Below are 264,490 nucleotides of genomic sequence, written 5' to 3'. Positions count from 1 at the left end.
TGATTAAACCATGATTCAACTGGCTCTTTAAAGTATCACTGAGCATCATTCAAGTTCAGCAACTGCTTGATTCTAGGCAGCACAGCGGTGGATGCAGAGCCTGAGGAATCACCGGCCGTGAGACAGGAATACACCCAGGGTGGGACAAAAGTTCATTATAAAAATCCACATGCACTAATAAACTCTTTGATATGTCGTTATATGTTGTTTCTTAAAGAAAGACACCAAAAAATGACTAAAATGTTCTAATATGTTCTCTATGACCAAAAATGTCACAGTCTATGAAAATACTCTACATGAATATAACTGCAAACTGCAATGTACTTTGTCATGTACTTTAATAGATGTTATTATGCTATAAAGTAGTTTTTTACATGTCAGCTCAAGTCAGCACTGTTCTATTTCCACCTGTTACACCTATTACACCTATTACACCTGTCACGGTATGCCATAACAATCCAAACTATTTCAGTACTACCGTTAGCTTCGTTAGGCAGTACATAAAACATCTAAAATGATGAATAAATATTTCCTGACAGGAGTGGGAAAATAATGTTCCAACCAACTCCCACTGATGAAGAATATTTATATCATCATCATCTCAACAATGCACAGCACACACAGTGAAAAAGGAAAACATCTTGAACAATGTCTGATAGGGTTAGTCAGGGTTACTGGCAATGAACTTTTAGATGAAAAATCTACAGCAGGTCCTGACTGGTTTCTTTACCTTTATGAAACTTTCTGTAATAAGCAAGGGTGTGACTAGTCTGGAGTGAGCTATGAGTTTTAACCGTTTAAATGTGGAGAAAGTTTACAAGCGCCTTGAGGAGGTAATTGAGAGGCCTTGCTCTGACAGTAGTAGTAGGAGTGAAAGGAGGAACATGAAGAAGCTTACACAAACAAGTAATAAACTGTTATCTGCTTATAAAGATTATAATTGAAATATGAGGACACTATGCATCTCGATGAAGAACAGCATTTGTACTTTGTTCATTCATTCACTTTTTTTTTCCAGACCTTTAAAGCACAAGTTTTTGCCACTAAGCCAGTAATTGCAATTGGTGTTTTTTGTGTCAGAGACATAAAGCACATTGAAGGCTAAAAGGCTTTTCAGCACACGTTAAATATTTCGGCCCATGGTTTAATATTTTTACGCACTGTGACTGAGAAAGGGTTGGTTTAAAAGGATCAGCAGTGTGATATTTAATAGTTAAAGACACAAACACAGACAGGCACACACACACAGGCACTCACACACACATACACACAGGCACACACATGTAACATATGTTCTTTCATTTTATTCAAGTTTTTCTAATGCACATTGTATAGTGTGTGCTTAATTTCTGCTCCTTTCCTCTTAATTTTACAACTTTACAACTTACCCCAGTATTGAAACAGTGGAACTATTGGACATAATTTCTTGAAGACTGTTATAATATACTGTGATGGACTGGCGACCTGTCCAGGGTGCCTTTCGCCCTATGTGCACTGGGATAGGCTCCAGCAGACCCCCGTGACCCTAATTAGGAATAAGCAAGTATAGACAATGGATGGATGGATGGATGTTATAATATATATTTATATTATAAATATATATTATATTATATTTATATTTATATTATGTGGTTAAATGACTATAATTATAATTATACAAATGGGGAAATTCTGTCCTCTATTTTGAGTTAGGAGATATTTTGAATTTTAAGATCTAATACAAAAGCTCTTGGAGTTACAGGCGCTGAGCTAAGACGAAATGTGTTACAATCATCCCCTAAAATAATAGTAACGGTGAGTCACTGCAACCATTACTATTAGTACTACTATACAGAATGTTCAAAATAAGCACTACTTTAGAGGCAACTGTTCTCAAAAACGTATATGTAATTTACTCAAAAAACCTACATTAAGAAAATCTTATTATTTACATTATATTACTGTAAAATGTAATATAATATATAACTTAGAAGGTTATAATAACAACTACTATATTTTATATTTTATTTATATTGATGTAGATTACTGCAAAATTCAGTGCATAAATCCTGCCATCACTGGAATTCTCACGTGTTTCATTTAGGTATCAACTTTTCACAATTGTGAAAAAATCCTTTTTCTATGCTTTTCACAGATTAGTTTATTGAGTGAAGTTACTTTTTCAATTGTTGTCCAAAGAGTTGCACAGAAAAATCAAGATAATAGTATTTGAGGAAATACTTAAGTACAGTATGTGCATGTTTTTAAAAAATGTATTCTTAACAGTTTAATTTAATGTTAATGCATTTAAACTTACATTAAAAAAAAATAAATGAATAAATTACCCATTGTCAGTACCACTTATCCAACACAGGGTCATTGGTCTACACCAAATGACTTTGAATTTGGTGGAGGAAAACCAGATCACCCCAAGGAAACCCCCTAAAGCATGGGGTGAATATACACACTCGTTGTAAAGAGGGTGGAGGCGGGAATTGAACCCCTAACCCCAGAGGTTTCATACTAAACAAGCCACCATGTCATCAACATAAGTCATTTTGTTAGTATATACTGTAAGTAGACCTGTTTTTTGACGAAAAAAAAAAAATAGGTGGAATATTGAATGCTTGAATGCAAATTAGTTGCCCTTTATGTCAATTAATCATCAAGACCATTTCACCGAAAACCTAAAACCTGAAAAGGAGGACCCAGCTAGCTCACACACCTCAAATCTAATGCACACAAATTACATCTCAACCACAGCTTGTTATGTAGTTGCGAAGCCCTCAGCACAAGGTTGTTTTTGATTACTGTTAATGCATGTTTTTAATATTTTACTCTTTCTAGCAATCGATACGCTGCTGATCAGTGGTGGGCCGTCAGGGCCAGCAAGGCCTTCTCTGCTGGCCTATACAGCAGTGATCTGAATCATTGACTTGCATTTGAATATATTTAATATATTTTTCCAGGAATGTGTATTAAATCATTCCCAATAGTCTATTCTCTACATTTCATAGCTTTTCTCTTGGTTGCGCTGCTTCCAGTAGTGTATATGTATTTATTCAACCATATTTCAGCCAGTGTCTGACATCATGTGTTTCCAGGGTGAAAGAAATCTGCCTTAAGGCCTTCAGAATCAATAGTGGAGGTGCCCGTAGTTTGTGGCAATGAAATTGTTCCATTAACCAATCAGATTTTGAGTTGGCGTCACTGGGGCAGATGGCAGGCATACGATTACGTCAGCAATTTCCCGTCCTTTGATTGGATAATTGGAGTAGTCAGAGGCAGCAAACTGCACAAACTAAATAAAATATATATATTAACTCACAATGGCTGACAGAGGAGAAGAAATTGATTTGGTCACAGACATCCTTACAAATGAATTTTCAAGGCGGACTGTAATAAAATTGACTATTCCTTGTGAGGTGTGAAATACTGTAGCCTAAATTCTTTTTTACTTTGCTATTTAACGGTTTCTATTTCTAGTATCTATTGCTGTGGCGTCAAAATGATGCTATAGAGGTGATTTAATTCAGGAAGGACACCAGTGAAGGCCTAGGTGTGAAATGCACAGCCCGCCACTGCTGCTGATTGTAGGCCGTTGTGTGTCACACAGCCAAATGGCACAGCAAAAATGTATGCTACCTCGACCAATCACAGGAGGAAAAGTTGTGTGAAAGGAACTTCAGCTGAACGTGGTGAGACTGGCTAGAACTAGAAGATGAAACCTCGGCAGTAAGCGGTTATGCAGCAGAAAGCGGTTACGCTGATTATACTGTGCCTAAAGCACCACTTTAGCTTTAGTTCAAGCCAGATAGGATGAAGATCCTTTAATGATAGACTGCAATAAAACAACAATAATTACCACATTTTGCTTAGATCAGTCAGTGTGAAGAACATAATGAGGTAAAATAAACAGATACATTTTTGAAAGGAAGCTTGAGGATATTTTTTTATTTTCAGCAGCTTTTTTTTTTTTTTTTTAACTTTTTTGTCATTGTCACTACCATAGTTGTAGTTGTCCCTTTTGTTACTTGGCATAATCCTGTGACTGTTCTGGTGGCTTTTTCCTGTTTTTTAAAGACTGCACTAGAATGTGAACTGTGTAGGAGCATGTCATTGGCTGGACATATTGACCGAATACACCTCTTACTTTGACTCTGTACAAGAGTGGTGGACTTACTGATTCTGATCCAACTGGAACTTACAATTTGTGAATGAAAGGAAGGAACTAGGTGAATGAACGATGATATCCTGATCTTTGCTTGGCTGATATATGCATTTAGTTCGTTCAGTTCTCTATCCTTTCAACAAGAACTGGAAGAAGGTGGAACAGTGCACTTGAAAAGTGTGTAGCACTAAGACTAGCCTTATGTCTTGTTGTGCTGTTCAAACTACTTCTTACATGTATACCTCATACATATATACACAACCTTTTCTTTGTGGAATGGGAATGCCGATTTTAATAAACCATGATACTTAAACTTGTGTCCTGAAAATTTGGCAACTTTTAAACGAATAAATTGAGAGAATGAAACAATGACTTACTCACAATATCTAAAAAGATACGCTCTTGCGTGGTGTAATTATATAATTTACGGAAAGAATCAGTGAGCGAATCTAAACAAATCGTTTTGAGTCACTGGGATAAACCACTGCTAAACCATTTCATTGTTCATCAGAACACCTTTATATAGCCACATATGACCAAATTTCCAGTAAGCACTCTAGGATTTATGTCTTCCAATGGATCTAAAAAGAGTGGACATAGCAGGTAAGAGAGAATTTAGTTTTGGAGGCATGTCACATTATGGAATGGTGAGTGACTTCACAGGTATGGCTGTTTGGATATATGCAGTCGCAGCGCTTAATGAGCATGTGCATTTCAACCTTCTCCACACCTGTCATTAAAGTACACATAGACTGGGGATGTACTGCCCAGAAATGGAGAAATAACAGGCAATTTAGCAATGCGCAAAGAGGATGAGGGACTGTGAGGGAGGCCGGGGTCATCCCACCTTGTGTTTTTAAGGGGATCCTTCCCCACTATCCATTCTGAGCTTCAGGCAGATAATGAGGCAGTGGCAGCATAATAGGCCTAAAATAGTGAGAAGTAACATTAAATAACAATAAGGATGGATGGAGATTTTTTTTTAAAAAGGGACAGTGGAGGGTGACACATCTTACTTCTTCCTTTTTTTAGTCAAGCCTTTTATCCACATCGTGATGCTCACACTGATAAAGTTCACAATAGGAAACGGTGCACATTGGAAGCTGAAACATCCTAATACCCAAGTTAGATAATGCTGAGATAACAGAGACGTTAATGGATGTTTATATGTTTATACGTGTTAATAATCACTAATCCAAATAAACCAACTAGTCTGTCTGATTAATCTGTTCTCTATGATCTCTAGCTCAGAGAAGCAGAAAATTATTGAAATATGTTCATCACAGACTTTTTTCTAGACTATAAAAACACCAAAGATTGATTAACATCTACTGTGTCATTTGTTCACACATTCCAAAGGGATGAAACTGATAATGAACGTGTTTGTGCAGGTGGGAACAGTGTGATTTCAGGCTCCGAAAATGTCAAAACCTTTCCTCATTACTGGGCATTCAGAACTCATATTAAACATTTTTTGCATTTTTGTGATTATTCTTCATTGGTTTTTCCATCCTTTAAGCAAGTTACATGCGAGAATTATAGCGACAAGCGGGCTTTGGTTTGTGTGTGTGTATGTGTGTGTGTTTATGCGTTATCAGCCGAAGGTGTACAGCGAGGAGGAGGAAGAGGAGGAGAAGGAGGATGGCTGGGTGTTGTTTTGAGCTCTATCACTTGGTGGCTGGCAGGGGCAGCAGAGAGAAAGGGAAACAGTGCAATTACTCTCCATGTGGATGGGAGCCAGCTGGGGACCCCTTCAACAGCACAGGCTAATTTATGGCAGTGCATGTCTCTCTCAGGCTCCTCACTGCTCCTCTTACCCCTGTTTGTCTACCAGTTTCCAAGATTCTCGCTATATTCAACACATACTCATTTCTCGCTGTGATGCTTTAAGACAAAATTGCTTGCAATATTCTGGAATATGCTAATAGACCAGATGATAAAGGAAGTCTTACTACTTTTTTTTCACACTTTTTCACGCAGCCTCTTTTTACACAGATGTGACACATTTGAAGCTACTCACACTTTTAGATCAGAGAACAGCTGGGTTTTTTTCACGTTTTCTTTCACCATCAACTCTTCTCCCACCTTAAACGGTAATGTGATCACTCCTAAACCTAAGCAGCCAATGTTTATGTATCACAGACAGCTCGCAAAGCACTGTTGGGGGCATCCTTGGATCCGTCTCCTTGTTACCTCACTAAACCAAGCCAAACAGCAGCTTTTACATGAAGGTTTGGTGTCACTGTATTTCTCACATATGTGTCCCAAGGGGATGGGGATGAGAGGTGAACCCTCCTCTTTTTATTGTCTACCTCTCCTTGTCTTCCCTTCCTTTTCTTCATCTCTGACATAAAGCTGCTAAATTGGTCAGCATCAGACTTTTGACACCCCTGATGGAAAATCACACCCAATAATAGCTTGACCCCCACTGCTTCTTCAAACCAGAGGTTGCTATTTCTGTTTGGCTTCTTTCAAACACTTGGATGGAGAAAATACCCCGGTGCTGAGAAGGAGGTGGAAATGATTTTATTTTATCTAATATATCTAAATATATACTTTCATCACGGCTTAATACAGGGATCAGCTTAACACAGTATGAATAAAAACAATCACATAATTTAGCATGTACAAACGCTCATCTAATTAACTAATTACTGGTAATTTAGCGAAAGTAATCAGGTGAGCATTAAGAAACAGGTGTTAAGAATTAGGTGTGGAGAAATTCATGTATGAGCACTGTGATTGTTCATTTCAACCATTTGTGGACTGAGTAATTTCTGTTTAGAATGTATAGGGTAAAAATAATAATTAGGTCATTTTGTTCTTAAAAAAAAAAAATCTGTTTCACCCTTGGCTTCCACTGTGAGTTGTGTGTATATCAGTTATTATGGTCTTCCTTTTTCTGCTGTAAAGATGCAACTAATTAGAGCATTTTCAGTACCTTTGAGGAAAGGTCATCTTCTTTCAACGTACTGGGCCATTAACAAGCCCAGTAATAGCACACTCAGGTCAGCTGTTCAGGTTAGCTCCTCTTGCATCAGCAAAGCTTCCAGGTCTCTATCCTTAGTTACTCATTCAAATCACAGCATTCAGCTCTTTTGACTGTTTCAGTATGTGGAAATGTTGTTTACGTAATCCTTTTTCATAACGAAAGCTTCAAAGATGCAGAGTTTTGCAAGGTAATGATTATTGTATTGATCACTAAATCAAGGAAATAAGAGGAAACAATGGAGATAGCTGGAGTGCAGGGCAAATAACAGGGAAAGTGACTTTTACACCCTCAGATTTTTTAGATTACCACTTCTACACACCTCATAGTATAACCCATGGCAGTGCCTGTTACTGTGACAGGTGTGCTCAGTGTGAGGAGGTTACAGGCCCTTACTGACTCTCCACCCACCACTGACAGCTCAATAACAGTCCGGAGTGACTGAGAGACTGCTTTGCTACACTTCAGCTGACTGAACACAAATACACACAACCACCCCCCCCTTCACACACACACACACACACACACACACACTCACACACGCACACACACACACAGAGCAGTCTCAGGTTGTTGTTTTTCTCCTGTGCTACCTCATGCTGTTTTTCTCTACCCCACAGAATCGATTTGTCCTAACCACATCTGTTCCAAGCACCTATTCTTGTCAAGGGACACATAGTGAACATCCTTTAATTACTTGCCATTCATTTTGTAAAGCCTGCACTGGGCTCCCATCTCTCACTCTCATTCATCAAGTGGAGTAAAAAGGAACATTTTGATATCAAGGAGACAAGAGAAACATTGGTTCATTTGCTGAACTTTCTCACTATTACAATAAATACATTTCATGGTTTGTGGTGTCTGAAGACAGAAAAAGGAAATTGATGAGTTTGTGGATTTAATAATAATGCTATGAGAGCAGTAAAACAATAAATGTTTAATAAACGTGTAATAAGGGTGTAATAAGGGTGTAATAATGACAGTAATAACAGGGTAAAAACAGCGGTCAGAAAAGAGGTGCACAGCAGGTCAGATTGCATAGAATGATAGTTAATGTCCAATTGTGCATCTTTTTTTTTGTTTTTTTTTTCAAAAATGGTCAGTCAAATAAATTAATCTTGCAGCCTCGGTCTCTGTCATGCAGCTGCACAGTTACTGCCCTTGCCCTTTAGCATCTTAACACACACCATTACAGCAAGGAAAAAAAGATGGGTGAATAGAGCTGTAACTGTGGACAAATCATGGGAATGATTGATCAAATATGTAATGAATTCCAGTCAGCCTGTCCTCTTTCATGCCAAATGCGTGAGGGAAGATTTGGCAATGTGGATGTATCAGCAAACGTCCTTGCAGCTTCTCAACGTTATCTGTGTGAATTTTGGAGGTAATGAATGTGATGGAACGAAAGCCAGTGGGAGTGAAATTTGACACTGTGGAGCCAGAGAAAAATGAGAAAATCTTTAACAAACAAGGAGACGGATACCAAAGTGAACGAACGAGGAAGGGAGGGGAGGAAGGAGAAAGAGGAAAAAAATATGAAAAGAACAGGAGAGTGGGAACAGATCAAAGAGAGGGATGGGGAAGAAATGGAAAGATTAGATGAAAAGAAGTGCTCTGGAAGGTAACAAAGCAAACGGTAGATGGAAGGGAGGAGTAGAGAGAAACTGAAAGGGCAGTGATGTTCATTAGGAAGTCACAGGTCACTTCTGGGAGTTTCAATATTTTATAGATATATATATATATATATGTATATATATATATATATATATATATATAGTATACAGACTATGCAGGCATCTTAACTCAGTTTTTTTCTTTTATGGAAGTATGTGCTAGATAAATATGCACTCCATTCTAACCCATTGCTGAGTGTTAGTGTAATACCCATTGACAAAAACAGTCTATTATAGCTACTTATTAATGCAGATTATTAATCTATCAGAGTTGATTGAAGGGTTTATGTAATTGAGATAGCAGTCCATTAATAAAGTAAGTACTGGAGGAGGAAAGTGAGGTCCATGTCCTCCATAACATTATGACCATTTTGCCTAATATTGTGCTGGCCCCCCTTTTTCTGCCAAAACAGCCCTGACCTGATGAGGCATGGACTCCACTAGATCTCTGAAGGTGTGCTGTGGTATCTGGCACCAAGATGATAGCAGCAGATCCTTTAAGTCCTGTAAGTTGCGAGGTGGGGACTCCATGGATTGGACTTGCTTGTCCAACACATCCCACAGATGCACGATTGGATTGAGATCTGGGGAATCTGGAGGCCAAGTCAACATCTCAAACTCGTTGTTGTGCTCATCAAACCATTCCTGAATCATTTTTGCTTTGTGGCATGGCGCATTATCCTGCTGAAAGAGGCCACAGCCATCATGGAATACTGTTTCTGTGAAAAGGTGTTCATGATCTGCAGCAATGCTTAGGTAGGTGATACCTGTCGAAGTAACATCCACATGGATGGCAGAATCCAAAGTTTCCCAACAGAACCACTTCTGCACCACTTTTGATAGCTACTGACCACTGCAGACCAGGAACACCCCACAAGAGCTGCAGTTTTGGAGATGTCAAACTTGTCAAACTTACTCGAATCCTTACGCTTGCTCATTTTTCCTGCTTCTAACACACCAACTTGAAGACAAAATGTTTACTTGCTGCCTAATATATCCCACCGACTAACATGTGCCATGATGAGGAGATAATCAGTGTTATTCACTTCACCTGTCACTGGTCATAATGTTATAATGTTATAATGTGACTGGTGTGCATATTCCACACTAACACTGCAATTCTAATTCAGTTATTCACCTTAAACTTATTATTCAATCATTACTGTGTATAAGTATGAAAAAATGAAAAGTGCAAAATCCAAATTGCATAGATGTACTATATAAGCCTACCCCCCCCCCCCCCACACACACACACACACACGTTTGTCTTACTATCCTGTCCTTCACCGGACATACTTGTTAATGCAGCTATCATATACACCTATGCATAATACTAATCTTAACCTCAGTAACCAAAAGAAAACATTTAGGCTGTTCTTTTTTTTCTTTTTTAAATGAAGCTGTAGTTTTGAGAGGAAAATAATTTATTCTTTTTGGGGACTAGTCAAAAAATCCTGGCAGGTCAAACCTGTCAGGTCAGAGCTATCCTTCTATAGACTTGCCGTAATACCTACATACACATGTATGCAACACACACACAGATACACCTTTCTTTAAGAGACTGGAAGTGTGTGTGTGTTGTAAACCTACAGTGGAAGCTATGAGGATCATTTCTCTAATCTACTTTCCACAGAGTTTCTCTTTTTCGCTTTCCCTGAAGTCAATAAATGTTTATTGGCTGCATTTTCAAACCTGTTCATTAATAGTTAACGACTAATCAATAAACAGTCAGCTGAGTTAATTGTGCACATCAAGTCCACATGTGTTTTGCCACAGTTGCTGCCATGTGAGAACCAGTGAGAATGAGCACACCTGTTTACAGTGGAGATCTGTATCCTTTGCAGTTCACATCTGTGTTCTTCTAGTGCAGAGAGTGTAGCCTGTTTGCTGATTACTAGGGGGAACTGCCTCCTTCCCATTCCCCATTCCCAATTGCCAGTTTCCACATTCAGTGCTTCTTGGCCACCATGTTGAGGAGTTAAATGTCATGAATTCTTAATGCTTAATGAGCCCATCAGCCCCTGAGTAAAAGTGCTCTGTAATGCTGCTGCTAATTGGCTTCAGTGGCTGTTCTTCCCTGCCGAGCTAGACTAGTAAAAAACGGTGGCAAGAGGGATCTGTAAGGCATTGGCCAGAGGGGAAGTAAGTGCATTTATTTTGGGGGTGAGGGCAAGAGGGTCATTGTCAGAGGATTGGTATGATCTGCAGTGGCTAAGTCCAGCAAGGCAGAGTGCTTTTTCATCCACACCATTTTTTTTTTATTGTAATCGCTCCACCGGAGCATGCAGACATTGCTGCTGCCATTCTTTCTTGCCTACTTTTTATTTTTGTTTCTTTTCTGTAGTATTTCAATGACATCATCTTTCTCACCTCATACAGAATGATTAAAATTAAAAAGTGTCACAGTTTTTCCCTAAAATATCCCCCTGCATGAGCTTTTAATGTCAGCTACTGTGTGACTGATGGTGTGACATAAGACTCATATTGAGCTATAGTCACTTTTGACATTAATTTGCACCATTGTCTGTTTCACTGTCACCTGCAGCTCTTCAAAATGTGTCACCGCAGAACAAACTTGCCCTGGTGTTTACAATAGGATACGCTGCTGCACACGAGAAGTTAAATCACTGAGTTGGCAAGAGAGAACAATAGAGAGAAAGAAAGGTGAAGTGAGAGGAAGCGTAATATATCAGACGTGTTGAAAGTGGACCATATTGGTACATTATCTTCCCTTTACCTGCTTGATCGGCTGCCTCCCATAAACGGTCACTGACGTGAGGACCACTACAGCCTCTTCCCTCCCTTTGTCATCTGTTTCCTTCTAACCACTGCAATTGGCAGAGAAGGCACACAGGCACAATCCACCTTCCTCTTCCTCCTCTATCCCTCCACCTCCCGAGGCTGTGTGCCAGTCCCCACACTGCCACCAATTAGGGAGCGGTGCTGCAGTCAGGCCTAAATCTGCTCTTGAGCCCGAGAAGCATGTCTGCTGATTCAGCCCCTGCAGAGCAGTGCCATTCTGGGAAATGGGTGGATGCCTAGTTCCTCTAAGATAGAAACTGCTGCTGCTTTCCCTACTGTCTAACCTGATGTCCATGTCATAATTGCAATGTGTCTTAAAATCAAGACATCTCCAAATAAATCAGAGAATACCAGTGTGTTGTATAAAAAGTCTTCCATCTCTCTGTTTTCTTGAACTTAACATGCAGCGCTGATTCATTCAGAGATTGTAGGGCAACCTAAAACTAAATCTATCAGGTATCAGTTTTAAAAAATCTAAAACGATAGAAAACGATGGTGAAGTGGAGTCTTGCTGTGACTAAGAGTTTGTTACTGTTCTTGTTTTGTGATATGGTGCTTCTTCTTTTTTTGTATCACAAATAGCATCACCGCTCAAATATTATTTTTAATTATTTGGCCTTAAGCACAAGGAAGTGGTTTTAGCAGCAAACTAGAGGATAGAGGACGTTTAACACATGCATGTAATGTGTGTTTATGGGACCTGAGTGGTGGCTCATTACTGAGCTCTTTGCCTAAATGTCACAGCAAAAGCTCATCAGGCTATATTGATTTCTCTGCACCCACCTTTTCACATACTGGAGTTTAGGACTGTGTGTCTGTGTGTGTGTGTGTGTGTGTTATAACAGAAAAGTACAGACAAATAGGGAAGAAGGAGAGTGGAGGTGGAGTATAACAGAATTAATCTGTTAAAAAAATTTCAAAACATGTCAGTTTGAAAATATGTTTTATAAAATGCTGGGTTTTAGGTTATTAGAGGAAGTAAGAAGAGAGAGAAGTGATAAACTTGTTGCTGTCACTGTGACCTCTGTCAAATTTCCTGAATTGTATACATATTACTGACGTAACGCATGATTCACATTCTGTTGACCTTGGTTAATTCCTAAGAATTCTTTTCCATACACATTTCATTTCCATACACGCTCTGTGTATCTATGAACGGATGTAATTATGAAATTCTTGCACATTCAGTTGCTTCTTCACTAATTCAAACATCCCTTTTACATACAATTATCTCTTTTGCATGCAATAATTCTGTTACATTTATTTTCTTTACATATATATAACTCATATGCATTAGAAATCTTTTCTTGCCTAACCCACCACTTGGCTCATAGCTTATAAGGCAGATCGCTAAAAAAGAAAAGATTAGTTCTTTCCTACTGAATCTTGTCATCCTAAGAAAACCGAACATGTCAGGCACACAATAGTCATAAGACAAAAATTGCAAATTGACCATAGCTAATAAGCTGGCAACTACAGAGAGGTCTTAGGAAATATGGACAGTGTGAAAATTGACGTTGACATAAGTCAGATGCTAATGGAAAGGTTTGAGGAAAGACAAAGTATGTGGTATATTTTAAGCTTTTTTCTAAGTACTTACATAAGCATCACCTAAAAGGTTGCTTTAAATATGAGTAGTCTTCCCAGACGCACATTTTCACTGTGTTAGGAATAATGATAATAATTATATTATTGCTTAGATTAGAGACAAAAGTACTGGGCTTTGTTTGTCAAAAGTTTTCAGAGGCACTACGGCTGTTCACAGTATGAAACCAGGTAAAATATTTCACTTCACCAGGTGTGACAGGGACACTCATCTCCTGTCCAATATTCAACATTTATCAATGACTTCATCATGATTCTTCATCTGCAATCGCCGGCTGTGGGGACGACGCTCTGATGGACCTTCCAAGCCGGTACATTCTGGCTGGGATGCATGCTGAGATCCTGTGTCTGTCCTATGAGCCAGAAGCCAGCGGAAAGGCCCAATTTGTCTCCCTAATCTTACATGGAATAACATTTGCATTCAGCCAGCTGCCTGTAATAAAAGCTGGCAGTTATGAGGCCTGCTCCGATGCATTACCATTAATCACAATTAAATAGAGCTTAGTACTTGTCACATGAATATTTACAGTGTGGCCAGGGCCATATCACACTATAAATTCATAAATCATCCAGCCAGATTATGGAATTTATGGCTGTTTTATTATTCATGATCTGCCTTTTATGTGGTGTTATATTTATTCCCCTCTCCATGGGATGGTGCGCCAAGTTGGGACTTGGTGTGCTGTCCATCACTTGAGTCACACACACACACGGATGAAGACACACTGAGGAAACACAAGGGACATTACACACACGTCCTGCAACAATTCTTTGTCTACTCATCTGTGTAGTGCATGCTCCATCTGTGTAGAAGAGATGTGTCTCCCATTAAAGGGATATGTGTTTGGCTGTAAATGTGTGTGGTCTCTTCCTGAGGTACAGCCTATTGTAAATCCTGTGATGTGATTCCTTATTATCTCAGCCATTAGAAGACGTTTTTACAAATTGTACATCTTCTGCCTTTTATTATTTTTGTTTTAATTGCCCTCTGTTTTAATTTACTTCATTTCCGTCATTGCAGCATCATTTAATTTGTGACATTATTATTGTCGTTGTTACTGTTATTGTCGTTATTACTAACAGTAGTAATAACCCATAAAAACCTGCCAAAAAGCCATAAAAACCTCCCATAACCTATAACTAGTGTAATTAGTTAAAACAAATAAACAAATAAAAAACAAACAAACAAATAAATGAATTAAATAAATAAGTAAATAAATAACCATGTACAAATCTTATACAGTCTCTGTGTCTTTTTACTGCATGATCACTATATAACCAAAGAACACACCTCTTGGTCTTCTCTCTTGTACTGTTCATCACAACAGCTCCTCTCAGTAAACTTTAATAAAGACTGTATTCCCCTGTTCTGTACGTCTGGACTTCTAATAATGAAACATATTGATCTGAGAATTACATTTTGCTCAATACCCAGTGCGACCTGGAGTGAGGGAAGGCAAGGAAGAAAGAGTGATGCTGTGTCTGAATTCATTCCCTACTCACCATGTAGCACACTATTTGGGGTGCAGCCATTTTGTAGTGTTGTCTGAATTCTCAGTGGACAAGTATTTCCTGGAGAATGCGTTATATTATAAACTATAGTGCTGTGCAAATCCTATACGCACTATTTTAGTGCTTATTATAGTGAAACGCACTTATCAGGATGCATACAACTTCATATAGAAATGTAAATGAATGAATGTTTAATGATTACCAAAGCTAGACGGTATTGGTCAGTGGTGGATTTAATATATCATATCTTTTGCAATTGTTTTGTATTTTTTGGTGGCTGTAGATCTGTATTAGGTAATTCTGAATGTTAAAATTCTAATGCTGGGTCAACATCATATTTCTCTCAGCACTCACTAGTCAGTGTTGTCTGAATTCAGGCTGGTGTCTCCATTTCTGCTATCACATTTATTGCGCTAAATTTAACTGTGTACAATAAATAATGAATAAGTGAAAAAGAGATTTCAGACACAGCGAGAGCACCATCTAGTGATCTCAAAAAGAAACACAGTAAAGAAGAGCACAAATACTCTAAACTGGAGTAAGGTTTAAGGTAAAGTTTTATAGTATCTATAAGTGTGTCAAGAGGCGTTTTTTTATTACATTAATATCACTCTTAAACGAGGCTGAAATAAAAGGTATAGGAGACAAGAACAGGGTTGAAAGATCAGAAAGAGCTGTGCCTCCATTTGGGCTGGTCTGAGACGCTAACATTTTCATACACTAACATATTCTGTATGCATGGGTTTCTACCAAAGAGTGAATGAAATATGCCTTGGGTGGGTTTTTTTTCTCTTGTGACAATGTGTGCTCTGAAATAACCTTCAGTAGATAAGAGGATAAATTGGCTGCTGTTGTGTTTTGTGTGTTGAACTATGCCAAGGCCTCACAGCTTTACAAATGTCAAGTCCTTTATTCCCAGTTCCCACTCATATAAATCCAAACACACACACACACACACACACACACTTAGTTTCCTCATTCCCAAACAAAACAAAAATGTGCATTCAGTCACCTAGTCCCAAATAATTAAGGCCTTTGATCTGGCAAACCACCTTGCTCCATTTTATCACAAATTAAGTAATCCCTAGAAAAAGTTTGGCTTGTTGCTTGATTTGTTTTTACATATTCAAATTAAAATTTTATTGTCATACACAGTACAGCATGTCCTTGATATAAAAATAGAGCCAATTAACACTAAGGTAAAAGAATAAAAATAAGACAGATACAATAAAATAAAATAAAATAGAACATACACGGTGGAAAATACAGTGGAAAATTGCAATAGAAAAATTAATTACAGTGATTGGATCTGAATATAGTACAGTGATGTGGTATGGATATGAATACAAATTGTTTCTGAAGTATAATTATTTTTGAATAAATTACCAATATACTAGTTTACATCATTGGAATTTATATCCCTGGTGCCATAAGCACAGGCTGTGACTGTTACGCTAGTGACAGTAATACAGTGACAAATAGCAAAATAAAAAGAATAATAAAATAAAAATATAAAATAAAGCAAATAAGAGTAAAGTTATATATTTATGGGCTATATAAAATACTATATATCAGCACAGCTGTGGTTTTGCCACAGACATGAGCTCACAGGGTAAGTACCTGAGGTAATCACCACCATGCTAAAATTCAGTATAACACACAACTGCGATATTGTCATATTGTCTTTGTTGTGTCATTACAGCACAGAGTAGACATTTCAGACGCAACATGGCTAAATGCTCGGCTTATTTTTGTTCTGCTAGCTTAAATAGATTCTGAACTATACTCACTTTGCAGCTCCAGTGGAGAGGAACTTAGTGGTGTATAAATGTTCATTAATAGCCTACAGAGTGTGGAATGAAATTTTACTTGTCACTCATTCTTCTGAACTCTGACCCTGGAAGCATTTATCCAGAACTTTTAGTGTTAATATGTAAAGTTTTTGTATGTTCTGCTTTCTCAAAATCAGTTTCTATGAGTTTGAAGTTAACTGTGATCAATAAAAGAAAGGAAGGAACTATTTGTCATGTTTGCACTGATAACATAGGCTGTTTTAAACAGATTTTGCTGTTACACAGGAGGGAAATACAATCTCTGCTAAGGCTTTAGCTATATAATGATGGCTGTGCGTTTTTCTTTCACTAAAACCCTTGACCATGACAATAAGGATTTCTTCTATAGTGATCCTTTTCTGAGGTACTAATGATCCCCTCTTTACCCACAGACAGCTTTCAATCCAAACACTAACTTGAAAATGTTCAAACTTGCATGAGAAGAAACCATTATTCTGTGCTGAGAGAACATTTCCAAAAGCACAAGACAGTACACCTAAAGTACAATCCACCCTTTTGGCAAAAAGGTCAGGTGAAAAAATATGAGATTGTATACATAAAGGCTTAACATTCAGACAATACCACCTAATCTATGGCTAACTAATGCAGGCTATGTTTTTGTGGGCGCTGGCACACAATCAGTGGGAAATTAGTTTAATCTTTGACTCTACTGAGCACTGAAAAATATTGCTTTAACTGTCCATAAAGTATTTGTCATCTGCAGTATTAAATTCATTCTGATGATAGAGATGGACTCATATTTATTTAGGAAGATGTACAAGGGTATAACAATCTCTGCAGTAAGTCACCCAGGGTAATGTGAGTGAGGGCATGTGAACTTTTTTGATTTGTTGTCTGACGATAATCTAAGACATTTGCAAAAAAAGTACGTTTTCCAGTACAATTGCTACTTTCTACTTGGCTTTGCTCCACAAGTTACAGCTGGCAACACAGATCAGCTCACTGCTCAAGGGCTCAGGTGTGACACGTTAATCATTACACCTCTAGATTGCCCCCAAACACCTCCCTCCCAATCCAGATCCATGCTAAATCACACCCCCACATGCCACACACAGGTCCAAATAATTAGGTACAAGCTTATGATAATATGCCACCAGCCCCAGGAACTTTCTCACTGCCTTTTTGATCTTGGTTTGCCATAATCACAGACTGTAATCACAGCAGTCTTATTAATTTGGGGACCCATCTGCCTATGACAAGTGAAATCCCAAATACCATAATCTGACCCTTTGCAAGGTTTCTTATGAGGCCAGATATGAATAATATGAGTGGCATATTCAGCAACTGCCAATCATTTTCTAAATTAACATCCTTTAATTCCATAGTGACATGTGTACAGAGGAGTCATAGCACATAGTCACTTGGACCCTGAGATGTATCTCAGGCTCTGAAAAACCCAAATGGAAAATTGATAAATCAGTGTAAACCAAACAGAGTGTAAAGAAAGTCATTTCACCATAGACTTTGTCAATAAAGAAATCTCCTAAGAGTCCTTTCTCAAATCCAGGGTTGAATAAATACAAGTTGTGCCTCATCGATTTAGGAGCTTGTCAATACTGAGCAATGGACAGACATCAACTTCTGAAATTGCACTGACCTTGCAGAAGTCCAATAGATATGGACTACCCCATTTACCTTAGCCATAAGCATAATGGGAATCCGCCCCCCCCACCCCCGCCATCAGTTTCAACTTCTCACTACCTCTGACACAGAGCAACAGAGACTGCTTCTCCCTGCTATTTAAGGAGATTGAGGAAATATGCTTAGTGTAGATATTTGAGGAAATATGTTGTGTGTTTCCCCTGTGCTTTTATTACACCACTATGACCCAGCATGTGGCCTTGAAGGGTGACTTCCACCTGGATTTTTACTTACAGGTCCAGGATGTTTCAGAAGAATTAATTGATGTTTGGACAGTGTCAGTTCCTTCAGTATTCTTTGATTATGTTAGACACATCATGACTCTAAATGGGAAATTCCTATGAAGGCATGGGTTAGTCATCAAATAATTGGACTTTCAATTCCAGTTCTCATTCTGTACAAACCTTTTTCCCATTGATTTTCTCCCTAATTTAGGCCACCCACCAACAAGTTCTAGCTTCTTCTTTTTTTACCAACTCAGAAGGTTAAGGCTATCGCATGCTTCCTTCCTATGCCTCACAGAGCAGCATAACTATCCGCCCCCTTCCTCATGCATGAGCTTACAGATGTTCATGATTAGCTAGTGTCTCTGGAACTGCTAGGGGAGAGAGAGGCTATGACATCCCTCACACCCAGAAAACAGTTAAATTATAGGTTATTGTAGTTTTGTTTTCTTTGGTACTATTTATTCTTTTGCCTAGGTATGATTAGCTCTTGCTTGTTTATTTTTGTGACACTGGGTTTTTGTGTCTATTTGCAAGTCATAGTCTTGTAGTCAATGTCTGTGAGTACAGATTCAGCCATATTTCAAACTCCTGCCAGTCTCTAAGACTCCACAATTTCATTAATTCTTCAATCTTAATATTGTTACTGTTCTCAGCTTAACATTGCTACTGCTCTCGTCCATGTATTAAGCAACAGAAATGGGGGAATCTCCTTCCTGCCAGAGCCCTTACCCCTATCTCCAAGGCATCCAACTTAACAAAGTGTCTAGACAAGAAACAGCAGTACAGGGTTGACTGTAACTGATCATGTTTAGCCAGTTAGAGTGTAAGAAATTTGGAGGTAATTATTCATTTTTACCAGCAGTGATTTAGCAACTGGACATATGTGCCTGAAGACGTAGCAGGTGTGCTAATAGTAAAGAGACAAAAATGTGGCTATTAGGAAAGAGCAACTATTTCAAAGTTCCACCAGCAAGGATATTTCAACCCAGGTTATTTTAAACCAGCTTGCTCAAAACCATTTGTGTATGTCTTTGATTATAGAAATAATAACTTTTAACTTATCTCAAACTAACTACTACTAAAGGGCATCAGTGACACATTTGATATGTGAGATGAAGTAGGAAATGGAGTATTTCTGTCTGTATTTTAATACAAATTGACACAAAACCGAAACTAGCACAGGCTTTCAGTACAGTTCAAAGAAATGCTATGTATACTTCACACGGCATTTAAAAGTCTTTGAACTGTTGATTACGGTTGTGACAGACTCGGGAGTAATTTTTGACTATTAAGATGGATAAAACTGTGATACACATCATCATATAACTTTATAGAAATGTAACCAGTGTGTTCTCAATATCCAGTGTGTTCTATAACAAGTGTGCTCTTAATCAAAACTAGACCCAACAATGACCTTAAAATTGACTATGAAAGAGGTTTTGTGCTGGAAAACAACCATGGAAGTGATATGCCAGTTTGCAGATGTCTGAAACCTACTGAAGTGATGCTGTTGTTCACTGTGCCAAAATCAGCATGAGTTCAATAAGTTCAACAAAACTGGAATCAAAAATAAGATAAGAACATGGAAACTGTTTGTGGTGAGAAACCAATGTGTGACCAGAAGAAAAAAAGTTCATAGAGTTCATGATTTCAAAACTGTATAAGAAGCTGGTACACAACGGTGAAGGGAGATCATCTGCAGAGGTCTCAGCTTTGTCTCAACAAAGTCTGATTTCTTGGCATTCTAGACCCCTTGTTTTTAGAAACACTGATTTGTATGAACGTTTCTTATGTTTTTTTCTTACAGGTGCATGTATTGGTGAGATGAACAGTTTTGTTTCATTTTTTTGTGAACTGCTGAAAATATTTCTCCTAAATTCAAAATATAGCTATTGTTAAATAGAGTGTATATTTAAAGGAAATGACAACACATCAAAATAACCCAAGATCATACAGTATTTGCAGAGGTTTAATAACTCAAATAAAACAAAATGCAAATAATTTCTAATCAAATTGTGTTAATGCTTTGGCTAAATAACATTAAGAAATCAGTATTTGGTGGAATAATACTTTTCACATTGCTGTTGGGTAACTTTTAAAGCTTTGCTCGATGGTTTGTGACCATCCATCTTCCTCTTGATGACATTCCAGAGGTTTTCAATAGGGGTCAAATTCAGAGCTGTATATTTATTGCCGTACTCAAATTGAAAGATGTTTTAGTAACAAATTTGTGGATTCTTTTTCGTGATTTGGAAAGAAATCATTACTTTTCTCATACTCTACGTCATTTTATATTATATCCATACTCTACAAGATGTCAGATCTCCTGCAGGTAAATGACTATAGTGTGGACAGTGTATATTATAGTGTACAGCTGTCCATGACAAACACTTTTAGACTTGTTCCTTTAGTGACCTGTGTTTCTGAAACTTTAAACGGGGGATGTTTTACAATATATTTGATTGCAGTTGCTTCTCTGTCTTTTTTTTTTTTTTAATCAGTTTAGACATTTATTCCTTTGCCGCAGTTTGATTAGCTATTGTCGATTGTTGATGACGTCAGTTGGGATTTTCCGGGTTGTCGGACGCAGCCAGTTACGCTAACTAAAAGTTAAACGCCACACTGCTCTAGTGTGCCACTTTTACTGAGGTCGAGGACAGAGACGATACAGCTGAAACCATGAAGGGGGGAAGCGAGTCGTATTACAGCGTGTGTGTTATATAGCGTAGCCGTAGATGAACCAGAATAAATAGCAAGGGGGGAAAAAAGGAAAATGTCAACAACGCGGCCCCTCCCAGGCATGAAGCGAATCACCGAGCTAACCTGCGCAGTGCCGCCGGGGAACAGCCGCGCTCCTGCCGCTACTAAACTCCTGCCAGAGGCCTGGACCATCGATGAGTTTACGGTACACGAAGGCAAAGAACCTGAGTTAAAATGCGCCAAGTCTCGAGTCGAGCAAGTTTTCCATGTAGCATTTACAATTATTGGCCTGTTGGACCACACTGTGGGAGCCCACGGAAGTAAGGCATCTAGGCAAATCTGGCTTCAGCTGAAGGGGAAAAAAGAGGATGTTTCAAAAGCCAAGGTATTGTGTTTACAACCATATTCGCCTTACAGTTGATGTTACAGCACACATAAATACAAAAAACAAAGCCCTGTGAGGACGGCTAGGGTTCAAGTGACTTTTAAAACGGTCCGGGTAGCATTGTGATCACACTTGTTCTCACATATAACATGTGGATTGTTTTCTCTAATGGTGTATTAGTTGTTGTTGTTTATTTCCTGGGTTTGTCTGTGTTATGCTACAGAAGTGGAATGTTATCAAGCTCTTGCGTATTAATTCATGGAGTTCCTTAATCCTTACAGAAAATCACAAAAGGGATCTCTCTTTTTTTTTTTTTTTTTTACATAATGCTTCTCATCACTGTTTCCTCCCTGAGGTTTACCGTAATAGTATCACAGCGAAAAAACACACAAGTGTAGACACTGTGAAATTGACATGACACAATATTCCACTATTGAGTGGACTTCATTACTCAGTTCTCCTGACGCCGCATTGTTTACGTTGAATTCCGAAGCGGAAGTAAGAAGTTCTGCTGCCGGGAAATGTGGAATAGCCACACACACTGATGAGTGCTGGACTGGAAAACCCTGGACCAGCTACAATCCAAAAACTGAAGATTAGCGTGAAAAACCGGTTGTTTAGATTGTGCGTCAGATGATTTAGCTGGTGTGTAATTTGGAGCTTTATGACGTTATAATGATGAAGATGTGATTACAAGTCTATTCAAGCAGTTGTTTACACCTTCTACATATAGTCCAGGTTATATCAACCAGAAATAATATTTTCAAAACATTTTTTTCCTTTGAAATAACTTTTTCAAAGTTCCACAATATTGCCTAACTCCTGTCTGTACTTATTTCCTGAAACCGTGCTTCATGTAGGTCTAGCATCAGAGGATCTTCATCATATAATCTGACATGGAGGACACACTATCACACAGTCTAGCACAGAATTTTGCTGAGATCATGTTTTCCAGCGTGACAAGTCATAATCTTAGAACCTCTGAAATTGCAAGACAAGAAAAGGTGACAGCTTTAGAAATCGGAACTGTTCCCACACAGCCCAAATGGAAAATCGAAAGATTTCTGTACAGATTGGAATCCTTTCCCCAAGTGCCCAGTTGCTGCACTGCAGTGATTTTTTCATGAATGATGGACCAGTGTGTTTAATCCATCTCACTTTTGGCTTGTGTTATACCTGGCTTAGACTATAGGCAGGACATGTCACATATCCTGTGGTGAGATCAGCACTGTCACACTTTAGTTTCTGCTTAGTCAGAGTGGGGACCCCCGCTGTACACTTAATGTTCCGCTGTCTTTCAGAGCTGTGAGTTTCAGCCCCTTGTCATTACTGGCAATCTGTGCCTGTAATGTTCGGTAAATTGAATACTCATTTCAACTATATTGAGAAAAATCTCAGCTTTATTTTGTTGATGTAATGGTCTGCTTGAAGAGGTTCCTGTGTCATGATGATACTGGCAGAGAACGGGGTAGAAAACCATTCCATCACAGACCCACATACATACTTTCTGAGTCAGCTGTTAAGAACATTTACATATCCAAGGTCTTGCATGTTATTTTAGTCTCTTTCTTGCCACCCAAACCCTGAGGCATTAATTTATGTTCCTCATTCACATGTCTTAAATACTTTTATTAATGTCACATAAAGTGATTTAGGAAGCTAGACTGGTTCACATCATCGAGTAGAAGAAACAACTACCGGTTTTGGGTTTGGAACCTGTGGTGGTAGTGTTATGTCAGTGTGCAGTTTGAAAATAATAACTATATCCCAATGGTTAATAAAACTAGTCCAAATATATATATATATTGGAAAGTATATATTGTCCTAAATAAAGAAAAACTGTAATTTCTGACCTTACCGTCTAGAACAGGTTCAGTGCTATAGGACAGCAATGGCATAATAATAAATATATAAACGTGCTTGGGTGTACTCCTTGACTTGAATGTGTTTGGTATTGCATTTAAGTAATTGTGGTTTCATTTTCTATTGTTAATTCAACCCACCTAATCCTAAATTATTGTATTCCAAAAGCCCACATCATATTATTATGAAATACATTTATAAAGTTTTATTTGTTAATTTAAAAGAATGTTGAAGCTTGATAAACATTTGACTACCACAATGTTAGGATTATAGTATACACATAGCAGCTTTTATTGTGCTATATTGTGTGACAGTCATACTGTTATTTTTCTACAGGAGTACGTTAAGGGTCTTTGTGACCCAGAGCTGAGGAAAGAAGAAAGATATCCAGTGGACATGCATTGCATCTTTGTTGGTGCTGGTGGCCTCTTTCTGGACCATTTGCTTCGAGACACGAGCGCTGAGGTGCAGGTGCTGGAGCCGGGCTGCCTGAGGCTGCTGGGTTGTGCTGAAGCCGTGGTAATGGCACAGAGCCGCGTGCAGCAGTTTGTTGCCCTCTTTCAAGAGAAACGTAGCTTGCCAGCTGATCGGGAGCCCTCAGTCAAGCGAACCTTTAAAAACTTTGTGGAGGAACGGGCAGACAAATACACCATGGAGCTGCTGCTTTTGCCTAGCGCCCTAAAGGAGGAGCTTTTGGGACTGGTGCAGAGCCCTACACAGCTTATTGTAGACTTGGAACAGGACCGCTCTCAGACCAGCACTCCGGTCACTGATCTCTCCAACCGAATCCTGGTTGCAACATTTGAGGAAAAGTCATCCACAAAAGACAAGGCTTCCTATGAGGACAAGGCATCCAGCCCTGTGCCCATGTCTGACGTACTGAACGGGCGGCCAACTCATAAGCGCCGCTCATCTGAGAGCGAGCAAAGGGACACCAAACGACAGTACTCTCTGGAGAGAAGGGATGAGGAGCAGGACAGAGAGAAATGTCGTGATGACAGCAAAACAAGGACAAGGCCACCTGGCAGGATGGACATACTGGTGTTGGACTCTGGGGATACATCTGATGAGGGTGAAGCCGTGAGCCCTGAGACCAACCTGCGGTGTCTGGTGAACTTCTTCAGAACCATGGGCTACCAGCAGGATGTCGTAGAGCGGGTAGTGCGTGAAACAGGCCAAACAGAAGACACCTTCCTGCTGCTAGAGCGCATTGTGGAGGAGAGCCAAAAGAGCCAAGATACCTCCACTATGATTAACCAATGTCCCACCACCAACTCCACTTACACTCAGCTCAAGGAGAAGGAACGGGTGCAAGGCCGAGCTCTAACAGAGATCAAGCTAAAGGAGAATATCAAAGTGCAAAGCAGTAATGGTTGGACTCAGAAGAGCCAAACCATCAGTGCAGCAACACTGGACAATGATGACGATGTCATAGAGATCGGGAGAAAATGCAGGACAGTTGGGCCTCTGGATCTTAAATCGGACTCCAGGTTTGATTACCTGTCACGGGGTGGATCACAGACTGTGGGGCCCATGCGGATGGAGACTGTTACTGCACTGCGCAGTTCTACTATGGAAACACGACCGAGCTGCTCCTACCAGACCTGTCCACGGGTGCCACTGCCTCACACTGAGCCACCAGCACTGCCAAAGGCCATTCCTCTTACAGGGATGTCCCGCTTTCAGCAATCACTGCGCACCCCTTATCGGCTGGTCCTCCAAGATGTCCCCGGGCAACCAGACCTCCGGCACATCATCATAGACGGCAGCAATGTGGCCATGGCGTAAGTGTCTACATTTATGTAGCTGATGCATATAAATGTGTGTACATATAGTTAACTGGCTCAGAAACGAAGTGAAAAGTAGCTATTGTTTCCGCACTGTGGTCATGGATGTATAGGGAGGTTATGTGTGTGTATCTGAATGTGAGAGAATGTTTAAAGGTTAAGAAGTCACTTCCAGTAAGTCGTGTATATGTGCATGTTTTTGAACCCAGGTTTGTGTGTTCATGTGTGTGTGAAAGAGAGTGGGTGTCAAACCAAGATAAGGTGCAGAATGAGTGGGTGACCTGTATTGGTTCAGGTTGTGGGCTGTCTCTACCCACGCATCTTCAAACTTCCTCTCCTCTGTCATCTCTTTCAAATGTTACTTTTCAGCATTTCTTTTCTATTCTCTAGGTGGTTTCCTGCAAGGCCCTCTTCTTATAAGAACTGTGACAGTGGGCACCAAGGTGTGATTAATGGTTTAGATGTAGGAGGATAAAATACGCTACAGACATATTTGAATAACAGTGAAATTTTGTGTGTGGTAATGTAGTTCTAGTTGTGGGAGGTTTAAAACAAACTCTCACCGTGACATCAGCAGAGCGCTAGGTTTTAAGATGCTTCCTAGTAAAAAGAGAATATGGGATGTCCTGACCTATAACATTGTGAGCTGGAGTGCTCTTTTGTAAGCAGTCCAAAAATTCTTGTGGGGGCAGTGGTGGGGGGCTTATGAGAACAAGATAATGAGACATGTCTCTGCAATACAGTATAGATACAGACAGTATGCTAATGATTCACTTGACCTACATGTGACTGGAGCATGATGACGTTGTGCCCTGGCAGCTATGATGTGATCTGTAGCCTTCCCCTCACCAACATCAGCATTGATGTTTCAAACTTTATTACAAATCGTTCTCTTTTAATTACAGATGATATGAACTCCATTAACTTCTCGTTAAAAAAGCCCAACCTTTAACTAGATACCTAGTTTATCATAATAAACTATTTGTTCACTACTTATAAATGATATTATAATATCTTAATTTAACTACCTTTGCTGTTCAGTGGAGAAAATAAAGTTTTATAGCACGATTATTTCGCTTATAAATTACTGATTTCACAAAGTGATGGAACGTGCTTCAGGAAAGTGATCACAACCGCTTTACCTCTGCCAAATATGATAACTTTACTATCCCAGATGCTGTTTTCAATCTTCTGCAACAGCAGTATTGTTTTTTACTTATTTATAAATGACTTCTTTGTGGAGGATGAAGTGATCTATGGAAATAGTTTATAGTTTCAATGTTTATCATTGAAACACTGAAATCTTAGAGCTCAGTCTTTTCGGTCTTTCAGTTTATCACGGGTGACAATTTTAGTTTTCCGCCATTTATCGGTCATTCGTGTTTTCTTCTTGAATGGCAAGTCTTAATTTTTTTAGTCTATAGATTTCTTTTGGATTGCCTTCTTGCAGGTTGTTAATATAAAAGGTGCCAGTCGCATTTGTGAGGAATTGAAATAAGCCATTTTTAACATTAAAATTGTTCTATAAAAATGCAGTATTTCATGACGTTTACAGAGTTTATCAGTCAAGGTTTACATCAGTGAGAGCCTTTATAAGCAAAATTGCACAAACCCAGGAGCTCTCACTCTGGATACAGATGTTTTCTGAAATCGACTACTCAAGATGTTCTAATACCTGATTATTTAACAGCGCTATGTTCAGTTGACGTCATATCTTCCACTGTGGTGATGTAAGTGACCATGATGAAATACCGATTCCGGGCATCGTTGCCTTGTTAACATTATGTAATTTAGGATTATGGTTCTTGTTATTTGCTTCATTTGCAATTCTTTAAGATAACAGGTTAGCAGAGCAAGTGATACAGTTGATGATAATGTGGCTCTCAGCTGGTTAAAATTATGCGGGTGTTTTCTGTGGTTATTTCTTGGTAGAGAATGGGAGAAGTAAATGGGTTTTTTGCATATTTGTCAATTTACATTTCCAGACGGTAAGGTTATTTTACTAAAAACGTCAACTGTGGTGGATTTAGTAACACTTCCTGTTCAACTTCACTTTCTCTTATAGAGGGAAGTTCCCGTAGAGGTGTGTGGGTGTGTTTGTGTGTGTGTGTGTGTGTATGTGTTGTGAGGGAGTGTGAGTTCCTAGATAAAATACACATGTTTGTTGAACTTGGGTTTCCTTGGAGATTAAATATCAAACCTTTTTCCTGATTCTGATACCCTGAACCAAAACTTAAGTCTTTTCTTTCACCATTTCCTTATGGAATATTAAAACAAAACACTTATTGCTTGCTTCTGTTCTCTGAATTTCTCTTAGCATTTCAAAATCTGCTTCTGTGTCGCTTTAAGATGTTCCTTGTACGTTAACCTCCTCTGTCAATAACATGAATATCACAACTGCTTCTTTTCCAGACATGGACTCCATCGAGTCTTCTCTTGTCGTGGGATTGCAATTGCCGTAGAAGCCTTCTGGCGAAGGGGACATCGAGAGATCACAGTCTTTGTACCCCAGTGGAGGCAGAAAAAAGACCCTAATATCACAGGTAAGAGTCCAGTATATTCCTTGACTTCAGGGTTCTTTAAGTCTCTCAAGAATATGTGGTGTATATGAGGCTTTCTTTAAATGGCTAGAATTTTGTGCTCCATGAGGTGACCAGGGGAGTAGATGATTTAAATCCCAGTATTTCCAGAGATCAGTCGATCAGCTTGAGCAAGACCTTTAACCACTGACTGCTTCTACAACCAAATCGACTGAAATTCTCCACAACTCAAAACTGTCTCATGTGAGGTACAGTTAGATTCGATGGAGTCAATTCGATAACGCTTGGTACTCTCTGCTACATGCTAATGAAGTTATGCATGTTAATATGACTCAAATTTACATTATTTAGTAGGTGGTGTGTTTTTCCCTGGAACTGAAATGAAATATAAGACTCCCCCTACACTGTAGCTAGTCAGATTTTACAATGGTATGACTTGAGACATGCCAGAACAAACTTCATTTCAAGAAATAATCTGTAGTTTTCAGTCTTGTGTATATGGCCAAAGGATTGTGGACACCTGACCATCGCACTCATATGTGCTTTTGCTCATCCCATTCCAGATTTGGTCACACTTATACCGTTATAATGACCTCCACCATTCTGAGAAGGATTGCCAGTAGAGTCTGTGGGTATTTGCCCATATACCCATAAGAGCTTTAGTGGGGCAGTGATGTTGGGTGAGGCGGCCCAGTGTGCAGTCCGCATTCTAGTTCACCCCAAAGGTGTCCAGTGAGGCTTGAGATCAGAGCTCTTTGCAGGCCACTTGAGTTCTTCCATTACAACCTTAACACACAACGTCTTCACGGACCTCTCTTTGTATATAAGGGCATTGTCATGCTGAAACAAGTTCCAGTGAAGGGAAATCTTAATGTTACAGGGGGCAAAGACATTCAGTATCATTGTGCGCCTCCAGCTTTGTGGCAACAGCATGGGAAAGGCCCTTATATACAGTAGGTGTGATGGTCAGGTGCCTGCTTAATTTTAGCAGTGAATGTAGGCGTAATACAAAATGTCAAAAAATCTGACCATGTAAATGGTTTTACCAGACTACCAACCACACAGTTTTTTTTTTGTTTTGTTTTTTCTCAGTTTTCAGATGTAGATGGACATTCACCATACACAACATCACCAGCGTCCTTCCACTTTAAAACATTTAAGGACAATAATTTATCATTTTCAGTCATTTGAGTTTTCTGCATTTTGTAAATATCTAGCCATAATGTTTTAGTCATGGTTCATATAGATGCTTGAATCTGTTGATCACAAATTATAGTTAAATCTAAAACATCATGATGTCGATTACCATGTTCTCGTTGTACCGTGTTTGTAAGTAATGCTGAACATTGATTAAACATGTTGACAAATAATTCCATTCGCAAGTGGGTGTTGCATGTGAATATCTGGTGCAGTGTACTGTCTGGTCCTGGGCAGAGCTTAGACAACTCTGTACGTGTATATCTTCTGTTCAAAAGGAAAATGTCAAAATGAAAATGTCAGTTAAATGGTTTCATAGTAATAGTTTTTTCCAGGACATTAGGGACTGGCAGACATTCAACGTTGTACTATAAAAGTCATGCCTTATCTAGTAGTCCATTTTCGTCTTTGTTCCATATCAATTCTGGTTATAGCAAGTTTAATTGGTTTACCAGTGAGTCATATTAGAAAGATATTAGATATTACAGATAGGTGTTATTCTCAATACATCTAATGTGATTAGGTGTGTGGGATAAATATATTTTTAAAGTCAGATGCAACTCTAAATAGTGATTAAAAGTAAGATTTCTCCCCGGTAAGAGGGGGTTTAAGTTAGAGTAAATATTCTACTCTTAAACCGCTTTAAATATAAATGTAACGTGAAATTAAACAGCAGAACATCAGGATATAACAGTAACTGCTAATAAAAGATGGGTGTAGATGTAATTGCAATGTGATATGGCAATCGAAAGAAAATAAGTTTGTCTCTTTCCTCCTCCCTTTTTGTTTTTCTTTGCCTTCAGCCGTTCAGCATGTCAAATCTAAAAGCTTGCTAGGATTTTCAGTATTTAAATATCGTTCAGTGGTAATTTGTCACTAGTTTGTCTTGATCTTATTCTTATCTCTGCCCCTTTATCTTGTTTGAGCAGCAAAGCCATGTCTCACAAGTAGGTGGCAAAAAGATGCCTATCACCTTGCATCATCGCAAGACCCTGAATGGAAAGACCCTTTAGGATTGCTCATCTCTAAAATGCAGAATTTGCTTAATACTCCTAATCAGTGTGAACGGCAACCAAAATCTGTGTTAATGTGTGTATTGTTTGTGACCAGGTTTAGTGATGAGTCAGTTATAGTAATATGTATGAATACAGCTGAAGGTCATTGAACTATTGTAGCCCGTTTGATATGTTCATTAAATACGCATTTTCACGTAATGCTCTGAAAAATTTTGCAGTTTTGTACTCCAGTGATAAAATTTCTTTCTTTTCTCGTCACAGAACAACACTTCCTTAATCAGCTGGAGGACTTGCGTTTGCTGTCCTTCACCCCGTCTAGAGAGTTCTGTGGGAAAAGGATAACGTCACATGATGACAGGTATAAGCTCCTAAAAGAGGTCAAGGCCAACGCTGTGTAAATCATGGTTTCCACTCATAGGTCCTCCCATTAGGCATATCATTACATATGAATGCTATCTGTGTTTATCTTTACAGAGAATTGCTGAAAGCTGAACATTGTTTTGTTCCCTGCTGTCTATAGGTTCTTGCTTCATTTGGCAGAGAAGACAGGGGGCATCATTGTCACTAATGACAACCTGAGAGACTTTGTTCCACAGTCCGAGGCTTGGAGAAAGATCATACAGGAGAGGTAAATATTTTTCCAATTTTGTAAATCTGTTTACATTTTTGTGTGTGTTATGGTAAGTTTTATATAATTGGTCTTAAGTGCCCTAACTAATGAAGCTGGAAATGAACTCTTTATTTTCTATGGCTACATTCAGACTCTTGCAGTTCACCTTTGTGGAGGATCATTTCATGATACCAGATGATCCTTTGGGAAAACACGGGCCACTGTTGGAGCAGTTCCTGCGCAAAGACAGCCGGTGAGTTGCCCCAAAATTATCCACACCTAGAGTTGTTTGTTTTTAAACAGTTAAGATAGGCATAGTTCTTAACAAATGTGCTTGAAGAAGTTGTGACCTCGTTCCTCCTCTGTCTAGAACAACTGCAAGCCCTCTCATGCCCCCACTGAGGATGGACCCACAGGCCAAGCCATCAGTTTATGCCCAGACACATGCCTTATTGCCCACTCAATCCAAATCAGTATCACACTTACCCCATTCCGGGCCACCTGACTGGCATCCACCTCGTCCATCCCCTTCTCCACCTCCACAGCGATCACCCTTAGAAACTACAGAGCTGAAGAGGAAGCTGTACGACATTTTCCCTGACCAAAAGCAGCGCATCGACCGCATCCTCAATGACAACCCTTACATGAGGGACCTGAATGCTCTGTCAGGCCTTCTACTGGGCTGAGGTCACCAATGTTAAGACCACACGCACAAACACAAGGCAGTGTTTCATGTCAGTATGACTACAGAACAATAACAAACAATTTTTTTTTTCTTTTTTTTCTGCTGCAAATGGGTTATTTGTTTTAGGGAATTTTGTTTCCTCTACTATTTTGCTTTTAAGATTACAGAATCCCTCCCATGTAGCTACAAGCACAATTAATACACTTTAGTTTGGATTTGTGTTAAAAGAAGGGTAAAAATGTAAATTCCAAGTGGCATATATTTGATGTACATATTTATTGCAACTTATTTCTCTTAATTTATCAATGAAAAAATCTTTGTTCTAAAAGGTGTTTTAGCCCCTCAGTTGTATTTAAACTGGCTTTATAGCAATGGATGCTGAAGGACAGATGCTTGTATTTGCTGTCAGTTTTGTTAACAATGATTTTGGGCTTTGACCCATCTGAGTCAAACTGAAGATGCAATAAAGTGAAAAAAAAAAGAATACTAATTTGTAATACAATAATGGCAATGGACTTCAGTTTATTGTTATTAATGTTTGAAGCATGAATGTAAAGTTTCAGAGGAGTTCATTAGACAGTTTATAAATTCAAATTCAGTTAAATTACAATGGCTTCCTACACCTATATTACAGCATACAACTAATACCTATTCTAATTCAGTTAGGTCTGGACATCCAGACCCAAATGACTTTATTTATGCAGTACTGAATTCTTAGCAAAATTCATATTACGAAAACCTCTGGCAGTGCCTTGCCATGTCTTGATTACTGAACCAGCTCTAAAAGGTGGTGAATTAAAACATGAAACTATGTGGCTGACCTATGCCTGTATGAATCTAAGGAGTTAAGACCAGCTTTTCTACATTCTCTGAGAGCAAGTTCCTGTACAGTTTTAAAAAGAAAAAAATCTTTAGACATTTACATAAATTGGAACCACAGTGTTGCACAATTTCGCTTCCATTATGTGTTGATTGTGTTGATTATGCGCAGCAGTGGGTTATAATTTGTGGATTTGTATATAATCTTGGAACTTCTGAGATTCCTAGGAAATCACAAAGAAGAAGACCTGTGCAAAACAGCCCATTATCCAGGTGAACTGTGGGTATCTCACAGCGCAGCTGTTCAAACTGCTGTTTTCTTCAGTGGAAGGCAGTGTTAATAAACATCATTTATGTGTTCATCATATAAAAAATGAATTTGAGTGGTCTTTCTCCATATTGCTTTTGCACATGTCGAGGAAAAGCATGCTCTTGCAGAGCAATGATCATTATACCCTGATTGGAAAGCACTGTGCACTTGTTTTATCATTACTCAGAATATCATTATTTAATAAGTTGAATCATTTGTCTGAATCACCTGGAATTTAATCTGTGATTCATATTGAAATCATGTTTTTGTTCATATCGAAATTGTGTTTAGAATGAGAAAGTGTATTTCTCAATAGTAGAAGGGGACATTGCTGTTTTCTGACGGCTGTTCTCATCTGACCTTGGCTTAGAAGAAAGTGACTTACATAACACCTTCATAAAACAGCACCTTCGGTACTATATGCAGACAAAGGATTTGCATTTTCATTTTGCATACACAATTATGTGGAACACAGTGCAACAAATAGATCAGCTTCTAAGAATATCTGACTAATACCCTGTTAGAAAAGAGTCAGTGCAGATAGGTAACGTTTGTCACCATGAACGTTTATGTTGGCTTACCATGGGTATTATATCATATGACGTCACTATAATACCCATAACGCAATTCTCATAACTGAGATGTAACGTGTTTATCCTGCAGAAATCTTGTGATTCTACTTATTTTGGAGGATAATATGGACATAATGTCATGTGATGTGCACATGATGTCAGCAGAGTGTGTGTGTGTGTGTGTCTGTATGTCATAGTTGTGAATGTGACATCCAGTGACTTGTATGTAACAAGTGGGCAAAAATACCAGTGGAGACATGCAAAAAGCTGGTCAGCAATTATAGGAAGTGTTTGATTGCTGTAATAGCCAATAAAGGCTTTTCTATTGATTATTGAGAAGGGTATGAATAATTTTGGACATGCCACTTTTTGTTCAAATGTAAATAAAAGCTGAGAAATATTTTTTTCCACAATGATGCCTCTTGTACATCGTCTTATTATCTTTTGGGACAAGCCTGTGTTATTTCCAGTCAAAAAAAAAAACTTGCTGGTTGAATAAAAGTAACTTTAAGTCAGAATTTGCCAGGGGTATGAATAATTTCGGGCTTGACTGTACATGTGATGTCACTAGAGTACCCATAAAGCACATCTCCTCATTGAGCTGACCATTTTCTTATGTCCCATACATAAGCTGTGGTAGTTTTTTTTTTTATTCCAGTTATTTTAGGTGTTGTGACTGGTAGAGTGATAAAGAGATGAATAGAGAGAGTGTTATTGTTAGAATGAGAAGGAGTGTTATGATACATGTAGATTGATGAACATGGAGAGTGTTTGGGTGTGTGCTATAGATAGACAGACAGTGTAACTGGAAGATTGATAGAAAGACATGGAGAGTGAGTGTGTGGTAGACTGATGGATGGATGGATGATGATGATGGAATGGATGGGTGGAATGGATGGATGAAAGATGTGGAGAGTGTGTGGCACTGATAGATGATAGATCCACTGACAGAGTGAGAGGGATAGAAGAAGGCCTGTCTGGCCTTGTACACGTGTGTGTGTGTGTGTGTGAGAGAGAGAGAGAGAGAGAGAGAGAGAGAGAGTCAACAGTTGGGGTTTGATTCACAAACATTCTGAGCCAGGTTCTAAACATTCTGTCAGTGTAAGTGACTAGTAGATTTGGGGTTATTTGATCATCTGCGATGGGAAAACCACAAGTTTGATCAGTTATTTAAAAAAATGTATCTTGAACAGTCTGAAGGATTCTGATGAGTTAGGGTGGAAGTATCTTGACAATGAGTCTGTAAGCATGACTACTAAATAGATTGGCAGGTGTAGTCAGAGGAGGAAAAAGCCCTTAGAATTTTAGTTAACTGTGTTCATGCAGTTTGCTGCCACCGTCAGATGACAGTCAGAATTGCAGCGTGTTGGCTGGTGGGCCACCTATCACACGTTTCAATAGACACTTCCTCCTTTAGGATTTGGACAAAAATGTGTCATATGACGTCGTAACAACACGGGGGTCAGCCAAAAGATTCTTCTATTCACGTGCGTCGAACATGAGTACAGAAAAATATTCCTCACAGACTTTTAAATTTCATGCTGAAATTCATATAAACCACCTTTTACTTCTATTACTATTCTTCTTAGTGAATACCTAGATTATTTTGTTTTTTTCATTTTTGGCTTTTATATTGTCCATCTTAAGAATGTTTCCTTCCATCGTTTCAGATATTTCCTAGAAAGATCCCGCTTTGGAAAACATTAAGGAAGGTTAGGATTGATGAGTAATATTCAGTTTGGCCACACGGTGGCGACATAGACCAAAAGAAATTTTGAACACTTTATCTAAATTTTGAACACTCTATCTATCTATCTATCTATCTATCTATCTATCTATCTATCTATCTATCTATCTATCTATCTACACTCCAAGTATTGACACCCTATTGATCTACCTACTCAACTCTACAATTATCTTTTCTCTGAAAACTGCACATTACAATTATATAGGCCTGATCTAGATAGATAGATAGATAGATAGATAGATAGATAGATAGATAGATAGATAGATAGATAGATAGATAGATAGATAGATAGATAGAGTGTGTGGGATTGAGAGGTAGATGAATTGAGAGTCTCTGTTACAGCTATACTGACAGAGTGAGAGGGACAGAAGAGGGGCGTCAGGCGTCAGTTTGGGATATTTGATCGTTCACTGAACAGCCTGAAGGATTCTGCTGAGTTTGGTGAAAGTAGGTTAAAAGCTCTATGATGTATAACAGGCAGAAATTTTTAATGGAAGTCAGTGGGAATTTTGACCAATTCGAGCTTCAAAGTTGGCGAATCAGTTATAGCACTCTAAGCCCTAACAGGTTGAATGTCTTTACCAAATTTGGTGCAAATACTACTACAACAACTAGTAATAATAATAAAAATAGTAATAATATTAATAAGCTTAAATAGCAGAACAAAATCTTGGCTTTGTACAAGCCAGCAAAATGAGTTAGTACAGTCTCCCTTGTATCAAGTAGACTCAAAAGGACTATGGTGCACAGCAGCATCTAAAAATTGCCTTCAACTAAGTGGGTGCTGGTCTATTTTTTGGCTTTGGAGGCAATCACTACTGTTTTAAATCTGCTGTGGCAGCTACAGGAAGTCAGTGGAGGGAACGCAGCAAGAGGGTGATGTGGGAGATCTTGGATGAGATGCACAGCTGCATTCTGGATCAGTTTATGGGTTGAATGGCAAACAGGGGATGACCTGTCAGGAACCAGCTGCTGTATTTAGATGACAAGGGACTAAACAAGCACTTCAGCAGAAAGATGACTGTCCAGGGGAGGGAAAGAGACGATGAGATGATTGGAAGAGTAAAAGATGACCCAGCACTGGAAAGTGCATGGAGAAGTTTTGGAGCTCCTCTATGTCACTTGACGTGACCAACCCTCTAGAAGCAAACCACTGCATGATGGGCCTCTGTTTCTAAAGCTTGTGACTTTGTACAGGAGAGTCTTGTGGTTCACTGTGTCAAAGGCTGCTGAGAGGTCAAACACAATGAAGACCAACAATAGTTTGGCTGATGAGGTGGCCAGACTGGTTTAGACAACTTGGATGTCATTCTGGATAACAAAGAGAGACAATCAATTGTCTATTAAAGAATTATAAAAAGAAAAAAGGAGAGATTTGATATTGGTGGGAAGTTGTTGTGATATAGGTCAAATACACTGCACAATGATTATTCACTGGCTTCTCCAGCTTGTTCTTTCTACTACAGTAAAAATCTACCAAACAAAGACTTTATTTACAGATATAGAACAGCTATAAATTGTTTTATTTTTGGCATACAGGTTTCAATCACTATAATAATAATGACAGAGGAGTGTTTGTGCTTAACCTTCAGTTTGCTCATTCTTCAAATGTGGGCGGAAAATTGTTTTTGTCGCTTTGGCTGAGGGGTTGTCCCTGCTTTCATCTGTGCACGGCTTCTCCAACATTTTGTATAAGAGTATCCCTGAAATTTTACTATGCAAACAAGCTGCCTTGAGAAAACAAACCTGAAACAAGAGTGAAACTAACCTGGACTAGTGACTAGAAATCATTAACATTAATATAATGCATTATGCTGTCATCCCAGTATTGGTACATGTCCTTGTTCTATGTCAACAAATTAATAAAATTTTTTAAATGAACTACAGTAAATTAGTACCATAGTATGGTCCTCTAGTTTACATCATTTTCTAGTTTAAAAATGTTTTAAGTCCTTGCTCTGTTTTTCTAGTCCCTAATTTCAGATCTAAAACTCGCTTAGAATAGCAGATTACATTACATTTAGGACGGAATGACAGACAAAAGAGCTCTAAATTATAATTGTTGCACTACATTTAGGCAAAAGCATAAAACATATTGCTCCAGTATCTTTTCTACTGCTAGACTAAACTCTTGGGGATACATGTTAGCAATGTTTTCTTCTCATTTAGTGACATAACCACCTTGGAAACACCACCAAAGTCTCCAACAGTGGGGTTATGTGGTAGTTAATCATCAGTTACTCATCAGTTTAAGGTCAAGTGCTTGAAATATGGGTTTGTCTAATGGAATCTACTATTTCAGCTATTAACAACAAAGTGTACCTGTGCTGACATATTAAATCCTACACACACACACACACACACACACACAGTGTATCCAGTTTGTCATCTGGGATGCATTCCTATCAGTCTTTCCTCTCTCATTTAAAATGCATGAAGGTGTAGAATTGTCAAGGGTACTCAACTTGCATCTGTTTGAAATTAGAAATGAAATAATAGGTTTTCTTCATGTACTATTGCGACTGTATTACTGAACGCTCTCAAAAATAAATAATCTGTGTTGTACCTTTAAAGCACTAATTAATACACCACATACACATTTCCAGGTAAAAGTTACATAATAGATGTGCAGAAGTCATACTCTTGATGGTGCCTTCTGAGCGACAAGGAAAAGTCCAGTTTTGCTACATTTATTTCTCAGTGTTATGGGCAAAACTGATAGGGATGAGGTCATATCTGCATAATGCACTGCTATAATGCACTACTGTAAGTCTCAGTCTCTGTGTACATAGAGTCAGAGAGCCCGTAACTCTATTTCATAATGCAGTGCTATACAAGACAATGGAAGTAAAGTTGACTTGAATATAAAGAGGTCTGCAGTAAAAATATTCTAAAAGACAAGGTGGTGTCTTGGTTGAAGAGAGAGCAAGATCCAGAAAAAATCATCTTTTCCTTTCTCGCCTCTACCCAACATGGTAAGGAAAAACAACACACTGTTCTGGGAGGAAGGTTCAAATACCATGAACATTCCAAAACAGCTCAACATTCTCAGGAGTGTTGCATTCCCAAAACCTCCTCCCTCTGCTTTTCTGCCCCAGACCTTCTCTTTCTCTCTTTCGTAGTATATATATATATATATATATATATGACTCTCTGTTTTGATTTAAAGCGCACCCAGCCATAAAGGAACATTCGTATCGACTCACATTAACAAGGGTGGACATAATAGGTGACTTTTTTCTTTAATCAAGAACATTCCTGTGGAGAAGCATTTATTCTGCAGCATTAACAGAAGTCAGTGACTGAACCACAAATGATTTAAAGTCTACCCAGAAAGCACTGTGACTAATCAGACACATGGCTTCACATGCAAGCATGTTATTGTGTAGAGTTTAGTGAATAGACTCAGTGTTTCTACATACAGTGTTATCAGGACGGGACCGGGGCATGCAGGATTTGCAAATGAAATGAGGTCCCTAACAAGATCACAGACTTTATATACTGTGGTCACCCCACCATTCGAAAGGAATAAGAAGAGAAGAATCTTCTCCCTCACTACAAATCAGTGCAGTTTTGTACATGTAAACATCTCCCATTCCACACTCTCACACATACACACTACCACTGAGGCATTATTTGGATAATTTAGACGAGTGAATGGGTGCATTCATGAGTTTGCTGATGAAGCAATTGCGACAGTAGAGACAGCAGTCACGTAGCATGGGGAGCTCCTGTGACTGTTTCTCATGCTATGCAAGGAGAACACCGACTAGACCGCATGTTAAATTAACACACTGTTTTAACTCCATCATGTGGCACACTAGCTTGGCTCAGGGAGGGGCCAATCCTTCCCTCCATCTGCTGTAGAGCTGCAAACAATGATGTCATTTCCTCACCAGGGCTGAGCTGGCAACTTTGGAAGCTGGAAAGAAAGCAGGACTGATTTGCCATGAAAGGCTGCTCATTTTTTGTGGTTGTATAATCAAGACACTCACCTCATTTACTCATGCATAGATTTGCTAGAACAAGCCTACACAAATTGCTGCACCCTCACAAAATTTGCATAGGGTTCATTTAGAAGGCGGGAATGATACCATGACAAAATAGGGAGTTTCTGTTTGTATTAAATTTGGTGGTATTAAACCTCTCGTCCCATCATGACCATTTTTAGTTTAGATCTGGCTGGTCTTAAAATGCTGTCATCTGTGTGCTGAATCTACACACAAAGTTTGTGTTTTCCAAGTTCGCCTATTCATTTTAAATGAGAGTCAGACTGGTTAAACACTATTTGCATGCATTGCAGTCTGACAGCAGGGGCAGAGGTGGAAAAATGTGCGTTTTTAAAACTGCAGGGGAACCACGCCTGGCAGAAAGCTATGTTTGTAATTGGTCCTATGAGAGAGTCTACAAGACTTGTATGTTTTTCTACAGAACAAAAATCTTTATTCATTAATTCTTGGAATACATCAGCACCTTCTTGTCTTATATTCTGTTACCTTTTCTTACAATCTCACCAAGTTCTCTCTTTCTTCTCATTCAATTCAATTTCAATTGAATTTATTTGTATTGTACTTTTAACAATGGACATTGTCTCAAAGCAGCTTTACAGAAGCAAAGAAGCATAGAATAAAAATGGTACCGTTTAAAGTTACTGTTTATCCCTAAAGTTTATCCCTCATGAGCAAGTCTGAGGTGATGGTGGCAAGGAAAAACTCCCTGAGATGATATGAGGGGAAACTTTGAGAGGAACCAGGCTCACAAGGGAACTTATTCTCATTTGGGTGTCACTAGACAGTCTTATCTCTTTGCTCCTGTCTCATCTCTCCATCTTCTCTTTCCTCTCTTATTACTTGTTGGTATCCATTAAAACACATACACACACACATACAAAGTTGTACACAGTGTTGGTATAGAGTGGGTGTGTTTGTGGGCAGAGAGAGGCTTTTTGTGAAATAGATTTATGTTGTTCTGTTTACACACATTAACAGTGTGTAGTGCCATAGCTCACTTTAGAGCTTCATTACTACAGAGTTTAGAGCTGGATTGCACAACTTTGAATGCAGTCTGTTAGCTGACACACATATATTTTGTCACTGTAGGTTCTTAATGTGATTTAGGTATGCGTTAATGCAAGCAACTGATAATGTGAATACGGCCTAATACCAGAACATTACCGTGTAAATTACCGCCTTTATGACCCCCAGTAATACTATAGGTTGGCATGAAGTGAAAGGTATCTGAGCGTTCCTCCTAGATACTCGAGGTCCAGTGTGGCTGGGAAAGTAAATTATTGATAAACGTAAGGAATTGACTGGTGTTGGAAGTGCAACTGGATATGGAAGGTTAATCACACCACATAATAGACTGTTAACTAATAGTACACGTTCAGTTACACACGCTATCAGACTGGTTCACGCAGCTTCTTTACTACCTTCACTGTTCTATATCGTCCACACACTCTCATATAGTGTTGCCAACTCAGCAATTTTACTACTAGATTTTAAACCTCTTGACTGATGTGTTAGAGCACACATTAGCAACTGTCTTGCACCTGGTACGAGGTCTCCACTACACATCACAGCTGCTGGTTATACAAGTGAGCAACCCACCACCAAAGTTTAAAACTTGACTTTCTTGAGCCTATGTTCCCACTGATCAATCACTGATTAGAGTTCTTCCCAACAAATAAATCATTATTCACCAATGATGTCCCAACTGTACAATTTTTATTAATTTTAAACATTCTTCTTTTTATTCCTTTTCTTTCTTAACTACCTCTATTTACAAGAAAAAAAAACAATTTATCATGTACATTTCTTTATGTCTGTTCCCAGATTACCTACTATCACTGCTTCATTCTGTTTGCTTTCTTGACAGCAGACAGAATTTGGTGACTATGTACACCGATCAGGCATAACATCATGAGCAGTGAGAGGTGAAGTGAATAACACTGATTATCTCCTCATCATGGCACCTGTTAGTAGGTGGGATATATTAGGCAGCAAGTTAACATTTTGTCCTCAAAGTTGATGTGTTAGAAGCAGGAAAAATGGGCAAGCGTAAGGATTTGAGTGAGTTTGACAAGGGCCACATTGTGATGGCTAGACGACTGGATCAGAGCATCTCCAAAACTGCAGCTCTTCTGGGGTGTTCCTGGTCTGCAGTGGTCAGTATCTATCAAAAGTGTTCCAAGGAAGGAACAGTGGTGAACCGGTGACAGGGTCATGGACGGCCAAGGCTCGCTGATGCACATGGGGAGCGAAGGCTGGCCTGTGTGATCCGATCCAACAGACGAGCTACTGTTGCTCAAATTGAAGAATTGTTGCAGCTGAAGAAGTTAATACTGTTCCTGATAGAAAGGTGTCAGAATACACAGTGTATGATGGGTCAGGGCTGTTTTGGCAGCAAAAGGGGGTCCAACACAATATATCGTAATGTTATGAGTGGTCAGTGTATACACAAATGCTTGGGGTTCCATCTCCACTGTGGCCCTGACCATAATAAAGTGAATATTGAAAGTGAATATGTTAGTTTGTGGTGCTGTGACGAGGAAAAAATCATATTCTATTCTGTTCCGTCTTATTCTTCGATAACTTTAGAAATCTGACATTCCCATGTTACATGTTTTGATACGCAAATGAGCACGACTGTTCGATGAATATGCAAATTATCGCATATCACCTTGCTCTGAAAAGAGTCAGTAACACGTATCTCACACGTAGCGTAATCATGAGTCTGAGAGCAGACGACATATAGCTCACATTGTGTCCTAGCAGCACGCGCTTATAATCAGATATAGCCCATCAGTGAAATGTGGTAAGAGCAGGGAGCACAGCGCCGCCTGCGGCCTTGTTACGAAACTATTTGAGTCGCTGAGTGCGCGAGCCCGAGGCTGCCGGCAGCCACAGCATCTTCATTGTAGCTCCGCTGCGAATGTGGACATTGAAACGGCCAAATCATAACAGTGGGCGGATTGTCCGTTTGGGTTTTAATAGGAGAAACACAAGGATTTTTATTTAGAGGTAAGTTGTGGATAATTGTACGAGTAATATGCTTCGTTTGAGCTAACGGGGTTACCTTTATGTTTCGAACAACGGCTGGCTAACGCTAGTTAGCTTCAAGGCTAATGACGATAGCTTGTAAACATGGCAGATTAGTTTGTCACTATAGCATTCGTGAGGCTGGCGTTCACAGTGAATAACCAATGTCCCCATTATAGAACAAAAACTATACAGATATCTCTATGTGTCTGTACAAACATGTACGTGTGTATGATTTTTGTCTTTTTTACCTTGCCAAGTTGGCTAATTAAATGGTTACCTAAGCTCGCTAGCGAGCTGTATGGACAGCTAGCTAGGTATGATTTTGTGTATACAGCTAGCTGCCTAGCAATTTGGCCACCTCCTCATGCGGCTCTGAAATGACATTAAAACAGTCATTGTAAATAATACAAAAATGTCATGTTATGTCCACACTACATTTAGTAGCAGCTTTGATATTTCGTGCTAGCTAGCTCTATCGCCAGCCAGCACGCGACCCGCTGACCCAGAATAATAATAAGGCACGAGCAGGCTGAAGATGAGTGTATAAGCTGTAGTGAAGCCCGTGAGCAGCTAGCGATTTTGACATGCAGCTAAGTAGGCTGTATGCCTGCTGTAATGCAGCTTAGGACGTGATACCTAAAGGCTGGTAACCTGTTGTTCTTAATCGCAGCATCTATATCATTATGTTTCGCGTGATAGAAAATAACAGTCCTGTGTGTAATAACTGACCGAGGTCACTGTTAACAGCACACTGCGTTTAACACAGGAAACCTGCTACTCGGATGCATTATTTGCGTCTTGGAGTTAATGTTGGCAGTGTGATCGATTGTTTTGTTTACACAGCAGTCGCGATTTAATCCCAAGCCTTGCTTGCATCCTTGCTGCTGATGGGCTCTGTATTGAAGCGACGAATTGGAGTGTGTCAGTTTTAAGCTCCTGTAAACTGCACTGTTATATTAATTACAGTAGGTAATACCTGTCCATGGTAAATCCGTGATAAGATGGCGCAGGTCAAGCATCCTTAACGACTATTAGTCTATTTGTTTTGCTGCGACATTCAGGATATATGGATTTGTTTGTGTTCAAGTTCATGTTCACTTATTGTTGAGCAAAACAACCTGAAGAAAAGTTCAGATAATTGCACAAGGCTTTTAATTTGGACTTTGGTTTCCTAGGGCGATTTAGGTTAAAGAGCTTTGTAATTGTGGTCACTATGGTAGTCATTATGGTGTCTGAAACTGGTAAAACTGGTGATCTAACCATCTTTTATATATTAATGAGCACAGAGTTTGGGAGAAAATGTACTGTAGCTGATCTGAAAAATGTAATGGGGGCTGACCCTAGTTTCATGACTCTAGATTTTAAACTATTAAGCACTTCATCTTCTGTAAGGATTAACCAATCACATGCACTGATGTAGATTATTTTGCTGAAAGCAGCTCATTGGACCAGTGACTAGCTACATGGTTAGAGAAAGTTTGAAAGATTTTGTTTACCCTGTCAACCACACAACATGTTTAAAGAAAAGTCAAGGACAGAGAAATTGACGATCACTGACTGGAAGACAGATTTCTGTTTACACTTTATAATGTTAGTCAAAAGTAGTAAGTAACATGATGCACTACTTACAAACAAATCGCAACTACTACAAATTCTTATTAATAGCCACAAAGAGATAATTGATATTTTCCAACAACTGTTATCCAGATTTTTGTAAGCATTTATGTAACTGGATTGTCACAAATTCTAGCTGGAATAGCAGATGGACATTAAGGAAAAGGCTATTAACTCTGTATGGTCTGTTTGGGTAGCATCTGCTGCCATCATGGAGCAAGTGATTGAGTTGTATTGATTGTGTGATGCCAGCGCTTAACCTTGCATATGATAATCACGTAAATTGGATTATTCATGTATGAGGCCTAGTGGAGTCATTTTATATTGTGTTGCCGGTTAACTAGTTCATGTGTTCAGTATCGGTCTGCCCCTTGGCTTTTTTGCAGGCTCACTAGCAGCTGCACATGCCGAGCAATGCACAGTTGGCAACCTCTCACCACATGACAGCTGCTTCTTTTGAGTCCTTTTACAACTTCTGTGTCCTGAGTCCTTTTGCCTCTTTCTCTTTTATATTGTTTCCCCACAGTTGCGTCTCAGAAGGAGCTATCCTCTCCCATACACAGATACTAAATACCATTTCTGTCTCTCCCTCGTATAAGTGTACCTGCTGGATAATCACTGGATGATCATAATACTAGTTGGCCATCTGTTCAACTGTAAAAAATAAGCCTTCATATTGTGTGTCTCTAGAAGGTGAGATGGTTTTATTCAGGGGTTTCTTCTGATTAAATAGAATAGAATGGGTGCTGAATTGACTCTACTAAAGTTTTGTTATCCATGATGTTTTCTCTTACTAGCAACAATATCATGTCAGTGTGTATCCTACAGCCCTTGAAAAATACTGGGACACAATATTTAGGCCACAGATGTGCCTTACAGTTGAGAACATGCCTATTTTTACATTAAAGCTCATGGATGTAAGATTTAGGGATTTCATGCCACTTCTTGTTGCTGTGTTTTGTGCTCTTCTGCACTGCACAAATGAATACACCTGCACTGAGAAATCAGGTCCACATTCCAATCTGCAAGTGGTATGTATTAAGTAGTATGCCTCAATAGTTATGACACCAGCGGTGTGCTGACTAACTATTTAGCACGTTATTATGTGGTTTAGGATGCGGCCCAGGTATTCAAACGGATATAATTATCGGCTTTCTCTTTATTACGAAAGCATTAAGAGAATAAAAACTCTATTGTGCTTATTAATGTGACTGTCACAGATAATGAGGACCAGTTACACTCAGTGGCTCCACTGTAATCTGACAGCACACTGCTAGTCTCATGTCTGTCTGTGTTGGAATTGATTCTGTGCATATTAAACACTCAGATGCTAGCTATCCCTAACCCACTAACCCTATTTTTCTCATCACCTAACCTGGGTATTTTTGTTCTCTAGGTGTACAGTGGATAGTGTTAATTGCACAGTGATTTCTTTTTTATATATAATATAATATAATATATAATATAATATATAATATAATATAATATAATATATAATATAATATATAATATAATATATAATATAATATAATATAATATAGTATAGTATGTTTGTAAACCTGTTCCTGGCTGGCTTTTAAGAGGGTGTAGCAGTCACACACATTTATTAGCGTTCAGCTAGGCAGAGTTGTTTACTTGTTTACTCTCATCCAGTGCTGTGCTTGTAGTTGAACTCTGGTACCTCTCTGCAGCCAGTTTGTCCAGCTTACATTTTTTCATGCTGCTAAATATTACACTTTTGTCACTGAAAGTTATTGGTTGTTTTTGCATTTGGTGTTGGATCATAAGAGTGTTGGTATAGTCTGCCATACACACACACACAGAGATGCACACTCTGTTTGGTCACATGGTATACTGCATTAGTCTTCTAATGGTTTCAGCTGCACGTTACCTTAGCAAACTGAGTGCTGTGCTCTCCACACGTATCACGTTACCAGGCGGGGCACTAATGGGCTCTCTCCATGCAACGGATCTGTTTGAGATGAAGAGGAGGTAATGGCTGGGATGGACTCTGTAATGAAGTGCGTAGCAGACAGTACGTTCTGCTTCATTTGGCTTCAGACAGTAGTTGAAGGCGGTGTTATTGCCGTAGTCCTAACATGTCGCTATAGCTCTGTCTGCAATGCAAAGCTATAAAGTCAGTTCATAAAAACAGTATTTAAACATTCAAACTTTATTATTGTGGTCCCCAAACTGTAGTTACTTTTTAAGTTATAGCTTTTCAAGTGATGTCTTACTGGTTTTGCAGAGTTATACTACAGTCCTCTTGGGTGTGATTAAATAGGATGCTTCTTTTGTGGCCTTAATTGAATGAACTCATTAAAAAGAAAATAGAAACGGTTGTCATTAAACTAGCCTAGTTGAGTAGCTAGCTAAGATAAATCCACATACATTGAGCATCAACTAAAGGCACAGAGGACAGATGTTAATGCCAGGTTCAGCATCAATTTATAATTTGATGTTTTGTTGTTCCTGTTCATATTCAAGAAGTGGGTTTGAATCCATTAGTGTCAGTGGTTGTGATAGTGTCAGTAGTTAAAACTATTTTGCATGGACAATGTGCAATTTTTGTATCCTTTGTGTGTCTAGTCGTGTAAAGGTCCTGGGTATCAATCCTATAAAGAGCTGATATTTAATGTTTTTGTGTGAACTTTTGTCTTTCAGTTACCACATGCACACTTGGCAAGTAAAATAAATTTGCCATCAGTGTGTTTAGGTTAGTGAGGCATCCAGTGGATGGCCTTTCTTTTGAAAGAAATGGATTTAAAGAGATCAGGGTTTGAGATGTTAGTAATACCCCACTTTTAAAACCACTGTCACATACTTATACAGTCGCAAGAATGTATGCCTTTTACACTCTAGGGCTAAGTGGTTCAGAGCAAGGAGAGAAACTGTTCAAATGGCATTTCAGCAAATTCAGGGTTAAGTCCTGAATACTTTAAACCATTTTTAGTTGTTGGTTTTTTTTTTTTTAAATGCTTGATAGTTGTATGGTTAGCCAACTGTACACTGTGCAGGTGGAGTGACTTGATGTAATGCTGACCAGGAAAAGTCATGGAAACACCCTTGCATCTTGGAATTCCTACTTGAGAAATCAGGGTAGTCTTTTCAACTATGATTTCCTTATAGATCACTCATCACAGCTGGCTAGCTTGTTAATAACAAAAGACAAACATGGAGTCTGCCAACTTCCCCCTCCTTTTAAACCTTGTAGACATAGTGGTTGGAAATAACATTACAATTCCCACCTCTAAGTTAAGTCAAGTTCAGCATAAGTATTTGCCCTTTTTTCAGTGTGCATTAAAAATGAGGCACATGTGTATTGAAGGCACATCTAGGTGTATTCTAAAATTCAAAAGCAATTCGACAGAAATAAAAATAAATGTTTGACAGGCCAGCATTCTCTCATTAGTCTCCATTTGCTCCAGTCATTCAGATGAACGTTGCCCCAACAGGATGCCTTTATAATGTCAGCCATTTAAGTTGAACTCTGCTAATCAGCTTATGAATAGACTGGTATGAAATGAATAGACTACACCTAATTTGAGTAAAACATAGTTCAAACTAAGTTGGGTAAAACATAATCATGTTGTGCACCTAAATAAACATCAATCAAATAAATATTATCACTCAAGTAAACAATCTTTTTCCATATTTCCTGCTAATGTTTTAAATTAACCATCTAATGGCATTGCTTAATGAAATGTTATAAAATTTTTGGCTGCACTGGTGGTAGCTCCCTCCAACTGCCTGCAGAGAGAATGGATCTGTCTGTAGGTTTTGAGAAAGACTGAAACAGAATAAAGCAACATGTGTATTTTGGACTTAAAATCTAGTCTCCCACAATGATCTGCAATGAACTTGACCACAATATTTAGCTCATAGTCCACTTGAATGTTGCCCTTACAATTAATTTGTAGCATCTTTAAAGAGTTCTCAAATTCCCATGCTCGAGTCTATGCCATGATAACAACGGTAACCATTCAGTCCAACAGTGTAAAAGAGGCTTGCGTGACTCGTAGCTTTGCATTTGCCCTTTTGTAAAGGTGAAACTTGAAACAGAAACTGTGATCAATTGGTCAGTGGCTTTTTAAGAGGGTGCTACGAGTTCTCGGGTTTGTAGCGTCGCTGAGTCATTGATGTTGCAGAAGTGTCATCGTCATCGCCTTTCTTGCATGGCGGGAATTTTAGAAAGGTGAGTGATTCTCTCTTGAAGCCCCAAAGCATTCATATGGTCCCTTTTTTAACATGCTCTTTGTTCCCTGACAATTTGGCATTTGTATTTTGGAAACCAAGGTATGGATTTGCTTTAGCTTTATCAACATGCAAAGAAACTTTGCCAGATAAAATGCTAGGCTTGGCATTCTTCTAGGGTGTTTTGATGGCATCATTCAGCACATGAGGTCATGTATCCTGTAGCATTTGCTGTTTTTACCATGTTGTGGTCATCAATGGCACTAACTTGAGCTCCTTAGGAAGAAAGGTCAAGTCTTGGCGGACTTGAGTGTATCTGTGTTTACACTGCATTGAGTATTTTGGGTGTTGAAGATACTTGGACAGTGTGGTTATTGATGATGGTGTAGTGAAAAAGCATTTCCAGTGTCAGTGTATGACGAGGCTCTGTACCAGAGCTGCTTCAGTGCTGAAATCATTTTTAAGTTTGAGTTCACCAAATATTATTAATGAACATTTTAAAAGAATTTGGTGGTAGTGACCCTGTTGTTGTTGTTGTTGTTGTTGTTGTTGTTGTTGTTGTTGTTGTTGTTGTTGTTGTTGTTTTAATTAAATGCTTTCTAATAGTAAGAACAGTATAGTTACTTTCTAGTTGTTTTCCTTCTGTGCCCTCTTCTGTGGGTTTCGGTGTAGTGCTTCTATATTAGAGTGTCTCTTTGTCTGAGGCACATGGTTAAAGGAGGAGGTGGAGCTGTGTAATCTGACACGAGCCAGGCCCAAAATACAGCTCCGGCGCAGTGAGCGAGAGTGAGACGGGGGAGTGGGGGGGGCATTCCAACTCCGGCTTGACATTCGACTCCTCAGCCTACAGACTGCATTGGCGAAAGTGTATGCAGGCTGGACTCTTTTCTTTCTCTCTGTAGCGCTTTGCTGTGATTTTACCCCTGCCCCTCAGAGAATACGCTCTTCTTCCCGTCTCTCATCTGGAGTTCACACAGGATACTTGGGCCTGCCTGGGAGTGGCCCCTCAGTCTGCCGCTGGAATGTGCCTTTAGACGAGTGGGGAAACTGGCTTTGCTGCTGTTGGTTTTCCTCTCTTCCTCAGCTCTCCCTCCTGCTCCCACTCTCCTTGGGCTCCCTCTTAAGCTTCCTGCCAGGCACTCTGTGCTCAGTATACATTTTTTGGATTACTCCTGGATTTCTTCATTTGGGTTCTCCACTGCTCATCGTGCTTTTCCTGGGCTGCGTTTTAAAGGATGTTTTTTGGCCTTTAAGCCACACGACTACTTTGTAGCAGTCAATGAACAAACATTTGGATAGCTTGCAGGGTTTTGCATGAGTGTGGGTAAGTGGCCAGGCCTCACCCTGAAGTGTCCTGGGAGTATCTGGCAGTGGACCTGAGAGAGCTGGTGGAGCAGTATTTTTATCTGAGCCAGCACTGAGTGAGCATATCAGATATTAGACTGGCTGGGGGCCCTCTGTTATGGGCTGTTTTGTTTCTATGGAAAGAGCGCAATGAAGAGTCGCTGCAATCCCCATGTCTCCCACCGCTAGGCTGCAGCCTGTCTACTCATGGAAGGGGGTGTTCAAGCTCTTCACATGCGTAGCTGCCCGAACGGCCAGCAAGCCTAAAGGTAACACAAGCCCAGTGCATGCTGTATGACTCTTCTCTTTTAGCTCTTGGCTGTCAGACAGCCTGTATGGAATGTTGTCTGATGAGGTCTCCAGACATCATCCTATAAACACAAGACTTGGGCTTTATGTTCATATGGGAATGGAGTGAATCTCACTAAGAGGCCTAATCTGAGCCTGATCTTTAGGTAAATTCCAGCAAGGTAGCTTCTGTCTTTGTGTATGGGTGTTTGTGCTTGTGCTAGACTGAGACTTTAAAAAACAAAGCAGGCACTTCCTTGCTTGGTGTAATTTGCTTTTTCCTTGTCTGCTGTAAGATTCCAGTCATTTCTTACACAGGACTACTCTGCTTTGTGTGTTTCTGTCTGTCGGTGTGAGAGAGAATGAAACTTTTACATTTTGTAAAGCATTCCTTTACACATATGTTGTTTTACCCTCATACTTCTTAAGTATTGGTATCCTTCATGAACATGAGGAAGAAAAATTAATAGGCCCATATAAAAAGACTGCCACTTGCAGTAAGTGATAAGGTTCAAATCCAGAGACTGTGGCAGTCATTGCTATGTGCTATCTGTGTGCGCAACCTCATGTTTATACATCAGGGAAACAAGACATGAATTGAGAGCTAATGAGAGTAATTGAAAAATAATATTTCCATGAACAATTCATCAGGTTTTATTTTTATCTTTAAAAAGAAATTTCACTTAGGTTTCACAAATTTGTTAGAACAAAGTTAAATATTTTTATTTATTGTTTTGGTGGGCAGTTGTAAATCTGTGTAATTTTTATTTTCCACAGTTCTTTTTCTTTTCTTTTTCTTTTCTTTCCATTTTTATGAATCGTGCAAATGAGAGCACTGGAATGTAACTGTGTACTGTAGTAACAGTAAGTGTGTTTAGTAGTAAACGGTCCAATGTGACAATAAAGCCAGGACAAGCTGGAACACGCCTGCCCACAAAGACAGTGCTGATTCACTCACTGGATCACGTACAGCTCTGTGCACCTCTTTAATCCCCTCTTTACCTTTTGCCTCTGAGGGTCAATGTATGGATGTCGGGTAGAATCTGTGTCGACTTGCTGTATAAACATTTATTCATTTATACACTTCCTATATATACCACTACTTATGTTTTTCATATGATTTGTAGCATCATGATTATGTCTAAGCTCATGTATTCATTCATTCATCTTCAGTAACTTCTTTCACAGTTTGCTAAGTGTACTAAAACAAAAAAAAAATGGACACAAGGATTCATGTGTGGTCTGACTCTGATGTGGAAATACTAATGCCACTTGGGTAATATCATAAAACTCCGTTTGCAGTGCCAGGTTGTACCACCAGAGTGGTGGACTCACTCAAAAGCAGTGCAGCTTGTCGTATTCAGTGAAAATAATGTTCTCAATTAAAAGAAGAAATTACCTACCACACAGTAACATCCTGATTAGCAGCCATGGTAAATGAAGACCACACAGACTGATAGCAAACACACAAGCCTCACTGGCCATATTCAGGTTGGTGTTGTGTTGTCAGAGCATGCATTTTCAAGTCCATAAACTCTGAAGATGCTAGTTTTAAATCTACTCTAACCAATAATGCTGTTTTAATGTGAACAAGAGGCCAGAATGCAATGAAAATCATGTCTGTATATGTAGGTGGGGTCTAAAAATTTTATCATGTTAGTGCTAAATCTGACCATCTTTGAGTAATGGGCTGTATTAATATTTTAGATTGATTGACTTTGTATTTCTGGTTCTCGTGTCATTAGCTTATCATTAACTAGCTTTAAACTTGAAAAGCTGTTAAACATTTTATCAGTAAAGATATACTAAAATATTAAAAGCACTAATCTGAAGTAGTCACATGGGCCCATATTGCTGTCTGTCTGTCTGGCTGTGTGTGTGTTTTGACTCTTAAGAAACTGCTCTTTGTTCTGGCTTCATTTGTGTTCCATGTATACAGTGTTATATCATGCTTCTCAATCAAGTTTAGCCTAATGTTAGTACACATGTTTGGGGGAAATGTTTAGTTTACTTGTCAGTGCAAGTCTATGCGCTCCTAACCTGTCATACTCAAGGCGGACGGTAATATAGTTTCATCTTTCAGGTAAAGCCAGTCTTGTTGAATAGAAAAGGTAACTTGCCTAACGGCAGCTGAGCACAAGGGTCACTCAACAGAGCTCAGTCAGTCTTTCATTATTTTTCTTTTTCTCTTTGCAGAGGTCCACACATTTCAAGAGAAGAAAATAGCCTTACTGGGGAATCATATGGACGAAGGTAAGTTCTCAGTACTTCAAAATTTTTTTAAGCATCACCTTTTTTTTGCGTGGGTTATCTACATGTTAGTTTTTTAAGGATGTTTTAGCTTAAGTATGTGGAGTAAAAAGAAGTCCTGGAAAATGCTACAGTTGTGGTGAAAATAGGGGTGATGGAGAAGGAGGGGACCAGATAATTGAAGAGTGTGTCCTTCACTGTGACTTGGCCCTGTAATCTCTCTCCATCACCATCTGGAGGAGCAGGGCAGGTCTTTGCTCTCAGACACCCATGCCCTGTGACCCACTGTTGGCACTTGCAGCATGGGGAGTGGTGGTACAGTGTTTTGTTTGAGCCTGCCCTCAGCACGCCACACCACCTGCTCCCCCTCTCTTATCTCTCTTTTAAACCCACTGTTCACTACTGGTGCTGCTAAAAGATCATCTGAACATGTCAGTTGTGTGCTGGCACACTGCTGCAACATTGAGGTATAATAACAGTAGACCCTTAACTGTTTCACAAAAAAAGTCATTAAAATGTTCTTTCCTGAAAAAAAGAATTCAACCAATTAACAATAATTATTGCTTTACACATAAAGGATTGCTTACAGCAGCAGTAATGGGAAACGGGGCCGTTTAAAGTGTCTAAAAATATCACGCAGAATGGTTATGAAGTGGTTTGTCGTATACCTTACAGATTATGTGATTTATTTATATATGGCAGATCTCAGTTAGTTGTTGGTTACTTCAGTGCTTCACAGTGATTCATGTGTGCTGCATGCATGCCCCACCCTGTTACCACAACAGGGTTTTTGTGGCGTTATTGTAGTTTATAGCTTGGACATACATGCGGGATGTTGTCAAGAAAAATAAAACAGATTTTTTACAGAGTTACCGCAAACCTTTTATTAACTTGCAGCGGTGGACTGAAAAATAATCCCGTTAACTTGCTTTAAAGTGACTAGTATGAAAGCAAAGTTGCATTAAACTCAACGTGTAATGGCACATAAATGAGAAAACAACTGTGCGAGAATTGAAATGTATTATTTTATAACACTGCTCTTGCCATCATCGCATTTTGCATTCACTAGCAGACAATTAAAAATAAAGGTTTATTTATTTTTGAAAACTGTTTTACGTCAGATTTTCTGTTGTTTTATCATTTCTCCCCATCGTCTGTCTGCTTTTTTTCCCTGCATTGTCTAGTCTGCCTGCTTCCACAAACACAGGAACTTGATAATCAGAACTTGCGGCCTGAACTAATCCGTCTTTGAGCAGTAACGTCATAGAACATACAGGAAAATTCCCAACCTTCCAAACAGCCAGTCCACCACTGTTTACTTGTGTTGTCAACATGGACAAACTTAAAAGGCCAGAGTTGCTTCACTGGTTATAGAATGTCTTTGTCTTCATGACTTTTGGCTCTTTACAGGCACATTACTGATATGTTTTTATTTCAGTGTGCAAATTATGCTGAAATGTAAAAAAAACGAAAGAAACAGCATTGCTGAATATGAAATAAATATTAATTCCTGACACTGTTAATGTAAATTGCTAATGAAAACAATGCAACACCACAGGCCACACATTACCAAATCGTATACTAATGAACAAACCCAAGATCTCAGTGGACTTGGTTAAATAATGAAGTCTGACCTCAAGCCACAGTCTCAAATGGTGAAGCAGTCAGCTTGACCACATGGTCACTTTTGACATGTAGAATGCTGAGTTGACATACGGTAGAACAAACTGAGCTTCTCAAAGGTCAGACTTCTTTGTGCTCTTTTGTTAACCCGTGTGTGTATGTGTGTGTGTTTGTCATCCAGTCAGGTCTGATAAACAAACTGCAGTCTATGGTTTTGTCAACTGAAGAATAGAAAATGTGTCTAATTAGAGTTTTAGATAGGGGTAGGTAATATTCTTCATGACAATACTAGTATAACTTTAAAGATTATATTTTTTCCATATTTGCAATATTGTGATGTAAACATGAGTCATTAGTGTTTGACCCACAATAAGAAACAATAATTTAACATTACATTAGTTTGTATAGGTGAAGCTGCGTCAGTAAAATAAAAGTAATCCAGCTGCACAAGGTCCAGGCTCCAAAAAGTTAGATCCTGCTGCTTACTGTGTTATTTGTTAAAGTGACCACAACACAATGCAGCTTGTTCTATGTATCCGTGGTGTCATGCATCAAAATAAAAAAAATAAAAAAATTCTCCACATCCATCATGTCTTCCATAAGCTTACCACATGCTCCTTCTATGTATTTGAAAGTGTAGAAATCTTGTACATAATAGCTCGCAGTTGAAAATTGCTTTTAAAAGTCTTCTGGGGGGAAAAAAAAAGATGAGAGGTGTCTGTAATAAAATGTCTCCTCTATAATGAAACTCCTCCAGACAGACAGACAGATATAAATTAACAGCCTCACTGAGGTTCCTTTTCCTGTGTTTCATGTCACAAATGGCGATGATCAAATGATAGTTTTCTGTAAATAAATTCAAAATGCACCATTAACAATTGGAATATACAAATATAGCGGCTGTGCCTATAATTATAATCTAATTAGTCAGTATACGAATAAAAAATTCTTACACGTTAATCAGAATCTTGTATTTAAACACGGGTTAAGCCGAAACGCTTCAATATGCTAAGCACTTAAAAGAAAATGCCATCCCGATGCACGTTAAATATATCCAATATATTACCATTCGTTCTAGATATCTGTTGGGTGGTGTTGTATTCCTTACTTCTGGAAGCAGTGAAAGTTTCACAGTTGAGCGCACTGAACGGTGCGGATGGGCCGAGTTATGACGTGCTCAACTAGTTAGTGATAAACATGATGATGAGCATGATGGCTTTGATTGAAGTTGGAGGTATTCTCTGAGTGTACAGATGACATGAGAGAGCTGAAGAGACCTAAAGGATTAATGTGCTTCTGCATCACTCTCTCTCTCTCACTGCCACTTCTCGCAGCAGGTAGTGGCATGGCTTTGTGGGTAATGTAGGAACCAGAATGAGAAAGTGTAGTAAGACTACTAATGCTTGCAGATGACGTGCTCTGAAATGATACTCAAACCACAATGTTAACAATATGTAAAGGAAGCTATTGCATTTTGCCTTTATTATAAAGGAGTGGGTGGCATTTATTTTTTTCATTGAAGTTTAAAAATACATTATTTAATGAACTATTTCTTATAAGTGTATGTAGCGGTATTTCAGGCAAAGGTCAAACAAATTTTGGCAAGCAGAAACTCTGCTTTGACGAGCAACATGCACTTGTGCCTGGTGTTTATTTCTATACAGAATAACTGACAGCCTTATTCAGTGTAGTTATTCAGGTTCAGCTCAACACTGAGTTTTAGCTTCTCTGATGGTTTTCAGGCTGGCTGCTGCTTCTATTGTATAGTTTGTTTAGGAACATGTCAGAACAGGGTCAGAGCTGTGTGCAGATTACGGCTAGCTTGTAACTGAATGTTACTGCAATTCATGGATACAAACGGTACATAGTTTTAGTTCTACAGTTAAACTATGGTGGCAGATAGAACTGACTGTAAAGGGTGAATGGTTTGGTTAAATTACACTCCTGACATTCTTGCCTGTTTCCATATTAACTAACATGATTAACAGATAATACAAGTATTTGATGCTGTTGCACCAATGTTGGGTCAGTTAGAGGTCACACGACTCTCATCACATAAGCAGGCAAACTCTTAATGCTCACATTCTTACAGCTAATGCATGACGTGAAAGATTGTTTCCTGGTTAAAGCAATCGTTCAAACAAATAAATGTTTATCTTCAAATTCAAGTTTATCTTCAATCCAAGACCTACATGGTGGGCAGATTTAGCTTTTCTCGTTTTTTTGCTAGAGTTTAAAGGCTAAAATCCTTACTTCCCTTACTTTTTAGCTACATTATCAACATGGCTCCAGTGCAGAACTAAATGAACAGACTTCAGACACCAGCTATATCATGGCTGAGTTGCTACGTTTGAGGCAAGGCAAGTGTTGTTTTTGTTTGTTTTTTTGTTTTTGTTTTTTTTTGTGTCTGTGTGTCCAAACTCGTATTCCTATAGTAGATGTAATACAAAGAAAATAAGTAGTTCTAAACTTTAATCACACATAATTGCTGTATGGAAGTTCTGTTTTAAAACGAGTTGTGTAAAATCGTAACGTATTCCAAATCCGTTCAAAAAAGGGGCTGTCCTATAGGTCAGTGACGACGGAGTACACGAACATCAGTGTATGTATAGCTTGTAGTCATGTCATACAGACTTTCATTAGCGCTGCTGAAGTTGCTTCCTCTGGGGATACAAGATTTCCTGTGCTATGTGATGGGCTGCAGACTTTCCACTTACACAGCAGTTCAGTTCGGCACTTTCCTGGAATAAAGGGTGTGACTGGTCTCAGGCAGCTGGTTTTATTACAAAGAGAAACAGGAATGTTACAGGAGAGATATTCAAATCGAACCTTTAAAAAGATGGGAATTGAGAGGAAAAAAACACTGACCTGAGTATCCTTTTCACATCAATTCACTTTTTTCCCCTTTATTTGGGACTGTTCCATTGACTTGCATGCATATATATATATATATATATATATATATATATATATATATATATATATATATATATATATATATATATATATTTATATATATATATATATATATATATATATATATATATATGCATATATATATATATATATATATATGCATATATATATATATATATATATATATATATATATATATATATATATATATATATATATATATATATGCATATATATATATATATATATATATATATATATATTTAACTTTACTTCATGTTTTATAAACTATAAAAGTTTCAGGATCCATCAGTATTTGAAGCAGTGTAATTTCTAGAAAACATCCAGAGATTATAGATGGATATTTGTAATGTTCTTGGAACGTCCTTTTCCAGCACAGATGAGCACTCAGACTTGGCTGGGATAGTTTAATGTTTTAAATGGATTAATATCTCATTTCAAATCTCTAACAAAAATAGCTCAAGCAAGAACTGAAACACCATACTTATAAAAGTCAGAATACTCTTCAGTTGGAATGGTCTTTTTTGGGTATGTTTCGTTTGTGATGATTGTGGTTGCTAATCAGCTGTATCGTAAGACCTGGGGAAGAGCTATAGCAATAGTCACAGTTCTGTGTTTGCGGAGAAAACCTGTAGTAATTATGAATGAGGACCATGCGATCACTTGTGCCACTCACTACTAATGTTCCATGCATACTACATACACCTCATATTGATGCAAACTTAGTTTTGTTCTGGCCTAAAGCTGCTTGTTGTAGGACGTGAGGCTATGCAAGTATGGTAGGAAAGAGTGCTGTCTGGATTGTCTCCATAACTGAAGAAAAATGATGAAACCTCTTTTCTTATGGGATATAAAGGAATCTTTATGTAATCATTCAGGCAGGATTGTACGGTCATTTAGTAGAATGTAAAAGACGGCATAATCTTTCCACATGCACAGTCTTAAAAAAAATGATACCATGTGACAGACTTAGACTTAGACATGACTAAACTCCCAGAAATACATTAGTAAGAACAAATGTTATTTACATGGATGAACTGTCAGATTTTCCATGTTAATAGCTGGTTAGTACTATTATGCCTGTTGATGTTTTCTGCTTTCTTACTAAGGCATGTTCATATTTGGTTATGTAGAAATGTAAATCCTCTGAGAGGAATACATCTGGAACACGGCTGAGCTGTAGATTATATGCAGAACAGTGATGGATCTAGGAAGTAGACTAATTCCAGACAGAAATGATCTGGTTTTGATCTATGCAGTAATAATCCAGACTCTACCAGAAGGTACCCCAGCCTGCAAGCATATTTTTTGTCTTGCGTCATTTCAGCAATACAGTAGCAGTGACTCAGCAGAAATTGTTTGATTACCGCATTGTTTGGTTTGCAAACATCGTAGTTGCTTCATTTTCTGTAATGTTAACATCCATTAACTACTCTGCCACTAATTTAGTTTTTCATCACCGCCAGTATCACTAAGATAGACTTCTAAAGTGCACACTACACTCACTCACACATCCTCAACGTATTTGATTTAGTCTCATTCCACTACATCTACACCAAAGAGGTGGGTATTGCTTATCAGTGCTGTCTGCTGCAGTCTTTTTCAGGAGCTGGCACACACCGAGTGGCAGTGTCATTTAACAGAAGGCGGACACACTGTACTGTTCTCAGTATTGCAGCAGCACCTCTCAAGCCAGCAGCTCTTCACATGTCATTTACACGTTAAGTTGATTGAAGTTCTGGCTTAGTGGTGGGTTTCTCGATTGGGGTGGGGTTGGTGTGCATATGTTTGTTTTGAAAAGGCCTACACACAGGACAGTTCATGACACAAAATGCAAAATAAGCATGTTGTTGAAACAAAAACATGGTCATGTGTAGCCAGGATTTACCATTTAGCCATTTTCTCCAAGTGTATTTAGGGCTGGCTAAAGGCCTCTTGTGCTAATTTTGGCACGAGACTGAGCAGCTCAGTGAGAGGGATAAAAATAAACAGGGCTTTATCACAGATATGTTTATAAGCTACCTATAAGCTATGCACATTCACATACCGGACTTTTCACATGGAAGAATTTCTCCCATAATATCAGCTCATTCTCTTGAACACCCATCAGTGTTGTTTGGATGAGAGTGATGGCCAGAAAAAAATAGCACACTGGATGTCCTTGTCACACTGTGCTTCCACGAACTGGGTTTTGCTAGAGGCAGATGTGTTTAGATTATGTAAAGCAGCACAGTAAGAACACTGGATCACGCCCTGCTTCTGCCGTGCAGCAGGGAAAAATCCAGCCGTGATCTCGGCCTCCTCTCCACACACACACACACACACACACACACACACACACCGCAGCCTGTTGCCATAGGAACGCTCCTTCAGCAGGCATGCGCTCTGAAGGCTGCCCATGTCCGCACTCTCTATTTCTGCCTTTTACAAAAGTATAGAAATTGTCAGTGCCAAAAATAGATGCCCCAAGCACTTCCCTAAGGCCTAAGTCTGGCTTTATCATAGCAAGTAGACCACAATATATGGGAACTGCTGAGTGGAAAAGACAAACGGCCGTGCATTACGTAGACAATAAATAGCCCTGCTGTCTGTATTGAATCACTGAAAAAACAGTTCACTGAAAGGCAGCATCTAACATCTGTGTTTTAGATTCATTAGGAGAAATTTTTACTGCATAACTGTTATCCCAGTCTGTGTGCCCCGTGTTGCAGAAGTGCTGCCATGTGTATTCACTATTAATTTTTTTCACTTAAATTGTACTATTATACTATTTTGTGTTTGTGTATAATTCCGTCTTCTCCTCCTCCTGTTTTCTCCCCCTTCTCATTTTGCTGTTGGTATCAAGCATTTTCTTTCATGCCTCTTTTTTATATATATAGATATATAAAATATAATATCTTTTTCTAACTGTCCTTGTTTTTTCCAATCTCTAGAAATGAGTCGCCAGACTGCCACCGCGCTGCCCACAGGAACCTCAAAGTGCGCCCCCTCCCAGCGTGTGAACACCACTGCCTCAAACAGTGACCTAGCCAGCCTGTTCGAGTGCCCGGTGTGTTTTGACTATGTGCTGCCTCCAATCCTGCAATGCCAGAGTGGCCACCTGGTGTGCAGCAACTGCCGGCCCAAGCTGACGTGCTGTCCGACGTGCCGTGGCCCATTGGGCTCCATCCGTAACCTGGCCATGGAAAAGGTGGCCAACTCCGTGCTATTTCCATGTAAGTACGCCTCGTCGGGCTGCGAAGTGACACTGCCGCACACAGACAAGGCTGAGCACGAGGAGCTGTGCGAGTTCCGGCCGTACTCCTGCCCATGTCCGGGTGCGTCGTGCAAGTGGCAGGGCTCACTGGACGCCGTCATGCCACACCTGCTGCACCAGCACAAGTCCATCACTACACTGCAGGGCGAGGACATCGTCTTCCTGGCCACGGACATCAATTTGCCCGGTGCCGTCGATTGGGTCATGATGCAGTCCTGCTTTGGTTTCCACTTCATGCTGGTCCTGGAGAAACAGGAGAAGTATGATGGGCACCAGCAGTTCTTTGCCATCGTGCAGCTGATTGGCACGCGCAAGCAGGCAGAGAACTTTGCCTACCGGCTGGAGCTGAACGGCCACCGGCGGCGCCTTACCTGGGAAGCCACGCCACGATCCATTCATGAGGGCATTGCAACAGCCATCATGAACAGTGACTGTCTAGTGTTCGACACCTCCATCGCCCAGCTGTTTGCAGAAAATGGCAACCTGGGCATCAATGTCACCATATCCATGTGCTGAGGACTGTCAGATACATACTTGCACACATACACATAGGCAAACACTTAAACATTTCACAGCAACCACAAGACACCCAGAGGTGTACATTGGGTAGGGGTATCTAACCTAGGAAGCTTCTCGCTGTTGTACGTTCCAAGTACTCAACAGAACTGACATTTACCAACGCTTGGCACGTCCAGCAACTGGACATTTTCCCAGGTTCTTAATTTTATGCTACAATATTATAATAAGTTAAATAATTAAACTAATGTATTCAACATTTTTGAGAGCAATTGCCCGCAAAGATGAGCCTTGTGAAGTGGACTTTCTAGTTTGTTTGTGAAGATGGGTGAAGGAATGGCACAGTAGAACTGAGGGTTTGGGTGAACTCTAAAAGATAGAATTTTCCAGATATATTGTTTCTTTTTTCTTTCCCCCAGACTCACTACATTATTAGTTCAAACGAAAACACTAACTTTTTTTTTTTAAGTTGAGTTTATGCAGTTTTAGGTTTTAATCAAACATTATCTTGTCTTGTCTGATGCCCTTTCCCCTAAGAAAGATGCTGCAGATGTTTGCATGACCACTGGCTGAGGCTTGGTGTGTTCAGAGTTCTTCTGAAAATTGTAGTTTCTGCCTGAACCATTGTGGAGATTCTCCAGAGGTTTTCCTCAGTTGGGATGAGGGGTTATGAGAGGTTTCTGTACTTGATGTGACCACATCAGGTTTGACGTCCTCAAAGCAACTCTTCCCTTTTTAAATGTTTATCTTCTCCCATACAATAGCCTACTTTTTTTTCTGGACAGGTGCTATTAACAGCGGTCTTGCGCCTGTGAATGTTAAGTCATTTGAATGGATCGTGCTTTAGTTTGACAGGTAAACACTTGCTCGTCTCGGTCATGTGGAAATGATCTCTTCGTGCTGGGGGTGAGGCTCTCCTAAATATCAGACTAGAAGTGAGCTCAATTTCTACCGTTATTATTGAGATTATTGTTAGCATTTTGTAATGACTTATGAAAAAGGAATGAAAAGGCTGTTGTTAACATTGTGGCTAATCGTCAGTGTTTGTATATAGTGTTGTTCTTCAGAAGACCTCATGTCTTTTGTTCTCTTTTTTTTTTTGTAAGTACAGATTTTTTTTGTTTTGTATGTGTGTCTGTTTTTGTGAGGAGTGGGTGAAGAAAAACGCCAAAACATCTCTGTGGATACATTGTACTGTTGCTGGTCCTGGTCTGTTTTTATTTTTGTTTTAATGTTTGTTTTGTTTGTTTTGGTCTATTTTGCCATTAAATAAATCTATCTTTTTCATACCTTTTTGTTTTATATATATATATATTTTTTATACTGTATACAGTAGTGTGCAGAGTAGCATTGCCTTTTTACTGCTCCAGCCCACAAGGTGTTATCCTGAGCTCAGGTTACTGTGTGTGGAGTCTCACATTCTCTCCATGGCTGTATGGGTTTCTTCTGGGTTCTGTGGTTTCCTCTCACCTCCCAAAAACAGGATGGTTTGGCTCAAATCTAATGGTTAAATTGCCCTTAAATGTGTACTCAGGCAAACTAACTCTGTGATTGGGGGAAAATTGGACATGGTTAATATTATTTAAGTTCTGCTTCATCAGCATTTGTAGGTGTGAAGGTTACAACAATACCAGGCAAAAAGATTAATTATACCTTCCGTGTACCTTTTGTGACCTGTTTAGTGCTGTGATATTGGGTTGTGTGAATATTTGTGCTTCTGTTATTTCAGGATTTTAATGCTATTTACTGTGGACAGGGTTAAGTAATTTGCAGCCTGGCTTCAGAAGGAGGCAGTAAACAGGACCGGGGATATGTGAACTTGGTGTGCATCCATATAACTTTAGATGATTGCCTGTCTTCTTGATTCCTCTCTGCTCTTTCGGCTCATGACCCAGAAACTGTTCGAAGTCTGCCATGTTTAAGGATGTACCACTTCACGAGATGTCCTCAGAGGAATTAAGGAAAGAGGAGGCTTTCAGATCAAGGAGACACAGGTGTGTGTGTTGGGTATAATATAAATCTTAATATACATTAATACCTCACACATCTGCGAGGTTACGTTCCAGGACCCATCGCGAATGACGAAATGTTCGGTGGAGTGACTAAAAATGCTAATACTGTACTGTAAGTTTAAACCCTAAATATGACCCCAATCATGGTCCCAAAACACTTTTAATTTCATTTAAAAGTTAGCTTAACACATTACCCTTAAAAAAAAGAAAAGAAATAAATGTTATGATATAAAAATAGAGTACAATATCACCTGTATAAAAACCAAGGGAAAAATCACTGAGATCACTTATTCACACTTACAGAATTTACACACGTGTTGAACCGAGTACAAGGTGCGGGGAGATGAACTGCAACATCACGCATACAATGCATCGTAGCTACCAGCCAGTCAGCCTTGCTAGGTAAAATTGTTAATGCTCTGTGATTGATTGGCTACTTCCAGCCAATAGCGTGTTGTAATGGCTAACGGTTGTAATGATATCGGGGACATTTGATCATTAAAATAACATTTCTATTTTATTTATATTGATATTTTGTTGATTTTACTTTTATATTTAAGAAAAATTTAGTTTATTAATTTAGTAATATAATCATTTCGCATGAAAATGTATAAATGGCCACAAAATTAGCCGTAAAAAATTTTGCAGGATTTCGCGGGTCTGGGAAAAACTCGTGGAGTTAGGTTCCAATGCAGATTTCGCGGATCAGTGAAGTCGCAAATCGTGAGACGCGGCTCTGCGAGTTATTACTGTAAACCTTTCCCCAAAAATTGTAACAAATGATAATTAGGAATCATTAAACTAAATTAAAGCTAAATGGAAATTAAGCTAAATTAAAGAAACAATGGGCACAAATAAAAAGAAAAAACATTTGCATGGAAGAAGTCGGGTACAAGTGCTATAATGCCATCGATTAAATGAATCCATTAAAGTGACACTTCAGTAAGCAATTGATTTCACATCAGGTAAGTCTTATATGGTGAGTAGAGCATGAACTGTACACAGGTTGAATAAATGAAAAACATCCTTCTCGAATAAGGTGCTGATTATAACGAGCAATGTCGTTAACATTAAATCAGTTCAGCAGCACAACACTTGTTACATCTCACGCTGATCCTGAACATCCTCCAGCAATTTGTCATCACTGCTCAGTTTATTGTGGCTGTCTGTAAGGATTCATGACCAGCTGAAGCCAAACATTTGACAATTACAGACAACTTAGACTGGACAAACATGGCTAGAGAAGCAGCTGTCCTTCATGAGGACGGGGAATGTGTTTCACATACAAATCATTCTCTCATACTCAGGACAGGTGGAATTTACTGTCGTTTACACTGCAACTGATCTGATTCTTCATTTCTGTTCACAGCTTACGAAAAATTGTTTTGGCTTAAAGATTCAAAGAAGTATCGCCAGCTTATAAAATAATCTGGGGCAACTGGTAGTATTCACAATAGTCTTTATTAATTTTTAAAATTCCAAAAGATTGTAATACACTGGTTTCACAACTGCGCCACTATACTTTTCAAATATTAAGTGATGCAATAATAAAGCTACTGGACATTACATTTCTCTAGATCAGAAATAATAATCAGTTCAGTGACTCGTTTCCTCAAACGTAGCAGAGGATCTGTAATTAGTAACAAAAGTACTTTTAACATCATTAATAATAAATGTAATTAGTGTCGATGCAGCAGTCTAATTTTTTTCATACAGTAAAGTTCTCCTTGCATCGACTGGTACAGACGTCCTCACGGTAACACGGACTTCTCTGCAAGCTTCTGTTGCCAAATTAGCAGCAACAACAGACACTTAAAACAATCTGTGTTTACATGCAGGAAGGCATGTTCATAGCATGAAATAATACATAGTATCATTAGATTTCTGATATCGGTGCATTGTTAAACATGAAGCTTTCTATTAGAGATTAGAGAGTAACTAAAATAAATCATAGGATCATCTCACACTTTATATCTATTAAAACTGGGTTTTGAAGCAGTACATTTTCTGAACTCTATGAGCTGAACCTGATGTTCACCCTAGTGTATTCAGTTTCATAGAAGGAGTGTGAGTGTGAGAGAGAGAGAGAGAGAGAGAGAGAGAGAGAATGAATGAATGAATGAGAACTCAGTGTGTTTGCAGTATCAGAGCTTGCTGCTAACCTGTGGGTATGCTACAGCTGCAGTAGGGAATCCACCATCAAAGGCAGCGTTAAGAACCTCGTCTAAAGTACTAGCTAGGACGAAGTCCAATTCGGCACGGATGTGGGCTGGAATCTCCTCTAGGTCCTTTTCGTTACGTTTGGGGAGGATGACTCGCTTGAGACCAGCACGATGAGCCGCCAGGACTTTATCCTTAATGCCACCCACCTGAAGAAAGACCAGGTACAGAGGATGATTTCACCGTGATATGACCTGCTGCTTTAATAAATAATGGCAGACAAATTAATTAGTGGGTAAAGATGCATCAGTAGCTACATTTTTATGAAAGGGTCTGGATTGTAGTAGCAATCAGGGGTGAACAAATTAGAAGTCATTAGAAGATTATGTGCTACATAATCTCAGATTTTGACTTTTTTTAAATGGTAGCTAACATACAGTAATTACGGTAATGTAAATTCCCATGTAGAGGATGACTTGGCTGTAGTCTGAAGTTGCATCATTTCTGCACTGTGGTCTCTCTACATGAGATGATATTTGAGTCTCATTAAGCATCTTCTCATTTTCTCACAATGGATCTCATTTATCAAGCTGGAGTATTTACACAAGCAATTCATGAAAATCCTGCAAGTTGGTGTTTTATTTAATGCTATGAAATTATTATTATTAATTATTAAAGCCAGCATTAAGTGAATGATCTGGTTTGTCTGCAAGCTGCAATGTGCCATGTACTCCCCAGTGTGGCAATGTGGACTTCCTTATGACATGTTAAACTGCTAAATCATTTTTATTGTTCTAGACGTGACTCAACATTCACTTCTATATCAGAGTTTTTTTGGCCATTATTTCTCATTTCTGCACTGTGAGCTTTGCCTTTTATGGGATTTTACAAGTGTCGCCAAATGCAAATTGAGAATACAGTGCAAGCATCTAGTCATTTTTGAGTGATTGGCATATATTCAAATATACACACAAGCATTTACAAAACCTTTGTAAGTTTGTAGAAAACATCAGTTTGGTTTCACCCATGTAAACTTGATAATTAAATTGATAAATGAGGCCCAATATATTTATTTGAAAGTTTATTGCATATAATAAGCAAAAGAGTTATATGAGCACTTTGCAACTGAATTTATTTTGCTTGGCTTTACCAGTGTTTTCAGGTATCTGTGTGTTCCTGATTCAGAAATGGTCATGCAGACATGGTCTACAATCAGAAGAAGCGTGTGCTATAATTAACTATTTGGAAGCACCTGACCATCACACGCATGTGTGGGCTTTCGCCAAGCTGTTGCCACAAAGTTAAAAGCACACAGTTGTACAGGATGTCTGTGTTTGTTGTACATTATACTTTATCTTTTACATGTATACACCGACCATAACATTATGACCACCGGCCTAATATGGTCCCCCTTTTCCTGCCAAAACAGCCCTGACCCACCATGCACTGTGTATCCTGACACCTTTCTATCAGAACCAGAATTAACTTCTTCAGCAATTTGAGCAACAGTAGCTTGTCTGTTGGATCGAATCACACGGGCCAGCCTTCGCTTCACCACATGCGTCACCCCTGCAGAAGAGCTGCAGTTTTGGAGATGCTCTGATCCAGTCGTCTAACCATCACAATTCGGCCCTTGTCAAACTCGCTCAAATCCTTACTCTTGCCCATTTTTCCTGCTTCTAACACATCAACTTTGAGGACAAAATGTTTACTTGCTGCCTAATATATCCCACCCACTAACAGGTGCCATGATGAGGAGATAATCAGTGTTATTCACTTCACCTTTCAGTGATCATAATGTTATGCCTGAATGGTGTATATTGTACTTGTACAACAAGCAGCTGAAAATAAAAGAAACAAATAACCCAGGCATCCAGGACAAGCTGTTTTTTCTGAACTGTCCACCCCTGATGTGTCTAATGCTTTTTGTGAGCCAACCAGGTAAGAACCCTTAGTGTATTGATAAACACAGTTTTTCTAGGTTTTCCTCACCGGTAGTACCAGGCCCCTTAGAGTGATTTCTCCTGTCATGGCAACATCAGAGCGCACGAGACGCCCACTGAACAGGGAGGCTAGACATGTTACAATAGTAACTCCAGCAGAGGGGCCATCTTTAGTGACTGCACCCGCAGGGAAGTGCAAGTGGATGTCAGTGCCCTCAAGAGGGTCAGCAGAGCCTGCCACTACACACACAAATATAATGTTAAATAAAATGTGACATCAACATAACAATAAGAACAGAGAACACCAGATGGTTTGCCAAAGAAATGCAATCAGAATTTTCACTTAATTACAAAAAAATTATGTTTTTCCTTCTTATAATGAATGACAGATCTTTCAAATGTTTATGTAAACAGTAATGTATATCATTAAAGTAATGAATACGTATGAAAAGATATTGTGTATGTGTGTCTCACTGTTTGTTAACTGGTAGATCTTGGCATTGCTGCGGAGCCAGCTGATAGCCAGATGTGCTGACTCTTTCATGACATCACCCAACTGGCCGGTTAGCGTGAGCTGACCTTCGCCCTCCATGCGACTGGCTTCCACAAACATGATCTCTCCACCAAGTGGACTCCAGGCCAGGCCTATAGCCACACCAGGTAGAGTCAGGCGCTCTGACACCTACAAACACACACACAGTTGCACAAGATGTCAAAGCAAGAGAGAGCATAAAAATCTGTGATCTATATTTGATCCATCTATGCCAAGGGGCATGAATTTTACAAGAAGAAGAAGAAGGAGAAGTCTTCAGGTCAGAGCCCAGTTGGGGAGGAAGTTGGGGTCAGCCATGATGCAGAATCCCTGGAGCAGAGAGGGTTAAGGGCCTTGCTTAAGGACCCAACAGTGGCAGCTCATACAACAGCTTGTTAACAGAAGCAGTAAAGAAGAAATCATATATGTTCAGTCATTTTTAATTATTAAGTGGACACACATGATGTGGATTGGACATCATTATACATCATAAAAATATGCACGACCAGTGTGGAAAAAAAAACTGCTCTGCCATTTGTGCCAACTTTGATACAAAAAATAAAACTTCGGTAGCTACTTGTTAACTGAATCCAGTTTTTCCAAATTAAATTGCAGAACATGTGGTCATTCAGTGAAACGGATATTTATCAGTGGCATTTTCAGAAAAATACCTTTACCTCAATTTTCTCCACAACTACCAGCCAGTTCTCCTCATCACTACCACCAAGCAGAGAGGATAAAGGCTAAGCTCTGAGATACATAGTTAGCCAACTGCATCTTTAAGGACTGCTGCCTGTGCAGCATAACACACTGAAGAAAGTGTTATCAACCCTCTTCTGCATACACCCGCTGGACTAGTGCCACTGTGACCTCCTGGAGAGAGAGAATATGGCATCCTTCCCACCCTTCATAGGACATTTTGCTCCATTGTCCCTAGTTTGTTTCAATTTACCTTTCAACCTCCAAACATTCATCTCCATGTTCATCTTATGTTAGCAACAAGCTAGCCAGTGTAATGTAACGAGTGATATATTTACCACCTTAAAAACAGCTGTTACAGATATAACAAGCAAATATGTCTTTATGTTGACCGAACTAAAGCAGATACTCATAAACAACAAAACTCTCTCAAAGGTCAGAAATGATATTTTGTTTAATGCTGATGCTGTGAGCAGCCATGTTGATTTGATGCCAGATTCTGATTCAATCTTGAGTCGACGAGAAAGAATTCTGAGCTGAGGAGGCATTTTCTTAGTCTGTTCCTATTTGGAGGTTTTAATCAACATCAGCATAAATTCATCCCTGGTCCATCAAGTTCCTGAGGTCTTAAAATGTTTTTTAAGGAGCTTTATAATAGAATTATATGGTAAAAATGTAAACTGGCTTTCAAAGGATCTCAGACATCCCTACACAACTCAAACCTTATGAAGAGGTCAAGAATGCAGAACCCCAGACAAGCAGCAACATCTGCACTCCGCTAGGACTTGGGGAAATGAAACATTTGGCCAAGAGAAAGGTTTGGAACTGATCTGGCTGTGCGCTAACCTCCATCTCAAAGAGATGTGGCCCCAAAATGTCTTTGAGAGCAACGTGGTCAATGACGATGGGCATCTCGGGAGGAGCTGCCAAGTCGGAATCCCGTCCTGTCCCTGCTCGATCCTGACCTGATGGGATAGAAAGGGAAAGAAAGATCAGTTATAAGTGTACAGTGAAACCACATCAGGGATTTTTTTCCCCTCAGTACTGGAACATTCAGGACATTATTTGAGGTTTTAGGGGCGGGTGTTATGGGGGATGTGTGAGACGTCAGGTCAGGAGAAGAGGGAAGGAGGAGAAGAGGGGGGCAGCACAGAGGCCCACTGAGGGGTGAGAGCAGGTGCACCTCTTATTTTTGGGAAAGTGAATGGTGTAGACATGTGTGTATGCTAATCTATTGAGACTTATTAGTATGCACGTGTCACTGACTACCCACAAGTCATGTGACTCAGCTGACACACACTGTTTTTTTTTTTTGTTTTTTTTACAACACAACAGTAGCCATTCATTATTTGTTCATTCGAGAGAAAATAGTGAGACGGAACAGCAGGCTCTTGTCTCTGATCACAATCACAAAGTTGCATTCAGACTGTCAGATAGGTATGTTACTTGGAAATAGAGACATGTTCAATTAAAAAGGCACGGGGTTAAGAGAGCCACTCTCATTCAGGTTTTCTGTTCGCCTTTGTGGCCAGCCCATGCTGGACAAGAGGAGGTGAAGCTTAATCAATCAGATGCAGACTCCCCTGCCCCCTACTGTGTTAACTGGCACTGTGACCGCTCATCTTACACACGAGCAGCTGCACTGAGACAAGGGGAGGGTGAGGGGACACGAGGCCGGCTGTTAGCACCCTTTCCCCCCCTCTAGCCCAGTGCTAAAGGACCTGATGATGGGCGTGTCTGTGCAAGTGTGTTTATTCATATTGGTTGAGGGAGCTTCCGCATTTTTCAGCGTGTGTGAGTGCATGTGTTAATGTGTGAAATGTAATATACTGTACATCATTCGTTTCTGTCTGTTTTTTTTTTCAGGGCGTCTGTGGGTGCTTAAAAGAGTCTTAAATCGTCTGAAATTAATTTTGCACAGATTAAAGGCCTCAGTAAGTGTTAAACTGCCTTCAATTCGGCCTCAAGTTCACTGGATTTTAGACTACAGACCTTAGCATGCAAATCCGGTTTTCATGGGGCTTTAAAAAAAACACGTAAAAAGTATTAAGTATATATGCACACAATGTGTCTTCATGAACATGTGGAAATTTCATTGTACAAACTGCTGTTTAGTAGTTGAACATGTTTTTATGTGGGGTGTGGCATGTAAGTGAGACTGTGCCCAGCTCAGCAGTCTTTGTGCGGTATTCTTTAGTGTGTGTGAAGAGAGCACACTAAGCACTAAAGCACTGACTGCACACACATACAAACACTCTTTATAATAAGTCATACATTAAGCTTATTATTGGCATTAGAACTGCTTCAGAATCGTACCTGCTCCAGATTCATTGGACAAGTCCGATCTTGACATCTTATGACCTTCTGCCACCTTCACAGCCACCGCCCGACAGATGGCTCCAATCTTCCTCTCCAGAGAGCGCACACCAGCTTCTCGCGTGTACCTAAACATTCACAGACACACACACTTGCTACTCTCATTCCTGGATTTGAGGCTTGGCTCACATATAAATGGCCTTTTCACGTTTTTATATCCATTACATCTCTCTCAGAAGACACTGGAATAACAAAATTGTAATAATCAGACAGAATGCAACTCTTCTCCCTGTGGTCATCCTTCTGATTAGAACACCAATGCGCTGCAAATCAGCTCTCCTATGACCTAACCAAAATTCCTGTTGGTTTTGGTTTTAGTCTTCACATTTAGACTTACTGCCAAGTTGACTCATTAATTGCTAGTAGAGTAGCAGCAGGGCGATGAGTGTGTGGGTGGGGATGTGGGCTACACTTTCTTTATGTCTGTCTGCCTCTGAGTCAACCCGCTGACCTGATTTATCTGTCTGGATACAGTAATCCCTCATCTCTGTTCTATTTAGTATGTGTGTGTGTGGGGGTGGGTGTGTGGGTGGGTGATGGTATAAATGAGAGAAAAAGTGTGCACATTTACTTGCTGATGATTTCCTGTGTGGTGTCTTGCGGGATCTGGAGCTGCTGAGGAGTGAGTCCATGCTGCTCCAGCTGATGGGGGATCAGGTGCCGATGAGCGATTTCCACTTTCTCCTCCTGTGTGTATCCTAGAAAGGTCACACACACACACACACACACACACAATAAGAATACAAAGCATGACGCAATTATCCATTCATACTACTACAAAGCCATCTGCCTAATTGGTAGCGTCACTAAAATGTGCTCACTGTTGTGAAAATCAGTAATCAATATAGTAAAGACCAATCAGTCATTCAGAATAAGGAAAGCTCTCATTTCACTGACACCCCATACACCACTGTGACCTTTCACCCATGAACTCTGACCTGGCACATGCAGCACCTCCATTCTGTCCAACAGAGCAGGGGGGATGGTTGATGTGGTGTTTGCCGTGGCGATGAAGAGGACTTGCGAGAGATCAAAGGCCACATTGAGGTAGTGGTCAGTAAAACTGTGGTTTTGTTCAGGGTCCAGAACCTGATCAGCAGCAGAGAGAAATAGATATCTACTTATGAAATTATGACATACAGTATTTTAGATTTAAACAGTGATGATCTACAATCAGGATGCTGAAAGCCAAACTATTTAGACATCAGAAACCAAATGGCCTTTCTATTCTTGAACCCTGGAGAGGTCAAGTTGACAGAGCAACTGCATCACCATTACAGTGTGCAACAACACTGTTCTTCAGTTATGAGGATAGATCAGACAGACATATTAACACTGTGCCTTTGTTTGACTGCTATGTAATGACCACTTTATAGGGTTTTGAAAACTGTGCCAAGAACAATGACAAGACAAATTATGCATCTTGACAAAAATAAAAAATACTTTATACTTAAAAACCATACATAAGGAAGTAATAAGCATAACAGAATACTCAGCAAATGTGTACCACATATGATTAGAAAGCATTCTAGTTGATTTGTGCTGCGTTTGTGCTGTAAAAACTATTTTGGTACCTTAATAATGATACAACGATGCTTTTAGCATTCAAATGTGTTTTTTCAGTGTATGTGCAACTCTGCAGAATTGTGTGACAGACACTCCTGAGTACCATTAGTGCCCTTTGACATCAACTTAGAGCAGATACCAAATACTGCATGATTTTTGTTATATATCAGCAACCAAAAGCAATATGCACTGTTCCCTTTTTCAACTACAAAAAGTTCCAATACATGTACATGTGCTCTTTCAGTAAACCTACTAAAGGTTCTATCTGATGTTAAACCGTAATTATAATATGGTGGTATACGTCTTGAGTGAGCTGTTTTGTATAATTGAGGTTTTGAAACACAACACAAAAGATTGGTGTTTGTCTTAAAGGCAGCTCTTGCTCAAGTCCAAGAGCTAAAAACAACTGTTATCTGCAATTTCTTGCAAAGATTATACTCGTGATTAATCAGCAAACACATCAGGCTGCTGTAGGTCCAGCGTATGTTGTGGTCACATACACACAAACCAAAAACACAAACATTGAAGCACACAGTGCAGTGTAGGCCTGTCCACACAGACAGAGGCACTAAAAGCGTAAATGTTTCCCGCTGATGAAATGACAGTCAATAAGCACGCACTCTCTTTCGTCTCTTTATGTGGCACACCAAGTGGGAGACATAATTAACACTGCTTCCTGAGCATTTCCAGGAAGAAGAACGCTAACACACAGGTGGCCTGGGTCACATTGGGACAGAGGGGCACAGCCTGTGTAAGGTTACCGTGCCATGGTCAACACACTGCTGTTTTTACAGTGCAACCACATGCCTCCTTTATTTTCATCTCTCAGGTCATAGCTCCGTTTTCAGCTTGAGGGTGTACAGCTTTGTTTGCTTGTTGACGTCTTTATTTTAGCATCCTCCTCCGAACTGGATTTGTCTTTTGCTTAAGTAAGGAAGGGAAAATTCTACTACTACAAAGCATTGGATCAGAGCAGGGCAGGCCTAACAGGACCACTCACCTCCAGCAGGGCAGCAGCGGGGTCTCCCTGCAGGCTCTTGCCCAATTTGTCCACTTCATCCAATAAAAATACAGGATTGTTGACACCAACAGTCTTCAGGCCATTGATGATGCGGCCAGGCATGCTGCCCACGTAGGTTCGCCTAAGGATAAAAAGAGGAGGATACAAGGTTAGGGGGCGTGGGATAGCAGGCGAACAGGAGTGGGAGAGATACATTAGAGTTAATTGGAAATAGTGCTATCAGGACCAGCGCTTTGTGCTAATAGGAAGGACACTTTAACACATCAATATGTTTGGCAAGCCTTCAAGCTAGCGGAGAATTAAAAACACCAAGCCAAGATGAGTAAGGCATGGATTTCCTCCTACTCGTCTAGCTCACAGGGAGGGTGATCCAGACTAATGTAGGGTACACATATTATGACGCATAATTGCAGACATGAGGAGGAAGTGCTGATGTTATTACTGTACAATAATAACTCTTACGAAACAGTGGTGGAGTGTGCACTACAGATCTCCATGATTGTCGAAGGTTAACTCAGGATAACTGCTACACAAATTCTTTCATCCTGTTCACACTTAAGCTAGTCCTGGAGCCTATCCTGGAAACACTGGGCACAAAGCAGGAATACACCCAGTCCATGGCAGAGCACCATGCATGCAGACACATTCGGATCTTGGGGCAATTTATACAGTCGAGTTCAGAAGTATTTGTACAGTGACAATTTTTCATAATTTTGCCTTAATTTTGTGTACTCCCTAAAAGGATTTGAAACGAAACAATCAAGGTGTGATACTGAAGTGTAGACTTTCAGTATTATTTCACGGGATTAACAACAATTTTGCAATAACTGTTGAAGGCAAAACTGAAGGCAGAAAAACCCACAAAGGAGCTGCAACTAAGGGAGGCTGCTGTAAAGTGCTGGCAAAGCATCTTAAGAGAGGAAACTCCCGGTGATGTCGATGGGTTCCAGACTTCAGGCACTCGTACTTTGCATCCAAGTATTTATAATAATCTTTATAGCCTAAATGTTTCATGTAATAATTTTCCTGAATTAAAGCTGAAAGTCTACACTTCAGTCACGACTTGATTGCTTCATTTCAATTCGGTGTGGTGGTGTACAGAGGCAAAAGTACGAAAATTGTGTCACGGTCCAAATACTGTACCCGAATACAGTAACCAATCCATCTACTGGCATGTTTTCCAGGAGGAGGGAGGAAACTGGAGAATCTGGGAAAAAGTGCTGGGGTTTAATAGATCAAAACTTGTGTTAAAGGGCTTTTCGCTGAAATGGAGGGAAACTCACAGGGACTTGTCCTAACCTGCAGGCCTTGATGTCATGTAACCCCGTCGGTCTCTATAGTGACCAGAGATCAGAGAGAACATCAAAAGATGACCTCATAGCGCAGCTTGGAGCGGTGAAGCTCAGGTTCCCTCACATTACTCAAGGCAATATGTAATGTCTCACAGGCTTCAGCCTACACCTGGCTTCATCCATGTAATAAGCATAGAGGATTTAAGGATGATTACATTCCTATGACAGCAGAACTATATTAACATTTATTTTATTGCAGTATGGAACTATTCAAACTTCCATTTAAACTTGGATTAAGGACTACAGATGGACACCACATTTATTCATAAAGCGTATATAAGCCATTGACAGTGGTTGCACATTTTCACTAAAGTTAGCCTGGATTTCTGGATCAGATTGTGTGATAGCCCTTGGTAGTGATAACAGCTGCAGTGACTTGATACTATCTGATGCCCTTGGTGTTTAGCATTTTCCAAAAGTCCTCTGTTAGCCAAATCTGTATATCCCACCATCTGCATATCCCATCATTGGGGGTTAGGGTCAGAGCGCAGGGTCAGCCATGATGCAGCGCCCCTGGAGCAGGGTGGATTGGGGGCCTTGATCAAGGGCCCAACAGTGGCAGCTTGGCAGTGCTGGGGCTTGAACCCTGTCAATGACCCAGAGCCTTAACCAATTGAGCTACCAATTATATGCTAATAAAAATATTCTCATAGATACATTTTCTCTCTAAATAATCACCCTGCCTCACGCTTTGTGCATCCGATTCATGGTACCTTTTGCTTATTTTTTTAACCACCTTTCCTCACGGATAGTCTGTTAGCTCAAGTCAGCCACCATTACACTCTCTATTAAAGATACTGTTTAAACATCATAAGAAGTCTGATTAGGTCACTTTCACTGGAAGAAGATGTAAATACCTCCTGCTGATATTTACACAGTGTACAGTCTGCTTTTCTTTGTTTGCTATCATTAAACGTGTAATATATCCAGATCACTAGCATTATGTGTCGTCTGTTCAAAAGAGCAATGACATACACTAGGTTTACATTACACCGTATGACTTGGTATCAGATGTTGGTACTGCACATATTTTACGAGTATGAGTTAACACTGATACCTATATCACAACTGATTCGTCCCTAATCTTTCATGATTTGTGCACTAATTCCAAACAGTGATATGCTTCAATTATGTTAACACCCTGAATTTCCGAAAAAAATGATCCTAAACAAGATAAATAATATCTATATGTTTAGAATAGTGAGTGTGTGTACCTGTGGCCACGGATGTCTGATTGATCACACACCCCTCCTAGGGCGATACGGTGAAACTCCCTGCCCAGGGTTCGGGCAATGGAGCGGCCAACACTAGTTTTTCCCACACCTGGGGGCCCCACAAAGCACAGAATAGGACCTTTAAGGGAGCTCTTGAGCTGCCGTACTGCAAGGTACTCCAGCACCCGCCTCTTCAGCTTCTCCAGAGCATAGTGATCATTGTCCAGAAGCACCCGAGCAGCACAAATGTCCAGGCAATCTGAACAGAAAGCAAGGAGCAAGTTGTCATAAATTATAACAGTAATAACATTACAGCAAATCAGTGTTCACTCTGCGCACACACACATATATATATATACACACACACACAAGTTGAGCTGAACGGAATCTGGGCATTCTGTCAGAGGCATACGAATCATCACCAGCTCATATAACAGAACACACACACACTCACACAAAGCTGTCCACACGAGGCAACAAAACCAGGGTAGAGAAATGGTCTGAACTGCCTTTGTATATAAATCAGAAAATGAAATCATTACACATGCACTCCTCATCTTTGAAGACATTGTTTTTATTAGTCTTTGAGATACAAAATATCTGCACTTTCCATATAATAAATCTGAATCTTTCCATGCGGAGTCATCCTATGTAAGTGCATGAAATTAGTACAATTTACTGTCTGTATTATTTTTCAAAAATACTGGCTATTAGTATCAGTCAGCAAGTTATATTTCCGTCACCAGTTGCACAACATCACGAATGTGTGGTGGAAAGCAGCCAAGGAAAAACTGGGCTCGTCTATTGTTGTTTTTCTCTAGTTTAAACAAAGTACTGAAATGTAGGAAAGCGCTCCCCCTTGTGGACACCAGTGCAGGAATACAGCAAGAAATAAGATCAATAACTGTAACTGCATAAAAATAGCGTAGTATTTTAAATTTTTTTGCTAACTATTACATAACAGCTGAAACAATCAAAAACTAAAACACGATACGTTACAAAACTGTTCTTCGTTTATTCTGAATGATATTAGTGCAAATGGAAGACAAATTGCAGATTATATTAATACGTTATAGTTAATAAATATTATGTCATAATATTACAGAAAGAAAAAAGTATAATTATATATGTTGATGCATCTTAAAGCTGTTAAAGTTGTTAAAGCGTTATGTTTTCCACCAAGGGAAAGTACAGATGACTGCAGTTTTTCTGTAATACAACACTTCGTCTGTCCAAGAAGGTGAATAACTGTTTATAACGGGGCTATAGAAAGTTTGTACAGGAACTGGCTTGTTTTGTGAACACAAAAAAAGATGCTGGGTCAGTCATTAACTAATAAACAATTGTTAGCATTGTCAAATTGCTGTGCTGTAATATAAAACACTTCAGAGCATGTTGAAATTGAAAAATAAATGTCATTGATTATTTTCCTATAACAGAACATTCTGCCATGTTTCCTTCTTTACATAATCAACTGAAGTCACATTATAATGTTATAGTTTTGATGTGGGGATGTGGTTTAGTTTAGTGGTTATGGTGTTGGACTACTCATTAGAAGGTTGTGAGATCAAAGGTCCCAGGTCCACCAAGCTGCCACTGCTGGGCCCCTGGGCAAGGCCCGTAACCTTCGATTGCTCAGTTGTATGAAAAAGAGATAAAAATGTAAGTTGCTCTGGATGAGAGCGTCTGCCAAATGCCGTAAATGATGTTTGTGTTCTATCAACATTAAATAAAAAACAGAACTATATGAATTTGTGGCATTTATGTATAAATAAAACTCTCACCCTTGGTGCTCTTACTCCATGGCAGCTCCACCATGAGCTCCAGGTAATTGCGTGTGAGAGCATACTCTGGCATGGACTGGGGCATCTTCTTCAGACTACATACAAACACAGAAGGTTAGGTTAATTAAATTCTCATGCAGAGAATAACAAAACAAGCCTGGCACCAAGTTCTGGAAAAAATATTCTAAATATCACATTATAATTATATCATACTAAAATCTCATAAATCATTTCCTGTCTTTTCTTTCGATCATCATAAAGAAATATTAAATACAAAGTCTTCAGACCTGCATCTCCCCAAAGACCTGCACTGGCTCACAAGTGATTCTTGTCCAAGCTAATGTAGTGAGGCATTCATGTAGTAAGCAATATAGGCTCATTTAAGATCTAGGTTGTGATTCTGTTCATTCCCAAAAGCTGGTTTCAACCTTAAAACTTTTTATACAGCGAAAGAGACAACTGCAACAGACCCTACAATATAAACACAATGTTGCCAAAAGTTCTGGGACATCTTCCTTTACATGCACAAGAATGTAATATGGATTTGGCCCACCCTCTGCAGCTATAACAGCTTCAACTCTTCTGGGAAGGAGTGTGTTTATGGGAACCATTCCTCTTGACGCACATTTGTGAGGTCAGGCACCGATGTTAGACGAGAAGGTCTGGCTCACAGTCTCTGCTCTAATTCATCGCAAATGTGTTCAGGTTGAGGTCAGGACTCAGTCAAGTTCCTCCACACCAAACTCTCTCATCCATGTCTTTATGGACCTTGCTTTGTGCACTGGTGTACAGTCATGTTGGAACAGGAAGGGGTCATCCCCAAACTGTTCCCACAAAGTTGGGAGCATGAAATTGTCCAAAATGTCTTGGTATGCTGAAGCATTAAGAGTTCCTTTCGAGGAAATCACCATTGCCTGCTTCTACTTAAATGCCCTACTTTCATGATATAATATCACTGTAGCATGAACTTTTTACATTTACCATAAATTTCACCCAAAAGCCAAATATCCTTAACTTTTTGTGAGTAGTGTATTAGGTTTTTTTGTGAGGGAGGATTCATTCAGCTGTCTTGTGTATACAGTTCATAAAACGTAAAACACACCAGAGAGTGTGTACTGATATGTCATTTTATAAAAATACTAGCATGAAGCGGAAACAGAAGTGTTCAGGCTGTACATACCGCTTGAGTTCTTTTAAACATACACGTAGGGCAGACTCAGGCATTGCCGCCTCATTCACCTTCCTCTCCAGCACAGCCATGTCATCACCCTCCTCATCCTCACCTTCCTCCTCCAGAGAGAACTGGCGGCCAGGGAGCACACCACCTTTGCGGATAACCAGTACCTGCAGGACAAAGCATTACCATGACTGGCATCAGTGGGTGAAAAAGCAAAGGTGATAGGATGAAGAGTATATGGTGAGCACTGACAGACCTACCCTCTTTTCATCTTCAGGTTTGGGTTTACGAGTCTTCTGCAGCAGTTTGAGCCCCTCAATCTGTCTGGTGAGCATAGGAAGAGTCTTCTTAAATCGCTCCTCCAGATCTACTGCATTCAGAACCTACCATCAAACCATAAAACCAAGAGGTTTGTATGAAGATTACTAATTATTTATACAAAAAAAAATACATAAATGAATGAATGAGAATTCAGTGCAGACTAAAAGAGAGGACAATGAAATTCCAGCAAAATATATCACCTGGTACAACTAAAATATTTAGCTTGCACAATATAAAAAGCATATCCCAATTTGAATTTATGACCACGTACCTGGAGTTTCTCTGTGTTGGAGGTACGGATCATGGCGGCGAGCACGTCAGGCAGGGTTTCTCGGGGCAGGCTATCGAGTAGCCGCCTCAGCTTCGCTACCACAGGCACAGACATATCCAGCATTCCCACTAACTGTACAAACACAATGAAATTATAAAAAAAAAAACATGCTGGTAGGAAATATTCTTTATATGTATAAAACTGGGTTAGACTGCTAATAATTTGACATGTTTCCGCTGCCAAGACAAGTCTATAAGCTCAACCCTGCACCTGCAGGCTTACTTAAAGGGAAAACAAAATCTGAGAATTCATTTACAAACTGTATTTTATTACATTTGCTTTGTGTATAGCAAGTACTACAAGGTATCTTATCATACAAGGTCTATGGCTTTAGGTGATAACATCATGTTTTGCTTAATTTGTGTTTTCACCTCAGAAAACATCTCTGTCTGCTCCAAGGTAGCTCAACATAAAATGCAGATCGAAATCTAGATACCACAGTCATCTACAGCCAGACGAGCTATGCTCTGCAGGTGGGAGGAATGAAATACTATCTGTATACAGAGCAACACCAGACAATTATGGGTGCCTGTGAGCTCATGTATGCAGAAGAGGGCAATTTCCTCCAAGTGTTTGCACTTTACATCAAATGTTTTTACTTTCATATGGCTGTATAGTCATAACTGAGAGCAAATAGGCCTATTTAATACTCCCTTACCATTTGGACATTTCTTTAAATGAGGGCAAAAATAAACAAAAGCATAGAAGAAAAAAAATAGATCTATTCAAATGCCAAATCAAGAGGACAAATAAAGTCAAACGCACATGAAGGTGAGCATTATTGTTTTCAACATTTTTTAGTTAAGAAAAAAAAAATCACCTCTCTAGGCTTTTGTGTCATCCTTATTAACCCACTGATGTGTTGCTGATCATAGATTAGTATTATGGCTCAGGTATCTTCATATGGCTATATTATTCAAGATATCAGCTATTTACAAGCTTGAACAGAGAAGCAGCAAAGAGAAATGAGGCAAGAAGAAACTACACAGAGACGATTAAAAGGAATGAATGTGTGTGTACCCCCACCCCTACGCCACCTGCACTGCAGCCTGGTAGAACTTTTGAGAAAGTTCTCCCAGGCCTCCATCCAGCTGCTGTCCCTCTGTGTACTGCTCCAGCTTGTCCAGCTGCTCCACCACAGCCACAGGGAAAGGTCTCTCCCTCAGCAGCTGCGTCACACGGAAACGGCACAAACCCGTGATGAGCAGTGTGTAGTGTGGCTTTGGCCAGTTACTGCCCACTACTTGGACTGCTAGGCCTGCTGTACCAATGCTGCAAGAACATAAGGCATCATGAGTGCACTGATTTATATGGACTGATTATTTGTCTCACCATGTTTATAGAGCCCCATGACTTCTCTGCAAAGCAAAAAAAAAAAAAAAAAAACAGAATCACAGATCTGAGGCTTAAAAACAGATTTCAGACATAAACCTGTACAGAATTTGGACATTTGTGGACAATATTTTTGTATGATAATATTATACCAGCTGGATATTGTAGTATTTACTTTTCTTTTCGCATTTGTAAACAACATGGAATTCAGCACCTGTACTTTAAAGTCAACTGTATATTAAAGTTATGTTGGTTAGCAGGTTTTATGGAACTTATCCTCAAACTGTTCCACAAAGTTGGGAGGAAAAAATTGTCCAAATATGTCTTGGTATGCTGAAGCATTAAGAGTTCCTTTCACTGGAACTAAGGGGCCAAGCCCAACACCTGAAAAACAACACCTGAACTCAAGGCTTTGGAGGGGTGTCGCAAAACTTTTGGCAATATTTAGTTGCTGATTTATCTGAACAACACCTTCGTTCCCTGAAATCTACAATGAATGTCACTGAAGTGCAGATGTATTACGAAGTGAATAGGAATAAAATCGATCTATCATCTCTGGCTAATGATCAATTCAGACCAGCAAGTCTCTTGAACTCTAACCCACTCCACTGCTTACATCCTACTGAAACATGGGAAATAGTGAGATAATATTTAAACCTTCCTCTGAATGAGCACAGTGCTCTCCTTTCAGCAAACAATAAATGAATCTCACTATAAAGAAAGGCAAAATTATTTATTTTACCTCATTAGGAGCGTGGCACTATTTCTAGTGTTGCATTGTTAGTTTTTTTAGTTATTTATTGATTGGGAAGAAAAAGATAATACACGTTAAACTGTGTAGTAATCAGACTGGTATAAACAGTGAGCAGACTGTGTAGTCTGTTTGGTATTTGCATAAAGTCACAGAAAGTGCTCTGGGCTGAAAAGGAAAATTTAGTGGGTTAAACAGACAGGCAGTAAAGTTTAAAACTGCCGGTGAGCAGGATAAAGCACTATCTGGCAACCATGCTCAGAATGCTGGTAGCTAGTACAACAAGGTTAAAGTCCGCAAAGATTATTCTAGAAAAATCCCTCGTTCTCACCTGTGCAGCAGTGGGAATCAGGGATTCCTAAATTGGAAATCTGAAACCTAGTCTATGAAACCCAGTACACTATTTTTTAGTAACACATAGCAAATGCAAAACTTAAAAAATTAAAACTGGTCGTGTTTGCTCTCCACTTTAAGCTTACTGCATATTGAGTCAGTATTGTCCCCCAAATACACAATGACTAAATAACAACGTAATGACACTCTTAACAGTAAGTTTAATATATGTAATATTTATATAAATGTATAAACACATTGCTACGTTGCTTCAGTTATTAGCAGCTTCCCGTCAGGCAGACCTTGAGCCAGAGACAGAGTGCCTGCCTGCGGGGACTGACCTGTGTAAGGAGGGGAGCTCCTCACTGTCCTGCTCCGGGTCCTTGGTGTTGGGGATCACTCCTATGATGGTGCTCTTCAGTGAGGTTCCCTTCAGCAGCCTGCTCCTCACGAGCTGCATGTTTCTCGCCGAGTCCACGCTAATTCTCATCGTCGAGCCTGGCAAAAGAACCCCTTCATGAGTTAATAGTAAAGGCAAACGGCTGGGTATCTGAATCCCACTGCTGGAAGACATCGCCAAGTGGTTTTTGGTTGTTTTTTTTTGCGCACTTTATTTATAAACCACAAATCTCCGGATAAACAATCAGTGACAGTTCGTCGGGTGAGGAGCGAAGACGAATCAAAATAAAAAACGCGAAGTACGGCAGACACCCTGGGACATACAGTAACGCCCCCTGTGTTTGAATTTCAGAATGACACCCGACTACACTATATTGCCAAAAGTTTTGGGACACCCCACCAAATCATTGAATTCAGGTGTTGTTTTTCAGGGGCTGGGCTCGGCCCTTAGTTCCAGTGAAATGAACTCTCAATGCTTCAGCATAGCAAGACATTTTAGACAATTTCATGCTCCCAACTTTGTGGGAACAGTTTGGGGATGACCCCTTCCTGTTCCAACACCAGTGCACAAAGCAAGGTCCATAAAGACATGGATGAGTGAGTTTGGTGTGGACGAACTTGACTGGCCTGCACAGAGTCCTGACCTCAACCCGACAGAACACCTTTGAGATGAATTAGAGTGGTGACTGTGGGCCAGACCTTCTCGTCCAACATCAGTGCCTGACCTCACAAATACGCTTCTAGAGGAATGGTCAAAAATTCCTGTGAAAAGTCTCCCAGAAGAGTTGAAGCTGTTCTGCACAGGGCGGGCAAACTCCATATTACATTCACGTGCATGTAAAGGCAGACGTCTGAAGTTTTGAAGTTTTGGCAACATAGTGTGTTATCCGAACAGAGACTTGGCACTTATCATTTGTCCTGTACATGTTGTTTTATACTATGCTGGCAGAAAATTGCATAGGGTCAACAGTAATGCAAAACAGAGGAAACCCGAGGTATAATTCAATTTCACATATTAGATAATGTCTCAAATGAATAAATAAACAAATAAATTGTATTTATCTTTATGCTTTCTCCTACGCGGACCAGAAGTTCTTTTCATAATACTTAATGGTGTGCGTGACTTTTATTTTGCATTGTCCTCACGGAGTAGAGCTTGTAGACTCAGTCCATCGGTAAAGCCGGTATATTCTCATTCATTCATTCATTCATTCATTCATTCATTCATTCATTCATTCATTAATCAATCAATCAATCAATCAATCAATCAATCAATCATTCGTTCATTCATTTATTCATTCATTAGCTGAGGTCTGACAAATCGTTTTAATATTTAGGACATATTACGCATGTGCACTTTTGCACGCCCGTCAATGCGTGATTCTTCAAGCTGTAAGCAAACTCTACGCAAACAGTCTCGCGCAGCAACGCAAGGGGCTCCGCAACTCCCGCAGGATTTCTTAGCGTCTGCCAAGCACAACATAACTGAAAAGGAATGCATGACCGGATATAGTAGCGTTCCGTTCCGCTGTCGTCTCTAATTTGCGCAGATGCGTAGAGTATTATGTAGTAGTCATAATGCTAAAAGTATTTTACAACCATAGTTTATAAAATATGCTACATACACCGATCAGCCATAACATTATGACCACCTGCCTAATATTGTGTTGGTCCCTCATTTGCTGCCAAAACAGCCCTGAATCGTCGAGGTATGGACTCCACTAGATCTCTGAAGGTGTGCTGTGGTATCTGGCACCAAGATGTTAGCAGCAGATCCTTTAAGTCCTGTAAATTGCGAGGTGGGGCCTCCATGTATCGGATTTGTTTGTCCAACACATCCCACAGATGCACGATGGGATTGAGATCTGGGGAAATTGGAGGCCAAGTCAACACCTCAAACTTGTTGTTGTGCTCATCAAACCATTCCTGAACCATTTTTGCTTTGTGGCACGGTGCATTATCCTGCTGAAAGAGGCCACAGCCATCAGGGAATACCTTTTTCATTAAAGGGTGTACATGGTCTGCAACAATGCTTAGGTAGATGGCACGAGTCAAAGTAGCATCCACATGGATGGCAGGACCAAAGGTTTCCCAGCAGAACATTTCCCAAAGCATGACACTGCCTCCACTGGCTTGCCTTCTTCCCATATTGCATCCTGGTGCCATGTGTTCCCCAGGTAAGTGACACACATGGACCCGGCCATCCACGTGATTTAAATATACCACTATATACCACTACAACTGAGCAATTGAGGGTTAAGGGCCTTGCTCAGGGGCCCAGCAGTGGCAGCTTGGTAGACCTGAGATTCAAACTCACCACCTTCTGATCAGTAGTCCAACATCTCAACCACTAAGCTACTACATCCCCGCTGATGCTTACTTGCACATTGTTGCCACTTTCAGCATTGCACAGGGGTCAGCATGGGCACCCTGACTGGTCTGCAGCTATGCAGCCCCATATGCAACAAACTGTGATGCACTGTGTATTCTGACACCTTTATCAGAACCAGCATTAACTTCTTCAGCAATTTGACGGTCTGTTGGATCGAATCACACGGTCTAGCCTTCGCTCCCCACGTGCATCAACAAGCCTTGGCCGCCTATGACTCTGTCGCCGGTTCACCACTGTTCCTTCCTTGGACCACTTTTGATAGATACTGACCATTGCAGACCAGAAACACCCTGCAGCTGCAGTTTTTGAGATGCTCTGATCCCAGTCGTCTAGCCATCACAATTTGGCCCTTGTCAAACTCGCTCAGATTCTTTTACAAAATGTTCACTTGCTGCCTAATATATCCCACCCACTAACAGGTGCCATGATGAGGAAATAATCAGTGTTATTTATAGTATAGTTGCACAAAGGAGGTACAGTATTTTCTTAGAAGACAATTAACATGATCAAAATATGCTACCTGTAGCCTACATCCCTAGGCAATCTAATTCACAGTAATAAAGTAGACAAAATAGCACAAAATATTTGCTGTATTGTTTTACAAAGACTAACTGTATATGACCAAAAGTGACCATTTGACCATCAGAACTCATATGTACTTGTTGAGCACTGCAGATTTAATCCACCTTTGCTTTTATAATGACTTCCTCTCTTTTGTAAAGGCTTCACACTAGACTTTGGAGCATGGTTATGGGAATTTGTTCTCATTCAGGGGACTGATGGGTGTCTTAGAGTTCCATTTCATCCCAAAAGTGTTCCCTGGGGTTAAGGTCAAGGTTCTGTGCAGGCTACTCGAGTTCTTCCACTCCAACCTTAGCAAACTCTTCACAGAACTTGCTTTGTGCACAGGTGCATTGTTATGCTCGTTTGTCCCTAGTTATAGTGAAGGGAAAATGCTACAATGCTACAGCATACAAAGACATTTTATACAGTTGTGTAATTCCAACTTTGTGACAATAGCTTGTGAATGCCCACACATGGATGTGATGATCAGGTGTCCACAAACCTTTGACCATATACTGCATATCATACCTAGATGATGGTCGGTGTTATATGTAACAAATTGCTGAAAATTATTTGTATCCCTACCATTTGTTTACTGGTGTATTAAAGCAATATCACACTCATGCTATTATGTGAACACCATCACAGCTGTGGCCTTGTGCCTGCAGCTGAATCAAAGCCATGCTGATATTTACTACTACAGCATTTTTGCTGGTGTGATATTGCTTAAGTTGACATAGAATGCTCATACAGTGTTAATAACCAAAGTCTCCATCTTTTAATACTTGCTGTAATGTGTTATCCCTACTGAAAAACCTAGATGGTCTGGCCAGCTACAAGCTGCCAAAACACTGTTAGACCATGTTTGTCAGCTTTTATTTTTGACTAAATTGATCATGTGACCAAATGGAGGACATTCCCAGCTTCAAATAGCTCAAGATACATCTTAACAATAACCTCAGCTGGCATCTGGCAACTCCATCTTAACTCCAGCTTAACAAAGAAAGCCCACAAACATTTGTACTTCCTGAGGAGGTTAAAACAGGCTGGCCTGAGCACCGCAGTTCTTACGTCTTTTTATACGCATATGGTAGAGAGTGTCATTACACCATGTATTGCATGTGTCAGCTGAAAACTGTTCAGCTGCACACAGGAAAGCTCTGCAGCATGTTATGAAGTCTGCACAGATCACTGACAGCAGTTTTTCAACAATTGAGATGATCTACATCAACAAATGCAGTAACATGACTGTCAGTATCATGAAGGACCTTCTCTTGTGTACCTACCTCCCCTAAAGAAGAAGCAATAGGGCCAGAACAACCAGACTTAAAAACAGCTTCTTAAAAACTTCTTTCCAGAAGCAGTAAGGCTCACAAACTCTGTTCATGTGCATTAATACCCTTATGCTGTCTAGTTACTCATGTGCAATAACAGCATACACCACAAACTTTACATATGCACTAAGTGCTACATAACAGACTCTAATGTGCAATAACCAAGGAATTGTACATTTTTATTATTCACACATTGTACTGTTTACTGTTTCACATTGTACCATTTGCTCTTTACTATTACCTCTATCTAGTCTTTCTAAGTTATATTTTTAAATGTATATATTTATAGGGTTTTTTTTCAAAGTTGTATATTTTTGTCTCCTATCACTGGGACCTCGGTACTTAGTTTTGTACCGTTTCATGTACCACATTCTCTGGAGTGAAAATAAACCTTCCTTGATCCTTGATATTGTGTTATTTTCCTAAAATATCAGCTCTATGATGTTGCATTAACAGCTGTAATTCTGTTTCCTTTCTACCAGCACTAATAGCTTCTGGCTGTGGCTGAAACTCAATTGGAATTTTCAGCAGGGCTACAGTATCATTTTCTCATAAAGTCTATTTATAAATGTTAACACCCACATGAAAAGTGCTGAACCCACCGAAACCCCAGTAAATTTTCGCGTGAACACATGGGGGAGCCAGAGGGATGTTTATTTAATTTTTTTTCTCCAACATAGTTACTAGAACATTCTGTAGAAATCTCTAAATAAATAACATAAAATGCATTTAAAAAAATGGACATCGTTAAAAAAACATCATATAACAACAGACATGTAATATTTATGAGAATGTAGCTTATATCAAAGCGCAAAGCAAAGGAAACAGGAATTTGCTGACTAAGCCAGCAGTCAGCTAAACATCTGCATGTAATATACACACATACACACACACACACACACACACATATGCTCACTTCTATTACCTGTAGAAGATCACAGAACACAACACACACACACACAATGCTATTTTGGCACACAGGATCAAGAACATCATTAAGCACACCATTAAATATCTGTTGGCAGTGTGAATCCAGGGAGCTTGTTAAGTTAGCTATAGTTTCAAATTAGATATATAATATGCTATAGCAAAATGGATGGATAAAGGTCAAAATGGACGGCTTGTATGCTGGTGAACAACAGCCTTGTGAACACACCGCATGCCTGTGGCCTTTTTTTCTGCATTTCCCAGTAGAAAATCCTCAATTAGGGAACTTCCTATCATCCTTGTGTTTCCTTTCCCTTTCTCCAGTGCTGAGGTTTGCAGTCTGATGGGGACAAAAAGGAAACAATATGAGTTCACTTCATATTAAATACTACCAAAATAAGCATATGCGAGCACTAATTACACGGTCTAACTGTGTGTGGTTGCCATTAGACGACACTCATCAGTGTGTGTTTGTCGTGTTTTGCAGTGTATTGCCACGGGGTAATAAATCAGCTGTGAATCATGAACCGCCAAGACAGGAAGCCAGCGGGATCAGACACCACCATCTCGCTTGTCATGAAAGCCCTGTCTTTGACTCAGTCATGCTAGCATATGCTCCCACTCACTGTGTGCCTAGCCAGATACGATGGTCAGCTGAGGTTTTATCCCACCATGTTGCAAACCTGACCAACCGTAACTTAACAGTAATGTCTTAGTGTAAACCAGATGTTCTTTCCAGAAGTGCTTTCTCATTTTCCTTAACAAATTTTTATAACATACTTCATATTGAGATACACAAACTCAGCATAGCAAAAGCTTTAATCCTTAAGGCCATCAACCTCATAAAAGAACTCATAAAAAAAAAAAACACTATGCACTATACCCAATGTATCAACTTAACTGTATTGACTATCATTTTTCAAAATGCTGAAATGTAAACTGAAAGCCAAGCCACAAAGTCAACAACTTCTCACTTTTCTGTGAAACCAGTTGAGCAAGGATTTACACAATGACAAATCTGATCTTTAGTTCAACGTAATTTCATCTACAGTGTAGAGAGTTAACGGGTCACTTACAGTCATACTGTGTGCCGTTGATTACGAAGCAGTCCTTGAATAGGCAGTGCATGGACCGATAACAGTTGTCTAGTAATGATTTAGGTGTGACAGATCTCCAGCCCTGATAGTTTGTATCCTCCAAGCGTTCCTTAATATCCCGAATGACTTCTGGAATAGCTCCCTGTTACACAAACACACAGGCATTCATCATCAAAATGACTCAGTATAGCAGGACTTCAGCATCACTTAAGACTCACCCTGAGTTCATATCATACAGTTCATACATGTGAAAGTCTGATTCAAGTCAAAAATCCCCTAGGTTGTTAATAATAGTTAAGGGGTACTATATAAGCAATTCCTAAAAACCTAAACAAAAAAACAAAGATTGTTTATTAAAGATTGTCACAGAATTTTAGTGTCCTTCAATTCACCTTTGTTGGAATGTATTTGCATAGAGCTTTTAATAACTGTCACAAAGCAACTTTACAGAAATCCAGATCTATGTTTAGATTCACTTCTGGGTAACACCAAATGCTAATTAAAGATTATTACACTTCTATAACTGTACTCTAAAGTCAAACAGTGCTTAGTGAGCTGGAAAGATGCTCAGCTTGAGTATGAGTTGTGAATAATAAGCACAGAAAAGTCTTTATAAGTTCTGAGGTACCAATCTATAGTATGTAGAGGAAATCATCCCTAACTGTTTTTGGGAAGTGCATTCTTTAAAGTATTCATGTGTGACTATACAGAGCAATTCACAGCATACATGTTACTGTGTCATTTTGGCTTATCTAACATTAAAATTACTTCATTATTTCTTGTATGTGTGCCAACTGAAAAGTATGCTGCCTTGATTTAAGTATCTTATTTTTTTACAAGCATTAGATCTGAAATGAACATTTCCTCTTCTGTCCTTTATACCAATAGAGCATAATGCTATGTGTCTAAGATTCCCCTATTTCGTCATATGACAGATGAGCTCAGAGATCAGATGTGTTGAGGCAGTGGGTGGCATAAAAATGTTCATGCAGCTGCAAAAATGACTGCACACAAAGTCTTTGTCCTCACCTCATAAGGGTTCTGCTCTTGGAAGTTTTCCTCGATGAGTATGAATTGGTCATGGAGTTCTTTCAGGTATTTACGGCGTGTTGGGTGTTTCTCTGGCAGCACAGTCAAAATCTTCTTTATTCCTCTGTCAGTGACCTCGAACCACAATTCCTGGAGATCCCTCAAATCTGCAGAGTCATTCTATGAGAAACAAATGACAGATTGGATGTGATTTGGCAAAAAAAAACAGGAAAAAAAAAAAACAGAAAGGTCAAGAGTCACGAGACGCATGAGGAAAGAACAGAGAATGAGTGAATATCAGGAGGAAATTGTGACATCATAGGTTAAAGAGGCACAGTATTAAAGTGAGTGTGAGAAGAGAGGCAGTTGTGGAATGTGTGGGATTAAGCCATAGTAAACCAATGAGTCAGGGGCAGTTGCTCACCAGCTTACTGATATTTTTCAGTCTGAAGACCTCTTCATAACGCACTTGTAGGGTGTAGTTAATAGGAAAGTTATGTTTCTGAAAATAGAATAATGGAAAACATAAAAAGTAGTATGTCACTTTATGTGAAGTAAGAGGGGAAAGAATAAATAAACAGTGATACTTGTAGCACTGCTTTCTTTCGACTTCACAAACACCAGCATTTTAAAAGTATTACTTTACCAAATATCGTTTCCTTAATGATGCATTGAGCCGATCTTCCAGAGTTTTCAGAGATGTGCAGAACTGAGGTGTTAGAGTGCTCATCCAGATTGGTAATGCCCACATCAGACCTGAAGAGAAAACAATAGAAAGAGAGAGAGAGAGTCTAGCATTATATAAACACAGTGGTACTGTATCCAAAATAACAATGCACATTCTTAATTTTATACTATAAACGAGTAGCATGTGGAAATGTATCTGCTAACTAGCACAAATATAAAGCTTCTGGTAAAGCAGTCTTAGAGTATTGTTTAATCATTTCTATGGTTTTTGGCACAGCATCAGTGACAGTTTAATGAGCTGGATTGTTTATGTTAAGGTCCTGGAATTGAGAGCACCTCTTCTATTTGAATCATATACACACAACCACTGCTTCCTGTTAAACAAAGCAACTACAACCTCAATGGTCTATCATGTTACTTATCTTCTGAGCTGGTTTTATTACTTACGTAAGTATGTTTGTTTTGTAGTTTGTTCACTTTAAATATAACACTCACAAGAAACTGCAGAGAGAAAGACGGTTGCAAAGTTTACTCAGATCAGGGCCCATAAGACAAAAACCATGAAATTAAGGGACGAAATTTCTTTAAAGACCCAGTGACTGTTGTCACAACAAAAAAAAGATAAAGTGTTAAAGGAAGCAGCTATCTCACCAAGTCGAAATCAAAACCTCAAACCACTCCTGGTTTTGCAAAGAAAATAATCATGCTCTTTCAACATAGTGCACACTTTTGCCAAATACATTTTTATACATTGTACAGACTAAAAATAAGTGACCAAATTATTTTCTCCAAAGCACTTGTCTATGTATTGTGTATTTCATCTCCTCCCTAAAGCAAACAATTCCAGAAATAAATGAAACACCGAATAAATACGTACAAGCCATAAGGAGCCACAAAACAATTACATCTTCAACATTGCTACACTGTAATTCACTGTGAAATTGGTCAGTGGTATAAGGCACATGGTTTCCAGAAAGTTACAATCCCACTGGGAGCAGCTGAACCATAGGAGTAAAATATATGTAGATTAAATCATGTGCTTATTGTACTAGAGAGGCTATTATAGTTGAAACTAAGTGATTGTGACTGCATAACTCAAGGCTAAGAGAGAGGGATACAGACACAGACAGGGCTGCCAGTCTTGTTGTTCAGCTGAGCCGCACTTCAGACAACACTCTTCGAATTGGCTACAGGATTATATATATAGATCCCAGTCATAGCTGTATCCTTCTGAACTCAGTCCCCCTTATTTAGCTTTCTTTTTCTCCTTCTAATCACCCTTTCAAGTATTTTTTCTGTATCTTTCTGTCTCATCAGTTGAGGAAGTGGTGAGACCAAAAAATTGCTGAAGCAGGATCCTCACCTAAGACTTGTTGAAGTGACACATTATGCACAACAAACCCATACAGTAGCTCAGTAGCTGTCAAAAACCACGAGATGACTAGCATCATTCTGCGTCACTCCATCTTCAGTAATATGAATTTTCTCTTGGTGACAAACTACATCTGGGTTTGCTCAGGATGTGCTCAATCTTCTTCATTTTCACTCCATCAAGATTTAAAGGTCATGAGCAACTTCTACAAAGCTCCAAGGTCATCCCTTTCAACTACTTTTAGCTATCTCATTTTGATGACTGACAGATGACAAAGACAGAAATCCCAACATAAAAAAAAAAAAACTTGACGATGTGAAATGTGAAACAGATGTACCCAAAAGAGATTATTTAAGACTAGAGTGACCCTTTTCAAGGGCCCCACTTACCCAGAAACACCATAAGGAGCCAAGCTTCAAATCGGACCATGCTTCTGCTGAAGTTCTAGTCTCTCTACTCAAGTGAAATCAGGCGCAAACACAAACGTCTCCAAACTTTTCCCACCTGGAACAACAGATATAGAGCAGGCAAAGGCATCAGCATAGACTTTTCTGTCATTTCATTCATGCAGATGGTTAGTAATTGTTAGGCACCTACATGTACATGCACGTAAGTGTAACAAAAACAAGGCAAAGTTGTCTGAAACAGTCATGTGATCTTTGTGTTGTGCTGAATGTTCTTGCTGTAGCCAGTAGGCTCTAAGTTTTGGACTAACACAATCGGATATAGTTCAGAAGTCTGTGAAAGAGGGGCTGCAATTCTAAAGGACAGTAAATGAAATCAGATGTGTTTCCCTAAAAGATGAAACTTTAGTCCTTCTTTTATATGCCATCATATGCCAAATCCCATGAATATTCTGTCCCATTTCTACACATCTGTTTGACATAAAAAAAAAAAAACCTTCACTGAATTGATTTGAAATTGGATTTTTGCTCTGTAAAGTGAGAATCTCTTCTTTCTATCTAGCCAGGCATTGATTTTTGAGGTAGAAAAATGATCTTTTTCCAGCAGAACACCTTAGTATTAGTAATAAATTATTTTCAGAACTTACCGGACACAGTCACGTGCTGGGTAACCCTTTCCCCGGGCTTATGCGGGCTGCTTCAGTGCTTGGTGTCTTCCAAGGAGTGCCTACAGAAAAATGAACGGATATAACTGACCGACTACAAAAACGAACATATGTGCTGAAATATTGGCGCTTGAAATTGCATATATTGTACATGGCCAGAATAAACGAAAAATAAGTGACCAGGATAACTTCAACTGCGTCAGATTTTCTGGTCACCAACAAGAACGAAAGGCAAACCAGTGGATTCTAATGCAGCCACGGCTCAAGTGTAAAATATAAAAGTGTGATGAAAAGCAGATGCATTGCGCAACGAAGAGCACATGTGCGTAAAAGGCAAAAAAAAAGCAAATGAAAAAGCACTGCATTAATTAATTAAATGGTGCACAGAACACCGCAAATAAATACCCAGCGTCTCGATTAGAGCTTTAAAATTCCAACAAAAGCTGAGAAAGGTGTCTCAGTGCCAAATACACTTGAGAAATAAAAAAAAAATCAGGTTCGAGAAAGGAAAGTCCACGCACCTCTTTCAATTAGGCTTTCCGATGTTAATGTTCAACGCCTGGCTCTGATCGCGCCACAGTGCGCAGTCAAGAGGTCCTTATTAGTCTTGACGTGTGTTTAAAAAAAAATCCTTCCTACTCCGTCATTATATCTTGTAAAGCCCCCAGTACGAGAACCCGTGTATATCTGGAAATTCCCACGGCGAGCCTTTTTTTTTAACGCTGACTCTCTGCGTGTGAACTCGCGTGGTCGTCGCAGCTTGCTTGAGTTCCTTCAGAGCTGAGATCACTGGGCTGCATTTTACTTTCACTTTTCAGCTCGATTAGCCCGGCCCTGACCCAAAGCACAGAGCTCACTTGTTTACCGATCTGTTCATCTGCTCACTGCAAAGCACATTCTTACCACAAGATCAACATTAATCATTTACACTAACAGAGTTCCGTGAACAATTATTTGCACCATTGGTTTAACTGAGTTCTTATGAACTTAACTGGACGTGTTTAATTAGACACTCATAATGTTGACTGTACATGAAATGATTTCTGATATACAGGTTTTTTTTTCCCCCCTAAGCCCTGACTGTCTGAACATTAAAGCAACAGTTTATATACACCGACTAGGCATAACATTATGACCACGTGCTTAATATTGGTGTTTTTGCCTGGTCCATCATGCACCTTTTCATATTCCATATGATCCATATTTTGACACCTTTCTATCAGAACCAGTATTAACTTCAGCAGTTTGAGCAACAGTAGCTCGTCTGTCAGATTGGATCACACGGGCCAGCCTTCACTCCTCACATATATCAATGAGCCTTGGCTGTCCATGACCCTGTCACCGGTTCACCACTGTTCCTTTCTTGGACCACTTTTGATAGATACTGACCACTGCAGACCGGGAACACCCCACAAGAGCTGCAGTTTTGGAGATGCTCTGATCCAGTCGTCTAGCCATTGTTAACTGTTGCTGAAGCAAGTTCTCTTGCAGAATTAACCTATATTTGCTCTCTCCATTCTTTCTTCAGTGCTAACAAGTACTGATGAGAAGGAACCCTCAGCCTAGGGTGTGTTGAGCTATGGGAATTTTCAGGTTTGTGTCACACAGAGTGCGATATGACCTTGATCATATCTGCTGATTAACCTTTTTATAAATTTGCTTTCATATGGTATTTTTTGAGTGATGGGTCCTTTCACACTCTCCTATATAAAGTAGTGATCTTAACATGGTGCAACAAGTAATTGTTGATCTCTCTGTGGCTTCTCTCATGTCTCCTACATGTTTGAGCACAGAGGTGGCCTTTTCTTGGCATGGGTGTATGGGTTCCTGGGTAGTGTAATACAGCTTCCACTTTCAGATTACTGATCCCACTGAAATCCATCCATCTATCTATCTGTTTATCCATACCTTCCAAAAGTATCGGGACTGAAAGGCCAACCCTTAAAACCTCTCAGACCAATATCAAAAGATGAATGAGATGATAACTAGATTATAAACTCCAGAACAATAAACTGCCAAACGTCCTGCTTTTACAGAGGTTCTCAAACTCCTGTTGACTAACTAATCATGTGTGTGTGTGTGTGTGGGTGCCTGTGTTTCATTAGTAACAACTGGCTGCTTATTATGCACTTCAAGATTGTGGAGGTGTGGAGTGAATGACTAAATATTGAAGTCTGTTGTGTTTCCTGTTGTCACTTCAGGTTAAATGCTTTTTTTAGAAGACCACTTAGTTGCAGTAGGTGTAGTGATGAAAATTTAGTGTGAAGCACAGCAGACTCCTTAGTAAATAATTTTATGTAATCTTTCCTTGCTATCATTCAATGTTGTAATGAATGTACCATAGTTCAGGGTTGGGTTAAAGATGACTCACTTAATTACATGTTAAAAACATGTGAATGCATGTCTTGAATTCATGGTTTAGTAATTTGGGATAGCTTTAGTTTAGGTTACAATTTTACAGAGCTTCTCAAAGTAAAACTCAACTTTAAATTAATCTAATCTAATCTAATCTAATCTAATCTAATCTAATCTAATCTAATCTAATCTAATCTAATCTAATCTAATCTAATCTAATCTAATCTAATCTAATCTAATCTAATCTAACCTAACCTAACCTAACCCACACTATGATTAATTCTTATTATTTCTATTCTATTTGTCTCAGGGCACTGGTGGCTCAGTGGTAGGTTTCTCGCCTATCATGCGGAAGGCACCGGTTTAATTCCCAGCCACTAGATGTAGTGCCGGTCCCAAGCCCGGATAAAATGGGAGGGTTGTGTCAGGAAGGGCATCCGACGTAAAACCTGTGCCAAGTTGATGTGCGACCCGGTTGGTCCACTGTGGTGACCCCTCACACACGTAGGGAGCAGCTGAAAGATCAACATTTCTATTCTATTTTGAGCTTAATTTAAATGAATCAAACTGAATTTAGTGTATTTATATGCACATTCAAAGGAGGAATAGGCTGGGTTTTTATTTCACTGTTGTATAATGTATATAACTATGACAAATAAAATCTTGAACCTTGAAATTTGATCTTATGTACAGTATATATATGTCATAAATATGTGGAAGATATTGGCAACTTCTTGTTTGGTGCTTACAAAACCTTCTTAAATGTTGATTTGTTGTTGGTTTCTTCAAGCAAACAAATTACCACAAGAGCAACATAACTTTCGACTTTCATTACTACAGGAAAAAACAAAAAAATGCTATTTTAAACTGTCCTACTTAACCGTAGGCGCCAACATACCTAAATTCACCCAGTTTAGTTTCTAATCAACTTTACATTTCACATTTGTTTTACATGTAAACTGCACCTTTACATTTTATTTACACGGGAAAACATGAGCACAAGTAAAGTGTATGTGATTTTTTTCCAGACTTAATTTGTGTCCAGGCCTAAACTCTGCAAAGCTTAAAGCTTATTAACATTCCAAAGCTACAAAACAAACACACACTTGCCCTTACAGAAAAATCACACATATTTCATGTGATCATACTTTTTTTTTTTCTTTTTTTTACATGTGATTATGGAATCACAAGAAATGCATGTGAAGGTGCATTTCATCTCATCATGTGAATTCAAGTAAACAGGTGACTTCATCTCAATAATATGTAACTATAGTGAAAAATCTAACCAGTCAATTTCAGTGGGTTTTTAAATGAAACATCTAAAATAATCACATGCCCAAAAATATAAACTCATACACATGAAATATGTGTCAAAAATGAAGTAACAAAAACACATATGTGTGTTTAATTGTGTAATGTGATTATTCAGTGACATTTTCTATGTACGGGCGAGGAATCATCCATTTGATCAGTGTATGAGTAAAACTTCTCATCATTTGATGAGTAAATCTTACACTTTGAGAGAAGTTGAAATGGAGGAAGGACAGAGGAGTGGAGCCCCAGGCTGTGTGTTTAGCACAGCTAAGCTCTGAGACTGTAACATAATGTAAATATTTATACTGAACAAATTTATATTGCTTTACAGTAACATGCTTTCATTTGAAACTGCAAAACATCCCCTTCTGGTCAAGGCAGATCATTAAAGCAAGCATCTTAGAGAATGTTCTCTATACATCCAAGACAACTTGAGCAATTGGAAAATGAAATTAAAATCACATAATTACAATGTGATAATTGTGTAAAAGATCTAATTTGTAAAAACACACAACAACTTCTTTTATCTTGGTCTATTTTCATACAATGGTATCATATATAACACAATACTGTTCAATACTACTTGCTGATAGTAACCCAAATGGAATTTAGCCCTTGCTTAATCTCTACCTCAGGAGATCATGCAGAAGTGCTTTAATCCATCAGTCTGTCAAGCTCTCCGAGCTTCTCAACCGTACACTACACTCTGCTTAAACAATCCGGTTCCCAAGCTTTCTCAACATTTATGCTAATACTCTGCCACCCATGCCATCTCTCTCTTCATCTCACTAGCCAAGCCGAATAAAGTGATTTGTATAGGTGCAGTGTACACTGGAACTGGGGAAATATTTGCTTCTCATTAAAATACCACTGAATGCCAGAGGAAATTTTTGAGTGACAAAGGAAACTCTTGCTTTCGTCATCTTGGGAGCTAAGTTGGAAATATGATTATTATCCCTTATGTAAGAGTTTTCTTTCTCCTCCTATTCAACAGATATCAAAATGGTAGAATCACTAAGCACATCACATTTCAACATATAAATAATGAATGTGTTTTAGGCCTTTACTCATTTATTTAGGACTAAATCACCTTCTAATTTAACTCCTGCTTACCAACACTTTCCATATTTACACACACTGCTTTTAATTTAGCACCAAGCTTTTTTTTGCCTCATTGTAATAATCATTTGGTCAAATTACAAACACAGTTTAAAAGCAAACAACAAATAAATAATACTACTAATAAAAAAAAACCCCAATCAAACCATATATTTGTGTGCACACACCCCCACATATCGCTCTCTCCACAAGCCACTGGCTGGCCACAGACGCCCACATGCCTACATTACTAATTCCTTCCTTGCATTCAGTGTGGTTAAGAAGCTGCTAAGAATGTCAAGCTGGGCAAAGTTTCTTAAAAAGCTATTTTGTGATGTAGCTTGAAGTGGGCTACGCCTGCCTGCCTACCACGCAAGTACACTCAGCTTGACCGTCTAAAGCCAAAACCACAGCCCGCATTGCATCCAGACTGACTCCTCTCAGGCACAGGCTGATATCCTGCTTATTTTGCACTTCCAATAATCCAAACTAATTTGCTTTGTTGAGTTTCAGCTAACAGAACTAACTAACAGAAGCTCGAAAGTGGACTGGGGGATTCCACAGCCTCCAAATCAAGGCACAACAACATCTGTCACATCAGTACATATGATGTCAACTGGGAAAACCCAGATGGAAAAGCATGAATGAAAGCCTGAAACGGCTTCCTAAATCATTACACCATTTTCATTGGAGATACAGGTATCCTACTGCTCATCATGACCCTTCCTCTCCAGTTATTCAGGATTCATTTTTATGAAGTTTATTAACCGGTTCTCAGTGTTGTTTAAGGAATTGTCTTTTGCTTTCTATAACATGAGCAATACAAAAACAAGGAGTATTTTATTATATATCTTTTTCTGCTGCTTGCCAAGTGTCACATTCATTGCAATGCATTCAGTAACTGGTGCTTCACACTTTCATATGTATTATTTATTTTGAGTTTGTATATATTTATGTATGTATGTATACATACATTGTATATATTTATGTATGTATGTTTGTATATATTTTTTGTTATGATTCCTTGGCAACAACAACAATAAAGTCTCTTCCTGTCATCCCTCTAATCCAGCTGTTGCTATCAGCCTTGTTTACTGACACCGAGAAAAAGTTGGTCTTACTTTTTCTAATTAGGGAACCTTTTGGTTGCTCTCCTGTAGTTTCTATAGAGACGTGTATAGACACATATGACGTAATTTTGACCGATCCTCTTAAAATAGGTCCTAGCCACCCTCATTTGTTTCCTTTTTTTTTTTTTTTTTACTCATATCAGATATGATGACCTAGACACGCAACCAGAAGTGTCATCTTTTTCATGCTGCCCCCTCAACATTTAATGATTGAGATTTAATTAGGTTACATATTTTTGACTGATGCTATAAATTCAACCACCCAAATTGTTGGGGGTGGAGGGAGGATCCAAGCTTGGGTCATTGCTTCACGTGTTATTTACCTATTCTATGAGCTTTTCCGGTTTTCTTCCACCTCATAAGACATTGCCCGAAGTCTGAATGAATGCTCTGGCATCTCATCAAGGGGGAATTTCCACTTCAGGCTTAGTGTTCGCAGGATAGGCCCCAGATACACTGTGACCCTAACCATGATGAAGAGATTACTGAAGATAAATTAGTGACTGAAGCTTTCGTTTACAATAGCTACAAAATGGACACTTGGACACAATAGGCCCGCGTAAACAGGAAGACTGCATTCAAGCAATAGTGAAGTATTTCTCTTATGTAAGCCCCCACCACACCCCTCCACAACTGTACCAGTTTGTGACTCCTACATTACATTTTTTTAAAATCAATAACAAACCAGATGCATGGTCATCGTTCACCTTTTTTACCTTAACAATGATAAATTAGATTAATTAAATTTCAGGACAACGAATCTCATCCCAGCCACTTCATCCAAGTAGCCAGTCAAGTCAAGACTGAATAGTACTACAGTGCTGACCTCCACACATGACCTAAAACAAATACTGACTGGGGAAAATCAAGTACAAACCTCACATTTTCAAGACAAGTGCCCATTTAAACATGGGGAAAATTAGTTTTTAAAAAAAAAAAAAAAATCACAGTTGTGTTTTTAATACAGAATTGCTTTAAAATGATTTAATCTATACAAACATTCTAGAGGCTTTCCTGGACAGAAGTGTCTCTTTTTTAGAACGTCTGGGAATGCCAGCTACAAGAAAGAAATGACATCCGTCTGCTTTCTGTAGGAATCACCTTAAGGAGTCTGACTGGCTGTGAAAATAAACCCCTCGCCACTTCACACGTGCAGATTTTGAGGAAGCAATGAGAGAAAAACCAATTCAGCTTAAAGGGGTTGTGTAGTTAAAAGGGGAGGCTTGTAAAAGGTGCGTGTGTAAAGAGACAGTATTCCTAACAAACCCATTCCCTACAAAGCTTAACAAAGGGCAAAATAAACACCAACATTTAATTTAAAAAAATTTATTTACAAAATTATTTCAAACATCAACTTTACAAAGAGTATTTTTTAGTAGTTTTAGAAAAAGGAAAAAAAAAAAAAAGTGTGGGTCTGCGATATGGGCAAAAGGTCCAAGGAAAAAACAAAAACAAAAACAACAAAAAAAAAAAGCAACCACAAACACCCCATTGTTCCTCTGCAAAGACAGCTATAGCTATTTTACAAATTACACCATGATCTGAAACAATAGCATGTAAGAGCAGTACTATTTTCAACCTTTACTAGAACTGAAATATGTTTCTAAATCTGAAATCTTATTATTCACACAATAAAAATCAGCCTTAAATTTCAAAGACTGGCAGCAGAAAAAATATTGCCCAACTTGTTCATCTCCTTACTCTTACTCCTTTCAAGGCGCAACCTTGGAATGGGAAGCTTCAGTTTTTACTACACTGCTCAAGGGCCAACTCTTTAATGGTTTGTCTCGAACAGATTTGGAAGTACTCATTCACAATACTGTACTCAAATTAATCGCAGAAAAATGTGGCAGTACTCAAAATAAAGTGGGTATAAAAATGGTAATTTTTATAACAAACACGATTTTAAAAGGCATAACGTGTGCGGATGTCTTCCAGTTTCTTAGACACTTCTGGTGGTGTGCGGTCCAACTCTTCAGCAACACTTTTCTGCTTATGAGGATCCATGGAGTTAAACTGCTCACAGAGATCTCCATCAATTACATTCTGCAACACAAACAAACATTTAAAATGCAGTTTAAAGTACCTTTCAGAAGTTTTTTCCCTTCGACTTTAATATTTCCCTTTATTTAGTTCAGCACAAATAATGCCATTATTATATAATAATGCCACAATCACAATGCTGTCATAAATACAACTAATGTTCTAAACATATTTAGAATATGACTTTGGGCTGTCAAGGGTTTTTTGCTAATAATGTCCCCTTTAGGGTCTTGGTTTAATTCATTTTTACAGTAATACTAGAGTTTTGCTTTCAGTACAACGAAAAGCATTAACAAAGCAGCACTTTATGCTCCATCTGTTGCGAGACAACATTCCAAACCACCCAGGAACAGGAACTCTGCCTAAAACAAAATATTCACTCATTTGAATTACACTGGCAAGGTGCCTCAGGTATAGCATGCTGTCTGTGGCCCATGAAACAGTCTTCCCTTTCACTGTTCCCTTAGGCCAACCCACACAGCGATGATGGAGCTTCTCAAAATGAGTGTATTAGGGCAAGCTTTTGGCATGACTTCTAATAAGCCGTTAGTTGATATTTATCTAACCATTAGAGGCTCAAAATGACTTTTCTTTATAATTCACCCGTACTAAAAAATTGCAACACAGGATTATGAAACATTGACTGTCTGAGAGGCTTTTCTGTACAGGTACCAACCTTCACAGGGAAGTAATAGGAACGGAAGCTAAGGTGGTCTCGGCCGCAAAGTGGAGGGAACTCTGAGCGCATGTGCATTTCCAAGTGCTGGAAGAAGTCGTGGTCCTGATGGCACAGAAAAACAATTCATTTGCATTTTTTTTTTTTTTTGCAGACATACATAATTATATATATATATATATATATATATATATATATATATATATATATATATATATATATGTTTAATTTAAAAATGCTTTTTTCCCCCCACATTGTTGTTAGTACTGTGGAACAAAAAAAAAAGACTGCTTTTAAACTTTTATTGCTCCTCATCTGACAAATGAGTTTCCACCATGACCCTCCAGCTAATGACCACTGAACTGGACATAACATCTCAAGCAGTCACTGAGAGAAGGGAAAAATAGACAATGCCTTTTTTTTTGGGGGGGGGGGGTCTTTTCCTGTTCTTTTCAAATAGAATACAGCCGTACCTCATGAGAGGTGAAGGGCACAAGGATGCCAATGCCACCTGACAGAGTGGTGTACACTAGAGACTCCGAGCCTCCAGGGATAAGCGTGGTCTTCTGCAGTGACAGGACAGTTTCTCCTATGTGGTAGTTCATAACTACATCAGCCTGAAAAAGAAATAAACAGTGTTTGTGTTGGTTAGTTGGCCACTTAACGTCCCTTTAGTGCCTGTGGTGTGAACACTTCACACTCATCACCACACAAAGGTCTGATAAATTAAGCCCTAATATTTCATATCTAATAGTTCATATTAAACGTCATTAGAGTAGCATGTACAAGCAAACACCCTGTCAATAAGCCAAGGTCAACTCACCCTTGCCTCCTCTCACTTGCTTACACACACTCTTGGTATGTCCCTAAATTCCCAACAAGTCATTGGGGCACACTGGGAATTTCCCCCATGTCCACCTAAGCAATTCTAGGACCCTGATTAAAACATAACAACGTCTGGCATGTGGAGAAACGTGGTTCTGGGGTCTTTAGAAACTGACCACAGCACAGACCATAGCGAACTGTTCTGGATGTTTGGTGTGTTGACGTGACCTCAACCCCAGCTAGACACAAACACTGACACAGAAACAAAATTGTGGAGGCTGTCTGGTGCAATTTTCCCATGCCTGGACAGAGTGTAGATTTATTAAAGGCCAGTACCTTTTGGGAGGCTCCATTGAGCAGGCCTCTGTCCCACAATGCTTTGTTCCCTGTGGGGTCCTCATCCACATCATCACTGGTGTTTGGTGGTAGACGAACCTTGAAATGATGTCAAACAAGACTAATCAGTCTTCAATGTCTAGTAATAGCATTTAAAATTAAGATTATTCAGATACATTTAACAGTTAATGCATATAGCACTTACAATACTAATATTGCCAAACTTATCAGCAGCAGCCATGGTGTCATAGTCGAGCAGACAGGCAGTGGTCACCCAGCGTGGGTTTGTATCATCAGCAAAAATGATGAGTTGGTTTTCATTGCGCTTGTAGCGCACCCAGAACAGACTTTCCTGGATGTCCGACACAATCACACGCTGGCCGATGGTGTGGATGCCCGTCACCAGGTTAGGAACATGCTTTAAAAAATATGCAAAATACAATTGCAGATTAACATGGCATGTAAGAGACTACATGATTAGATGCCAAGAAGTGCAACATTCCATAGTACAGTGAAAAAATATAGCTAGCAGAAAATAAGTATACTATGATTTGTAATATTTACAAATAACTTAGAGGATCTAAGTGACAGTACAGTCAAATCAACAACAGGCTGTAATTAAAAGGCTGCACTATTATTCAAGTACACCTTTTAACCAGTAATACGCATTGCAAAGGCATAGATTTAAATATATAGATTTAAGCTCTGTTAATACATCAAAGTGCTGAACCAAAACTAGGGCAAATGTTTAGAAGTTTTATACATCTTAAGAGGAAGGCATAACAGCACAGGATGGTTTCTCTGGTGGTGGAGCATTGTGCAGGACAAATATCTCAACAGCTGGTGATGCTCTGATGACTAGTCCTCATTACCAGGATACCGAAAATATAAAGCAAGGATGGTTAATGCTGTTGTAAGGGGATGTTCTTAGTGTTGGAAAAGTTAACCAAGTGGTTAATTATGGTTAACTCAAAGGAGGTTAAATACACAGACACAATGTTAAAAAGATGGCCATATTAAAGTAGAGGGATCTAATGACTACATACAAACAAATCAAACCCTTTGCCTAGAAACAAGCAAACACTTAATAATGCACAAATTTAAACAAAAACCGCTAGAGTCCTTCGCATTAAATATCTATCCGACACATGAGCTCTACAAGGGGAAAGAACAGACATATAAATGTAGCTACAAGCAGTGACTGAAATTCTTGTGAAATCCTTTTGTAAAATATAAAAGACTGTTATTTAAACCTCATGTTCAAGTAGGCAGTCGTTGCCTCTATGACATTGTGAGAGTGCTTGCATGATTGGGTGGGTGGGAGGGTGTTATTACACAGGTTTGGAATGAAACAAAATAACCTGAGCCACATCCTATGGTGTGTAGGGGGAAACATCATTTAATCAATTTTATCGCTTTTTTGTCAAATGTATTAAAAATATTTCTTCAAGCTGACTGAATGTGGTATGATTATGGCATATTTTTGGTTTGTTTTGAATTATAACCGATTGTATTTACCATGGTAACACAAACTAAACTATCAGAAATTTAACATGATGCATATGTTGATATACTCTCCAAATTTAGTATGAATACTCATTTTCTGTTTCTAGCTGGTGGTGCTATGACTGAATTATCACCATGTACACTTGATATACATCAAACATTCATGGGAAATTTGGGCCACATCACACAACGTACAGTGGAGTTGTGCTGCTCTTTCTTTTTATGTACCACAATGTATTAACTGATTAAATCATGGCAGCACTGAGACACCAAAAATCTTGTCTGAAAATTATGGATATTTTGACATTAACTCTAGCAGTAAATGAAAGAAATCTTGTAAGAGGAGTACCTTAAACATAAAAGCATTTGTCTGCCTTAACAAGACACAAAAGCATAATGCAGGTCACTACTTCTACTGCGATCATTATTATTCTTATTATATGGAAAAAACACTAGAAAAGTATGAGTATTGAATTATGTTTGCGTACACAGACAGTAATAAATAAATAAATAAATAAATTTTGCTAACATTCTGTTGCCTTCTCAGAGCAACAGCTAAACACCTAACGGGGGGTATTTAAGTCTGCATAGCCATTTTAGCCTAATATTTATTGTGAAAGTACTGGAGTATGGTCAATTCTTTAGGGTTCACTGTGGGTTCTCAAAGACCAGGTACAGCTCCAGTCTTTTTAAAAAAACAAAACAAAAAACAAACAAACAAACAAAAAAAACGACCATTTTTTTTTACCTTGTTCTCACACTTGCGGAGCAGCTTCTTTTTGCCAAGGTCATAGATGCGCAGCAGTTTGCCCACCCCAACCAACACTCTGCCCTGGAAGGGGGCAATAGCCAGGGGCACATCCTCCACTGGGGTCTGCCGGTACAACCAGTCAAAATTAGCTCATTCAATCAACATTGTGAGGGCATAAAAAAAAAAAGACCACAACCATGGTTAGGAAATTCTGTGATTAGCTAAGTTTCTTTCAGCTCAGAGAAGCTAATCTCTGACCTTGAGCTTCAGTTTGTTAGTCCTAATAATGGTTATGACACTGCATGCATGGAAAGATGTAGGGGATTTCATTCTTAACCCAAAATCTGACAGAAATAAGTGCAGGTAATGAGCCTTCTGTTCTGCATAATTATGAAATAAGTTTCATAATTATTTACTGTGAACTGACCTTGTGTACAAACTCCAGCTTTTCTCCACCTCCTACCAGACGGTAGGTATAAATGTAGCCACCGCCCACTGAGCGTGGGTTAAGAATCATGTCTCTTGAGACACCCACCAACACATACCAGTCATCACCTCCATTAGCAAAGCGACAAACAGCCACACTGCACACAGAAAGGGAGGGTGTTATGGTTAATGCACAGAACAATCAAAATGACCAGGTAAGCATTCCTTTAATTAATTTCTGCCCAGTGATTATCCCAAATGCACCATTTCCTGTTTCCACACACACTTAACTCTTTCCAACCTGTTGCATGTACTTTCCCCAACATTTACTGTCTTACCTAAAGGCAGCTTCATTCTGCTCCAACTGAAACAAATCCAGAGTGTTGCCCTGGATGGGGTTGATCAGGCGCACCAATGAGGCCCATTGTCCTGAGCCAGCCTTTGGGGCACCAAAGATTGCTTCTGGAAGGTTTTCATTCAGAAAGGCAGCAGCCATTTCTGCAGCCAGCTCCCTCTCATCTTCTCCAGCAGCCTCTACCATTTCCTACAGGAGGAAAAACAGCACTCAGGAATTTCCAGTGTTTGTTTTGGCAGTAATCCTGGCAGTGATCTTTGAGCATACCATGTGTGGGTAACACACTCAGCATGCATAATTAGCCACTGAACCAATGAAACAAGACACTGGCCTACAACCTAAACTTAACAAGCCACCTGCAATACAGAGCACTTTGATTTACAAATGATTTCCCACCCAACATAAAGGCATCATTAACTGAGTGAATCAGCACCAGTATGAGCGGAATCGCAACCTCATGATAACAAATGCCTTGTGCCCTTACCTCTGCCATCTGCTGCTTGCGCTGGGCCTTGGTGGCTTCAGTGTAGGCATTGTGGTCAGTTTCAATGAGGACCAAGTTGTTGGTCTCTGGGTGAATGACAAATCTGCGCGGTGTGTACTGCAGAGGAAAGGCCACCTGGTTAAATACAGCACCCAGCTTCTCCAGAGCCAAAATTCTGTCAAAGACAGCAGGAAAGCAAAAGTGAAAGTAGCCTTTATTAAGACTTGTCAGCAATGTCCCCTCCACATTTCTTTAGAACATTAAGTACAACCTAAACAGAGAGTCAATCTGACAACATGCACAAAAAAACCTTAATATAAAGAAACTGGCTTTATTTCTCATGGTACACAATATGGGCACTGCTGTAACTATCCATGTACAGGCTTTGACAACTCTGACATGAGATGGACAAATAAAACATGACATTTTAAATCCAGGTAATTTGTAATGACAATAGCCACTGCAACAAATCTCCTCCAGTTATTAATATGGAAAGATCAGATTATGTCTAAAATGATTAGGCTAAATAAATTGAAGTCATAACTGTCATGATGTGGCTCTTGCCCCTGTCTGATATCCACTTCAAAATGCACAAGAAGTTAGTTTTCATGTAAACATTGCATTAACCTAATCTACCTTACCTATTCTAATACCTGACCACATTTTAACAACAAACTATGACATTCACTTTCATGCAAGGGTTATTTCTCTGTGCTTTTTCTACTCCACTAAAGCAGCAGAATATTTAAGAAAAATCAGATAAAAAAAGATCTTGCCTAGATTCTTCTGTACTCTGAGGTACAAATGTTACTCAGAAAAACCACAGCAGCTAAAACATCTGAGAAACGCACGCAGGGCAGGAACGTGTTTATCGAAGAACGAAAATTGAAAGTAAAAAAAAAAAAAAAAAAAAAAAAAAAAAACCCACAAACGGGACTTAAACCAACAAAACACCCAGAACTAAAACCAAATAAAAATTTTAAAAATGAAAACTGAAAATATAAATGCTTCCTAATAATTCGCTCATTTATGTTAGAGACATCTCTTGAAGCAGTGAAAGACAAAAATGCAATAAAAATGACAAGCATATTTCTCATGTTAAATCTCTTGCAGCAGTGTGTTGTGTGACTGTGGCAGTGAACTATAACTTTAGTGCAAGTAGAAAAATCTACATATATAATTTTAATTACTGCTGGTAGCACCAGTAATCTGCTGTACTCACTACACCAATTTAACCTTAAAATGCTCAACTATAATAATTCATGCTACCACCCTGCAAATGCCGCAATCAACCAAATGCTTTATTTAGTCCGTTCCCTACTACTGACTTCAGCCATGGTGTGAAACCTAGAGTTAAAAAATTAGTCACTTAAGTAACCACTGTTTTCCACTCCTTTTAAAATTCAATAAGCTTCTGTGCTGTTGTGTTGTGACTCAGCAAGAAGACACCCGAGCATGTATACGGTCATGGAAAAAATAGAGTTTGTACCCTGAAGGTGTTCCTGAAACAATTTTTCCATGTTTATTCTTCACAAAATATTTTATAAATTGTGTAAAGCAACAGCTGTTTAAGGAAGTTACAATTTCTTTTTTTTTTTTTACCAATGACAAATGCAAGAAATATATAACTAACAGCAATTTAATAACCAAATTTTATCAGATGGGCATGTCCCATCACATACTGATATCAGTCACATATAACATAACCAACAGCTTCTCTGATAAAATGTGGCTTTTAAAACTAGCCAACATCAGAGAATGGCACTCCAAATTTTTGTGCATACAGAGATTTTTTTTTTTTTTACTGCTTGAGTTGTTACATTAGCCATCTTCTCAGCTTAAACCAGTCTGGCTAATTGCCGAACTCTCTATTCAACAATGCATTTGTGCTGAAAGATGTGTGACTCGTAGAATCCCAGAAGAAAAAATTCTCAACTATTCAAAACAGCATATCTAGCACCAACAACCTTGCCACAGTTTTAACCTGTATCACCATGTCGCACATTGTGCTGCTACATGTCACGATTGGCTGACTGGATAATCGCATAAATGATCGGGTGTTCCTGCAAAATCATGTGATGTTAATTGGGAAACATGTTAAAATGTGAGAAATATTATTATAATGAGAAAATTTTAACATATGAGGGAAAAACACACCCCTCATGTTTCATTTATAAATAAAAAAAAAATTGACATACTTAAATGTCAACTTAAAATCTGAGTAACTAAATAAAGTAACTAAATTTTCTCAGCACACGGTATACATGGTGAATATTTTCAGCATATACTTTGCAGACAGTGTTGGTGTTACCTCAGTGTGTTGGTAGAGATGGCCACAATGCCTTCAGGACACTGCTCTGAAGCAAACCCTGAGGCATACTCCAGAGTTTCATAGGAAAGTGGCGTTAAATGGAAACGTGACTGGTATGAATAGCTCAGCCATGATCGGCTAGACATGGCCAATACCTGCAGAGGAAAAACAAAATCATAAAAATGATTCGGAACATTCAGAATCAGTTACTGTTCCAAGATGTGTAACAACACTTACAGCCTCTTGGCCCTGCATCCGCACTCTGAAAAGCTTAACTGGTCGAGAGCCCAGGTAGCGTGTGCGAGTGTCAGACAGGTCTCCAGTGACTGGGTCCAGCACAGTGCGGAGTAACACACCATTCTGGCAGACAGACAGACAGACACACGGTGAGACATTCAATACAAATCATAGCAACAGAGAAACAGATGGTGACCAGACAGACAAAAAAAAAAAAAAAAAAAAAAAAAAAAAAAAAAGAGATTGCTTCCTATAATTCATTAGATGAATAAGGGGACAAAATCAGTGCTGTAGTTAATGACACAGAGCAGAACAGAAGGCTCATTACCTGCAGGCCAATGTTGAGGTAGAGGAAGCCAATGGCACCTTTCTCTCCCAGCTCATCTTGTTTCTCCACACCTCCCATCTCCACTATACACAGGGACTCTGGCTGCGCAGGCAGAGCCTGCATACTCAGTGGCTGGAGACAATCCTACACACCAGACAGACAAGGGAAGGGGAGTTAAAAAACTGTTTGGCTTCCTAATTTAACTAATGTGAATTTCAATTCAAATTAGCCAATTAAATAACAATAGCATTTGACTGATCAAAACCACTCTATTTACAATTTTTAACTGTCTAACCAATCACAGTGCAATCCTGTCTTTTTTTTCCCCCCATTTTACTGCAGACAACTATACTTTATGCTACAAAGGCAAAGTTAAAGAACACTAGACCATCTATGACTTCTGTGCAATTAATGGTATGGATGCTTGTGCTTTTACTTTTTGTTAAAAAGGCAGTACAGCACAGTATTATACAGTTTTTGACAAAAGAGGAAAAAGTCAATGTTCCTGAACAGAGAGCAGGTAAAAAGTTAAAAAGCATACCGAGGGGTCTAAGGAGATAATGCGCACTGTGTTATCCACCAAGCCTACAGCCAGGAACCGTGAGCGCTGTTCACCCGGTGGAACGTTTGCAAGACTCATGCAGACAACATCTGCAGACATCTCCTTTCTTTCAGTGTACTCGTTCAACTGCCCTGACTGCAGAGAGAGAGAGAGAGAGAGAGAGAGAGAGAGAGAGAGAGAGAGAGAGAGAGAGTGTTATAGTAGGCATAAAATGTGACAGTGATCAATTGAATAAGCTTTACTTCTGCTGACATACTGGGTCCATTTCAAAGTAGACCAGCTCTCCTCCAGTAAGGGCAATGACCACCTGCCGTTGGTTTACGGCACAGCGCACAATTGTCTTCTTTCCGGGGGTCTTCCACTCATTCACACGCTTATCTGCTCGAATATGGCGAATACCATCTGGGTAAACCTGGAAAAGCAGATGAAGACAAACAATGACAAAAATTAGAAAGTTAAGAGAAATTAAATATAAAAGACCTTAGGTCTGCTGGTGCTTCTTTACATTTATTAAGTAAATACCCACCAAATGCGAATCATTAATTACTCATTTCAAAAAACAATGTTACCGCCATAGCATTTGCACCCTCTGCACATTTTATTGAATTATGCAATCTGCTGTACGTGAGAAAACTGAAGATTAATTAAAACAACTTTAAAACCACCACTTATATAGCTATGCCATTTTCCATTTTGTACAGACAAAAAAGAAAAGTCTCCATTGTTCCATTCGTTATCCCTTATAGGAATAGTTGTGGAGTCACTAACATTCCCGTCAAGGAGCTTTTGCCACCTGAACACCTTGGGAACCTCCATGAAACAACAGTCTGTGTGTGTGCGCTGCAATAATAGTATGATAATAATAGCTGGGGTATTACTGCAGCCAATAGCACACAGTATGAGAACTGTGTGGGTGGAAACCAGAGGTTTGAAGGATCTGTTTGAACATGTGAATCTTTTAATACTAAGGGGAATCTCTTAAACTATGATGGGCATTCATGTCAGCACAGCGGAGTCTGGGAAACGTCACATCACTTGCCTGCACTAGAGCATCTTCCCCCAGCAGAGAACAGGACAAAGTTGGGGTAGTTCCCAGGAAGCCAGAGTCCGTCACTTCTTCCACAGTTTCTCCGATTGACAGCACAAGGGTGGCGTTAACGAAGGACACAATGATGTAGGCGTCAAACTCATCTGCGAAACGGAAGATTGTCATTGGCAAAGTTACTCCACAGTAAGAAGGAAACTATGGTGTCATTAGCCAGCTCTTACAAAACTAGCAACTCATATCAAACCAACGCCATTTCATGGTCCAATGAAATGCACATTACCGCATACACAGTAGATTAAAATTAGATTAATATTACTCATGTTTCCAGGTTCAAAGTTTCATTACAAAATAAGACCCTGCTACTGATATTCCATGTAGTTCTATCCTAACAGCGAACCTTATTTTTCACACAAAACTTTGTTCTGTTCAAAGAAAGAAAGAAAGAAAGAAAGAAAGAAAGAAAGAAAGAAAGAAAGAAAGAAAGAAAGAAAGAAAGAAAGAAAGAAAGAAAGAAAGAAAGAAAGAAAGAAAGAAAGAAAGAAAGAAAGAAAGAAAGAAAGAAAGAAAGAAAGAAAGAAAGAAAGAAAGAAAGAAAGAAAGAAAATAAACATATAGATCACATGACTTCAAAGAATCCTCTCTGGCAGACAATTTACCTAAAAATGCACCACATCAGTTTACCAGTAAGCCATGTTGTTGATTGAAAGTGGGTAAATTTTGCAGCATACCTCCCACTGAATAGTTTAACAAGTGAGAGCAAGTCCAACACCAAGGCTGAACTCTGAATGGAGTGACTATTCCTCATAAGCTTTAAGCATACAGACAAAAATCAACAAGTTTGGTCTAGCTGTTGTAACTAGTTTGCTTGGTCGTATTTGTAATGCAGTTCCGCAGACTGAGAATGAGATTTTCCATGTAGACTAGGGCTGCAGCAAACTATTTTTGGTTTTTTTTTTCCAATCAATTAAAATTAGATGGAAGATTTAAAAACTACATTAAATATCACTTTTATTTCACAAACATTACATTGCAGCATTTCACAAATACTACTACACAAGTAATTAGGCTTTCTTAAATTACTGACATTTATTTGATAATCTGTCACAGCACAAGAATATTACCAAATGCATGCTAACCAAATGAAAGACCCAAAACTAATAAAGTGGATGTAGTCTGAACTAGTTTTGCACATTCTTTAAAAATGATTATTTCGAACCCTGACTTGTTCAATTCTAACCAGTTATTCAAAATAAAAGCAAAAGGTAAATCAGTTTCATTGTGTGCAATCAACGTTATTACAATAAGTCCTAATTAAAAGAACATGATAATTTCTAATATTGCCTTGCTAATATGAATGTTACTCTCTCTATTAGTTTAGCATGAGGAAAATGCAGCATGGGGAAAAATGATTAACTGCCTTTCAAACTGCCACATATCAGTCATTGCCAATACCTGACTAAACTGCATAGGCCTACAAGACACTTATTTAGGAAAAAAATATTATTATTAAAAATATAGAATGGATGCTAATAGCTGACCTCACAAAACTGCATCATCATACATGCCTAATGACATTGGCTGCGTTTTTCAAACTTTAATCTCCCAGAATAATTATTAATTTAAGACCATACAGCCTAGAAATAAAGAACAAACAGGAGACCAAAACTAAAAAACAAGTGGAATGGTTTCCTGTCTTATTATTAAAATTATTATACAGGTTCATGTCGATGCAGGACACAAGATTAGCATACTAACATGTGTCATAATTAGAAATTATGGTATTAGTGGCTTCCTCCCTGTTGAAGATCTAAGACTGGTTTAAAAAAGCTTCTGTAGTATAAAGTACATGCATTTTCAAGCAAGAGATACATTCTTAAAAGATGTTTCCCCCTCAGGGAACATATCAGGCATATACCTTCTACATGCCTCCTCACAGTCCACACAGCATTGGGGTTACCAGGAAGCTCAGACACAGCCATCTCCGAGACCTGCGTGTAGACACACCCACACACACACTTTAGATGTTCCAATAGGCCACATATGCATGTATACAACATACCATAAAAGGTTTCAAACTTGCAGACACTAAATATAAACAAAACCGGGAAAACTTTGTAGGCAGTGAGCAAATGATCTAAACACGCACACACCTCCAGCCCATGTCTAAGAACCCTTAGTGTAGATCGTGGTCCTCTACCACATGCCACATACAGTTGAGGTGTGTCCTCATTTGCCAAATCAGCAATCTGCAGGGGAAAAAAAGGACAGGGTTAGTGGAGGAGACGCACAAGAAGCAGCAGCCAGTACTGCTTTGACTGAACACTTTGGCAGAAAGAAAGTCTTATCATGCTATTGTGATACACAACATTAAAAAAAAATTTAGAATGATGCTGAGCCATGAAGAGGATGAGAGAACACTATTCACCAGGGAAAATCAGGTATATTTTAAATACAGCCAATTTGCTTGGTTCAAAACAATAAACTACATGTCCCACATTTTTAAGCTCTTGCATTCTGTTACTATTCAGACTGTTAGTTGTAGGTGTTTTACTGCACAAACAAAACCGTGCTGTGTGAAAACCTATGCTAAAGAAAACATTTAGTAGACATGTACTGAAAAACATAGCCCAAGTTCACTTGCTTAACCCTAATGCTAACCCTAACACCATCCTTTATTTCATTAAAACTTATAATAATAAAAAAAAAAAAAAAAAAAAATTAATAATAAAAAAATCCATTCAAAATTCATACCGGACCAGACAGTCAAGCACAGGATCAGAGATTCCTCTAAGCACAAAGGTGACGGAATCATTTTCTTAAACAAAAACTGGAGCAATTCATGGAATGTTACGACTTTCTGGAGCATCTGATAATTAAGTGCTGCCCTTTCTATTTGCCCTGGGAGTTTACCTCAGTCATAAACAATGTCTACACGCCTCCACAATCAAACACAGGTACAGCCTTGGATGAAATCCAGGCAACAAAAACAACAAAGGCTGCCACTGTCATTGCTGGAGGCTGAAGTAAGGCAATATGTAATGTCTGGCCATTAAGCTTAGGCTGAAACATCAATAAAACCAAGGAAATGGCTGTGGACTTTGAGGGAAAGCAAGTAAGTGACTCCACCACTGGCCACCTTTCCCACCAGAATGCTGTAGATCCTAAGAGAGGAGCATGTCATCGTATACCTCTCCTGGTCACACCACATGAAAACCAGGAAAGCAAGGCAATAGTTTTGCCACCTCAGGTAGCTCCAATATTTCGCTGTTCATATTCAATATATCCTACAAACACATCAGAGAAATAATCAATTCAGAAACTGCTCTATTCTAAACAGCAGCACTATGGAGGAGGTGGTATGCTGAATAAAAAACCCCAGTATTTTAAGGAAGCAAAAAGGGAGGTTCAGATTTGCCACCCAACTGCACATGAACACATTCAACTTTATATTCCAAAGTGCTTTGTATACCATGATATACTGAGCACAGGAGTGAATACCCTCCCACCTCATTATTTCAATCCTTATTTTTTTTTACCACTTACTCCACTTTTTTGTAACTTTTATTCTTTCCTGTTAACCATCCATAATTTCACTGTGCAACAGTTTTCCTAAGATGTTAAGAACACATTAAAAAGCTGTGTATTTTCTATTTGATGTCACTTGACTGGAAAACAGACCTTCAGAAATTCACTTTGGACCAATTAATCTTAATTTTTTTCAATAAACAAAATACAATGCATGAAATTAAATAAATATTTTGGACAAAGATTCACTTTTGCTGTCAATTTTGTTGTGAAATTAATTTCAAGTCACTTAGTACATTAGAAAAAAAACCCTCTCTGCTGTTCAATCATTAATAGACAGCTGAGAAAACACATCAGTGCAGAAGTATGATGGAAATCATTCGGTTCGAAACCATTCAAACATATGTTCCCCCAACAGCTTTTAACTTCTGGCCAGGAAAAGAATCTCTGGAGCAATAAATCACCTGTGGAACGACTAGACCAATTATCATTGTGCTATTTATCCTGTAGTTCCTAAGGAAACTGTAAAACCAAACACTTGCATTGAAAATTAATAATTTATTATTAATTTCACCTTCCACCATGTTGGACGTTTGGGGGACAAAGTTAGGGAGGCCAGATTAGGATGGTTTGGACATGTTCAGAGGAGGGAGTGTGGGTATACTGGTAGGAGAATGTTGGACATGGAGCTGCCAGGAAGGAGGAAAAGAGGAAGGCCAAAGAGGAGGTATATGGATATAATAAATGAGGATATGAAGTACGGCTGCAGCTATCGATTATTTTAGTAATCGAGTATTCTACCGATTATTCCATCAGGTAATCAGATAAGTATTTTTTCCTTATTAACGAGGAATGCTAAATATGTAAGAAAAGACAGCTCTGTTAAAATGAACAACTAAGTTGTTTCCTATTTACAAAAATTAAAATCTAAACCTGTTTAGTGCATTTAATTGACATTCAAAATGCAAATACAAATATACAAATAAAAAAAACGCAATTACTTCAAAAGAAGGTAAAAATAGAACCTAAAAGAAAATAATAATAATAATACCTAAACATTGCATTTATGTTGTGCAACTTAATTTTGACGTGTCAGTCTAAATACAGCTCAAGCATGACAAGCATTTACTGTCTTCCTGGAAGACTTTGTGGCTTTTGTAAGAGGCAAAAATTAGTAGACAGGAAGGTAACAAGAACAAGAGTTCATACACAAAATTTCTTAACACACTTTTCTGTAACATGAAATCAGAGTTATTTGGAGAATAGACGCTCTTAAATGTCTCCCTACATACTGGTGTGTGTGTGTGTGTGTGAGAGAAAGAAAGAGCGTGAGGCTATCAAAATGAATGACTCTTAGGCTTTTACAAAACTTAGCTAAATTAGGGACATCATAACTAGCCACCATACTGATTTACGCTCTTAAAGTCACTACATGTAGCCACAATCCACATACATTTATACCGCCCTTAATTTTTCAATTTCAACTAGCAATCATATTGTTTTAAGCTAAGTGCGAACGTTCAAACTGATTTAAGCCAAGTGTGAAGCTTGCGTCAACTCTGTGGACTTAAAGCGGGGACTGTGTGTGAATGAGATATTAACGCAGTGAAGTTATATGATATTTGGACATTAGACATTTGGAAGCGGTATTTTAGGGACCGTCGACAAATTTCTGTACGACTGAAATGTGGTACTTGTTACTTACCTGGCTACATGCCCCAGTTATTCTAATTTCTTATTAAATATACATATGCCATGTGTCATTGCATACAGCTTTTGTTAATTTATTAATAATAATTTAATTAATGGATAGTATTAATTATGCATCATGTGAATTCATTTGTAATTATTTATTTATTTTTTATTTAAAAAAAAATAATAAAATAAAATAAAAATATCACTATTCCTTCAATACCTAGGTCATGTGACCCTGTGACCCCAAACTAGTACCAAAATAATCTAACTGGAAACCCCCACGAGGTACACCTCTTATCCCAAAATATGTCTTCACTGATTTTTATTTGTTGACGGTCCCCAAAATACCGCTCCCGAATGTCTGTCTAATGTCCGAATATCAAACTTCACTGCAGTTGAGAAATTGAAGTATGGAACTTGTACTGTTATGGTACACCAGTTCAGTCTTACAGTAATCACACTGTACAGTGTACTGTCTGTTTTAGTTTGAAATGATCCCAAACTTTGAAAACTTTCTGCCGTTTTCTTTGGTCTGAATCTTCTGTGTGTAGTTACAGTAAATGGACTAAATGAAGCTTCGAGGCAACTAATTTGCCTCAATGATTTTTTGTATTCGAATTACTCGAGGAATCATTTCAGCCCTAATATGAAGCTAGTGGGTGTAAGTGTTGATGATGCAGAAGATAGGGATAGGTGGAGAGAGACGATTCGCTGTGGCGACCCCTGAAGGGAAAGCCGAAAGACCTTCCACCATTAATGACAGCTTCAGCAAAACCAAACAGTGATCAGAATTATATAATTTTAGAGACTAAAAGACAGAACACACCACACTTGCAAACAGATTGGTTAAAATCACCCACACACACCACTAATGTACCTGGCAGGACATGATGGGGGAAAGGTTCTCCTGTTCGTCTACGAGCACTAGGTTCTTAAGTGGCCGGGGCTGGAAGAAAAAGGTGTCTCCTTCCTCCAGAGGCATAGCGGAAGAGAACTCTGGTTCATCGTCGTCGTCACCCAGGTGGGCTATCTGATACAGATAACTAAGACAGAAACAGGGTGCAGATACTAAGAGATGAGTGTGATGATCTTTATAAAGCATACACATTTCTGATTAACCTAAAAAGTAATGCCTCTTTTCAATTCATAAATGAAACTTTCACTTTATTATAAGTCACTTAACTCAACAACAGAAAACGTCCATGGATACTACAATAATATATTTGTATATATTTGGAGAAAAAAAAAACCCCAGAACATTTTTAGTCAAATGTTCGGTCATGTGACACTAAATATGCTCTTTTACCTTTGTTAGCATCTAACTAAATACCTGTCCATTAAACTCAAATACAGATAACTGAAAATTAAAGTTATTGACAAAACCTGGGATAACTTGTAACAGTTCCTCATTTTGTTCGTCATCTAAAAATTCATTAAAAACAATTAAAACCCCCTTTTTTTCCCTATTAAACACCAAAATTCGGTTTCTTTCACTGCATTCACATTCATGAAAGCTGTACAAGAACTTAAGGCTGTCCAAACCTTTTTATAACCTGCACTCACTGCCGCTCCCTATTATTCTGAAATGAGTTCTGCCAATTTTTAACTTCATGTTGAAAAGTAAGCAAGTAAAATTCATTAACATCTAAGATCTGCAGCCAACTCCAATAAAATCCCAGGTGTTGGATCCCATCGCTTCAAAGACATTTTTGTCTCTTAATTCCACTGTGGAATCTACTGCTTGTGTTTAACTTATGGTTTTTTTAAAAGCAAGTACAACTGTTAGGACATTAAAAAACAGGAAGCAACAGATATACCACATGGTCTTCTTTAAGGCAGAAACCTTTGCTGATGGTCATGGAAACATTCTCAAATCATTGTGTGTGCTACACCACTGCAACTGTTCTTTACTGACTGACTGACAGGTTAAACCGACAGACAGAAACTGTTTTTCTGCAATTATTATTATGAAACAGCCTTTCCAAACACGCTGCCAAACTCTGCCTTGCACTGCAAAGTTTCCCTTTTCCAGTGTCTGTGTGCACAGCTCCAACAATTCTTATTGCTAAAATATTTAAGTAAAAAATCAACTATAAATTTTAATATTTTAACAGAAGAAACAGATTGGCTTTGTCAAAAAATTCTGAAATAATTATGTCAATCAGTTAAAAGATAGTCAGTGCAGCGATGGACTTTTGACCATTAAGACAATTACAATATTGCATCACCCTATGAAACTGAAAATGAATGTTTTAGTTTTCTGTGACCAAGGTCAGTAATGCAATAGAAAGTCACACACTCCATTTTCCTTTTCTTTCAGTCATTTACTGTGTGGCATCATGCCAAGTGAGACATTTTTTGTTTTTGTTTTTTTGTTTTGTTTTTTTTAAATGACATAACTATGTTGTTGTTGGAAAACAAATTTAATCCATGATCTTAGTATCAGCTTTTTTTCTAAATTTGTGCTGTAACTAAATTTGTTCCAGCCCCAGTGTGACGTTCAAACTGTAGACAAGAAGTTACAGCAGAACAGTTAATGTTCATAATAATAGGCCAATCTATTACAGAGAAGATAGTGCTAAAGAGACTCATATCTAAAATGCTGTTTACAAGAAAGAGGCAGGAAACGATCAGAAAACGCAATTTCAGTTAACCTCTGTTGTCAGACATGCGACTGCATTTTGCAACTTACTGGTTTCCAAACTCTGATGCCACAAACAGGAAGCCAGTCTTTAGCACACACATTGCAGTGGCCACTGGGATGGTGTCAAAATATTTCATCCTGATCTCCGTGACCTAAGAAGAAACAACATTCTTTACATACCAAATATTTGGAATGCAGCTCAAACTACAAATTCACAGGCTGATTTTTTTTTTTAATTAATGTGTGTAAGTAGAGGTCAGATATCAACATTCTCTTCAGCATTAGTCAGAGAAGAGACATGAAGGTATATCATTTCTACATTACAGACACATGACCCCAAAGTTCATAATGGTAACCATTCATTAACAACATTCAATTAAGGGAGAATGCACACACACAGGTATAAGCCCATCACTAGATTAGAGATTCAGCAAGCAGCCCATCCCACTTTTAAAACAACTACAGTTCAGTCAGAGGCCACAGCTCTTACCATTTCCTCATCTGTTTCTAAGGTAACCTTGAAGATGTCTCCCTGCTCAGTCTGGGTAAGGAAGAAGAACATGGACTTGGTTTTGTGTGTGGCTGAACAGACGAAGATCATGCCTCTCTCTGGATCATCCAAGTCATTCTGAAGTGGTGCAGGGAGAAAGGAAATTGATCAGTTCTAAACCACTATGGCAGATTTTCAAGCTCTTGTACATTACTCACAATATATTCTACAAAACAGCCAAGGAAAACCACAAGTACCATATAATTATGTTTTTGTTAAAACTAGCAGTTGAGATCAGAAGTCTTGGTTGTCTCCAGGGTTTGTGGCAGAGAAGAGACATGAAAACCTCATCATTTCAGCTGGAAGTCCTATAACCTGATTACAGCTGTCTGAAATATGGTTTTAATCCTGAAACACCTCTCCTGCACAACCAACAACATACTCACCCTTCTGCGTGGGATTGGGCAGCGGATATCTGGCTGGTCCCCAAAGTTCTTGTAAGTGATGTAATTTTCTGAGCAAATGAGCACACCGCTCGGTCCATCAGAGCCACCTGGCACTGTTGCACAAATACGCACAAAAGAATTAGACAAGTATTAAAATTTACTGCAATCAATATTTACAGTGCATCCTTAGGATGTGTGCCGTGATAGAAGTCAGATATCAACATTTCTCTTCACATCAATCAGAGAAGAGACATGAAGGTAGCTCATCATATGTACATTACATCCAGTGTATTCTCGCAAACACATTCATACTGAAAAGACTCTCGGCTAGGTCATACCTGTGATGAGGAAGTTGCCATGCTCTTCCAGAGCATCACTGTACTTGCGCACTACATGGTTGAGTCCCAGGTCTAACTCATAGAAAGTCAGAGTCTGCTGTGTGTTTGCTGCCGCCTCCCCTGTGGGGTCAGTATCAGCTTCCTGTGAAACAGAACCATATCAGTCTTAAATCAGGAAAAACAACCAGTGTTTTAATAAGACCGTAGTTTAGTGTACATGCAGTGATCAGAGGTGTATACAATCTCCACATTGAGATATCAGAGAAGAGACATGAGTAAACTCATCATTTCACTGGCAAAAACACTAAGTAAAATCTGAAGGGTAGGAAAAAAAAAATGAGAAAAAGAATGGCATGTGCCTTGGTTTTAAACACTGCATACTCACCTCATAATCCATCTCAAGACAGGCAAACATGGGGTTCTCAAAACCCACATCCACCCCAACCACATGGTAGACCAACGTATTAGCCTTGTGTGCTTCCAGAGGGGAGGAGATGGTGAGGCGTGCAGCTGCATCTCTATTCAGGATGTACACTAATTTCTGCTTCTCTATAGCACCTGTATTGAAAAGCCCACAAAGTCATTTAATAAACCACAGGGATTACGCAAAGGTATTTCCCTGAACATGCTTGTGGTCTGCCAGCTCCAGGAGTCATGAATCATAATTACAACCAAACTATTCCTTTTAATACCGCCATGTTTAGATGATTCACCGCAGGTGCCGTACTCTGCTTCAAAATCAGCAATACACACATTATATAAACAAACCATTTATCATACTTCCCGGCAGATGCAGGATTTTATATAAACAAGGGAGTTACATCATGAAATACATACAGCCTAGGTACAATTTCATAGAGTAGAATCCCAACATTTGGCCTATAACAACACAATGTGTATAAACAAAATTATTTTAAAAGGAATAATCTGAAGAACTGCTTCAGTCTCAAACAGAAGTTATACACAAAGGTACAGAATAGCAGGAGATGTGAGGATTCTCTGGCAATCTTTTAATCTACAGGTTTTGTGCAACCTATTATATCTAGTTACTGTGAGAGAAATGTGAAATATCTTCAATGAAATAAGAGACAAAAATAATTATGTTCTTTCTTGCAATATAAAAGGATGTTTTCCACTGATTCATCCAATCCTTTTTAAAACAGCTCAGTTGGTCATGAAGCATTTTAACTGAAATCCTAAACAGCTTAGCATTCAAACAATTCAGTCACAAACAGGTGCCCAAAAAGCTCAAATCATTAACCTCTGATGTAAAGTTAAAATAAATAAACAAAAATAAAAACATTTCAAGTGAATTTACAATTTCCCATACAGGTCATAAATAATGTTTTTTTTCTTCTTTTGAGAAACACGGTTTGCATTGCATTTTGGAGAGGGCAAAAGACCACCTAGGAGAGGCTGCTTTCTTAAATTTTTTGGGGTGGTTTGTCTTACCTATCATAACAGCTCTGCCTTTGGGATCCACAGCCAGGAACTGTCCTGGAACAATGCGTCGACAGCCACTCTTGCCAAAGGTCTCCTGGTGCACCTTTTCAAACATGTTCTTGGAGGGGTGATACTCCAGGATTACAATACGACCCGAATCACTGCCTATCACGATGTAGTCTACAATTCATCAAGAGAAGAAAAAGCACCAACAAAGTCAGTCATGATACATTTTAGCTTTAAAGGTGGAAAGCACAAAGAGAAAAAAAATCAATTAAATATTTAAATACACAGCAGATGTGTACATCAGGATAGACATCCGGTTAGACAGAAAAAAGGTTGCCAGAGTGATCATTCTTTAGTGGGCAGCCACGCAGTTATGAAAGTAACATGAAGGAGAAAGACCACTTTATTAACATGAGTGTGTGTGCAGCGTTTATGCGTTAGAGATTTACAGATTTCATTCATTCAAACAGGGGTAACTGTGTATCTTGCTCAGGGTCACATGGTGGCTTAATTACTTACTGTTTGTCAGAAAATACTGAGGGCAGGAACAAACAGTAACTGCTAAAGTGGGTGGGATCGGTCAGTCAGTCATTGCTCAGATTGCGGGTGGGAACGGGAGTATAAAAAACAGCCCTGCACACACCCCTAAATCATGGATCTCATGTAGCAAATTAAATTTACCTTTTGTGCCACCAGTCAGCCTGAAGGCCATGAGTGAGCGGATTATGCCAAACACCTCCATCGTGAGCAGCGTGTGAACTTTGCCAGTGTTCGCATCAGGGCGCAGAAGCTCCAGGATCTTCCCTCGAGAAACAACAATCTCCTGCTGTTTGGTACCTAAAGAAAAAAAGAAAGAAAGACAGAAAGAAAGAAAGAAAGAAAGAAAATGATATGAAACTGAATATTTCAGTTAAGGATTTTAGTGAAAAAGAAACATATGGGAGCACAAAGGAATGAAATACAAATACAATCACATCATCATTAGTTTAATCCAGCGTGAGTGAGTTACCTGAGAAGTTGCCATGGATGGCATGAGTGATGCCAGTGGCGCGCTGCAAGGTCAGATTGTACAGAAACATGATGTCTCTGGACCTTCAGCTCTGGATGGAGAAAGTTCTCTTCACCTGTAACCACCAAAAATACACAAATAAACAGGTGTGATCAAAACAGACTGAAGATATTGACCTTACACGAAATAAATGCTTTGACCATTATTTAGCTGATGAACAATGTTGCATGCTAAGTTACAAATTCTGCATTGACTAGTTTTAACATTTCCAACTGGTTTAGTCGTCACTAGATCCCTAGAACATATGAAAGAAGTATTTATCTTCAGTGGAGATTATGAAGCTGTAATATGCATTAGCCTGGCACTTTCACAGACAACTAGCTAGTACGCTAGCTAAGAGACTACTAACTCGCTGGAGTAACTCATAAAATGTTTCTGAGTCTCCGCTAGCATCTTCGGTTAGATGGGAAACCTGGTCGTTATATAAACACAAGTGTGGGCTTTTAAACTAAAATAACTGCTCTATTCTACATCACGCTTAGTGACCTAGCCATTCAGTTAGCATACTCATTCATAACTAGCCTGTGTAGCTAACGTCGCAGTCAGACTCTAATTTGTTCTTTTGCGTTTCAAACACACCCATTCATCAATAACATCATTCTCTGATATCTCCTTGTAGTGCACGGAAACAATTTACCGATTTTACTATCAGGATGTTGCAGATATCGGCGGATGAAGAACTCATTCACAACATTAGCACGCCAGCTTGTGTTTTGCAAACGCCGCTCTAACGATTCGGGTCCTTGCAGCTTCCAAGCGCGCGCGTGTTAGCTGTCCTGCGCGGTGCCTGACGGAAATGAGTTCAGTGAAGTTACAGTGTTGTTGTTGCGGTCATTTGGCTGCTCCCTGTTCAGGGACGCCACAGCGGATCACCCGATCTGCATAGTATTTGGTTTTTGGAAAAGGTTTTATGCGGGGTGAGCTTATTTTACTCTATTTGTTAAACATGATTTCTTTTAGTTGTATAGAATAGGCCATTGTATTAGAACTTCTTTTACAGCACAATACTGTGGACATATGAAATATGAGGAATGGAGAGAATTAGAAAGATTAGAAAGACATTATAGCAAGATTTGTATGGGACTGGATCAGATAATGTTCCCCAAACTTCTTTATAGTGCTGTCAAAGTATGTTTAGAGGAAGCAGTGATTTGGATTTCAGTAGTAATGTTATAGAAAGGACAAATGGTAAATTTGTAAATTTCCCATTGGGATGAATAAAGTATCTATCTGTCTGTCTGTGTCACAGAGCATAAGAAAAAGAAAACGTGGTCAGAACTGTTTTAACAAAGTATAGAAAAGAACATAGATTCTTCACTAGATTTTCTTAGGACACTCAGGACTAATTGGTGACTGCCCTAACATTCCAACAATCAGTCCTAAGGATCGTCACTACATCAGCTCCATATATTACCATCTGACTGTTATGTACTGATCTTACATGTTCAAGAATATGAATAGCAATTAGTCAATATCTTTTACATTTTATTTGTGTGCATAATACATCACTTTGCTACCTAGAATCAGCCTTTAGCCCTACTTTAGATGAATTCATTCATTCATCTTCAGAAAACACTTGTCAGGGTGATGGTGGATCTAAAACTTATCTTAGATGGGATGTCAATCTCTCAAGAGGCGCTGTGCAAACAGATTCACGCCTAAGGGTAATTTAGTGTTGCCGGTTCACCTCCAACCATGTATTTACATTTACATTTACATTTGCGGCAGTGGACAGACGCCCTTATCCAGAATGATTTACAAAAGTGAGTTGTCCAGTGAGATTGCAAGATCCTGACACGGGGATGAATCACCTGGGATGAACAGCAGTTCAGTTTTGCTGGGATTGAGTTTTAGCTGATGAGTTGCCATCCATGATGAAGTGTCTGACAGACCATCTGAGATCCGAGCACAAGTAGTGGTGTCAGTGAAAGGTAAGGAGAGGATGAGATGAATGTCTTAAGTATAGCAGTGGTAAGGAAACCTATATCGGGGTATAGATTTTTATAACGTCTGTGTGGAACTGATGGGGCAAGTGGTAGTTCAGTGCTTAAGGTGTTGGAGTAATGGTTCATTGGGGTTATTTAGGGGTACCAAGCTGCTGCTGTTGGGCCCTTGAGCAAGGCCCTTAACCCTCAATTGCTCCGTTGTATTTAAAAAAATGAGATAAATGTAGGTCGCTCTGGATAAGCACATCTGCTAAATTCCGTAATTTTGTAAATGATCCCTTCCATGTTGCCTGATATGAGCAATTTTCCAGTTAGGGAACAAACCAATGCCATGCTGCTTCATGAATACCAAGACTCTTGAAGGTGGACAAAAGAGTCTTGTGGTTGACCATATCAAATGCTGCTGAGAGGTCGAGGAGGATGAGGATGGATGACACTTGGCTGATTCAGCAGCATGTAGTATCTCAATGACAGCCAAAATGGCAGTCTCTGTGAAATGTTCCACTTTGAAGCCAGACTGGTTGGGATTTTGGAGGTTGTTCTGTGAAAGACAGATGACAGAATTGACAGAAGTGATGGAAGTTAGAAGTGATACAGTTCTGTTGTTGCCTATGTCTGAGTGATTCAGAGCAGGTTTCTTCAGGATGGGAATAACCCAGATGTTATGAAATGAGAACACAAGGAAATCATATATTAATTATTAACACAATAAGATTATAATAAAATATTCTATGGCTTATATACTGCTTTTAACCCTCTACTTCATAACTGCTTGTTTTTTTAAACTGTAATTGAGCAATACATTCAGCCTCATGTATTGCAGCACTGTTGTAAAGTACATACAAATACCTTGTATTAAAGAGACACAACTGGAACTGCCTAAGACACCAAGAGGTAGAGTACTGACCACACTGGTGAACTCCCATAACAGACTAATACCCACAAGTTTTTTTTTGCTCCACCCATATTATGGAAAAGAATGAATTCACATGTCGTTCAGGACTTTGGTAAGTCTATCCAGCCACTGTAGCTGCATCCATACACTCACTGTTATATTGCACAATAGCTTCCAGCTCTTTTTGATTTTTCTGTCCTTTAATACATACACTATATTGCCAAAAGGTTTGGGACACCCTTCCAAATCATTGAATTCAGGTGTTGTTTTTCAGGGGTTGGGCTTGGCCCCTTAGTTCCAGTGAATGGAACTCTTTATGCTACCAAGCATACCAAGAAATATTTGGCAAAATTCATGCTCCCTTTTTTTTTCTTTTTTTAAAAAGCGTAAATAAGTGTGTGTGTGTGTGTGTGTGTGTGTGTGTGTGTATGCCTGGACAGTGTGTGTGTATGCTTTGGACAGCTAGGGAGAGGCTTGGGATAGACAGTGAGGGTCAGGACAAACAAATTAGTGGGAGAGTGAATGGGAGTGACTGTCTACAGCAAAAAGAAAGTAGTATATTTCACTGCAGTAACTGTAATTATCTGTTTTTTCTAAGTAAGAACTTGGGCACGACCCCAGTCTCTGTTCTTTGTGAGACAGAACAAATATTTATTAACATAGTGTCACAGTATTAAGCATTATTTTCCCCCACTATTTGGTTTCAGTTATTTATCTTGACCATCAACAAGACACAGTTGCAGTGCATCCACACGGGGGCGCCATTTAGTCCCCCATGTAACTAATCCATGCAATCTCGTCGTGCTGGAATTCAGATGAGGATGGGAGGGAGAGAGAGCAACCAAAAAAAATCAATTGAGCCATGTCTTTCTGGCTGGTAGACCCCTAACCCTTGGCATAAATGCTTTCCGGTTTTATCGCGTTACAAGCTGCAGGCTCTGATGTTTGCACAGGAATGCGTAATTGATTTTTTTTTTGTCGAATATTAAAACAATCAATTCAAATGTCTAAAAAAAATCAAAAGGTATGATTCCGCCACGAACGATGGCTATATCTAACACCATTTTCTGTATATAAATAATAAGCTATGAACATGCACGGGGAGAAAAATCACTGCTCTGTCACCCTGCTCAATAATCTTCTGTAAAAGACGCTCTGAGCGCAGTGCATCATGGGAGATGTTGTTTCAAACAAAATGCATGCTTAAAGCCTTGCATTGTGTATGCACCGTTTTCGAAATGCAGAACTGTTCATGCATAAACCTAATCTAAATGTAAGCACCTGTTCCTATTGTGTTCAATGGCTAACGGTTTTGCAAAACGTTATGGTGGAGCCAACAGTCCAGGACTACATTTCCCATCAGCCTGTTCGGTGAGTTTAGGGAATGCGGGTGGAAGGGGTACCTTATTCGGGGGTGTTCTAATCCAAAGCGGTCCTGTCTGAAAGATTCAGGTGAACAGATTCACCCCCCACACAAGAGTTGAAGGCGATCTTTAAAGCAGGGGTTGTTCGATCTCCACCAGAACAGCAAAAAGAAGAAAGAGAGCGAAATTCCGCATCACATCTGGACAGAGCGAGAACATCGACTAGCATCAGAGGCTCCATGTGAATATATTCATTCTGCAGCGCGTTAGCATCTTCTCCAGGCTGAAAGAGAAAGCTTTTACGAGGCTGATGGAAGAAAGACATGGGAATGATTTAGCCTTGATTTTCCAATCTGAGCTCAGCAGCAGGGGGGGCTTAAATTTGATGGAAAAGGGGATGCATGCTTCAGACGATTTGCAAGGTATGTTATTAGTTTTCTACAGCTATGGGACTTATTGAAACAGTGGAATTGTGCACGTGTCTTATTGCAATTGTTATTCTATATGGTTTAATAACGACTGATGTCACTTTGACACATATGCAGTGATTATAGCATAGATGATAGTTACTTTCTCTCTCTCTCTCTCTCTCTCTCTCTCTCTCTCTCTCTCTCTCTCTCTATGTGGTATTCCTTTTGGCTTTCCCCTCTCTTTGTAGTCCACCCGTCTGATTGATGTGGCCACTGCTTCCGCCCTGACTCCGCGTTGCTAAGAGACAGCGGTGCTGCACGAGCGCATGGTGGGTTTGCATGGGGTTGAAGTACAGGGGTTGTTCCATGATGCTTTTCTACTGGACACTCACCCTTCTTCATCTCTCTCTACTTCACTCATTTTTTCTCCATACAGTGCGGTGTGTGCATTTGTAGTTTTTCTCTCTCAGAATTTCCCCCAGTGTTTCTCTGTATCTCCGGTAGAGATGTGGAAAAAATCCTGAAAGTCTAGTAAGTGTAGTAGCTTTCAGTAACACTTTGTCAGCCATCAGAAATGGGAAAAATGTGATCTTGGTAATCTGATAAATTTTGAGTTCTACTGAGGCACACAGATTGCTGGCTTCATTATTTGGTGCCAACAGCATGAATCCGCGGACTCAACCCGGCTTGTATCAGTAAAGGCTGGTGGAGGTGGTGTAATAGTTTGGGGAATGTTTTCTTGGTACACTTTGGGCTCGTTAATAGCAATCAATCATTGCTTGAATGCCACAGTATTTTTACTGAACATCTGCATCCCTTCATGGCCACAATTTATCTTCTAATGGCTTTCTCCAGCATGATGCTGCACCATGTCATGCAAAAGACATCTCAAACTGGTTCAATGTCCTTAACTGGAACATCAGCAGAACAGCATTGGGATGCGGTAGAATGGGAGATTCACAGCATGAAGGTGCACCTGAAAAATCTGCAGTGTTGTGGCTGTTTTAAGAGCAAAAAGCAGGCCCTACAAAGTATTGGTATAGTGTCAGGCATAACATTATGAGCACTGACAGGTGAAGTGAATAACACTGATTATCTCCTCATCATGGCACCTGTTAGTGGGTGGGATATATTAGGCAGCAAGTGAACATTTTTTTCCTTAAAGTTGATGTGTTAGAAGCAGGAAAAATGGGCAAGCTTTGACAAGGGCCAAATTGTGATGGCTAGACGACTGGATCAGAGCATCTCCAAAACTGCAGCTCTTGTGGGGTGTTCCCGGTCTGCAATGGTCAGTATCTATAGAAAGCGGTCCAAGGAAGGAACAGTGGTGAACTGGCGACTGGGTCATGGGCGGCAAAGGCTCATTGATGCACGTGGGGAGTGAAGGCTGCTCTGTGTGATCAGATCCAACAGACAAGCTACTGTTGCTCATATTGCTAAAGAAGTTAATGCTGGTTCTGATAGAAAGGTGTCAGAATACACAGTGCATGACGGCTCAGTGCTGTCTTAGCAGCAAAAGGGGGACCAACACAATATTAGGCAGGTGGTCATAATGTTATGCCTGATCAATGTATACAGGGTGTCCCAAACGTTTCCATATATATATAGAGGAAATAAATTTTTTAGTAAAATGTTTAACAACATTTTTTATATAATGTGTGTGTGTGTGTTGTTTTGTTTTTCTTTTTCAGATAGTCTTTAAAAATACCATGGTGTACCAGGAAAACATATGCAAAAAGATCATTTAAAGAAACACATTCAAAGTGCAACTTTATGCATAACACCAGATGTTCTTGCACAAGTTCATCATAAGTAGGAGCGATGACACTGTGTGTGTTTACAAAGAAATGGCAACCATGTAGAGGATGATTTGTAAATATAGTTACACTTTGAAAGTAAATGTTTATTTCCCCTATGTAGGAAGTCTTTGGGGACAGTTTGTGTATTATTTACAGAATATATCACATTGATTAAAGCTATATAATTTATTTAAAAATTTAGAGTATGTGAAGAAACTGTATGTTTTCCTTTTCATGTATATGCATATGCATATTTTTGATAAAAGATTAATACTAACGGTACAAAACCTGTACGCTTTTAGGGACCACCCCAGCAACATGGAAAGGTACTTGGAAGAGGGTAGCATGATGGAGATCTTGGTTGAAATGAAGGGATTGTCCCGTAACTCCCTATGTGTCTTATTGTAGTTGTTATTCTATATGGTTTAATAATGACTAATGTCACTTTGACACACATGCAATGATTATAGCATAGGTGATAGTTACTTTCTCTCTCTCTTTCTCTTTCTCTCTCTCTCTGTCTCCCTTCTCTCTCTCTCTCTCTCTCTCTCTCTCTGTCTCCCTTCTCTCTCTCTCTCTCTCTCTCTCTCTCTCTCTCTCTCTGTTTCTCTGTCTCTCTCTCTCTCTCTCTTTCTCTTTCTCTCTCTCTCCGTCTCCCTTCTCTCTCTCTCTCTCTCTCTCTCTCTCTCACGCTCTCATGCATGTGCTTTCTTAATTTTTTTTTACAACAGACATAGATACAGACTTAATGCAGACAAATACCGAAAATCCATATTCTGTTGATATCCACAAACCATTTAATGTGATTCAATAGCATCCTAGTGACAGTGGCCCAAGCATTACTGGCTGTAATTAGTCCTGCTCAGTGCAGCCACATGTTTCACTTATATATATATATATATATATATAATATATATTTTAATAATAATAATTTTAATTTAATATAAAGTTTTATGTGTTTATTTATGTGTTCCTGCTTAGCCAGGAGCTTTTGAATGGCGCAACAGAAAAGTGTGCACCCTATCATACACTAACGTATAATGTTAATGTATAATGCTTCTCACCGACTCTGCCCCACCTCCACATGTATATGCCCTCCTTTCACACGTATATGCCCCAGTTCCATCAGCATATGTCCCACCTCCACATTTAAACATCTTTCATGTAACCTTCCATAGGCACTATTATTAAGAAACCATTTTTGTCTCAGTTTTAAGTGGAAAATCTTTATGGGAATAAGACATACAAGGAAATACAAGCCTCCTAAAAAGCTGGGATCAGTATGACGTACCTTTTTATATGAGCATAAAGTATTTTTGGTCAGCGTGTCAAAAGCAGTTATAGTATACCTTGTTTTATTTTACAAACTACTGGCACTTACGGTTTGGCAAGATTGATAGTCTTTAGATGGCTCAGACATACAGGTATACAGTAATACCTGCTATGTTGAAATATACAAATCCAGTGGTCCAATTAAATACTGTGGTTTATATTCAATCAGCTGTTGGTCATTTCTTCAATCTGAATCCCTGGCACACCTGGATGAGCACAAAACTCATTTTAAATTGCAATGTGCTATATCTTAGCAAGTCTTCATTAAACTGCTGTGTGTGGCTCTGCCAGAAATCGCTGTGAAAATACCATGTATATGTAATACTTGATTAAAAAGAAACTATTAGCAATTATTAAAAATAAGACATTTGAGCATAATCCATGTTGAGAGAAAATGATGGCATAGGGATGTGCCTCATTTGAAACATAAAGTGCACCCCTACCAACCCACAGTGCACACACAGCATGTCTGTATTCTGGAGATGAATTACCATTGATTTTCCTTGACACATATTTGTCTTTAGCTAATTAGATAACACCCACTCTTGATGATGTAAAGTGACATGGGAAATCGCTTTTGGGATTAATTGCATTATTTGAGAGATGGTCACAGTTTGTTATGATAAATGAGATGCATTGCGGGCACATGTAGTCAAACCGAATCTGTTTTGCAGCTCTGTGCTTCCACTGACCCGTAAATGCAGGCCGTAATAGAGGACCATCTATTTCCTACCATAATGCTAGGAAATTATGCACAGCGCATGTAGTGTGGCACTGCACTGAAACCTTGTTATGAATAAATCAGCACAATGAATCGTAAACTCGGGCTGCTGTATGTATCTAGAGTTACATTTAATAAAATACGCTACTAGAATCAGAAAATGTGATTCAGAGTGATAAGCTGCCAGCTTCATTTGATGACGGTTCAGCAACTCTTTTTGTAACTAGGCTAACGCAGAACCTAGGGAGAAGCATGTGGCAAACAGAAGTCCTGCAGATGTAACTAGGTTAACTTTCCACACAAATGCAGGCTGCTGTCTAGAAGCCTGCCCCATTCAAGAGCTTATAAATAGGTTATTCTGCATTGGAGTTCTCATCTAATAGATTCAAAAACTCTCGCTCACATTGGGCTCCAACTTCAGCTGTAATAGAGATCCATTTGTATTCCTCTCAGGTTAAGAAGATCCAGCCAGAACCAGTGAATATCCTATACATGTATTTTTAACAGCAGTATTTTCAATTTGACCTGCATACTGGAGGAATGTCATACACAGACACTCATGCTTTAAAGAAATATATTTAAGGTGGTTTCACACTGGGCACATTGGCTGCGGTCCGAATCTGAGTGTGATTGTTCCTGGATTCTTCACAGCGCTGGTCTGGTTTCAGACTCACTGGATTCTATAGAACTCTGTTGCATTTGCATTCATCTTCTGCCATTGCAAATGCATACGGAGAACACAACATGATTCCCCCCCCCTTTTTTTTCATTTTAATGCAGTTATACATCTGCATTTGTGTGAAGGCACTTTCATGTGTCACACAGTATTCCCCTGCCGCTCATGGTACACATGTTTTGTGAAAATGAATGACGTTGCCATCAGCCAAAACACAGATGCAGGTTAGTTTATTTCCTGAAAAAGTGCAGACCCGAGTACCAGATGTGTTCACGTTCACGTGAGTTGCAGATTAGTTCCAGTGCAAATGAACTCAAGTCACCTCTTACAGGTAGTCTCCGGTTCAATACCGCCTTGCGATTCCCAGGCCTCATTACAGCTTTCACATTACCAATTTTTCATGCAAGCCGTGCTCAGTTTTCAGACTAAACTGCTGATTTGAAAGCCCTCTAATTGCGTATGTGTGTCAGGCACATTCTGTAGGCTACAATCCACCTGAACTGGCATCTGAAACCAAGCAGATGGTATACTGTCTTCTGGCAAAGATGCTCAAGTCACAAAAAATATGATAACGATCATGATCAAGCTTTTAGTTCTATCAATAATACATTTTTATTGTTTGCAAAATCTAAAGTTTTACCCACACATCGGATGAACCCTTATTTGGTGATTTATTTGGCGATAATGAATATAAGATTGGATTACATAACTATGCAGCTGTTTGCTGATTATTGGAAATTGAAATCATTACGTTATCTGCTTCTTGTCAGTAGCAGTAGTTCTCACACGAGAATTGGTGGAGAATCTAGAATAGCATCTAGAATAGTCAAGAGCATGATTTCTTATCACATTCGTCCATTCTAGCGTGTATGCTATGGAGGATAATTTGTTTTAAGATGAGTGTGTCTGGAGGTTAAGTGGGTGTGGAATGTGTCAGCATGTGGGTAAAAAAGGGACTGAATTCGGATGCCCCGGTGCCCCTGCTTTCCTTTAGATCAATGGGCTCTGAGACAAGCCTTGGCGTTTTGCCCTACTCCTTTTGGGGGGGGGAGGGGGAGTGAGTGAGAATCTCGACTGCAGAAAGACCGAGTGAGAGACTTCTAGGGGAGAAACTACTTCAGCTGAATGTGAGTAATGGAAGATGTACAGATTAGCCAAGCTGCCTGTAGGAGCAGGTTGTTGACAAAGATGATCAGTCAATAGCAAACAGATTGGAAGGGGGTTAAAGAGACACTCAGATATAGACTAAGTACAGTATACTCATAGGTAGCACCCCAGCAGAAGGGTGCATTTTTCTTATTTTATGCAGACACAGACATCAAAAAGATCCATGCGAGGTTGTTTCTCAGTCCTTGACAATTGTGCACTGTTCATGAAAACAGTGTAGTGTCTGTGCTATACCACTATTCACAAGGGACATGGAATGTTGTAGGCAAGTTTCAGTATTTCATACATAATCCAGTGTGCTTTGGTTGTCACATGGTTGACTGTGTTTGTCAGTAAATTCGTCCTTTTTAAATTACCTTTTAAATGAACAGTGCAGTCCATGTGTTACTGAATCATGACTCATGTTTATTTTTTCACCCTGTACTCCAGCACAATTGATTAGAAAGAAATAATTAGTATAAAATGTGAACAAGCAACAAACAAAATTCATTAATTCATCTTTAACCTAGTCAGGGTCATAGTGGAGCTGGAGTCTGTCTTGGTAACACTGGCTAAAGGCTGGTAGAATAAACCTAAACAGTGAGGCTGCTCATCACAGGGCTCCATGTATGCATGTTCACACACTCATTCCTATTTAGCATAGCCAGTCTGTATACATGCATGTTGATGGGGAGTGGGAGAAAAACAGAGAGCCCAAGGGAAACCTACAAAACCATAAGGAGAACATGCAATACTCCTTACTGACATTCATTACTTGTTTGTACATCTTATGATTACATGATGCTGAGGGTCTTTCCTGCTGGGTCATAGCTATAATACAGAGATTGACGGTTTCCTTTTTTTTCTTTTTTTTTTTTTCCAGTTTTGAAATCAGCAAGAAAGAATATTATATTAAGTTATTGTTTTTCAATGAATTTATTGGCAAAAACAGTTATACAGTACTATTGAATAGATGATTCTGACTGGTGGTGTTGATTAGCCCTTTCTCTCAGTACAATGGCGTTCCATTTTTCATGGAGGAAGGGAAAACGATTTATTGGACATTTTCAATCAAATTTCACAAACAAACAAATGAATTAATTATTTTATTACCACAAGTATGTTACAGGATTAGTCAGAACACTGTTGGGTTTCTGTGTGTAGAGTATCAATGAATCTATGTTTAGCTGCTGGTGAGCTGGTCGATGAGAAAGGGGAGGGTAAAAGCTAGATAGAAAAGAGTGTCTAATTTCATATGAGCCATAAATCATTACTGTGAAGTGTGACATCACAAATAAATTAAATGCTGAACCGGAGCGCCCCCAAAACAGGCAGAAATTCCATTTTTTGGCGTCTAAAAAGAGGTAATTTCCTATAACAGCAGCTCCGACAGCAGTTCCGGCTGCAAGATAAATTACAGCTTTATACTACTGCACTCGTTCTAATATATTATTGTTTCTTTGGAATAGTTAACAGAAAAAAACATGTTGCTGTGATCAGGGATGGAAAAAGTATTGAGAAATTAGACTTGCACAATTAAAAGAGAAACTATCTGGTCAAAAGTTTTGAACTAATAAAAACTGAAGTGACTGTCATGATCCCATATTAAAAGTACATTTTATTAATTATTTAGAAAATCATTCTCTAAGTTTGCTGCTCGTATGCATGAAAAATGCTGCATAGTTTGACCATAAATCATTCATTCATTCAATCATTGTCTATACCCGCTTATTCCTAGGACTCCTAGGGTCACAGGGGTCTGCTGGAGCCTATCCCAGGACACATAGGGCGAAAGGCAGGGGTACACCCTGGACAGGTCGCCAGTCCATCGCAGGGCCACACATAGACAAACAACCACACACACTCCTATGGGAAATTTAGAATTACCAATCAACCTAATGTACATGTCTTTGGACTGTGGGAGGAAACCGGAGTACCTGGAGTAAAACCACGCAGGCACGGGGAGAACATGGAAACTCCTACCATAAATCAGTCACAGTTAAAGCTAGAATTTGCCACTGCCAAGCCTGTGCATGTTAGCTGCTGGATTCAGTGCTGGTCTAACCTGGCTTTAGCAGAGAAATCAGGTGAACTTGGTGAAATATAGCTAGGTAATGTTAGCATTACTTAAATAATTAAATGATAAACGAGGCAAAGGAGACACCTCAATAAGTCAAGACAGAGTCTTTACTTACTGAGCATATTGACACGTTTTACTGAGGTCAGGCCAAGACACTCATGCTCAAGATCAGCACTGCAGTCTGGTGTTTTATCAATACTCAAACATACACAGATAACTACATTCTGTAGCATGAGAAGGTCATTGTATGATTCTTGATGGTGTTTTTCTACACCAATGGACTTGACTGGATACTAAACTGAAATAATTGGATGCTAAACTGAGCCATTTCAGTTGATATACAGTATACAGTCACTTGCTGGATGAGAGAAGAAACCTTTGAGATTTGCAATGAGTGCCTTGAAGGTCTAAATATCATTGTATGGAAGGTTTTTTTTAATTTATTTTATTTTTATAAGATTTAATATAATACATAAATTAAAATTATTCAAAATAATAGTATAGTACAATTACTTCATTATTTTTTCACCCCAGGTTACGGATATATTTTTTAATATATATAGTATATATAATATATAATACAAAATCCTTTCTTTTATTTTTTCTTCCTGGTTTCTTGGCAACATGACAAAATGCTTTTTTGTCCTATTACCTCGAAGAGAGAGAATAAAGAGAGCTGGTGAGAGAAGGATTGTTTATAGCTGCTTTAATGTAATTGACGGACGTTCCGCAACATTAAACTTCTATCAAGAGATGCACTACTGTGTATCAAGATGTATCAAGATATATATGATGCTATTCTTTAAAATTCTGTAATAAATCTTTATTAGGCCATATCACACTACCATTTTCCAGATTAGTAACAGCACACCCATTATGCCTGATTCTTTAAATAATTCACTCCCTCTAAGAACCATAGAACCTTTAGAAATTTTTTAAATCCTAAAACAAAAAAAGAAATGTGTGAAATTTTGACTATTCAAGATGTTGAACAATTTCTAGGTCACTAATTAAATGTAAGTAAATTTGCCATAATAATAACTCCATACCTCTCTCTGTTTTGGGACATCTGCCTTTATATACACATGAATTTAATACAGAGTTGGCCCACCCTTTGCAGCTATAACAGCTTCAACTCTTCTGGGAAGGCTTTTCACAAGGTTTAGGAGTGTGTTTATGGGAATTGCATGTGTGAGGTCAGGACTCAGTCAAGTTCCTCCACACCAAACTCACTCATCCATGTCTTTATGGACCTTGCTTTGTGTACTGGTATGCAGTCATGTTGGAACAGGAAGTGACCATCCCCAAACTGTTCCCACAAAGTTGGGAGCATGAAATTGTCCAAAATGTCTTGGTATGCTGAAGCATTAAGAGTTCCTTTCACTGGAACTAAGGGGCTAAGCCCAACTGCTGAAAAACAACACCTTTTGGCAATATAGTGTATGTTAATAGGTTAACTCCTTTATACACAGAGTCAGATTTTATTTTATTTTATTATATGTCTTATTCCAACATTTCAGACGACACTCTGATAGATTTGATCTAACATGGACCATCAGATTTTACACAAACGTGTGGAGTCTATACACAAAGCACAAAATTAGGAGTATTAAATAGTAAAAAACTCTGAATATCATGTCTATATATTTTATATTTATATGAATATAGATTTTTTAAATTCTACTTTTCACTTTGCTGATGATATTTGTAGTGAAAACCTTTGTGTTAAATTGAAACAGAAGACATCGTCATTAGTGCTCTCAGTCTTATGGACCCTGCTGTATGTTACAGTCCTCGCAGATATGGTGTATTAATTGGGATTACCCATTAGTCTCCACACACTGGTCTTGCTGTCACTCTGCCACATCTTAATCTCATTTGTTGGTAGCATTTTTTTAATAATTTTAAGATGTATTTAATGATTAATTTTTTTCAAATGTATTTTGACATACAGATTTAATCCGGCTTTACAGTGGATTACCTGCGGTGGTAAACCCCCTGATCCCCCAGTGTACATGTATTGCTGATTTGTTCATCATTTTTTCTTCATGTTCAGAACTATGCTATGTGTATCCTTTCTAGAATCAACTAGAACAAAAAAAAAGAAGCAATGAGGCACAACTGGACAGAAAAACCCTGAGCAGCCTTGAGCTGAAGGGAATACTTATGAAAAATAAATGCATGTTATAGCTGTAAGGCTGTGCTAAAAATCATTGACTGCATACACTTTAACCTCATTGTTACTTTTACAATCCAGTGGAGCCATAATCATTACTTATACATGGTGCTTCTTGATGTTTAGTGGTTTTGCTCATCTAAGTCATCCAGTGCTGTCTTGTTATTTAGCTGATGAATTGAGTCAGATGATTTGGAAGCAGGGGAAAGATAAACACTATGAAGGGCAGTGGTACTCCAAGATTCAATTCAGTTCAATTTTATTTGTATAGCGCTTTTAATAATGGATATTGTCTCAAAGCGGCTTTACAGAACATAAGAAACATAGTAGAAAAGCCCAAGATTAATGTTAGACTCATCCCTAGTGAGCAAGCCTGAGGCGACGGTGGCAAGGAAAAGCTCCCTTAGATGGTATGAGGAAGAAACCTTGAGAGGAACCAGACTCAAAAGGGATTCTCTTTTGAGTGACACCGGAAAGTGTGTTTATGAATTTTTATAAACACTGGAGAGTGTGATTAAGAACAATGTACTTTCAACAGTCATAAACAGTCAGTTGGGGTTGTGTTATGCAATTACAGCATATGTAGAATGTTATTGTGTGTATTTATTAGGAGCTTGTTGTCATCTTCATCCTCCACATGACCAGGATTACACATCTCCTCCAAAGATACACATTAAATAATCAGGTTTGCTAAAAAATTAAGCAGAATGTTATCCTTTGGGATGGGCAACATGACAAAATAAATAAATTTAAAAAAAAAAAGATAAAGCAGGACGTTTCTATGATACATAATCTATAGGCTTTCTGACAAACTACTAGCAAAAATGTAGTTCGGGAAATAAAATCCTTCAAAGTAGTTTGAGGACACTTTTATTTAATGTGTACAAGAATAAATGAACCCTGAAATGCTAACTTGGTAAAATAAAAAATTGCATTGAAAAGTTTGTGAGTGTAATTTAAAAGTATATAAAAGTTTATATATATATATATATATATCCTGCAATATCTCAGGAAAGTGTATTGTGACATAATTTATAATGTTATCAATATGACATCATCATACCTCCCAGTCCCTATTGTAATTTAAAAAAAGTTAGCGCCTTTAGGTTCAATATTGTACAAACTCTCAAGTACATTTTTTCTGCACCCTGCTGAGACAAGCGGGAGTAGCTGGCTATGATAAGGCTGACTCAGAGGTTTTGACTGGTGTGCCCTGCTTTACCCTGGACAGCAAAGAGACTCATGGTGATGGGTCAGCAGCTGCTCCGGGAGCATATGACTACATAGGAGTGCAGATGATGAGTAATGAGCTAGCTACACTGCTCTACTCACTGTTCCAGCCCATCTTACAGCTAATTCACAGGGCACTGTGGGGTTTGAGCTAATATGCTCTGAATTCCACATATTAAAAATGCAAGCAGATATTTTAGAAACATAGTTCTTAGTGTATATATACATGGTACTTAGTTTATAAAACTCTAGTTATGTCTATTTCTGTTTTGAAACTCATACATTATTACCAACAAGACACGAAAGCTTTATATACCTGCTAGATTAGTGTACATTCATTTGTGTGAGCAATTTGTTCTTTTCTTCTGAAATATGTCCATATTAGGTCAGTCAAAATGTACTTACCAGTTCATAAGCATTAGAGCATTATATGAGATCTAGAATGGAAATTATTACTTCAAAATGAATGAAGTTGGTGCAGAACCGTGCAACTTGCGGTTAGATTCAGATTCTTAGTAATATACTCTCATCTAGTCAGATGCAGCTACAGAAGCATGTCAAAATATTTCCTTAAAAAGAATGCATGTTGTTGACCATGTTCTCTTTACTGAGTGCTGAGCTTCTGCACCCTGCTGTGGAATTTAATTGCTGAAGGAAGATGAGCTCATGTTAGGTACAGGACATGAGATCTGAGTATATCCAAAGATTTCCAGACCCTTAAAAATAGAGGATGAACATACTTTACCTCTGTATCAGGCATAACATTATGATCACTGAGAGGTGAAGTGAATAACACTGATTATCTCCTCATCATGGCACCTGTTAGTGGGTGGGATATATCAGGCAGCAAGTGAACATTTTGTCCTCATAGTTGATGTGTTAGAAGCAGGAAAAAAGGGCAAGCATAAGGATTTGAGCGAGTTTGACAAGGGCCAAATTGTGATGGCTAGACGACTGGATCAGAGCATCTCCAAAACCGCAGCTCTTGTGGGGTGTTCCCGGTCTGCGAAGACTAACCCTTCTGGTCCGATCCAACAGATGAGCTACTGTTGCTCAAATTGCTGAAGAAGTTAATGCTGGTTCTGATAGAAAGGTGTCAGAATACACAGTACATGACAGGTCAGGGCTGCTTTGGCAGCAAAATGGTGACCAACACAATATTAGGCAGGTGGTCATAATGTTATGCTTGGTATGTATGTATGTATGTATGTTTGCTCATTATGTTGTGATATTTACCATACATTATCCCAACATGTCTGTATGTATATGTGAATGTATGTTTGTATGTATGTTTATATGTACGTATATTTGTCTAGATGTGTGTATTTATGTGTAAAGGTTTGCATCTGTATGTATATGTATGTTTATAGTATGTATAATCTAAATAAGGAGGATAGTAGTCTCTAAACGAAGCCTGTACCAGTCAATAAAATATCCAGCACCAGTTCAAATTGAAATTAGCTCAGGCCTTTTGGCCAGCCAACTTTTTTTATTATTAGATTAATGTGCTTGTCTGTGTGTGTGTGTGTGTGTGTGGTGGCAGTGTGCCTGCAGTGTTAACTCTGTATTTACTGGACATGTCCTGTAGGACTACTACTGTCTTTCAGAAGCCTGATGCAAAAGAATCACCAGGTTGAATTTATCCTATAAGGCTTACTAAGGATCTGGGGATTTGGGGATGTGCACATTGCCCTACAGCAAAAGTGTAGTTTGTCATGATTAAGTGTCTCTAGACATATAATAAATCAGTCTTACTTAAGGATTCTTTAAAAAAAAGAAGAAGAAAAAGATTTACAGTATTGCCACACAGCAGAGCTGTCTAATTTTTGTATTTTAAGTGTCTGTATTTTTCTGAACAGAAATAATCTCTAGTCCCGGGAGAATCAGAGCTGTCCCTGTACCTTAAAAAAAAACAAAAAACAACACATACGCAAGACGTAATGGTTTGAGATGGGGTGGGGCTTGGTGAAAGGGAAAAGGCTGAAGATATGCATGATTTTATTTTTTTTAAGCCAGTTGCTGCATGAAAAGGCATACATTTTTACTTTTCAGAAGGGTGCTTTGGAGTCTGTTGAAAGTCTGAGCCAACAAAAAATATAGGCGACTGCTTTTCACAAAGCTCATTTGTAGTGTTCTTTCTTTGCTTATTTTAGAAAAAACATTTTCCTGTTCATAATATCTAATATGGCATGTCTTTGTTAAAACAAAGCAGTCTGAGATGAGTGTGGCGCAGCAGCCCAGCAGAAGCCAGTGTGAGTGTTTGGTGTCTCTCATTTCTCTATTACATCTCCATGGTAGCCACCTCTTATTTTATCATTGCCAGGGCAACGCTTACACCCACTCCCCACAGCCTTTTATTTATTTCGTGCAGGTACGCAGGTCAGACAGAGAGAGAGAGAGAGAGAGAGTGATTGAAAGTGCTGCTTGGTTTACAACCATGTGGGAGGCTGTGAAAAGAAGCATTGTGTGCATTGAGTGTGTTTGTGTGCATGGACCTTAGCCTTTCTCAGAGTGAACTACGCTACAGAGGAAATGGAAACATCGTATGCAATTCAAACATGTATCATAAGTCATAATCTAGAGTGTGTGTATGTGTGTGTGTGTGTGTGTGTGTGTTTGCTGTGATTCTCACATGACAGATGACAAAGTTACACCTAGATGGACAGCGGCAGCTGTTGGAGCACTATGAGCAGAGCCAAGGCCGTCTTGTCCTGCGCTGTTTGTGCATTCATGTATTCACTGTTGCCATTAGTTTTTCTGGCTAGGGCCAAATCAATCCTGGCTCCTGTCGTTCGTGCATCTCTCGCTCTGTGCGTTGGAGGCAGCAAGCGTGGCTGAAACAGTTCGGCTGACTGTCTTTGTGTGTTGATGGCTTTGTAAACGTGGAGACTGCTGGCTCAAGTAATTGGATGAGATGCCTGGAATATGATGATTGATTTTAGAAAATGAGACAGGAATATGAATAGAGAGCTAGTCATCAGAGGATTGTGTACTATGTTCATTTCCTGTCGAGGCAATCTCGCCATACGACATGCAAAATCGTCTCACACCCCTGTCGGGGGTGACATATAATTTATATGTATTGCTATAAATACACAACCCCCATGCAAAGACCACGCTCTAGTTCTTAAAACCGTCATGCAAAGTGGTTTTCCAGAATTTTTGGCACTCCATGAAAACAAGGAAAAAGGAAAATAAACGAATGACACATGCACTTTGTCTTTTTCTTCATCACCACCATCATGTGAGTTTATTGTTCCAGACCTTTGAAACTCTTTTATTAGGTTTGTCTTATTGCTGTAATTGTTTTAGATGTTTTTATATCCATCTGGCTTAGCACGTCATTGTGTTTCTTTTATGTTGAAAGTTTTATGGTTTTCCTCATAGTAATGTATGAAAAGGGGAATTTACATGATCTAATAATAATAATAATAATAATAATAATAATAATAATAATAAAGGTACATTTTTTCTTTATGGATGTGAACGATTTTGCATGTTTTTATTTATGATTGTTGTTGTTATTCTTTTGAAGGGTGCCAATAATTTTGAAATCACCCGTTCATGTGTAATGTGAAATGCACTCTTACCTATTTCTCTGCTAGTTTCATTTCCTATAATGCTTCTGCTGCTCAACAATGGAAAATAACACTTGTCTGCTGAGCCACCAGTTTGGCTGACCCTCACCCTGCTCCTAACACCAGAATATAAACACGTTTGTAACAAAAGACTAAAAAAGATCGTTTAATGTCCCTTTAGAAACATGTAGCTCTGTGAAGTCATTTCACATACTAGAGTGTTGAGCTTATTTCATGCTGGTATCATGGCAGTTTGACAGTAAGGCTGTGCTTGTGGATAAGGGTCTGCAGTATCATTATAGTGCACATTGGATCCAGCCATTTAGCTGTCATTCATTCACGGCATTGCAGTCTTTCCCAGGTTTCATGCTTCATATGACTTTTGTTCCAGAACAAAATGACTTCTTTACCATTTCTTTATACAGGAGGTCCATTCTCTCGATCCTGAACTATTAGCTGTTGAACTCTGTAGATTGGCCTGTCAGTGTAGCCATGGTAACCCACCAGTGTAATTAAAAAGTCTTTTCTTCCACTGGCGTAATGCAGTATTAACACCAGTAATGAAATGGATTTCCAAAAAAAACCCCTGTTCCTTACAGTTAACAAAGAGTCTGCAAATCATCTCTCTCTCTCTCTCTCTCTCTCTCTCTCTGTCTGACTGTCTTTGAGAGTTGAGATTTAGCTTAAGGACAGAGCAGCTCTAAACAGTTTAACGTTCAGGATTTTGTTTTTTTGTGCTTTGACTGTGCTTTCCCTTGCTAAAATGTATAAAAGGAAACATGGATGTCGCTTAGAAACGTGTTGCTGTGTTGGGGCTTCAAATTCTCTTGTATACTTCTTCATATCTGACATCCACAGAACATACACTACAGATTTTCTGGACACTTGATCATGTCACTCATGGTCATGTGCTTTGTGAAAATCCTATTCCAGATTTAGCCCCCACTTGCTGTTATAATTACTTCCAGTTTTCTGAGAAGTGCTTATTAAGACGCATTAGTGAGGCCAGGCACTGATGCTGGATGAGGAGGTCTGGGGTGCAGTCAGTGTTCCAGGTCATCTCAAAGTTGTTCATTAGGGTTGAGGTCAGGGCTCGGTGCAGGACACTCAAGTCCTTCTTTGTCTTCATGGAGCTTGCTTAGTGCACAGGGGCATCGTCATGCTGGAGCAGGTTTATGCCTTAGTGGTTCAGTTAAGGGAAATTGTGATACTACAAAATACAAAGACATCGATTACAGATGTGTGCTTCCAGTGGCCCACATATGGGTGTGGTGTTCAGGTGTTGACAAACTTTTGGCCATATAGTATATGTCTACTTTCATCAGAGAGGCTGCTGCCACCAGAGAAGATAGAAGTAATATCTGTGTAGTGGCCTCGGAAAGAGGGAGAGAGAAATGTGAGCATAAAATTGGATTGGGAATTGAATTAAGATAGAAAATACAGAGCAACAAACGAGGACGAGAGCAGGTGGGTTTTTAGTTTGTTTCAAAAGCAGAACCATCGTCTCATTTTAAACAGCACGATAAAATCCAGAATCCTCAATTAGAGAGGAAGATGGGACAGGGTGATGAGGAGGTTGACTTTTTTTTAGACTCCTTTTTCATTGTTCCTTGCCAAGATCATTTCTTTGCTCAAAATGAACCCATAATTCATAGCAGGTATGGCTTTTTAGAGCATCGGAGTGCGCTTTTCCTTTAATGAATTCGCTTTATGAGAGTTCATTATGGGCAGCACATTAAACGTGCAGATGTTGAGGTGCTACGTGAACCTGTCAGATGAAAAGAACAGTGTTTTATAACATCATGAAATGGGAGGCACGTGTGATGAGTCCTTTGATGCTTCGGTTTGGCATTTACAGCTGCACTTTAATTCACTTCTGATCTCCCTCCTTTAAACTTCCATCTTTCTTTGTCTTCTATCCACAGCTTATTGGATCATTCACGAGAAGAGAGCATACCTGAACACCTACGCTCAGCCTGATCAGAGCACACTCAGACTGTAACAGGTGCAGAAGAGAGGGATTTTAAGTGGGCGTGGAAAGACCCGGCAGAGAGGGAGGATGGCTACGTCGACAGGCAGCAACATCGTGAGCATGGTGCCTTAATTAGGTGACAAAAGCAAGGAAGTCACATGATCTTGTCTTTCAGCAAAACCCGGATTAATGCTCTGTAGCTTCAATAATACAATGTGGTCAGCTGGGGGACAGAGATTGTCTTGTCTTTTTTGTAAGCTATTCAGTCAACAATTGCCTCCATGCTTCTTGCAGATGATTCCTTCATAAGCCTGTCTGAGGTTGCCAAATCTTTTCTGCAAAGCCCTTGCAAATCTCCTTTTTGTCATTAGGGATTTGTGGTTTTTGATTGCTTTTCTTGTCATCAGTGGACTCTGAGTCTGGCAGCCTTTTTTTGCTTTGTACTGTCGATGGTGTCTCAGAAAGTCCCTAGCACCCCAACATCTGGCAGAGAGCCCGAGTGTAGACAGAGTGCAGTTCAGTGTGTGCTGTGCCATCCTCAAGACACACACTCCAGTCATGCATAGTGTCTGCCAGCACACTGCGGTGACCTGTGCATAGCTACCACTCAGGTGACTGTCAAAACTCGGTTAGTGGGAAATGCCAACCATGAACCTGAGACTGCACGTGTCCATATCAGAAGACCATTTATTGCTGAAGACGAAATAGAGTGAGGGAAAGAAAAGTCCAGGATGACTCTACAATCTAAGTTTACAAGAAAAGTCCACCCATTTTCTTTAGAGACTGCTGGGATTTACCACAACAGAGTGGCTCACTAGTGCAGGAGCACGCAGGCTTTCCCTATACAAAACATACACACATACAGTTTTACACAGGCGTGGGTGACAGCCTTCGCTTATCTAAAGCTGAAATGTCAAATTCACAGAGGCTTGTTTCATCAGACTGTTGCTGCAGGAAGAATCAGACAATGCAGACACCCATTGAGTAGACTTTGTGACGATTTGAGCAGGTGTGTGTTTTGAGCCAAGCGATGAGAGGATGAGAGCGAGGCAGATCTGAGTTGAGTGGGTGAGAGTGAGAGAGAGAGAGCAAGTGAGATAAGTGCGTGACCCACAGACAGACCGAGAGAGCTCTGTTTCTGTCTGTCAAGCTGTTTGTGTGTGTGTGTGTGTGTCAGCTGGCGCACTGACGGGCTCTGAGGGCAGGCTGGGCACGGTGGCAGGAGCCGGTGCATGGCTGTGGGGGGGTCGCGCGGCGTGCGCTCCTCAGCAGCGAGAGAGCCGCTGGGGGTCAGGTTTTGGCTGGGGTCGGACACAGAGGCCCTGGGGGCCCAGCGGAGGGCCAACCGAGCGGTCTACTCGGACTGCATCAGGGGGCATGCGCTGCTCTCTGCGCTTGTGGGTGCTGCTGGCATCGTTGGCCCTCCTCTTCCTTACCTCTCTACTCTTTTCACTCTCACTGAGGGGAGGCCCTGGCCTGTCCTACCTGGAGTCTCCTGAGTGGGAGTCACGGCAGGTGAAGCTGGTGCCTAACTACGCTGGCTCCCACAAGCTGGTTTCCGCCGAAGGCAACCAGCAGAAGACATGTGCCTGTAACCACTGTGTGGGTGACCCAGGCGTCTCGGATTGGTTTGATGAGAGTTATGAGCCAGATATCTCGCCTGTGTGGACGCGAGACAACATCCAGCTGTCTTCAGATGTCTACTACTGGTGGGTGGTGAGTAAGACAATTGTCATTTTGTTTATGCACTGTTATCAGCACAACTATAAGGCTAATTCATAACCAGAAACTACTCCCTCTGAAAAAGTAGTCCTCGCTTAAAGTTCACTACAATACCAATTTTTCACATTTAGATCATACTGAGCAAATGTTTGACTAAAGAATTTATTAAAGTGTTTCAAAATGACATGGTTTTATTAATGTTTATTGACTCTCCCGATTGCTATACTTACCCTAGACTTCCATTATCAATAAACTCTCTTCTATTTCTTAGAGAGATTACACTAAAATACTGGAGTATTCATCATATAAATTCAGACTGCAAATTAAGACTGTATGCACAAGTTTTATTGATGTAAAAAGGCCCTGCAGTTCCTCTTCTCTTAAATCAGGGCAAGAGTGAACTCTGAAATTGTGCTTATGCACTGCATTTAGGAGACTGAGAGCCAAAGGGTCCTTATATTAAGAGAATATGAGTAATGTCTCGCCAGATGAAAAATCAGTAATGAGGCTCCAGAACGAATTGGTGCCTGGAGAGGCACACAGCTGATTCAACACAGAGATCATAACAGAGGAGAGAGCATGGTTCAGCTTACAGAGTGAGGGGATTGTGTTTGGAAAGGGTGGACAGTGACACAGAGGATCCCTGAGCATTATCCATGTGCCTCTGTGTCAGACAGTGTTGGGCAGGTGAGCAAATTATGGAATTGTTTTTGGTGCCAGTCAGGAATGGAGGGATTAAACCGAAGAGGAGGGAGATGGAGGGAGGGGGAGAGAGAGAGGGATGACCAGTTGTTCATGAAGATGACACCTTTTGAAGGAATTCACTACATTTCTAATGCTTGTCCCTTCTGAGTATTGGTCCCATGTACACTTAAACACACACATTCTCTTGCCTCTGTCTGATGACATTATGTGGGCTCAGAATAAAATCCCTGGCTGGCATCACAGTCAAAAAAAACATCTGGCAAGAATTACTGAGTCTAGTGGAAAGCCAGCGGGCTTCATCTCGGCCAGCAGCTGGCACAGCACGAGCTAGAGAGAGAGAGAGAGAGAGAGAGAGAGCAGGCAGGGGGTGGAAGAACTCAATTCGATCTAGGGAAAGAGAGATGTCTGGAATACGGTTTTAATGCTGAAGTTTTGTTAAGGACATACTTTTAGGTATGTAGATCCAGGAGCAGGCTATTTAACAGCAGTTACTGCTATCCTTTTATGGGTTCATGTTCACACAGGGAGATGCATGAAATTGAGATGATTCAGTCTTGTATAACTGTTGTTTCCTCTCACTATCATTTTCTCTCCATTTTTCTCATTGACAGATGTTACAGCCTCAGTTTAAGCCCCACAGCATCCAACAGGTGCTGCAGAGGCTCTTCCAGGTGATCCCCGGTCACTCGCCATATGGCTCTTGGGACCCCGCTCGCTGTCTACGCTGTGCTGTAGTGGGCAACTCAGGCAACCTCCGCGGGACTCGCTACGGCTCGGTGATCGATGGCCACACCTACATCATGAGGTGAGGCGATAAGCAGATAAGAGAATGGGAGTTTTGATAAATGGAGAATAATAGGGATTAGCTTGAATGATTGTGCTCATCTTTAGTAAGACACATCTTTAGTAAGCGCTTTATACTGTTCAGGATCTGGAGAGTCTGGAGAGAGATTGTGAGAGTCTGTTGCGAGAACAATGGGCATGAGATCTGGGGACACCCTGAATAGCAGCATACACACACTCATTCACACCTAGGGACAATTCAGAGTAAAAATACTGGCATGTTTTTGGGAACTGGGAGAAAAACAGTGCACCTGGAGGAAATCCACTTTGCCACATGGTGAACACTGGGTTCTATTCCTTCCTTGCCAAGTGCCATCCTGTGATTTTATTTCTATCCAGATTGGGAAATGTGAGTGTTATTCTCCTCCCTCCCTTTGGAAAATTCAAGCCCAAATTACCTGCTGTTTCTCGATGACTCAACATTGGTCTGATAATTTTAGCACCTTCAGAGACAGCTCTGATTTTTCAGGTAGATATCACCATTTTGACAGATTTATTTTTACTTTAGTCTTTTTTTTGCCCACACATTAAAAGAATATAGAATTAAAGCTTTGGAAGAGTAATAGAATTGCTAAAGCTCATATTCCTATTTTTCCCCATCTATCTTCCCTGGGATCTCGTTAGATGTTTAAAAAAGGTTCATTCTGATCGACGGAAAAAGCACAATCTTGTAATGACCTCTGACGTTTACAGCTATTATAATTTTATAATGCCTCTGTATCTAAAATTAGATTCCTGATCTAATAAAGTGCATATGACACCATGTGTGACATGAAAATACTGAGTACTGAAAAAAGAAAGTCTCATGTTCATATATAGCTGTCCAGATACAAGAGGGTTTCTTAGGGGGTGTTCAAAAAAAATTTACTTACAAGGATCATCCTGAAAAATTAATCTTGATTGAAAATGGCTTAAATGAAGGAGATTTCTCTTCACTTAGAATCTTTTTTAAATTCAGTCTACATAAGAAAGAAGGTTAAGAAGAAGGATTCAGTTTGTTTATGTGGAGAGAAAAGAAGAAAGGAGACTTGCCCTGAAGGAAGTGTGGAGGAGTTGGAGATATTTTCGAGTGAATAGTGAAATGAGGGAGACTGCAAGAGCCGAAAGAGCGATAGATGAAGGCATAAATTGAGGTACTATTTTGGTAATGTCTTTATTGATTCAGCTTTGAGCTCTGAAACGAGTCCTTCATCTTGCCTTATGTACATGTCTTTCCCCCCTGCAGCTCTTGCCTCGTTTCCTTTCTGCTAATGTTAAAACGGCTCTTTGCTTTCACTCAGCCATCTTATGAGTGATGGGCTTTCGAGCTATTTTATGTTTCTGCTGGGGTCAAAATGGTTTGTTAGCGCTATGTGTGTAGGTCAAGCTATGTTGCATTCTAAAGACACAAACATATACACTACCAGTCAAAAGTTTGGACACACCTTCTAATTCCATGGTCTTTCCTGATGTTTATTTTTTTCTACATTGTACTGATTTCTTAATGTTATTTACCCAAAGCATTAACACAATTTGTTTATAAATTATTTGCATTTTGTTTTATTTGGGTTATTAAAGCTCTGCAAATACTGCATGATCTTGGGTTATTTTGATGTGTTGTCATTTCCTTTAAATATCCACTCTAAATAACAATAGTTATATTTTGAATTTAGGAGAAATATTGTCAGCAGTTCACAAAAAATGAAACAAAACCGTTCATCTCACCAATACATGCACCTGTAAGAAAAAAAACATAAGAAACTGATTATTTTGCAGTGGTCTCTTATTTTTTCCCGATACACAGTGCACACTGATGATATTTCTTGATGTTGAGTTGCGTTGAATGAAAATTGATGTAATTGGCTGCTTTCATTGACTTTCTCTTAACACAGTCTTTAGCCATATTTGCATAGGATTACTTTGATTGATCTGGCATGCTCACAGCTCCAGTTTCCTGAGCTCAGTTGTGTGTGGAGTTTCTGTACATGTTCACACCGTGTCCTCCATCTACCCTGATTTACTCCCACTTACCAAAAACTTAAGCCAGTAGGTTTATTGTCTAATGAAAATTGCCCTTAGGTGTGAATGTGTTGTATGCATGGTTTCCTCTGACAAATTATATTCCTGCCTCATAGCCTCTATCTATCTATCTATCTATCTATCTATCTATCTATCTATCTATCTATCTATCTATCTATCTATCTATCTATCTATCTATCTATCTATCTATCTATCTATCTATCTATCTATTCTCTTTATATATACTGTCATTATAATAGCCCATTTAATTAGCCTGCCACATCACACTCGTCTTATTTCATAATGCAGGAAGTGTATAAAATGGGTCTGTGCACCAGGCAACCAAAACCACTGAAGCAAACTAAACAGAAGAAGCAGTCTCTGTCTGCAGAATTACAAAGGGGTCTATGTGGATGGTTCTAAAATTATCAGACCACCACAGAGTTGGTTGAAGAATGGTAGGCAGTTGGGTCTGTAATTATCTCAAGGAGGAGGGAGAAAAACACTGACATGGCTGATCCAGACAGAAATAAAATAATTATGGTCCACCTGCACCTGTATTTTGGAAATGAGGTCCAAATGTAAGTATAATCATATCTACATCCAGTAGAAATGATGTTTTAGGAAAATATTGTCTGAATATTTTTATAGTACTTGGTCATTTTAAGTTGCATTGCTTTTTGCTACCGCTTTCTTGCCACGCTGTGTTTAAAGGTATATAAAGATGACATAATTAATGAACCTGACCATTGTAAGTGGTTCTTAGGCTTCCGAAAATTGCATGTTTAAATTGCAACAGTGATATAAAAGGCCTTCGTCTCTTTGGTTTTCAGGCATCATTTTCTTGTGTCTCAGAGGAAGACCCTCTCACCCTCATCCTCATCCTCCCAGTTTGGTAGCTGTTGTGTGATGTACGGATAACTTGCTGATTTGATTCATAGAAAGTATAAATTGTAAAGGATGAAGTGAAGATAATATTGGTAGACTAGGACATGGACTTACTATTTTACACTATACTCCAGTGTAAATGCTGTAAATTCTTAACACACATATTAGTATACACATATTTCCTCTGTACAGCTGTGTACTGGAATATTTCATAACTGTGAAGGTTCTCTTTTGTGTCTGCTTTCTCACATGGTTTCTTCATCATGTCACCTCAGGGAGATTTTTTTTTTTTCCACTATGAATGGCTTGCTCATCAAGGATCTACATCTACGTCCAGATTGAAAAGCTGCTTTGTGATAATGTCTCTTGTTAAAAAGCACTATACAACTAAAACTGAATTGAAATGAACTTCAGTTTCATCAAAAACACTTAGTGCATGCCTGGATAGTGTAGTAGCAGAAAATAGGAAAAGATACTTTAGTGTAATTTTATGCTTAATACACAGTACATTTTTAAAAAGTAGGCAGAGAGCTTTTCAGGTATATTAGTTCAGAGACTCTTGATTAACTCTCTGTCTGGTATTGATTTTTTATGCAGCTAGTATAATTTTGATAAAGGATAGTCGCATAAGCATGAATAATGTTCGGATGTTCCATAGGATTGATTATAAACCCTTTTGCTGCAGGACAGATTCATTTTGACAGCTTGGAGGGGAAAAAAGCTTGTTCTGGTATGATTGCTAGCTTAAACATGGCCCAGGTATACAGGGTTTATCTGTAACTTATTAAAAGTAGCTCTGTATCCGTGCAGTTATTAGGATCTTCTTTACTTTTCCAGGAACAGTAGGGAGGATTTTAATAATAATAGAGCTGCAGCACAAAGGAACTTAATCAAAAAAACCTGCTGGGGGTATATGGAAATCTCAGAGTTTGAGTGTTGAGTGTTGTTAGATGTCTGCTTGCCAAGCATATGATGAGTGATATCATTAAACAGGTGGCGGTTTTTATTTACAATGGGTATGGCCTTAAATACAAATGCTATAATAAATGCTGAGTGTCGGTGTGCCACCGTCTGGTCCACATTGGAACACAAAGACTTACAGAAGCACTGCAGCTCTCTTCTCTGCTGCAATACCACCTGGTTTTTCAGCTGTCTGTAAAATAAATCTTAGAGAAAGCAGCCTCAAAATGCTTGGACATATGGCTTGGAAGCATCCAGATGAAACAAGCAGGCTGATTAGAGTAGTTTGCTTTTTTTGTGTGTGTGTACTACTGGGCTTCTTATTTACGCTTTAATCAAAGTTTGCATGGCTTGCATTAAAGCTTAAGTAAAGAACATGTTGCATAATATTTCCTGTATAGGCTTAAGAAGGTGCTGCACTTGAGGACAGTAAAATCTCAGCTTCCTGGAAAGACTTCGAGTCTGGGATCAAGAAGGAAAGCATATAGATTATTTTCAGAGGACAAATCCCAAGTCGATTGAAATCTAAAGCAGTGCACACAGAGCTCAATTCATTTCTGAGTCCCTTCACACTTGGCGCTCATGTAGAAATGGAAATATTGAAATTCCAGTAAGCAGAGCAAACACATGCACTTTCAATCAGAGATAGGATGAAATAGATGGTGTAGGCGTGGTGGCTTAGAATCCAGGCAAAAAGAAAGTGAATGATATAAAAGAATCCACAGAGCTTGGATTTGAGAGCTAACAGACGAGCTAAAGAGATAAAAAAGAGACAAAGACAGAGTGTTGATGAAGTGAATCTCTTCAGTCTTAGCTGTCAGCTGCTTTTTAATGTCACTCCTTCTTTCTCTTTATTTTCTGCATTTCTCTCTGTCTCCCTGTTTGTCTAGGCATTATGTTCATCTCTGTTTAGTCTTCCATTTCACTGGCTTTCCTTTATAAAAAAAAAAAAAATCAAAAAACATCGGCAAGTATATACTGGGCGGTTTCTCCATCTTAGCATGAAGGTTGTTTTACTGGCGGTCTCCTTGTATTCCAGTATTAGCTTTGCAATATTTGCAAAAAGAAGTCCTCTCCTGGAACTAATCAGCGTTCTGGTTATGTCCATGTGATTTTACAGGTGTATGGCATCATGCCTTTGATCCATTGCCTTTATATTATATTATATTATTTTTATCACATGTTCCTCACGCTCAGGTCAGCATGTAAAGGTCTGATTGTTCATTTGAAAGCAGCTCTGTATGATAGAAATGTAATATGGCCGAAGAATTGACTTTTTGTGCCAGTAAAAAGGTCTGGTTTACAAATGTGTCTGAGTAAGCACTGCTTCAGTTCTGTGTTTATGGACTTTTGGCAGAATAAACCTAGCACCGACTGTGGGCTATGAAGAGGACGTGGGCAGTCATACCACCCACCATTTCATGTACCCAGAAAGTGCCAAGAACCTGGCTGCCAATGTCAGCTTTGTTCTGGTGCCCTTCAAGACTCTGGACCTGCTGTGGATCACCAGCGCCCTCTCTACTGGCCAAATCCGCTTGTGAGACGTTTTACACACACACACACACACACACACACACACCACACACACACACTTCCCCAGCTACAGTCTTTGGTTTCGACTCATAAATGGTCACAGTCCTTCTCACTGACTCTCTTTCTGCCACTCACATAAAACTAGCTAGTCTATAAATACTTCACTAACATAATGCAGATGCTAATCGACTATAAAATGCCATGTTTGCAAGCTAATCAGAGGTCTATTCATACGCATACACATTTAGACATTTCAGGTTACAGCATATGATTATTGTCTGCAGTGGATCAGGTCATTGCATGTACTTTTTTTCATGTCATCTTTGTTTTTCCCCTCAGTACCTATGCCCCGGTAAAGCAGTTTCTGCGGGTGGACAAGGACAAGGTAATTTAATCTCAATGCATCTCATTACACAATTTGTAATGCTGCATCTGGGTTTCAGCACACTGCCAGAACCTGAAAGCACATCTGTCTATATCCAGAGCAATCACTCTCTGTACTGTAGGAATCTCTGAGTTAATAGATGTACTATGTACAATACATGATAGACAAGATATAGCACTCACTGGACACCTGCTTAATAGAAACACCTGCTGTATACACCTGCTCATTCGTGCAGTTATCCAATTATGTGGTAGCAGCAAAATGCATAAAATCACAAAGATATGGGTCTTACCAAAACTGGACAGGATCCCGAATTCCAATCTTTTATCTACTCAGTTTCAGTGTGCTCACTGTCGCCTCAGATTGCTGTACGTTGGCAGCCAGGAGTGAAACCTAATGTGGGCTTCTGCTGTTGTGCATTCTGAAATGCTCTTCTGTTCAAAGGCTGGATATATGAGCTCCTGTCAGCTCCGACATGTTTGCCCATTCTCCTCAGACCTCTCTCATCAACAAAGCATTTCCATCCACAGAATAGCAGTTTCTGAAATACTCAAAGCAGCTACTAATATCCATCAAAGTCACAGAGATGATGTTTTCTACCCATTCTGATGTTTGATAAGAACATTAACTGTAGCTCTTGACCTATATCTTCATCTACATCTTATATGCAATTTTTTCATCACTGTGTCGATGTACAGGCATTTCTAATAAAGTGGACTGAGAGTCTATACTATTTATGACTGGGGATGTAGTCAGTGCTAAGATGCGTGGTAATTTAGGCATGATGTACTTCATTCTGATGCACAAAATATTATAATCAGATTTATAAATAGGCTATATAGAGGGTGTTAAACATTTCTTATGAAGAATAATCATTTTATACTGTCACTAAAAGTCATATGAAAGAGATGTTGAAGATCAGCCATAACATTATGACCACTGACAGGTGAAGTGAATATCTTCTCATCATGGCACCTGTTAGTGGGTGGGATATATTAGGCACCATCGAAAGCTCCAACAATGGGCATGTGAGCATTAGAAATGGACCATGGAGCAATGGAAGAAGGTGGCCTGCTCTGATAAATCACATTTTCTTTTACATCATGTGGATGGCCGGGTGCGTGTGCTTCGCTTACCAGGGGAACACGTGGCACTATGGGAAGAAGGCAAGTCGGCAGAAGCAGTGTCATGTTTTGGGCAATATTCTACTGAGGAACCTTGGGTCCTGCCATCCATGTGGATGTTACTTTGACACGTACCACCTACTTAAGCATTGTTGCAGACCATGTACACTCTTTCATGGAAACGATATTCCCTGATGGCTTTGGCCACTTTCAGCAGGATAATGCTCTGTTTCACAAAGCAAAAATGCTTCAGGAATGGTTTGAAGTGTTTACTTGCCCTCCAAATTTCCCAGATCTCAATCCAATAGAGCATCTGTGGGATGTGCTGCCCAAACAAGTCCGATCCATGGAGGCAACTTAGAGGACTTAAAGGATCTGCTGCTATCATCTTGGTGCCAGATACCACAGTACACCTTCAGGGATTTAGTGGAGTACATGCCTCGATGGCCCTGGGGGACCAACACAATATTAGGCAGGTGGTCATCATGTTATGGCTGATTGGTGTACTGAAAATAGACTTTGTGAACAAATACATGAAATAGACTAAAGCTATTAGGAAACATTATGCGTGTAGGAAATTTATGTCTGCAGCAGCCAATGGAACCTGGGAGTTAATTAAAAGTTATTTTTAAGTCGATTTTTTCGCACAATGAAAGCAGTTTATTCTCATTTATTTTTTCATAATGAATGAAAATTATACGTTTTAAAGCAGCACATAGGTTAATCTGAATATAATCTCTATAAATAAATAAATAATAAAAAAAAGAGATTCATCCAAGTGCATAAATCACCCCATCATAACCACCAATGGTTTCCTGAATCAATATCTAATCAGGAGGTACCAAGAGACTTTACCTTTACATAGAACATATTGTACTGAGCCTGCTAAAGGTCAAAGCTATTCTCCTGCACTCATTAGCAGAACAGGATCTGGATCAATTCCATTCCAAACCTGCATTCTCACCACTTCAACTTTCTGCTTGTGAAACTTTCTTTTCTTGTTGCATAGGTTCAGATCTTCAATCCGGCATTTTTCAAGTACATCCATGACCGCTGGACAAGGCACCACGGCCGCTACCCCTCCACAGGCATGCTGGTCCTCTTCTTTGCCCTGCATGTGTGTGATGAGGTAAAGGACTTAAAATATGGTATATATATATAAAGAATATCGATTTTTGCAAGGCTTTGGATGAAAATATACTATACTCTCAGTGATGCCTGGTTGTGTCATCAGGGCTAAAATTAGTATAAAGTAATGCATCATATCATGAGGTCTCAACTCATGCTATAATAAAATGATGTTAAGTATCTGCATCCATGCTTTCTTTTTTTTTCTTGTTTCAAGTCTGTAACACTCTGTTACAACTCTGGCTGAAATTAGGTCTAGGAATTTAAAAGTAGTAACATTGAGGTGACCATAAGAAAAAAAAACTACGGTAGAGGGTGGCAAGGGAAACGCAAGACACCAATTAGCACCAACAAATATTTATTTCTCCTAACGAATATTTACAAATGTATATGTGTGCACAAAATAATGAAACAATAATGCAACCAAGACAAAAGGGAGAAGGAACTTAACGTGGCGCTAAAATCAAAGAAAGAAATATAACAATAACATCCCACTAACTCCTCCCCAAAAAGTCTTCAGCGCAGATGTGCCCTGAACTTACACTACCTAACAAAACAGAAACACAGAATTAGCACACACCACTACCCTAGTATAAGATATATCCTGTGTGTGGGTATGTATGGCACGTGCCCTTCTAGGCTGTTCCTGGTCTCCCTCTACTTGTTACCGCACACTTCCATACATACATTGGCGTCAGATGCTAACCGTGAGTTTTTCAATCCACACCAAATCGTAACATGACTTCAAAGCCAACATGTAATGTTCATAAGTAGCACAATCAAAATACGAACACCGTGACAACCGACACCACAGCTGATTCACAGCTGATCACAGCTCAGTCCCTCCCCAGCTCTCTGTTCCCAATGCCGCCTCCGTTTTTAAAGCTTCTCGCGGAGACATGATTGGAGGAGAATGGGGACGTCATCGTTAGACAAATGATGAGTGACAGCCGCATATCCAATAAGAGTCGTTGGTGGGTGGTACCTAAAATCAAAAGGAATAGGAAGAGAGGACAGAACGAAGCAGTGTTTCCACTGTTCGTAACACACTCTGTTGAGTTCATGTTTATTTCCTCTGAATGCAACGCATGGAAAAACAGAAAAGTTGTAGACAGTGTACTAAACGTACACTTCTGTCGTCTGCCATTGAGTGCTTTCAGTGAGTAACATCTGCTTAGTCTAACTTTAGTTCCTCCACACAAGGCATTTTGGCAGAAAAAGATGATAGAGTAAATAATCCACCTCATTCAAGTATATTTCACATGTACCATAACAGATGTGTCAGTGAAGCAGGCGGAACAATAATCAGCCAAAATGGAGATTAAATCTAGGGAACATTTCAGTCTGTATAATCACCTGACACCACTGTCACTGATAGGCTGCAGGGAATCTACAATCTGGGCTAGAAAGAAATCAGTCCCAGCGTCATGTCTTCATAACATTCTGCATTTTTCGTACAACAATAAGTGGTAATGTTGCATTTGGTTTAAAAGAAAATCCAAAATGCCCCACTTTAAGACCTTTATTAATAGCCAGGAACCTGAGGTAGATGGCAAAAATGAAACCGTATACAGATACTATACTTTTAGCAGCTGTCCTTGCTCACTCAGTCATGCTCCTTGATTTGACCTGTGTTTCTGTTTTGGTCCAGGTGAATGTATTCGGCTTTGGCGCAGACAACCGGGGGAACTGGCACCACTACTGGGAACAGAACCGTTATTCTGGAGAGTTCCGTAAAACAGGAGTCCATGACGCGGATTACGAAGCCCAGATCATAGAGCGCCTGGCCAAAGCTGGAAAGATCACCGTCTTTCATGGGAAATGACCCTCTATGTAGCACGTGTGGAGGGAAGGAGCCACTGATGAACCAACCACACAAGCCCTGATCCTGCTGTCTTTCCTTTTATTTCTACCCCAACCTGGAAGAGGAACTGACTGAACGAGGACCATCGATAATGGCATTCTCCCTCTCCAGTATAAGCATTTTTTTTATAGTACTCCAGAAACTTCACACGAGAAAGTATCCAGCTGTCGGTGCTGGTTGTCACTCAGCAGACTAATTCCCGCTTCTTGTGTGCGCTCAGCCAATGATCAGCGTAATATAAGTGCAACGACTGTATGGTTTATGAGATGATTACTGGCTTGAGCAGATCCACTGATTAACTGTGTGTTAATCATGCTAGCCTGCATGATCACTGCAAGTGCCAGTTTACACGCTCTTACAGACAAAACAGAGCATTTTTACGTTGTGTTATATCTTTTATGGTTCGATTTTATCATGTTGACTCTGCATCACTGTGCTCTCACAGCCGTTTGAACAGATGTTAGTCACTGTCATCATGTGTTGAATTATTTTCATGAGTAATTGCCACAAACAGCTGATTGTAAAGTGAAACGCTCAGCGCCTTCAGATTTGTTCGTTAATCCGAAACCACTTATTTACTCCAGAGTACCGGTCAGTGTTTAGATGTATATTTGTAAAGCACATTTTAAGCAGTGTTACATGTTTTTGTATTGTCTGCAGAGGTAGAGCTGAAATGTCTAAATTTACTAGAGCCGATATGTTTAATGACAAAGGTAATGAAGGGTTATCTGCGCACCAGGAACAAAAAATGTATTTTCTATGACCACTGAGGAAGTTCTAGCTAGACGGTCCGGAGACTGATGGCGTCAGTGTGTGCCACAGGACTTGAGGTTAAACTCAGCTTTCATGTCGAATCCTGTTAATTGGGATTAAACCATGTTTCAGTGCAATTAGATGTTTATGACATTCATAGCAAAATATTACTGCGAATAGTTTTGTAAATTATTTTTTTATTTTATTTTTTAAGTCACTCTTTATTTGTCAGCATCTGTTGTGTGTAGTTCAGTGCTTGCTGGAAAAAAAAAAAAAGTTTCAGGGTGCTCCATACTTCCTGCTTTGGCTTTGTTCATGGTTTCATATTCAGGTACAGTAAACCCTATTTTTTATTTATTTTTTTCCAAAAAAAATGTAGATCTAAACAGATGCTTGCGTGCCTTGTCCTTGCTGTGGAGACATCCTCCTTGCAGTGAAACAAAAAAGGTGTAGTCACATACTAAGTCTTCTTACTGTGCATTTTAGCTCACCTGCTCTGCATCACATACACCAACACCTGTGATATAATTTTAACTCTCTTACTGTGCTTTATTTTTTTAATGCACACGCACATTTTTTGAGGGTACTGGCTTTCCGATCACACTTCCAAACAAGCCTCCTACACTCCCTTCTCTAGAATCTCTCCACTGCTGAGCACTGTGCCTTCAGGACCAGGCTGAACTTATATTCACAAGCACAGTCCTCTCACCTCTGCTGTCTTTGTTTTCTTTCCGTCTGCTCCTAACCGCCAATACTCCCTCAAACCAACAATGAAGGAAGGAAACCAGTCATCGTAGCTGTTTATTATTAGTTTAAACCTTGTGAAACCATAAATATAAGTATGGTTAGTACATTTATGGGGTTGAGGCAGAAGTGTTAATGTAATATTGACAATTTACGAATACGCAGATGTTTCTCCCCTCCCCCCGGTGGAAATATTCCTTTAAAAATGATGTACGATTCATCACCAAAGAGTCCCATGAACAACAAAAAAAAAGAAATGCCTCAAAGGCCACAAGCCTGTCCAACAAACACTAAAAAAGCCAATGGTTGTGAGATTATGAGGGTTTTACCATAGTACACTTTGTAGGTTTCGTTCCCATCATCCCACAAGGATGACTTTTACATTTCTGGTTGTCTGACCGAAAAGAAAAGTAGTTCCTCTATTGCATTATAGTGCACTTTCAACTCAAGGCAGTCTAACTTGTTAGGAGAATTTTTTTTTTTAAACACCACTCTCATTTTCTTCATGCCCATTGACCTATAGATCTGTGCCTGGCAACTTCACTGAGGAGTTTCCCTTCTTTTCACTGTTAGGGTTACAGTGTTAGATGCAGCTAGTTTGGAAGGCTGAGGTTTTGTATTATGGATCTTTGTGCTTTTTGGGCGTGAAAGCCCAGCTGTCCTAGCGTTTATACTGACCTGACTCCATCATTGATGTGATTGACCTAAAGCCTTTCAAATGAACCACTGAAAACACACACTGTACATATCCTCCTGGTACTTTATTGCGCTTCTTAATAGAACGCCAACTCGTTAATGGTGTAGTGACAGTTATCGGGTCAGTGCTTTCTCTCTCCTTCCTTTTCCAACCTCCTCATGTGTATGTGTAATTATGGACTGTTTTTATCTTATGCTATTGTAACAAATAAATGCATATAATAAACACTCGGTCTACCTGTCTGATAACATAGTACGTTAACAGTGGCTTTGATTTAAAAAAAAAAAAAAAGGCATATGGAAGCTCAGCTAGGATTTTCATGTGTTATGAGTGATGAAGTGCACCAGTAATCGACCACATTAGTCCCATTTCTTCCTTTTATTCCAGTATGCAAAATGTTTTCATCTACAGCAGGCTAACTCAAGACCATTTGCAATTACAAGTGAGTAAAGGTCATTCCACAGGACAAGAAACAAGTCAGTCTCTCAGTTAATTTAATTCAGTATAATGTATCACTATGTTATAATCAATGAAAAGCTGGGTTAAACATATGAAAGACACGTCATGGGCCATTACCAATCAGAACCATTAGAACAACTCCCCAGGAGTAGAAACAAAGGTGAGATTATTGTCTAATGGCACAGAGAAAGACAATGATCTTTATAAACACATGTATACATATATATTAAATTTGCAGTGATTTTGGTGCAAGGGTCACAAGAGCGCTTAATATTCATTGCTACCTGCTTGTGGTGATCGATGCATTATCAGCCAATCTGAACACTTAAGAACACCCCTTTTGTGCTTATAACATCTAGGGGAGAGCTGACTGGACGGTGTAATAATCTTTAAAGGTGCCATCTTGTCCTCAGTACTTTCCTTGCACACAGAAAGAGGGTGCCAATGACATTTGAGATGCAAATTGAGATGGTTCTGTGAATTTCAGCAGACAGCACTGCATTACTCTACTGTCAGATTAGAGAAGGTTTTTAGGCATTCACCCTTAGAAGTATCTAGTTTTTCCCCAATTTGAGTTGGGCAAATTCATTTGCCAGCTTCAGGGCCTCCTGGATGCATTGCGTGTTTCTGCCTGTGGCCTGAGCAGACATGTCTTTGCCACCTCCTTTTCCATCCAACAGAGGGCACACTTCCTGAACCCACTCACTGGCTTTCAAGCCCTGATTTGCAACCTCCTGTATAAAAAAAAGAGTGAAATAAATACAACAGTGTATAGACAGTGCATTCTTAAAGTGTTCAGACCCCCTTCAGTATTTTTAATTGTATGTTACAGTCTGATACTACAATCGTAACATGAAATATCATATGTACTGTACATAAAGTATTCAGAACCTTTGCAACACTTGAAATTTAGCTGAAATGAAGATTCACAAGAGCACAGTGCCCTGGATGGAAGATGTTTGGCACAACCAGGACTCAACCTATACCAGAGCTGGTCGCCCGGCCAAACTGAGCAATCAGGGGATAAAGGCGTTAGTAAGAGAGGTGACCAAGAACCCGATGGTCACTCTGACTGAGCCTGTGTAGAGATGGGACAAAGTTCCAGAAGGGACGACCATTCCTGCAGCTCTCCACCGATCAGGACTTTATGGCAGAGTGGCTAGACGGATGCCTCTCCTCAGTGCAAAACATATGAAAGCCCACTTGGAGTTTGCAAGAAAGCACCTGAAGGACTCTTTGACTGTGAGCAAAAAGATCCTGGTGTAATGAAACCAAGATTGAACTCTTTGGCCTCAATTTTAGACGTTATGTCTAGAGGAAACCAGACACCACTTATCAACTGCCCAATGCCATCTCAAAAGTGAAGCATGGTAGTGGCAGCATAATGTGTTTGGGGAGAGGTTTTTTTTTTTAGCAGCAGGGACTGGGAGACTGGTCAGGGTTGAGGGAAAGCTGAATGGAGCAAAGTACAGAAATATTCTCGATAAAAACCTGTACCACAGTGCTCAGAACCTCAGACCACATGACAATGACCCTAAGCACACAACCAAGAGAACACAGGAGTCTTAGGGACAACTCTGTGAATGTCCCAAAGTGGCCTAGCCAGACCTCTAACCTGAACCCTATTGAACATCTCTAGAGAGACTTGAAAATGGCTGTCCACTGACGGTGTCCATCCAACCTGACTGAGCTTGAGAGAATTTGCAAAGAGGAACGGCAGAAAATCCCTGATCAAGGTGTTTCAACTAAATACTGAGTAAAGGGTCTGAATAATTGTGCACATGTGGTATTTCAATTTTTTTTTTCTTTTTAATAAATTAAAAAATAATTTGAACAATTGTAGTATCAAAACAATTGAAGGGGGTCTGAAAAGTTTCTGTCTGTGTGTATACTCACACTCATATATATATATATATAGGCTTTTTGACTTGTGCTGCTGGTTGGTGTAGTTTACCTGTGGCACTTGGCAGAGGCAGATAATCTTCCCAGCTTCACTGTCCACAGCAAAAAGCATAGCAGCAGTCTGAGGTGACTGAGTCTTCAGCAGCTTCAGTGACTCATTCAGAGCCTACATGTTCAGAGAAAGGAACATGACCAACTCTTACTCTTTTCAGAAAACTGTAAAACATGGTCTTTTATGGCAGATGTTTCCTTCTGTAATTTGTTCAGGTAGCTGATAATAATATGCTATATTCAATGCCTTGCACGTGTAGTTTTAAGCAGACAAGGGTACCTTTGCGCTAGCTCCATTCTCCATCTCCATGACGAGAAGAGGCTGGTTGGGTTTGCTTTCAATGACCTCTTTCGTCTTCTCAAGAACCTAGAGAAAGCAAGCATGCATGTCTTTATTCTTTTTCCTAGATGTATATGCACACAATACAAGTATTTTCATTTCATATCCAAGCTATGGTTAAAGCACAGGCTTATACATGATGCCCCTGGAGCAAAGAGTGTTACTCAAAGTCTCCAACAGTTATAGATAGGTGCTGCTAGGATTTGAATATCCAAGCTTAATTATTGATGCAGAGCAACTCCACAGCACTCTAGAGTATTCCACCATGATCATCTCCAATAGCAAATCATAATCATAAATCATTTTACCACACTCAAAGCAGCCTAGATTTGATTACAAGGCAGACTGTGATCTCTGTGTCACTGCTGACTTCCACAGGCTCTTCCAAAAAAACGGGAGAGCTTAATTTCTCTTTCCTCTTCACTTAATAAATAGATAAGATCAGGAAGAGAAAACCTTTAGATGACGATGACCTTGAAAAGCATTATGCGGCTGTTTCCTCCTATTTTTGTAGCAATTGACTGGCTGCTAATGTTACGCTCTCAGACACAGTTCAGATGTCTGTGATATAGTGGCAGCAAATTCAGAGCCACACACACAAAATCTAAACACAGCTTAAGGGCACTTTCACACCTATTAGTTAATTTGCTGACTCTAAATCTGGGTACAAGTGATACTTTTTCCTGATTTGATTTCATACTGATTTGACTGGGATTCATAGTCCGCATAACTGAACAAAACAAAAAAACGAAATCCTGAAGAGCATGTAGGGTGAGTACACCATCCTCTCTTTAGTTACAGTTGGCCCACTAATGTTCCAGGTTTCACTTATCCAACAAAAAGGATAGACAGAAGCTCGGCATGCTTACTGTGGCTTTCTTTTTAGTTGTAGTTTTTTATAATTTATGAGTATTTCCATCTCCAAAACTACCTGTCCTATGAAGCGAATCTCGAATATTAATGTACTTTTTTTTTTAAGCCTTGGCTCTACACTATTCCATGAGGCGATCAAAGCCCATGTCCTTGAGATGCTCACTAAATGCGTTTTGAAAAGTTGTTCAGAAATGTCAGTCAGAGCAAGTTTCAATGTGGCGTATTACTTCATCTCAGGTCCAAGCTAAACAGTGATTCATGTTGTAAGCCATCAGCAAAAAAACACTTTTAATTAACCCAGTCCCCATCATTCATTCCTGTACAGGGCTCCAAATAAGCTAGGTGTAGAAAACATCACAAAGATTTGCTTTGGTCCAGACCTGTGTGCACGTGCTCTGTGCTCACATGCCTAAACAAACTGCACCGAGGGGAAGATCAAGCACATTTCAATTCAAACAGACTAAATGTTGCATATATAAATGCAACTTATAAGGTCAACACAATGCCTCTTGTGTAATGCCTCTTCTCTGCAGCCCACACTGTGGTTCATTTGTTTATTATACCCATGTGTGTTTCTCTCACCCTCTTCTGCACATCAGCTTTGCTGCTGCGGTCCAGGTCATCCATGATCTTCTTCAAGCCCTTCAGAGTCTCCCTCATCTCGTCTTTCTGCCACTGGGAGATCACTGCAGTTCCTATTGACTGAAACATCACAAACATTAAATATTAAATGAACGCAATGCACTAAGTCTTGTGAGGAGGATGGGTAAAGATGAGTTAACTGTGAAGCTCACCTCATTCAGGTCTGCTATTTCCTTCTGGATGTCTTTATTGGGAGCAGTCTGAACTTTCACCTTCTCAGCCATGGCAGACAGGGCCTGATGCAGAGCATCGGCTTTCCTCTGGGCCTGTTAACATATGACTTAGCTATGAGTACACTCAATCATGAACTTTCAGATTATCCTTTAAATAAATTAACTTTTGCCATATTACATTCATGATTAGTAAATGGTAGTAAAAGTGTAGGCTACTTACAAACCACAAACCAGTGTGAAATACTAGCTAAAATAAGACCAGGTGTAATAAATGTGTGTGAGAGTTGAGCTGTCACCTTCTGAGCCTCTGCTCCAGTCACAGCCACAATTCGCCTGATCCCCTTTGCGATGGCCTCCTCGGACACGATCACAAACTGGGCAGCATGACCCGAGTTCTGCAGATGCCTGAGATAACAAGCATGGGTCAAGGCTGAGCTCTTTAATTTACAACACTGTTGTAAGCAGGTCAGCCTGACCAGGACTGGCAGCTCTGTGACTGTGTGAACACTACAATGCTTGTTACATAAACTTATCATTGTAGCGGTGCACTTGTATAACACTTGAGAAAACTCTTAGCTGTGTCAATGTACTGATGAACACAACACATTTTTACACTTCTTATACATCCAAGTGATCTGCCAACAATTACATTTATCTTAAAGATATCACCTTTTTCTACATTTAGAATTACAGTTCACATTGTGCAACATTTTGCAACAAGTATTGCAAAACAAATCAGTTCCTGTTATCCTGTGTGTCAGTCATCTTTTCTCTCTTGCAGATAATAAAGACATAGTAATGCAGATTTCCATGGTGCAGAGAAGACGCAAAGTCCTAAGTCCTTGGTCCTAAAAACATTCCCATGACAGAAAATTTAAAACCAGCTTTACCAGTGACAAACCATTGATACTAGACTCCCTCCAGGACTGCCAATTATAAATTTTCTCACAGAAATAAACAATCTTGCTCATGGGTTAAAACTATGCATGTTCTTGTGTTGTTTGATATTATAAAAACAACAGAGTGAATTAGTACACATCTGTGATTTGCCTTGCAGCCATGCCGTTATAAAAAAAACGCATGAAATGTAAATTCAGAACAGCTCATGTCTTCCTGCCATCCTAAATATCTATCTAGTTTCCATTGATCACAGGCAGATATGCACAATATGTCTAGAAGTCTGTGGACACTTGATCATCACTCCCATGTGTGTCTGCTGCCAAAAACCTGAAGAGAAGCATTACAGATTCCCTTCACTGGAACTAGGAGGCGTATTGCAGCATGAGAATATGGAAACATGCACAAATCTCTGACTTCAACCCCCACTGAACACCTTTGAGATAAAGAGGAATGCTGATTGTGGCACAGGGCTCTTTGCCCGGCCTCACTAATGGGCAAACAACCACAGTTATACTCCAAGGTCTACTGGAAAGTCATCCCAGAAGAGTGGAGGTTAATATAACAGCAAAGAGGGACTAAATCTAGAACAGTATTGTCAACAAGCATATATGGGTGTGATGGTCAGGTGTCAATAAATAACTTTTTAAAATAATGAAATAACTAAAACTCTGCTTGTGGGTGCAGGAGTACTTTAAACTTACGTTCCACCACAAAACTCGATGGAGGCAAGAGAGCCTGCAGTGCTGTTCGGGTCAGCCAGTAGATCCTCCACAGGGATGCCGATGGACACGACTCTCACAGGGTCTGGATACGTCTCGTCAAAGACAGCACGCAGGCCCTGGATGGCCTTGGCAGCTGCAAGTGAGGCCTCCTTGGCATATACTGGCTATAATGAAGGAAATATAATGGATGATGGTTATGATGCATTTTAATAAGTCTGGCTACTGAAAAATACAGCATTAATCAGACCTACTGAGCACCAAAAAATCATACAGACACTTTAAAGCACTTTACCTTCTAAAAGGAACACGGTTTAAGTTAAAATTTATAACAATGTGCAAAGCTCTTTCTAACAGGACTTTTTACTATATTACCTTGGCATCCTTTATCATGGCTTGGGCGATTTCCTCAGTGCGGCGCACCTCCTGTGTGCTCATAGCTCCCTTGGCAGTAAAGTCAAAGCGCAGGCGGTCCGGTGCCACAAGAGAACCACGCTGATCCGCTTCGCCAAGCACAGACCTCAAGGCAAAGTTCAGGATGTGGGTGGAAGTGTGGTTACTCATGATGGGCCTACGGCGAGCCTGAAGGAGCCCAAGAGCAGGGAAAGAAGATATAAATTTTAATAGGACAAGAAACAGCAGAAAACACAGGGACATTTTAAACCAGAAATCTGGAACACTGGTCCAGTTGGGTGGGTTTTGGTACCTGTTTAACAACAAACAGGAAGTCTGGGTGAGGCTTATATCACTGTGCTACTGACTGATTATGTGTGCTGAATCCTACAACATGTGACTATTTGAGTCCTCAAATGCAGCATTTTGTATTTTTCAACCAGTAAAATAAAGAAAAGCCCCTTGAGGCTGTCTTTAGGACAAGTAAACTAGGGTTTTTAATGCTTTCATAACATCCTTGCTACATTTTCTTGTCATATCTGTTACTGATTGTTGAAATCAGTTAGAATGAAATCCAAACAGCACTAATCTGAGTACTTCCTGTGTTGAATTTAAGGGTTTGTGTGTTCCTATGTGGACCAATTCTCTTTCTGAATATGCAGAAGGGAAAAAAGTAGAGGGTTTCAAGACACACTGTATAAAAATAAAACCTCACTTGAGTTCCAGAAATCGTGTTTACATGTCTAAATATAAAGAAATCTTGATCTAAAACAATGATTAAAGCTATGTAAATAAATATAGAATGAAATATTCATCTCTTACCTCATCAACATGCAGAGTGAGGCGGTCTCCAACCTTCAGCGTGCCATAAACAGTACCAACATGCAGCACGTATCCTCCACGCACCTGAGTGTTCTTCACTGTGAACTCCATCCTCTGAAACACACAATCAAAATGTATAATAAATCAGCAGTTGGGTTAAACAGTTGGGATCAACAGATTTATCTCCTCATTAAAACAGCCCTTCCTCTTTCCCCATGTCTCTTACATCCTCTGTGGAGTCATTCTCACGCAGCATGTATCCCTCATCGAAGGTCTGACCTCCCTGCTCGGCATAGAAAGATGTCTGATCGAGCACAACGCCACACTCCTGCCCTGTGCTCACTTCATCCACAAACGCACGTTCACGCCTGAGAGCAAGCACAGTACCTACAGCCTGCTCAAACTCTGCACACAAACACACACTTTGGTTACATGACCAGCTACACATCAGTCTGTGTGTTCTGTGTGTGTACGTGTGTGATGTTATTTACCATAGTTGCCGTTGTCATCAGAGGTATAGCGGTATTTTGGCGCATCATCTGTGGCAGGGATTCCTTTGTTCCTCAGCTCCTCAATGGCATATATGTCCAGCATGATGTGATCCTCATCTCCAGCACCTTTGCCTTGGGACTTCAACTAAACAACACAAAGGTGGAAGAGCCCATGTAAGCTATTTACTAACAGACTGTCTCTGGCTGTGGTAAGTGTATGCATTTGTCATCTGCTGCTTAAACTGTGCTTTGAGAGGCCACAGGAACTGCCTAATTCAAATCCCATGTGTTCACAAAAGAAAATGATAGTGGTTCTAATTTGACCATAATCACCACTGGTCCAGGCACTTTTCTTCAGCATCACCCAGCATCGTCAGCTCACTCACCTGTGCAGCTTTCTTCTCCTCCTCAAATGCAGCTAGGTCCACTCCCATGCCTTTCTCCTCTGCAATGAGGACAGTCAGGTCCAGAGGGAAGCCGTAGGTATCATACAGCAGCCAAGCAGTGTCCCCTGCACAGGATGAAACAGAGTATGAATAACACATATCGGCTCTCTGCTGTCAACTGTTCTTTTCTGTTTTGACAGTATGCTGGCTGAAGTTAAAGGTCATTTAGACAGAGGATTTCTGTTTGCAATGTGAATTGATTAGCCATGTCCATTTCTCTATGCCATGTAGTGATCCAAGCATTACACAGTGTTGTTCTTCACTTAACTCACTTTTGATCAAAACCATAATTTTATTTTGCCCATTTTCCAGAATACGCCAAAGTGACTTCCAGTAAGACCATTTCACATACAGTGAGGGTAAATAAGTATCCTGATACTTTTGTTTTTGCTATGTAATAAACTTCCAGTGCATATATCCACTGCAACCATGTCTTCAGATATAGAAAAAAGTATTTATAAACAGATTAAAAAAAAGAAGATATGTATACACTAAATAACTAAACATTAATACGCTGGCCACACAATGGCTTTCTTCAGTTATTTTGAATGTATGTTTAGAGCTGATGTCTTGCTAAAACGTCCATCCTTTCCTCCCAGATTCAATTTCTAGGCTGATGATATTAAATTGTCGAATAAGTCTAGGTACAACACTCCATTCCTTAACGTGTAACGCCCCAGGACTGTTTGCAAAGAAGCAACCCTTCTACCTCAGTACTTTATTGTGGGTAGTGTTCCTGGAATCACATGCATAACCCTTGATCTTCCAAACATGAGCTGAAGTATAGCCAAAGAGTTCTATTTTTGTTTCGACTGACCAGCATATATTGTTACAAGAGTTCTTTTTTTATCAGATGAGTTTTGATGGGCTGTAAGAATGAAGATAGGCTTAATGCAATTCACTGCTTATTATTCTCTGTGTAAGTATCCAGATGCTTTCAGATAATCCTGCAACATACATGGCAATGTTGATTGCTACTTCTTGTGTGAAATTTTCCCAACCGATTACCTTTCATAATACCAGGAGCAATCTGAATGAGAACACATTTTGCAGTATTGCACTATCCATCTATCTATACACACACACTAATATATATATATATATATATATAGAGAGAGAGAGAGAGAGAGAGAGAGAGAGGCAACAATCAGCAACAATACTCAAATAATCTCTAGTGTACAAGTGATGTTTGGTATTAACAAGAAAACATTCCCCACACCATTACACCACCTCCATCAGCCTTTACCATCGACACAAAGCAGGTTGGGTCTGTGAATTCATGCGGCCATCTCCAATTTCTGACCATACAACCTGTGTGCTTCAGCAAAAGCTCAAGATACACTATATTGCCAAAAGTATTCGCTCACCTGCCTTGACTCGCATATGAACTTAAGTAACATCCCATTCCTAATCCATAGGGTTCAATATGACGTCGGTCCACCCTTTGCAGCTATAACAGCTTCAACTCTTCTGGGAAGGCTGTCCACAAGGTTTAGGAGTGTGTTTATGGGAATTTTTGACCATTCTTCCAGAAGCACATTTGTGAGGTCACACACTGATGTTGGACGAGAAGGCCTGGCTCTCAGTCTCCACTCTAATTCATCCCAAAGGTGTTCTATCGGGTTGAGGTTGAGTTGAGGTGCAGGCCAGTCAAGTTCATCCACACCAGACTCTGTCATCCATGTCTTTATGGACCTGGCTTTGTGCACTGGTGCACAGTCATGTTGGAAGAGGAAGGGGCCAGCTCCAAACTGTTCCCATAAAGTTGGGAGCATGGAATTGTCCAAAATGTCTTGGTATGCTAAAGCATTCAGAGTTCCTTTCACTGGAACTAAGGGGCCAAGCCCAGCTCCTGAAAAACAACCCCACACCATAATCCCCCCTCCACCAAACTTTACACTTGGCACAATGCAGTCAGACAAGTACCGTTCTCCTGGCAACCGCCAAACCCAGACTCGTCCATCAGATTGCCAGATGGAGAAGCGCGATTCGTCACTCCAGAGAACGCGTCTCCACTGCTCTAGAGTCCAGTGGCGGCATGCTTTACACCACTGCATCCGACACTTTGCATTGCACTTGGTGATGATCGCACTATGCACCTCAGCATCCGCTGACCCCGCTCCGTCAGTTTACGTGGCCTACCACTTCGTGGCTGAGTTGCTGTCGTTCCCAAACACTTCCACGTTCTTATAATACAGCTGACAGTTGACAGTGGAATATTTAGGAGCGAGGAAATTTCACGACTGGATTTGTTGCACAGGTGACATCCTATCACAGTTCCACGCTGGAATTCACTGAGCTCCTGAGAGCGACCCATTCTTTCACAAATGTTTGTAAAAACAGTCTGCATGCCTAGGTGCTTGATTTTATACACCTGTGGCCATGGAAGTGATTGGAACACCTGATTCTGATTATTTGGATGGGTGAGCGAATACTTTTGGCAATATAGTGTACATCAGACCAGGCTATGTTTTTTCAGACTTCAACTGTCCAGTTTTGCTAGAGCCTGTGCCCACTGCAGCCTCACAGCTTTCTGTTCTTTGCTGACAGAAGTGGTCTTCTGCTGTTGTAGCCCATCTGCCTCAAGGTTAGACATATAGTGCATTTGGAGAAGCTTTTCTGCTCACCACAATGGTATGGAAGGGTTCTCACAGATACTGTAGCCTGTCTGTCAGTACAAACCAACCTGGCCATGTACCTCTCTCAGCGTTTCCATCTGCAGATCTAGCACTCAATGTAGGTTTTATTGTTATTGCACCATTCGGAGTAAACTATAGAGACTGCTGTTAACCAGTCTGGCACCAACAATCATTCCACTGTCAAAATCTCACATTATGTACTGCACTATTGCCAAATGTATGATGATTAGATAACTGCATGAATGAGTAGGTACACATCTGTTCCTAATAAAGTACTTGGTGATTTTCACCTAATAAATATTTTTTTGCCTCTATAAGTATCTTTGCTTATGAATACATACTTTTTGGTTTATATTCATAAGTAATATAACCTTGTGTATGTGTGTGAACTTATTGAAATATGCACTGGAAGTATATTAAATGACAAAAACAAAAGAACTAAGTATTTAAAAACTTGAGTGTTTACAACAAACATATTTAGCTCGCAAAAAACCCATTTACATTTCTTCGATTTGTAACCTGATGGGACCTGAAAGTGTCTCATAGTGTGTGTGGAGTGTGGCAGGGATGAGTATTTTTGTAGTAAGTCCACCAATAACCATTTAACCAATCACTCTGGTTCCCATCAACAAAAAGCAAACAGCATTTTCCACTGGCTTTTAGATTACTGCAGGAAATAAGCTCTGTGGTCTACAAAGCTTTAGGATTCTTATAGGTTTTGTTTAAGATAATGTTCACAAATGAACACAACTTAAACAGCAAACCTAAATACAATTGTCAGAAGAAAAATGCTAACATTAGGCTCCAAACTAACTACAGCAAACACAGCTGCATGAGTTCAGCATCACCGCCACTAAGCTACCCTCTGTGCAACCTACTATGATTTTTTGTGGATGAATCAGAATAAATGATGTTCGAATTGGAATAGTTTGCAAGAGTGAGAGTATAAACACAACAAGGCTGTAGTAGAGGAGTTTTCCTGTTCAGTGACAGCTTCTGTAGTCCCATTTTGCCACTTGTTATTTACTGCCTTTTTCAAGACACGTAAGTAATAAAGAAAAAAAAAGTTAAAAAATAAATAAATAAAAATTAAAAATCTGATTTATTTATTTTTGGTGTAAAATATAACGAGTATATCTTGTGTTTGTGTTAACCACAGACCTTATTTAGGCTTTTAATCAAACCACCATTTGAAAAACCCTTCGATTTAGGGATGATGGAACAGAGAGTGAAAAAATTCTAGCTTATTTCTGAGTTTTAGGACTAATTCCTGAAGCACCAGTCAAACTTAATAATATTTCACACTTATCATGCTATAGTAATTACCTAATAATCAGCAGTAGTATACTTTTGTAGTTTACCTTATTAGCCAGTAAACGATGCTAAACCACTAGCCAAGTGTCGGTTCTGTGTATGTGGCCATAAAAAGACTAATGATGAACAGCTCAGAGTTAAATTTAGTGTGAAAAAAAGCTAATACTAGAATGGGGATATATAAACCACACAAGTTTTTGCACACAAGTGAACCTCAAACCTCAAAGACAAAGATAAATTTAATTAAAAGGGATTAGAGAGACCGACCTGGAAGAGTCTTGCTGTCACCGAGGTTTTGGATTTTTCTGTCCAGGATGCGCCGCCCTCTGCTGAGAGTCTTAAGAAACTGCATTTCCTCTTCATTAATAACGTCCTTCACTGTTTCAGGATCTTTCTTCAGCTCAGGGAAAGCATTCCCCTGTGTGCAGAGATTATATAAATCAGTAAAATCTCACAAAATCTGTTAAAATAGTTATTGAATGGCAACAATGAATTAAAAATAAATATATAAAAATAAAAAAAAGATTCTTATTTAAATAACTAAATAATAAAGCAAAAATTAAGAGTTTCACTAAACCAGTCATTCAAAAGTTAATAGCTTCTCTCTGGTCAGTTAGAGATGCATATTCTCACCAGTGACTGCACCACAACGTCCACCAGAGAGGCAAAGAAGCCCTTCTGAGCACCCAGCTTCTCATGAGCGTACCGTACAGCACGTCGCAGGATCCTTCTCAACACATATCTACACACAGACAGTACAGCTGTAATACAGTCACAAACTATGCAACACACCCCAAGTACCCCAACTACTAACGTCTATGCCATAATCTCACCCCCTTCCAGTGTTGTCGGGTCGACCACCGTCAGACAGAGCTATAGTGATGGTGCGGGCGTGATCAGCCAGGACACGATATGCCATGTCAATGCCATCTTGGTCTTCTGCTCCGACTTTGCCAGTGTAAGACCTGGCTCCAGTGCCCTTGGCAACCAAAACCAAACGTGCTTGTTAGATTAGGGAAAATACAACAGCTACCGATACAGAGGTCCTACAGATGTGTATATACCTTCTGGATAGCTTCAAAGTAAGGAACAAAGAGATCTGTATCATAGTTTGACATCTTGTTCTGCAAAACAGAGACAAGGCGCTCCAGTCCCATTCCGGTATCAATGCTCTTTTTAGGAAGAGGCTTCAGCTCTGTCTCAGACTCTCTGCATAGGGAATTCAAATAAAATTAGTTTGTGCATCCACATGTATGTGCACCCAAAGCCAAAACACCTTTATGGTACCTGTTGAACTGGATAAACACCAGATTCCAGATCTCCAGCACATTAGGGTCGTCCATGTTGACCAGGTGTGAAGCATCTCTGCCTCCGATGCGGTCATAATGGATCTCACTGCAGGGCCCACAGGGACCGGTGTCTCCCATCTCCCAGAAATTGTCCTTCATATTACCTGGCAAGATACGCTCCTCTGCCACCCTGGAAGAAACATAGGCCATGGGCATGAAGGGTCATTCACAGCATTGCATATTTGAAACATGTGCTGTGTCTGATCTCTATTCACCAGATTAGAAACAGATCACCCTGATATTACTATCAGAATTCACAATGGATAAACACCATTTCCTGGAGAGTTCACCATTTAATTTCTCATAGTACACTATAAGTCTAATGTTGAGCCAATTAATATTCATTCTGCAGTAAAGTATCACAAAACAAAAAAACATTTACATTTTTTAGAACAATCAATATAGTCAATAATGAACAAGTGAAAATCCCCTGCTTCAGTAACACATGCTCCGAGTATGCATCATCTACAGACCTGTGACGGGTTGAAAAAGCAGATTTTCTGGGCCATTATTAATAACTAACATGTTGGTCAATACCTTAATGAATTCTTGTCCATAGTACAGACATCAATGTGCGAAATTATAACCTAAAAATTTAGCTACACTGTCATCCTCTCCACAGGAATTTATATTTTCACTCATATCCTTTGGGTTGTGTTAATGCAAACAATTATCTGTAGATTACCACATAAATTGGTTGCATTACTTTATGATAGCTATCATTTTTATCCTACCAAAACCCCTTTTAAATTACTAACACACTGACAGCTTTGGACCTCATCCCAGTAGTGACTTTTTAGAGAACAGAACAATAGGATGCAGTGTTAAAACGTATCTGTGACCATGTTGTGCTGCATGCCAGTTTCAGAGGTGTAATTTCTCAGGCACTATAAGTTGCAGTGACATGTTTCTGGTGTCCTTTAAAAAGCTACTGAAGAGCTCGTCAACTCTAATTTTTTTTTTGCATCATAATACATTGTGTCCGGATGTTTTGTTACACCCCTAGAATATAAACCCATCAGCCAAAACATCAAAATCACAGACAAGTGAAGTTTCTAACACTGATTATCTTGATACAAAAAGCAAACAGCATTTTCCACTGGCTTTTAGATTATTGCAGGAAATAAGCTCTGTGGTCTACAAAGCTTTAGGATTCCTATAGGGTTTGTTTAAGATAATGTTCACAAAAGAACACAATTTAAACAAACCTAAATACAACTGTGAGAAGAAAAATGCTAACATTAGGCTCCAAACAAACTACAGCAAACACGGTTGCATGAGTTCAGCATCACCGTCACTAAGCTACCGTCTGTGCAACCTACTATGATTTTTTGTGGATGAATCAGAATAAATGATGTTCGAATTGGAATAGTTTGCAAGAGTGAGAGTATAAACACCACAAGGCTGTAGTAGAGGAGTTTTCCTGTTCAATGGCACCTGTCAAGGCATGGGATATATAAAGCAGCAAGTGAACAGTCAGTTCTTGAAACTTATGTGCTGGAAGCAGAAAAACTGGTAAGTGTAAGGATTTAACTGAATTTTGAGCAGCCAAATTTTGATGGTTAGACAGACCTCCAAAAAAACAGGCAGAGGTGGATGATGTACACAACTTCCTTACTTGAGTGAAAGTACAAATACTACTGGTCAAACATTACTCCATTACAAGTAAAAGTTGTAAAGACAGATTTTTACTTAAGTAAAAGTACAGAAGTACTTGTTTTTAAAAAGTACTTAAGTATCAAAAGTAAATGTCAACGCATTGTTTTATTATTGTTGCATTGTTGTATGCAATACTTACAGTACCTTTTGTTGCAACCTAGCAACCTTATTTCTTGAAATTGTGATTATGGCTTACAGATAAGGAAAACTCAAAATTCTGTGTCTCAGAAAATTAGAATATTACATAAGATCAATAAAAAAGGATATTTCAAAGAGAAATGTCAGACTTCTGAAAAGTATGTTCATTTCTATGCACTCAATACTTGGTTGGACCTCCTTTTGCATCAATGCGGCGTGGTATGGAGGCAATCAGCCTGTGGCACTGCTCAGGTGTAATGGAAGCCCAGGTTGCTTTGATAGCAGCCTTCAGGTCATCTACATTGTTGGGTCTGGTGTCTCTCATCTTCCTCTTGACAATACCCCATAGACTCTCTATGGGGTTCAGGTCAGGCGAGTTTGCTGGCCAATCAAGCACAGTAACACCATGGTCATTGAACCTGCTTATGGTACCTTTAGCAGTGTGGGCAGGTGCCAAGTCCTGCTGGAAAATGAAATCAGCATTTCCATAAAGCTTGTCAACAGATGGAAGCATGAAGTGCTCTAAGATTTCCTGGTAGATGGCTGCATTGACTGTGGTCTTCAGAAAACACAGTGGACCAACACCAGCAGATGACATGGCAGCCCAAATCATCACTGACTGTGGAAACTTCACACTGGACTTCAAACATGGATTCTGTGCCTCTCCACTCTTACTCCAGACTCTGGGACCTTGATTTCCAAATGAAATGCAAAACTTACTTTCATCTGAAAAGAGGACGTTGGGCCACTGAGCAACAGTCCAGTTCTTTTTTTCCACAGCCCAGATAAGATGCTTCTGACGTTGTCTCTGGTTCAGGAGTGGCTTGACACGAGGAATGCGACATTTGTAGGCCATATCTAGGATTCATCTGAAGCTCCCCCAAATTCTTGAATGGATTTTGCCTGACAATCCTCTCAAGGCTGCGGTTATCCCTTTTGCTGGTGCACCTTCTCCTACCACACTTTTTCCTTCCACTCAACTTTCTGTGAATATGCTTGGATACAGCACTCTGTGAACAACCAGCTTCTTTAGCAATGACCTTTTGTGGCTTCCCCTCCTTGTGGAGGGTGTCATTGACTGTCTTCTGGACAACTGTCAAGTCAGCAGTCTTCCCCATGATTGTGTAGCCTACTGACCCAGACTGAGAGACCATTTTAAAGCTCAGGAAACCTTTGCAGGTGTTTTGAGGTAATTAGCTGATTAGGGTTTGACACCACGACTTTCCAATATTGAACTTTTCACAATATTCTAATTCTCTGAGACACAGAATTTTGGAGTTTTCCTTATCTGTAAGCCATAATCATCACAATTTCAAGAAATAAAGGCTTGAAATTTTTCACTCTATGTGCAAATGGGTTTCACTTTCTGAACTGAGTGACAAAAAATATTGACCTTTTTCATTATATTCTAAATTTTGAGATGTACCTGTACACATCTATGTGTATCCACTCATGCACATTTCAATCAAATGGTCTGTAAATGAAGACTGGTCAGAAAAAAAAATCTAACCTGCTTTAAAACCCAGCTACACAACTGTAGCTGTACAACCACCCAACAGCAACACTGCTTTAACAAAGAGTTATATATATTTCCACAATTCATTTACACCGTTTTAATATGCATTTACACCATTGTCCAGGCTCCTCCTCCCTGTGTGCAATGCGTTGTGGGCAATATTACCCGTTAGAGTGTGCATTGTTCTGCACTTTGAATTTCTACCGGAAGTAGTAGACCATCCAGGAATTTTTGGAATACTCTTTTCAGTATACTACGATTTGGGGCATACTAATTCTATTTTTGAATACTTTATAGGACACATAGTATGAGAATTTGGACACATATTCAGCATACGTTTTTGTGTGTTAACTAACATCATTACCAATTCGTTGGTGGTGTATAATATACAAAGCATATCTTCATCCATTTTGTCAGAAATTGATCAATTGTGCAATTGAGTTAAAAAAAAATTATGGGAAACCACTGAACTTTACAACACGTGACGCTACAAGAGTGAAAAAAATCATCCTATGATTAATGTAACTACTTTCTATTCAATGACCTTGACAGAAATGTAGTGGAGTAAAAAGTAGAGTATTTGTCTTTCAAATGTAGTGAAGTTAAAGTAAAAAGTATCCAGAAAAAATAATACTCAAGTAAAGTACAGATACTCAAAAAGTGTACTTAAGTACAGTACTCAAGTAAATGTACTTCTTTACTGTCCACCTCTGAAAACAGGTCATTTTATGTGTTCCTGGTATCTCATGGTGAGTACCTACTAAAAGTGGTCCAAGGAAGGACAACTGGTAAACTGGTGACAGGGTCATAGGCACCCACTGATCAGGTTCACTGATCTGGTCGAGTCCCATAGAAGAGCTACTGTAGCACAAACTGCTGAAAACGTTAATTTTGCCTACGAAAGAAAACTTGAGAACACAGTGTATTGCAGTTTGCTGTGTAAGGAGTTGCGTAGCTACAGACTGATCAAAGTGCCTATGCTGAGCCTGTCAACCTAGCATCAGGACTGGACGATGGAAGAACATGGCCTGGTCTGATGAATTACATTTTCTTTTGCATCATGTTCATGTGCGTTGCTTCCCGCTGTTCTATGGGAAAAAGTCAGCAGTGGCAGTATGATGATCTACGCAATGTTCTGCAGGGTAACCTTGGGTTCTGGGATTCATGTAGATGTTACTTTGACACACACTACCTAGGTACAGTGTCACAGAACAAGTAGACCCATTCAAGGCAACACAATTCCCTAATGGCCTCTTTCAGCAGGATAATGCACCCTGCAAAAAAAGTGTCAGGAAATTGGTGCTAACCCCAAATCTCTATCCAATTGAGCTTCTGTGGGATGTGCTGGACAAAAAAAAAAAAAAAAAAAAGGCTGATCCACCTCCAAATTACAGGACTTAAAGGATCTGTTGAGATTAATGCACTGGTGCCAGATACCACAGCAGAGGTCTTGTGAAGTCTGTGCCTTGATGCCTGTTGTGGTGACACATTGAGGACCTACACACATTAGGCAGGTGGTTTTAATGTTATGGCTGATGTGTAGGTAAGTATAAGGTCAGTGTACATAATTGTGTTTGTGTACGTATTGTTGAAACATTTAATAGTCTGAATAAATACCAGCACCATGGTTACAAAAACAACAAAACAGGTCATGAAGAATACAAAATCATTACCCCCTCAACCCTAAAGATAATCCCTTGCTCTTCATGGGAGCAACTGTCATTCACCTTTCACCTGAATGTTCTGGGTGTGACGCTGAAAGACCGGCTAAGTCTACTTCTAAGAACTGTGCTCCATGCAGCTGAGTTCCTTGCATCATATGCTTAACTGCAGATCACTTAAAAGCATAGATTTCTGCATTCAAACAGTATGATTTTTGTGTCTGTTCTGTGCTAAACACTCATACACCCACACTTACCCTAGGTCAAGCCATATCTGCTTGCACTCATCGTCACACTCAAGGCCTGCCTCGGGATTTCCTCCAAAGTAGGTGAAATACAAGCGCTCGAGAGGGATGCCCAAGTCCTGAGTCAACAGCTCCAGAGCCATTTTACAGGCCAATTGCTAAAGATGTAAGAGGAGGAAGGAAGAATTACACAAGAGTTTAAATTTAGCTTAAACCTTTAAAAATTTTGTTACAGGAGAAGCAATAAGAGAACTACAGTAGAGAACAGCAAAGATATTCATATTGCATTTTATTTGTTCAGACTAGTTCATTCAGAATGCCATACTGAATACTTTGTTAAATAACTTGTGCACTGCTGCACTAAGGAGTTCCGGTGCCTTACTTTAAAATAATCTCCAAAAGACCAGGAGCCCAACATCTCAAAAAAGGTGTGATGGTACACATCCTTGCCCACATCATCCAGGTCATTATGTTTACCACCAGCACGAATGCACTTCTGGGTGTTGGCAGCACGCTTCAATCTGGCCATAGGGTGGGATGGGTCGATCGTGTTTAGGAAGATAGGCTTGAACTATGAAAAGAAAACTGGGTGAAAACAAAGGCCGCAAGTCCAAGGACAAAACAAAACCCTCACAAATGCCCCAGGAATAACTTGCAGACATAACAGACTACAGTTTCAATTTTCTTTACTTCAAGCCTGTTCAAACATGCCAAGCCTTCGCATTCAAAGACATTAATATTATAGTAATTATACAGCTTAGGAAACAGTTGACCCCTAATACTAAATCGCCCTGGGTGCGACAGTCTTACCTGGTTCATGCCAGCATTGGCAAAGAGAAGGGTTGGGTCATCCAGGGGAATGGTGGAGGACGAGTGCACATACTCGTGCTCATAACGGCGGAAGAAGTCAATGAACCTCTCGCGGATCTGAGCAGCAGTCAGTGAAGAGTCCATGATGGATGGGTTGTTCAAAGAGGACTAGGAAATCAGAAAGAGTCACAGATTATTAGAGAGAGAATGAAAGAAAGAAAGAAAAAGGAAAAAACCTCATTCTGCCTTTAAAAAAAAAACAAACAATACTTGGTAACAAATTTGAGCCATGCATCCAGGGAGGGAGAAATGGTGTTAGACCTGCAGCATAGCACACTACTGTAACTGACAGCCAAACAACTAAAATACAGACAGGGCAACAATGCCAAACCCTCTAATCCAATCTTCTTTCATAACTCATTTTTCTGTTGCTGCATTTAATGCCGTGTCGTCATCAGGAACAAAAGACATAAAAGAGAAGTTCGCCTTTGACCACACTTTTTTGATTAAAAGAGTTCGGCTTCACCTCTCTTCTCTATTACAATATAGAAAATGGCTTTGAATTTGAATGAGGCTTAAGCGTACCGCATACAAATGAAAGTAATCTACGCCTTTCAAAACACACAAGGACTATCCTATGGGTGGAAAAAAAATCCTCACAGGTGGCCCCTCACGGCAAACAGCTCTAGAACCAGCAGCACTAATTACTGCACGGTTGCTTCCAGGACTACTAGATAGTAACACCATTTCTCAATACCTGAATATGTACAATACAAATCTGTACTTCTTTAATGTCTGACTCATTGTGATCTTTAGCCGAAATGCAAACCAAGTCAGTGAATTTGCATTTTGCTACACAACACTCAAACATGCAACTTGAATCAGCTCTATGATGTCTAGAAACAAAACAGTACTAGGCAGTGTAGTTGTGTTAATGCAGCAATGATGGAGAGTGGCATAGAGAATGCGTGACTGCAAGCTTCCACCGCAAACCACTGAGCAATTCCACTACTGAATCTGGCAGAGTTATGAAACTTATGAAAGCAGAGAAGTCACGAGACCTACATGCACTCGCGAAAAAAAACAAGTCTTGCAATGATACCATTCCTTAAGTTCTGCAAATATTATTTAGCTCAACCAGATGGTGTTCAACTTGAGCCATTCAGAGGGGATGCAACATATCAGAGTAATCCAGTGCTTCAGGCATTTCTATAAGAGACAAGCTGAACGGATCACAGACCACACATCCTGCACAAACTGATGCTTCACCTGACGGCATGTAAATGCTTTGGCAATGAAAAACGTGAGATGGAGAGCCATGTGGATGATGGCACCTGAACACTCCTATAGAGGCAGGCAGGAAAAGTAAATGAGATTCCTCTGTTTTATATATGCAAACATATACAGTATGCAGACTTATTGTCAACTTTAATTAAAAAAAAAAAAAAAAAAGGGAAAAAAAGAAAAAAGATCCTAGCAACAAATTGTGCTAATCTTTGACCAAACATTAGTGGTTCTCCAGCTCACATCACAGCTGCAGGTTATACGAGTTCAGAGAGCAGGTTTCGGCGAAGTAAAACCTGAATTGCTGACAAACATGAATCACCGACGTCTTACCTGTGAATGCTTTTGCTATTCTCTTTTATCGTTTACATGTAAACGAAAACTAAATGCAAGTACTTCCATCCAAACCAGTTCACTTTGTGTCGATTTACCTGACTTTTCACTACTACAGCTTCTTAGTGTCTAGGCTCTTCAGAGAAATGAAATTATTTTGTAAATAAGACCTAGACAGGTTGTTGTGATGAACCTGTACCTATACCTAATCTGATTAAAAACTCTACTTTATCTAAATCGCCTTAGAAACACTACCTTTTTCATCTTAAACCTTTCAATATGAAAATGATCCTGATGAATCAAAGCTATTTGAATATGCAAGTTAACATCTAACGACTTTTTGAGCACATGTAAGCAACCTGCCCCTGAAAACAGCTGACAACATGGCATTTATAATTCCTTGGACAGGATTCATGCACTTTATTCATCTGATGCACCAGCATTTGCCTACTCCTTATATGCATGTACCAAAGGCAAATAGTCAGTTAAATGCATGAACATAATGAACCTACAAGACAAGGTATAAACTTTGACATGCTTTAGAGGGACTGATCTTGACTCTAACACTAAATTGGTGCTATAGTTTCATGTCTATTGCGCGGGAGTAATCATCAGCACTGATTTAACACATTAAAATTACAATTAAGCAGTAGCTCTTGTTTCATAGAAACCAAAACACCACCCATTTGCTAAAGCATGCAGGCTAGATCACTAGAGACGTTATTACTAATTATGTCCAGGTTCATTGCCGGTCAGTTAGCACGCGAGCTAGCTTTAGCTATGCGACGCGCCACGAGAGAAGCGTGTGCTATATGATGTAGCATGTATACAGAACAGCTTTCGCAGTCGTACAAGAACCCTAAGACATACTAAAGTTAACAGAAATATATTTTAAAGAAATATGAGAACGAATGTTAATGTAACTCACCTAAATACTCCCAATAACCGCTCTGCCTTCTCACGCGCACACACTACTCAAACGCCGGCAAAGGAAAAAACACTAAGGTGCTGGAGTCAGGGCCATGCCGCGTTCCTATTGGACGGGTGGAGGTGACGCCTTAAATTTCCAACGATCCTATTGGTTGAAGAAGCTGTCGATAATAGACACAGTCAAGTTCATGTTCAATAGTGGCTGATGCAACGTAAAAGGAAGAGTTGAGTCATATCACAAAACAATAAGAGAATAATCAGTGTTATTGATTCAGTGCATGCAATATGTAAATATATATATTATGTTAACAAGAACATTATCATAACAATAATAATAACAACAACAAAAACCTAAAGAAAAATGGCAGAAAGAACACCACACACACACACTGGTTTTAATAAGTGGCTAGCCATCATCTTACATATTGCATTCATAGTCTTTTCAATTCAAAAGTCAGACTATTCAATTCAAAGTTCTGTTCATTGATGAGAGACAAGTTAGGAGGATTTTGGATTGGCTGTATTACAGGTTAAAAACTTAAAGACACATAGAGATGATCAGTGTGAGGTCTGGATTCCTTTAGCCATAAAAATATATTTATTTTATTGTAAAGCATCATGCAAAGGGGTAAGAAATCATTGCAATTTAGAGATGATGAGTCACCCCTGTTTTTCTCTGTTGAGTCATCCTCTGTTGTTCCCTGTTGTTACACACAGGCCCTTTTTTTTTTCTTTGCATTATTCCTTGAATGGCATGCCCAACTGAGGTTACATTTAGTGACTTATACAGAATTTGGGGTTGTAATCTGTGGATAAACCAGTTTTACTCAGTGTCCATGTTTTCTTTTTTACCTACTTATACCAGTAAATTGATCCATTTATATTCAGAAATCGCTGCAAGAACACACACACACACACACACACACACAGAAACAGAGAGAGAGAGAGAGTCCTTAAATGTACCTGTAATGATAGAAACACAGATAACACTTAGTAATACTTAAATACCAAGTGACATAGCTAGTCAACACTTAAAAATGTAGACTGACAAATGACAGACATGTTCTCTCAATCATATTAGCAGCAGATTAGCCTCTATATTATTTAGTTACTAAGTTAACAAACTCTTTTCTAGGTCATTCATAACAGTTCACAAATGTCCTGTGTTCAATTTCAGATTTCACATGAAACTGCCTCCCAAATTTATTTCTCTCCTCATTCTGAAGTCATAACAATGCTTTTTTTCTCTTGTTGTGCAGGGTGTTACCACTGTTTCTCCAGACACACACGCACACACACACACACACACACACACACTGAAATAATCAAATACACACTGCCATGTGGCACATCATTCTTGATTTCTCTCTTACAATGTGTATATACTTCTGCACGGTGCAGCAGGTCTTAGCATCAACCACTTGGGGGCACTCAGGGTCTTTTCCTGCTCTGTTAACTGAAGACAAGCCACTCCTCACATTTTCATGTTTAACATTACCAGTACAGAGTGGTTCCTGGAGGAGTATTGGTTAGGCTGTTGCATTCTCACCACCATGGCCCGGTTTTGGCAGGAGACTGTCCCAAGCCTGAATAAACTGGAGAGGGTTGCATCAGCAAGGGCATCTGGCATAATAGTGAAATATGTGGATCTGATGTGATCTGCTGTGGGGATTCAGGAACAGCCAAAAGAAGAGCAACACATGGATCCCAATCATTTTATATGATTAGATATAGTTACGATCTTTAGATACAATAAAAAAATGCTATGATGGTCTAGACAAGAGATAAGAAACATTTAATATTAGGAAAGCAAATGGAGCACAGTTCACTCTCTGTCCTTTCTCCCTCACTAACACCTTTATTTGTCTTTGAGCATTTTGTTTTTAATTTAAATAACCCCATACCCTTTCAAAACCCCACAGGAACTCAAAAAACCCTGTAAAACACCAATAAACCCAGATGACAGAAATGGTAGCATTGCCAGCATGGTCTGTGAATTCTGGCTCTGACAGTTCTTCAACCTCAACTAGAGATGTGCAGGGGAGTGCTTTTATAAACTCTACTCACACAGTTTTTATTTTTATTTGCACCATTCTGCAGAATTTTTTTAAATCAAATTTAGTTGCACTGGAAAAAATGTACGTGAAAATTACAGTAAAAAACTGTGAAATAGCAACAGTAAAAGACTGTAAAGTCAAAAATAGTATATCACCGTAGTACATACACTATATTGCCAAAAGTATTCGCTCACCCATCCAAAAAATCAGAATCAGGTGTTCCAATCACTTCCATGGCCACAGGTGTATAAAATCAAGCACCTAGGCATGCAGACTGTTTTTACAAACATTTGTGAAAGAATGGGTCGCTCTCAGGAGCTCAGTGAATTCCAGCGTGGAACTGTGATAGGATGCCACCTGTGCAACAAATCCAGTCGTGAAATTTCCTCGCTCCTAAATATTCCACAGTCAACTGTCAGCTGTATTATAAGAACGTGGAAGTGTTTGGGAACGACAGCAACTCAGCCACAAAGTGGTAGGCCACGTAAACTGACGGAGCGGGGTCAGCGGATGCTGAGGCGCATAGTGCGAAGAGGTCGCCAACTTTCTGCAGAGTCAATCGCTACAGACCTCCAAACTTCATGTGGCCTTCAGATTAGCTCAAGAACAGTGCGCAGAGAGCTTCATGGAATGGGTTTCCATGGCCGAGCAGCTGCATCCAAGCCATACATCACCAAGTGCAATGCAAAGCGTCGGATGCAGTGGTGTAAAGCACGCCGCCACTGGACTCTAGAGCAGTGGAGACGCGTTCTCTGGAGTGACGAATCGCGCTTCTCCATCTGGCAATCTGATGGACGAGTCTGGGTTTGGCGGTTGCCAGGAGAACGGTACTTGTCTGACTGCATTGTGCCAAGTGTAAAGTTTGGTGGAGGGGGGATTATGGTGTGGGGTTGTTTTTCAGGAGCTGGGCTTGGCCCCTTAGTTCCAGTGAAAGGAACTCTGAATGCTTCAGCATACCAAGACAATTTGGACAATTCCATGCTCCCAACTTTGTGGGAACAGTTTGGAGCTGGCCCCTTCACAGAAATGAACCACATTGTTTAAGTGCTTTGGAGATGGTTACAAACATATCTTGTAGATATCTATCGTTTAATGCCCATTAAAGCCTGAGTTCATTTAAGGAAATGTTAGGTGAAATGCTCCTATCTTTTAAAGTGCTAGTTGAGGTTGTTTCCCACCCGGTGAATGGAGAAGAATCACAATCAGTGGCTACTGTTAACTGAGATTGTCAATTGCTTGTGCCTTGTGCTTTAGGGATTAATGTGTAAAATTTTAAATTTATACCCAGAATTTATATATAGCCTCATCTAAATACCACAAACACCCATGGTGTAGGCCAGTCCAGAATGCACAATGTCCTTCAGACACTCCCTGCAACTAGACAAGAAGGAAGGAAAAACCTTTAAAGCCTAAACATCAGAATAATCAGGCTTGACCGAGAAGATCAGACATGTGTAGAATAATCCTCAATGTGGATGCAGGCTTATTCCTCCAAAAGATTTTTAGATTATTGAATATTTGTGAACGACATTAGTCTGAGGCAGGCGGAGATCCTGAAGAAGGACTTCAGGAACCTGGTGGAGAAGGTTTGCACCACATCACCCCCAACGAGGATCATTGTGTCAGGACCACTTCCCACGTTCCAGCGAGGAATTGAAAGGTTCAGTAGGCTATTTGCATTTAATGAATGGTTACAGTCTTGGTGTCAAGAACAGAAAATACCACTTGTTGATAATTGGAATGTTTTCTGGGAGCGTCCTAGGCTCTACCATTATGATGGCCTGCACCCAAGCAGAGCTGGAGCAGCAGTCCTCTTGGACAACATCTCCAGTACACTGTGCACCATCTGACTGGTAAGTCATTCCTCAGATTACATCTATAATGGCTACTGTTCAACTCACCAGACTAATACAAGTTCACACATAGCTCGTCATATAGAAACTGTCTGTTCCCCGATTAGTGAGATTAAAGGATAAATTCGTTAATAAATCTCAATAATCTTATCACAATTAAACCTATTTGGCTTTTTTCAGGTAAAGAAAAACAATTTCTTAAGTTTGGGCTTCTTAACATTAGATCCCTTGCACCGAAAGCACTTATTAATGAAATGATCTCAGATTAGTTTCGACACACTCGGTCTTACTGAAACCTGGCTTAGACCAAATGAATACATTGGCCTAAATGAGTCTACTCCATCAGGATATTCATATAAGCATGAGCCCTGTCAGACAGGTCGTGGTGGTGGTGTTGCAACCATCTATAATTCTTACCGTTACTCAGAAAACAGGACCCAGGTTTAACTCATTTGAAGTGCTTGTCCTTCATGTTGCACACTCTGACAGGCATAAAAAAATCCATACTATATCTTGCTCTGGCCACTGTGTACAGACCCATGGGGCCCTACGGTGTTTTTCTTAGTTTTCACATTTACTCAGATCTTTTGATCAGTTTTGACCGTGTTAATCGTAGGAGACTTTAACGTTCATGTAGACGATGCTAACGATGTGTTTGGACTCTCATTTATAGATCTACTAAATTCCTTTGGGGTTAAACAAAACATTAATAGACCAACTCTTTGTTTTAATCATACACTAGACTTGGTTATATCACATGGGACTGATACTTCTGATATAACCTCTCTACCTCAAAGCGATGACATCACAATCACCTCTTAGTGTACACTCTACCTATAGAACATACTAGACGTCTCTCCACGTTATAAACTTGGTAGACCTATAACTCTGACCACTACAGACAGATTTACATACGATCTGCCAGATCTGTCTCAACTTACTAGACCCCTAAATGCAGATCTAGATGAAGTAACCAACAGCATAGGCACTATTTTTACCAGCACACTAGACACTGTTGCCCCCATCCGACTAAAGGTCAGATAAAACACCTGCACCATGGTACAATAGTCACCCTCAAGAGAGCAACCCGTAACCTCGAGTGAAAGTGGAGAAAAACCAAATTAGAAGTTTTTAGAATTGCGTATAGACAGTCTGTCTAACTATAGACAGGCTCTAAAAGCTGCTAGGGCTGAGCATCTGTGCAATCTGATAAAAATAAACCAGAACAATCCCAGATTCTTATTCAGTACAGTGGCTAAACAAAGCATCAGATTTCTGGAGAGAGTATTTCAACACAGTTTAGTAGTGAGGACTTTATCATTTTTTTTAGTGAAGAAATTCATAGTATTAGGAACAAAAATATTGGATGTTCAACCATTGACAGCATCCGGTGATCCAGACCAGCCTATAGCTCCACACTTAAAGCTACAATGCTTTACCAGCATAGGGCAGGAAGAGCTAGCTAAACTTATCACCACAGCTAAATCAACGTGTTTGCTAGATCCAATTCCAACTAGACTGCTGAAAGAAGTGATGCATCCAGCTGGAGAGCCTCTTCTTAATATTATTAACTCCTTGTTATATCTAGGTCATGTCCCAAAATCTCAAGTTAGCAGTTAAGCTGCCTCTTAAGAAACTGAAGCTAGACCCCGATGAAATTTTGTTTAATCATTAAGTTTTAGGAGGTTACTGTATATTTAGGTGTGCTTTTATTTATTTATTTATTTTTTCCCCTTTTTTTTTTCTTCTCCTTTCTTCCCCACCCATTTGTCCGGCATCCTGCAAACACACATGAACGGAACAGTTTTGATTTTTTTTTTTTTTTTTTTTTTATTTTATTTTAAATAAATTATTAAAGTAAAAAGTTGAAATGTTTCATTTCTGCAACATTTTATGTATGTATGCATTTAAACTCCTGAGCAATTATAGACTTGGAGGAAACAATGTGCTGCCTGCTGTGATGACCAGGAACATGGTGAGATTCTAAACTCTTTAAACTCCAATAAGCAAACCATTTTTTTGTATTTTAAAGATTGTAATTTTTGTTTTGGCATTTTTGCTTTTTTTGGACAGTGGCAGTAAAAACACAGTGGGGAGAGATGGGATGATTTGCAGCAAAGGGCCTGTGCTGGACTGAAGCTTGACTCCCTGAATCACAGTATGCGGTAGGCGTTCTACCAGGTGAGGCACTTGAGATGCTTGAGATTTTACTTTCAATTAAGGCAATATATTTCTTACTGTCTTTGTTGCAGTCATCTGCCAGCAGTTCTTGAAATGGACCTCATCAATCTCTTTCCTGTTCTTTAAATCATCCCTTTTGATCAGACACTGGTCTTGTCTGGGATAAATATTGGTAAGTGGTTGTACATTTGACTGGTTACTGGTCAGTGTTGTAGTAAATTTGATTTATACTTCAGTGGAGGCAACTGTGTTTAGACTTCATGTCAACAGACATAAAATAAATGCTTATGATTTGTATGAAATGTTTCTGAAATGAGAACTTTCTCCCTGAGACCACCAGTTATAAAAAATAACCTGTAAAACTATTAATTATTAAATAAATATTGCCTTCATTAATGTATAATTCATTGGAGCAAAGTTTAACATATTTGAACCACTTATTGAACAACTAGAAGGCTGTTTATCTCTCTGTAGGCATCACACTCAAACACTGCATCAATCTAACGTGTGCTTTGTGTATGCTTTCTGGCTGCAGAGAGGATCAGATCAGCCCACAGTGGACAACATGCAAGTCCTCAGGCTGAACTAGTGACAGTACATGCTGTAGCTTCCAGTTTCTCAAACATGTCTAATTCTATCCCATGTCTTCAAACAAGTCTGGACTCGGTGACTTATTCCTCTTGTTCAACCAGGGCAAGTAAGCCCTGATACATAATGTTTTTCATCATGGATTGTCCAATCATATGGACATGTGCTATTTTTTATTGAGATTTCATTACTAATTTGTGAGTATTGGACAAGGTATTCGATCAATTCAAACTGTTTAACACTGAATATGTACATGTTTTCTTGCTTTAGTCTGACTGATATTTTTGTGCCTTGGTCTACAATGGACTGCATTCACTTAGTAATTAATCATAAGTTGTTGACAGTAAAATCTAGGCAAACCAACTGTAATGCATTGTGTTGTACTTTATTTTTTTACAGTAAAATTCTGGCTAAATTTGAACTTTACAATAAAATGCCATGATATATGGTTGTGGTTTTTATCTGAGAAAGACTGTAATTAGGTTTACAGTATATTTATTTTATTTATTTAACAGTAGTTTGTCTTTATTTTATTTTTTTAAACAGTAATTTGTTGTAAACAATTCTCAACTGAAATTTAGTTGCTAATAAAGCATACTGTAAAGTGGTAAACAGTGTCACTGTACAATTTACGTTAAAATACTGGCAACCCAGCTGCCAGTATTTTACTGTAAAATATGAGTTTGTTTTACAGTGTGGTATATTTTGGGAAATAGTACTAGCCTCATTAAAGGTTAATGAACATGACCTTTGATCCTCAGTAGCTTCATATTGGACTGCTCACTCGGACGGGTAAAAATCTCCCATACATGCAACATTGACAAACTATATTTATTGAATATAAAACAGTAAAATCAACAGAAAATTACACAGATGTGAGAAGGAGGAAGAGAGGCAGGGACAATCAAAGTGCAAGTGTTTTATATAAAATTATTCAGAAACAAGAGATTTAAATCATTTCACACAATCATAAAGAAATAAAAAGGTTATGCTCTGCTCAGTCTGCAGTGTTAATCTGTACATTGTTATGGTGCAGTAAGTAGCAGAGCTCATAGACTTAATTAAACAGATTTCTAGATTTCAAAACAGATGCCCAGGGTTTTATCAATCATTTCGAGAGAGAGAGAATGGTTTTTGAGTAATATTAGAAACACAAATAGACTTTTTCTGCTTATTCCTTTTTTAGCAACAATTATACAAGCTACAAAGCCAAGGTATGCTTAAGTCATATAGACATGCTTAAGTGACAAAATACAGATATATTAAGTAGTCAACATGTACTATTGTAGCTACAATAAGCTTCTGATTTCATGCCTCATTTGAATTGTTCAGACTTGAGTCTGAGTTGTTTAAGCATTGGTAAATTTTTTCTTCTGGACAATTATAGTGGCTTGACCCTTGACGTCTTTCAGTCTATCAGAGTCAAAGTCAACCAGCAGCTTTCTCAGGCCGGTTCGAATGGGTTTAAAGGAGATTTTCACTACAACATCCTGGCCAGGTCCTATATTGCCACTGTGAAGTGAGGAAAAGCTTAGATTAGATCACAGACACAAATTACTGCAGAATTCACCATACATCATTTGTTTCTCAACAAATAGCAATTCCATGAGAATCAGAATCTTATCCAATAGTGTTCAAGATGCATTACACTCCCTCAGATTCAAAACAAACCTGACAGTAGCTTAGTGATCTAGCAAAGTATGGAAAAAAGCAAGTTTAACGAGAGCTGCAGGATTTCTCACCGCTGCCTGCACACACACCTGCTGACTTTAAGTGTGAGATGTTTTGGAGCTCAGCCATACATGTTTGCACTGAGATAGTAACAAATTTTTGCAGGGTCATCACTATTACATATGTGAATGGTAAAAAAAAATATACATGATATAATCAAAAGTATGTGGACAGCTGACATTCACACCCAGATGAAAAAGCCTGTTTATTGCGGTTGAGGTCAGGGCTCTGTTCGGGCCACTCGTTTTTCCCCATCAGCATAACATGACTTTGCTTTATGCACAGCGACATTGTTATGCTGGAATGGATTTGGACTATACCCCTTAGCTCTAGTGACAAGAAATCTTAATGGTACCTTATATAAAGTCATTTCATATAAAGTCAAAGAAAATTGTGTGCTTTCAACTTTGTGGCAATAGTTTAGTGAAGGCCAACATTACAGTATGGGTGTTATAGGCAGGTGTCCACATACCTTTGCCCATATAACTAGCTTACTATTATTAGCTGTTACTGATAGGGAAGCCCAAACTATGTAAGATGGAACCAAATTCTTGACCAGTCTAAAGTAACATTCCAGTCTAAAATGGAAAAAGTTATTTTTCAAGTTAAACCTTCAGTTTATCATACATTACTCAGCATACTTAGATACCCAAGTAATCCTTACAGATAGTTACACTAATATTTTCACTAAATACCAGGATGCATGAAATGCCAAAACTAAGTTAGGGTATGTTGTTTTGTGGATATCTTTTTTCCCATAATAGAGGTTGGTAAATGTTTGTGCTGGTGTCTCGTTGGCAGGTATGCGTCTCGTTGGCAGGTCTCATGATGATAGTCATACTGATTTGTGCTTTCTTGGCATATTTTGTTTGTAGGGAGGATGGAGAAGCCATTTTCTTTACAACATGGTGGTGAAACATGGTAAGCAAAGAATAACGGCTAATGGCTTGTAGCTTCCAGTTCACTTTCCATTTTGCTCAAATCTATGTAGTATCCTTATTTGATATATTATATTTTTCCTATAAATTTGGTTGGTAATAAATATAGAAAAATATAACAGATGATAAACTTATACATACGGAGCCTGGATCTCCTGTGCTCCTGTTAGCCCCGCCCCCTCCACTGTAAACACCCCTCCTGTCAAAGTGATAGGCAGAGGGTTCGTGAAGGAGATGACTGCTGTCAGCTTACGTGATACCATTGCTTCTCCAGTTATCTGAAAAAAATACACTGGGAGTGAGAACGCTGCTCATGTAGAATGTCGGTATTTACTGAATTGAATTAGTGCCATGTTATTTATTCATTACCTTGATATGGAGCTTGGGCATTTTTAAGGGGATGTTGACCTCTTGTAAGATTTGGTCGCTGCTGGTTTGGAGGAGTGCTGTGACTCTGATCAGGTGATGCTCTGATACACATGCTCCATAATGCTCGTAGTGAAGCCTCATCACTTCTTTATGAGCTGAAGGTCAATGACAGAGTAAAGGAAATTACTGAAAACAAAAAATGTCACATATTTCCAATAATCATTCTCTTTCGATGGACAACTTTGTGTGTTTTGGAAACCTTAATAAGCTTTTTTACTCTTCTTACTCTAATTAATTCCTTACTAATTTAATTTTACTAGATAATTCCAGTTTCAATACACAGACATATTGGCAAATATGAGTTTGTCCATGCATCACACTGTTTGCATTAACTGTACACCATTGTCTCTGTATTTCTGTTGGAGGACAATTCAGATCTGCTTAACTTTACCTACCTTTTTGCGCTGGCACTACGAGTTCGGCAGTCTTCCTCTGGCACTCTCCTCGATGGAGACTGTTATATGTGACAGCATTAGATGTGACTGTGAGCTGAGCAGGCACGTCTTCTTCTCCAGGATTATGAACCTCCACAATTACATCAAAGTCTGTTCCATGAATGGCCTTGGCATGCTTGATAGACAGCTCCAGTTTATCAGGCTGTTCATTTTTTTTTGTTACTTGTTTCCCAGCTTTTTTGTAGACCTTTCTCTCCATTTTGGAGCCTGATGAAGAAGAATGGCCGACCAAAATAAAGCATTTGCTATATAAGGTGAATTATTACAATGTAGAGTGATTGATCACAGGTGAGTGGAATAAACTACCTTCAGGGTATTTGTAGTTTGCAGTGATGTCTTCCCTGTAATCTCCATACACACTTTTAGTGCTGATGTTTCTTCCCACGTTTGTGTGGTTCACTGACATTCGTGTTCTTTTTCCATCTGGATGAACAATCCAGTAGACCATGTCTGCATTCACCTCCGAGAAGATAAACGGTGTATCATATTTTATCCCCACCTCACCCTCTCTCACTGCCTTCACTGGGCATGGCCCACAACAGTATACTCCTATAGTGAGAGAGAGAAAAAAAAAACACTAGTTGAATGAATTTTGATTGTAAACATTTCCAAGTGCTTAGATATAATATAAAATTATTTTTTAATTATGTTTTAGACATAATCATTTAATCTCCAACATAAACTATACATATTGGGACCATGTTGACAAACATCTATAATACTATGAGCTCAATAAATAAGATAAAATAACATAAAATAACATAAAATAAAATAAAATAAATAGAATACATGTTCTACACACAAGCGTTAAGTCCTACCTTCACTTCTTTCCTGTGGGGTTGGATCAAGTACTTGCCATCCATCATAACCTTTTGGGAGATCCTCTCTGCTCATCCAAGACTCCACCCAACAATGGAAATTCCTAAAAAAATAGAAAATCCTTTAGACTTTTTAACAGATAATAGAAATAACTCAAAGTACTACAGAGCATGAGCTTTACCAGATCATGTCATCGCTCTCCATACTCTCCAGCTTCTCATTAAACAGACAGTCCACATTGATGTTACCATCAGTGTCATGGGCTGAGGTAAAGTTTGTGATACATCGGGTTGGAATGCCCAAACAGCGAAGAACTGCAGAGGTCAAAAGATAGAAATTGAGCACATTAGAACCATTGATTTACATATTGATTAGATCCTTCTGACTCAGACGCTGTAGTTTGAGAGTAGTTTTTGTGATCTAGTGAAGATCCCTGAACAAAATAATGCAAAGGCTAGGAAATTAGCAAACAAAACAACAATAACAATAATATATATTGCTACTGTAGATGACCTCTTCTTATGTTTAGATATCATAAATTCTTTACTTACTTGTGCAGGCTACAGCGGAGAAAACCCAACACTGGCCATAACGCACTTGCTGAGCCCCTCCCTTACTCCAGCGTCTCAGGATGGGAACACTGCCAGTCCACCGTGTAGGAGCCACGCCGTCGCTGTACTTACCATCCCAGCGCCCAAATATCACTCCACGGTCATCATTTGAATTTACCTGACAATCACATATACATGAATTTTTCCAGTTAAACTTTTGACCTGATACCATTGGACATTTTCTTGGCCCACAGTGTCATTTCTGATCAGTATGAACTGAATATGTATGTATGTAGTTAACAGTAATATTATCATCCACAGTCACATTCTCTTTTTATAGTATCTTGTCAAAGTTTTGACTGTATGAAGAAGCAGTAGCTTATCAGTATTGAGTAAAATTAATGTAAGGGGACAGCCAGACCTTTGTCTTACCATTGCAGTAATTGTCCTACTAACATAAACAGGGTCTGCTCTTTTAGTGATGTCCATCTCAGAGTTCTTTAAGGCAGCAGGGGAGTTATCCAGTACCTCAAAGCAGATGTCCATCACTTTGTCTTCAAACTAGACATAGAGAATACAGTAGTTACAAAATTCACATATGTTCAACTTCTGGGCTCTTTGGCAGAAAAGTGAAACTGTTTTGTTTTTTTTCCCACAGGGCATCATATTGAGACTGATGGTGTGCAATACGTTTTGCTTTCATGTGGCAGTGAACAAGTGAAGCTTGCATTACAAACAAAACCCATGAGCATGCAGTATTGCATGGTGCATGGTCATGGATGGTCATAATCATGGTGGTTTAAAATCGAGGTTCCCATGTGATACAACATAATAGTGTTTGCCCTATCAAACAAAGAGCAAAAATTCATGACAATGCCACCGTGTGGCCAGATGTCAAGAGTGAAAAAGTGGCCTTGCTGTCTGAATGGGAGCGATGGCAATCTCTCTCTCCTATCAATCACAGCAACAATCGTGGAATTCTGTGAGTTTATGTATGTGGAAGAAGGCAGATAGTGCTTTCCTCAGAGTGGATTATACTGCCCTGTGACACAGCATGAACAAGATTTTGAAAACTTGGCTCGCTTCATTTATTATAAGCACTTCCCAGTTTAGGCCACACCCACGTTGTCTTTAAATCAAATACATATATGATATATGAAGCAATATTTAGATATAAATTCATATAGAAATAGTGGTATTGGGTAATGAGGTGCAGGGTACAGAGTAGGGTTAAATTAAGGTCATGTCGATAAATACAGCAGTGCCAGGATTTTAATAAAAAGACAAATACTTTACTATTGCACCATTAGTAGGAACATCTTTGGCTAGTAGTGTTTGTGATCACTATAGGCACTAAACAGAGGCATTTTTTTCTATATTCTTCACCTTTGTCTTAACATTTATTTTGCCATTACTTACACTTTCTGTCTTTACTAGCCTAACAAAGAATGGGGGTGGCAGGCCCCTGTTTGTAAGGCAAACATTCTCACACATCTTGAGCAGAAACGCATGACATCCAGGCTGAAAGTCTGCCCAGGCTGACCAGCCCCCTGTGTCTCTTTTGGCACACAGCTGCTACAATTCACACACTCCACCATCTAACTGCTGATTCTGACCACAGATTCCAACAGCATAAAAAACACCCATATATATCCATCTTTTCTGTCACCTGTCCTAGCACATGACAGTATCTCTTTGACAACTTTGACTTCCAGTTCATTCAACCAAGCAGCTCAGAGAACTAGCACACTAATAATTTTAACCTTACCTAACATAATCTCTGTACATTTTTTTTCAGAGAACAAGAATCCCTTACTGTTAAGGAAGTTCATCCTGATATAGGAAAGTGTTACCTGTCCAAAGATCCAAGGTAGAGTGGTGATTTGGTCCCATGAGCCCTGGTACAGGATTCCATTCTCATTTAGGATGTACTCCTGCAACAGCTCTTCATCAGGCAAATACACAGGGTCGGCTGCAGGATCAAACACACACACACACACACACACACAGAAAATAAAGTCACACCTAAATATTAATGCATCCATTAAACTGATGTTATCTCTTGACATATAAACCAAACAGTCTACACAGTCATTAATGTGATTTCATTTGATCAGTAGCAAATCTACAATCAACTAATTACTACAAATACAATTAATTAATTAATTAGCAGTAGTTTGGAAAATTATATAATAGTATAAGTGAAAGCTGGAGAAATATTACACACCTTTACACCAGGGGTTGAAGAGCAGAAAAAAGGAATAAGGGGTGCTCTGCTCTATGATGTGTCCCTCAGAAGACAGCAAGAGAACAGTAACGCTGTACTGACCCACAGGGGCATCCGCAGGGCTGAAAACCCTCAGTAGTACCTCACTCTGAGCAACCTGCTCACTGAACCACCATTTATCTTGAGCTGCATTCGAACCTGACACCCTCACAACCACCTCCCGTTGTGCACCTGTACCACACACACACACACACAAATTTGGTTACTGGTTTAATATAATTGGTCTAGTAAGAACCAGTGGTACTGCTAATTGCTATTCATCAGATATAGGCCAGTGTTCCACTGATTTTCTGACCTGGTTGCACAAGAGTAGCATAATAAGGACAGAATGTTCAGCATCCCATTTACCTCTATAGAGTTATTATTGAGGCAAGGTCAACAGAGGCAATGAACATTTTCAGTTGAGGAGGAGCAGCGGACAAGACAGTTACATTTTCTAATGCCCGATTGGGCTTAAAATACTCCACTACTGCCAAGATCTTGTTTTATAACAATTAATGGGAATCGCCAGGCAAAGTGTAAAGCAGAGACGGTATGCCTCTGATACATAGCAATTTCTATTGAAAGATGTGTTGCAAAGATTAAGAATGGGATCTGGGATAATGGAATAGAAAATATCCATATATCATAAATGCGTGTGCATAATGGGATCTTGTTTAGGCGAAAGTAAGTAGAAAAATCTCCCATTTCTAGTGCTTCAATTATCATTCTAGGTTTAGGCCTTCTGTTGTTTTTTTTTGTAGTTGGACTTCAAATTTTGCAGGAACCTGGCAACAATACCTGTTGTATCAACAAAGTTACTAAAATGCTGCTCAGAGTGAGCTGCTAGACTGTGTGCTACATGACTGAATGTCATGGATTCTTAATTGCCTGTTACAGGGTTGAACAAAAAAAATCACTAGATTGTAGCGTATGGTAAAAATCAATTCTAAAACTCAATTTTGTTTGAGGTTGCATCATTATTGACATAGTCCTGCCCCAGCAACTTCTATAATCATGAGCCAATGCTGAAAAGAAGTGTTCTCTAACTTCATCGCTTTTATTCCCATCTACTCTATTATTATAAGTACTCTTATTACTGACCCAGGTTGAGGACCAGTGTGAGCTGGTGGTCCGGAGGCAGTGGAGGAGAATTTGTACAATGAAGGATTATAGAAAAGGGCTGTCCTCGACGCACAACCAGCCGATCTGTGCCTACTTCTTCTGTGTGATGGGCATGGTTATTCACTTTGCACTGCAGGTTCACACCTCGAAATACAGCTGAAGAGAGGAGAAAAGAAGGTGTGAGAAGTGTGAGGAAAACAGGTATTTAGGTATATCGTTGCAACAGAACCAGATCGGTGTCCTTACATTCAAGGGGCTTCATAGCAAAATACGAAACATCTTGACTATTTAAAATTCTATTTGCAAAATTATATGCAAATTTGCTTTACAAAATAATACATTCTTGCTCTTTCCTTGTGGAAAAAAACATTCATTTTAGATTTTTACATATTTTTCAAAACTTTCTATATTCAGTTTTCTTTCTGTTCTTAAACAGCAAAAAAAAAAGAAAAGTGAAATTTGCTCTGCATTAGTGATCTGTGACAGTGTAAGAAAGAGAAATGTCTTATGACAGTGGATTTGGAGCCTTAACATCTGGAATATATATTATTTTGACTACAGACTTCCACTTTTTCCAAATCACATTCTAGATGCCTTTAAACTTCAACTTTTACAAGCAGATATTGTTACCTCAGGCCTCAAAACAAGCACCTCTTTCTCACTTATTTTGGATGTCTATCATGAACTAACGGTGGAGTATACAACTGTAAACAATGTATACCACTGCAAAAGCACTCAGCCCCTACACAGACCACTGAACTGAACTAAACATATGTACTGCAACCACAACTGCTATATTATGACTGTAAATCTGATGCCTCTCTAATTACATTACAGGGTATTGTGATTCATTTTGCAGATGTTTTTGGGCATAGCACAGTTGAGACAGAGACTAGACATGTTAGGGGTCCAGTCACAGGGGTCCTGTGACCAAAACAAGTTTTGACAGAATGACAAGAATGACAGTTCTCTTCATAAGAATTATTTAACTGATAATAATACAAATACTAATACGTTTGTGTTAATTGTGTAAACACACTTCAGACTAATTAAGTTCTTTGATTGGTTTACATTTGAAAAGAAAAATTTTTTACTTATATCACTATTTAGATAAAAATGCTTTTAGTAATTATTGTAAATTATACTTTACTGTCATGCAGCATATTTATGCAATTTAATTTTATTTAGGACAAGACTTCTCATTTATAAGATCAGAAAAGTTTCTTACCTTTGTGACTGGTCATTGTCAGATTTGCGTATTCCTCCAGCCAAAATTCTTGTTGCAGTAATGCAGTAAATTTGCACAACACAGTGTAGAGACGTTTCTCTTGCCTTTAATACATATACCTTCACCAGGACCCTGTATTTATATAATGCACCAGAGCCCACCCCTCTGACACAATCTCTCCGCTTTTTCTCTCTCTGTGTCAGTACACACACACATACACACCCACACATACACACACACATCCAACTCCCCCGTGGTCTCTGACATGACACACACATATAAAGAATGTGGGTCTGTAGGTGTGTGTGTGAGTGCGTGTGCATGCACATGAGTAAAAAATTTGAATAACCACTTTTTTCTGAAATAAAAAATAAATAAATAAATAAATAAATCAGGTCTTGCGTACATCAAATATCCAACGTCACCTGTTTGCTGAATCCTACACAGAGGCTTTTGTTTCTTGTTTGTGATCATTAATGTCTGCTACCTCAGCTCTCTTCCAGTAAATGTTCTGCATCTTGATGAGTTGTTCTGTTATTCTGTTTCAGGAGCATCTTTATTCTATTTTAGTGCTGATGGCACCACCACAAGAACAGGGAAAACGTCTGAATGTCAGGCCAGTTGTATTAATATAAACAGGAAAGTCTATCCGAGGGCCAACGTTATATTCACATCAACTGAAGACACTGGTTGGCCCTCTACTTGTTTTTCCTGGCACAATGAGTGTCAAAGGCAAATCTGAAAGTATTCAGTATTTTTCCCAAAGTCCACAACTACAACCATCTACGGATATAGTTTGTGAATAACACATTGCGTTGCCAGTGTCGTCAGCTTTGGTCTTTACTCTTTCCAGAAACCTGAAACATATGTGGTGCCATCAACCCAAAAAATAAGAACCATATGAGAAAAATTAAATATTAAAATCTGCTTTTCCTCATGGAATTAAGATTCATAAATGCATGTGTGGATAGAATTGAACAGCCAGTGATGAATGGATTATGGCAGATAATTGCCCTGAAGTTATATTTTTCATAAATATATAAAAGCATAATAGAGAGTGGCTTAATGTTTTAAGCCACCAGAGGTTTGGTTCCCACCTCTGCCCTGAGCGAGCAGAGCTTTCATGCTCTTCAATGAATCAACACCATTTGTTTCTAGAATTCGAGTATATATAAATCAATAAATAAATTCTGTCAATTCAAGTGTGAATTCTGTTGTTTATGCTGCACATAGATCCGAGACATACGTCTTTATTTTCTTTGTGCGTTCTCCGGCTCAGCCGAATGATACATTGCCTAATGAAAGTCTGAATGTGATAAATCAAAGGTCAAAAGGTTAGCAAGTGGAGGCTGAAAAGAAACATCTGACACCTTAGTTATATTCAAATTCCACTACGCTGTCTCAACGGAATTTTTAGTCACTCTAAGCAATTAAGTTACGCTTACCAAAAATAAAGCTTTACACATGTATTGTCTGGGTTGTAAATAGATTGGAGAACTGACCTCTCCAGTCAGTGGATTAGCACCTTGCTGTTAGATTGCTGGATTGGAGCTGATGCACAGAGCGACCTCTGTCCTCACTGACATAGTCACTGGGGGTGGTGGATAACACCCTACTCCACCCAGGCAGAGGTGGTAGAGAAACACTGACATTTGTGTCTGTGTGTGAAGCTGATCCATGGAATGCTGAGCCAGTCAGGCTTTCGGGAAAGCGATGGGATTTCTTGCTGTCATTTCCCACCCTGATTCATTTTTCTTTTGTGACACACGTGTGTAAAAGGCTCCTACACAGTTCATAGGAATATTGCTCATAATCTGAAGCATTTCCAGACTTATGTCAGTAAGGTCCAAGCTAAACTATTCTGTTGTTCCAGATGTTGGAGACTCAGTCACTCTACTCTGCTCTGTTTACTTTATCATGGTTTATTAGTCCATAATGATACTGAAGATTAATTTTTTATCATCATTAATGTGGCCTACATTCACACCTTCTCTCTCACATGGGATGAAATAACCAACCTCCAATCTAATACAGATACACACAATACATACAGAGTCAAAGAGTACTCGTGAGTACAGGTATGCAGTAAAGAATCTAGGGTTAATCAGTCTATTTTGCCTATAGAATGCATAGACACAACTAATCCACTGACCAACACACACCCACACCCACACACACCATGTTTTTTGTTCCTTAGTGTCTTACTTTCTTTGAAGTCCACTTACTGAACTATTTACTAATTCCAGAGACACCAGAGGTGCAGTGTCTAGACACTACTGCTATTTAGCCTGTCTGAGTCTGTGTGTGTGGGGAAAGCATGTTGACACAGTAATTGCCATTTGTAGAACGGAGATTATGCAATTGTTCTTCCACTATGTAGTAGAATGTAAATGTGAATGTAAATTGAGTTTTTATTTAATTACTATTTCTCAGACTACTACTTTCTCTTTCTTAGATGCTCCCACCTTTCTTTTAACATCATACAACACAGGAATGGTGATATAAAACTTTATTGGAGATAATACTGTGTGTATGATTATTTTTTTTATTAAGACATTAAAGCATTTGTATTACAAATTTAAATAGTTCAAAATATTCACTATCCCCTTTCCCTTTCCCCCATACCTATATTGCGCTACAGTGTGTTTGAACTCTTATTTTACTGTAAGATCTTACAAGAAATAAAATTCATTAAAAGATTCACTGTCTAATTATTAGTGAGAACCATATTTTCATCTAAAAATTTTTTTTCTGTATTTCTATTAAAATTTACAGTTTCAAAAACTAGTACTCATCACTACTTATTGCTTATTTGTCATGTCCCAGACTCTATAGATAGATAGATAGATAGATAGATAGATAGATAGATAGATAGATAGATAGATAGAAAATGAATGGCAGGGAGGCAGAAGCTATTTAACTCTATATGTATAACAATTACATGATATATTTATATTTTTATCAAAAACATTTTATTTATTAGATTAAAATAAGTATTTACAGCTTCAGGTTTACAGCTTCAGGAGGTGTTTTAGATCTAAATGAACAGATTGACTTTTTGCCTTTCATTTATTATGACAAGTGCCTACTATCATTGTAGTTATGCATTAATTATATTATATATTTGTCCGATAACTAAAGAGAAATGACTTTAGTCAGGATGCTTAAGAAACCTTAGCTGCTGTGTGAAGCTGGGAAACAATTGTCTGCTGAAGAAAAGCGAAGCAGAAGAGGGGAATACAAGAAAAAACAAACATGTCTATTATCATATAAAAGTAGGCATAATTTAATTTACATTTAATTTGATCTTGGTCCCACTCAAAGAATGTCTGTAGTTGCAACCCACCACTTTAAGAAATTAGTCTTAGCTTACGTAATGTTGGCTTTAGCCCTCCTCCGGCTGTCAAATGTTAAGCTAATTATGAAGCCTGTAATGAATTAGCGCAGTGTGATGAGGCTTGAGAACATTTTAAACTACACAGAACAAGTAGTCCCTAGAATGGTGCTTAAGAAACTCTGAGGTAAACAGTTATATCGTTTCATAAATCTATGCAATATAATTATGTTATTGATGGATATATAAAAAGTTATTTTGATTTCTTTGAAACTAGACCAGCAACTAATCTAAATTAAACTAAAACTGATGCTACCTTTCAATTGAGAAAGGCACTGTTTTCAGCTATTGCTGAACTAAAACCAGTGATGACCTTAAAATCAAACTCTTAGCAATGCAGGACTGTAAATAGTCATTTATCAGGTGATTATGTATCATTACTGCTAAGATAAAATATTAAAAATGTTACTGTTACAGTCAACTGTTAAAGCATGCAATAAATGTACTATGAATCAGTGAATTTGAATTCAATGTGGGTTTATTATCAGTAATGAAGGTAATCACTAAAGACACACACACACACACACACACACTGGAAAGTTGCCTGATCACAGGCCAGTAGCACTATCTGAAAAGAAATTTTGCTCTCCTTTCTTTCTGGCTTGCAAATTTCTCAATGAGCTTCTGTTTAAAGTCAGTCATGTCAGTCACCAGTCTCTTTTTCATTGACAGCATGGCCAATGCGTTCAGCCTCTCCTGGGTCATGCTATTTCTCAGAAAAGTCTTAATTCTCTTGTGAAAGGTATTTTTTTTGTAAAGATGTAACCGAATTTTCTTTTATCTCGAGATATTTCGCTTGCTTCTACATTCAGTGTTTGCCAAATTGGACTGAAGATTTCCATCCCAACTACAGCTTAAAACCCATTTAAAAAAAAATAGCAGCCCCAAATGCATACTGTGATAACTAATACAATAACAAACAGAAAACCCAAAACAAATGGGTTAGTGCAATGGGAACTATTTACACACACACACACACACACACACGCTACGTTAGTTACCTGTAATATATATATATATATATATATATATATATATATATATATATATATATATATATATATATATAATAACATATACAACTATATATATTTATATAACTATATATATTTTATAATATATACAACGGGTCGCTCTCCCATATATCGGAATTTATATATCGGTAGGACTTTATATATTTCCCCGACTTTGGCATAATTATGATAAAACCACAGCTTTGCTAATAACTTTGTCATATTGGCTTAACGAGTACAACAACCCTCTGATTGTAATGTTAGTTTTAATGGAAAATGAATAAAAATATCATGTTAATATCAAATAAAATAATAAATCATCAATAAAATATCAAAACAAAAACCCGCCAGTTGCATCACAAACTAGCCCAAATTTTATCAACCAGCCCCAATGCATTTTTTTCCGGTAAGACGTGACCAAAAGGAGCCCAATTATGCGGGGACCCGCCCAATCTGGCAACACTCTACATTACTCACCACCTCTCCGTTAACTGAAAACCTGCTGCTAATGAGACTCGTTGAGAACGATCCAATCACATGAGGCCAAATATATAAAAACAATATTGATTCGCTAACAACAAAAGTGGGCGGGTTCAGGAAAATGTGAAACAATCAGAGCTCATCCTCAAGTCACATAAATTTTACACACTCGTTGTCCGGCGACGCACACACACACACACACACACACACACACACACACACAAATTAACGAAATAAAGATTTGATTTTTTTTTATTTTAAATAAATGAGAATATGACTAACAGTAGAATAGTACGACTAAATAATTATTGTTAATAATTATATTAACATTATTATGTTATAATTATTGTTAACGTGTTAAAGTAGCAGTCTTCTCTGGCTAACATTAAGGGGGCCCCTATTGACCGGAAGCCACTGACTAAAACACATCTTGTCATTTTAACATCTGGAAATCTTCTATGTTTATCTATATACATGACTCACGGGGTGCCCCATTTCATTGCCACATGGCAACATTGAACTACTTTACATTTGTCCTTCATGTTGGATCACTCAAGTACTGTGAGAATTTTACTGTGAGACAAGATAAGGTGAATAAATTAGAGTTGTGTCATAAAATGTCTTGATCTCCTGAGGCTGCTGCAAACTGTCACGACTTTCCACCTACTGGAACATCCAGACAACCAAGAGCTACCACATTGCAACCAAACCAAATGATTTTATTTCATTATTAAAATATATAATTATTGTTAATGTGTTAAAGTAGCAGTCTTCTCTGGCTAACTTTAAGGGGGCCCCTATAGACCAGCCACTACTGACTGAAACACATCTTGTCATTTTAACATCTGAAAATCTTTTATGTTTATCTATATGCATGACTCACTGGGTGCCCCATTTCATGGCAACATTGAACTACTTTACATTTGTCCTTCATGTTGGCTCCATTGTTGTAGGACTGTCCCCTACTGCCCACAAATGGTATGATCAGCTGTGCTAGCCGCTTTGAAATTAAACCAGACTGAAGCAAGACCAATGGTTTTAAGAGCAGCAGTAAGTATGCTTTTAGCTCAAGTGTTTCATACAATTTTACAAGCGGAAAATGACTGACATTTGCTTTTTTGTTGCTAATGTCAGGGTCCAGTTCCAAGGTAAAAGATGATTTGGAGGTCTTAATATTTGTTACTATGCTGCTGAATATTTTAGGACTAATAGAATCAGTGAGCTCATTCTGAATGATTTTGCCAAGATAGTGGGAATAACTGAACTGTACTTTCAACTTTCTCAATGTCTTGCTTGATTACTTAGTATTCAGACCAGCTAACAAATTGTTGTATCTCTAGATTTTATCTTTTTGATTGTAACATTACATTTTTAAGTTGCATTAAATAACTATTTAATATATGTATTTGAAGTTATTCATGTTCAAAACATTTGTTTTCAATTTATTTGTACTGATGTAGGATATATATAAATGTATTGTTTTCATTAGGCTTATGTATTTGAGTAAGAGTAATGTTTATTCATCCTGGATTGCTTGCGTTCATTTTCCCTAGAGATATTTTTGTGTGGGAAGAGATTTGAGAAGTCATGTGGATGAAAATGAGCTAAGTACTGTCTTGCCATTTGGCTGCAAATAAAGAAGTTTTACGAACATCACTGTAACCCAAAATTCTCTTTCTGCACCACTGGAGACTGGGAAAACAATCACGCTATCCAACACCACCAAATCAAAACCTATGTCTTCACCAGACTTCTTTAGATTAAATACTTTAAGCTTTTTTTCCTTTTCTCTTTTCTGCACCAAAGGGATTTACATATCTCTGTCCTCTATATTTTCACCTCAGTTGTATTTGTAAATGACAAACCAACAGAGGGCGTCCCTGACTAGTGAAAATGGTGGAAATGGTCCACAACTTTATAAAGTATGTTTGGGCATCCATTGCACTGTAGGGAACGCGATGACAACATTTTTTTGAGATCTTTTTTTTAGAGTCTCGTTGGAGCTTGCAGCAGCCTGAGAAGCCATTTGTATCACTTCTAGGCAGAAAAGTCCCTGTAGATACTAAATGTGTTCAACGTCTGTTCAGTATGAGCATATTGTGAATAGGAATCCTGGGTGTTTGGATTGGAATGTTTTGGAATTGGAATGGGTGTTTGGTGTTTGGATAGGAATACTGTGTTTTGATTACAGCAGCCTTTAAAAAGTGCAGCATTCAGTATCCAGTATCCAGATGATTATCCACAAATATGTACAAATGCAGAAAGTTCTAGATATATTCAGATTTTTAATGAAATGGACAGTCAAAAAAGCATTTCACTGCATGTTGGACTGTGGTTATGTATGTGATGAATAAAATTTTAATTTGAATTTGCGATAACGGAGCAGGAATGGAGCACCATAGATGCTTTTTCAAGATCATATAACTCTCTGTGCCCATGAACACTAACTGAAAGGCTACTCAGTAGCTGGGGACTGATTAGTACTGATAAACAACTAATATCTTTTAATCAAGGCATGGTAAATCACTCAAGTGCTGTGAGAAGTTTATGTATAAGGTGAATTAATTATTTAGAGTTGTGTCATTAAATTTCTTGATCTATTGAGGACTCTGGCTGCTAAAAACTATCACAAACTTCCACCTTCTGGAACATCCAGACAACTAAGAGCTACCACATTGCAACCACACTATTCTGGTAAAACAATGAACGTTTTACATCCCATAACATCATTAAATTGATTATCTTAGCAAAGTTTCTGAGAAGAAATAACCCACCCTGGTAATGTTATCTACATATGTTGCAAAAGACAAAGAAAATTTGCCAAACCTTACTTATGTATACATAGAAACGTCACAATAACATTTACAAACTGATAGCAGTCAGTCAGATAAGATTGGAGCCAGATATTAGCCATTCCCTTAACTCCAACAAAATTATTGTGTCTGTGTTAAAAAAATGTTTTGACTGATGGTTGATTAAGCGCTTAAGCAGTGCTGAGTCAAGTCATACAGGTTAGGAGTCATAACCCTAAACAGAGGCCAGTTGTAGCTCATTTACTACTTTAATCAGTCTTCTATACACACACACACACACACAAATCGGATTGTATATACCATGCGAATGTGAATGGGTGTGTGTGGCCCCCCGAGTCTTCTTGCTTAGGCGCTAGGCTCCGCATGACCCTGTGTAGGATAAGTGGTACAGAAAATGAGTGTATGAACTTGATTTTACAGTCCAGCACTGTTACCTTCAAATGTGCCTTGTAAATCAAAATGACTTGCTTTTGACAGTCAAACCACAATATGCTGTAGTTTTCTTGGAGAATATAACAAAGGGAACAGAACAGAACAATTTTACTTTGAATGTTTTACTACAAAAAAATCCTGAATGGACTTTGCATTTATATGTACACCAGTTATCAAGTATTCCCAATAATGGTTCTCTTTTTTGTGTGTGTGTGTGTGTGTGTTTATCTATTCATTATTTATTCTTTGGGCAACACTGTCAGGTATTTGTTTAATTTAGGTCATGTGATAAAGTTATTTAGTAACTCTTGACAAGCCCTATGTACACAAGAAAATGCTATTACACATGAAAAGTGAAGAAGATGACAGAGAGTGTGTGTGTGTGCATGTGACAGAGTGAGAGAGAGAGAGAGAGAGAGAGAGAGAGAGCAGGTATCATACGGCACCTGTCTGTTTGGATAGTGTTGCTAGGAAGATCCTTCATTGGCTGGATCTGTGAATATTGCTTGGTTTTTTTTTTTCATACTCTTTCTTCTGTTGTGAATAGGTAACATTACCTAGTTCACAAGGTCTCCGTGTTTGGAATATATTGACATGGCGGATTTTCCTGGGAAGGTGAACACACAGACCAGCTCCTCTCAGTCTCAGACAGGTCCCGTGCAAGTCATGAACGTGTCTTTTGACTTGAACTTCATTAAGAGCATGCCAGGGGTACTTCTTCTGGTGGAGATTGTAAGTTGTAAAAAATGACAGTCAGTAATATAATGTGTAATTTTGTTTTTGCTTGGTTGTTCAGTTTGACACAAGGTGTCTTTTGTTATCTTACACTCTTTCATTTGTCTCATTTACACTTTCTCCTTCCCGTCTGCCATCTGCTTTGGCCATGCATGGTTGATCTTAATAATGTCTCAGCAAGTCCTCCAAGGATTCAACAAGCTATCTTCATTTGTCTTGTTATTTCAATCAGGATCAGAAATTATAATCGGAATTAGTTTCTTAAACCTGGCTAACTAGGATGAAGCTTATCCTGTTAATATTGTGTGAGATTTATACAGAGATTTCTAACCCACAGTTATAAAATGTTTGTTGCTGAGACGATCAGGTACGCACTCGTACGTATGATATCGTGTCATGATATACTTCTGTCACAACTTATGCAACTGTTTCCACACTTATCTAATTATAGTAAAACTAACTTTATTCTGTAATCTGGTTTAATGTGCATGAGATATTACATGATTACAGTGTTACAGCAATTCCACATTTTATTAGGTACCTTGGTCATTCAAGTGAAATGATGCAGTATGTTTCTGTTTCTACTATTTCTTGAACTTCCTTAAATCCAACAATGAACAATGAATTGAATGATATAACATGTCTGTTTGACCCAAAGCTAGCTTCATATAACTTCTGCTTTCCTCCTTGTTGTGCAGGATTGTACTAATTATCAAGTACAGTGTCTATGATGATAATGATGATGGTGTTGTTGTTGTTCTTCTTGTTGTGCCTGCCCTTAGTTCCAATCCTCAGGGCTGTTTGTGGTCATGTTTGCCAGATCTCAGGTGTCATTCCCTTTCAATATGCCGGTTCATGCCACCAACAGCAAGCTGAGACCATTTTATAAATTAATAATTGATCTGGCTAAAAGATGTGCATTGTACTAAACCATGTTATTGGAAACACTTAAGCAGATAGTGATAGAATACAAAGTAATAGTGGCCACAATAATCAGGTTATTAGGGTAATGACAAATGTATCACTGGATATGTGATTTTAAGTCATGTTTACTTACAGAACCTTAAGACATTAATGCATTAATGCATAGGGTTATGCATCAGGATTTAACCTGGAACTTTTTTCTATCCTGTAAAAAATGCTGAATTTATGTGGACAGAACACTCTCAGAAACAAAATAATATAAAACTGAACTATTACATGCTGCTGGGGTGCTGCTCTTATCTTTAAATAGGAAACATGGAACAAATGGATCATAAATCGACTTTAGAGTAAAGCTTTCATAAACCAAATGCACCTTAAACTTAATTAAGTTACTGAAGGTAAAAAAAACATATAGTAAAGAACACAGAGTAGTATCTTTTTTTTAGAAACAATATTTTTTTTATATTTTTTATATCCTCTTCAGCATTCCTTTAGCTCTTTAGCTGAGTTTTTTATTTTTTTTATCTATCTATCTATCTATCTATCTATCTATCTATCTATCTATCTATCTATCTATCTATCTATCTATCTATCTATCTATCTATCTATCTATTATTTATTTATGTATTATTTATTTATTATTTGTTTATTTGTTTATTTTACATATTATAGCCTTTATATATTAATGTACATAAATGTATAATTTATTCTATTTTGACTCTATTTTTTATGACATTTCACCACGTTGTACTGTGTATATGACAAATAAAATTTTTAATTGAATCTGAAAGCCTTCTCTATTTAAAGTAAGACAAAAACAGGAATAAATCCAAACACTGCATTCAACTAGAACCCATGCTTTTACTATTTAATCGCAGAGAAACTTCACAGTGTGATTTGTTGTTTTCAGAATCCTAGGAAAAAAGACTTGCCCTGTCTTTATAGATGTGTGCAGAAAATGAATTCTATATAGGAACTTAGGCTTACTGGGAAAATGCTTAGGCTTGCAGTGTCTGTTCATGTTTTCCCTGTGTACATGTGGGCTTCCACTGGGTTCTCTGGTTTCCTTTCAACTACCAAAAACATGCCAGTAGGTTTAACTTTATTAAGATGAATTGCCTCATGGGTGTATGAGTATGTCCGGGGATTTTATTCCTGATTCACTCCTAGGGTTCATGGCATCAGGAAATGGTTAAGCAGTAATTATAATAAAAAAAAGTTCACATTTTCAATTATGTTTAATAAAAAATGTTTATAATCCCTATAACTAACAGAATACACAGAATGTTCAATTATTCATTTTTATTGTATAGATATTTAAATGATTTTCTTCCTGTAGATTTTTGGCCTGTTGGTGTGGGCTCTTGTCTCCAGTGCTGCCTACTGGCTTGTGTCTGCCTATGGCTGGGTGTTGTTTGTGAGCATAACCCTGTGGATCCTCAGTGTTGTGCTCTACATCATGCTCATCTTGGGTATGAGGCAGAAACTGTCCTCCATACCCTGGCCTCTAGTGGTATGTGGATGTTTTACTGGAGTGATAGTGTAATCTATTATTCTGTGTTATCAAACAAAGCAAAGTAAACCTGTGACTACTGCATCATATATAATATACAACGTTCCTTCTTTTCTCTTCATTCTCTTAGCTGCTAGTGTTTTATGGAGTTGCAAGCGTCCTGTATCTCACAGCCTTCCTGGCAAACGCAGTTTCAGTGAATCTCTTCAGAGGTTTTACGTTTGATCACATGGCAGCATCTGCGGTAAGTGAAGTGCTTTACTATCATGCTATCATTTACTATCGTTTTCCCCCAAAGTTCTTCTTTATCACATGATGAAACGTTTCAGTCCTGAGGGGAATGGTCTCTTCAGAGATGGCTCCATTCACAGGGCACGAGGGTCACTGAGAGGGTTGATGACTAGGGAAATGATGTAAATCATATGATACGGGTTTTGCAATAACCAATCAGCATCGATAAACTATTATCTGTTCACTATCATTAAAATTAATTGAGCGAATACCTTTTGCAGGAACGGTGTTTATCTTTCCAATAAACAGTCTATGCCAGTGTACATCGTTTTGGTGACTTTGTGGTGCATTTTAATGCACTAAAGGCCAGTAGCCAAATCTGCCACAGTAAGCACTTAGGGTTACAAAATGAGGGCTTTATACAACAGGGAAGGTTTATAGAGCAGTACACATGCGTTTATGGCACTTTTAAAAAGTTGAGTTTTTATACCAAGCCTGGTCAAAGTCCATACAAAGAACTGAGAAACACATGACATGGGTATAATTTCCTTGCCATCTCAATAGTGACAAAAAGGTCAAATCTATAAAAACTAATTTGTAACAGTTAGAAAAAAAACTGCATTTCATACTGTTTTATACAATTTATCATTTATCAAGTCCAAGAAAGCATAAAAGCACAGTGACTCAAGCCTGGATGTGGGTTTTAATCCGCATGTATTTTGTCTTTCAGTTTTTTGCCAGTTTTGTGATGGGGATTTATATTTCCAGCACCGTCTTTGCTTTCATGGAGTGGAAGGGTGATGGAGGAAATGCAGCTATGGCTACTGTTCCTGTGTAGAGACACGCTGCCTCAGTGCTTGTTCTCTAACAAGGGACTCCTACTGAATTCTTACCATGACCAAAAGGAGATCATGATGAACCTTACTGGCATGTCTTAGCATTTTTGTGCTATTATATTGCAACAGATTACATCTTACATCTTAAGTCAAGTTGATATATCTTCAATATAGTCAAATTTATATATTTCCTATTATAAATATTATAGTAAACCTAACATATTTCTATATATATATATTTCTATATATATGTATCTGTCTACCATTAGGATAAGTAAAGCTTGAAATGAAGCATTTAAATCCAGGCAATAATAATATATTTAACTTGTAAAACTATAATATAATCTCATATTAAGAAATGTTTGATATCTTTGCCTATATTCAAGATATTTTTCTTGCTCATATATAATTGCTGAAGTGTACAGAACCTCACTGGTTTACAAACAAACCTATTTTGTATGCTTGTAAAGTTATTAAAGGATGAGAATTTCTCTTTATTATTTTTTTTTCTACACCTCATCAAGCATGTATGTATGTACTTCATGAAGTTTAGAAGTTGTATGTTTTACAATACAAGTGTATTCATATTTTTTTTTATCACTGTTTCGTGATATTTGATGTGAGTTCTATTACATTTATTTACTTCTTCATCATACAGTAATATTTACATACCAAAAAAAAGGAGTGTGTCAAACATTCAGGTCATACACAGGATATCAACATGAAATAAATAATAATAATTAAAAAAAAAAAAACAACAACAACAAAAAAAAAAGAAAAAAAAAGTGTTTTTTAAATATATATATCTACATGTGGGCGTTGTCTATAACTTGAAGTAGATATAACCGGGAGTAGAAATCCACATATCGAAAGAACCATGAAATTACATTTTGTAGAAAAGTTAGAACACACACACACACACACACGCTCACTCTCTCAATAGCAACTTTACTCTTTCTGCAGCAGACACCACATTGACCTGTAATGTAGCAGGATCCTTACACAACATATCACGGACAGTACAAAGAGAAAAGCTGAATCTCTGAGTAAACCTTCAAAACACTGTGAGTGGAACAGCACTACAAAAGCAGGACCTATTAACATCAAGTTTAAATATTAAACCAAAGCAAACTCATGGTCCCATTCACTAAGCTAATATGGCAGCAAACTAGGCTCCAAAAATCTAGCTGTACAAGCTGAGGAAATTTAAATGACAATGTCAGGGATTGACATCAAGGGTTTTTTTTATATATACATACATTATATTATATACACACACAAGCCTGAAGTGCTTCATGGTTTAGAAAGAGTCTGATCCTGTGGCAGAAGCGATTGCTGTGTTAGTGGATGATCTCAGTGACTTCACCACCAGGCCAGCGCTGAGGTCCAGCCCTCTTCCTTCTCGCTCCTGCACAACAAAGAAGTTGTTCAGCACTGTAAAAGCTCCATCCTAAAAAGCTTTTCTATGTTTTATTTAAGTTCATTTAATCATGACCATGAACATCTCATGTGGTCATTTACATCTTTTCCTGCATTAACAAATACTTCTTCAGATCTTTTACTGGAAATGCAGAATAAATAAACAACAGGATAATATATTTCTATCATATTATCATCTAAATACTTCCAGAGGTTTCTCTGTTAATGCTTGGCCTTGCATAAGTATTCACCCTCCAGGAACAGGTGTATAATCTCTAGCTTTTACACAAAATGATGGAAAATGCAAACAAAAGCAAACAAATACAAACATGCAGCAGAAGAAAGGTCAGAGTAGACTGGCTTGACTTGTCTGAGCTATCAGAAAGGCTACAGAAACTCAAATAGTAATCAAAAACCAATAATAATAAATCAGATTCTTTACAGCTGTGAAGAGCAGAAAAGATGAGCTATAAAAGCAGATCACTCCTATGAGCCTATCTGAGCTGAAGATTGTTGAAGTGTGAATAAGATAAGGATACATTTATCCATGGCTACATGTCTGTAGTGCTTATACTATATAGGCTCATAGGGAGCAAGGAGTCTGTCTCAGGGAACTTGGTTCATGAGGTCAGGGACACCCTGGACAGGGTGCCAATACACACACTACAATGTGTTGTGGCCAATAAGCCTACAACATGTGTTTGGACTTGGGGAGGAAACCTTTAAAACACAAGGAAAGCATACATCTCCACACACATGGGGCAGGGGCAGGAATTGAACCCCCATCACCTGAGGTGTGAAACAAATAGCCACTAAGTCACACCTGCACCTCAATGATGAAACATTTCTGTGAAATTCAATTCAAGCTCTTGACCAGTAGCTGCATTATTTTATGCACTGCTGCCAAATGATTGCATGAATGAGCAGGTGTACATGTGTTTGCAATAAAGTGGCGAATAAGTATATAAACCTATTAAATTAAATCCATTTCAGAACTCTACAATGTTCAACGGGTAATTACGTACGCAAAGCACCGCATGTCTCACATATATCTGAACTGACAAAGCACTTACGGCTCTGTAGTCAAGGAACATCTCTTTAAAGGCCATGAAGTCTGTAAAGGTGAGCAGCATGTCAAATATATCTCCTGAGACTTCTTCTTTGTGTTGCCTTCGGTAGTAAAGATAAGGGAAGAAGCAAGGAGCATAGGTTTTTAAACAAAATACAGTAGTAATAATGCAATATGAATATGAAAATTTCAGTGAAATATTGTGCATCAGTTTAGACCATTTTAAATTTAGGCTACACTATGACATTTACTGCTAATTAGTAGCTGATATAAGTAAAAGAAGAACATTCACACATTCAAAGCATTATTATTATTATTATTTTACATAAACAATTACTTACTTAAGAGAGTGATTAAAGTCGTTCATGTTAAACCCAGGAATGCGCTCCATCAGTTGTTGCTCCAGATATTTCTCCAAGAGCTCAATCTGATGATGCATACAAGAACATCAACAATGAGTCCATTTATTACAAGGACAGACTCCAGAGAATTCATGAGCAAGTTACCATCAAACAGCTTACATAATCATTAAAAATTGACGTATAAATAAGTTTATTCTCCTCTGTGTCATCAAACTCCAGGTAGTACTTCTCCATGAAGGATCGCTGAAGATTCTGGAAGTCATCATCTGTAAAATAATCAGAAAAAATAAACAAAAATTAAAACATCCACAAAGAGTTTAATCTTAATTGCAGTTTGCACACAGGGAGCAGCAAATTTTCCCATAATGCCTGGTCTGCAAAAATGTAATAAAGTGAAGGACAAACAACAGCATCTGCAGAACTCACCCATTATGATATCCTCAATGTTTCCAATAACAGTATCAAACAATGTGTCCGCCTCTGAGGACCTGAAAAGGAAGCAAGGCATTGTACATATGATACAGAATTAAGCCTTTTTTATCAGTTTCTTTTATAGTACAATAAAAACATTATAAAGATCTGTGTGTGTGTCAGAGAGAGAGAGAGAGATGAGAAAGAGAGGGAGATGAGAAAGAGAGAGGGGGGGGAGATGAGAGAGAGATGAGAGAGAGATGAGAGAGAGGGAGATGAGAGAGAGATGAGAGAGAGATGAGAGAGAGAGGGAGATGAGAAAGAGAGGGAGATGAGAAAGAGAGAGGGGGTGAGAAAAAGAGAGAGAGGGGGAGATGAGAAAGAGAGAGAGAGAGAGAGAGAGAGAGAGACTCACTTTGAAACAGCAAATTCCTCCTCATCCAAGTCTCTCATCTCAACAATATTCTCCTCTCTACTGATCAGACCTATGGAGACAATATGAGGACCTTCACCTTTAATCTCCGCTTTAATAATAATAAAAAAAAAAAGGTAACAGACAAACACAACCTGCTGTCTGCTTAACATCTTGCTAACCTTCATGCTAATTCGTCAGCTAGCTAGTTGGTAAAGACTCTTGTGGCGGATATTTAATGCAAGCACAAGCATTTTACGAATGCAGTAACCTTAGCTTTTCTTCTTAACGTATTTATAGAAAGTATAAATAAAAACACCAAGCTAGCTTACCTGTCTCCTGAATGTCCATCATTACCTGAAAGAACACAGCACAACTACAGCCAACGTTTCTGGCTGCCAAGGCAACGGGAAAATACGGACCGCCATTAAATCTTCCCGGTAAGGATCACGGCTAATTCTTTAGGTTCCGAGTCTGAAGCGCTTCCCAGTTCACAATGTTGAACGACAGCTGCATATTAAGCAGTAGGTAAATGCTAAAGACGAAAAAATGATCAAGTTTTTTATTGCGTTTCTAGAGTTTCATTTTGATATTGAAACATTGGCAAATGTAGAAAGTAAAAGACTACAGTTTAGGTCTCCCTCTACTGGTACAAAACATAGACATGATTTAGACATGTTGCAAAAGAAAGTATTGATATACACTATATTGCCAAAAGTTTTGGGACTCCAAATCATTGAATTCAGGTGTTGTTTTTCAGAGGTTGGGCTTGCCCCCTTAGTCCCAGTGAAAGGAACTCTTAATGCTTCAGCATGCCAAGACATTATGTACAATTTCATGCTCCCATCTTTGTGGGAACATTTTGGGGATGACCCCTTCCTGTTCCAACATGACTGTACACCAGTGCACAAAGCAAGGTCCATAAAGACATGGATGAGCGAGTTTGGTGTGGAGGAACTTTTCTGTCGTGACCTCAACCAGATAGAGATGAATTAGAGCGGAGACTGCGAGCCAGGCCTTCTCGTCCAGCATCAGTGCCTGACCTCACAAATGTGCTTCTAGAGGAATGGTCAAAAATTCCCATAAACACACTTGTGAACCTTGTGGAAAGTCTTCCCAGAAGAGTTGAAGCTGTTATCGCGGCCAACTTCATGTTACATTCATGTGCATGTAAAGGCAGACGTCCCAAATATTTTGGCAATATGGTGTAGCAAGGCCAGTTCTTTTGTTTATTTTTCTATACACTGAAGCCATTTGGGTTTGAGACAGCTTAAAAGGGTGGTGGTAGCTCAAGTGGTTAAGGCTCTGGGTCATTGCCTGGAAGATCAGGGTTCAAGCACCAGCACCCCCAAGCTGCTAAGGTTGGGCCCTTAAGCAAGGCACCCAACCCACCCTGCTTCAGGGGCGCTGCATCAAGGCTGACCTTGTGCTTTGACCCCAACCCCCAAGGATGGGATATTCGATGAAAAAATTTCACTGTGCATTAATGTATATGTGACAAATAAAGATAACTCAAATGATATTTCAGCTTTCATTTCCAAATATTTACATTTAGATATGTTAATCAACTTAGAACATGGCACCTTTTGTGTGAACCCACCTGTTTTTTAAGGAGAAAATATTGGAATATGTGATATATTTCTTTTGTTTCAATAAAAAAATAAACACTAAGTGTACTAACAATCTTACACGGAACAGGTCGGCCAAGAGAAAATAACCCCAGCTGATGACAGAAACATTGTGAGAGCTGTAAAGAAAGCCCCTAAATCAACAACCATATCACCAACAACATCCAAAGGGATTGGGGTAAAGTACCACAAACCACCATTCAAAGAAGATTTTGAGAGCAGACATACAGATGCAACAAGATGCAAACTACTTATCAGCAGTAAGAATGAGAAGGTTAGATTGGAATTTACAAAGAAATACAGAATTTAGCCACAAAGTCTCTGGAACCAAGATTAACCTCTACCAAAGTGAAGGCAAGTCAGTGTGGAGGAAGAACGGATCAGCTCATAATCCAAAACAAACACAGTGGTGGTAGAGTCATGCCTTGGGCTTGCATGACTGCTTCAAGAACAAGCTCACTGATATTTATTGTTGATGCAACTCATGATGATGGAAGCAGCAGAATAAATTCAGAAGTGTAAAGAAACATTTTGTCTGCCAATTTACAGAGAAATTTATTTAATCTAATTGGGAGGAATGTCATCATGCAGAAAACTCAACCAAAAAAACACACTGCCAACAAAACAAATCAGGTTTTAGACTTGCTAAGTCAATCACCAGACTTTAAACCAATTAAGCAGCATCTCACCTCCCGAAAGGGAGACTGAAGGGAATGTTTTACTCTTGCCACTACATCAAAAAAGTGTGCTTCAATATGTATATGTCCCCTCACTGTAAATACATTCATCTGTAATTGATTGGTTGTCTTTTTTTGTATTATGATAGCAAAAATTATTCTACACACAAGTAAAACCTAACAAACTTGCTAGATCATAAATGATTTGGAAAATTAACAGATTTTGCTTTAAATGCAATCCAAAAATGACTAAATAAATCTCTGGCATGTATATTTGGTACCAAATTACACTTTTACTTAGTAATCTTGGCAACACTTTCATTTGTGAACATTCCTGGCAAAACTGTCCTGGATCCATCCTGGAAAGGTGCTTATGTGGAATCACATTTGATCAAACTATGTTGGTTAACGATGCAGTCATGGGGGAATGTGCACAGTAGATCTCCTTTTGGAAGTTCTTTCGAGTGCATTTTTTTGGTGGTTATTTTATTCTGTTCAAATATTGCTATTAGTGTGTCTCAATAATGTGGTAGCTTAGTGGTTATGGTGTTGGAATACTGTTTGGAAGGCTGTGAGGTTGAATCCCAGGTCCAGCAAGCTGCCACTGCTGGGCCCCTGAGCAAGGCCCTTAATTGCTCAGTTGTATAACATATACAACTAAGATAAAAATGTAAGTCGCTCTGGATAAAGGTGCCTGCCAAATGCCAGAAATGTAAACGTCAATAAAGTCTGATCTTCTGACATCCGAAACCCCTTGTTCTTCAAGGCAGGCAGAGTGTGTTCTGTTGATTAGTAATACTTTCCACAACAACTCTTGTTCCACTGTGTTTCTGACCTGGATTCGGCTGTTAAGATGAACGGATGAAAATTTTTTGGGTGACCAGAGGCTGACCTATAAGGTTTCAGTGTCCTATACTATGAAGACATGTATCTGAAGTTTTAGCTTTAGCTCAGGATTAGCAGGTACATCTGTATATACAGTGGGAATGAGAGCCATTTTCACTTGTAGAAAGAGTTTTGTAAATGTTTGGTATCTGGACGGAACTTCTTCCTTTCGTCAGCCTATTCAATGGACACTTTATCTCAAACGGTTCTACACTGGAACCTGAGATAGATAGCGTCATCATCTCATGAGCCGCCCATTTTGTAGTCTTTACAGAGCTGTTCCGGTGTGACTTCCGTTCGGTGAGGCTTGGCGTGTTGTAGGTCAGCTGCAAGATGTTTTGAGACAACTGCGTTGCTAGGTTACCGACATACGCTAACGGTCCCCAAACCAGATTTAATTATTTAATTATTTAATTATATAGATAGATAGATAGATAGATAGATAGATAGATAGATAGATAGATAGATAGATAGATAGATAGATAGATCGATCGATCGATCGATCGATCGATCGATAGATCGATAGATAGATAGATACTTTATTCATCCCAAAGGGAAATTCACAGCTTCCAGCAGTATCCACAAACACAGGTAATAGATAAAATAGGAAGGAATATAACAAAAAATATTAAAATACCCAAATTTAGGGTACAAAAATATAACAAAAAATTACACAATTTAACAAACTATAGCAGGAAAATACTAAATACAGAGTTTTAAGGAATAAATATAGAGGATTAGATGAAAACAAGATAAGTAATGTGCAAAACAAGTGTTTAAGGTTACAGACCTAGTTGATGTGCAAAAACTGTTTATGTGCAAAAACTGCGTGAATTAAGTGTTGTTATGAAATATAGAGTAACTACTCAAGCATTTTAAAGCGAGAAATAAAATCCTAAGTTAAGAAATAATTACGAATATTTTATTTGTTTGCAAACTCATCCCGCTTCTCCTGGTGTTTTTCCGCTGCGATTTTTGTTCACCTTGGCTGACGCACAGGATTGTGGGATATGTAGTACAGAGAGTGACACAGGTTTGACTTCAAAACCGAGCCGGATGAACGCAAACATAATGTGACTATGTGGGAGTTTTTTCCAGTCAGATACAAGCCAGTATACACTAGCCAGCATTTTAAAATTTCAGACACACCCTTTAGCCTACAACGATGCCTGCACTGTTGTTATAACTGTAAATAAATATAGTGTAATAAACATATGGCTCAGAACACTGTACTGTCCCGGACTATCAAGGGTCCACACTGACACACTGCCTGAGTAGTTCTTTAATTCAGAATTTTATCGTGTCAATTCACGTGATCTGTTACTTAAGTAAAATTGTTAAAAATTTAGCCTTGTAATGGTTACCGAGTTGTTTGTGAAATATACTTAGATCTAAGTAATAACTACACATATACGGCTTAACTTTTTTTGGCACGCGCATGACGTAAGTCGCAGTCAGTTGATGACGCGGTACGTCTCTTTGTTGGCTCGGCAGCAGCAGCAGCAGCAGCAGCGTCCGATCTGTTGTTATTTTCTCTGCAGCTAAAAAAACAGGAATGCTAAGAGACTAAAGCGGTTTCCCCCCACAGGTTATCCTTTTCTGTTTAAAATCGCCCTTTGTACTCAGACCCACGTATATACCCTGGCTTGTCACAACCCGACGTCGATCTAGTAATGGACTCAGACGAGGGTTACAATTATGAATACGACGACGAGGAAGAGGAGTGCAGCGAGGACAGCGCTGAAGAGGAAGCCGAGGACGACACCCTGGAGCTCGGCGACGTGGAGCTGGTCGATCCCGTGGTGGCCGGCGGCGAGCGAGACGAGTGCGGGGAGAACGGCGGCAGCGGCCTCGGCCCGGGACAAGACGAGGAGGACTACCGCTTTGAAGTTCTCACCGCTGAGCAGATCCTCCAGCATATGGTCGAGTGTATCAGGGAGGTCAACGAGGTCATCCAGGTAAATGTTTTGGAGCCTAATATGGCCCTGGAAAGCTTGGACTGTTTTACCGAAAACTGAACGGTGCTGTTCTGTTAGAGATTAGCCGTCTCTCTGCCTGCACACTTGGGTTAGAGCCTAAAGCTGATCATACGTTAACGTACACCTACTCGGGTAACAACTTGGACAACCTAGTAGCTATCTATGTGAGTAGGTAGTAGTGTGAAGTAGAGGAGAGTTAGTTAACTAACGTTAACTAATAAGGGCCCTGTTAAACAAAACCATGACAAGGGTGACAACTCGCTGGACACCTAGCCTAGCCTAGCTAAATTGTTGTCATTTCACTTAACCTAGTAAACACGTATGTATGTAACTCACCCTAGCTTTTAGGAGATCTCTTACATGTTAGCTAAGCTGTGTTTTTTTTAATGGTCACCCACAACTCTTCTCCACATCACTAAGCTAATTATGTAGTTAGTGAGCTGGCTACCTAAGCTACTTGCTAACACAAACTCTTCTAGAGAGTGCGTTACGTTTAAAAGTTTACGACCCCTGTGATATATGTCAGCACACCGTAATCTAAGCATGTGCACTGTTTTCTACAGTTGTTGTTTCCACTCGTTATGTGTCACCGTGCTTTAGTCTGGAAAGAAATATCAGTGCTCAGAAGTCAAGCTACATGGCTAGCTTGCTATCCAGGCTGTGTTTCAGTCGCGACAACAACATGGCGGCACTGGTGCTTTATCATGGCTGTTATGGTTCATAAATGGCTTAAAATGTTCGCCCACAATTCACTTAAGATTTGTAACTTGTAATGGTTACTTTTTCGCCCGAGATGCCTTAATAATGTAGTAATTGGGGCAGTAATTTTAGAGGTAATGTTATATGTGTATATGCTAAGCTATGTGGGTTATTTTGGGAAGGCCAAAAATCAATTCTTTTATTAAATGTTTATGTTTATGAGGAGAAAATAGTCTTTTCTAAAATAAGACACAGACTATAATTACTACAAACCTTACAATAAGCGTCATTTATGTACTCTATATTGCCAAAAGTTTTGGGACACCCCTCCAAATCATTGAATTTAGGTGTTGGTTTTCAGGGTTTGGGCCTGGCCCCTTGGTTCCAGTGAAAGGAACTCTTAATGCTTCAGCATTTTGGACAGTTTCAAGCTCCAAACTTTGGGGAACAGTTTGGGGATGACCCCTTCCTGTTCCGACATGACTGCATACCAAGAAAGGTCCATAAAGTAATGGATGAGAGAGTTTGGTGTGGAGGAACTTGACTGGCCTACACAGAGTCCTGACCTCAACCTGATAGAACACCTTTGGGATGAATTAGAGCGGAGACTGCGAGAGCAGAGCAGAGAGCAGAGACTTCGCAACAGCAGCAGCTTCAACTCTCCTGGAAGGCTTTCCACAAGGTTTAGGAGTGTGTTTATGGGAATTTTTGACCATTCCTCTAGAAGCGCATTTGTGAGGTCAGGCACTGATGTTGGATGAATTGGTCTGGAGCGCAGTCTCTGCTCTAATTCATCCCAAAGGTGTTCTATCAGGTTGAGGTCAGGACTCTGTGCAGGCCAGTCAAGTTCCTCCATACCAAACTCACTCATCCATGTCTTTATGGACCTTGCTTGTTGTGCAGTCATGTTGGAACAGAAAGGGGTCATCTCCAAACTGTTTCCACAAAGTTGGGAGCATGAAATTGTACAGAATGTCTTGGTATGCTGAAGCATTAAGAGTTCCTTTCACTGGAACTAAGAGACCAAGCCCAACACCTGAATTCAATGATTTGGAGGGATATATATATATATATATATATAGATATATAGATATATATCTATCTAGATAGATAGATAGATAGATATATATAGATATATATATATATATATATATATATATATATATATATATATAGATATACACGTGTGTGTATGTATGTGTATATATATATATATATATATATATATATATATATAATATTATATTATATTATATTATATTATATTATATTTTATTTTTTTAATAAAAGTCTAAGAGATTAAATTGTTATATAGGAACCCAGATGTAGAGTTTGTGTAATTAATTAGAAAAAGTTGCTTCATATGTTGACTGCATAGTTAATACTGAAAGTTTTTTTTATCAGATTGTGAAAGCTGCTGTTCACCCAAATGGGACATGTTTAGGAGTCTTTCATTCTGTTGGTTTTCTTGCTTCTTGTCCACTTTTGAAAACACAGAATCACACGTCAGAGACTCTGGAATGAAGAAGTTCACCCACCCTTCTATTTATAGTATGTAGTTCATGTCAGGGTCATTTTATGAAGTGTGATCTGCAAGCTAAATCAACTCAGTTGGAGCTAATATCTCTTAGTTTGAAAGATCAGTGTTTGTGCTGTTGTTTTGTTAGTGTATATGGCTTTGTTTGACAACAGCTCGCATTTGTTTACATTTGTATTATACCTGTTGCTAGAAATAGACCTGAACTACGTAAGAAAAACTGTATGCCTTCAAGGTTAATACACAAAACCTCTCCCTTATTCTGTTAAACTGTTTAGTATGCAGGCTGTAATTAGAAGTAAAAGCTTACTTGGACAGAACCTCGAATTAGACCTGAGTCATTTGCCCTCATTTAAGCAAAGAAAACTGCTGATCAAAATGTATTACAATGTCTCATGTTTTACTAATACTCTTTTCTGTTACTGTTTTGCTTAATGGATAGAATAAACAAAGTGTAATGTGGTCTAATGAATGTCTGAATTTACAGAATCCTGCAACAATCACAAGAATACTGCTTAGTCATTTCAACTGGGACAAGGAAAAGCTTATGGAAAGGTAAAAGCTTTCCATCATTTCTGTATCACTAAAACCCATCATGTTTTTCCTTAGTTCATATATAATTTTTTATTGATAAAAACGATCAAATCTGAATAAAGGACACCCAGTTTGTATTTTACAGGTACTTCGATGGTAACCTGGATAAGCTTTTTTCCGAGTGTCATGTCATAAACCCTAGTAAAAAATCCAGGACGCGTCTCATGAACACACGATCGTCAGCTCAGGATATGCCGTGTCAGATCTGCTATCTCAACTATCCTAATTCGGTGAGTGTTCTGTGTTGCAGACCCATGCGTTTTTGTTTTTTTTTTTTTATTCCTGCATTTCTGTGACCAGTCACACTTGGCATCCTGATATGAAAACAAATTAGACTGTTGCAGAGCTTGCTGCCATTTCTGACAGACTGCATGGGCGAGAAAAGATCTCAAGCACAGCGTTTCTGACCTTGGCTTGGTGTTAATGTATTGTGGTGTACGAGTACAGATCACAGTAAGGAAGACGTGGGGGGTTTTCAGCTTATGATCTGCTCCCATACGAGTATGTTCAATCAGAAACCGTTTTCTCTGGTCTAGTTTCAGCACTTTTTTTATTCTCTGGATTATTCAAATTGTGTATAAAGCAGCAGGGTGGCAGAACAGAAAAGCGGTTGTGTCTGCAGGGGATCTGCGAGAGTTAAGTGTTTGTGTGGGTGTACATTTATGCATGTTTATGGATCAACTTTGTGACACGAGTTGGGACTAGGGGACACCATTAGACCATGACCGAAGCCTTAGAGTCTGAAAGGTAGGATTCAGGCAGTAACTCTCTCCCCCTTTCTTCAGTTTTTTAATGTTCTGTTGCTTCATCAAATCTCGAAAACAATACAGAATAACGTATGGTCTTTAATCAGACTGCAGATTTCCACACTTGTTTAAGCTTGTGTGCTGCTTTTTGTTACTTGAATGCTTTTTCCTTATGGAAAGGAACACAGTAACACTGGGACAGGGATGGGGATAACCTGCTAAAACGATAGATTGTTGTCAGAATAACAGCATTATTCCTCATTTATTAAATTTCTCTCAGTTGTTATTTAAATCAGTAAGGATGAATCCTTATGCTACTTCTAAAATTTCACCTGCATTTGAGAGGGATAAAAACAACACACAATATTAATGTCGTGGTTTAATTGTGTTTAAAATACTCTTCCAAGAAATGGAAGCTGACCTTTTTACCTGTAATAAATATACATGCTATAACTGTATCTCACTCCCAATGTTTTTGCTTTGTAACTGTACCATAAGCTGTGACATAATGTTGTTTTTTGTTCAAACCGTGGAACCCTTTTCTAAATGAGCCAGTGTATTAGGATACTAAAGCCCATTCACTCGGTTATGTCCTACACATGACCCGACTCATAGAGACGATCTCTCTAAAGACTTATGCTTTCAAGCTCTAACATGTACTTAATTTTAAAAACAACTGGAGAATGCTTGATTTCTCCATTATTAGTGACTGTGGGGAATCAGATATCAGGTGTGATAATATAGGAAAATAATTCATGATGTGAATTACAGCACATTCTGTCGTCTGTGTGCTTATTCCTCTTATACTGCAGATGCTTGTCATCAATTCAGTAAAAAATTTCTTATTAATACACAACGCATGAAGTGCCTCTGTCCTAAAGAGTCTTTTGTTGCAAAGTGGTTTACAGACTTTTACAAAGTGATGAGTCTCCTTCCATAACTATTAAATAAACACCTCCTAACAGAAAACCTGACCAGATCAATGCTGAGACATTTTTCTTTGTTAAATAAAGTTAAAAAAAGATCTGATTCTTATTAACTTTAGATTATCTGGAGCCACACAGCTGTGAATGAGATGCCACCATAGACAGAACGAGTGCAGTAATGAAATCGTGTTATTTGAATTAGTCCGAATTATTGTTCACTGCTGTTGTAGAAAATCAATCAGCACCTTCTGACCAATCAGATTGCAGATTTCATCTTGTCATTGGACATAAAGCACACTGGCAGGTAGCAGTTTTTCTTCCCCAAGTGCATGAATCACAAACCTGCTCACTAACACTGCAGTATTAATTATGCTGAGACATCAGAATACCTGGCAACCTATTTTAGTACAGTTTATGGCTATAGCAAAATGCCATGCCGACTTTCTGGAAAAGTATTTCGAGATTTGCAAGAGAGAAATCGTTAGTGTTCTAACATTAATACTTTGTTGGAAATATCCTAATTATAATACCCGAGCATCGCAATACAATACTGTGAATTGCATTTATTGTATGTTGTTTGTCCAGCTGTGTTTTAAAATGTAGCTCCTGTCTATTCTTTTAAACTGAAATGTTCATATCAATGCATGAATTTCACATTTTGAAAAGCTGACAGCGAATGTTTGCTTTCCCCGTCAGGTCGTCGAGGCACCTGGATGAATGACGTAGCCAGCAGCCTGAAACCACATACTGACAGAGTGCTTACGTTTTTAAGAAACTATGAATTATGGCCATTCAGTAGGAGACAGAACTGCTGTGCTCTTCCACATGATGCTAATTTACAAAACTGTGTCTTGCAAATTGTAAATGATGCAGGCTGATGTTATAAACCGCTGGGTAATGTTATAAACCGCTGTGTTCGTGTTGAGTGTGTTTGTATTGATTGATTTTTAATTCTTTCACACAGTACTTCACTGGTTTGGAATGTGGGCACAAGTTCTGCATGCAGTGCTGGGGCGACTATTTAACCACCAAAATCATAGAAGAAGGAATGGGCCAGGTACCTTCTCTCCCTCTATTATTTTCATTCATTTATTTACTGTTTTATCTGAGAGTTGTTTATCTGCTTTCGAACCCTGTTCCCAAAGTGTCTTCTGCCCAGGACATTTTAGTACTTCCTTTGCTCTTCCCAATACTCCCACTTCAGCTCAGGAAGGGCTGTCAATTAGTCTATTTTTTTTCTTTTCTTCTATAAATCTAGAGCATTTAGAGCAAGGGAAACAATAAAAAGTGCAGCCCAGGCGTTCCTCCAGAACCGGGGTTGGGAACCTGTCATCTGAACAATTGTATGAGGTCTTTATGACAAAGTTATTTTTTCCTCACTTACAAAGAGATGTGTCAGAGGTGGACTCTTGAAAAAGCATAAGGATGGAAAACTTGTGATGGCTTTCTTCCTTGTTTGTAGTATAGGCTGTATAAATCTCCAGCTGTGTTCTGAGACGTATTTAAGAAGCAGAAAATCTTACTAAGCCCAGTTCTCTAGTTATCTCTCTGGTGATAGATTTTATAATTTACTTTTGATTTGGATTTTTTTTTTTTTTTTTTTTTGAAATGTGTTATGTTCTCATTCCAGACCATTTCCTGTCCTGCACATAGTTGTGATATCCTGGTTGATGACAACACAGTGATGTAAGTGCTTGAACTGTTTATATATTGGAGGTGTAAGGGCAGGTGTTCACCATGCTCATGTGGTCATGATCTAAAGCTCTTTGAGGGAAACTCTTATGAGGAGTACTCGGTGTGAATATACGCTGTCTGAATGACATGGTTATGTTGGCGGAGAGGATAAGAGGTTGTCCCTCCTTGGCGTAAAGCTCACAGTAATTGTATTAACCTACATTTTGCTCTTGCCGTCCAAGTATAGTACTGTACATGCATAAACTCGAGGATGTAAGAAGAGTAGCTTCAGTGAATAAGGTGGAAAATTTATACCAGAAACCTTTCATTATTCTGCTTTTGATTTTAGACAGACACATGCCTTATTTTAAAAAATAGTATCTTTAAAGATCACAGCGAGATATAATTATCACTCATTTAATCGTTCCTTCTTTTGAAGGATTGTACACATTTGTGTATGATGGGGGACATATGTAAGTATCTCAAACACTTCAGGTTGTTATAGAAAAATAATCATTTACTGCATTCATTCCTTTAAAATTAATGCAGTAAATGTGCATCAGGAAGTGCTGCACAAAATTAAATTTGCCACTGATTGCATTTTTATATATTAAAGAATGATATTTTGTTCAAAAAATTGAAAGAAAAAATAAATTTTTAGTTATGTTTAATGTTACTGAATGTCCCAGACAGTGTTAGCTCTTTAATTTCTTTTTTTTTTACGTAACTGCTATGAACATTTCTCTCTCTCTCTCTCTCTCTCTCTCTCTCTCTCTCTCTCTCTCTCTCTCACTCACTCAGTCACTCTCTTTCTCTTTCTTCCTAGCTTTTACAAAGTACTGGCGATAGCGTCTTTCCAAAAATGCTAAATAAATGTCTCTTCGCAAAAAACTCCACCATATCAAAGACGATGTGCATTTTCTAAATCCCTTTACGTAGAGTGTAAAATCCCTGTGAATTAGTTGTTACTATAGAAACGATAAAGTGTTTAAGAGCAAACGTGTTATTTGTCTTGAAGCCGAAATGCTGTTACCGAAAATGAATCAACGTCATCTGACAAATCAGATTTGAAAATTTACCAGTGATATGGTATAAAGTGAAATAATAAGTAGAAATGAAGCCTACAGCAAAAGCTGTTCTGAATACCTCTAGCCCTACTGTAGCAGTGTGTGTGCTGACGTCAGTCAAAAGTCAAACAATAAGTTCTGCCACAGTGTAGCTGTGAAAATCTCTCAACAAACCTTCAATGTCAATGCATGTTTACATTTATTTGTCAGGACAGATATCTACAGGTTGAAATGACTAAACCAGTAAACATAGAGACAGAAATGTAAATGTAGAGTGAAAAGTCTTCATGTGTTTTGGTCAAACCCAGTTTAACCATAGGGTTAGGTTTAGGTTGAGGTTTTATGGGATATCAAGTAAATTGGGACTGTTATTTTTTGTAGCAGTCATTATTTTATATATTTTTATAGAGATTGAAGCAAAAAGATTACCCCAGTGGTTTTGTGGTAGGAAAATTATAGTTGTAGTTCTATTCATTTTTAAGTTATATTTATATTATTTTAAGTTACATATATTTTTATTATTATACTTAATATATACTATTGTATCTTGCTAACTTAAATTCCCTGCTTGTTCTCGTCTGTGTGATGTGTAAAAACCTCTTTATAAAACTAAACATATGACCAAGGTCCCCTACCCAAAGTGCTTTATTTTGTTGTTTGGAAGATCACAAATAATGAACCCTTTTTTTTCCTTGACAAACTTTACAAACATCTACACACAGACCATTTCCTGTCCTGCACATGTCCTACAGCTGAGATGACTGCAGATCAAACACAGATACAGTTGTAAATCCAGCCTTTTATACAGTTGTAAATGACCACCCATTTTTCTTTTGGTCACATCTTGACCTCACACCACATTTATTTCATCATTGTCTTATTTTATTTTTAATTGTGGTGAGCCTCCTTTTATGTCACAGGCATGTGCAAGGTCAGTTCTTTCAAAATTCTGGCATCTACACGGTCATTTGGAAATCTTAATGATCCGAACTCTTACATGGTCATTTTCAGGCCTTAATGATATGACTACCTATTAGTCTGGTTTAGACAAGAATGTTTACAATCATCAAAGCCTAAAGATAACCATGTAGGTGATCAAGTCGTATTCTGATCATGTTAACTATCAGGATAAATATTCTGTGTGATCAGAATTTGCAGGAAGCATCTACCTTCAGAGAGAATTTCTTAACGATAAATTATAAAATATTGGTTTTATATTCCTTTTATAAGGCTCAAAATAATCTTGTTCTCTGTATGTCTTTCCAGGCGACTGATAACAGATTCGAAAGTGAAGTTGAAGTACCAACATTTAATAACCAATAGTTTTGTAGAGGTAAGTGTGGACTCCAGTTTTCACCTGGTTTTATCTGGCGTTTACCTGAGGTTTTAGAATAACTATTGTTTGAATAGTTATGCAAAATACAAATTTGCATATAGTTGCATACATGAAAATGACCTTATTCAGGATTTGTTTTGTCTTGTGCAAATTCCGACCCTCTCCTTTTACTTTCTGTGCAGTGCAATCGACTGTTAAAATGGTGTCCAGCTCCTGACTGCCATCATGTTGTCAAAGTCCAGTACCCTGATGCCAAACCTGTTCGCTGCAAGTGTGGCCGGCAGTTCTGGTAAGAGGCCTCTGAGCCACACATATTAGATTATCTGATAAAACCTTGGCATCGCCAGAGCCGACTCCAGTATCAGGCAAAGCACTTGACTGACCAGAACTCGAGTTCACCTCCCCATTAACCCCATGTCACCTTGTCCACTCATTACAACTTCCTAAAGTTTCCTCTCTAATCCCTCTAACTGGAAGAGCATGCTAGAATAAAGCGATTTACCTGCTGTGGCCTTTCTCTGCTCTATCACAGATTACTGTTGACGTCACTGATTTAAGTTGGCTTTTATGTTTAAGGTTATTGTAGATGGGAGATTTCTCAATGAACATCAGTAATCTGAACCAAGTAATCATTTGTTGATTAATCTGTTGTATTGGCGCAGTGTTCAAACACCATCTGCATCATCAGCCACTGGCTGCCCTGAAGGAATCACTGAGGAGAAACAGAAACACGTGTCATGATCATTATTTGGGCTGTATAGTGGTACAGGCTATACACTGATCAGGCATAACATTATGACCACCCGCCTAATGTTGTGTTGGCCCCACTTTTGCTGCCAAAACAGCCCTGACCTGCCATGCACTGTTTATTCTGACACCTTTCTATCAGAAGCAGTATTAACTTCTTCAGCAACAGTAGCTTGTCTATTGAATCGGATCACACCAGCCAGCTTTTGCTACCCACGTGCATCAGTGAGCCTTGGCCACCCATGACCCTGTGGCGGGTTCACCACTGATCCTTCCTTGGACCACTTTTGAGAGATACTGACCGCTGCATTTTTGGAGATGCTCAGATCCAGTCATCTAGCCATCACAATTTGACCCTTGTCAAACTCACTCAAATCCTTATGCTTGCCCATTTCTTCTTCTTCATACACATCAACTTTGAGGACCACTAACAAGGCCCCATGATGAGGAGATCAGTGTTATTCACTTCCCCTGGCAGTGTTCATGATTGATGATGTTATGCCTGATCGGGGTGTGTATATATATATAAAATAATCATGCCAAAGGCTCAACTTTTTGTTTTTTTAATTTTGGTTTAAATAATAAATGCAGTGCGTATTTTACAGTGGCACGCAGTGACAAAGCAATTGGAGACCATTTATTTTCAGAGTTGGCAACTTCTGTCAACATGAGCGACAGTCACAGTATGTAACATCTGTATGAAATAGTTTAGCATGTTTTATCATACACACAGCTCAGAGTTAATTATTCCACTTACATTTGTTCATTTAAAACACATTTCTATCCAGAACAACTGACAAATGAGGAAATACAAAGTGGTATATCAAGCGTAGAATTAATTAAATGCTAAAGGAGCAAAGTGCACAGACTAGAGGTTTATTTATTTTGAGAGAGAGGAGTAGGGGTAAGTTAAGGCTTTACAGAAGAGGTGGGTCTTTAGTGTTTTTTTTTGTAGATGGTTGGAAGGTAAAAAATGTCACCAGTTCATAAGTTGAAAAGATATTTATATGAAAGAATTTTGATTAATTATACTGCAAGTGTAATGGCATTGACTGCATCTACAAAAGAAGGAAAATGTATGCAAGCCTTTTTGCAAAGTTTGTGTAAAAGAGGCGACTTTTTTTCGAGTGACGCATGACTAGTGGGAATTGATTGACCGAGTCTTGGGGCAGATGAAATCAATGAGCTAGGTGCTTGAAGTGTTGAATAAAGAATGAGTCGCAAGTGGTATGAATTGAAAAGTCTGGCTTCAGGTCTGGAAAAGATTCATTTTCATTGTTTGGTGCTGGACTTCAGTTGATGATAAATGTGTTTGAAGGAGCTTCACTCAACGATACTTCTGGGTTTGTTCTGCATGGTGGGAACAAGATTTTAAAAATCCCCTCCTTTCTTTTTTTCCCCCCTTACTGGTTCTTTTCCCACCACTTTACGAGGACTGATTTTTGGTGCTCTTTCATTAGTGTGAGATTGGCAAGCATGCTTATGCCAGAAAAGCAGCATGGGAATTTAATAAGGAAGCATGTGGCTCAGGACCAGCTGACATCATGGTTTGGCAATCACATTGAAGACCAAACCCCATTTACTATTCATTTATTTATTTATTTATTTATTTGTTTGTGTTTATTCATTTAGTAAAATACACTAATGTTCTATCTAATTGTTAGAAATTATAGAAATAAGAAAGTACCCAAAGCTTCGTAGTCTTGAAGAAGCAACACAGATGGATGATGATAAAAACTAAACTACTAATATGAGCTTGCTAGTAAATGCTTTAGATTGTGAGTTCTCCACTTTGGTACTGGTTTGGCTCCCACATTGAGCTCCAGAAATGCATTCCTTATGTTGAGTGTGAGTTCAGTCCTCAGAAATAATTGGAATGAGTTTTTCTGTAACAATGATCAGTGAGTAGGTCAAATTGAAGACTGTGCTCTGTTATGAGTGGTCATGCTAATGTGTTCTCAATTCACTCCCTAATGCAGCTTCAACTGTGGAGAGAACTGGCATGACCCAGTCAAGTGTAAGGTATGACGATCTCATAACTCTTTCTATTAGAAATGCATCTAACTTAGGGTTCAGCACAATGATAAATTATTCATATGGCCGTTGTTGTTTTTATGCTGTTTGATTAAAGTGACTTATTCATTTTAATATATATTTACTACACAAAAATATTTTCACTGAAAGTTTGGCATATCTGTTATATGCCGCTTCTGATCGAATATGAAGGGTATTGAAAAGCTGCATATGTTGCAGGACAGTTGTATGTAAAGAATGGAGAGAATGCTGCTAAAACTGTGTAAAGCTTTGTAGATATGTTCCTTCCTTTTGTGCAGAGCAGCAAAACAGGCAATACATTTCTCAGTGTGCGTGCTGATAGCATCTCTAGAGACATGCTTTGTTATTGCAGGGGGAGCCTTGGCAAAAACAAAGGAAGCATCTTCTCCCTTTGGGTCTTGACGTAGATCCTTTACCTGAGATCATACTTAACCCTTCCTATGTAGCACTTGTTAATGCTAATTCTCTGTTGTACAATTTAGTGATTTTGTTATCTTTATAATCTTAGCACACTGACTGGTTTTGATTCAAAGCGTTTGTCCCTCTTCATACAGTGGTTGAGAAAGTGGATTAAAAAGTGTGATGACGACAGCGAAACATCCAACTGGATTGCAGCAAACACTAAGGTCAGTGGTGTGGGATGATCCTAATTTTTCTGTGCTCTCTTCTCTGCCTTGTGGCAGTATATCAGATCTCATGTTGTTTTGCTGCAGGAATGTCCTAAATGCCACGTGACCATAGAGAAGGATGGAGGCTGCAACCACATGGTGTGTCGGAACCAAAACTGCAAAGCGGAGTTCTGCTGGGTCTGCTTAGGCCCGTGGGAACCCCATGGATCAGCCTGGTGAGTTTAGTGTTGCGTGGTCTTGCTGTTCTTGAGAATTATATTACCCAGTGTACTCGATCTGTGTAATAATTTATGAGACGTCGTTTTCTGTTAGTACAAAAAAAGAGGAATGAAACATTTTCTGTCATTCCAGGTACAATTGCAATCGCTACAATGAAGACGATGCCAAGGCAGCTAGGGATGCGCAAGAGGTAGGCAAAATTGTACCAAGCGACATCCACCATCCTGTAGTAAGCCAAACTTTTATTTCTGATGTACAGTGTTTAGATGCACCCTTTTGTTTCTAAGTTGGCTGCAGTAATAGACAGCTGTACATGTGTGTGCACCTCGCAGCGCTCCAGAGCAGCCTTGCAGAGGTACCTGTTTTACTGCAACCGCTACATGAATCACATGCAGAGCCTGCGCTTCGAGCACAAGCTGTACGCGCAGGTCAAGCAGAAGATGGAGGAGATGCAGCAGCATAACATGTCATGGATTGAGGTGCAGTTCCTGAAGAAGGCTGTGGACGTGCTGTGCCAGTGCCGCTCCACGCTCATGTTCACCTACGTCTTTGCCTTCTACCTCAAGAAGAACAACCAGTCCATTATTTTTGAGGTAAAGTGTACATCTCATACAGTTATGGTAGACTTTTTGGATTCTTTTACTTGATTATTTTAGCTTGTAAGAGCATGACATCAGCTTTGTGTTAGTAACCGAAACCACCAACACAGCTGATCTGAAGAAGTGTGTATGAGTGTGTGTGCTTTTTCTTTGTTAGAACAACCAGGCAGATCTAGAGAATGCCACTGAGGTATTGTCTGGATACCTAGAGCGAGACATTTCCCAAGATTCACTGCAGGACATCAAGCAGAAAGTACAAGACAAATACAGGTAAGTGTAATAATTCCAATAATTATTATTTTTTTTTTTTTTGTAATCCAAACCATATTGAAAGGTTTTTGTTGACTATCTAAGCCCAGTAACCTTCGTCCTTGGTCAATCAGTATCTTATGACTTTCCTGATGAATTTCTAAAAGCCATTCATGTGCATCGTTGCATCATTATTGCTTAATTATTGTACATAAATTTGACTTTTTTAATTTGTCACATCTTCCATGTTGCTGGAACTGGAGCGCTCAAAGGGAAAGAATTAATGCTGGTTGGCAGATATAATCAGTGTATACATCATTTATTCGGTTTTGATTCTGAGTGTATGAAAGTGGAAGAGCTGGAGTGTAGAGAAACTTTTTATGCTTTCTCTGAAAATATTTTGAAAAGTATGCAATCGCAGCAAAAGGAAGTGATTACACCCTATTCGAATAGCATGTTCTGCTCTTTTCGAACCAGCACACATCAAATTCTGTCAAATAGCAGGATGAAGACTGAAATTCAACATCAGTTTAGTCTTGACAGCTGTTGTTGGGCCAGTATTATCTTTTACATTCAAACCAATCGAAGGGCCTGGTTTGTGATCCCACCACTCTGTCCATTGTTGCAAGTTTTTACTTTCATTATAACGTTGAAAAAAAAATTTCACATTTGAACATTTCTTTTATGGAAATGTCCAGATTTGGCCATGCCAATATTCAGTCCATAGTTAAACACATAAGATAGATGAGCTCAATGAGCTAAAAGAAAAAATTGCCTCACTTTGCATCAAATTTTTTTTGGTTTGGGGGAGTGGTAGAGTGTCCTTCAACATTGAGTGCTTGTTTTTATAGATGGCTGATTTTGCTTTGATCAATAGATGTTTTTAATTTTATCAGGTTATGGGTGAGATTTAACTTTAATTAGTATCAAATTCTTTTTCTTGTTACTGTCCTTACATTGTATATTAAATTGTGGTGTTAGCTCCAGCTGTATGGAACTGTTGCAGAACTCTAGCATTATGGAAGTACTAATATATATAGTATGATTTCACGAAGATTTATATCATGAATTCTTATTATATTATTATAAAGTATATGATATTTTAGCCAGGTGGTAGTAATGCAGTGCACAAGATTAGTTCATCAAAAAGTGTTCCTTCCTCTATGACAGCAGAATACATTTGAAATTTATCATTTTGCAGTAAGAACGATCTCATTTGCCAATCTCAGTCCCAGGAGTGGTTGTTCCAGCAATTTCAGCCCATGGCCAGACCATTTAATGCTCAGGGCTAAAAACAAAGGAAAAGCCTAAGAGCTACCTCGTTTGACCTACATGCCTCTGTAAGCACATTAAATGTTTACGTCCATGACGGCACAATCAGAAAAAGATTAAGAAAGTATGGCTTTTGTGGAAGGGTGGCTAGGAAAAAGGAATATGAGCACAATTTAGGTTTGCAAAATTTGAACAAACCACAATATCCTTTGGACTGATGAGACCAAGGTGGACATGTTTGGTTTTTGCCAAACGTGGCACTGTGCATGATAACCAAGCACAGCATATCACCACAAATACCTCATACCTACTGTCAAGCCTCCATCGCTCTCAGTGTGGAGTGGTGGTGATTTGGGAACTCTTCTTTATGCCAGAATATTCTTGAGACAGATGTGAGGCCATCTGTCTGGCAGCTCAAGCTGAGCCAAAATTGGGTCACGCAACAGGACACGGATCCCAAACACACCCGCAAATTGAGTCTGAATGGCTAAGGAAGAAAAAAAAATCAAGGTATTGATGGCCAAGTCAAAGTCTAGACCTCAACCTCATTGAGATTCTCTGGCAGGATCGTAAAAGAGCTGCACGGAAATGAATGTCTGAAACATCAATGAACTGAAGCGATGTTGAAAAGGAGAGTGTGCCAAGTTTCTCCAAAATGATGTAAGAGACTAATAAACTCCTACAGAAAACATTTCCTACCATAGATTTAAAGTTATTGATTCTGGATGATTCAATCATTTACCACATTTTCTTTTTTCCAAAATGCTAAATTTGGATCAGGAGAAACTCAGTATTGCACAAGCCTAATTACAAATACCTTTGGAAAATAATACCCCACTGTGTTTGATACTGCAGCATTAATTATTATTTAAGCTTAACAAAACATTTACTGCTTCTACTGTTCATTTTCTTTTCTGCTCATTTTCTTGAGTGAGCCAGGATTTTGTTAAAAGTATTCTACAGGCTACTAGAAATCCTGAATTGGAATGACTTCTAAATCTGGACAGCTGGGTCAGATGTTTGCCGACTGGTTTATAACTGAGTTAGATGTGTTTCTCCCACTGAGAAAACCTTCAGGATTATTGAAAACAGGAGCTGAACTGACACTGCTAGTGTGCTTGATGGCTGATCTGTTAGTGCACTGTTATTATGCACAGCCTGTGTTTGAGAAAACCTTTAAAAAGCTGTGCGTAACCGGAATCAAAACCAATACATTAGTGTAATTTTTAAAAAAAATTTTTACATTTTCTTTTCAAATATAAAAGTTGAATAAGGAATAACATGCAGTAGCTAATAAATAAATAACTAGGGTGAACCCTCAACTTGTGCAACCTACATACACACACAGTGGGATTTGGCTCACTTTAACTCCAGATGAAATCTTTGCTCTTCCCACAGGGTTTGACTGTCCAGGGTCACACAGTGACTCAGTGAAAACGTTTCTATCGCCTTTCACCTCTTAGAAGCAAGAACTTAGGGAGGAAAACAATTCCTAATTTCAGTAACTCTTACTGTTTGTGCGAAAAGTGAAGATACAAGCATAGAAAAGGAAGTCATGTTTCAATATTAAGCAATCTGAGAAAGGTTACAGATACAGTGTAATATTGTTTCAGATTTGTGTGAATGTCAGATGAGGAAGATAGCTCTGAATCATACCGACAGTATATCAGTGACTCAACAGGGTCGAAATATTCTGTTCATTTTGCTTGAACTTGCTTTGAAATAGGGGGAAAACCACAAATCAGTGTAATGAGTCAGTTTTGTCTGGCCAGTGTGGTAGCATTTTTGAGCTCGATGTTTGTGTAAGTGTAAAAGTTAAAAGATAAGATCATGAGTAGTTTGTTGATCCTAATAGTGTAAGGTTTTACAGTCTAAGTGCGCCTGTTAAGCTTGAATAGGCTTTGCGCAGCTCACTTGAGCTCATCTTGAGCAGTGAAGTAACAGTAACAGCATTTTCTCGTCAGAAAAAGATGTAGTCCGAACCAAACTGTAGCTCTGCTGAAGTTGAAGTTGAGGTCAAGGACAGGCTGACCACTCACAGTAGTGCTGGTTCCTTGAGAAAGTTGGTACTGGGATCTGAGGGAGTCTAGCATATTAATAAATGCTTGAAGTAAATCAAGCTCAGCATGGGTCAAGGCTAGGACATGTAACACAAGAATGCAACTCATTAGCTATAAATATATAATAATTAACAAAGGAAAAGAAAACTTACCCATGATGTATCTTTAAACATGAATAAGAATGTTATCCCAAGCTGTGAAAAACTCAGTGACGGAAAAGAAACGGCCAAATTTTTTTCCCACAATATACACTATATTGCCAAAAGTATTCGCTCACCTGCCTTGACTCGCATAAGAAATTAAGTGACATCCCATTCCTAATCCATAGGGTTCAATATGACGTCGGTCCACCCTTTGCAGCTATAACAGCTTCAACTCTTCTGGGAAGGCTGTCCACAAGGTTTAGGAGTGTGTTTATGGGAATTTTTGACCATTCTTCCAGAAGCGCATTTGTGAGGTCACACACTGATGTTGGACGAGAAGGCCTGGCTCTCAGTCTCCGCTCTAATTCATCCCAAAGGTGTTCTATCGGGTTGAGGTCAGGACTCTGTGCAGGCCAGTCAAGTTCATCCACACCAGACTCTGTCATCCACGTCTTTATGGACCTTGCTTTGTGCACTGGTGCACAGTCATGTTGGAAGAGGAAGGGGCCAGCTCCAAACTGTTCCCATAAAGTTGGGAGCATGGAATTGTCCAAAATGTCTTGGTATGCTGAAGCATTCAGAGTTCCTTTCACTGGAACTAAGGGGCCAAGCCCAGCTCCTGAAAAACAACCCCACACCATAATCCCCCCTCCACCAAACTTTACACTTGGCACAATGCAGTCAGACAAGTACCGTTCTCCTGCCAACCGCCAAACCCAGACTCGTCCATCAGATTGCCAGATGGAGAAGCGCGATTCGGGGCGTTCTTCCCTCCAGAGAACGCGTCTCCACTGCTCTAGAGTCCAGTGGCGGTGTGCTTTACACCACTGCATCTGACGCTTTGCATTGCACTTGGTGATGTATGGCTTGGATGCAGCTGCTCGGCCATGGAAACCCATTCCATGAAGCTCTCTGCGCACTGTTCTTGAGCTAATCTGAAGGCCACATGAAGTTTGGAGGTCTGTAGCGATTGACTCTGCAGAAAGTTGGCGACCTCTTCGCACTATGCTCCTCAGCATCCGCTGACCCCGCTCCGTCAGTTTATGTGGCCTACCACTTCGTGGCTGAGTTGCTGTCGTTCCCAAACACTTCCACGTTCTTATAATACAGCTGACAGTTGACTGTGGAATATTTAGGAGCGAGGAAATTTCACGACTGGATTTGTTGCACAGGTGGCATCCTATCACAGTTCCACGCTGGAATTCACTGAGCTCCTGAGAGCGACCCATTCTTTCACAAATGTTTGTAAAAACAGTCTGCATGCCTAGGTGCTTGATTTTATACACCTGTGGCCATGGAAGTGATTGGAACACCTGATTCTGATTATTTGGATGGGTGAGCGAATACTTTTGGCAATATAGTGTATATGTTTGGTATTAAAGATTATAATGGAAATGAAAAATGTTAAAAGAAGAATATAAAAGTGTTTGGAAAAAGGCCCAAACTTTTAAAAAGGAAAAAAAAACAACAGGTGGGTCATCTCAACTTGGGGAGTTTTGGCTGAAGTCATAATGAAAGATTAGGAGGGACAGAATATAAGGACAGGATGGAAACTGTGAGGCAGAGGGATGTTTATTTAAGCATCTCATTACTTGTAATCATCACTGATTGCAGTAAACCTTCTATCTTCTTTCATCCAGTCTGTATAATTGTTTTTTCTTTACTTTTAGTAAAGAAGTCTGGTTAATGTGGTGTTAGAGTCAGAAGGATTAAATTAGAAACTCTTATTCACCACACCAGTTGCTATTTTGAGTATGTAAAGCCGAAAGTGAGCAGTTGTCTAATTTCAGGCTGTACTAGTCAGCTTATGAGTCTGTCTGTCTTCCGTGGCAGTGCAACTCGATCACTCTCAACAAAATGATATCGCCTCACTTTGTCCCCTGTGTAACATTAACTTTTGTGCGCAGATACTGTGAGAGCCGACGGAGAGTCCTGCTACAGCACGTGCACGAAGGCTATGAAAAAGACCTGTGGGAGTACATCGAGGATTGAGGCAGTGCCCTCCCGCTACTAGACTCTTGGAGAGTGCCTCCACCACCCAGAGCGCTGATGCAACTGAACCGGGGCAGCACAAGCCTCAAGCTGCTGCCCTATTGTCTCCCACCGTTCCACCATCCCGCCCACCTCCTTTAATTTTTTTTTTTTTTCTCCCCCTGGTGGATTTTCAGTTTTCATACTGAAAGTAAATTATATTTAAATGAAAAAGGAATATTCAGAAATAAAATAATGTGTACAGCAGTATTGTTAATGGTGAACAAACTGAAATTCAAGGAAAGCGAGTGGATGGTGAAAGAAAGAAAGAAAAAGAAAGAAAGAAAGAAAGAAAGAAAGAAAGAAAGAAAGAAAGAAAGAAAGAAAGAAAGAAAGAAAGAAAGTCTTGTCCAGGCTGGTGTTGTAACACTTCTTCCCCACCATCTATTCCCTTTTTCTTTCTTGGATGTCTTCAGTTCATTTTAGTTTCTTTTGACCTATTTGTTTGTGTGCGGGCAGTGGACTTTTTTCATAATGGCTTTAATTGTCCTGATCATGTCCTCTTGCATGGACAGGTCCATGTCTGGGTTGCTGAATGTTTGCTGAAAACAAAACAGAACAAAAAAAAAAAAAAAAAAAATCAAATTGGTATTTTTCAATTTGTACATAATGCATATGCATGGGCGTTAAAGAGCAGGAGTGGCACGTGTTTGCATACTTTTTAAATTTAAGGAAATATTTATTCTTTTCAAATATTAAGGAGAAAAAAAGATGTATATTTGCTGTGTAGATTGAGTATCTCTCTCTCTCTCTCTCTCTCTCTCCCCTCCGCCCTTGTTTGTCCCTCTTCCGAAGAGTTCCGGACGTTGGATGCTTAAAACCCAAAACAGGAGTCCAAATCTCTCCATCTTTTTCACTCCGTCAAACCGGAGCATGTTTTTAGGAGACTGAAGACTGAACTCTGCCAAAAAAAAAAAAGAAAAAGGAAAAAAAAAGCAGTATGCCAAGGAGGAACGTTTAGATTGCTGCAGGTCTAACTAGCAAAAAAAAAAAAAAAAAAAAAAAAAAAAAGCAACGAGAGCTCACTGTCCTGAAGAGCATGAGACGTAGAACGCTATCGTTTTCACCGCAATTCATGAGAGGTGGAGTTTTAAGACACAATATCTGTAGGAATTACATGCCAGCCACTAAGAATATGGCACTGGACCGGGCTCTTCCTGGTCAGTGTAGTTTTCCCAAGTAGAACGATTTTGAACTGTGATCTCATTTTAAAGTGATGATAACTTTTGGGAGCCAAACTGAGTGACATTCACTCAAGGTGACATGCACACAAACACACTATCTTATAATGTTTGCGTGAATGTAACTTTTTATATGCTCTGCATCTCTTTCTCTCTCTCGCTCTCTCAAAGATTCCTGTTCTTCCCAAAAAACAAATATTTTTCTTTGGTGCATTTGTGGGGCAGGTTTGAAGGCAGTGATGTGTATGAATGGTGCAGTTAGTGTAAGCAAGCTGTCTGCATTGAGCCAGTGTCAAGCACATGTGTATACTGAACCGTGCAGGTCTGATAGTCCATCATCTCTTGTTTTGCTGTGAAATCTCATGTGCTTTTAACCATGTTTAGCTCAGGGGTCATGTGTATTAAAGATTCTCATTGTACAAGTGCTGATCGCCCCCCCCCCCCTATTTTTATTATTATTATTTTTTCTTTTATTATTATTAGTACTTGACCCTGAGACACCTTTAAACACATGAGGACATGTGTCACTTGGAATGAGTTTCATCAAGAGCTTTAGTAGTTTGGTAGCAGAGCATTCTGTTAGCAGATACAGTTGCACCGACATGTCATGGATGGAGTTAACACGTGTTAGGATTATAATAATGACATGCCACAGTGTTGATTGCTTTGAGTTTGGTGTGTGTGTGTGTTGGGTGGGTTTATGTGTGTAGCTGGTGGTCAGGCGGATTGAGGCAGGGCACCAGTGTAGGTGAGCTCACCTCAGTGTTCATTTAGGAAATGGACTGGACAGAAGGGGAGCACATTACAAAATGTTATTAAAACTGTCTTAAAAAGGCATACTCTAATTTACTGTGTGTGTGTGTGTGTGTGTGTGTGTGTGTCATTCGAGCTCTCCTTCATTAAGGTGTTTTATGTGTTTCACAGATGGCTGAGAGCAGTGAGGGGTCTTCCACATAAACATTGCTAATTACTAAAATGTTTTTATCTCTACTGATCGGATCTAGTCGAAGCTTTTCTCACTCCCTGTGGTTCACGTTTGGAAACGTCCAGTGATCTCAAGGCTGCTTCTTTCCAGCAGATCACCACGGACCTTACTGCGTCCGTCAGACCGGGTTTGCTTCTCAACGATCTCAGCACATTCAGTCTCGTCTCGTAGTCCGCCAAGATCCCGGTGTAATATTCACAGTAACAAAACAAGCAGCTACTTTCATCTGGTTCAGACATCAACAAAAAAAAAAAGAAAAAAAAAGGAGAAAGTTTTAATACTTTTCTACATATCTTTATGCTATTCAAATGTTTGGTTTCTTATATACATAGTGTACAATGTGAAAGAAATTAGTTGTCTGTTTTGGAGAAAATGAATATTAAAGTGCAAAATGTTGCAATTTTTTTTTCCTTTTTTTTAATTTTATTTTTGGTCACTTCTTTTTGCTCGCTGTCCCACTTTGTAAAGCTGATGCAGATTAAAATTTCAAACAGTACACTGGGGTTTTCCTGACATGTGAAATCATAAAAAAAAAACAAAAAAAAAACACATGAACCAATGATTTTAATTTTAACCATAAGGGGGAGCTGTGACAGTATTTTCTACAAACAGTAAATGTAGTGAACAGGGTTATGTTAAAAACATAAACAGGAATTTAACATGGGTGTAGAAAGAAATTTTTGAATTTAAGATATAGATTTTTTAAAAGAATAAAATGTAAACAGAAGGCAAATAAAAAAAAAGAAATTCCATTTTCTAACGTTAATCTCTTGTTTTCTCAAGTATTAAAATTTGGTCGTTTTTAATAGCAGGTTTAATAGAAAGTTTGATATAAAGGCACTTTAGACTTAGCTGATTTAAACGCCATAAAACAGCCACACACTAAAAAAAGGTAAACAAATCCTTTAAGGCTTGAGCTCAGTCCTGAGCACTTGAAATGCTTGGGTTTAGTATCTGTTACAGCAGCTGTTTAAACTTTCAGCAGATTTGACTCTTTATAAATATAATCTGTGGTCAGAATTAAAAAGCATTATTAAAAAAAATCTCATTTTAAAATAAAAAAGGTTTTCAAAAACATTTACAGCATGCTTATTCAGTCCTCAATTTGTAGCCATCCTTTCTTGTAGTCCATCAGCAGCTCCAGGTAGTACTGCCACTCTGGCTCGCTGTCGTACTTGACCTCAAAGACGGTCTTCAGCGGGTTGGGATGGGACTCGTGGATACGCAGAACTACACCCTTGTACCACACTTCTGTTTTATCGTTTTCTTCATACAGATGGCGGATCCTTTTGCCCACAAGATCCGGGTAGCGGTTCCTCATGGTCCGGTGTGTGTTCTGTGTTGTTGAGCGCAGTACCCACCTCCTCCTGTGCTCTGAAGTCCCTGGAGCAGAGAGATGAGGGCAGTGCTGTGATCTTGTGGAGAACTTTCTTACTCTGTGTCGCAAACTAGGCTCTGAGCTTCTCTGTTTCTTTTTTCTGTGACAGCGTCCATGTCTCCCTCTCTGGACCTCAGACTGGTTTGGGACTCTCTGGTAGTGGGATACTTGGCCACGTTGGCCTTTGGTGTAATAAACCTTCCTGAGTTTAAGTACCATGTCCGAGCGCTTCGTAATGCTCCCGGGAGCATGGCTTGCATATGAGGACATCTCTGTATCCATGTCAGTGCTCTCTGATGAGAGGTCATCAGAGGTCAAGGGTCGTCCCCAGGAATTCTCAGGCTCTTGCTCAATGTCTGACTCGATCTTCAGCTCGGTGCGAGCCTCTACACCAGCAGGGGCTGCTGGGACGTTTCCCCAGCCTTCCATCTCCAAGCAGCCAGTGAAAGTCCAGCTTTCAGATTCCTCAGCAGGTCCATCCTCTTCTGAGGATGTGTTGTCTCCTAAAAACCTTCTCTTGCAGGCACCCTTTACCCTCCCTTTTTTCCTAAGATTTTTCTGGCAAGAGGATGGCTTCAGGTTCTCCAGGCACGTGGTGGTGTCTGGCGCGTGTGGCCTCGGCGATATGCAGTGCACCTCAAACTCGTTAAAAGTACTTTCAGCTTCATCTGAGCATTGCACGCATTCCTTTTTCAAAGTGGAGTTCACTTCTATTTCAAGAGAGAAACAAAGGCAAGGTGTCATTTTGCATCATTTTTCTTTACTCAAGCAAAACAAAAACCTACCAAACTGCACCTTCCTTCCGTCACTGGGGTAAGACCCTTAAGAGCACACTTAGAGGCATACTGAATACGTGCTTTCACCTCTTGTTACCTTTATGCCTTGCCTCTAATTAAGCGGATTTAATCTACTAATAAACCTTTGAGGATATATCCCAAATAAATGTAAGTAGTACACTACATTTACTTTTCCATGGGAACGACACTTAATATAGACAAAACTGCTTGAGGGTTTCATGCCAGCAACGGTTTAGTACAGTTTAGTGTAATAGCATAAAAATGCATCATCAATACTACACTTTACTCCCAAAATGGAATAATTCTATGCTCATTAAAATGCAAAAATTAGTAGTGGGATTAAACAAATAATTATTAGCTGTATAAAAAGGTACCGCAGAAGACCAGCAGGGCAAGCAGATTAAGGAAATGACAGAGAGACCACTTTTTAGTCGGTTGGCAAGATTAACAAAATAATATAATAACAAAAATAAAGAAAGGTTGAAAACAGACATGAGCAAGAAGAAGCTCTCCAGACAAGCTTGAGTGAATAGCATCATTCTGGCCAGATAAAATCACTATATTATGTCAATTTATTCATTTTGGAAGACTGATGGGGTGAACTAAGGATACAGCAAAAACACCATTCTATAAAGTCTATAAAGGCATATATGGAGTGAAAAGGAAGTAAAAAAAAAAATCTAGAGGAAGCTGCGCAAGATAACTAGGCCAAGTAAACACCTGCACCGTTTTATCAACGGATGCCCGAGATGCTTCTTTGCTTAGAGGGGGATGTGTGCAACAGGTTTGACAAAGCTCCCAAAACCACATCACTTCCCACAACTCACCACAGCATCCGATCACACCGAGCACATGGTGGCTTCTACAGGCAAAAGTACATGAGTGGGATCCTGTCTCTCTTGCAGAGCTCTCTACATTTAAAGACCAAAATCAAAACGGTGCTGCCGAGAGCCAAGAGCACGCAGATAAGAAATGCGAGGAAATAAAAAGCTTAGCTTCAAGAATGAAGTGAGTGAACAGAGGAAAACTGTGTGGGCCAACAGAGGAAAAGGAAGTACCTTCTGTGCATCATCTGTGGGAGTAGAATCTGTAAAATAAAAAAAGGTGTTCAAAACAAAATAAACATGTGAAATGAAAAAAAAAAAAACACAAATATTAAAAAAAGGGGAATAAATTGGTGAGGGTAAACAATACAGAAAATAATTCAGCCTTTTTCATCAAGTAGATTATTTCAACAAAGCATAATCTCCCTTATTAGGCAGTGCTCATAGTTTTGTGGAAAAATGACCAACGCAAAGTCTCTCTAGGTCTGCAACTCGAATGCAGTTTTCAAGAATATTTACTGCAGTTGTATTATGGAAAGCCATCAGAGTCCATAAATGTAAAGTAACACAACAATAAAACAGTAGTGCTGTACATGTTATAGAAACAGAAAAGCGGAAAATAATGACTCTGGAGGCAGTTTCCAGCTGTACTATGAATGAAAGGTTAACACTGTTGTACACTTTCTAACACATTACTGTTTCCATAGTAACAGCTTGTACACAAGGACTTGTATTGCAGATGCTCTACACGATCTAAGAACTTATTTAAAAAAAAAAACAAAAAAAAAAAACACAAAGAGATGATTGTGTAGAGTGTCGCTCATACAAATTCCACTGGCTAAGTATTCCGTTCATATGCAAGCCTGAACTCATGTCCTGAGCCGTGCAGTTTATACAACGATGATGCGCTGAACAGATCTGACCGATTTACCCACACTGTGGTATAACTGGTTGCAAATGCTTTATGAACACATGTAGCATGTAGCTGGTCCTATAAACAGGAACTACATGTATTTCTACCGTACTGTACAAGCTGCATAACTGTAAATGATCACTTTGTGCATGTCTTCATGGAATGTTCTGGAAAGATATTAGCCTCAGTGATTTACAGGTCGGGACGTTTATTGTTTTACAAGATACAGCTTGCTCGATCAAAAGTCGTAGAAACATCTCTAGCGAGATCTTTGTGTCAGTGTGTTATCTCAAAACTTTTCGGCGTCCCAAAAGTCTCCATACACTGAGGAAATGAACAAAATTTTGCATACTTAGTTTAACCTGTATTGTTTTTTTTTTTTTCAAAAGAAGAAAAAGTATTGAAATCAATCCTAGGAAGCCATCACAAGCTTGTGTTGAGCATACAGTTTCATGCCTAAGACCAGACACGTTAATGCAAGTTTGTCATGAGTGCCAGACGACTCGGTGTGTGCTTACAAAGAAGTGTCGGTCATGTAGAGGATGTTTTGTATAGTTACAATGCTAAAAAAAATGTGTTAATTTCCTCATATGTATGAAGACGTTGGAGATGGCATGTATTGGTAAATTTAAAGGAAATGAGAGAAGGTGATTGGTCATCATCTATCCTCACCTCTTAATAATGTATTGACTATAATCTTAATACTCCCGCAGTGCCAGATTATTGTCTTAACCAACAATCACAAAAATACAAAGAATAATCTAACGCTGTATTCATAGGGCTTATTTCAAAGAATTAATCGAAAGGAAAATCAAAGTGGAACAGGGATTTGTTGTGCTATGAGGGAATTTGGCTCTACTTCTGCCCTTAGAAGGAAGAGTCATGTAAGCCAATACAAAATTGTTCTGACTGATCACATGTACGCTATACTGAACCATTTCTAGTCTGATGGGGGTGGTCTCTTCCATGATGACAGTTTCGCATCCACAGGGCATATGAGGAAAATGAAAATTATGCACATGCTACTGTTTCCAGAGGCTACAGGTGATTGATGAGTGTATTAAATCAAACTACCTAAATACCTATTGTACCTATTAGAGATTTTGGGAATGATGTATTAGTGTTCTCCACCACTACCATTAAAACGCCAGTTGATGGAATATCTTCCACGTAGGATCTATTCCCAAGTCCCACTGAAGATGTTTTGGTATCTCAATAAGCCTGTGTATTGCTCAGTCTCTTTAACTACATTTTACCAAAAGATCAGAGACAGTCTGAATTGCCCATGACTCCCAACTGGATATATACTTCACCTACATAACTTAAGTTAATTTATAGCACTGATATTGGGATTAAAACAAATGCTCTATTTTCCTGCTATTAAAAATAAAAATGGCCTTGTATTGATTGTGGGAAATGAAGCCATTTCTATTATATATACAAATATGCTTGGATCAGTGTTTTCCTGTTGGAAGAGCAGAAATATCTTGTTACATTTGGCATGAGGAAACTGGCTTCACATTATAATAATCCACTGTATTCCACTTAATCCAAGCAGAAAATGTGGCTGGATGCAAAAAAGCATTGACTCTTCAAGTCAACCCACTGTTAATAACTGACCTACATGCAAATGATAGGCAACGAATTCACTGTCAGCTCACACTCCTCTTTACCCCAGCTAGGAGTCACTGACAAATTTGAAATTTTGCTTCTTTTAGCATTTTATTAGTCTGTCAGTAAAAATCTGATATCATTTACATTCATGGCATTGGGAAAACACCCTTATTCAGAGTGACTTATACACATCTGAGTGGTTGAGGGTTAAGAACCTTGCTTAAGGGCCCAACAATGGCAGCTTAACTATCACTAAGCTATCATACTAAGCCATCACTGCAAGGCATGAAATGATGTGAGATTACAACCATCCCACTCAGCCTCCTCCTTGGGTATATTTCAGTTCAGAGTGAATTACGTGCATTTCTGCATTCCTTTAAATGCAACTAGTTTCATGAAAATGATCCTCAACTCACCAAGGAATTTGCAGACACAATCATAGTAGAGGAGGTTGAGGACATCTGGATAGATATCTGGCAGGTGTTTGAGGGACAGGAGCCTCCTTAGTTTAGAAGAAAAAGCCCGTCTGTGGAGCTGAGTCAGCTGTCTCTCCTCTGTCAGCGTGGTTGGCCGCAACTCAACTCGATGCTCTTGGAGAACCTGGTCTATAAATGTGCCCTGGACATGAGGGAACAGCACCTCCTTTACCACCAGCATGGGAATGAACACGGTCCCTGCTCTGATCACATGGGGAAAGGGGCACTCTTGAATTTGGACATAGTTCTCAAGTTTGTAAAGAACTTTCTGGAGTGCTCTCGCCATCTCTTCATCTTTCATCCACACCTCCCTAACCTTTGAGCCCAGAAGGCATGAGATTTTTGGGGTTTTGGTTTGAGGAGAAGTCGATTCATCCAGGTCCAACCTGGATAACCAGTTCTTGAGGTCACCATGTGAGGTTTGAGAAATGCATCCTGAGACAAGTCTGCAGAGTGAGTGGTGAAGCTCCATGAACTGATACCGGGCTTGTTTACTGCTTATGGCTACTTTATTCTCAACAGGAGGCGGAACAACGTCAGGGACTGGAGACACTGGAGTTTTGAAGACTTCAGGCAAAACTATTTTAAAGCTGGTCAGTTTAAGGCAATGAGGAGGGATTTTATTGAGGGAAAATGTAACTTGATTTGTCAGAGTTTGAATTGGGGGTTTAGCAGACAAAGGAGCTGGAAAATCAAACTGTTTTTTGTCAGTGTTTTGCGTTGAGACAACAACTCTATCTATCACACTACATGTAGGAGTGCATTCAAGAGGGTGTTCTGACACTTCAGGTGTGACTGACTTTGAACCTGAATAAAAGTCACTCTTCATAACTAGGTTGTGTTTGGTGTTCCACTCTGATGATTCTTGTTCTTCTTTAAAATGTACATTGTGGTTGTTCTGACTAATCACAGGACTGTGGCTCTCTTTTTCTGACTGACATACACTTTCATCAGGCTCTAATTTCTCAGTTTTGATTTTCAATTTAATAACATTGTTGTCTAAATTTGTTTGTGGATCTGTGTTTTGTGCTTCCGGTTCATCTTTTGGAGGCTTCGAATCAGGTTGCTGATTTGGACTGGGATCTTGTGCAGGTGATAATAAACCTGTAGCTTCTAAGTAGGCTTTGTAAGGGGCCAGACTAAAGACTTTGTTAATTACAGGCATTGGAGGGGAAGAAGGGTGCTTAGTCTCATTAGCTTTCAGCTGTTGTATCATTTGAACTTTGACCAAAGAATCATTTTCACAGCTTTTGTCAGTTTCCACCCTGCGCTTTTTAGATACGACAGCATCATTACTTGGTTTGTGTGCAAAACATAAACTTTGTTTTTTATGGAATATATCCTCAGTGCATGTGGGAGAGTTCGTATAACTGCGACTCTTAAGCAGACAATTATCTTGTCCCTGACATGGACTGACCTTGGGTGAATTTTCAAGGTGTATATCATTTGAAACCATATAGTGAGCTTGGGGGCCAGTTTGATGGAAAGTCCCTTTAATTCCAAGCTGTCCTTGAAGAGGTTGTTCCCGGTTGGAGTCAGCACTCTGTCCTGGCCGCATGGAAAAGTCCAGGGGTTGTTCTACTTGCCGCACGACAGGAGGACAAAATTGTCTCTTACTCAATGGGTTCATGTGTCTAGTATTTAAGTGTGTTCTATAAGCAGGATATGCATGTATGTTCCTGACAGCTGGGTGGCCAGAAAGGACCACAGGGTAGTGATGTTTGAAATCCCTAATATAAGGCTGAAGAATAGGGTGCTGGCCAGACGTTTGCTGAAAGTTCTCAGGTCTGTAAACATCAATGTTATTCTTCTGACAATAAAGCAAGGAATGTTGAGGTATATCTCTATACTTAGATGTTAGAGGACAGTCTTGATAAATCCGCATGTGTGTTCCATATTGCATCCCAGGCACTGTCTCATACACAGGAGCCAGGTCCTTATGTGCCTGTCTGGGCATCTGGAAACGTTGGCAGTGATCTGGTGAAGAGGGGACAAACGGGTGAACATGGTTATACAAATAGTTGCTCTGACATGGATCAGAAAAAGCTGAAACCCTTTGTGGTTTTCCTGGGCTGAGGCCATGGTAGCCTTCTGTGGTTACGTCTTTTAATGGTACCCTCTCTCCACAGTGCTCATATGCCAATAATCTCTGCTGCAACAAGGCTTCTGACTCCTTTTTTTGCATGCATGTCCAGTGTCCATAATACATCATCTGATCTTCCTCAAACATTTTTCGGGGCATCCTCTGCAGCCCTTGGTCCATAGTATAGCTCTGGCCTAGTGTGCACTTTTGGCCAGCACAGCAAGGACTGTGTCCATACACTGGTTTTGGAATAGCAAGTCCACCAGATTTTTCTGCTGGGGCGGGGGATAAACTTCTGCAACCTAGAGGGATTTTCCTAAAAGGAACAGGGGATATTAATCCTGTACTACTAGGGCTGTGCTTACTCGGACTTCTACTGTTGTAGGCAAGCTTCTGCTTCGCTACCACATCCTCTGGTACAGTGGGGGAGCCATTGTCCTCAGGGAAATTCACAGTTTCAGGCCTATAAATGATTGGATTTGTAATTGACCCCTCTGTAGCTGAGGCATGAACCACAGGGCTTCCTCTATTTCTCACAAAAATCGTAGAGGGACTCCATGGTGAGGGAAGATCTAAAGTCTCTTGTCCACATGACATATAGGTATGTCTGTAGGGTAAAGACTTGTCTTGGGAGTACTGAGGCAAGCTGTTGGCTTTGGAAAGCCCTGAAGCGCTCACAGTACCCATGGTACCCTCTAGTCTTGCTCTCTTGCCTTGAGGTAGGGGATCCATGAAACTCTGCGCCTGCTTGCTGTTCATCGTTCTATACTGCCTTTGAGATTACTTATTCCAAATGACACCTATTAAAAGAAAAATTGGTAATTAGCCAGACAAAAAAATAGGATTATGATTTAAAATATTATAGATTTAATATATGAAAAGAATTAATCTAAAAAACAAAATAAAACTGAAGGCATTTAGTGTCTGTCTACAGCTCTTTGTATTTATAAAGTATTACTATTATTTAAGTATTCTTTAAAATGAAAAAGATAATTACAGGCCATAATCATTTGTATGTTTATGAAGCCAGTCATATGACAAACTGCACCATAACTACACCAGGATTATATCAGTCACTCCAACAGTTCCTATAGTAATAAACACATGTCCACAGTCTTTCGATTCATCCGCGATTTTGAATACTCATTAAGAAACTGTGTGAAACACCCTTCACACATAGTACTTTTATGTGACACTATTTGTCACTTTCTAAAACCTGTTTCACCAGGCTCTCTAGATGCCACTGTCTGAACATTAAAGGTTATCCACATCATCATTGAGTAGCAAATGAACAAACATACACCTCAGTTCACATTCATGCAGTGACGATGGAGGACACCAAAACTGGGTCTCTTGTAGCAATTAACAACGATTAGCCAAGGTACAAAGGTCACTCCGCAGAGCAGGGGTGTTGAGGCCAATAGACTTTATTCTTACATGAATCAAGGAGAGCAGTTCTCAGCAGACAAATGTTACTCAACTCTTCAGTAGTGCATCCTTATATACATTTACATGGAAAAAAAAAAATTCATATCCTGTTTCCAGTGTGTCCCAAGACATAATACTCCCATACATGTATTCTGTTCCTCATCCATTACCACACATGCTCATCTCATTGCCCAAGGCACTACTCATCGAAATGTATAGCTTGTTCATGCTTTCCAACATTTGAATAGTTAGACATACATGCATCCGTAAGGTCATTTAGATCAATTTGGAGCCTCAGTGTCCCCACACACAGTTCCTGTACGCAAACCTGGGATACTTTACTGAGATCCCGGGTACAATGATACGTTTTGTATTTATATCGGTTTAACACATCACTAGCATTGAAGATTAACGTCTAAAATATTCCATACTCTCCGTTTTAATCACGAAGGCTTCACAATTCTGGTCTTAGAGCTCTTTGGTTACATAATAAATTATAATTGTGCAACTGAGATCATTTTTCACTTCCTGAATTCATTTACCATGATCAAGCAATTCACAATTCAATGGAGAAAAAAAAACAAAACTATTTTATTCATTCATTATTTGATTTAGACAGACCAACATCTGGTACTATAGCTTGAAAGCTCGTTTCTAACCTCTTACTTGGTTTATACTTTGCTGACACCTTCAACCTGTAAGGCATACACCCAGTTAATAAAGAGTAATGACTAAAGATGTTAAATACTGATTCAAAGATATTAATGACTAATTACTAATAATGAGAAAAGGAATACAGACTACATCTTGTGAATGGTTTGATTCTGCTGATTTCAAATGAAACATCATAAAAGTGTATTTATTCCCAGACTGGGCAAATTGCTGGTGTGGGTAACGGAGAGCTTTAATCTCAACTACAAATGCTCCTTTCTCTTTACCAAAGCAATCTAGTTAGTGCCCTTAGTCTCCGGTAGAGGGGCATTTGGGATGCAGTGCCAGTGGTGAAGGGTGACTCCTGGGAGATATCCCAGAGGGTCATGATGAAACATCTCTGTTTTTTTTATCACGGGAAAAGACGACGTGCAAATCGACAATCAACCGGCGTGTGCGACAGCAGCAACAACAAAAACATTCTACACGATCTATTTATAACTATTAAGTGGAAACGTTGCGGTGGAAAAACCTGTCATAAAGACGTTTTCTTAAGGTTGAAGCGCAAACTGCTTGCATGCCCATTGCAAATGCCGCTACCCACGCAGCAGCAGCAAACCCACGAGTCCCTCTTCTTTCTCGAGTCACTTAGGAAACTTCCGTCAACATCAACAAACAAGTCTCAGCCATACTGTGAGCTGTTTCACGCAATATTAATGAAAGACTACTCTTTTTTTTTTTTTTTTTACCCTTTGCCTCTTAAACGTTTATTATATATTAACCCGTGTTATGAATGAAACCTCTCCCCATTCACGCGCACTACACCGCAAGTCGCTCACGTGCTCGCAAAGTTCAAGCAGACACTAAATCGACCTTCTAAACATGATAGATAACTTTCTCCTTTATTCTTACTTGTGCTAAAAATCAAAACACGCCGACAAGGACTCACCAAGGAGAGAAGCTCCTGCTCATCCTACACCCGGCTCAATTAGACCAGCCATGTCAGAAGCGAATACTAGCCATCATCGTTCATCTAAATAATCTTAAATCCACAGAAAGCGTAGAGATCTCTAAGGGATGGAGATGTGGTGAAGTCTGACCAGATAGTGCTGGCTTATTTTTCTCAAGAGTTTGTAGGCGTCAGTCCAAAAGTATGCAATCTGTTGGCACACGGTTAGCCAATTACAACATGACAGAAAAAGAGGGAGGATCTAAAGGTTACTGGCGCAGTAACGCTGTATTGTTTAGAAGTGTGATAGAAGTTTGTTCTTGACATTTTGCTGCCAAAAGTAGATTTACTGAAAACAAACCAAAGCCAAGCTGCATCAGGGAGTGACTGTAGAAGTCAGTCTTTTATACTGTTTCAACACGTTTATCAAACCAGGTGGGAATTCTCTCTGTACAAGTCCTTTCAGCATGGTTTCCCTCCCCCACCTGATAAAGTTAATGATGGCGCATTCCTAGCTCCATTGTTTTGGGGAAAAATGTTCTTACGCACACACATGCTCTTCTAATAGCACGAGGTTACAGTCTTAACCAACACTATATTGCCAAAAGTTTTGGGACACCCCTCCAAATCATTGAATTCAGGTGTTGGTTTTCAGGGGTTGGGCTTGGCCCCTTAATTCCAGTGAAAGAAACTCTTAATGCTTCAAGATATTTTCGACAATTTCGTGCTCCCAACTTTGTGGGAATAGCTCCTTCCTGTTCCAACATGACTGCACATCAGTGCACAAAGCAAGGTCCATTGCAAGAGTTTGGTGTGACGGAACTTGACTGGTCTGCACAGAGTCCTGACCTCAACCTGATAGAACACATTTGAGATTAATTAGAATGTTGAAGCGCATCCAACATCAGTGCCTGACCTCACAAATGAGCTTCTAGAGTAATGGTCAAAAATTCCCATAACCACACTCCTTTCCCTTGTGGAAAGCCTTCCCAGAAGAGTTGAAGCTGTTATTATTGCAAAGGGTGAGTCAACTCCATATTAAATTCATGTGCATGTGAAGACAGATGTCCCAGTTTTGGAATGGCTCACAGTCTCCGCTGTTCTTTCAGGATAAGGTCAGGACTCAGGACTCAGCCTGTTCCCAAAGTCGTGAGCATGAAATTGTCCAAAATGTCTTGGTATGCTGAAGCATTAAGAGTTCCTTTCACTGGAACTAAGGGGCCAAGCCCAACCCCTGTATTCAATGATTTGGATGGGTGTCCCCAAACTTTTGGCAATAGTGCATAGACAATAGTAGCGTAGCTGAAACACATTATGCACTGATTATTCTTGATTATTATGATTAACATACACCTATTGTTATCTAAAATATTTTATAAAAGCAGCACCACGAGTTGTCTAAACAAACATTAACAGCCGCCATGCTTATTTACATACATTACGCCGTAATCGGAGTGTTTGCAAATTTATTTTATATTATTGGTGTCAAGATTTTGCTGCTGAACACTGAAGAGCCTATATAAAATTAGTAAAAAAATCTCTGACTCTGACAGCATCACTGACTTAAGATCAGAATTAGTGTGTTTAGTATGATATTTACAATGGATATGTGATATTACCGAATTGTTTTTTACACTCAGATAAAAGGGTATTAACTCAGATTTTTTCTGTTAGGGGAGGATGTTGTCTTTTGCAACTTTATTATGTATCTTTTACCCATAAATGAGAATATAGTGTACTTTTAAAGAAGATTTAAGGTACATGAGTGGATCGTAATTACCTGTCACAGAATGCTTTCATTGCGTGTACCTGTATACTGTATTCTGTATACCAGATATCTAAATGATTGGAGTGTAGTTTCCTCTTTTTTTTTTCGGATTTATTTGGTTTAGTACACATCAGGAGCATGTATCACGGTCCAAGGAACTACAGTCCAAGGAACCAACCAGATCAATCACTGTTTTTGGTAGAAATTATATTTCTACATGGCAAATATTTTACTACTAGGTGTAGTAGAGAACCAACAGACCCAACAGTAATAACATGCATGCTGCTGATTCTGTGTAATTGAATCATTAATTGAAAAGGGTATGTTCAAAATAATTTATATCCTTATTTAAGGACAAAGGCAGCAAATGTTGTACTGTGCATTTCTCTCTGAAAATCTGAGTAAAATGGATCGTTCCAGACATTGTTCAGAAGGACAGCATACTTTGATTAAAACGTTGATTGGAGAGGGGAAAACATATAAAGAAGTGCAGAAAATGATAGGCTGCTTAGCTAGAATGATATCAAATGCTTAAAAATGGCAAATAAATCCAGAAAGTTGTGGAAGAAAAGGGAAAACTACCATTTGAATGGATCGAAGAATAGCCAAAATGGCAAAGACAGCTCCAGGGTGATCAAAGAAAATCTAAAGTTACCTGTGAGTACTGTAACAATTAGAAGACGTCTATGTGAAGCCAAGCTATCGGCAAGAAGCCCCCACAAAGTCCCACTGTTGAAAATATGACATGCTGAAGAGGTTACAAATTGCCAAAGAACACATTGACTGGCCTAAAGAGAAATGGCACAATATTTTGTGGACTGATGAAAGCAAGTTTGTTCTTTTTGGGTCTACGGGCCACACACAGTTTGTCAAACGACCCCCAAACACTGAATTCAAGCCACAGTACACTGTGAAGATGGTGAAGCATCATGATATGGGGATGTTTCTCATATTACGTTGTTAGGCTTATTTATCGCATTCCAGCATTAAAATACTTAAAGAGGTCATGTTGCCTTATGCCGAAGAGGAAATGCACTTGAAATGGGTGTTTCAACAAGACAACGGTGGCAAACACACCAGTAAACAAGCAGCATCTTGGTTCCAGACCAACAAGATTAACGTTATGGAGTGGCCAGCCCAATCCCCGGACCTTAAAACCTGTGGGGTGACATCAAAAATGCTGTTTCTGAGGCAAAACCAAGAAATGCAGAGGAAATGTGGTGTGTAGTGCAGTCGTCCTGGGCTGGAATACCTGTTCACAGGTGCCAGAAGTTGGTCGATTTTATGCAACACAGATGTAAAGCAGTTCTCAAATCGTGGTTATACAACTAAATATAAATTCAGTAATTCACAAGAAAGCTAAATCTTGAAGCATTTTTCAGTTTATACAGTAAATGTTTGACTTTGTAAAGAAACATGCATACACTGCTATTATTTTGAACAGCCTAATATTCTTTTTTCTTCACTTTCTGTAAAGTAATAACAAATTTGATAACTGTCTTCATACTCACTTTTACTTTTACTCTTACACTTTTTTAACACACTGCTATTATTTTCAACACAACTGTATATACAATAGATGCCATGCAGCTGTCCGCTTGTAAAAAGAAATAGCGAAATGAAAATGAAAATAAAGTCAGAGAAACATAGTAAGGATGTCATCATTTTAGTCTATCTAGCAACATCACCGAAGTGCTTGACCAGCTATGAATAGTGTTGTCCTTTGCGCCATCGAGCCTGGCAGTGGGGCCTTCCAGTAAGACAATGTCTCTAAAATAAGATAGCCAAGTGAATGTTCCTTTGTTGATGAGCATTAAGCTAAAGGAGTGTAGTTTCTTTTGAAACTAAGATCAGAAATGCATCATCCACTGAAATTCCAACAATGTGCTTCATGCTGTGTCCTGGAAATTGAGTAAGTTTGTGTCACAACCTATTTTGAATAGGAAGTTTATTAAGGGATATGACAGGAACAATGAGCAATGACCCTTTTCAAATGACCTAAGAGACAGAAGTTGTGGATGTTAATTTTCTAAGCAGGGTGGATTATTATAGATATTATATTTAAGTCTTGGTTCATTAACTAGTTAGACTAGTTTTTAGTATCATTTCCTTCAGGCCAGTACTATAATTTAAAGGCATAGCATATGAATATAACAGATTAAATTGGATTTTTTTTAAATAAATGCTTGCAGTACTCATTTAGATTTGTTCAAAAACAGATTTCACTGAAAGGTTAGATTTTTCATTTGCTATCTGTTTATCAAATTCTGACATCCTGCGTTAGTTGATGGTTGGCCACAAACAGTAGATGCTGCCAGAAAGAGATAAAATATTAGCAGACTCTATTGCAATCATAGCCATGGAGTTTCCTACAATGTCTGCCATGAACATCTTATAAGGAAAGCCAAATAAGGCATTTATTGGTGGGTGTGTTTGTGTGTGTGTGTGTGTGGGTGAGAGAGAGAGAGAGAGAGAGAGAGAGAGAGAGCGTGCATCTTTGGCAAAGTGGGACCATATACCTGCAGTCAAAATGATCTCTCAGGGTTTGTGGCCTATTTGGTTGCAAATGTTAGAGAAACGAGAACAAAACCAATGCAATGCCACATAATAACAATTGTCCTAATTAAAAGCCTTGCTAAATGTAATGCTAACTATTTGGTTATAAGAACTATTTTCTTTATAATTAGAACATGTGTGTGTTAGTTTCAATCTCAGGGAAAGTATAATTCATTCATGTGGCAGCAGAACGATGCGTAAAATCATGAAGATAGATATAGATACAACCAATTTAGCCATTTTTCCTCTGACCTCTCTTATCAACAAGGCATTTCCTCCCACAGAACTGTTGCTCTCACCATTATGTGTAATCTCTAGAGACGATTGTGTGTGAAAATCCCAGGAGATCAGCAGTTTCTGAAATAATCAAACCAGCCCATCTGGTACCAAAAAACATGTCAAGTTTAAAGTCACAGAGATCATATTTTTCTGTAATTCTGATGTTTGTTGTGAACATTAACTAAAACTCTTGATCTGTATCTGCATGATTTTATAAATCATGCTGCCTCCAATGAATGATTGGATAACTTCATAAATTAGCAGGTGTACATGTGTACTACCCTGTTAAAGTGGGCAGTGAGTGTATATTCAAATCAATTCCATTTTATTTGTATAGTGCTTTTAACCACAGACATTATGGAAATTTAAAGCAAAAATTTCAAAGTTTCAAATTTTATTAATAAGTAATGAGTAAACCAGAGGCAATAGTGGCGAGGAAAAACACCCTGAGATGATATGTGGAAGAAACCTTGAGAGGAACCAGACTCAGGGAACCCATCCTCATCTGGGTGTAAGTATGTAATTATAAATAATTTCCTTTCAGTAACTGTACTTCGTCACATGCAATTATGTAACCAGGAGCTTTTGAATAAGTTATAAGTATGAGGTTGAGTATTATTTCTGAAATTATTATAAATTTAACTTAAATTCCTTCCTGCTGAAGCCAAGTTCATTGATGCAGTTCAAAGCCACTGCCATATCTACAGCAGTCCCAGGTATCTCCAGGTAGTCCACCTGAGGCCACAGACGTTCGATCAGATAAAAATCTGGAAAATTTGGAGGCCAACTCAACACCTGGATTCTTTGCCAGGTCCCTCAAACATTTTTTTTGCAATGTAGCAGGACACATTATCCTAAAAGAGGCCAGTGCCGGTAGGGAATACCATTACCATGAAGGAGAGTGCTTTGTCTGAAACAATATTTAGGTGAGTGGTATGTGTCAATGTAACATCCACATGAATGCCAGGACCCAAGGATTCCTAGCAGAACATTGCCCAGAGCATCACATTGCCTCCACTAGGTGCCTTCTTCCCAAGGTAGGCAACACACATGTACCTGGCCATAGATGTTATGTAAATGAGAACATGATTCATTAGACCATTATCATGACCATGGTCCAGTTCTGATGCACATTTGGCAGTGAACAGGAGCCAACATAGGCATTCTGACCTGTCTGTGACTATGCAGCCCCAGACACAGAAAGCTGTGTGATCTTTTTTTTATCATAATCAGCATAAACATTTTCAGCAATTGCTCTTTTACAATGCCTCTTCTGTAGGATCAGACAAGATGGCTAGCCATCGCTCCATGAGGACATCAATGAGCCAAGGGTGCCTATAACCCTGTCACCAGTTCACCGTATCGTCCTTCCTTGGACCACTTTTAGTAGCTACTACTAATCACAGCATATCGGGAACACCCCACAATATCTGCTGTTTTGGAGATGATGTTACCCAGTCTTCCAGCCATCACAATTTGGCACTCGTCAAAGTCCCACAGGTCCTAACGCTTGCCCATATTTCATGCTTCCAAATATGGGCATATCCCACCCCATGACAGGTGCCAATGTAATGAGATAATCAGCATTTTTAAACTATACCTATCAGTGGTTTTAATGGTATGACTGGTCTGTGTATGTGTGTATCTCATGTCAAAATCAAGTTCTTATATGTCTCATAGCCTCAGGTGGAAGTACATGTGTTAGCACTGCCTAATTGTCCTTCCTGTGAGATTACTGCTGCACAGTCTAGACAAGCTGTTGGCGTCCATGAGACCTCCCCCTGGGTTTTTGGTTTTTGCTCCTAAGCTGGGTTTCTCTCTGAGGAAGACCACATGGCACCTTACCCTGTTTGTTGTCATGGCGTCAGAACACTATAGCCAGTCGATAAGTGCCAACAAGAGACCCTCATATAAAACCCTATAATTAAACTGTATACTGTATTTAAAAAAGTACTCAACATTTTGGTATATAAGCAAAACTAAAATGACCAGAACAATTCTTACTACTGATATGAGCAGACAATTCTTACTATAGTATATGGCTTTATCTACAAAATATAGTTCAATATTTATTCGAAACATATTAAAACTATGTAAATCAGCATTTAAGTGTATGATTAAATCGTTTAAACAAGTGATAATGTTCAATGAATAAACCTTAAAAAAACAGACTGAGTTCACACCACAGATCATGAACAAGATATGAGAATGGTGAATTGTGGTTAGAAGTCAGGGTGTGATTAAAAGAAAAATGGGCTGTCTTTAGAGCTGTATTAAAGCCTGGGTCACAGTTTTACTGATTCGGATGATCTGCAAAACGCCTCAGATTTGTTCCATTCGTCTGATATTTGACATCCCAATCTGTTTTTTCTTTTAGAAGTTTTCATTTTTGAAGAAGATTTTCCACCACATTTTCCAGTGCCTGCTATGTACAGTACATAATCAGCAAAGCATGTGATTAACAGGTCTTCAGACAGCAGGCTACATGCATTATCACAAGTGATGTGATAGCAGGAAACGTATATATAACACCACTTAATGTAGAGTGGTATGCAGTGTGCATTTTTACACCAAGAACAATCTTCAAACACATAGCCATTGAATTTGTTATTTATCCTGAAGATAGTGGTTATATTTATTAGTAGAATAATATTTAAGCAAACATCATTGGTTGTACCATGGTGTGTGCTGGTTTCTTGACATTTCTTCCATCAATGTTGAAGCTCTATCTAATGAAACCTCAACCGAATATGTTCCAATGTCACTGCTTGCTGTGAGTTCACTCAGCCATAGAGTTACATCAGCCACGTCTGTGATACCTGTAATCTACTTTGGGGAACAGCACAAGGGTGGGGATTGTAAAAGGGGCTCCCTTCATCTCCAGAGGGCAACAAGAGGAAATATCAGAAGTGTTCACTCAACCATGGTGACACCTCAACAGCCAACAGTCTGCTGATCAACCACATGGACTCTTTTCATAAACATAAAAAAAGATTATTTTAAAAAGTTGCTCTTGTGCTTAACCACATCACTTGCTGTAGCATTGTTTTAATGCTATTTTGATAGAGCAATCATTATCAAATTCTAATTCATTGATGTTCTCAGAAGAATCCATGGGGTACAATTTGTGACAATAGTGCGATGCTTTGAGGAATAGTCACTAGAGCACACATCCCTTATTCCCACCCACAATGCACATCAGTAAACTGACCAGGTCTTGGTTAGTTAATATCTTGCTTCTCATCTGGAGCTGCACCTTCCACATACTCTCCATGGTCCTGTGATGTCACTCCCTCTGCTTGATTAATGCTTCCCTCCCTGCCCGAGTGTCTCTCTCTTTTTTTTTTTCAAACCAACGGCTCAGCAGCCAATGGCAAGTGAACAAGTTGCAGCCTCAGACAAGACAACCATACACAAGGCGGCACGCACCTTCACCACCACAGCTGCTTTGCTAAACAAATCAGATGTCACAAACTTGCTCTAATGGGAGATGAAAGGAAACAGCAGCGCTGAATTCACCCCCCACCCAGATCATGTGTGCTGTTTGTGCACAGCGCAGTAGAGGACAGTTATAAATATATAACTGAAAACATGTAACATCTATTGAATTCTCAGCAGAGGCCTGACTGGTCAAACTAAACTGCCATTCACGCTTCGCATTAGACAAGCGGAACTGAAAGCCTGAAAGTGTCCCAGTCACACTTCCTTTTCAACGAAAAAAGGAAAGGAACAACAATGTGTCTCATATCAAGTCATGCAATGTGAACATTTATCATAGGTTATTTATACAAGTTATACAAGTGTTTTGGTGTGAAATTCTTTTTTGTTCCAGGGTTACAAAGTATTATTTTATATTATATTATTTATATTAATGCATAGCCATGTACATGAAATCCCATTAATTTGACATCTGATGAATAGTTTGAAAGATCTTTAGCATACATCTCAAACTGTTCCACACAAGCAATGGACATCCACACCGACCAACAATACACCCATATTTTACACACCCATTATATATATTAACACAGTTTTAAAGCAATTGCTTCAGTGCTATCAGGACTGTAAAGCACTCTGTGCTTTGTTTACTGAATGATTATTATAATCTAAACCTTAATGTAAATCAACATAAGGTGCAAAATTAAGAGCAGCCAAGAAGACCATTATTAAAATGTACTTTGAGCCAACATATCCACCTGAGAGAGCAAAGTTTATAGAACAATCAACAGCAAGAGCTAAGAGAACCAAAACCAAAACTGTAAGAACACAGGCAAGCTTTACTGTAAGTCGTTCAGCCTTAATACTGTAGAACCTTTTTCTAAAATAAGTAAATACATTTTTTTGTATTTGTATTTGCTATGATGTATGGGTATAGTACTGTGGGCTGACGTCTGTGCTAGTGGAATGAGCTTTAGATAATCTAAAGACAAGAAATCTTAGATGCCAGAAAGTCAGATTTTATTGAGAACCAACAAAGCCAAGATCCCTGCAAATGATCTAACCAACACAATTGTGCACCAACCTTTTATACCTTTCCAACCTTTAGGCTATATCTTTCACCATAATTGTTCTCCCCATAGACTCAGGTCTTCATGCTGATTTTACAACCTTCTAGACATATAATAGCATCCCATTATGCTTTGGACTCCCGCAACCTGACTTATCTTACCCAAGTTTGTTTTCCATCTTTCATGACCCATATTTAAAGTCGTTGTTGGGTCTAGTTTTGCTTGAGAGAAGAGTAGAATTTAAATAAAGTTTAATTAAACAGTTACATAACTGATTGGAAACACACTAAAATCACAGCAGGGGTACTACCCATCTACCAGGAGCAGCACCCGGGCATCAAAATAAACAGTGCTGAAATTCTTGAACATGCAATAATACGTAACGTAACGTAATGTTTGTGTCAAACATAGCATATACTCTCTCTCTCTCTCTCTCTCTATATACACTATATTGCCAAAAGTATTCGCTCACCTGCCTTGACTCGCATATGAATTTAAGTGACATCCCATTCCTAATCCATAGGGTTCAATATGACATCGGTCCACCCTTTGCAGCTATAACAGCTTCAACTCTTCTGGGAAGGCTGTCCACAAGGTTTAGGAGTGTGTTTATGGGAATTTTTGACCATTCTTCCAGAAGCACATTTGTGAGGTCACACACTGATGTTGGATGAGAAGGCCTGGCTCTCAGTCTCCGCACTAATTCATCCCAAAGGTGTTCTATCAGGTTGAGGTCAGGACTCTGTGCAGGCCAGTCAAGTTCATCCACACCAGACTCTGTCATCCATGTCTTTATGGACCTTGCTTTGGTCACTGGTGCACAGTCATGTTGGAAGAGGAAGGGGCCAGCTCCAAACTGTTCCCACAAAGTTGGGAGCATGGAATTGTCCAAAATGTCTTGGTATACTGAAGCATTCAGAGTTCCTTTCACTGGAACTAAGGGGCCAAGCCCAGCTCCTGAAAAACAACCCCACACCATAATCCCCCCTCCACCAAACTTTACACTTGGTACAATGCAGTCAGACAAGTACCGTTCTCCTGGCAACCGCCAAACCCAGACTTGTCCATCAGATTGCCAGATGGAGAAGCGCGATTCGTCAATCCAGAGAACGCGTCTCCACTGCTCTAGAGTCCAGTGGCGGCGTACTTTACACCACTGCATCCGACGCTTTGCATTACACTTGGTGATGTATGGCTTGGATGCAGCTGCTCGGCCATGGAAACCCATTCCATGAAGCTCTCTGCGCACTGTTCTTGAGCTAATCTGAAGGCCACATGAAGTTTGGAGGTCTGTAGCGATTGACTCTGCAGAAAGTTGGTGACCTCTTCGCACTATGCGCCTCAGCATCCGCTGACCCCGCTCCATCAGTTTACGGGGCCTACCACTTCGTGGCTGAGTTGCTGTCATTCCCAAACACTTCCATGTTCTTATAATACAGCTGACAGTTGACTGTGGAATATTTAGAAGCGAGGAAATTTCACGACTGGATTTGTTGCACAGGTGGCATCCTATCACAGTTCCACGCTGGAATTCACTGAGCTCCTGAGAGCGACCCATTCTTTCACAAATGTTTGTAAAAACAGTCTGCATGCCTAGGTGCTTGATTTTATACACCTGTGGCCATGGAAGTGATTGGAACACCTGATTCTGATTATTTGGATGGGTGAGCGAATACTTTTGGCAATATAGTGTATATATATATATATATATATATATAGTGCAAACTACATATATATATATATATATATATATATATATATATATATATACAGTGCAAGTGCAAACTGGTTAGGTAAATACCAGGAAACATCACACCTCTGAACATACATACATATATATATATATATATATATATATATATATATATATATATATGTATATATATATCCTTTATTTCTGAGGTTGAAATAAGTAGGGTGTAGGGTGTTGAATAGGGTGGAAGTGATAGGAACAGAGGTGTAGATGATTCATTCAGAGGTGTGATGTTTCCTGGTATTTACCTAACCAGTTTGCACTTGCACTGTATATATATATATATATATATATATATATATATATATATATATATATATATATATATATATATATATATGTAGTTTGCACTATATATATATATATATATATATATATATATATATATATATATATATATATATATATATATATATATATATATATATATATAGTAGTAATTCAAGTCTCAATATTTAAAATTTTCTTTATATCTGAGGTTTGAACTACATAGTAAGGTGGAAGTGATATGAACAGAGGTGTAGATGATTCATATCTGTTGTTTCCTGGTATTTACCTAACCAGTTTGCACTGTGATAAGATTAGAGACTAGTTTACAGCAGGTATCATGCTACCTAACATTTACAAGATTATAGCTGTCATTAGTTAGGTTTAGTTAATGTTTGCCTACATTCCTTAGTCTAGCAGTTGAAGGCTCACTAAAAAGCAGTCAGGAGCATGAAAGTACATTATGATTTGCAATACAGAGACATTGGTCATATTTGTACTTTAACTTGAGTAAGAACTTAAGGTTATAGTTTAACTTTCAACAGTGTTTTTTTTTTAATGTTTTTTAAGATGTCCTTTTGAGTAATCTTGTATTGCTATCTTTGTTTTCCTTGATCATGTCAATAAACATCATTTTTAAATAAGCTCCTGCCATCTACAAAGGTTTTAAAGAAAACTTCGCAAAATACATAAGAATAAAAGTTTTACTATTTAAACAAATCAGTATAGGTATGCCAAAAATGTACAAAAGATTATCTGCATGGTTATAGTTTCAAGAATGGTATTGAATCATTGTAAGCACTGGCTCATACCCTGGAATGCAAAAGGAAAGGAAATGAATAGCAAATTTTCAGTGCTCTGATGAGAAGAAGACATAAAAATGATTTACAATTTTCTTTGAAAATACAGCTGACATGCAAATATGAAGGCAAACATGTTCAGTGACATTCAGGTTTGCTAAAAGGTTCAATCAAAAGATCAGTTAGTTTGGAGCTTCAATCTGTTATCAGATAAAACCTAGGTTTACCTTACTTTAGATTTCTAAGTCTGAAAATAACACTGAAATACAATTTAGGTGCAGTATTTGTTAGTCTTATTTCCTTAGTCTTAGTCTTATTATGGCTTATTGCCATTAAATAATAATTCTAACAAGTTTTGACAGGCGTTGAACACAACCTGTGGAAATTTCAGAAACTCCCTGAATTTTTGAAGGTCCTCTAGCTAATATTTGATTTTTTTTTTTTTCCACAACCCCAAACACACCTAAAAACTATTTGTAGAGGAAGATGGTGGGGTTGTTTATACTGGAATGACCTGTGCACTCACCCAACTTTAAACCCAATCGAGCTGCTCCGGGAAGAGTCGAAGCAAAAGAACTGGCACTGGTGCAAAGATCAGTATTACAAAAATCTGGGAAATCCAAAAAGGAGAACATCTTTAAAGTAATTATTTACATAAAAGGAAAAGAAAAAAATAGACCACTGCAAAATAATCAGTTTCTTATGTTTTTTTTCTTACAGGTGCATGTATTGGTGAGATGAACAGTTTTGTTTCATTTTTTCACTGAACTGCTGACAATATTTCTCCTAAATTCAAAATATAACTATTGTTATTTAGAGTGGATATTTAAAGGAAATGACAACACATCAAAATAACCCAAGATCATGCAGTATTTGCAGAGCTTTAATAACTCAAATAAAACAAAATGCAAATAATTTGTAAACAAATTGTGTTAATACTTTGGCTAAATAACATTAAGAAATCAGTATTTGGTATATGATCCAGTATTTGGATGATGCTTGAGTTCTTGATGATATAGTTTTCCTCAGTATAAAATTAATTCATTAATTACAATTCAAGATGACGGTAAATATGTGTAATATTGGGCAGCTTTGACAGGCAAACAGTGTATTTGTGCTCATGTAGGAAAGATGAACGCTCTCCCAATTTGTTTTATGGAATGTCTTGTACTAATCCCACAGACAAATCTGGGCAAATATTATTTAACCTCTTCTGCCACGATATATATTATATTGACATGTGCACATAAACACTTTATCAGTCTGTTTATGTCTATTAATCAGGTGAACGTTTAGTAGTACAGGTAGTATTAGCTTATAAGTCACTTCTATACAGTAAGCTGGAATAAATTCTACCTATCCTAAAACGTCTTTTCACCTGGATGCATTTTGCTTCTACAGGTTCTGTGGTAAGTAAAAAAAAATATGTGAAAATGAAAGAAAGTGAAGTATTTATGTATACATTGTTTTTGGCACACACACAAAAAACATGACTTTTACTTTTTTTAATGCATTTGCATGTAGCTTTATTAAATGGCAAACAGTGGTGCAGTAGTGTAACATTTATTGTGTAAGGAGTGGACAAATAAAATAAAGCATGTGTCATAGCGCATCATCGTAATGAAATGCAGCCAAAGGCCAGGGGTCAATAGTCCTCATACACAGTTTAATCACAAATCCAATCGGAGAGTAAAACAGAACTGTGTAAATGAAAATTAAATATGATACAGACACAGAATACTAAAAAACCAAACTATTTGACTACAACAGCTAAACACTTGATTATTCTTATAGTTTCAATGCAAAACTTTATCTGGAGATGGTGGATTCAGTAGGCTAACATGGAAAATAGATAAATACTTACTCAAATGTATAACTTGTTAGGCATTGCTAGGAGGATTTGTTGAACCAGGACATAAGCTAATCCCACTGTTGACCTTCAGAAAGCCAAGGTCCCTAAATACAGTCAAGCTGCCTTCACATTCAGTTCATATTTATAAAACTTACTTCACTAACACACATGACAGTGGGTGGATTTGCTCAGAAATGGAAAGGACGTTACTGGAAAACTAAACAGATCTGCATTAATATGGGGGAAGAGACCTATAAAGGAACACAAGCAATTTCAACAGAAATGGAAATTATGAAGATATTTTTAATCAGTCAATTACAGAGTTATAATTTGAGTATGCTTTTAAAGATACACTTCAAATATTAAAGAAAAATATCTTTTCTATATTTACAGAAATATTAAAAAAGATTGAATTTTGCTTATTGATTGTGGTGATATATTCATTATATACAGGATTCTAATTTCAGTGTTCATCCCCTTGTGCTGTGATTTTCTCAGCTGGTTTCGGAAGATACTGTTGGATGGCATCTACGATAGTCGACACCTCTGCCATTGCACCTTTGCCTGCAAATGGGCCCAAACTTTAGTCCATGCTACACATAAATAAACACTGAAAGTCCTCAAGGAACAAAGGCTCTTTGAGGAATACTCTGTAAGTATTCAGAAAATACAAAAGGTGTTACAATTATGTTGTTATACCTTCATCTCCACAGACTAGCTTCTTAGAAATGCAGGGGATCTCCACATAGCCGAAACCCTGAAGTGTGGCCACTTGCTGGGCAGTGATCGGATGCTGCCACATGGCCGTGTTCATGGCAGGACAAAAGAGTAGAGGACGGCTCATGTCCCATGCTCTTACTATGCATGTCTGTCAGGGACAAACACTACATATTCATTTGGCAGAAACATTAATCCAGATAATCAAGACTTTAATCCAAGCTTGTTAATTGATCAGAGCTGAAAGAGTTGGCCTGATCTGCTCCCAGTAAGCCCCAGTAACTTCCCACACCATGGGTGTAAAGTCCCATGGCCTTACATGGGATTCAGACATCATTATCAATGAATAAAAGAATGTACTTATTAGAACTTTGCACAAACTGCATGACAAGAACATTCTTGTTCTTTGCCTCTCTTTGCAGAAAGTCTACTCATCCTTTTGTTCCAGGTGACCATGTGTTAGTGAAAAGTCCCAATCACCAAAAGACCATTGTAAATCATGTCTTTATGAGTTTTTTGCCATGTTTTTTTTAGAAACGTATGCTTAAGATGTTTACACAATTAATGAATCCTGCCTATGTACAGCTTACTCAACATGATGATACTGCATATAAAGAATTCAAGGCTTATACTGGGAACAAAGAGAGCAGTGTTAGGAGCAGTGTTAGATTACAAAAAATCTCTCATTGTAACAGACCATTAATTTAGAATTTGTGAGTCATGATTGACCTTGTTGAGTTTTTATTTTGCTTGTCTTAGCTCTGCGAGAAGGAAAGAGATAAACCCGGGGGTTTCACTCCCTTCACTCCCAAACTGGAATGTTGACTCGTTACTGCTCTTGTCTTTACATTCCTTTCCTTCCTTTTTCCACTAACCTTGTGTGAGAATGCCTGTATATAAGCTGTCTGTGAAATCATTAAAGTAGAGAGATTCTGATTGTGTGTGTGTGTGGAGAGTCATAAAACTTTTTCTA

General features: G+C 39.0%; 13 protein-coding genes and 1 non-coding gene across 23 annotated transcripts in view; 5 read left to right on the top strand and 9 right to left on the bottom strand.

Moving 5' to 3' along the window:
* Positions 1 to 21,012: 21,012 nt before the first annotated feature.
* Positions 21,013 to 33,364, top strand: n4bp1 (nedd4 binding protein 1). The gene is made up of 7 exons (XM_058387969.1): positions 21,013 to 21,537; positions 23,737 to 25,184; positions 27,600 to 27,730; positions 30,202 to 30,298; positions 30,461 to 30,568; positions 30,702 to 30,803; positions 30,921 to 33,364. The coding sequence occupies exons 1-7, from the start codon at positions 21,226 to 21,228 to the stop codon at positions 31,234 to 31,236; spliced, it is 2,514 nt and encodes an 837-aa protein (XP_058243952.1). The 5' UTR covers positions 21,013 to 21,225; the 3' UTR covers positions 31,237 to 33,364.
* Positions 33,365 to 41,537: 8,173 nt separating this feature from the next.
* On the top strand, positions 41,538 to 61,037 carry siah1 (siah E3 ubiquitin protein ligase 1). 5 transcript variants are annotated; one of them, XM_058387472.1, is made up of 4 exons: positions 41,538 to 41,705; positions 51,363 to 51,419; positions 55,309 to 55,394; positions 58,910 to 61,037. In XM_058387472.1, exon 4 carries the CDS (start codon positions 58,912 to 58,914, stop codon positions 59,746 to 59,748), a length of 837 nt encoding a protein of 278 aa, XP_058243455.1. In that variant the 5' UTR covers positions 41,538 to 41,705; positions 51,363 to 51,419; positions 55,309 to 55,394; positions 58,910 to 58,911; the 3' UTR covers positions 59,749 to 61,037. The 5 variants fall into 5 exon arrangements, with proteins under 5 accessions (XP_058243455.1, XP_058243452.1, XP_058243454.1 ...); XM_058387469.1 differs by having other exon boundaries at positions 55,309 to 55,399; XM_058387470.1 differs by lacking the exon at positions 41,538 to 41,705 and adding an exon at positions 49,086 to 49,147 and having other exon boundaries at positions 55,309 to 55,399.
* A 2,165-nt stretch (positions 61,038 to 63,202) lies between these two features.
* lonp2 (lon peptidase 2, peroxisomal) lies at positions 63,203 to 81,343 on the bottom strand. The gene is made up of 15 exons (XM_058387466.1): positions 80,994 to 81,343; positions 79,274 to 79,508; positions 78,177 to 78,308; positions 77,845 to 77,967; positions 77,588 to 77,751; positions 76,408 to 76,502; positions 74,624 to 74,882; positions 72,037 to 72,178; positions 70,409 to 70,559; positions 70,042 to 70,168; positions 69,411 to 69,538; positions 67,941 to 68,059; positions 66,338 to 66,545; positions 65,913 to 66,103; positions 63,203 to 64,129 (listed from the first exon to the last, which is right to left on the bottom strand). Exons 1-15 carry the CDS (start codon positions 81,224 to 81,226, stop codon positions 63,905 to 63,907), a joined length of 2,532 nt encoding a protein of 843 aa, XP_058243449.1. The 5' UTR covers positions 81,227 to 81,343; the 3' UTR covers positions 63,203 to 63,904.
* A 4,628-nt stretch (positions 81,344 to 85,971) lies between these two features.
* Positions 85,972 to 92,360, bottom strand: il34 (interleukin 34). The gene is made up of 8 exons (XM_058387084.1): positions 92,044 to 92,360; positions 91,505 to 91,584; positions 90,843 to 90,957; positions 89,041 to 89,150; positions 88,819 to 88,896; positions 88,395 to 88,574; positions 87,345 to 87,507; positions 85,972 to 86,608 (listed from the first exon to the last, which is right to left on the bottom strand). The coding sequence occupies exons 3-8, from the start codon at positions 90,880 to 90,882 to the stop codon at positions 86,562 to 86,564; spliced, it is 618 nt and encodes a 205-aa protein (XP_058243067.1). The 5' UTR covers positions 90,883 to 90,957; positions 91,505 to 91,584; positions 92,044 to 92,360; the 3' UTR covers positions 85,972 to 86,561.
* Positions 92,361 to 98,729: 6,369 nt separating this feature from the next.
* On the bottom strand, positions 98,730 to 121,741 carry sf3b3 (splicing factor 3b, subunit 3). The gene is made up of 27 exons (XM_058388066.1): positions 121,601 to 121,741; positions 120,904 to 121,018; positions 120,576 to 120,731; positions 119,898 to 120,068; positions 118,831 to 119,003; positions 118,446 to 118,587; positions 118,108 to 118,220; positions 117,662 to 117,799; positions 117,220 to 117,323; positions 115,405 to 115,570; positions 111,458 to 111,553; positions 111,223 to 111,295; positions 109,299 to 109,450; positions 108,516 to 108,671; positions 108,239 to 108,394; positions 107,698 to 107,841; positions 107,370 to 107,492; positions 107,133 to 107,287; positions 104,822 to 104,996; positions 104,321 to 104,526; positions 103,984 to 104,140; positions 103,554 to 103,679; positions 101,505 to 101,717; positions 101,300 to 101,398; positions 100,612 to 100,755; positions 100,139 to 100,243; positions 98,730 to 99,465 (listed from the first exon to the last, which is right to left on the bottom strand). Exons 2-27 carry the CDS (start codon positions 120,971 to 120,973, stop codon positions 99,325 to 99,327), a joined length of 3,654 nt encoding a protein of 1,217 aa, XP_058244049.1. The 5' UTR covers positions 120,974 to 121,018; positions 121,601 to 121,741; the 3' UTR covers positions 98,730 to 99,324.
* On the bottom strand, positions 118,666 to 118,740 carry LOC131352463 (small nucleolar RNA SNORD111). Its single transcript, XR_009204521.1, has one exon. It is a non-coding gene; the product is annotated as a small nucleolar RNA SNORD111 (small nucleolar RNA).
* A 13-nt stretch (positions 121,742 to 121,754) lies between the features above and the next one.
* Positions 121,755 to 157,864, top strand: st3gal2 (ST3 beta-galactoside alpha-2,3-sialyltransferase 2). 4 transcript variants are annotated; one of them, XM_058388061.1, is made up of 8 exons: positions 125,170 to 125,590; positions 125,827 to 125,907; positions 142,242 to 144,004; positions 145,327 to 145,520; positions 150,762 to 150,941; positions 151,277 to 151,322; positions 153,456 to 153,575; positions 155,226 to 157,864. In XM_058388061.1, the coding sequence occupies exons 3-8, from the start codon at positions 143,666 to 143,668 to the stop codon at positions 155,397 to 155,399; spliced, it is 1,053 nt and encodes a 350-aa protein (XP_058244044.1). In that variant the 5' UTR covers positions 125,170 to 125,590; positions 125,827 to 125,907; positions 142,242 to 143,665; the 3' UTR covers positions 155,400 to 157,864. The 4 variants fall into 4 exon arrangements, with proteins under 4 accessions (XP_058244048.1, XP_058244046.1, XP_058244044.1 ...); XM_058388065.1 differs by lacking the exons at positions 125,170 to 125,590; positions 125,827 to 125,907 and adding an exon at positions 121,755 to 121,880; XM_058388063.1 differs by lacking the exons at positions 125,170 to 125,590; positions 125,827 to 125,907 and adding an exon at positions 122,743 to 122,894.
* Positions 157,865 to 158,468: 604 nt separating this feature from the next.
* Positions 158,469 to 179,871, bottom strand: LOC131352140 (alanine--tRNA ligase, cytoplasmic-like). Of its 2 annotated transcripts, none has more exons than XM_058388060.1 (21): positions 179,720 to 179,871; positions 177,175 to 177,342; positions 176,747 to 176,935; positions 176,377 to 176,522; positions 171,084 to 171,275; positions 170,861 to 171,005; positions 170,630 to 170,775; positions 170,430 to 170,538; positions 170,064 to 170,214; positions 165,784 to 165,908; positions 165,398 to 165,542; positions 165,133 to 165,311; positions 164,907 to 165,020; positions 164,067 to 164,273; positions 163,674 to 163,858; positions 162,369 to 162,477; positions 162,052 to 162,165; positions 161,840 to 161,959; positions 160,325 to 160,411; positions 160,046 to 160,159; positions 158,469 to 158,825 (listed from the first exon to the last, which is right to left on the bottom strand). In XM_058388060.1, the coding sequence occupies exons 2-21, from the start codon at positions 177,316 to 177,318 to the stop codon at positions 158,646 to 158,648; spliced, it is 2,901 nt and encodes a 966-aa protein (XP_058244043.1). In that variant the 5' UTR covers positions 177,319 to 177,342; positions 179,720 to 179,871; the 3' UTR covers positions 158,469 to 158,645. The 2 variants fall into 2 exon arrangements, with proteins under 2 accessions (XP_058244043.1, XP_058244042.1); XM_058388059.1 differs by lacking the exon at positions 179,720 to 179,871 and adding an exon at positions 178,444 to 178,494.
* A 7,433-nt stretch (positions 179,872 to 187,304) lies between these two features.
* tgm2l (transglutaminase 2, like) lies at positions 187,305 to 196,115 on the bottom strand. Its single transcript, XM_058388182.1, has 13 exons — positions 195,943 to 196,115; positions 194,694 to 194,870; positions 193,551 to 193,781; positions 193,177 to 193,295; positions 191,756 to 191,884; positions 191,324 to 191,501; positions 190,954 to 191,086; positions 190,772 to 190,875; positions 190,260 to 190,502; positions 189,894 to 190,160; positions 189,439 to 189,593; positions 189,211 to 189,347; positions 187,305 to 187,912 (listed from the first exon to the last, which is right to left on the bottom strand). Exons 1-13 carry the CDS (start codon positions 195,956 to 195,958, stop codon positions 187,750 to 187,752), a joined length of 2,052 nt encoding a protein of 683 aa, XP_058244165.1. The 5' UTR covers positions 195,959 to 196,115; the 3' UTR covers positions 187,305 to 187,749.
* Positions 196,116 to 204,437: 8,322 nt separating this feature from the next.
* Positions 204,438 to 208,856, top strand: pllp (plasmolipin). The gene is made up of 4 exons (XM_058388184.1): positions 204,438 to 204,806; positions 207,073 to 207,246; positions 207,377 to 207,490; positions 208,208 to 208,856. The coding sequence occupies exons 1-4, from the start codon at positions 204,669 to 204,671 to the stop codon at positions 208,313 to 208,315; spliced, it is 534 nt and encodes a 177-aa protein (XP_058244167.1). The 5' UTR covers positions 204,438 to 204,668; the 3' UTR covers positions 208,316 to 208,856.
* A 161-nt stretch (positions 208,857 to 209,017) lies between these two features.
* arl2bp (ADP-ribosylation factor-like 2 binding protein) lies at positions 209,018 to 212,586 on the bottom strand. The gene is made up of 7 exons (XM_058388183.1): positions 212,319 to 212,586; positions 211,990 to 212,059; positions 211,590 to 211,651; positions 211,323 to 211,429; positions 211,143 to 211,228; positions 210,806 to 210,902; positions 209,018 to 209,721 (listed from the first exon to the last, which is right to left on the bottom strand). The coding sequence occupies exons 1-7, from the start codon at positions 212,338 to 212,340 to the stop codon at positions 209,614 to 209,616; spliced, it is 552 nt and encodes a 183-aa protein (XP_058244166.1). The 5' UTR covers positions 212,341 to 212,586; the 3' UTR covers positions 209,018 to 209,613.
* A 4,048-nt stretch (positions 212,587 to 216,634) lies between these two features.
* Positions 216,635 to 237,343, top strand: arih1 (ariadne ubiquitin-conjugating enzyme E2 binding protein homolog 1 (Drosophila)). 2 transcript variants are annotated; one of them, XM_058388268.1, is made up of 14 exons: positions 216,635 to 217,134; positions 219,879 to 219,946; positions 220,071 to 220,215; positions 222,622 to 222,714; positions 223,288 to 223,343; positions 225,665 to 225,731; positions 225,917 to 226,023; positions 228,461 to 228,503; positions 229,091 to 229,162; positions 229,250 to 229,380; positions 229,517 to 229,613; positions 229,717 to 229,977; positions 230,141 to 230,253; positions 235,615 to 237,343. In XM_058388268.1, the coding sequence occupies exons 1-14, from the start codon at positions 216,850 to 216,852 to the stop codon at positions 235,697 to 235,699; spliced, it is 1,623 nt and encodes a 540-aa protein (XP_058244251.1). In that variant the 5' UTR covers positions 216,635 to 216,849; the 3' UTR covers positions 235,700 to 237,343. The 2 variants fall into 2 exon arrangements, with proteins under 2 accessions (XP_058244251.1, XP_058244252.1); XM_058388269.1 differs by having other exon boundaries at positions 216,637 to 217,134; positions 229,517 to 229,574.
* Positions 237,344 to 238,455: 1,112 nt separating this feature from the next.
* On the bottom strand, positions 238,456 to 249,369 carry lg04h15orf39 (linkage group 04 C15orf39 homolog). The gene is made up of 4 exons (XM_058388267.1): positions 249,018 to 249,369; positions 243,847 to 246,789; positions 241,138 to 241,166; positions 238,456 to 239,992 (listed from the first exon to the last, which is right to left on the bottom strand). Exons 2-4 carry the CDS (start codon positions 246,746 to 246,748, stop codon positions 239,987 to 239,989), a joined length of 2,937 nt encoding a protein of 978 aa, XP_058244250.1. The 5' UTR covers positions 246,749 to 246,789; positions 249,018 to 249,369; the 3' UTR covers positions 238,456 to 239,986.
* Positions 249,370 to 262,445: 13,076 nt separating this feature from the next.
* Positions 262,446 to 264,490, bottom strand: part of ppcdc (phosphopantothenoylcysteine decarboxylase) — a 4,084-nt gene continuing 2,039 nt past the window's right edge. The window contains exons 4-5 of the mRNA XM_058387106.1: positions 263,500 to 263,668; positions 262,446 to 263,364 (exon numbers count right to left, since the gene is read on the bottom strand). Coding sequence (XP_058243089.1) covers positions 263,264 to 263,364; positions 263,500 to 263,668 — 270 coding nt within the window. The 3' untranslated portion in view covers positions 262,446 to 263,263. The remainder of the gene's footprint in view (positions 263,365 to 263,499; positions 263,669 to 264,490) is intronic.

Source organism: Hemibagrus wyckioides, linkage group LG04 (genome assembly GCF_019097595.1).
Source record: "Hemibagrus wyckioides isolate EC202008001 linkage group LG04, SWU_Hwy_1.0, whole genome shotgun sequence".
In the NCBI taxonomy this organism is placed as follows: domain Eukaryota; kingdom Metazoa; phylum Chordata; class Actinopteri; order Siluriformes; family Bagridae; genus Hemibagrus; species Hemibagrus wyckioides.
The sequence above is the reverse complement of the archived record's forward strand: the minus strand, read 5'-3'. Positions and strand labels throughout refer to the sequence as shown.

Coding starts and splice junctions, on each gene's coding strand:
- n4bp1 (XM_058387969.1), top strand. CDS start 21,226: ATGTCAACAACGCGGCCCCTCCCAGGCATGAAGCGAATCACCGAGCTA. Junction 25,185..27,599: donor GGCAGCAATGTGGCCATGGC/GTAAGTGTCTAC, acceptor CTTCTTTTCCAG/ACATGGACTCCATCGAGTCT. Junction 30,569..30,701: donor AGAAAGATCATACAGGAGAG/GTAAATATTTTT, acceptor GGCTACATTCAG/ACTCTTGCAGTTCACCTTTG.
- siah1 (XM_058387467.1), top strand. CDS start 49,051: ATGTCTCCCACCGCTAGGCTGCAGCCTGTCTACTCATGGAAGGGGGTG. Junction 49,148..51,362: donor AACGGCCAGCAAGCCTAAAG/GTAACACAAGCC, acceptor TTCTCTTTGCAG/AGGTCCACACATTTCAAGAG. Junction 51,420..58,909: donor GGGGAATCATATGGACGAAG/GTAAGTTCTCAG, acceptor TCCAATCTCTAG/AAATGAGTCGCCAGACTGCC.
- lonp2 (XM_058387466.1), bottom strand. CDS start 81,226: ATGTCTTCCAGCAGTGGGATTCAGATACCCAGCCGTTTGCCTTTACTA. Junction 70,169..70,408: donor GGAGGTGCTGCATGTGCCAG/GTCAGAGTTCAT, acceptor TGACCTTTCTAG/GATACACACAGGAGGAGAAA. Junction 66,104..66,337: donor GATCTACCAGTTAACAAACA/GTGAGACACACA, acceptor TTGTGTGTGTAG/TGGCAGGCTCTGCTGACCCT.
- il34 (XM_058387084.1), bottom strand. CDS start 90,882: ATGGTCCGATTTGAAGCTTGGCTCCTTATGGTGTTTCTGG. Junction 88,575..88,818: donor TGAAAAATATCAGTAAGCTG/GTGAGCAACTGC, acceptor TGTTTCTCATAG/AATGACTCTGCAGATTTGAG. Junction 87,508..88,394: donor AAGAGCAGAACCCTTATGAG/GTGAGGACAAAG, acceptor TTTGTGTAACAG/GGAGCTATTCCAGAAGTCAT.
- sf3b3 (XM_058388066.1), bottom strand. CDS start 120,973: ATGTTTCTGTACAATCTGACCTTGCAGCGCGCCACTGGCATCACTCAT. Junction 118,221..118,445: donor TGGCAACTTCCTCATCACAG/GTATGACCTAGC, acceptor TTTGTGCAACAG/TGCCAGGTGGCTCTGATGGA. Junction 107,493..107,697: donor ACCTCAACATTGGCCTGCAG/GTAATGAGCCTT, acceptor TCTGTCTGCCAG/AATGGTGTGTTACTCCGCAC.
- st3gal2 (XM_058388065.1), top strand. CDS start 143,666: ATGCGCTGCTCTCTGCGCTTGTGGGTGCTGCTGGCATCGTTGGCCCTC. Junction 150,942..151,276: donor TCTACTGGCCAAATCCGCTT/GTGAGACGTTTT, acceptor TTTTCCCCTCAG/TACCTATGCCCCGGTAAAGC. Junction 151,323..153,455: donor TGCGGGTGGACAAGGACAAG/GTAATTTAATCT, acceptor CTTGTTGCATAG/GTTCAGATCTTCAATCCGGC.
- LOC131352140 (XM_058388059.1), bottom strand. CDS start 178,494: ATGGCTCTCCATCTCACGTTTTTCATTGCCAAAGCATTTACATGCCGT. Junction 170,776..170,860: donor ACTTTGAAGCTATCCAGAAG/GTATATACACAT, acceptor TTGGTTGCCAAG/GGCACTGGAGCCAGGTCTTA. Junction 162,166..162,368: donor CTGGAGCAGAGGCTCAGAAG/GTGACAGCTCAA, acceptor ATATGTTAACAG/GCCCAGAGGAAAGCCGATGC.
- tgm2l (XM_058388182.1), bottom strand. Junction 191,502..191,755: donor GTAGGACAATTACTGCAATG/GTAAGACAAAGG, acceptor TGTGATTGTCAG/GTAAATTCAAATGATGACCG. Junction 190,876..190,953: donor GAGAGCGATGACATGATCTG/GTAAAGCTCATG, acceptor CTATTTTTTTAG/GAATTTCCATTGTTGGGTGG.
- pllp (XM_058388184.1), top strand. CDS start 204,669: ATGGCGGATTTTCCTGGGAAGGTGAACACACAGACCAGCTCCTCTCAG. Junction 204,807..207,072: donor TACTTCTTCTGGTGGAGATT/GTAAGTTGTAAA, acceptor TTCTTCCTGTAG/ATTTTTGGCCTGTTGGTGTG. Junction 207,247..207,376: donor CCATACCCTGGCCTCTAGTG/GTATGTGGATGT, acceptor TCATTCTCTTAG/CTGCTAGTGTTTTATGGAGT.
- arl2bp (XM_058388183.1), bottom strand. CDS start 212,340: ATGATGGACATTCAGGAGACAG. Junction 212,060..212,318: donor GATGGACATTCAGGAGACAG/GTAAGCTAGCTT, acceptor TTGTCTCCATAG/GTCTGATCAGTAGAGAGGAG. Junction 211,229..211,322: donor CGTCAATTTTTAATGATTAT/GTAAGCTGTTTG, acceptor ATGCATCATCAG/ATTGAGCTCTTGGAGAAATA.
- arih1 (XM_058388268.1), top strand. CDS start 216,850: ATGGACTCAGACGAGGGTTACAATTATGAATACGACGACGAGGAAGAG. Junction 219,947..220,070: donor AAGGAAAAGCTTATGGAAAG/GTAAAAGCTTTC, acceptor TGTATTTTACAG/GTACTTCGATGGTAACCTGG. Junction 229,978..230,140: donor ACCAGTCCATTATTTTTGAG/GTAAAGTGTACA, acceptor TTTCTTTGTTAG/AACAACCAGGCAGATCTAGA.
- lg04h15orf39 (XM_058388267.1), bottom strand. CDS start 246,748: ATGAACAGCAAGCAGGCGCAGAGTTTCATGGATCCCCTACCTCAAGGC. Junction 241,167..243,846: donor TTGTGTCTGCAAATTCCTTG/GTGAGTTGAGGA, acceptor TTTATTTTACAG/ATTCTACTCCCACAGATGAT.